General features: G+C 36.2%; 29 protein-coding genes, 2 long non-coding RNA genes and 3 pseudogenes across 46 annotated transcripts; 19 read left to right on the top strand and 15 right to left on the bottom strand.

Moving 5' to 3' along the window:
• The first annotated feature begins 6833 nt into the window (after nucleotides 1-6833).
• LOC120015545 lies at nucleotides 6834-9195 on the top strand. Its single transcript, XM_038868015.1, has 3 exons — nucleotides 6834-7979; nucleotides 8138-8327; nucleotides 8407-9195. The coding sequence occupies exons 1-3, from the start codon at nucleotides 7605-7607 to the stop codon at nucleotides 9003-9005; spliced, it is 1164 nt and encodes a 387-aa protein (XP_038723943.1). The 5' UTR covers nucleotides 6834-7604; the 3' UTR covers nucleotides 9006-9195.
• A 2116-nt stretch (nucleotides 9196-11311) lies between these two features.
• On the bottom strand, nucleotides 11312-14728 carry LOC120014337 (armadillo repeat-containing protein LFR-like). Of its 2 annotated transcripts, none has more exons than XM_038866252.1 (8): nucleotides 14479-14728; nucleotides 14224-14393; nucleotides 13995-14122; nucleotides 13659-13909; nucleotides 12363-12468; nucleotides 12136-12274; nucleotides 11922-12049; nucleotides 11312-11764 (listed from the first exon to the last, which is right to left on the bottom strand). In XM_038866252.1, exons 1-8 carry the CDS (start codon nucleotides 14654-14656, stop codon nucleotides 11509-11511), a joined length of 1356 nt encoding a protein of 451 aa, XP_038722180.1. In that variant the 5' UTR covers nucleotides 14657-14728; the 3' UTR covers nucleotides 11312-11508. The 2 variants fall into 2 exon arrangements, with proteins under 2 accessions (XP_038722180.1, XP_038722182.1); XM_038866254.1 differs by having other exon boundaries at nucleotides 13659-13906.
• Nucleotides 14729-17035: 2307 nt separating this feature from the next.
• LOC120014247 lies at nucleotides 17036-19375 on the bottom strand (annotated as a pseudogene).
• A 1530-nt stretch (nucleotides 19376-20905) lies between these two features.
• On the bottom strand, nucleotides 20906-23356 carry LOC120014618 (3-ketoacyl-CoA synthase 11-like). The gene is made up of 2 exons (XM_038866622.1): nucleotides 22348-23356; nucleotides 20906-21857 (listed from the first exon to the last, which is right to left on the bottom strand). Exons 1-2 carry the CDS (start codon nucleotides 23119-23121, stop codon nucleotides 21042-21044), a joined length of 1590 nt encoding a protein of 529 aa, XP_038722550.1. The 5' UTR covers nucleotides 23122-23356; the 3' UTR covers nucleotides 20906-21041.
• A 3065-nt stretch (nucleotides 23357-26421) lies between these two features.
• On the bottom strand, nucleotides 26422-29369 carry LOC120014040 (pentatricopeptide repeat-containing protein At3g23020). Its single transcript, XM_038865954.1, has one exon. It carries the CDS (start codon nucleotides 29144-29146, stop codon nucleotides 26549-26551), a length of 2598 nt encoding a protein of 865 aa, XP_038721882.1. The 5' UTR covers nucleotides 29147-29369; the 3' UTR covers nucleotides 26422-26548.
• Nucleotides 29370-30174: 805 nt separating this feature from the next.
• On the bottom strand, nucleotides 30175-36902 carry LOC120015547 (acylamino-acid-releasing enzyme). 5 transcript variants are annotated; one of them, XM_038868020.1, is made up of 18 exons: nucleotides 36697-36902; nucleotides 35917-36089; nucleotides 35503-35812; nucleotides 35038-35256; nucleotides 34743-34940; nucleotides 34510-34584; nucleotides 33960-34098; nucleotides 33407-33558; nucleotides 33234-33316; nucleotides 33031-33149; nucleotides 32851-32929; nucleotides 32397-32571; nucleotides 31770-31830; nucleotides 31515-31637; nucleotides 31177-31374; nucleotides 30980-31048; nucleotides 30522-30598; nucleotides 30175-30428 (listed from the first exon to the last, which is right to left on the bottom strand). In XM_038868020.1, exons 1-18 carry the CDS (start codon nucleotides 36882-36884, stop codon nucleotides 30365-30367), a joined length of 2502 nt encoding a protein of 833 aa, XP_038723948.1. In that variant the 5' UTR covers nucleotides 36885-36902; the 3' UTR covers nucleotides 30175-30364. The 5 variants fall into 5 exon arrangements, with proteins under 5 accessions (XP_038723948.1, XP_038723950.1, XP_038723945.1 ...); XM_038868022.1 differs by having other exon boundaries at nucleotides 35914-36074; nucleotides 36697-36901; XM_038868017.1 differs by having other exon boundaries at nucleotides 35914-36089; nucleotides 36697-36900.
• A 3223-nt stretch (nucleotides 36903-40125) lies between these two features.
• Nucleotides 40126-43277, top strand: LOC120015212 (serine/threonine receptor-like kinase NFP). Its single transcript, XM_038867514.1, has 2 exons — nucleotides 40126-41292; nucleotides 42269-43277. The coding sequence occupies exons 1-2, from the start codon at nucleotides 40189-40191 to the stop codon at nucleotides 43001-43003; spliced, it is 1839 nt and encodes a 612-aa protein (XP_038723442.1). The 5' UTR covers nucleotides 40126-40188; the 3' UTR covers nucleotides 43004-43277.
• A 3172-nt stretch (nucleotides 43278-46449) lies between these two features.
• Nucleotides 46450-57589, top strand: LOC120015543 (putative ion channel POLLUX-like 2). Of its 2 annotated transcripts, XM_038868014.1 has the most exons (24): nucleotides 46455-46649; nucleotides 46879-46955; nucleotides 48065-48183; nucleotides 48286-48572; nucleotides 49492-49563; nucleotides 49677-49752; nucleotides 49861-49959; nucleotides 50046-50200; nucleotides 50300-50404; nucleotides 50609-50695; nucleotides 52200-52284; nucleotides 52381-52528; nucleotides 53123-53199; nucleotides 53290-53370; nucleotides 54535-54720; nucleotides 54792-54905; nucleotides 55624-55716; nucleotides 55820-55946; nucleotides 56008-56084; nucleotides 56200-56247; nucleotides 56331-56400; nucleotides 56495-56568; nucleotides 57176-57286; nucleotides 57360-57589. In XM_038868014.1, exons 1-24 carry the CDS (start codon nucleotides 46573-46575, stop codon nucleotides 57459-57461), a joined length of 2547 nt encoding a protein of 848 aa, XP_038723942.1. In that variant the 5' UTR covers nucleotides 46455-46572; the 3' UTR covers nucleotides 57462-57589. The 2 variants fall into 2 exon arrangements, 1 of the variants encoding a protein (XP_038723942.1); XR_005471786.1 differs by lacking the exon at nucleotides 57360-57589 and having other exon boundaries at nucleotides 46450-46649; nucleotides 56331-56387; nucleotides 57176-57243.
• A 1315-nt stretch (nucleotides 57590-58904) lies between these two features.
• LOC120014544 (rRNA-processing protein EFG1-like) lies at nucleotides 58905-64030 on the top strand. 2 transcript variants are annotated; one of them, XM_038866523.1, is made up of 8 exons: nucleotides 58905-59092; nucleotides 60185-60305; nucleotides 60409-60536; nucleotides 60935-61073; nucleotides 62273-62387; nucleotides 62797-62860; nucleotides 63005-63286; nucleotides 63702-64030. In XM_038866523.1, exons 1-8 carry the CDS (start codon nucleotides 58955-58957, stop codon nucleotides 63705-63707), a joined length of 993 nt encoding a protein of 330 aa, XP_038722451.1. In that variant the 5' UTR covers nucleotides 58905-58954; the 3' UTR covers nucleotides 63708-64030. The 2 variants fall into 2 exon arrangements, with proteins under 2 accessions (XP_038722451.1, XP_038722450.1); XM_038866522.1 differs by having other exon boundaries at nucleotides 62999-63286.
• Nucleotides 64031-66751: 2721 nt separating this feature from the next.
• LOC120014468 (auxin-responsive protein IAA4-like) lies at nucleotides 66752-68313 on the bottom strand. The gene is made up of 3 exons (XM_038866428.1): nucleotides 67899-68313; nucleotides 67487-67786; nucleotides 66752-67391 (listed from the first exon to the last, which is right to left on the bottom strand). Exons 1-3 carry the CDS (start codon nucleotides 68099-68101, stop codon nucleotides 67316-67318), a joined length of 579 nt encoding a protein of 192 aa, XP_038722356.1. The 5' UTR covers nucleotides 68102-68313; the 3' UTR covers nucleotides 66752-67315.
• Nucleotides 68314-78188: 9875 nt separating this feature from the next.
• Nucleotides 78189-80200, top strand: LOC120015551 (auxin-responsive protein IAA14-like). Its single transcript, XM_038868026.1, has 5 exons — nucleotides 78189-78601; nucleotides 78707-78927; nucleotides 79113-79248; nucleotides 79750-79811; nucleotides 79925-80200. Exons 1-5 carry the CDS (start codon nucleotides 78333-78335, stop codon nucleotides 79960-79962), a joined length of 726 nt encoding a protein of 241 aa, XP_038723954.1. The 5' UTR covers nucleotides 78189-78332; the 3' UTR covers nucleotides 79963-80200.
• A 2021-nt stretch (nucleotides 80201-82221) lies between these two features.
• Nucleotides 82222-85691, top strand: LOC120014483 (phosphoribosylformylglycinamidine cyclo-ligase, chloroplastic/mitochondrial-like). Its single transcript, XM_038866447.1, has 8 exons — nucleotides 82222-82633; nucleotides 82828-82922; nucleotides 83032-83133; nucleotides 83207-83266; nucleotides 84421-84593; nucleotides 84811-84913; nucleotides 85006-85164; nucleotides 85299-85691. The coding sequence occupies exons 1-8, from the start codon at nucleotides 82318-82320 to the stop codon at nucleotides 85461-85463; spliced, it is 1173 nt and encodes a 390-aa protein (XP_038722375.1). The 5' UTR covers nucleotides 82222-82317; the 3' UTR covers nucleotides 85464-85691.
• A 3697-nt stretch (nucleotides 85692-89388) lies between these two features.
• On the top strand, nucleotides 89389-94501 carry LOC120014970 (protein transport protein Sec23A). Of its 2 annotated transcripts, none has more exons than XM_038867126.1 (3): nucleotides 89389-90313; nucleotides 90695-93537; nucleotides 94203-94501. In XM_038867126.1, the coding sequence occupies exons 1-2, from the start codon at nucleotides 89606-89608 to the stop codon at nucleotides 92354-92356; spliced, it is 2370 nt and encodes a 789-aa protein (XP_038723054.1). In that variant the 5' UTR covers nucleotides 89389-89605; the 3' UTR covers nucleotides 92357-93537; nucleotides 94203-94501. The 2 variants fall into 2 exon arrangements, with proteins under 2 accessions (XP_038723054.1, XP_038723053.1); XM_038867125.1 differs by having other exon boundaries at nucleotides 90695-94097.
• Nucleotides 94502-96209: 1708 nt separating this feature from the next.
• LOC120015158 (magnesium transporter MRS2-I-like) lies at nucleotides 96210-104181 on the top strand. The gene is made up of 11 exons (XM_038867388.1): nucleotides 96210-96581; nucleotides 96678-96707; nucleotides 97372-97510; nucleotides 97669-97790; nucleotides 100512-100586; nucleotides 101699-101926; nucleotides 102015-102059; nucleotides 102687-102731; nucleotides 103363-103392; nucleotides 103528-103647; nucleotides 103736-104181. The coding sequence occupies exons 1-11, from the start codon at nucleotides 96324-96326 to the stop codon at nucleotides 103820-103822; spliced, it is 1179 nt and encodes a 392-aa protein (XP_038723316.1). The 5' UTR covers nucleotides 96210-96323; the 3' UTR covers nucleotides 103823-104181.
• A 6048-nt stretch (nucleotides 104182-110229) lies between these two features.
• On the top strand, nucleotides 110230-111554 carry LOC120015602 (transcription factor bHLH92-like). The gene is made up of 3 exons (XM_038868093.1): nucleotides 110230-110571; nucleotides 110661-110948; nucleotides 111365-111554. The coding sequence occupies exons 1-3, from the start codon at nucleotides 110257-110259 to the stop codon at nucleotides 111452-111454; spliced, it is 693 nt and encodes a 230-aa protein (XP_038724021.1). The 5' UTR covers nucleotides 110230-110256; the 3' UTR covers nucleotides 111455-111554.
• A 1683-nt stretch (nucleotides 111555-113237) lies between these two features.
• LOC120014529 (40S ribosomal protein S15-4) lies at nucleotides 113238-115654 on the bottom strand. Its single transcript, XM_038866502.1, has 4 exons — nucleotides 115497-115654; nucleotides 115263-115411; nucleotides 115122-115179; nucleotides 113238-113726 (listed from the first exon to the last, which is right to left on the bottom strand). The coding sequence occupies exons 1-4, from the start codon at nucleotides 115497-115499 to the stop codon at nucleotides 113478-113480; spliced, it is 459 nt and encodes a 152-aa protein (XP_038722430.1). The 5' UTR covers nucleotides 115500-115654; the 3' UTR covers nucleotides 113238-113477.
• An 819-nt stretch (nucleotides 115655-116473) lies between these two features.
• LOC120015462 (stAR-related lipid transfer protein 7, mitochondrial-like) lies at nucleotides 116474-122233 on the bottom strand. Of its 2 annotated transcripts, XM_038867905.1 has the most exons (6): nucleotides 121690-122232; nucleotides 119492-119648; nucleotides 117824-118000; nucleotides 117625-117708; nucleotides 117173-117254; nucleotides 116474-117068 (listed from the first exon to the last, which is right to left on the bottom strand). In XM_038867905.1, the coding sequence occupies exons 1-6, from the start codon at nucleotides 122022-122024 to the stop codon at nucleotides 116638-116640; spliced, it is 1266 nt and encodes a 421-aa protein (XP_038723833.1). In that variant the 5' UTR covers nucleotides 122025-122232; the 3' UTR covers nucleotides 116474-116637. The 2 variants fall into 2 exon arrangements, with proteins under 2 accessions (XP_038723833.1, XP_038723834.1); XM_038867906.1 differs by lacking the exon at nucleotides 117824-118000 and having other exon boundaries at nucleotides 121690-122233.
• A 5473-nt stretch (nucleotides 122234-127706) lies between these two features.
• On the bottom strand, nucleotides 127707-131175 carry LOC120014454 (protein WVD2-like 3). Its single transcript, XM_038866413.1, has 7 exons — nucleotides 131046-131175; nucleotides 129454-129988; nucleotides 129119-129201; nucleotides 128917-129010; nucleotides 128729-128800; nucleotides 128462-128572; nucleotides 127707-128235 (listed from the first exon to the last, which is right to left on the bottom strand). The coding sequence occupies exons 2-7, from the start codon at nucleotides 129979-129981 to the stop codon at nucleotides 127930-127932; spliced, it is 1194 nt and encodes a 397-aa protein (XP_038722341.1). The 5' UTR covers nucleotides 129982-129988; nucleotides 131046-131175; the 3' UTR covers nucleotides 127707-127929.
• A 3275-nt stretch (nucleotides 131176-134450) lies between these two features.
• Nucleotides 134451-137307, top strand: LOC120015468 (uncharacterized protein At2g34160-like). The gene is made up of 5 exons (XM_038867917.1): nucleotides 134451-134731; nucleotides 135448-135496; nucleotides 136508-136570; nucleotides 136662-136726; nucleotides 136857-137307. The coding sequence occupies exons 1-5, from the start codon at nucleotides 134507-134509 to the stop codon at nucleotides 136926-136928; spliced, it is 474 nt and encodes a 157-aa protein (XP_038723845.1). The 5' UTR covers nucleotides 134451-134506; the 3' UTR covers nucleotides 136929-137307.
• A 146-nt stretch (nucleotides 137308-137453) lies between these two features.
• On the bottom strand, nucleotides 137454-141838 carry LOC120015476 (ureidoglycolate hydrolase). Its single transcript, XM_038867923.1, has 12 exons — nucleotides 141540-141838; nucleotides 141362-141447; nucleotides 140903-140977; nucleotides 140487-140615; nucleotides 139740-139826; nucleotides 139350-139552; nucleotides 139169-139271; nucleotides 138818-138909; nucleotides 138615-138677; nucleotides 138081-138321; nucleotides 137954-137994; nucleotides 137454-137767 (listed from the first exon to the last, which is right to left on the bottom strand). Exons 1-12 carry the CDS (start codon nucleotides 141792-141794, stop codon nucleotides 137670-137672), a joined length of 1473 nt encoding a protein of 490 aa, XP_038723851.1. The 5' UTR covers nucleotides 141795-141838; the 3' UTR covers nucleotides 137454-137669.
• A 512-nt stretch (nucleotides 141839-142350) lies between these two features.
• Nucleotides 142351-146177, top strand: LOC120015474. Its single transcript, XR_005471764.1, has 3 exons — nucleotides 142351-142537; nucleotides 142649-143139; nucleotides 145251-146177. It is a non-coding gene; the product is annotated as an uncharacterized LOC120015474 (long non-coding RNA).
• LOC120015475 lies at nucleotides 142806-146440 on the bottom strand. The gene is made up of 2 exons (XR_005471765.1): nucleotides 146184-146440; nucleotides 142806-144869 (listed from the first exon to the last, which is right to left on the bottom strand). It is a non-coding gene; the product is annotated as an uncharacterized LOC120015475 (long non-coding RNA).
• A 9757-nt stretch (nucleotides 146441-156197) lies between these two features.
• LOC120014246 (protease inhibitor HPI-like) lies at nucleotides 156198-156443 on the top strand. The gene has a single exon (XM_038866163.1). The coding sequence runs from the start codon at nucleotides 156198-156200 to the stop codon at nucleotides 156441-156443; it is 246 nt and encodes an 81-aa protein (XP_038722091.1).
• Nucleotides 156444-163121: 6678 nt separating this feature from the next.
• LOC120014945 (TNF receptor-associated factor homolog 1a-like) lies at nucleotides 163122-177089 on the bottom strand. The gene is made up of 13 exons (XM_038867083.1): nucleotides 176815-177089; nucleotides 175838-176054; nucleotides 174037-174148; nucleotides 172572-172660; nucleotides 172413-172481; nucleotides 172209-172338; nucleotides 170886-171044; nucleotides 169549-169897; nucleotides 168449-168561; nucleotides 166134-166284; nucleotides 165598-166058; nucleotides 165300-165513; nucleotides 163122-164715 (listed from the first exon to the last, which is right to left on the bottom strand). The coding sequence occupies exons 2-13, from the start codon at nucleotides 176010-176012 to the stop codon at nucleotides 163291-163293; spliced, it is 3447 nt and encodes a 1148-aa protein (XP_038723011.1). The 5' UTR covers nucleotides 176013-176054; nucleotides 176815-177089; the 3' UTR covers nucleotides 163122-163290.
• Nucleotides 177090-185061: 7972 nt separating this feature from the next.
• On the top strand, nucleotides 185062-191593 carry LOC120015038. 5 transcript variants are annotated; one of them, XM_038867227.1, is made up of 7 exons: nucleotides 185062-185178; nucleotides 186908-187056; nucleotides 188432-188501; nucleotides 188827-189080; nucleotides 189512-189649; nucleotides 189881-189932; nucleotides 191065-191593. In XM_038867227.1, exons 2-7 carry the CDS (start codon nucleotides 186964-186966, stop codon nucleotides 191562-191564), a joined length of 1107 nt encoding a protein of 368 aa, XP_038723155.1. In that variant the 5' UTR covers nucleotides 185062-185178; nucleotides 186908-186963; the 3' UTR covers nucleotides 191565-191593. The 5 variants fall into 5 exon arrangements, with proteins under 5 accessions (XP_038723155.1, XP_038723154.1, XP_038723156.1 ...); XM_038867226.1 differs by having other exon boundaries at nucleotides 185064-185120; XM_038867228.1 differs by having other exon boundaries at nucleotides 185124-185281; nucleotides 189512-189628.
• Nucleotides 191594-191878: 285 nt separating this feature from the next.
• Nucleotides 191879-195042, top strand: LOC120015037 (FHA domain-containing protein At4g14490). Its single transcript, XM_038867224.1, has 4 exons — nucleotides 191879-193201; nucleotides 193826-194105; nucleotides 194206-194540; nucleotides 194657-195042. The coding sequence occupies exon 1, from the start codon at nucleotides 192034-192036 to the stop codon at nucleotides 193144-193146; it is 1113 nt and encodes a 370-aa protein (XP_038723152.1). The 5' UTR covers nucleotides 191879-192033; the 3' UTR covers nucleotides 193147-193201; nucleotides 193826-194105; nucleotides 194206-194540; nucleotides 194657-195042.
• Nucleotides 195043-195683: 641 nt separating this feature from the next.
• On the top strand, nucleotides 195684-197556 carry LOC120014245 (annotated as a pseudogene).
• Nucleotides 197557-199846: 2290 nt separating this feature from the next.
• On the top strand, nucleotides 199847-212839 carry LOC120015534 (cellulose synthase-like protein G3). The gene is made up of 9 exons (XM_038868002.1): nucleotides 199847-200563; nucleotides 200646-200741; nucleotides 200830-200961; nucleotides 201157-201369; nucleotides 201478-201577; nucleotides 201689-201864; nucleotides 201948-202298; nucleotides 202380-202972; nucleotides 212724-212839. Exons 1-8 carry the CDS (start codon nucleotides 199970-199972, stop codon nucleotides 202938-202940), a joined length of 2223 nt encoding a protein of 740 aa, XP_038723930.1. The 5' UTR covers nucleotides 199847-199969; the 3' UTR covers nucleotides 202941-202972; nucleotides 212724-212839.
• A 3850-nt stretch (nucleotides 212840-216689) lies between these two features.
• LOC120014244 (transcriptional regulator SUPERMAN-like) lies at nucleotides 216690-217539 on the top strand. The gene is made up of 2 exons (XM_038866162.1): nucleotides 216690-216696; nucleotides 216803-217539. The coding sequence occupies exons 1-2, from the start codon at nucleotides 216690-216692 to the stop codon at nucleotides 217537-217539; spliced, it is 744 nt and encodes a 247-aa protein (XP_038722090.1).
• A 4214-nt stretch (nucleotides 217540-221753) lies between these two features.
• Nucleotides 221754-222342, top strand: LOC120014243 (zinc finger protein 10-like). The gene has a single exon (XM_038866160.1). The coding sequence runs from the start codon at nucleotides 221803-221805 to the stop codon at nucleotides 222340-222342; it is 540 nt and encodes a 179-aa protein (XP_038722088.1). The 5' UTR covers nucleotides 221754-221802.
• An 11311-nt stretch (nucleotides 222343-233653) lies between these two features.
• Nucleotides 233654-237454, top strand: LOC120014740 (ethylene receptor 2-like). Its single transcript, XM_038866780.1, has 3 exons — nucleotides 233654-234005; nucleotides 234373-236247; nucleotides 236660-237454. Exons 2-3 carry the CDS (start codon nucleotides 234505-234507, stop codon nucleotides 237200-237202), a joined length of 2286 nt encoding a protein of 761 aa, XP_038722708.1. The 5' UTR covers nucleotides 233654-234005; nucleotides 234373-234504; the 3' UTR covers nucleotides 237203-237454.
• A 9041-nt stretch (nucleotides 237455-246495) lies between these two features.
• Nucleotides 246496-247809, bottom strand: LOC120015580 (AT-hook motif nuclear-localized protein 20-like). The gene has a single exon (XM_038868068.1). The coding sequence runs from the start codon at nucleotides 247501-247503 to the stop codon at nucleotides 246727-246729; it is 777 nt and encodes a 258-aa protein (XP_038723996.1). The 5' UTR covers nucleotides 247504-247809; the 3' UTR covers nucleotides 246496-246726.
• Nucleotides 247810-251549: 3740 nt separating this feature from the next.
• On the bottom strand, nucleotides 251550-253641 carry LOC120014242 (annotated as a pseudogene).
• Nucleotides 253642-255815: 2174 nt separating this feature from the next.
• Nucleotides 255816-259968, bottom strand: LOC120014933 (protein PSK SIMULATOR 1-like). Of its 3 annotated transcripts, none has more exons than XR_005471653.1 (2): nucleotides 257594-259968; nucleotides 255816-256410 (listed from the first exon to the last, which is right to left on the bottom strand). XR_005471653.1 is itself a non-coding variant. In XM_038867068.1 (2 exons), exon 2 carries the CDS (start codon nucleotides 259562-259564, stop codon nucleotides 257753-257755), a length of 1812 nt encoding a protein of 603 aa, XP_038722996.1. In that variant the 5' UTR covers nucleotides 259565-259670; nucleotides 259702-259968; the 3' UTR covers nucleotides 257390-257752. The 3 variants fall into 3 exon arrangements, 2 of the variants coding, with proteins under 2 accessions (XP_038722996.1, XP_038722995.1); XM_038867068.1 differs by lacking the exon at nucleotides 255816-256410 and having other exon boundaries at nucleotides 257390-259670; nucleotides 259702-259968; XM_038867067.1 differs by lacking the exon at nucleotides 255816-256410 and having other exon boundaries at nucleotides 257390-259673; nucleotides 259705-259968.
• Between the last annotated feature and the right edge of the window lie 8088 nt (nucleotides 259969-268056).

Below are 268056 nucleotides of genomic sequence, written 5' to 3'. Positions count from 1 at the left end.
TAGACAAATAATTTTATTATTACTATTGTTGTTGTTATTAGCAGGATAATTTATTGTTGTTTTTTTAAAAAAAATATATAATCAATACAATGAACTCAGTAAAATTGTTTATTCAAGTTAACCATTGCCAACCAAAAAATTAAAACAATGAAGATACAAGAAACTTTAAAAATATATATAAATTATCTTCGTGCTCTTATCTATGTGGTTAAGAATCATGGGCAATAACAAGGCATCATATATTTTTATTAGAAAATAGTACACCCTATTATTTATATCTCATATACATATATATATATATATATACACACACACACATGGTGGGTCCAAATTAACATAGAGTGTATGCAAGGTTGCATTGTGAAAATAAAAGAATAAACAAGGTAATTAGATAGAGAAAGATTTGAGAAGAAAACAAAGTGCTTGGTAGGGGGCAACAAATGGTGTTGTGTTTGGCGAGTAGTGACATTTGCTCTCCTATTTTGGTTTGAAGTGGTTGTATAGTGGATGGCCTTTCTTTAGTATTTAGTATAAGGTACTCCTTTTTGGGTAGAGTGTGCATGTCCTCATTATGTTAACATCTTCAACCCAAAACACACTATTTATTCCCCCCCCCTCCCCCCCCCTCAAGAGTTGTTCACATCCACCCTAAAATAATTGGATGGGTAGGTTGGAATTAATTAAGATTGTTCAATAGAGAATTGGGTGAGATTTGGAAAAAAAAAAAGAAAAAAGTAGTGCTGAGTTGATTATTGCTTATTTTAAAGAACTAAATTCTATTGGTATTTAATGGACACTTTTTTTTTACCGAGAATGATACCATTAAAGATTGTCTTTTGAACATCCGATATGGATCTAAACTCATACCGTCAGGCTTACGAGCACAAAAGTTTCTCACCTGACAATACGATAAGTTTGGCCAAAGCCAAACTCGTGGTCACAACTGTATTGTTCCCAATAGGAATCAAATACCCTCCCGAGTCTATACGGTTTGGCCTCAGAGAGATTCACCACTAAGCTATCACTCAAGTGGTTATATTTAATGGATACTCATTAATCCCATTACAATTATATTTTTTTTGATAACTGATAACGATTCAATACAAGTTTGTCTTTCTGACAACCGACATGAGCCCAAACTCATACCATTAGGCCCCTATACACAGAAATTTCTCATCTGACGACGAGATAAATTGAATTAAAACTCTGCGTATGGCCACAAGGGCTATTACAATTACATAGTCAATAATCAAACTCTATATGGATATATTCTATATAGGAGGGGTTAAAATCGAGGCAGAAGCAGTGATTCTAGGTTTCTTCTTTATTATCATTATAATTTGTGGGGTCATTTATATGGATTGGACTCCTCATCCGCCATGACATGTGTAAGAGATAAATAGAGGGCCACTCATTTATAAACCGTCTTAGTTTTTTATGAAAAATGGCACTAATCAACTTTAGGCTCATACCCCACTCTTTCACTATTTCTTTAGCAAAAAATTCATTTATTATTCAAAAATAAATTTAAAAAGCAACTACTTTTTGTTTTTCCTATTTCTTAATTTATATTTTGGCAACGATTAATATTTGAATTAATCAAATGATGCAACCAAACACAATATAAAATATGATAAATAATATAATCCAGTCCAGTGCAATCTATTGAAAAAAAAGAAACTCAATAATTATAAATCTAAATTAGCCTAATCAAATAAGAGGGGTTGAGTTAGTTAGAGATAAACCCTTCTGCTATTGAGTAAAAAAAAACAAGAAGAGAGCGTTGAAATTATGGTTTATTGACAATTATTAGAGGTGAAAATTATCGATTACAGTCAATTTTTTGACATGAATTTAACCGACTAATAAATCCGGTTATATTAATAATTTTTATACACCCTAGCAATCATGAAGGTAGGGCCGAATGCAATATCTTAAAGTCCTCTCACCCAAAACAGGGGAATTTCTTTTCTTTTAAAGCCTGCAACTTTTCCTCAATTAACAAAAAAAAAAGAAAAAGTTAATCCAATGAAAATTAAAAGCATTAGTAGAGGAGTGTCCAAAAGAACTAACAAGCCCATGTTCCCCAAAAAAAAAAAGAAAAAGTTAAATCATGATGATAAGTTTTCAATTATTTCGACAGACATCATCAAAAGAAGTTCACTCAAGTGTGGCATCAATTGTCTTTGCCACATTAAAGTTACAACACACAAAGCAAATAAAACCAAGAGCTTAATGACAAATTAGGACATATTCTTTTACTAATTGCATCATTTCAAAACATTAACAATTTTTTTTTAAAAAAAAAACACACACATATATATATATATTAATTATAATAGATATAGGGCCCATTTTTAATTGCTTGCACTAGAATATAGGGACAGTACTACAGTAGTGCAGATTACCATGCAAGAATGTAGCAGTGCAGATCACCCTTTTTAGGGCATTTGATGTGTGACTTGTCTTCTTCTTTGGCATTTTAACATAATTATAATTACTGCATCCTAAAACTCACCCACTTGTATGTGAAACCCTTTATCCATTAATTACTAGAATATTATATTTTTCTTGATTAATTTTCTCTTATGAATTCAATGCAATTATAATTAATGACATTAGTGTGAGTTTGGAGCATTAAAAAAAGTTATTTAAACATCCAAACAACTAGTTAGAGTGGTAAAAATGGTGTGTATCATCCTTGATGATCAGGGTTCAAATCCCTCTCTCCGGTTTCAAAAAAAAAACGAAAAGAAAAGGAAATGTTATTTAAAAACTACATATCAAAAACTGTTTTTGAAAGCTATAAATGTTTTTAGTGAAAATTTTAAAAAAGTACTTCTATTTACTCATAAAAGAACCAAAATAGAGATGTAAATAGAAATAGGTAGAAGCATCTTTTTCAAACAACATTGTCATATTTACTTTTAAAAGAACCAAATAATAGGCGGGAAGTATACACACACATATGTATAGCGAAAATGGTAAGAATCTCGATGTTTTTTGTCTCAGGCTTCCAGTCATCTCAAATACCGAGATGGACGCACATAATTCATGTGAAATCATGGGTCCTACATGCCCCACGTGATCTATCTGAAATTGTGTGCTCCATCTCCTCAATTGGAATAGTTGGAACAAAAAAATATTGAAATCCATAAGACTACTGTATATGTATATATAACTTTCTAAGTGAATTCTTGAATATTCTTGAGTGCATAAATAAATATACTGTCTTAAAATACCATTTAAATTAGGAATAATTAATGTGATGAGTCGAACTTGTGTCTTAGTCCGGAAGGTTTCGATCTTGATTTGTTAAAATCATAGGGGGTTTCTTAATTTTATTTTCAAGATTCGAACTTATTTGGGGTGTGTTTTTCTAGCTATTGAAACCATAGAGGCGCATTTATAAATATATAAAATCAATATGGATGTCACAAATAAAATTATGAGTTTGTCGTACACTGATCAAACATGCGTACAAATGAAGGGTCGTGCTCATCGTAAATATTTGATTAACCTTTATTTGTCATTATATTTACTTTTGCTTTTAACATGTGAAGCACCAGATCGTGCCATTTGTCCCTTTTTTAAAAAACTTTTTAACCTAAATGGTCGACTTACTTAAACACTTTTGACTAATCACGGATTCTCAATGATCAGCCCAGGTGTCAAATAATTTAAGCATCAATACAACATCATTAATTACTGGTGTAAACAAAATTTACTACAATGCCTTATGAGATGTTGTCATTTGTAATTATTAGAATTTCACCTCTCCTTTTGTCGTTATTCACATCATACCCCTAAGTGAGATTTTTTTTTTAAAATACCGTCAAAAAATATGCTTCTCATTATAAGCGAACTTTGAGCATACATATGCTTAACTCAATCAATTATAAACCGAGCCACCTCTCGTTGTTCACTAAGTAAGAACGAAAATGACACTAAAAATGAAAAAAATTTTAGGTTATCTATTAATTATACCTTCGAAAGTACAAAATACCACTAAAAATGAAAAATTATAAAACATGATGAGTAATATTTGTCACATGTCCTCTTTGTTAATCATTTAATCATAATTTTTACAAGAGATGGTCTAAATTGAAAATTCAGAGGGGTCTTTTTTATAATTATTATAAAATTAGTTATAATTAAACAATTTTGACGGGGTCAGTTGACCCCCTGCTCTATGAGGCTTCGCCTTTGTGTAGCCTATCAGTTTGGTAGTCCAACAGGTTTATTCCATTGATTTAATTAATGTAATAGCTTTATTACACTCTTTTATCCCATAATTCATTGTCCAAAATTTATTGTTTTGATATAAATTCCAATGTTTTTTAAAAGCATATTCTATAATTTATTGTTTTAGTTTTGAATCCATTGTTTTTGAAATTCCATTAAAAAAATAATGGAATTAAAATACATCAGATAAAACTCATCAATAATGAATTTTGTTAAAAAAAATTCCAAATATATAATCTTTTTTAAAAATCTAATATGTATTTTAAAAATTAAAATATTTTAAGATTTCATTTAAAAGAGTTGTGTTACCACTATATTGGTTACATACAAGTGAGGAAGCTTTGATCTGGTCAAATTATTCTATTTTTATTTCAAAGTTATGCATCAATCGTTGCCACGTCATTGTAACTCTATTACAATAAGTCCACGTAAGCCCCACATGAATTTTTTAAAATTTTAGGTCGACATTTCAGATAAAGATAATATATTTTAGCTAGTCATATTCCTGTACGAATATGACTCCCCATGACTTTTTCATCCTTCCAATTATCACTTGCAGCTTTTTCAATACCATTTTTTTTTAAATTAATTTCTTTCTTGGCATGGACCACTTAGCTTCTTTCTTTCTTTTTTTTTTGCAAAATACAAATATACCCACACAAACAGTGTATTGTGATGTCGACAGAAAGAAAGAAAAAAAACATACATATATTGATTACGTGCAAATCTAGCTCGGTTTGTTAATGTCGAAATTTACTTCTATGCAAGGTGAACAAACGTAAGCTAAGAAGTCCCCGAGATGTGTTCCAAGAGAAAGACGTTTCGATGTTTAGTCAATGAGGAAGTTGGAGATGTCTTTCTATAATAGTTGAACGAGTCTTACTTGTTGAGTGTGATCGGTATTTTGAGGAAGTTCTAACTCGGCTAGAAGCCAACTTTTGTTGGTCTTTTGAATTAGAGAAAGATTATTTATGGGGAGTTCTATTCCTTTAAGCAATCTAAATGCTCCTCATGGTTTTATCTGAGACAGCCATAAATAAAATGGATATATATCAAGATTTAAGATCCAATGGATTTGGGTTCTGTTTCTGTTGAGTTATGTGTAGTGATATGTATTATATAGCTCGGGTCATACCGAGGTAGTACCTAGGTATGTTCTCAGCTACTGAGTGGAAAGTAATTTGATATTATCATATATATATGTATATGTATATTTCAAGAGTCAAAATATGATAAGCTAGAAATGCTACCCTACTGAAGATGCCTTTATTATCGGTCTGACACTATGAAAAGGAAATCAGATTTAAAAAAGAAAAAGCATTAACTTATATAAGTGTTAATTATTATTCTCCAACATTAACTTAATAAGTGTTAATCATACACAGTGATTTTATTTAACAAAGTCAAGGTCAATGTGCATTGCAAGAAGTGTGGACTCTAAATTAATTTCACTAAATCGGTTTCAAGTTTTCAGTGATGTATTTTCTTCATAGTGAATATTAATATATATTTTTTCCGTACCTAGATAGTTGTTGACATATATATAACTATAATTCAAGAAGCAATAAAACTTTGGACAAACCATCAATAATTTGATTGAGACTGGTGAAATAAATATCAACTATAGTGACTTAAGCAGAATAATTTCTTAGCCACGAAAAATAATTTTGATTCATCAATCAAATATTGAAATTGACCCCCTTAAAGTTGTCCTACCGTGTACCACATGGATATGAGACTTTACGATTTATTTAAAATTATAGAGTTTATAATTTAAATATAATAGTTTAGGAGATGTGTCACATTATACCATTTATTTATTTATTTATTTTTAAAATTTGTTTAATTTTTTCGCCACCATTAAATACTAATTGTAAAAGAATTGCAAGTCCCCAAATATGTACCCACATGGAGGTGAGCAAATCATTAAATTATAAACCAAGAATAAAAAACTTTCCTAAAATAATTACTATTGAGTGGGCAAAATAGTCTTTTCAGATGTGCACTTCTCTCATTTCTAATTATGGGATTGCAATTATCAACAAGAAGTGACTCGATTGACATTCGATTCGGTTAAACGTATGTGTATCCAAAATTCGATTATATTGAGAAACATATTTCTCAATGATATCTAAAAAAGATAATTATGGGACTACAATTGGAACATAGAATGATTAATCGGACGGGTAAAAAAGGTTCCTGCATTCAAATTTCGTGTTTAAAAAACTGATTTTCAAGTAACGATCACCGAACCAAATGACGACACGTGTCGTTAAATGTTAGGCCCGTGCTCTCACCTTGACACTTCTTTAAATTTCGAATTTGCCCCACTATCATGCAAATGCACTTCCCATATCCCCGCATCGAAAGCGCCATAATGTTGGGGCAATTCAGTCATTACGAAACAAAGCTACCAATCGTGAACGTTCGGTTTTAGACAAAGACACGTGTCGATAATTTAGAAGATAAAAAAAGGCCGGATCTTACATGACTGGATAAATAAACCATGTAGGATTATACGTGGTAGCTCTGATTCCACGTCAACGACACATCACCCTTCAACTTCCCCTATAAAGTCCCAAACCTTCCGTCGCACACTCCATCGCTCCCCATACAGCGGACACCTCTGAAAGAGCCTTTTGTGACTCTCTCTCCCTCTCTCTCACTAATCCATCGCCGGAGATCAGAATATCGCCGGGGAAATGAATTTTCCGGCGATCACATATTTCACAACTACAAAAAATGCTCGTCTCCCTGATCATCGCAGCCATGTCTTCCACGAAAAATCTTAAGCCAAGAAAACCGATCTTCGGCTAATTTGCAGTCCAAAAGTTATTCGATTATCTAACTTGAGTTTTTTTTTTTCTTTCTTTCTTTTCTTGCCATGCTCGATAGAGCAAGGTATCCGATTCCGCTTGCAAGATAATTTTGGTAGATTTTAGATATTTTTCGTGTTTTTATGGCCGGAATGACTTTTTTTGATCGGAGTTCGGTGTTCCTCTTGATAAATGAGGACTGATCGGAAAAAGCAGTGTTTGGCTGCTGTAGAGAGTTTTGGAAGCGTTTATAGAGCAGGTAGATTGGAAATGTGCATGAATTTGTTTGTGAGGGCCGTTGCATAACTTGCATTGATTTTACTGCTTCGTTTCTGGTTCATGTATTTGAAATCAGTCATTGAATGGTCACTGTGTGAATCTGTGACTTTAGACGGGAATCCAGGTTTTTAAGGTCTGAATAATGGAGCAGAACTGACACTGGTGCTTCAACCGAGTATAATTAGCAAACTTCCAATTCATCTCTGATCTGTTCTTAGGTTTTCGTCACTCTCTTTCATTGTCTTCAGAGTTTTGCCTTTCCCTATGAAGATCCAGCCAATCGATTCCGATTATCAGCAGCAGTTCCGACCCGAACCAGCTAAACCTGTGTTGAAATCTCGGCTCAAGAGGCTTTTTGACCGGCAATTTCGAGTTTCCTCGGCGGACAAGCCCGGTGTTGGTGATCAAACACAGTATGGCAAAGATGGAACAGCTACGCACGAGTTCGAGCCGAGCTCTGTCTGCTTGGCAAAAATGGTACAGAACTACATCGAAGAAAGCAACGAGAAGCAGCTTCGAGGCCGCAATCGCTGCAATTGTTTCAATGGGAACGGCAACGACAGCTCCGATGATGAATTTGATGCATTTGGCGAGTCCATCAACGGCGGATCATCTGGTGATGCCTGCGAGTTACTCAAGGTAAAATTTCCACAATTTTTCTTGCCTACATAAATTCCTTTCTGGCAAGTTCTTTCAAACCTAACATAGCACAAATTATCTGCTGAAGCTTTGTAAAATGAAAAATTTTTTTCCAAACGGAAATCAATTGATGTTCAGTGGGCATATTGTTTGAACAGACTTTAATTCCTTGCCCAAGTGTAGTCGAGAGAAACCTGTTAGCAGATACTGCGATGATCGTGGAGAAGAACAAGAATCAAAAGCGAAAAGACGATTTGAGAAAGATCGTAGTCGACGACCTTTTCTCTCTCGGTTACGATTCCTCGATTTGCAAATCAAAATGGGATAAATCCCCTTCTTTTCCTGCAGGTACCTCTCAATCTCTCTCAAAACAATGTTTCTGTTCTTCAAAAAAAAGAGAATAAATAGTTTTGTTAATTGTGTACAGGTGAATACGAATATATTGATGTGATCGTGGAAGGGGAGAGATTGTTGGTAGACATTGATTTTCGATCGGAGTTTGAAATAGCCCGATCGACTGGTTCTTACGATGGGACGCTGCAATCGGTGCCCTACATCTTCGTCGGGAAAGCGGACCGGTTAGGGCAGATAGTATCGATCGTGTCTGAGGCAGCCAAACAGAGCCTCAAGAAGAAGGGAATGCACTTCCCTCCCTGGAGAAAAGCTGAGTACATACGTGCCAAATGGTTGTCTCCCTACACCAGAGGCTCCCAAAACGACGCCGCAGTTGTGGAAGACCCTGAAGTCGAAATCCATGAATCTCCATTTTTCGAAAACGAGACTGCCATCTCCGAGGACACAAAAACTGAAATCCAGGAGAAGAAGGCGGCGAGTGAGTGCGGAGAACTGGACCTGATATTCGGAGAGGTATCGGAAACCGAAGCGGAAGTGACGAAAACTTCTGAGTCATCTTCGTCGGTGAAAAATTACTGCGAGTGGCAGCCGCCGACTGTGAAACCAAGGAGTTGTGACAGAAGCGCCAGAATAGTCACCGGATTAGCTTCTCTTTTCAAAGAGAAACCCTGAAAAAAATTTTGGATATTTTTTTTTCAATTTTCAGGTATAAAAAATATATTATTATTATCGGATAATATGGTACAAAAATCTTTTTTTTTTTTCCTTTTTTGTGCAAGGGCCCGTTATTATTGTAACTAATGTTATTATTGTAACTAAAGAGGCAGCAAGTCTATTATAAATAAATTCTCCTATGAATACATAATTTGTGCACTTTAAATACGCATTTATATTTTCATCGTTGATTTGAAATATATGAGATTTAAAACAGTGCGTCTCATTTATCATTTTACTCATATTCTTAAAAGAGGGTGCGTTGCATAATTTAGATAGTGTTTCTTGTTATATATATATATATACATGTATATTTTTTTTTTGATATGATTTATGGTTTTGTTAGGTAGTGTTTCTCGGAAGGGCACAAAGGAGGATGAGACTTTGTTTTCTTTTTACACATTTCGCATCTTTTCATGGCAATTTTTAACTTTTTTATTTTCTTTTTTGGAAATAATTATTTTTATATATTTGTGAGGTTGGGTTTGCTGATGACGGTAGAGGTGCTCGTGGTATCTTGATCGCCGTGCAGAGTATGGCAAAAAAAAAAAAGACGAAAGAAAGAAAGAAAAAAGCCTTACCTTACCTTCACTAGAATGGCGTGATATTCTCTTCTTTTATCGTTTTTGTTTTTAAATCCTGGACTCGTGAGTCGTGAATTGTTAATTCATCCCTCCACCGCCCTCCACAGAAATTTGACCGATGACTTCTTACACCTGCCAGGTTATGTACTATCCATAGTACACACACATTTGACCATTTTTGGATAAGATTTGTGCATTCAACGAGATTAAAATGTCTGTGTATATGCAAGTTATGGACTTATGGTTACCTATCAACAAGAGATGATTCGATTGATAATCGATTAAATTAAATTTATGTGTATCCAACGTTCGCCTTCAATATGAGACACATATGGTTCAGTTGATAAGGGTGATTTTTAGTATTTCAAAGTTTCATTTCCTAATAAGGGAAGGCATGCCATGACTTTGTTTTACAGCAGGATATAGTAAAACCTGCTCTCCCATTTTTTTTCTTTTCAGTTTTAGAAATTATATATAATTATTATTAGTGTAATAATTTATCTAATTGAGATTGAAATGGGTGGGGTCGGTTACAAAGCTTTCAGAAAACTAATGAGGATGAGGGGGGAGGGGGGTTGTGGGGTCACTTTCCTTTTCTTCTTTTTTCTGATGATAAGATTGATGGTGGGGTCTGCTACTCTCTTTGTTCTTGTACAAACCCAAACCCAAACCCAAATCCAAATCCAAATAATAATAAAAGCAATTTGCCAGATTTTCACAATAATACTTTTATGAAAGCAACCCTTCACCTACTCACTCTCTCTCTATTTATATATATGGAGATAAGGAGATTGCTTGTGGCATATAACCTTGATTTACTCAGTCAGTTTGCCTTGTCCACACGAAATCAGAGTAAATTCAGTATTTCCTAGTACGTAAAGCAAGAGAAAATGGTTTTCAAGGACTATATACTTTCATCCATTAGCAGAATTCAATGTTTTAATTTTACTACGTAAACTCTACTTACAAATATAAATTACCAAATGCGTGTGGGACGAGAGAGGATTATAAAAATATTAAAAGTATATTGTCCGTCTTAAAGTTTCGGTTTAAGTGTATACATCGATTATTCTCACGAGTTTGTTCTTCATCAAGTGACATTTTGTGATTGGGATCAAGAGGAAGAGTCCTTCCAACTTATTTGTGATTTTTTTTCAATGATTTAACATGTCTAGCTATGATGATTTTCTTTTATTGAAACATTATTTATGTTGGTGTGACACGTACAAGAATCTTAAGTGACATTGTGGTCCAATTTTCTTTGGTGTTTTCTTCTTCACTCTTCTTCCTATCTTTTTCTTCGGTTTCTCACTTCGGTAACTACCTTTTCTTTCTTCTTTGTTCTTTCTTCACTCCCTTTCCTTTTCACTTGTATTCAGTTTCACTTTTGGTTTACATCTTTTACAAAATCTCAAGAGCAAATATATATATATATATATATATATATCTGTGTGCGTGCGCGTGTCTAGGATTTTTGACATGCACACCAATTTTATGCACTAAAAATATAATGATTGTAATAAAAATGAGGCCACACATTTACTATGAGACCCATCATATCTATTATTAAAAAATAAATACGTAAAATTAATGTACATAATTGGTACGCATGTGACCGTCATTAAAATTTAATGCTAAAAAGAGAGGATCTTTTATCTTGGGTTATGATTGAGCAGCCACTGACAAGTGGGCTATCATGAAAAGCCTATCTTCATGGGCCAACAGTACTGATTGTTATATAAATGGGCCAACAGCAACAAGAAAACCCCATGAAATTCAGAGTCAAAGTAATGGGCTTTCTACTAAATTCGAAATGGGCCTTACATTAATAAATTACAGCAAGCTACCCAAACCTACAAATGATTTAAGAAATTAGGTTACATACCCCAAATACCCCGTGCGGAAGCCACTTTATTGTTTGGTCTTGCAGTCAATTCGTACAAAATCCTGGCAAACGTGTCAGAATATCTACTATCAGAGAGAAGTATCTCTGCAAATGCATTCTCATAAGACATGAGCAAGGCCCTGTTCTGTGGCTCGGAAACAAGGCCCTCCAATATCATTGCTGCTTTCCTGCAAATTTCTGGTACTGGGTATGGTGTCTTGATTACTTTCAACAGTCGATCAATTGCCCTGAATTAAGTTAATGGAGATGGAAAACATGATATCAAACCAACAGCAAGTTACCTGGTAACATCCCTTCAGCGTAGTTTTAGTTCTTGTATTGTTGATGATGCACTACAATGAGGGGAAAAAACACAGAACACTGAAGAAAATGCTGGAAAATTACCATCGTTCACTAGCAAGCTTCAACCTGCAGTCCATGTTAACTTCAGAAAAGTTATAGAGTGCACCAACGGCAGCGGCCTGGGCATCACCTGCCGGCAAGCTCATAAGATCAACTAATCGCTTATGAATCTACAGAAATTCAGAATAATCATACACATAACTCACATGTGTTTCTTCTGTCGCAAAAAAACATTTATGGCTAAAGCAATGTTCACCTGAGGAACAAAGGGAAGAAGGAAAGGTTCATTATCAGGATTGATTATTAACCGTCCCAGTAATTCCGCAGCTGCACAATGCCAGGCTCTGACCGCAGATCCCAGCATCCGCATGATGGCTTGAACAGCACGTTTCTCGCTGTTCAGTGAGAACAACAATTAAATTTGATAATGAGTCAAAGTCTAAAGACGTAAAGTTATAGCAGAAGGCAGGGTAGATTTCTCACGTAATTTTGATGTAAGATGGCTTTGAAGAGCTGAAAATTCTAAGGTCAAGCAACGGAGCAAAATTCACAATTGTCTCAAGGGCATTTGTAACAAGTTCCTCGTCGTCTGTTCAAGGTTTGCAACTTTAAGAGGATTACAACCAAAAGCGTGAATGCAGAGAAAGAGACCATGTGATACTTAATCTTAAGACTATTCCAGCCCCCTATTTTAACATTTTGTTACCAAATAATAACTCAAAACTCCAAACCAACACACTATCTTTCAGGATTCTCTGCCAAAAAACAGAATATAAGAAAACATATCAGCCCAAGTTTGATAAAACACCTACATTTTCCATATGATGCATCAGGACTGTCACCCAGAAAAATTACAAGCTAACTCTTTCTAGACAAAAAAGTCACGAACCAGAGAAAACAATGAGATATTCAAAGTAAATTCCCCGCTCATCACTAAAGCAATGGAGAGAGATGGAGGAGGGGCAGAGAAAGAGAAGTGCAAAGAATAAGGATGCACAAGGAAAATAAATGCATCAAAAAAAAAAAAGAAAAAAAAAGAAGAAGGTAGAAGTAAGACTTGAAAATTAAGGACGCAGAAGAAAAAGAAGTCTAACATTCCAGTTCAAAAGTTCAAGTGCCCAAGTAAGATTCAATTCATATTTCAGTATACACATCTTAATATAGAAAAATTCCGGATAAGTAATGCCATATATGTGAGAACATGCCACCATGCCATATTTCTTCATTTCATCAATGCATTTAATAGCTTTAAAATATCTAAAAAATAAAAATTGGAACATAGGATCTTCAGTACCATTACAGCGTATTTATGTTCAAACTCAGATACCACGCCACATGCTCCTTCACAGCACATTGTCTTTCTTTGATAAATAAATTCTGTTTAAAGGACACAAATGGGGTGCAACACAATTACGCGGGAAGCATATGCAAATCTGAATGTAATCATTCATAACATGCTTACAGAAAGATTATCATTGGAACACTATCTTATGGAATAGGTCTCCAATAATGCCCGAGGAATGTTGAATAGTTTTAACTGACCATACCGAACTTTGAGAAAATTAACCTTTGAACAAGAACAGATTAAAGATGGCAACAATTTGTAGGCATTAAACCAATTGAATCTAGAATCAAAGTCAGTCACCAGTTTAAAATTACGACAAGCACAAGTAAATTCAAGGAGAGGAAAGAGCCAGCATTATAGATGACAATAATGTGCATTCAATAATCCAATTATGGAAGGAAGGTTATAATTTCACCAATAACACACCATCTCACCTACGACATAATCTTCTATGCACTGAAAAACCATCTCCAAACAATGTCGATGCTGAGCCATAATGATTTCATTGTCTGGCATGAAGGAGAAGTTGCGTATGATATTCGAAGCAGCCACAGCACAATGTTGCTTCTCTGCCTTCCCCTCTTCATCCAGATTAAATAATCCATCCTCCTCCATCCACCATTCAGAATGGCGAACTTTCCCTGCAATCTTCTGCCCTTCACCTATAGCAGAACCAGATCCCCTGCTGCCACACGAAAACACCACACTGAAATTACATTCCCTCACACTGAGTTCCACACAATCACGTGAAATTCAAACTTAAAGCTTACCTATCGTTGATCCCAAACGCGTAGTACTCATCCCCAAAGCCTGTTATTTTAGAATTCACACCTAATGTTCTAACCCTATGAGCTTTCACCAGCTCCCGAGGTAGCGCTATATTGTGCCAATCATCTATCTGTTCAATTTGTAATGAATACTTAAACCAGCTCAAACAGCAAAAAATGCAATAAAGGGAAACTGACCATTCAAATGATCATAACCTTAAAAGAAACCTACAACTTGAAGAAGAGCGTCCAGTAAGCCAGGAATCTTAGCTAGAGGAGTCGCGTCTTTGCGCACTTCGTCTTTCTCCTTGAAGGAAAGAAGGGTAAGCGTATTCAATGCCCATGTTAACTCACTCTTCAGTCCACTTTGAAGTGCCAAAACTATCCTTTTGTTGTTCTGATCTGAAGTTAACGGAGCAGTCTCAATGAGGATTCGCAATTCAAATTCAATTTAGTATGTGATGATCTAGGAATTTGGGAAAGTTACCGGCAAAGGAAGTGTTGACTTGTAGAGACGGGCCAAGGAGACTGGAGGGAGCGGCGGAATCAACTGCCGAAGCAACGAATACGTTGTTGGTGCTGCCGAGGGGGCGGCCTCTTTTGGCCGGCATAGCAGTGGTCGCACCGGTTGCGCCGCCTGATTTACCAATCTCCCGCTTCTGCATTCTTGTCTCGACTCTCGAGGCGATCCGGCTATGGCGGTCAGTGAATCGGTGTAACTGTGGCCCGAATTTGCAAGACTCTTTACAAATCTTGCGCTGCAACGAGTAATGGGCTGTCTCTGAGGCCATGATATTTGGGCCCTGGTAGGCCTTGTTTAAAATAAATAAAAATCCAGTTAGATCAATTACAAATTAGGCCCAAATATTAGTTGGTCCTTGTAATGTGAATATTTTTTTCCCTTTTTCAAATATCGCTCAAAAATATTTTTTCATTCAAATCGAACCTTAAACACAGATATGTCTAAGTCAATCGATTGTCAACCGAGCCACCTCTCGTTAGTTATAATGTGAATTGAGGAATCAAAATCATCAGAAGGTTTGGTCCAAAAACATCTTATTTGAATCATTTTTTTAGTAATTTTTTCTTGTATATTCTTTTATTCATGGCAGACGTAGACATTACAAGGCCCTTCTAGTAGAGTTGATTGTAGTGTGATAAATTAATTATGATTGAAAGCGACTAATCTCCTCCAACCTAACTAATAATATTTAAACCCAAAACCCTACAACCATTGAATTTATTCAACAAAAGAGTAAACATTGAATTTATTAATCAAGTTTAATCATGAAACTTCCTTTGTCATGGTGGGCTTCTTGTTCCTAGCTCAAATATTATCTAATTATTACACCAAAACGAAACATCCTCAAGAGACCAAACTATGGTGTGTCCTTCACTCTTTTGGCTAGGAAAAAATTGGCAATGCTAGTGTTCCGTTCACATCCATGAGCTTCTATATATTACAAGTTACGAATCAAATGGTTAGCATCATTCGAAATAATGGCATGCTTTTGTTGTCCATAATCAAAAGCGCTGGATCTCAATCGGTACGAAGAGGGACAATCCATTAACCCTTCGCTTTGCTTGAATTGAAAAATGAAGAGTCAAAGAAAGAAAAGTTATGTGAAAGAGAATTATGAGGGGGAGACTACATTTACTCACTCTTGGATAGAAAGTAGAGTTAATGAGAGTTAAGGAAAGTTAGGGATATGTATTACAAAAATACCGTTATTAAAGTTGAAATGAGTGAAAAAAAAGAAGAGTAATGGATGATTTAGGAAATAATAGATAAATTTTTATATCCGACAATCTAAGTAAGATAAAATTGGTCCTCCCTCCTTATAAACCCTCCTCACTTAACTTGTTAAAAAACCAATCCAAGCAATCTTTTGAATGTGTTTGGATTGATGGATTTGAGGGAAGGGATGATAATGAAAAATGAGTTTCCTTTCAATTCTTTTGTTCGGATAGTTTAGAAAAATTAAAGGCAAGGATTTGAAGAGAATTTGGGGGAAGATTTCATCAATTTTTGTCAAAATACTTCCTCCCAAAATGAGCTTATTTGAAGGAAAAGGAGGGATGAATTAAATTATTTATAAGTTAAAAACTTATTTTATAGTTGTAAATAGTCTATCAATTAGATAAAAACCAATTTAGTTTCATTTCTTTTATTTAGTTTCATTTCTTTTATTTTATGATGGTTATCCAAATAAGAGAAATAAAAAATCATTTTATCTTCTTCTTTTTATCTAGAGAATAGTATATTACATTCCATCCTCTTCCTTTTTCTTGTTTCCCTTCCCCTCAATCCAAACACGCTCTTAATGTGAGTGACAAAACCGCCAATGTGAAATAAGTTATTGACAAAATGTAGGGGGTGGGGGTTCCATTCATGTTTCACATTCGACCTTTGGGGACTCGGTAATTAAATATCGAGAAATTATACAATGGTCTTGGTAAGTCATGTTACACATTGATGTGGTGTACCATGACCAATAACATAGTGACATTTCATAGGTTGTTGGTATCAAGTCATGGGTGGTTGAGAATATGAATTATAAACCAACTATTTTCATCCCAACCACCCATAATTTGATCTCACATCCAATGAATTATCGTGATCTTATTGGTTCTAATACATCACATCAGCATATGACATGATGTATCAGAAGAGTTCTCATGACCACTGAATATTTTCTCAGTAAATACCTATTGAAATACATATTTGAAAATTTGGATGGCACGATCCTCTACAATTCCAACCCACATATGGAAGCTATCAACTAAGTCAGACTCAACCATATGACATTTTGCTTAAAGTTGCATCGGTAAATGGTTTTAACATGTGGTATGAGGATTAGAAGGCCTGTGCCATAAAATCATGTTTAAAATCAACACACTAAGGCCCCCATTCAGTTTAAGCGATACTAATCAGCTTATTTACAAGTATCAGAAAATATAAGTGGATACACAATTTCTCAATTATAAGCTAATGCTTATACATGCATATGATATACATATATATATATATATATATACCGTCCTTCATATGCTAATACATGCATATGCTACATATATGCATATATATACTTTCCTCTAGTAAATATTAATGGGTGCAACCTCAGGCACAAAAACAGGTAACTCATCTATCTCATCAACCCAAGCATTCTTCTCCTTCTCAGGATTTATAGTCTTCAAAGCCTTCCACACAGCACTGTTACATTTAAATCCAGACCCGAACCCGATTTGCCAGATCCGGTCACCCTTTCTAATCCTTCCTTTGGCTTCAGAGTAAGCCAATTCGTACCATAAAGAACTACTCGAAGTATTTCCAAACCTTTCCATGTGCCACTCTGTGAGCCTTAAATTCTTCTCAAGCTCATCCAATACTGCTCTTCCCCCTGCATGAATGCAGAAGTGCTCGAATGCTAACTTGAAATCTGGAATATATGGTTTTAATTTCATCTTAAAGACTTTCTTTGCTACCAAATTTGTAAAGAAGAGGAGTTACTCTGACACAGGAAGGACTGAGGGTCCTAATTTTGTGATATTGGTCTTGAGAGCTTCTCCAGCGACCGCGAGAAGGTCTCTTGAGAGCTTAATGCCTACTCTTTGGCCTTCATCCTCCTCTTGGAAGACACAATTACAAGAGTTATCATCGGCACCCTTGTGGGTGCGCACAATTCGGCGCAGTTGATACTTTGAATGGTGACGATCAGATGATCGATTGGATAGAAAGATTGTGGCTGCACCGACACGAAACAGGCAGTTCGTGAGAAGCATCGAACGATTGTTGCCGAAGTAGAAATGGTGAGTAATGGTCTCTGTGCTCACTACTAGGGCATAAGAGTTGGGATACACCTGAAACAGTGGAATAACAGTGCAAATCCGTTTTGCTCATGTGTGTATAAAACATGTGTGTGAATGTAAGCACATATTCGGACATCTATCTGAACTGGTATATCGCAACAATATAATAACAAACAACAGAGTGAAGGATATAAAAAAACCTGCAAAAGATCTTTGGCAAGATCAATTGATATAATTCCGGCGCTGCAGCCCATACCATACCAACAAGATTATAGCTCAAGATGTTCCCTCTAAGCTTGTAATGATTCACAACCATCGCTGAGAGAGACGGATTTGGATTAAACAAACTGCAATTCACCACAAGAATCCCTATATCTCTAACCTTAACACTGGTTTTCACCAATAGCTCGTCAATAGCTCCAAACATCACCATAGTCGTCTCGTTCCTCCCCTCATTCATAGAAATGTCCATGGGGATCCTTAATAACCCTTTCGGCCCATAAGTAGCCTCACCGAACCCTGATCTCTCTAGTATCTTCTTTTCAAAGACAAAGCTTTCATCCGTGAAACAATCACATTTTTTACTTAACTCCATGAAGAGTTGTTTGCTGCACTTTTGATTAGGTTCAGGCTTGTAACAAGCAAAGTTCACTAGGTACACTTTTCTTGTACCTCTCATGAAGTAAAGCACAGCAATTAACATTGTAGAGAATAACCATATAATAATCAGAGTCACAGAATTGAACCCAATTAGGTTCCATAGCTGAATTATGTCTATTGGAGTGAGCATGGAAAGATTAGTTAAGGTAATGCTAAGTAGTGGCACAAGTAAGAGATACATTACAATGGTGACCGAGTAGTGATAACCAAGCTTCACACACTCGAGCCTAAGAGAGAGCTAGATGATATATAAAAGATGAGTCAGGGTGGGAATGACCTGTACTTGGCTTTCACCATCTTTGTCCTCATCAACCAACATTTTTTTTTTTTCTTTTCTTGACAGAACGAAAGGCATAAATGCTCTTGCATTGATGCAAATCACACAGGCAATTTGTCGAACACTTGGTGTGCAAACAACTTCCTTTCACTACGACGTCTCAAACAGCCAATCAAACCTCAAAAAAATACCAAATCCCAGAGTATAGCGCATATGCCTCAACTAAACGGACAAGCTTCAGAGTAGACACTAAAACTGAAATTTTACAACAAGAGTAGCAAAAAAAACAGATAAGGATACTCAATCTCCAATGTACTGAATGGACGATGGAATCGCTTCACCTAAGACAAGGAAATCACTTCCTTGGACAACTAGAGAATCACTCCACAAGTTTGCCACAATTTGGTTTTTTGAAAATCATCTACTCTTTCCTTTTCTCACGACGTGCTGACTTGTGGGCCAAAAAAGTCATATGGGCTGCGTCCCTTTGAGCTTGATCTCTTCTCTAAAAGCCTACGTTGATTTGGGTCGACTACAGAGCATGTGCTGAGTTATGCACCAAACCGATATGGGCTGGCTCCATATGAGACCGGACCCCAGGGCCCAGACCATAATGATTGAGCCACGGACGATCCATGACTGTGACACTGGGCCCAATTAATTGGTGAGCTTTATTTACACGTCAGTTTTTATCAATTACATCTCAGTATATCTACACCCCATAAGAATTGAAAAATAACTAACCACACTCCAAATAACCAAAAACTGACACATTTATTAAATAGACTCCAATAACAAAAACCATAACATACAACGATCTCTTTTATTATTATTATTTTTTGTCAAAAGGCCAAAAATCCACTGCAAAGATCAACACCAACCAAGCAGAAGGGGGCAAAACCAACAAACCCACAATTGACCATAAAAACACAAGTGGCTATGATTATTATAAAAAATCCTAGGTACACACTCACTGTCGTCCCTGATAGAGAAGTTGAAGTCATCGATTTGTTGTTTCCGAGAGAATCCACATGAGCTTCTTGAGAACGATGAGGACAGAGAAAGGGCGTCGGGAGGATTCTAGAGATCAAGAATTGGATACTAGAGATAGGTTGCAAGTCAGGTTTGGAGTGGGGTGTATTAATCCTATACCTAGAAAAACAAATGGTCAAAGGTAAATTAATCAAAGTTGGGGTGTAATTGATAAAAATTAAGATGTAAATAAAGCTCACCCAATTAATTGCTCAAAACTTTATTCTTATGGCCCAAAAGCCCAACTACAAGCCCATTACCTCAGGGCTTGACGGGACAAACATTTATCTTTGATTGAGGAGGGGACTTTGGAGTTCAGCGTTGAGTAAAATGGAGTTGAATCAAAAAGGCTATATCCTTGCAGACCAGGTGTTTGATGGATTGCCTGCGTGAATTGTATCATAGATGCCATCAAAAGGCATTATAGAAATCTCCAATTTTATTTCAATGATGTAATTGGCCGTATTTTTTTTATTATAAGAGAAGGGATGAGAGAGGCTCAAACTCGAGATCTTTATGAGATATCACTCACATGAGTGTCATATGAGTAGGGGCGGATGAACTTGAATTGCTGTGGGGGCCCAGGCCCCAGTGGATTTAAGATTTCAAGTTGGGCTATCCAATTGTCAAGCAGCCCAATCTTTGTTGGCCAAATCTTTTAATCTCAATTTCTTTTAGGTTTTTTTTCTTCCCTTTATCTTTGTTGTGCAATGCGATACAGGGACGGCAGTACTCTTCCGACTTCGTCTTTTGTGTGATTGTGTCACAAGTCACAACATAATTATCTATTCACTTAAAAAAGAGTTTAGTAAAAGATGTATGATTTGTTGTTTATTTTCTTAAATTCTAGCTAGCTTATTTTTAATTGGTTCTTTTGTAGTGATTCAATGCTTCTAATGTTGGTGTGCCGTGATGATGAATAGTGATTTATGATGAGTTTGTGTTTAAATAGTTATGTCTTTTATAATTATAATGCTGTTTAAAATAGTTGTCTTTTACGTAATATTAATTTATTATTAATACCCCAATTTTTAAATGATTATCTTACATTTTTCATTGAAAAAGAGTTGTTTGGAACTATTACTAATGATATTGTAATAGAGCGTTTTCAGAAAATGAAAACAAGTAGAGAACAATTATGATAAATAAAGATTTAATGTTTTATTACGTGAAATTCTTCCTAGTAGTTTTCTTCCTGCTAGATAATAATCCATAGGTTGATGAGATTACAGACACCAATCATTTTTTTTTTAACAAATGACATAAATAAATCAAGTAAACAATGAATGGGGACTTCCATTATTAGAACCATTAATGGCTGCCACTTTAGGCACATGAACAGGGAACTCATGAATCTCATCAACCCATGGATTCTTCTCTTTTGCAGGGTTGATTGTCCTCAAAGCCTTCCACACTGCACTGTTACACTTGAATCCTGAACCAAATGCAATCTGCCATGTTCTATCACCCTTCCTGATCCTCCCTTTAGCTTCAGAATAAGCCAATTCATACCACAATGAGCTACTTGAAGTATTTCCAAACCTATTAAGTGTCATTCTTGATGGCTCCATATGCCACTCTGAGAGCTCAAGATTCTTCTCCAACTCATCCAACACTGCCCTGCCTCCTGCGTGAATGCAGAAATGCTCGAAAGCGAGCTTGAAATCCGGAATGTATGGTTTGATTTTCATCTTAAACACTTTTCTCGCAACCAAAGTTGCAAAGAATAGCAGCTGCTCTGACATTGGAAGGACTAATGGTCCTAGTGTTGTGATGTTGGTCTTAAGTGCTTCACCAGCTACTGCCATTAGATCTTTTGAGAGAGCCACACCAATTTCTTTGCTTGAATCCTCTTGCTGGAACACACAATTATAGCATCTATCATCGGCACCCTTGTGTGTCCGGACAGTGTGAATGAGTTGGTACTTGGACCGCCTGCTGTCAGATGATCTGTTTGAGAGAAGGATTGCTGCACCACCCATTCTAAAGAGGCAGTTTGATACAAGCATAGATCTTTCATTCCCAAAATACCAATTTAGGGTTATGTTCTCCATGCTTACCACTAGAGCATATGAGTTGGGATTCACCTGTTGGAATAAAAGAACACAATGTTTTATTTAACAGTTCAAAACCCATATTTATTTTGTGTAAATATGGTGATACATATAAAAGAAGTCCTTTAATTATGGCAAAAATGTTAAGGATTTCAATGTTTTTTTGTCTCAGCAATCCCAAATGCTGAAATAGATGCTCATGATTTATGTGAAATCGTGGGTTCCTTATGCCCCACGTGATCAGTGATCTATATAAAATCTTATGCATCCATCTTAGTATTTGAGATAGATAGGACAAAAAACACTAGAAATTGTAAGACTACTTTAATTAATTATGGTGACCTAAAAACAGTAGGACATCTTGACAAGTGGGTGTTAAAAAGTCCCACAAGAGTTATTGTGCCAACCATAAATTTCATGACAACACCACTCTATTAAATGTTTTTTTTTAAGGTTGAACTACTTCATGGACTCTATACCACAAAAAAATGGGAAACAAAAATAGAAGAGAATTGTGACAAACCTGTAGGAGTTGTTTGGCAAGATCAATCGAAATAAGTCCAGCACTGCAACCCATACCACCAAGGTTAAAGCTCAAGATGTTCCCTCTAAGCTTGTAATGATTCACAATCATCGCAGACAAAGACGGAGTCGGATTGAACAAACTGCAATTCACAACAAGAATCCCAATATCCTTGGCCTTAACCCCCGTTTTTGACAAGAGTTCATCAATTGCATTGAACATCACAGTCTCTGCTTCTTTTCTCGCCTCTGCCATACACGGGTTCGGCGGAACCCGCAGCACCGCTTCTGGCAAGTAAGTCTTTTGACCCAAACCAGACCTCTCAAGAATTTTCTTCTGGAAGGCCAAATTCTCCTCTGTGAAGGACCCAGCAAGTGTTGATCTCTCCATGAAAATCTCTCTTGTGCATATGCGTTCAGTGGGAGGCTTGTAACATGCGAAATCTACTAAGTAGACTTTTCTTGGTCTGCTGGTCAAGTACAGAGTGGCCAAGAAAACGATAAGACCAGAACACAGAGTTGCAGACACAAAATTGAACTTCAGGTGACTCCACAGCTGCATAAAATTCTCTACAGTGAACGTAGAAAGATGAGCCGAAGAAATCAATAGGAGTGGTAATAGCAGGAGATACATAGCATTGGAGATCAAGTAATGGTAACCCAATTTCACATATTTCAATCTGACTGACGAGAGAAAGTTTGGCAGCTTATTTTCCCTTCCTTCAACTACAACAGAGGATTCTGGTCTTGCGTTCTGCCTATTCTCTTCCACCATTGTTGAAATCAAACAGCAATCACAAAACCCACCTTAGATATCCAAAAAAGTCGGAGTCTTTGATGAGATTTGAGAAAGGAAAGCCAAATTGAAGTACCCCAGAAGGAGGTATAATAAGATTTGGGTAAGAAAAGAAAAACCCAGATGAGAAATTAAGCTTGAGAACCAAAGAGAGAAGAAATTAATAAATAGTGTTTAGAGAGAGAGAGAGAGAGAAATAATTGTGTTTGCTTGCAAGAAAGTGAGGGCGGAGAGTGTATGAATTTAAAGGGAGGGAGAAATGGTGGGAGGATGCAACTACCCCAACGAACATTTAATTGTTAACCTCCGTGTGCATTCAATACGCCAACCCGGAAATTAGCGGGACTTTCTCCTTTCTGAGAGGCTGCTTCCTCCTCTTTATACATTTGACCTACTTTTACCTACTTATTTTCAACTTTGCCATCCCCTTCCAATTGTGAATTATTTGGTCACACGTGTCAAAAGTTGACTGATTATTACACATTTTGGTGAACTACATGACACTCTTAATTAAGTTGAATGCAATTTGAATTGGTATTATTTAGGTTTTACTTTTGGTGGCAGTTTGATTGATATGGGAATGGAATTATCAATCCTGTGGGAATGTTGTCATTTCTCATGTCTGGTTGGAATGGTCAATGTTTTGTTACATATTTTATTTCAGTTTTTTAATTTCAACTCTTGGATTGAACTATTACAGGTTAGTTATATTTTACAACACCGAAATATAGTGTTTGTTACGAATTAGTCATCGAAAGAAATTTTATTTTGGAGTCATCATTCAATATTTCAAAATGAGACAAAACACTCATTCGAACATAGTTCACACAGTTCCTGTCATTAGCCCTCCTGATGTGATATTAAGTCAACAATAAATAATAAATATATACTTATGTGAAAATATATAATATTTTCGCACTTTTAGATAAATTTTTTTTTTATCCCTTCTCTTTCCTTCCTCATTCTCCCTCCGTATCTCTCTTTGTGCCACTGCAACTTAGTAAAATGTCGTTTGAAATTGTTTGCCGTTTTGGATGGTCACGGTTGCAGTGTAATCTACTGGGATCCGCTTTTCCCATATCTCTAGGATCTCAAAATTTCGGGCTTGACGATTGTTTGTTTCTCGAGAATTCTATTCCGTTTGGTTTACAATATAGGTTTTCTTGGGTGTAAACTTATAATATTTTAGTATAAACTTGTAAGGTTGGAGTAGGTAGTGTAAACTTAGTAGTTAGATGATGTGTAAATAAAATTTCTCAAAACACTTTTAGTTACTGTTGTGATATGTATTGATGGGTTTTGCTTTATGGGGTTTTTCTTCTTGAGAGGGCCTGTTTATGGATATAATGCAATATTAGAATAAGCTCTCAAGGACCTAATACCAAAATTTACCATGCAAATGCGGAGGACATGTCCTTAGAGTTGGCAAAGATTAGGGCACATTAGCAACTAATTAATATTATCCAACCATCAATAGCCCAGTTGTGTGGACAACTTCAAGGCCTTAAATATTATGGTCTGTTTTAATGGCAACTGATGACTCAATAATGTGTCAGTCACAAGTCTCTTAAATGGAGTGTTTCTTGTTCATGTACTAATTAACTTCTTGACCTACTCGTTTCAGCCCCTTGCTAGGCCTACTACTAGGATATTTAAGACAAGTGAGGAAGAAGAGGTCAAGAACCCCATACAAGGCAGCTCATCACCAGATGAAGAACCAAACCTAATTAAGGACCCACCAGGTCGTTTAATCAAATGTCATAATAATATAATCGGAAATGATATATATTCATGAGATTTTTCATACATAACCGTGATAATAATGTGACAATTATATTGTTTTAACATAATCTCTTATTATATTGTTTATGATTAACAGTCTCCTATTACATTGTTTCTAACATAGCACGGTCTCTTATTACACCTTTTTCAGTTTTTTGTACGTAATTACATTGTTTGAAGTGTTGTAGATTTTTATACATTGTTTCAAAAATAATGTAATTAAGAAGACATATGTTAAACCTATAATAATGAGTCTTTTTGGAAAGAGTTTTACCTGCTGAATTCGAATATATAAAATTTTTTATAGATATTTTGAAAGAAAACATTTTGAAGTTTTGTTTAAGAAAAGAAAAGGGTCAAAAATTATGATGTCATCTTGATTAGTAAACATGCCACATAAATTATGGATCCTTATGGATGATTTCGTTATGAATATGTAATGATGTCGTAATAAAATATGATTTCATTATGAATACGTAATGTAATGTAGTCGTAATATAATCCAAAATTACCAACAGGAGTCTAGCCCCCATACCTTTAAAGCTTCAACCAGAAACCATATATGCATGCATGGATGATGGATGATGGATGATGGATGATGGATGATGGATGATGGATGGTACCTAGTCTAGTAGTCTCGGACAACCACAATGTACATATTAGTGTGTGAACATGAAGAAAGAGTCACAACAATGACTCTGACTTCTTCTTCTTGTTTTTTTTTTTTCTTTTTGTTTTTTTTTTTGGATGGAACAATGACTCTGACTTGAGGTATATGGGTTGAGTTCTTAATAGGTATTCAATACATTTTTATTCAAGAGCTTTTGACCCAGTTAAGAAGAAGTCATGATCACCTTCACCTCATGAATGTCTATACATATCCAAAGAAGAAATTGCGTGTCAAACTTTGAACAATTGTTGATTCAACCAACTTATACAGTTGTACCCATTCTTGGCTTAAATGCCCTATCTTCCAACCCACCACAATCACATCTTCGCATTCATTTGAGGACCCTTCCAAAATAAATAAATAAATTTGATTTGTATTTTAGTTAGGTTGTTTCAGTTTGGCCCTAAATGTTTGGGCCATTTAGAGAGTTAGAAATGGTAGACAGGAAATGAAAAACCCACACGAAATCCATTCCCTTTTATCTATTTCAACATAGAAAAATCACAAACCAGCAAATAATGTTATCCCCATCCAGTGCAAGGATATGCGACGAAAAATCAGAATCAGCAGGAGTGGCACGTGATATTTTCCCACTGTATATATCAAGCCACCCATAAGCTACATAGAAATTATTTAATACAGCTTCACACACTTCAATTTTCTCCAGTTTTTCTTTTTTTTAGAAAAAAGAAATTATTTAAATTATATTAAAGGAGTGTCAAATTTATATAAAAATAATTGGCATGCCCAAAGGCTAAAAGAATCAGCCAAAACAAATAAAATCATGCAAGGATGACTTACTGATAATAAAAAAAAATCACATGATATGACACCAAATAAAATAACTGATTGCTCAGAGTTTATACATAGCTTGATACATTATACAATATACATTGTGTATCTTTGCAGACACAGAACTTGCTAGAAAATTTGGTACCAAGTTTGGGTTAGAGATCATTGCCAGGCATCATCTTCATCAACCAACCCAACAACAGAAGAGAGAGCAGAAATCCATGCCTGCAAACCATGATGAGGATCCCTTTTGATTGCAACTTCCAACTTGCCTACACCCTGTTTTGAAACTCCACACTTAATCAGAACAAGTCCAAGTGATTTGAATGTACAATCATCAGGTCGAAGAGCAGCATTCAGCAATTCCTTGAAGGTTCCCACAGCCTCTTTGAACCTCCCATCCATTGCATACAACCCAAGCACATTATTATAACTCAACAAATCATTCAAAAGCTTCAGTTCTCTCATCTCTTTTGCAATCTGATTGGCCTTACCAAACCTACGAATTCTTTTGTACATGCACAACATCATTGCATATGTGAACTCATTTGCTTCATTCTTCCTCTTCAAGCTCTCAAAAATCTCCTCGGCTTGTTTGACCATCGAGCGCTCACTGTAGAGATCTAACATACAGTTTGAGGCATAAATATCAGGACCCTCATTTGACAATTGAAGCAATTCGTATGTTTCTTCCGCTTCTTTCAAGTAGCCAACTTTTGTGTAGAGCTTGATCAAGGAATTGTATATGACAGTATTTTCGGTCAAACCGGCTTTGTTCACAGCATCAGCATAAGCCCTAGCTTCTTTAATGCTTCCAACATCAGCAAAAGCATTTATGAGCACACCATAGACAATGATATCTGGCTGTATATCACATTTAATCATCTCCCCATAGAGTGCCTCTGCCACTTTCAATTCACCTAATTTCACAAAACTTGAGATAACAGCACAGAATGGGATGCAATCACTTGCAAGTCCTGCCTCTTGCATCTTACTCAAGTAAGGTTTTGCAAGGTGTGGTAAATCAGCACTAGCTAAGATCTGTATGAGAGAATTATAGCTACATTTATCAGGAACTATGCCATGCTTCTCCATACTGTCAAACAGCTTACATGCTTTATCATAATTCTTTCCAATCCCATAAGCTTTAATCATCACATTGAACACAAGGACACAAAGCTTTTTCCCCTCTCGACAGCAACTGAAAACTCTCTCTGTTTCAGAAATATATCCATGTTCCCCAAATGCATCAATGTTTGCAGAGTAACACTCTGAAGTCATATTTCCCGCAAGATGGAACCTCCTAAACCATAACCATGACTTCTCAATCATTCCTGCTTCTATGTACATTCTAGTCAAAGCGGACTGGGTGAACTCATCAATCTCGAGGCCCTTCTCATCCATCTCCGATATAAGGTCTTCAGCATCACCAACCATGCACCTTATTGAGTATGCATACAAGAGAGTGCGGTAACTCACAAGGTCTGGCTCAAGGGAAGCTTCTTTCATCTCTCTAAAGTAGCTTGCTGCCTTATTTATATTGTCATGCTTAACATGTAGAAAAATGAGAATGTTATATGTTCTTGTGTCCGGTGGACAACGAAGCTCTTCCATCTTCTGCATAAGTGAAGCCACTTCTTCTAGTTGACCATGGTTACCACAAATGTGAATCATTGTGTTGAAAGTCACCGTGTTTGGAACAATCCCTTCTTTAAGCATCCGTGCAAAAGTTTCTGATGCTTCTTTGAGTTGCCCAGACTTTCCATAGGTGTCTATCAAAGTATTATATGTGTATGCGCTTAAACAAGCTTGTCCTTGTGAATCTCTCCTGGATTTACTAACTGCTGTCCCAGCAATCCCTTTATCCCCCAAAGTTTCACCTACTGACCAATTCTTGAAAAACTCCTCAGCTTTCAAAAACTCCCCGGCTTTCTTGTACAATTGAACGACAATGCCCATCGTCACCTCATCAGGCTCCATCCCTTGCTCATTCATCTTTGCAAGCCAACTAAGTGCCTCTTCCTTAAGACCACCTTTGCTATAAACATCGATCAAAGTACCATATGTAGAATTGATGGGCAATATCCTGTTAATATTCATTTCATTCCACAAATACTGAACATGGGTCCACTGTCTCGCTTTGCCAAGGATCCTAAACATAATATTGTAATGAATAATGTTCAACTCATAACAACCCTTCTCCTTGAACCACTCAAAAATTTCCAATGCACGTTCCCAGCTCGACTGCTCTTTCAAGATGATTGTCCTTTCTTTGTTGCTAATAGTCTCCTCCCAAGGCTTAAAAGCCTCATTTAAGTCACTAATCGACTCTAAAGCCTGTAGAATAGCTGGTATACAACCGCCATATGACCCCCATTTCGTCGAACACTTGGCAGGCACTTTTTCCACCACACCGTTACCGTACGCTCTTCCATATTTGGCTCCAATTTCCTTAGTATATGTAGTTCTAACACTATTTCTATTGTGAGTTCTATGTCCCCCATCTGGGTCTGCGACAGAACCATTACTTCTGGATCCTGGTTCTTGAACAACAACACTGATTTTATCACAGTTGGGTCGACTGACGCTGTGAAGCCCTTTAACACCTGCCCTTGTCCTTCCAAGTCCTCTTTGTTCTCTGCGCTTCTTGAAGGGTTCAACATTTTCTGACGAAGAAAGTGAAACACCACCTTTCGGAGAATTCTTTGTGGAGCTCAAAATGAGGAGACAATTGGTGTCTAACTGGAGTTTGACAAACATAATTTTAACAAGGAGGAAGAATAACCACTTGATTGAGACTGAGCAAGAAGGAGATAAGAGTTACTTCTCTGCGCATCTGCTCTAGTGCTTAACAGAGTTGGCCAGTTTATATGGTTTGGTGGAGCGAGAGATGCTTTGACAGTATCGTGAGCGAGCGGAGGTTGACGAGGCGTCTCGCGCTGGCCGCTGGGTGGAATAATTTGTTTTAAAATCTTCCCTTTTGTTGTGTGATTCAATCAAGTCGCCCATTTCTTATCGGGTGGGCATGGATAACCCATTTCACACATTTATTTTATTTATTTATCATTTACTTTTAACAAAAAGCTTTGCATAGGGCAACTTAGCCCACACGCCAAACCCCCCAAATAATCCATTATCCGAAATTCCAACAGTAATAGAACCTAAAATATATAAACCGTAAATTCTAAACTCATTTTCTATCAAAGAAAAAAAAATTTCCAGGAAGAAATTAATTTTTTCAGGAAAATATTATAAATTCTTAGTGTGGCTAGTGAAATTTGAATTTCCCAACCAAAAGAAGTCAATTCAACCGACTGTAGCAATAGTCATGTTCCGTTTGTTTCAAAGAAAATCAAACGTAAGAAAAATTCCTAATTTTCTCATATTTGTTTCAAAAGTTTCCTTTATATATCGTGCCCAAGAACACACCGGGTTCATTTGATCGGGAATGTCCGACTTTTCAATTTATCTAGTAAATTGGGGTTCATGTAGCACATGCTAGATTAATCATATTCTGGGTTGGCACAATGAACTTATTTGAAGCAGATCATTTATTACCGAATAAACCAATGTATGACTAGGGATTAATTTTAGTTCCCCGCCTAGCTAATCTAGGTTGGGGGTAGATCCCGATGGAGAAGTTATAGATACATTTTCATACTTTTGCATCTGGAGTGCTTCACTTTTTCTCCGCAGTATTAGGCTTTGGCGGTATTTATCATTCTCTCTGGAAGAATCTTTTCTATTATGTGGTGAGAAAACTGAAAATAAATGACCTAGTAAAAACATATGCTAATAGGCAATAACCTAGCATATTAACCATTAAAGACTGTCTTTACATGGCGGATTGGGATTTTCATGACTGCATTTCCCTTATCAAAGTTAACAGATTGTTTATGTACTTCAACAATTAGCTTAAATTTGCAGCCTCCACCAATCAATGACGGATAAAAGACATCAATTCTTAGATGTGCCTTCTTATTTGCAGTACTTCTTGAACCACACACCAATATTCAGGAAGCTTTCAAAGTCAGATTGCGGTCTGCAGAAAGGAAACATGTAGGAAGGGAGCTTCAGCTTGACAGGCATTGGATAAATACTAGAATGCTTAAGGGCATGCAAAGGAAAAGCTTACCTCTCAATTCCATGAACGTCGTTCGGGAACACGATCACCTTGACCTCAACCCCCTTTTCCTTCAACGCCCGCGCATACTACAGAGTTTAAACCCAGAAGTGTCATGTTTTGATGTTGCCAGTATGATAACACCTATGACAGTATATCTAAAGTACACTCCACTATTACACACACAAAAAAGAGAGGGTATTCCAATAGCCACTACCCTAAAGAATCGCTCACTAGGCCACTGAATTATGGAGAAATACTGCCCCCTGATGTCCAGTAAATGAGAAAACTATATAGAAGAAAGAAGGAAAAGCAGATTCAAGAAAATCCCAGTGTTCATAATTATAGTCTCATTCTGTGAACAGCCTGATGAGTGATGAAGCACTTCAGCTCTAGCAGTAGTTGTCAAATCATAGGAATAAAATAGACATTTACCAAAATCACACGATATGAAGGTGAAAAATTCTTACTTGCAAACCATTAGAAACAGGAACACGGAGATCTTGAGCACCTAAGAGAAAGAGGGTGGGCGTTTTGACCTGCACAAAGGATCATGTGAGTTTTATAGAATCCAGATCATGAGAGCATCGCTTTTCCATCTCATATGCTTTTCCACCGAATACCCCTCTAACAAATGAGAACGTAGTTGTCCCTCCAACAAGCCTACCTTGGCAATGTGTGATATGGGAGACTTGCTGTGAAATATGGCAAGCTCCTCAGCTGAAGGTGCATCCGTAAATTTATTTTTGCCCTCCCTTCCATAGGTTTCTACATAGCACCAATCAGGGATATCAGATATACCAACCATTGATGCAAGGTTACAAACTGGATTTCTCGCAGCTGCTGCAACAAATTTATCTGGTGCCTGCAAAAAAAAAAAAAAAAAATTCACAGAAGGAATAACTTTAAGATATCCCACACATAAGATGAACATGCAATTTACGAATCCACTGAAGCACATGTGGTTGGGAAATCAGTATTAATTAAAACAGAAAACTACTGCACCTGGCCAATCAAGTGAGTTGTTAGAAAGCCACCATGTGAACCACCAACCACAGCCAACTTAGAAGGTCTAACAAGTCCCGAGTCGATGACATAATCTATAGCAGCGAGCACGTCATTGACATCCTGCAGATAGTATGATAAGGGGAAAGGATCACACCTAAATTTAGTAAACTATTCGAGGAACTAGCATGATGTGAAATGAATTGCTAACTACCTATGCAAAAGCAAAACAAAAGTGGATGAGGGAGTATGTACCTGCGACCCAACTTTCCCTGGAAGAGATTGCAATGCTTCCTCACCAAATCCCAATGATCCTCTATAAATATTTAACATGGTAGAAAAAGAAAGAACGAAAAATCAATACCAGTTATTTCAAATTATATGGGTTAAAAGTAGAAAAGGAGTCGTCAAGTATATGGGGCCAAAATATTATGCTGGTGTTAGCAACATCCTCATATTAAACACAAACATCAATCAGCGACTTGCTCATACTTCTTGATATTTCCAAGAGAATCTATACAGGGAAAACCATGTTCAGACTATCTTGTGCTAGGAGATGTTCAATTGATAATAGCAATTATGTTGACATCATTGAAAAGCTGGTCTTGTCAGTGATTAACATAACAGTTCTTATATTTTAATTTTGAATCAAATCAACAAAAGGTCAAGTCATCCCCAATTAACAATTACAATACTGCGTCCTTTGGATGCACCAGTTACATCTCCACATTAAAATTGATGAAACCACTTCATTCTTGTATGAAAACACCTTCTTCATACTCTCTCTGCCTTCCAGTTTGAGACAGGCGATGGGGTGGGGAGTGAGTGTGTGTGTGTGCGCATGTGTATTTTTGTAATGTGGTGGAGTAGAAAGCATCTCACCTATAATTTACAACTAACAAGCTGTAACCAATTGAAGAGAGAAATGCCAAGGACTTTGAGAAGCTTGACAATGAGACAGAATGAGGGCCTCCATGAAGGACTACAATTAGTGGATCAGAAGAAGCATTCTCCAAATTGGAAGACACTAGTATAGCTTCATAAGGTCTGGTAGCACCTGAAATCAAATAAGAGATGGAGGCCAAGGAAAACATATTATTGGCATAATATGCATCATGGCTGATGTCCAAAAGCCTGCACCACTCTGTCACCAACTAAAGGAAAATAAGCTTCGACAAAATTTCCTCGACTGTTGTAAACAGTGGTAGATTAAAATATAGGCACAACACCATTCCCACAGTACATCAACAACATGATATTAGTCCTTCCCACTCACTCCATAAGCAATAAAAATTTAGATAGCGGCGTGCTAGGAAACCAGTTATGTTTACAATACCTTTTGTCTGGCAATCGGAGATATCCTTGACAGGAATTTTCTTAATACTGAATTGAAGAGAGGACAATAGAGATCTAACCTGTTATAAGAAGATACCTTTTTACTACAAAGACATATGAGTTCAGGGGGAAATTCATTAAATAGTCCAGAACATAAGCTCAAAAGGAAAGTAATACAAACCGACTCAGAGCATCTGAATATGGAGCTTGATACAGCAGACCAACTCCATTGAGCACTCTTTGGTTTCTCAACAAGATAACCATATTTGAGTTCTGGAACATCTATTGGACTGCTAGACACTAGAGAAAAAGGAAACGAGATAACTTTTATTTATTCCTGCTTATATAATACTGATTAAAGTCCAAATCACAATTTGGAGTTACCAGCAATAATGTTATCCCCATCCAGTGCAACGACATGCCATGAAAAATCAGAATCAGCAGGAGTGGCACGTGATATTTCCCCACTGTATATATCAAGCCACTCATAAGCTACTTGCCAATAAAAGATTTAATGTCAGTGTACATGACACAAAGTTATACCAGGTCACACCCACCTCAATATATTCACAGAAAGCAATACTTCTCTGCTGCCCCATATTGAAGATAAAATCATAGTGTGTCCATCAGAAAGCCATGGAGAACTAAGGATACTAGAACAATAAAGCCCTGGGAAGCAACCATCCTCCCCACACTGGGTGACAGGAACCTGCAAACATTTATATCAATTATGACCATGAAGTGGTTATATAGGAGAAAAAAAGAAGAAGAAAGAGACCCTCACTAAATGTTTCTACTCTTTTGCAATTCTCAAAATTATATATGATTGCATCTTTTCTTTTTCATTTTTTAATCCTTCTTTTTGTGGTTGGAAAGAGCACAGAGAAAAAAGTAACAAGTTATATGAATGGGTAAAAGTAGTGCTTCAAGAGCGCGGTTCCCTGTTACCTCTCCCAACCCCCACCACCCACCCCAAAACACCTTACAAACAAGCGAACAAACCAACGTGCACAATTTACATTTTACATTTTACATGTCAAGGTATCAAAAACAATGATGTGAGTGAATGACATATTCAACTAGGATTAAACAGATAAAAGATAGGCTCACCACATCACTTATTTTGGCAGTTGGACTTGGCTTTCTATCACTTGGCCAATCAATTCGGTAAAGCGAATTTGTTGCACAATGTGCCCCTGAGTCGACAGAACTTTGTGCAGACAAAAACAGAAGATGCTCTCCTTCCGGACTTGGAAAGAAACAAAATAAAATCAGCATGTTAGATGACCGTGTTAATATTGTACATAGTAATTATTTTATACAGCTTCACACACTTCAATTTTCTCCAGTTTTTTTTTAAAGGAGCATCAAATTTATATAAAAACAATTGGCATGCCTAAAGGCTACAGAGATTCAGTCAAAACAAATCAATCATGCAAGAATGAATTACTGATCAAAAATAAAGAACTCACATTATATGACACCAAATAAAATATTGAGGCAAATGAAAATTACCTAGTAAGTTGGGTTTAAAACTACATATGATGTGGATGCCAACAGTTAGGTCTTCTAATGAGTATCAGAGTATGACATTCATGTGAAGTGATGGAGAAAATGGACAAAGAGTATTAAAGGGATTTTCTCCAGACTGATAGTGTACCTGAACCGCGGAAAAAAGGCACTACCCATGCTCTGAGTCAGGTTACAGACAGGAAAATCTTCTATTGAACCATCCCTGGTAGATTCCAAGAAATTTAAAAATATGAAAAATTGGTGCATAGTTGCATTCCCAATGAGAAAACATTGACACATTGAAACGGATAGCAAAACAGAGGAGTATTTTACTGAAGCAAGTCACCCAATTGACTTCAAAATTCAAATTCATTTGCTTACAATTTCAAAAGTGGTGCTCTAACTGCATATAGGGCACAAGGCCTATTGTAGCAGTATTTCATTCCAAGCTTTCTAGTGTCTGATGACCACCCAACGAAAATCAAATATTGATAAGAGCCTCCAGTAAATGGAGCCCACACAACTTGGCCAACGCTCAAGGACGTTTTGATTCCTTTAACAGCTTGTACCTCTCCACTGCTAACACGGTCAAGTAAACTTGTCATGCTTACTTCAAAAGAGAAACCTGACTTAGAAAATTGCATCTTAAAAAATATAAAGAGAGGCAGCATGAAACCTGTCAACATTGATGACAAAGAGTGCAGGTTGCCTCTTTCCTGCATAAGTCTCCCCCCAGTCCTCAGCCCAATCCCCTTGACCTTTCCAGCTATTGCAATCCTTTGTGGAGCCACTGTTCTTGTAGCCCAAGCTACTAAATGTAGGCCTGGATGGAGATGTTTCTTCAGCAACATAAGCAATGAGAGTTTCGTCGAAGTTCCACGAAATACCCTCAAACCTATACAAAGAGGTAAGCGTTGAATTTTCTTTCCCTGGTATGCAAGGATGATATAGCATGCATGTAAAATAAAGTAATACAGCATTTCTACAAATGAATTGCTGCTCTTACTAATACTAATGTAGCAGTTTTGAAACTAACGTGAACAATTTCACAAACAAAACACCTGCGAAGCAACTAATAATTTTACAATTAATTCTACATCTATTAGCAAAAATAGATTCACACATTCCTCTAATTAATTACCATCCATCAGTATATACCGAGCCATGAACAGATTGGGGGACGTGAAACTCCTTCGACAACTGAGACTGCCCCCATATTTCAAATTTTGTGGGAGATTCATTTTCTGGATTCCGAATAACAAGAAGCTTTGAACCTGATGGTGATGGAACAATTGCAGACACATCGCTCATCTCAACAGGAAATGGGGGCAATTGGAATTCTACTGATTTGTCAGTGCCTTTCGAAATGTTAGCAGATAGAATAAATTTTTTCCTCTTGTTTGCCAAAAGATTTGATTGGCTTACTAAAAACATTGCCTGGGAACCTACTCCTGCAACAAGCATTTTCCATCCAAAAACTATGAGTGTTGGCTTGAGGAAGAAAATAAAATAAAAAGAACAAAAAGGAGAGCAAAAACATAAATACTCGTACCACCCTCGGATTTAAAAGTCCATGCCTTCTCAATGCTGGAGATGCTGTTGAAGTCTTGAAGTAACTTGGACTGGGACACGTATTCTTCATCAGTAGTTGCATCTAACCCCAGTGGCATTTCTTCTACTAGGCCAGCTTTAGAACCTTCCATGTCTAGAAAGCTGGATAATGTTTTACTAGTCATTCAGAGTAAAAAAATGAATCAACAGACAGAAACCGGACAAGAAAAATATAGAATTGTGACATGTTTCTCAATCAGGCCTGAGAAATTTTATACACAGGATCCTAAGTGCAATACAACAACAAGAAAGAATAGCTTGGCCTCAAATGTAAAAGATTGGATATATGAAGATTTGCAAGTAGGTACGCTTCATACAGTATGGGATACACTGCTGATGCAATACACTGAGAATGAAAACGGAGAAAAAGAATCTACCAAGTGGCCTCAAAATGGTTTTTATCCATCAATTCAGAAATAAGACACTCGCTGATAGCTTAAACAATTCCCAATTGATGCTTAAAAACTATGTGATTCTGATACGCCAGAGCAACTACAATCAATGAACTAAGGCAAATGTAATATATAGCATTATGTCAACAGTGTATACGTATATAATCAATCCGACGACGAACAAGCAATGATTATCGAAGATTGAAATCAAAACTAAGAAACAAAGGAGGATGTCACAGTTATTTCAACTTATACGACCATGTCAACAAGATAGTCAACAGGTGAACTACACAGAAACATAAATCCAAGTACGCCACAGAGAGAAAGCTTACATGGATGGAGAAATCGGTCGGAGAGAGGGAGCTCGAGTGAAAGTGGAAGAACGAAATAAACGATGAAGGCGAGAAGAATGAAGGAATGGAAGGCGATGCAATACCACGGGCGAGTAGTTGAGAGTGGTGGATAAAAAAGGTATCGTTCCCATTTGCACTAGGAGATTCCGCATTGCCGAGCTTCCCATCGGACCAATCCAACGATGAATGTGTAATAGTAAACATCACAGTTTTCTTTCAACACGTGGAACAACATCATTCATCTGTCATTTTAATTTAGTAACAGCCATTCATGTAAAACTTCATCCAAACCGAGTGGACATTGAGGGTTCATAAGAAACTGTTAAGTTTAGGGGTGTCCACAGTTGATTTCGGGTGATTTGGTTGATTGTGTTGGGTTTTTTGATTTTTCGATTGGTCCTCATTAGCATATCTTTTGACGATAACTGACCCATCGGTTCTATCTAAACGATTAATTTGGACTACCCTACCCTAGTTAAGCTGCCAATCGATCGGTTATTAACGGTTTGGTTGGTTTTTTCAGTTTTTTGATCGATTTTTTGGTCAATCCGTGACAATAAGCAGCCAATAAGTTCGCCCGAACGGTTCATTTGGACAACCGTTACTAAATCTGGATGATAGTTCAAAAGAGAAATGAGAGTCTCACTCTCAGCTCTTTCTTCCAATTCAATCCCCAAAATCAGCTCTATGGATTCTAAAACTAGGGTTAGGGTTAGGGTTAGGGTTAGGGTTAGCGTATTGAGACAAGCAATTGTGAATCCCATTCATGTCAAATTATATTACGTATGACTAGCGCTATGGTTTCCTTCCAGCAATTGCTGTCGGGATGTACTTAAACACTCTTGTAATTTCGAATCTTGATTAAACCTTGATTTGTAAGATTTTTTATTCTTGAATCCCACTGGTGATATGGTAAAAAGGCCTCATATATCTAGGACGTTTCTGTCATCTCTTGTCCTTATAGGGAGAGTACTTATTCATTGGAGCAGGGCTGTTTACCATACTATTCTGTATAATTGAGATGTATAAACCTGCAAAATCAGACAACTTTGAACCTCAAGTAAACAATATGGGGAGGGGAGCTCTTGACAAGTTAATAAATGATTTTAAGACAATGATAGTATGGGAGTTCAATGAGAAGTATGGAGACCTCTGGGATATCACATGGAAGATGGATGACATAATGAAAAGATAATTTATCTTATGTGAATAGAACTGTTAATTGTAATTGTACAAACTAGGGGCAACCATGATAGGTTTTTTAACATAAAAATAACCAATCGATTGGTTGGTTATTGGCGGTTTCGTCGGTTTTTCGGTCGATCGTCATTAACATATCTTTGACAATAATAGACCAATCGGTTGGTGTAGTCAGTCGGTTCAGTCCAACAGTTAATTTGGACAGCTCTAGTACAGACAACATAGGTATGGATGATATAGCGTTTCCTTTAATGAACTCAGTTTCTTTTATTTCAGATTTTCTCATTGCCCAACTTTTGTATATTTCCTTTTTCTTTTATGAATACTATTCATTTTAATAATAGCTGTTTTTAGTGTATGCTAGTATTCAAACCTATAACCTGTTCGAAATCATAAGGAGTGGCTACCACTACAGCAAGAGCTTCTTCGTACTTTTTTTTCTACGTTGTATGGTCAATGAAAAAACGAAATCGCCAATTCGACAAGCAAGACGTATTACTTCTACTTTGATTTGGTTTATTAAGCAACTGGAATGGAATAGGGCATTTGCAATTGTGACTGAATCTTGAGGGATTTGGATTGAATTTATGTTCAGTAATCATATGGTTCTGCAAGTTAAAATGAAATTTTATTACACCTTCTGCCCGTAAAACGTCATGTTCTTGCTGCAAGAGCATTCAAGGCCTATCCTCCAAGTCATAAGAGCATTTTTCATTAACAATGAATGAACTTTGAGTGGAACTTTTGAGTGCTAGGTTTTACATGTTTCTGTTTTTTTCCGGTGTTCATAAACAATGCCAAACTCATCCTTATTGCGGCAGTATTAGCTGTTGTTGATGTTTGTATATATTTAAAAACAATTTTATGTGTGTTTTAAACATGACTTGAAGGGTACGACAATGGTTAAGGTTTTGGGAATTGTGTCTTAGACCCAAGTTTCAATCCTACTTTCGAGGATTATAAATAGAAGGATGAGTCTCTTTGAGACATACGATTTGAGAAAGACGACAACGAGTATTGTAATTTTTTGTGTTCTTGTGTGTAGAGGATAGAGATCACTGACAGAGATTCTAGACTGTTTTATCCTTAGACGACGTTGCTTAGAGACAGAGCCATGAAATCGTCTTAAATACCATCGTCTCAAACTTGATTTGATTTTTCTTATTTACAAAATTTTAAATTAATATTTAATCAATTTTTGTGGTAATGCTTCAATCACTGTTTATGACAGAGATCCCTCGTTTGTTTTGATTCCTTAAAATTGACTGATATCTTTAGCTGCAAACAGTTGTGTGGACTTCTTTTTCGCTGATGGATTTGATGGCCTGGCATCCATTTTAAATTTCAGACTTGACTTTGGCTGATAACCTTTCCCATACGCCATGTACCCTGGCTTTAATTTTCACCGCCACCTCCGACCATTTATGTTAAAAGTCATGGCCGCCATGGGGTAGTCAGTCAAGACCTTATCTTTTTTTTCATAGAAGTCAAGACCTTATCGGATGATCTTGCGTCCACACATGAATACAAAAGAATTCTAGGACCTAACAATTCATTTTCCACACTAGACACCACCGAAGGGTAGCGGCCAATTTACGGCCAATTTGTTCCATTTGTGCTTCTGTTAATTCACTTTTTGGTCATTTAAGGAGTTATTAATTTTCAACTTAGTAGCGGAACGTTTTTTTATTTGAGACTGAAAATTATTTCAATATACATTCAAGGATAGAATTCTCATTGTTCGGACAAATATGTTTGAATAGTCAAAAATATGTCCGAGTGTGTATATTAAAACAATTTTCAACTATGAATTCTCAAGTTCGAACGTATGTCCGAGTATGCATATTGAAACAATTTTCAACTACGAATTCTCAAGTCTGAACATTAAAACATTCGATGACTGAATGAGACCGGATAAACGCTTATAGTGACCAAAAATTTGTGCTGCTTAAAGTCTTCTCTCTAGTTTTGTCACTGATCTTTGGTTTCAGCATTAAAAAAGTAATCAATCATGTCGTAAGATTGTGAGAAAATAATGAGAGAGCAATGATATATACGAAGAAACGGCTTCAATAATTATTTAGTCTTTTTTTTTTTTGATAAAAAATTATTTGAATAACATAGGGACCGTTGGCTTCAATCAGGGTGGGACCCGGATCCATTCATGGGACAAAATGAAGAAACATAAGCAGCTTTGACTTGAAACTTTTATGCAGATCCGATATAAGCAATTTCAGGGCCAAGGAGGAGGACAGAATTACACAGGCAAAGATGGGAACCTCTGCCTTCTTGCTCTTCTTCCTCTGCTACCACCTCCATCTCCATACCTCTCAAGCCCAAACAAGCATCATAGGCCCCTCATGTACGCCTAACCAGACCAGCAATCCATGCCAAACCTATGCCTTCTACCGAGCCATGGCTCCTGATTTTCTTGACCTTGCCTCCATAGCTGATCTTTTCTCAGTTAGTCGCCTCATGATAGCACAACCCAGTAACATCTCCTCTCCATCTTCACCTCTCATCCCTGACCAACCCCTCTTTGTCCCTTTGACTTGCTCTTGCAATACCTTCAATACCAGTCTTAGCATCTCCGCATCAAATCAGACTTACAAAATCAAGCTAGACGACACTTTCTACTTTGTGTCCACTCAGAATTTCCAGAACCTGACCACCTACCAGTCTGTTGAGGTTTTCAATCCAACTAAAGTCCCAACCCTGCTCCAAATCGGTGACAATATAATCTTTCCGATCTTCTGCAAATGCCCCAATCAAACCCTTTTGCAAAATCAAGTGAATTATTTAGTGTCCTATGTGTTCCAACCTTCTGATAACTTATCAGCTGTTGCTTCTCTGTTTGGGATACAATCCGATGCCATAACCAATTTGAATGGCAATAACATACAACCTTTTGATACCATTTTCGTTCCGGTGACCCAACTTCCACTGCTAACACAGCCTGCCGTGGCTCCTGCTGTTGCTCCTGATGACGATGACAGGAAAGCGGAGGTTACAGGGTTGGCAATTGGGCTTGGAATTACTGGGCTGTTGTTGGCTTTGGTTGTTGGTATTTGGATTTACAGAGAAGGGTTAATGAAGAAGAGAAAGGCAGTGAGTGATGAAGAGAAACAGAAGATGCAATTCAACATGGGAGGGAAAGGGTTCAAGGGGGCAGAGGTGAACTTGATGGCTGATGTATCAGATTGCTTGGACAAGTACAGGGTGTTCAAAATTGAAGAACTTAGAGAAGCTACTGATGGGTTTAGTGACAATTACTTGATTCAAGGGTCTGTGTACAAGGGATCCATTGGTGGAGAAGTCTATGCAATCAAGAAGATGAAGTGGAATGCCTATGAGGAACTGAAGATCTTACAGAAGGTAAATATATCTTTCACATATGGTAAACCACTTCCCCAGTTTATTTTCCAGTAACTTAACTAATGTTTATGCATACTTTCTCTGATCACATAACTGAATATGTTAGCATCTATATCACAACTTGTATGCATTTTAGGTTTAAACTATGACAATTATCTCTCAGTGTGGGGATAAGTGAATTGGCATTGGCCCAAATTGCCTTAGTTGGTTTTGATAAGTATAAGAGGAGAATCTACTGACTGTATGACTTAAAAAGAAATGATAGAAGAGACATTTCAAAAGATGAGGGTATAGTGGAATAACTTGGTCACTAGTTGCAGATTTTTGTTTTTCTAATCAATAAATAACAAAGGTGGCTAGGTGTATGATCTGTCAATTTAGTGCCCCACAAACAATGTCATAATTTCATTTTGATCTGCTGTCCTCAAAGAGCTATAATATATTCTTCCAGGAACACTAAATTATGTAAAGGAGTTCTGCTTAAATAGTTTAATGCACCATCAAGACGATCAAAAAAATGTCAACATTGTCATTTCCTGGATTTAGTCAGTTGTTTTACGGATAGAAGTTCAGCTTATATCAAATACAGGAAGGATAATACATACTATGGACAATATAATAGAATTCTTTTCTGTTAAACTCCAGTGATGTCCTCTTATGTCCATGGTCTGAATTTGAGCAATTTTCTTGTAACACATTTGGTCTGTATTATTGCCTTGATTCTGTAATGGCGAATCGGCGATGCGATGCCTTGATCCTGTAATGGCGGATCAACTTGCTTTCTTTTTTAACCCTCAACCTTTTTGGGATTCAATTGCAGATGCACCATCTAAAGGTAGTTTGATTAGGTTAATTTGGTAAAAACTGCAGGCGTGAACTATGGATTCATACCGACAACTTTGATTTGAAGCAGATGTTTTGAAGATTTGTTCTATATATCTGTCTTTACTAACAAAACCATGATTTTGCGTTGAAGGTAAACCATGGAAATTTGGTGAAGCTAGAGGGGTTCTGCATAGACCCTGACGATGCAAACTGCTATCTGATTTACGAGTACATTGAAAATGGCTCTCTCCACACATGGTTACACGGGAACAAGATGGAAAAACTGAGCTGGAAAACAAGGTTACGAATTGCCACTGATGTTGCAAATGGTCTGCAATACATCCATGAGCACACAAGGCCTCAAGTCGTACACAAAGACATCAAAAGCAGCAACATTCTCTTAGACTCGAGCATGAGAGCCAAAATTGCCAACTTTGGACTAGCAAAATCTGGATGCAATGCCATAACAATGCACATTGTTGGAACTCAAGGCTACATTGCACCCGAGTATTTAGCAGACGGTGTGGTGTCAACGAAAATGGATGTTTTCTCATTCGGGGTGGTTCTGCTCGAGCTTGTATCGGCCAAGGAAGCTGTGGATGAAGAGGGTAAGGTTTTGTGGGCAAAAATTGATGGAATTTCGAATGGGACTGAGGAGAAGAAAGCGAAGAATTTGAAAGTATGGATGGATGAGGTTCTGTTGAAGGAGTCATGTTCCATGGATAGCGTGATGAATGTGATGACTGTCGCCATTGCTTGCTTGCACAGAGATCCTTCTAAAAGGCCTACTATGGTGGACATTGTTTATGCGTTGTGCAAGAGTGAAGATTTCGTCTTTGAATTATCAGATGATGGATTGTCATCCCCTCTTGTCGTGGCAAGGTAAATAGTATTGTGATGTTATAGGGACCTTTGTAGGCTAAGCTAGGGAAGGAGAGTTTGCGATGGTTAGGGGGAGGGTTGCGAAAGGATTCCATAGTAAATTATTCAATGTTATAAAAATCGTGTCGGACATTGATCCGAGCGAGAGACTGGGTTACTAGTTCGTTGGTTCAACCAACGGATCATCGGTCGAACTGCATCGATCAAACTTGTATTAATATTAAAAATTATGTTAAGAATAATACCATCATAATATTATATGATCATTCATAAAAAAATCCAAGAAATGAGAAAATTAAGTTCACACCACTTATTTGATACAGAACAATACACCTAATACATATATAAATCAAGTTTCAAATCATAATTGGTATTTTGACAGAAGCATGTCGGCTTAGTGATCGGTTCACCGGTTTTATTGTCTGACCTTCCGGAGGTTTTAATAACACTGAAAACATCTAAATTTTTATGGGATCCCGTCCCCTCACCAACCAGCACGAACCTTCCTACCAAGCTTAGCCTAAGCCTTATTTGATTGTATATGGAGTTTGTTGGGGGATTTTTGGATCATTATGACGACGTATTTTTCCGAGATCGTCCCATTACCTTATGTTGACATTAGTATTTTTAACCCAATTAGGACATATTAAATTGAGTATTGTGTTATTAAAAATAAATTTTTTTAAAAAAGAAAAGAAGATTGAGTATTGCCTCAATTCGTTTACTTTCAATTTGAACCATTCTCAATGAATTTATTAATAAGGCCGACTTTGAGTTCATTAATTAATTATATAGTCCAGAAAATGACCAGTACTAAAACATTTGATTTGGAGATTCATTAATCTGTTCAATTAATGATCTCTCTTATTCATGTTGGCAAGGTTGCATACGTACATTGATACAAGTGCTGAGACCCGCCCGAACACAGAAGTGGTGATGTGATGGTGGTAGGCCTGGAGATATGCGGGAGTCTTATTAGTTCTGGTGACCTTTTATTTAGGTCCCCTCTCGTAGGGCATCAGTTTAGTTGGGGTTAAAATATTATATATGTCCTTAGATTATAGCAGTTTTCTCGATTATGTCCTTAAACTATTTTTTTTCTTCATTCTATCCTCAAACTATTGTTTTCCACATGGTTTCTATCCTGAGTCAGCATTCCGGTGTTGACTCCGGCGAAAATGCTGACATGGCATCCATGTGATTATAAAATAAAAATAAAAAACTAGTCGGAGTTCAGATGACACATCAGCATTTTCGTCGGAGTCAACACCGGAAAGTTGACTGAGGAGAGAAACCATGTGGAAAATAATAGTTTAAGGATAGAATGAAGAAAAAAAATAGTTTAAGGACATAATAGAGAAAAATGTGATAGTCTAAGGATATATTTAATATTTTAGCCGTTTAGTTGGGGTAATTCCAGGTCCAGCGGTAGAATCGTGAATCGTGAATCGTGAATAGTGAGAGCGTTTGTTCCCGTGGGTGGATTGAACCCTAATCTCAATTTATCAGGTCTAAGAAAGGGTTTGTCTGCCCCCTTCATCTTAGTATTGACAGTATTAATTGGGGTCCTAAACCTAAACCTTTCATGTTAACATATATAGATGATTTTCGGTTGCTAACCACCAACAATATGTTTTCTTGGAGGTTAACATCACATCATGTAGTAACTCCCCAATTAAACGTGTTTCTATGAGAGTACTATTGGGATGGGTGACCTATTGGGAAGATAAAGTCGTGAGGGCCCGATGTATTCATTGGAACCGGACAACTCAAAGCGGACAATATTGTTTATACATGTGAGTGGGGGTTGACCTATCACAATACTGCTATAATAATATTGTTGGACTTGTAAATACAATTACAAGGCTAAACCAATCCAACATAAATGGAGCTCCCTCTCTCCCCTCTAATTGTCCGCTTTGAGTTTTCTGTTTCAGTGAATACATCGGGCCCGCACGGCTTTCCCTTCTTGAGTTTTCGGTTTCAGTGAATACATCGGGCCCACACGGCTTTCCCTTCCCAGAATGTCACCTATCACAATGTGCTCTAATAATATTGTTGGACTTGTAAATACAATTGCAAGGCTAAGCCCGTTTTATTTGGACATTTTGGATTTTTTCTAATCCAATTAAACATTATGAAACATAAAATTTAGGTGGGGTAAAAATAAAAATTTCATGGGGTCAAAATTTAATTTTGACATATATATATATATATATATATATATATATATATGACCACACAACCGTGTGGGTACGCCTCTTAATGAGACTGAAAGTGGAAGAAGACACTTCAGCTCAATACAGTACGATGATATATATGACGGTCGGCCACGCCAGACTGCACGTATCTTGTTTAGTCTTACTGCTGGTGCAACAAAAACGTAAATTGTCTGGATGTGCATTTTCTCGTGTTGTACTACTTCCTATTTTTTGTCTTCCAGTTACAATTTATCATTCGATTATTTAGTTCTGTCCATTCATTTCCTATTGAAACGGACCTTTCAATGCATGTGTAACTGTGATAGAAGAAGCTTATCGAAGGAAACAATTGACAAGTTGGAAAAAAAAAATCAGACACCAACACTGATTGTCCTTCCTTGCATGACCATTTTGGACGACCACTCTAGCTATTGAATCATTTGAATGGCCTCATAAAAAAAGACAACCATTTGAATGGTTCAAGACTCACGAGGGTATCTAATCGATCTGAGCAAGGACCTCTACATTATTGAACGGGTACTATGTTCGGTACACCAAGAAAATTTGTAAAATTTTTAAAAAATTATAATATTTAGCATAATAGAATCAATAATGTATCTTTTTGTTTGGGGAAAAAATAAATTAATCACGATTGAAATATCGAATGTTTTGGTTTATATCCAACGATGTAGAACGACAATTTTCATGCTCAATCGTGCGAATTTGATTTTTGTTTCAAATAAGAAATATATCGTTGGACAATTGTCTTGCTCAATCGCGTGAATTATATTTTTGTTTCAAATGAAGAATATATCATTGGATTCATTATACTAATACAATACATTTATGTGTTTTTTTTCAAACCGAACATAGGACATGTGCCCATATTGTGCAATATTTAGCATAAAGGAATCAACAATATATATACTTTTGAAAAAAAATCAAAGTAATGACGGATGGAAACATCGAATGTTTTGAGTTTATATCGAACGATATAAAACGATCATTGTCATGCTCAATCTTGCGAATTCAATTTTTGTTTCAAATAAAAAATATATCATTGTATTCATTATACTAATACCACACATTTATGATTTTTTTTCTCAAATGGCTCGTAGGACATGTGCGCATATTGTGGGTGCACGTGCTTAGAAATCCATAAAAAGAATCGCTCCAATATTTCCCTTTTGCCTTTGGCAGTGAACAGTTATCTTGGAAAGATGGAAATCCACAGAAACCCATAAAAATCTGCCCCGGCCCCAAACCCAACCCCAACCCTTTTTTTTTTCTCGCCGTTTTCCACTTTTCCCCCACAAAATCAAAACTATACTGTTAGAAATTGAAGTTTGAACAGTCTCTTCTTTAAGACGAGATGCTACTGATTCAGTTGCAGGGCTCGCAGCCATGTCTTCTACCAGCTCCAGTTTACAGGCTCAATACGACGAAGAGGTATATGGTGTTTCTCCGGATCAGTTTCCGTTGGACTTCTTCATCGCTTCTTATTCTACTTCTTCTTAAACATTTATTCAGATTCAATCAGACAAAGTGAGAGCATTAATTTACTGAATGCGTTTATGGAAGCTATTATATGTTTGTTAAAAGTTGGTTGAGTGATTTGAGTTTAATGCACTCCATAGCTGGAATTGCAAGAACTTCATCTTGAAATTTAACTTTTCAGGAATCTGATGCCATGTGGCTTTTGGTGGAAAAGGTCTTCGGATTTTCGTGCAAGTAAATTCAGGGTACACAATGGAGGTCAGCTTTATTAACTTTAAACCAAGAGATTAAATGTCAAGGAATATGTTCTTTTTGCTGATCCTAGCTTCAATGTATAAACTCTCTTTCAAATTGAATTCCAATTTAATAAAAATTGGAGGTTCTCTTTGTCTTGCTATATTGGGCTGTATTCACTACCAGTTGATTTGATTTACTTCTAGTTTGTTTGCATTCTGGCTTCTGCGTGCACCGTTGCCTTTTTTCCTCCAAGCTGACAATACGTAACTGCAAGTGTTCAACAGATATCTGAACTTAATTCGTACAGTGACGGGCTAGGTATTTAGCCTTCAATGAATTATGGACTTAAGCGGTATGTTTGTTGCTGAGTTAAGTGCGCCAAGGTCACTCTTGCATTACATTTTACTAGGCCCATGGTTGCTGGATATGGTCGGATCTACGATTGATGATGTGTCGTTGGGGGCCACCAGCAACCTGTAAAGAGTAGAGAGAGAACGGCAGTCGCAAGCTCACTTGACATGGGGTGGTGACGGCCAATGAACCATCCACGGTAAAGTTAGCAAGGAGATGTTAAGAGATCAACAGAGAGCAAGAGATAGAGCATTTAGAGTAGATGCTTATCAAAGTGGGTCCCCTCCCCTCAAAGTGAGGGTCCTCCTATTTATAGATGCTTGAGGTCCCGTTGGGTGATGTAAGCTGTGTCAAAGGCAAGGTGAGTATTGTGGCTCGAGGTCGGCTGTTGCAAACCATGTCAGGGACTAGTTGGGTCCCGGCTCCCTTTCAGCTAGAGAATGAAGTGCTGGCTTGAGGTAGTGGACTTGGTGCTTGGCCAAACCTTTGAGCTTGCAGAGTTCAATGAGGCTTATGAGCCTGTTAATCTTTTGGGTTCTATGGTACCTTGGATCCATTTTAACTGGTTCAAGTGTGCCTTGGACGAAGATGTAGGCATTGGGCCATGGCGGCGTAATTGGATCTTGTACTCCCCTTTGACCCGTGAGCTTTTAGGCTGATAATTGCTTGAACCGGGGGCCGTTGGGCTGGATTTGGGCTCAATACCAAATTTTGCCCCACAGTTACTATAGTTAAATTCTTGTCGTATATGATAACTTTTATTTTTGCTGTTCCTGCAGGGAAATGGGAGGCCAATTCTCAAAGGGTGGGTAGTAAGATGGATTATAGTGCATGTATGGATGTTTCAAATGATTTGACTGCCAAATTCTGTAAATTGAACCAATTCAGTAGTTGCCAGGTGAGCATTAACTTGAAGAAGTAACTGCTGATAAAGAAAAAAAAAAAAACAATCTGTTATCGTCAGTTGAGAGTGTATTAATGTTAATTGTTTTATTGGCAGCTTCACCTATATAACCTTGCGATTGGATCCGTGTCATTACCCTTTCTACTCAAATTGATGCGGCTAAGTTTCGTAAATTCATTGGCAAGGATGGTCCAAGATTTGCTTCCTAGTGTAGTCAAGAGTTTTGGGGCTTCAAGCTCATCTTTTGCTTGTATATCTAATTCCTTGAATAAACCCGTGCCTCTAAATTTGGATATTTCCTTGCCTTCAATTCAAGATATTAGATGGAGCCTTGCACGGTTATTATATTTATTTAACATCCAACTCGAAAGAAATGTTGCCACGTAAGTGAAGTATCTTATTTTCTGCTTTCTTGATCTTGAGCTCTTAGTTCATCTATTTATCAAATGCTTTTTGGTTTGCCAGTGAACCAGTGCCATTTCATTATTTTTCATATTAGCTTTTACTTCTTTCAAGTCAAGAATAAACGTTGTCAGAATGACATCATATCATGATTATCATCAATACAATGTAGTTATAGTTTAAAGCATAAAAACATTATATTGTTTTTCCTTCAACAAAGATGTGTAATTAAGTTTAAAAGGTTCCTGTTATTATTTTAATGTGCTTTGAAGATTTTCTAGTGATTCTTGTGGCTTTCACTAGTTTTTATTAACTCTCCTCATTTTGAATTGTGATAAGACTTTCTAGAAAGGAATTAGCATTTTGGCTTTAGTTTCAATTTGTTTGCATATGAATTAGGCTTAGAAAAGTGGAAACAAGGAGCTCTTTTCCTAGTGGAAGCCTATTCCTTAGGACTCGAACCAGGGCAATGTTCGCGTCTCCTTCATCGGAAATGGCTCCCCGTCGACGAGGCTCGCCCATGGCGGTTTTCGAGGAGCATGTGCTGCTAACCACCGCATGTCATGGCTGCCTTCGCTAGGGGCTGTGTTTGGACCAACTGCTAGTGGGAGCGCAAGGAAACTTTATACTCTTCCCTAAACAAATTTTAATGAGGAATGATCTACATATTGATATCGGATATCTATGCCATTGTGTGAATCTGATTGATTTCAATAAGTCAGCCTTAATGATAGGATTACTTATAGCTAAATTATGCCTATAAACCTGGAAAAATATTCACATTTGTTTCCATATGCAGCTTTCACATTTAGCGAGTGCTTCATGACTTTCTTTCTGAAATTGAAAGCCCTATTAAAGTAAGCCTTCATTTACTGATTCATTTGTTTATTTTGTTTCTAGGTTTTTTGTAGTGCTCCTTGTGTCATGCTTCTCTTTTGTTGTCATAGGGGGTTTTCTGTTCTTCAAGTTCAGGTAACTTGCAATTTTTCTTATATTTCAATGGTCTATTGGTAATTGGTTTTTTGTCCCCTCAATTTATTCTTGATGCAGGATAGGCTCATTCTTGTTTGCTAATCTGGATGCAGGGGTGATACTCAGTCTCTGGAGGACTGCCTCTGGGAAGCTTGGGCATGTCTTTGTTCATCATCCACTCATCTAAAAGTGTGACGATTTCTTTAAATTTTCTCACTTTTCTTTTCTTTGCTTGGTTTGTATTCTCTTTCAAAAACAGGATTATAATGCCTACCATATACATATGTTGATCTGCAGCAAAGAACACGAATTGAGCGTGTTATTGGCTTTATTCTTGCTATATGGGGAATACTGTTCTACACTAGACTATTGAGCACAATGACAGAGCAGTTCAGGGTAGGCTTTTGAAAGAAATGCTACTTATTTACATACTAAAGCTCACTTATTTGAAATTGGCATCCATAAGACTCTTGTGTGGACAGAATAATATGCAAAAGCTCAGGGACGGGGCTCAAATGCAAGTTCTGGAGACTGACCATATTATTATCTGTGGAATAAACAGTCATCTGCCTTTCATACTGAAACAGTTGAACAAATATCATGAGTTTTCTGTCCGCTTAGGCACTGCTACAGCTAGGTAATTGGTTTTCATACTGCCATATGTTTGGCATTTCAGCATTGGATATGGAAATATCTTCTGTATGTGATTTCAATTTACACGTGCATGTGTTTATAGGAGGCAGAGAATTCTTCTTATGTCTGACCTTCCAAGGAAGCAGATGGACAAACTAGCTGAAAATATCTCTAAAGATTTAAACCATATTGATGTCCTTACGAAGAGGTAAGTTGTATGTGTTTGAGAGAGAGATGTTGTTCAACAAACCTTTACATTTGTTAATACATCAGAAAAGTTTCCTGTTTTCAAATTGTAGATATAATACGCATACTAAAATCTCTTTCGTTCATTAACACATTCTCATTATTAAACCCAATAAACCCTTAGATTTGCTTCCACTTCATACATTTTGTGCTTTCACTCATGCAGCTGCAGTCTTAGCTTGACAAAATCATTTGAAAGAGCTGCAGCCAATAAGGCACGTTCCATAATTATACTTCCAACAAAGGGGGACCGGTAAGTGCTTGATCAACTTGCAAGAAAAACCTGAATCTTATTTTTTTTTTCCTGTTGATCAGTTTTACCTTTTATTGTCAATAATCTTAAAGTCTTGGGGGTATCTCCAAGCTATTTTGTTGCTGAGTACTATGAGATGGCTTTGAATTCAAAGTTTACCAGAGGAGCAGTAAAATTGCTAGTGACAATCTATGATACCCGGACTCTTCACTTTACTTTGCCGTACTGGTGTCGGGTATGCATGACATGGGTATTGGTATGATACCCGAAGTCTTCACTCTACCTTGCCTCCCTCTATGGAAGCTTTCAATTTGAAGAAACGGACACACAGATATGTACCCATACCCGACACCCGTACCTGAGTCTAGGTATCGTAGGTGACACTCAGTATAAGGCTGTTATCAAAGAAAATGATGTAAACAGTGTAAACGATGGTTTCAACATGTATGATGTAGAGATGCTGGTGCTTTGGTGCCAAAAGATAAGAAAATTCAAGTAGGACATGGAGCCAAAGAAGACATAGGTGGGAGTAATTAAAACCAGACATGGCACCTATAGAATGGATGGGAAGGTAGCTTTATATTGGAACAAATGGTGATTAATTCTTTTGCGAATTTGTGTGAAAATAAAGTTTTGATTATGATTATGATGATGATTGATTGTCTACTAGGAGTGGTGAATGCTCGTCCCAAGATGTAGTGAAACTTTCTCTTCCTGGTGATAGTTGTGAAGTTACTTTTAGAAGCAAAAGACATGTTGAGATTAATTTATCAGAGTAGTGGGTGTCATTTGGTTCATTTTTAAATGAGATGTTAGTTGTTGCCATTCTCACCCTTAATGAAGCAAAAGGTTTTAAAATTAAAGAAAAATGCTCAACACTGATGATAACATGTTTTTATTTCAGAAGTATTTGATGCTTTTACTTTTTTACCATACATTTTTTATGCTAGCTCTTTTACCATATGTTTTTGTTTTTGGCATTGATCAATGATTTAAAAATTTACGTTATCTTCACTATGGCATAATTTAATCAAATACTCATTACTTCAGATTTGGCTGCCCAAGTCTTTTTAAGACTATGGAAGTCTATAAAAGTTTTAAGGTCTGTCCTTATGCAATTTCTCGCTCTCATATGGTTTCCTTTACAATACAGTTTGACCATTGCGGGCTTGTTAATCAAGTCATTCCTTTTGATTTTATGCATCCAGAAATGTTAAGATATGATGTGGCAGATAAGAAAACATAGGATACAATATATGTAACTATTGCGAAGTTGGCTGTTAACAGCCATTTGAGAGATGAATGGTGGTGATGGTTATAGTATTAGTTTATGCCCAGAATAATCTACGAAAATTATGGTAAGGCCAAAGGGATGTTGGCTCTGAGGACTTCTGATTTACAACAATTGTGAATTAGAAATTTTTACTCTGGTGCATTATATTTCTGTTGTTTTTTAACTACTTCTGAAGAGAGGTATGTTTGTTTCAAATCTACAATCGATCAGGTATGAAGTTGATACCGATGCATTTCTATCTGTCCTGGCTCTTCAACCTATTTCAAAGATGGAATTAGTCCCTACCATTGTTGAGGTATGTTAGACTGTTACTCTTGCATGGTTCAAACGGTTCATAATTCTTACTATGCATAAAGTGAATTTGATTTTTTTTTTATCCTTAAAAATGCAGGTTTCAAACTCCAAAACTTGTGAGCTCTTAAAGTCAATTTCAGGACTGAATGTAGCACCTCTGGAAAACGGTGCATCCAAGTTATTTGCTCAATGCTCTCGGCAGAAGGGGCTTATAAAGATATACAGACACCTGCTTAATTATCGAAGTAATATGTGAATTTTCTGTTGAATATTGTTCTTAGGTTGCTTGCTCCTGGGTGATAAATGAAATCTTTCTTCCATGTAAATCCTGCTTGAGACTCAGTTTTTAATAGTGAAAAGGAATCTCCAACAATCTCTTTCACATCCATGCCAAACTAACTAAGGAACTGGTCTTGAGATTCCATTGTCATTTCCAGGATCTGTCTCTCACATTCCCACAGTAGGGCTGAAACAAAAATAGAGTTCCATCTATATCATCTTAATACTGTTTAAGTTTTACTCATCAGGAAGAAAAGGCCGACTTCAGTGTTCCATTTGCAGCCAATTCTGCTTCTATTATGTTGAATTCTGCTTCTATTATTTTGTTTGGTGTAACTGTTTCAAATAACTAGACGTCCAACTCCTCTCAAATTTTACCATGCTTTGAACTTGGATTTCTTTTTTGATATTGGATTTCTTGGTTAATGAAACCAATTCGTAGTAAAGAGATGATAGCCTGCTGGTTAAATCCGTCAGGATCAGTATCAGTGCTGCATTTTTTAATGATTTCTTTTATTATATACGAGAAGACTAATCGTTATTCTGTTTACTCGTTGCAGAAAACGTATTTAACCTTTCAAGTTTTCCTAAGCTAGAAGGAATGAGGTATAAGCAGCTAAGACGTGGGTTTCAAAAGGTGATACAACTGTCCAATGTAATTTCTGCTTGTTGGAATTCATGCAGTCTGGTGATTTTGATATCTTACTCGAAATGGTTACCATGGCAGATAGTTGTTTGTGGCCTTTATCGAAATGGGAAGATTTATTTTCATCCAAATGACAACGAAGTGCTGGAGCAAAATGACAAAGTATGCACATATAAACTTATTCATGTACTTAGTGTTTTCTTTTATTGTTTGAAATAGAGAAAAAGGCCAGCTCCATAAAAATGATAAAATGACGTTCAGTAAGACCATAAGTGTGCTGAATAGAAATGATGAGACACCCTGGAAATGTGTCTAGTTTTCCATTTGGATAATGCATGTTATTCTCTACACAACTTAAAAAAAGCATTGGAGAAATTTCAGTGTTTCCAATCCCATTCCATGCACAATGCACACAAATACATGGAAAATAAAAAAGAAGAGAGCATATGGATAGTCGTGCAATATATTGAAAATGATAAATTTAACTGGTTTCTTTCTCTGCCTATTGTGATATGAGATACCACGAGTAGTACGGTTATAAAACATATTGGAAAAAATCACACTGAACTGGTTTCTTTATGTACCAGCTTTTATTGCTCAATTAGACAACATTTTGGATAGGTTGACCTGTAGTGCTCCTCTATAAGTACTTATTTAGTTATTTTATTATGTGTTTTGCTTTTAATTTTTAAATTGTCTGATCAAATGCTCCCGATGAGTGTTCACTGTAAGAAATTTGTAACTTCTTGTCTTGACCCCAAAGGAAGATGAAGGAGAGAACTTGTTATGAAAAGTATTGTAATAAGAATGTATGCTGTAAATGGTTAGTGGTGCGAGACGTGACTTAGAATGGTCAAGCAGCACTAGTCAACATCTCTCAAATGATGCAGCTGATTCTTGCAGTGAAGCGGTATCTGGTGCCTGTTTAGGTGGATGTTGAGTGCTTGAATAGTGTTCTGGTTTAGAAGTGCAGGTGGGGGAGGGTTCTCGAAGAATTCGATAATTCCTCTTGTTTAGATGAAAAGACGACAGAAATAGAGGAAAGAATATTCTGTCGGAAGATAGAGACCCACAGTGGAAACTAATTTGTTGGTCTACTTTGTAAATCTGGGGAGCAAACGATAAACTGCCTCTTCATTAACTCTCATAAATTCTTTCCTATTCTTCTCATAAACCCACTGTTGAATGAGTCATCTTCTCTTCAGTTCAATGGATTCAACTTTATAAAACACTTGAATTCCAATTTCTACTCTACTTGTTGATTCATAGTCTTTCTTCCCTAATCTTACATATGCTCTTTCTGAGTGAACTGCTGTCATCATATAGGTATTGTTCATTGGACCTGTTCATGGGAAAAGAAACCCACTGATTCCATACTCTAATGCTGCCGAAGGAAGTACTATTTCTAACCTGGAAGTTCCAGAAAACCATGGCGATACGAATCTTGATGCAGATTTGAGAAAAACACGACTTGAAAATATCGTTAGACGCCCCTCCAAAGCGGGGTCAAAGGTACAATCTTTGCAGATATAACAATGTGCTTTTGGTAATTCAAGTCTCCATTATTATCCTGTTCATTACAGGCATCAGACTGGAGTCAAGGACCAACAGAATGCATTCTTCTGCTTGGGTGGCGACCAGACATGGTAGAAATGATTGAAGAGTATGATAATTATCTTGGACCTGGCAGTGTAATTGTATGTTCTTTCTATTGATACCTTCACACAGCCTCTACTCTATGTTATGAATTGATAGAGTTAGAATCATAGAAATTTGTCACCTTATCACAATCGAGGTGTACTAAATTAGACTACGTATGTCTCCACTTTCCACATAGATGTGTGCTGAAGATTTTTTTTTGGTCATGTAGTGGTCAGTAATCCAGTATATGGTTCTTTACTTCTTTTATTCAGTAACAAACTCAGAAACAAAGGCCAAAAAGTAAAAGACTTGAGCAAAAAAAAAAAAAAAGAGCTTAGAGAGAAGTCATACCTTTAAGAGATATTTAGTTTAGTCACCTGCTCATTGGATGTCATCCGAAGAGTACTTGAATTGTCAGCCAAAGCTTGTAGCTCAACCAATGTGCTTCCACGATAATTTGCAAAAGATTTCATCAGCAGTTTGACTGTTAGCAAGTTAGCATGCATGCCTTGTTGAGATGAAAATTGCTTCTTTGCTATTTAGTCTATTTAGAAACATCAACTATTAGCCTGTAGCTTTGCTATTAAATGTTTTGGCGTTAGATGCACGTTACCACCAATCTGATGCTTTCTTGCTGAAATCATTAGGTATCGATATGGGTTTACTGGTGACTAACTGATATCAGATTGAATTTTGAAACTCTAGATTTGATTTTTCATAACTTTCACGCTTTTATGGACACTTTTTTTAACATTGGACTCCACATACATGCAGGAAATATTATCAGATGTACCGTTAGATGAGAGGAACAGGTCAAGATATGTTGCTGGAAAAGGCAAACTTAAAAACATTACGGTTTTCCACAGGGTACTCTCTCACTCTGTCCAGAGCATGCTTTTTTACTCCCCTGGAAATTTTTCTCTGTTTTCCATCTGAGTTTAACTGTGTAAGTTCTTCCCACATCATGCAGATTGGAAACCCCATGAACTATGATGCCTTAAAGGAAACCATTGTGAATATGCAAAATTCCTTCAATAAAGGAGGGAATATTCCCTTATCAATTGCTGTTGTATCTGATCGAGAATGGCTTCTTGGAGGTAGCATTTTGTGATTTTTTAGTTGTTGAAGGTTATTTTGTATTAACAAATCACTTTCCAGATCCATCCAGGGCAGACAAGCAATCTGCTTATTCTCTTCTTCTCGCTGAAAATATCTGCAGCACACTTGGAGTGAAGGTGAGTCTGGTTCTCGTAGAATAGGTGGGCCCATTGCCAAATCTCATTTCTGATTATGAATGTGTTTAGAATTCAGTACTTTCAAAATTAAACTAAAATGAAGAATGCTTTTCAGGTGCAAAATCTAGTTGCAGAGATTGTTGATTCAAAATTGGGCAAACAAGTACTATATACTTCAGCCAACTTATTTGTTACATCAAGATTCATGATTTGTTTTTCTTTATTGAAGTTTTGTACTCCTTGCAGATAACAAGAATCAAACCATCCTTGACTTACATAGCAGCAGAAGAAGTAATGAGCCTGGTAACAGCTCAAGGTTTATTTTTTCTACTCTCACTGCTACCCAGTGTCTTAATTATTGCTGTGCTTGTATATAGAGATTAGAGAGTCATAATTTTTGAATATTACAGTGGTAGAAAACAGCGAATTGAATGAAGTGTGGAAAGACATTCTGAATGCAGAGGGTGATGAAATATATGTAAAGGTAACTTCTTATTTTTATCCCCCTGAATTTTTAATTATCCTAAATGGCTGACTGGTCCTTAAGATACTTCTGTATTTTGCCACTGGAGGACTAATGACGGGGTAGCTTAAAGGTCAATCCGATCTTGATTCTCATTAGCAAAAATCTTATTTGGTCATGCTACTGAACATTGGATGCTGTTACAATTCCTATACAAGTTTTAGGTAATGTATTTGGCAGAAGGGATTTTCCTTCATCAAAAGGGGCTGAGAAGTAAATTTAAAAGATTTGATGACCACAGCGAGAAGACAACCTTGGAATTTATTCCAACAAATAGATTACGTGATGGCAGTTCACCTATTTTCCTGATAAGGCAACCTTGGGGAAAATCCTTGCTATACAATTGAAAAATCACGCACCTTGGGTTGGTTGTTTTCCTTGAACCATCCCATATAATTTTTACATTTTGTGTTGCAATCATCTGAAAGTAATAGAATGACTTTTACAGAGTAGTTCAAACTAGAAAAAGAGTCTCAAATTGGTACTGGCAACAGTTGATCTTGGACAGTATTAGTATAGCTAGAAAGTACCCCATTATCTACATTTTACCTGTTGTTTCTTCTTACAGGACATTAGCCTTTATATGATAGAAGGGGAGAATCCGTCTTTCTCCGAGCTTGCTGAAAGAGCGTATTTACGGCGAGAAGTTGCCATAGGTTATGTGAAAGACAACAAGAAGGTATAAAACTTTAGATTTGGCTCTGAAGAGCTTTGCTGAAAATGTCTAATTGATACTTGCTATATTATTACAGGTTATTAACCCAGTTCCAAAATCCGAACCTCTCTCCCTTCGATTGACAGACTCGTTAATTGTTATATCTGAACTTGAAGGAGAGCAACCCATCGTACTTTAAATTTGTACAGTATCATCTATTTCATCAATTTTGCCCCCATTGTTTTAATTGTTTCTGGGGTTTGATTGATGATATTTTGTAATATTTTAGAAACTGTCTCACAAGTCCATTAGCCAAAATCTATCCAAGTTGACTAGTTTCAGGATTGTCATAGAAATGAGTAGTTTGAAATTGTAGAGTAGGAAAACACAAGTAGCCAAACTGTAAAATTTGGGATAATCATCAACGAGGGCTCCTCAAGTGCGGGATCCCACATTCACGTGTGGGCCTCATCACGTGTGGAGGGTCGCACTTACACCAAATGAATGGTGTCAGATGAATCACTCACTTTAAATAAAGTGTGGGATGTGTCGCCTGAGAATTTTCCATTATCAGGCAGGTAAATTTTCTGGGGCATTTAAGTAGCACATGGTGCTAATAGCTAAATCTGTTGGGTGCTGGCTAGTTTTCAAACCACGTTGGAAGGGAGATGCATGTGGCTTGGAGATATGTACAATGTGAAAGATACGAAATTGCTTCTATTTCATTTATCTTTTTGTCCTACTGTGCATAATCGAACTGTATAATCTGAAAATGAGACAATACTAAAGATCCCCAAAAGTTCCTCAAATCTATATGGCATTAAAATAATCATTGATTAAAAATACACATATAGAGTCAACTTTACGTCCAACACTTCACATTAAATGTGGGTCTTTTGAAGGTTAATTTTTGGGGTATCAAGCATTAGTCAACAATGAAATACATAAATAAATTTAATAGTGATCAGCTAAATAAATTCATTGACAACTATCTAAGTTACTCTACGTAGTTAAATAAAATTGGTGGATGTTAAATTAGAAAAAGAAGTTTAATTAAAATTATTTCAAAGAACTAAAAGTTTAAAACCCAAATGACTTGTTTTTTAAATTAAAATTTGATTTTTTTAATAATTAATTCAAGCCAATCAGGTACAAAAAGGAAAGGTCAACTAAGGTGCGGGCTAAAAAGATAGAAACGTTGCACATACAGGATGGGGGCTCCAACTCCAACGTCAATTTCTCACAAAATTATATTAAATCATGAATTAAATTACGTGATTAATTATTTTAATGTTTATAATATTATAATATAATAAATTTTGAGAAAAAATTTGAAATATTAAATTTTAAACTCTAAATCTTAAATTATAAATCCTAAATACTAAAAATTAAGTTATAAATTAAACTCTAATTAAACCATATCCTAAATTAAACTCTAATTAAATCATGACTTAAAATAATTTTTAAGAGAAAATTGAACCAACAATTAAAGTCTCACCCATCCTAGCGCATTATTTATGGATTCACATCCATCGCCATCGGACTTACGTAGGCGTTCACCAGCGAGTCAGAGGACCCCACAGCGAAGCTTTAATAGAATAGTAAAAGACAAAGAAACAATAAAGACATTTTTGCCGTCGCAATTTATCAAATAATTTGTAGATTGAAATTTTTTAGAAGGCAGAAGAAACCATGGCTCACGGCGGGTACGGAAAGCGGCGGGTGGCGGAGCGCAAGAAACCACTGGGACGGCGAGGAGGAGTCGAGAAGAAATCGAAGTCTGTCTCCTTCAAGAATCAGATTCGTTCCATCCAGCGGTTGCTCCGGAAGGTATTAGAGTCCCTCCCCTCTCCGTGGGTTTATGTTCTATTTGATTCAATTTTGGATGAACTTGTTTCGAGGAGGCAGAGTCTCACGTAGTCTACCTGTTCTAGGTGCCGTTGACGGTTGATTTGTATTTTGTAGTAGTTTTTTTCTGAAAATTAAATACATACATGTTCACTACTGTGAAATTGTTTAAAAGTAGAGGAAGTTTATGACGCTGTAGAAGGAGAATACCTGTGAGGCAACATTGAGGGACTGAGAAACATGAAAACAATCAGTGTATGGAATGAATTAGTAGGACTGATTCTTGCAGTAATAATGATCACAACAACATGACAGCGGAACTGTTGGATTCATAGTTTTTCCTTTTTTTCTCTTGCGCTTGTTCAAACATACATTTGTGGCTGTAGCATTAGTAAAATTTAAAATTTAATCTAAGCTTATAAAGGATAAATGGTTACATTCTCGTTGTAATTGGCAATCTGACTATAGAGAGGCTAATGAATGCTTCTTGTTCGATCTGATCTTTTTTTAAATGGAATAATATGTTATTCAACATGATAGACACTTTGGATTTTAGGTACTCTACAGGAGGAGATTTTTATGTCTGCATAGGGGACATCTTCTCCATATATTCACTTGATCAATAAAATTGATTCCAGGAAAACATTTTTTTGTATAGGCATAGGGAGACATTCTTTGTGTCTACCCGTCATCGATAAAAGTAGTTTCATCTTTAAAAAAATATCATAATTTGTGGAGTTCGTGAGACAAGGAGTGCAAAAACTTTGCAAGGTGATGTTGACGCCATCAACTCTTGATTGCGAGTCATAATTCTTGCTTTTCCATGTCTATGAGGTCTAGCCTCAGAAGAGCGTCCCTTGATTCTCTCTCCCCATCTCTCCCTACATGTCTTTGTGGTGACATCTCATATTACTTCCAACGCTCTAATTCATTATTTATATGTTTAAAGGGCTTACTGAATTCAGGTATCAAATGAAACGTGATTGGCTAAGCTGCTCGATTTAATATTTTAATGTGCTATATATAGTCCATTGTCTCGCCCTATAAATTCTGACTCGTTGTTATCTCTTCAAGGATCTTCCACCTGAAGTTAGAGAGGTGCAAGAAAAAAAGTTAGAAGGAATCAAGAAACAGCATGAGATCCACTCTAATCTGGGAAAAATATTCCGACGAGATCTAAGGATTAAGTTTCATGGTAAAAACATTTCTTACCAACGTGTTTAGCTCTTGGAACTTTCTTATGATGTCAAATGTAAATTTTGTTAGACCTGAGTGTGCTGGCTCATTATGAATTATAGAGAGAAGAAAAATAGAAAGAAGAATAAGACGTTTGGAGAAACTACAACGCACTTCTTCTGGCCAGGCACAAGATGCAGAGCTTGCTGATCAACTCTCTAAATTGAAAGAAGATCTTGAATATGTCAGGGTGAGCTACCGTTCATCAAGCTCTTCATTTTTTTTTTGTATTTTTTTTTTTCAATTTCTCAATGGTTGCCATGTGCCACAAACAACTTTGACATTAACTAGACATTTTCAACTGTACATTAACTAGGCATTTTCAGCTGTTATAAGAGTTATGGGTCCTTGCACCCTGTTCTAGGAAAGTCACAAATATTGATAGTTATTCTGATAGCTGCCATGAAAATAATGCTGTGCTTGGAAAAACAAAAGAAGAGCAATATGCTATTGGAAATGGGATTTACTGTGAGCGCACTAGCTCAGCTTGGCTTTGTCTCATTCTCAGCTTGCTTCTGTGTCTTTGTGATAACATTTCTTTATGATAAATGGGTGTCTCTGAAAGTTAATGTGTCCTTTAAATTGCAGTTTTTCCCGAAGACTGAGAAATATGTATCTTTATTTACTGGAGGTGATGACTTGGACATAGTTGACAGGAGAAACAGAATACGCAAGCAGATAAAAGCTAATTTAATTGGTGCTGCAGCCAGTGGGAAGGATTTGGAAGGTATTCTATTCTTCTCCTTGCTTTATTTCTTTACAGAATTTTGCCTTGTTATACTTTATAAATAAACTTATTTTACTTTATTAGTGGATGCACTTGCTGTCATCTCCTGGTGCAGATATGGAGTGTGCAATGGTGTCAATAAGTCCATCACAAAATCTGGTCCCAAAATCTGTAAATGACGTGAACAGACACTAGTTTTGCCTTTGGACAGCTGACATGGGCCTAAACTAAGTCTCTGTTTTACATTCCTACAGAATAGTTAAGAAAGAAGAGGGATGGCATATTGATGTTGAGGGTTTTGTGCAATTAGAGTGTAAGGATCTAGTTGGTTTCAGTATGTTTGGAAACACACTTTCTTTTATCTGAACTAGGGGAATTTGGTTGATTGTAATCAGTAGAACTTGTACTGTGAATTTCCCTGTGAGGTTTATAAGTTTGTGCTGATTCTGATTATTTTCTCTGAATTACGATTTTTTTAAGAAATTATTTTGATCTTGACTCCCCCTTTGTCATGCTTATCAAAAGTTAATTTGAAAATATCTCTGCTACTCATAGCTTCAGTTCATAATATAATATTTTCCTGTACCCTAATGCCAGAAGTCTCTGTTTTACATTCATAAGGAATACCTAAGAACAAAGAGGGATGGCATATTGATGTTGAGGGTTTTGGCCCTTTTGGGGCAGTTAGAGTGTAGGGATTTAGTTGGTTTCGGTATATTTGGAACCACTCTTTCTTTTATCTGAACTAGGGGAATTTGGTTGATGGTAATCGGTAGAACTTGTACTGTGAATTTCCCTGTGAGATTTATAAGTTTGTGGCTCATTCTGATTAATTTTCTCTGAATAATGATTTTTTATAAAAAAATTTCTTTTGATGTTACAAATACCAAAATCCTATTTGAGTAAAGGCCGCATTTTTTATGAATATTGAAATAACATGAAATAGATGTGTAGAAGTGAAACTTTGAGTAAAAACTTTTCGATCCTTCACATAAAAATTTTGGTGAACAAAAAGAGAGAATTATTTATGGGGTAATTATGAATTGCCTAGCTTAATAGGTAAAGATGCATTGAAAGAAAGCAATTATTGATTTAAACTGTGGATTTAGGTTGATGGACTCTGCATCATTGTCTTGTACTCTAGTCTTCCCACTAACTTATCCTTGATATATCTGCTGTTTTTCTGGAATCCCCGACAGAGACAGGGAGTGAGGATGATGGGCTTCTTGATTTGAGTGAGGATGATTTCTTTGTAACAGGAAGCTCAAGTGATGAAGCAGATGCAGATGATGAGTGGACTGACAAGAGTACAAGGTAAATATTGTTTTAAGGAAGATGAAAGTTTCAGGAACTATATTTCTTATTTGATAGTTGTGGTTCATTACTCATTAGTCTTGATCTGAGGACTGCGTTGTCGTTGTCATTTGCATTTGCATTTCCTTCTTAGTTTGCTCTTATATTCTTAATGGAGTAAGCTGCAGTATCGTCTGAGCATTTATAAGTTCATTTAAAAGTGAGTATGTGATGTGTTTGGTACTTTAATTGATAGAATCGGGAGTTTCCTTCTCTGAATTCATTGCTGCAAGCTCTTTACCTGGCAAATAGTCATGGACCATGCCTCCTCTTTGATCTTATTTATATAATGCCAGAGTAAATTCAAAATTTATGAACCTTTTCTTTTTGTGATAAATGTGTATTTGAAATTGGATTATTTGTTTCATAGGGAACAGGCTTCTAGTACTTCTGGCAAAGCAGCTTCTGGCATGTCAAGTGATGAACGAAATCAGGTGAGATATATGTCTAATTTACATATTATATTGTTCTAAGAGCGAAATTTGCAGCCATCTTTATTAAGAGAACTTTTACAGCTGTTAAGCGTTCTTACCCACAAGTTTTCCTTCACTCACTTTAAATTGTCTTTATAGAGGCAGATTTCTGCTAGATCTCTAATGCCTCCTCCTCGGTCATCTTCCAATTCCTTCGCAAATTCAGCACGTCCTCAATCAAGGTTTGGGCCATCATCGAGCAAAAATTCCTCAATACGTAGGGCACAAGTTTCTAGATCTGGCAATGCTTCAAATAGCAGATCCGGGTCTTCCTTTAGAGCAGGTGGTTCTTCAGGTTCAAGGACAAGTCACAGTAGTAATCTAAGTTCCAACTCTGATGCCCACAAACCACGAAGGAAGAGGAGGCCAAAGAAGAAGAAACAACAGGTTAGAATGTTGTAGTTTTTTAATGTTTATGTTCTTACGTTTGTCTAAATACGGTTTCTTAGAACATACTTGAGCCTTGACCTCATACTGTTTGTTTTAGTTGACCTCACTATCTTTTGGTAACTCAAGTAGTTTTGGCACAAATTGTCACTTCCATAGTCATCCAATTATTTTGCAGCAATGCATTCAATCATTGTTATCTTCCATGGGACCTTTGGTTTTTCGACAAGTTTCGTTATTGTATTATTTAATGTGTTCAGAAAGTGTTCTCCGTCCATAATAGCTATATCTTTCTACAAAAATTATAAAGATCAGGGAAGGTTGTCACATGCAACCTCTGATTGTTATCTTCATATCATTCCTACTTATTTTCAGTTATCTGCTATACATAACCAAACCCCCCATCTGTTTGCAGGGATGAATTGAATGAAGTTTGTGGAGACATCTTGTTGTCATCATCAAACCAATCAGATCAGCATAAGTTATGTATGAGAATTTCTTATGCATCTGTTTAGACCGTTAAAATTTCCCCGTCTTGTTAATTCTGGTTAAATCTCATTAATTCCGGTTAAAACATTCGGGACTTTCTCCGTAGTGTCGGATTTATTTGGTAATTCGTTTTCACTTGAATGTATATTTGATTCTATCTGAGTAGCATCAACACCTGACCCCTTTTTTTCACCTTTGTTTTTCTTTGAGATCTACATACTCTCTATATATATTTTGTGAGACCTACAGACTTTATATTTTGCGTATTGTAGCGTCTTCAAAGTTGATTTTTCTTTCTACTACATGGAAGATATCAACCAGTATCATTAGCAGAAGCCAGTATGATTTGCAGATCGAGTAGTACATGGGTTCCTCAACCACCAGAGAGGATCATAATCAACTTCGACGTCGTTTATGCTCCTCCTTTTGGGCAGTGGGAGTTGTAGCCAGGGCTTATTTCACTCCCAATAGATTCAATAGCCGTGGGAGGAGAGGCTTTGGCCACAAAAGCTGCTATGAAATGTGGTGGACAAGAAGATTTATAGTTCTTGAAAGGGACTCGATAGAAGTTAGTCATGCCATCAACAGTGTCATGTACACTTACATTAAAAAAAAAAAAGAAACACGACCGATAAAAGAAAATATGGCAATAATCAATCCTTTTCCAACGAATTGTTGTGTTGTGTAATCTTTTACAACAACAGGTGGTGTAAGAGTTTCAGATTTTCCACAATTGGATCAAAACGTGGTACCGACAACAACTACAAGTGGCAAGTGCATCAAACTCACAATCACTCCCAGGAATCATGTCAGATCTTGTGTTGGGATATACCCTTTTACTTTTTTAGACTTGAGAGAGGAAAACAATAATAATATAAATTTAATATGTTTGCTTTATGTCGTGGAGCATCAACCAAACTGATCTGATCTGATCAGACTTTGCCAAAAGAAAATATATGTATATCATCTAAGACAAAGACAATGTATATATAAATTCCCAAATATTATTTCATACACTCTGTGGGCGGTAGCACACTTTAATATGGACAAATTCTATCCTATTTTAAATTTAAGTTGCGCTAAATTAACGGCTTTTGTGTATTGAATTGGGCTTTTCTTCACAATTTTTGTTGGAGAAAATATTTAGTGATTTGTCATGTCCTGATGCGTTGTAGTAGAACCAATAGAATTACGATAATTCATAGATATGAGGCCAAATCATGGGTGGTTGGTATGAACTATAAATCAAATTTGAAATTATTTTTAACTACTCATGAATTGATACCAACAACTTATAAAATATTACTATACTATTGGTTATAGTACGTCACATCTGCGCGTGACATGGCTTACCAAAAAAATGATAAGATCTCAGTGATAATCATCCCAAAAATATTTCAACAAAATGAGTGTCACACACTACTCAGATGTTTTTGGAATGATTATCACCAGAATCTCTAACATTATTGGGCTTACGAAGATTAGTGGATATTTTCTCATTTTTGTTGATGCTAAATTCCGTGTTTCGCTCAGAACCATCCATCCATGATTGATTGTTAGGTATGAAATTTCAGTATAATGTCTTGATCCAATGTCTAACTAGGTATCATATATATATAGAGAGAGGATCTCCTTGATTTCTCTTGTTTTCACCATGCGCGACAAGCCTTTTTTACTTTCCTTACCATTTTCCGATGTACTTTACTGCTTTACAAGACAAATGAAAGTGGTAATGAAGATACGTATCCTTTATTTAGCAATAGCAGAAATTTATTCTTGAAGACTTTTATCATCCTAAAGTATGGCTATCTTGGAGAAAACACCAAGCAAACACCGATTTGATGTATCCGAAGAAAACAATTCAGCGATCACACGAACACCAAAGAAAGCTGCAGCACGAACAAACAGAAGTAGGGAAGAAGAATAACACAGAATTTACCTGGTTCAAACTCGATATGAGATCCTACGTCCAGCAATGATAATATTTCCAGAACACTACCATCTTATGAATAGTTTACAAGATGGTTACAAAAGATTGCTCACTCTATTTCTCGGTAGGGGCGAAGCCATGACATATTAGGAGGGGCGTCGTCGGGGTGGACACTAGATTTCATGTTAGGGTGGAGAATTTTTTTTTGAAATTATCTATTAATTATACCTTCGAAAGTATGAAAAATAACAATTAAAATTAAAAGTTTATAAAATATGATAAGTAATAATTGTCACATGTATTCTTGTTTCAACCATTTAAGCATAATTTTTACAAAAGGAGGGTCTAAATTGAAAATTTAGGGGGGTCTTTTTTACAATTACCATGTACTTAACACTAATTAAAAATTTTTAAGGGGAGTCAGCTGCACCCTCACATATACATAGCTTCACCCCTATTTCCCGGCCTCTTTTTCAATCTCTCGCAAAAGTTTGCTGCAACTATGATTTTCTTTCTATTTATTTCAAGCCCTAATCAATTGCAAACTTTCGTCAATGATGTTTTTGCTCGAGCACACACTCTCGAGTCTTGGAAGCCTTGTGATGGATGGTGTTTGGATTTGGACGTGGGAAAACGAACATTATCTTACAACAATAGTCAAGTTTGGGCAAGAGAGTCATTGGTATTTCCAAACATATATTTTATTTGGAAGACCTAATTAGTTTTTCTAATTTGACGAGTCAAATTTGTCTACCAACCAGAAAAATTCACCGCCAAACCAACTTCACCGTTCAAGGAAACCATCTCATTTAGTTGCCAATAATCATCCATCATAAGCTCAATGATTGCAATGAATCATTGTAAATCATTCCTCATTATAAGTCAAAATATATGATGTTAGATTGTGTTGTGCAGACTTGGGGTCCAATAAGATCCGGATATAAGTAAGAGAAAGCATCATAAATCCCTCAACAATCTAGACAGAAGATCTCAGAAACTAGGTACACAATCACAGCTAAAATATCAAAAGAATCTTGCACAAATACTAAGCATGTATACTTTCTCAATTTCTCTTTGTATTAAACATATATAACCAGAACTTTATGTAACATTAACTTATTCTCTCCATTTACACAAGTAAACAGTAACCATTGCGAGGCAGTTTTGGTTTGAATATCATGAGAAAACAAGACATGTCGATGATAGAACATCTGGGACATTTTCACTGCCAAATTGTAGTAAAAGAAAGAGGAACATCTCTTGGAATTTCTTCTATTTTTCTCTGTTGGATGAAATTTCCCAAAGAAGAGAGAAAGCTATGGTTGAGAGGAGACTGGCCCAAACGCCTTTTTCGAGAAGACGAGAACCCAAGCCGAATGATTTTCTCTTCTGGATGTGGCTGGCATGGATTCTAGTGGTAGAGTTACAGTGGTGCAACCTATAGGTCACATGTTCAATTTCTATAAGCATTCTCTCCACATATTATGGAGGTAAGATAGGCATACATCATGTCTGTCCCCGACTCTGCTCACTGCGGAAGCTTTACACTGAAGTTGTTTACTTTTTACCTAGATGTGGCTGACAGTCCATTGTGGCCTTGTGGGGCTTACTCATACTCCACATCCAAGGCCTCTGGCTTCTGATCCTTTCATGATTCTCAATCTCTTGCAAGAAGATGTGAACATTCTACAACAAAAACAAAGTAAAAGACTTGATAAGTACAGGTCAATAGACAAACGATTAATCATTCTATAGTGGGGAGAGAGGATTAAAGAACCTACCCCCAAGGAACATCCCCAACAAGCATCCAGTCACCATCTTTGTCTTCATAAGTTGGAGCATATTCTGATCCCTTGTAGCCTTCCCTCTCCGAGTAGTCACCAATGGTGAGCTTGAACATGTTCTCTAAGGCCTTTAGAAGCTCTGGGTACCCCTCGTAAAGCTTCAAATCAATCTTTCTAAGATATGGAGCTCCATCCACACTAACTTTCACATAAATCCCAGATGCCTCATCCTCCTTCTTTGCTTGGAGGCTGTTCTTCCTATATGACCTGATTGGCGGCCACCCCACTATTTGCGTTCTGCACATAGTAGTCAACAAATTAGTCTTTTGCCTTTTTTTTATCGACATTTAAACACAAATTCCAGGTAAAAGATTCAGCGCAAACAAGAACATCAATATCATCGACTTACTTAGCAGGAGAGGCGATCTCTGAGTCATTACGTCGAACACCAGTTGTGCCTTTTTGCTCACACCCCTCTGGCAACACCCGCTTGTTGGTTTTCGCATTAGAAGGTACTTCTTCCTCGCTCTGTTCGGTCCCCGGCAACCCCAATCGAAGTTCAGTCGCCTTGAGATTCAAATAATTCTCAAACACCACCCCACCACCTTCCATTTCTCCAAGAACAATCTTTGATCACACAAACACGTACACACACACAAAAAAAAAAAAAACCCTTCCTGCTTCCTTCCTTCCTCGAGCTTCAATAAATATTTCACAAATAAATCTCCGAACACTTGAGAGATGTGAAGGAGTTTTATAGATATGAAGAAAATGAGGGGGCGGGGGAATTAAGAGAGTCGTGAAGAGAGAGAAGGTATTTTTGGGGTTACCATTAATTCTGTGAATGCATGAATTATGTACTGAACAAGGTCAGCTTGTCGGTAGCAGGGGCGGCAAGATGCGTTTTGGGAAAGGCATGCCCATGTGAGTTGGGCTCCACACGGTTGTTCGTTCTTCAGACACGGCTGGGCCCATATACGGTATTTGAGGACTACGTAATTTATTTAAAATTGTAAAATTTACGTTTCAAATTCAATTCAATAATTTGAGAAATCTCACGTCACATTATATTTTTGTTTCTCAATTTTAAAACTTATCATAAATTTTTTTCCATCATTAAATACGAATTGTAGATTTTCGAGGAATTGTGAAGCCTCCAACGACCTACAACTTCAACAAAAAAAAAATTCAATGGAACTCCCATCAACAAAATGTATCGAATAACAAAAATGATAAAGATCACAGTAATAACTATCCCAGAATCATCCCAACTGTGTGTGGCATGCATTCATTGAATGTGATTTTCAGTAGACCCCTTGCTATGATGTCACCACACCCAATAAATGCATGCCACACACTTCTGGGATGATTATTACTAGGATCCCTAGTATTGTTGATCGAATAATGCTTGAAACCCCCAATTAATTTGAAGTGTTGAATGTTAAGTGGACCCTACATGTGTGTTTGTAATCAATGACTATTTTAATGGCACATAGATTTGAGAGTAAAATGAATGTCTTATTCTGAGTGGCTAGGCATGGTGTTGGCTGGTCTGTTTGACTGGTGAATTATCCGTCGGATATTGGCTCCTTGATCTTGAGGGACCAACCTCGGATTGTGTAGTTCTTGCTGTTTAATGAAAATTTTCTTCTAAAAAAAATGGTTATGAAGAAAAGAAATGTTATGTGAATTGTTACATAGGGTTCAAAACAACTCAGATTTATTATGTCAATTTCCCTATAAAATTGATTTTTTTTCCAAGGAAACAAAGATAGATTGGATTCAAAATCTTGCATATTTATCATTCTTTAAAAAAAATTGAATAACGAAGTGATAAATTGGACATATGGTGGTAGCTAGGACAGCATGACTTGCATTCTTTTAACCACTAGGCCAACTTAAAATGATGAAGATCTCATTGATAATCATCTCAAAAATATCCCAATAGTGTGTGATAGTCATTTATTGGATGTGATTTTCAATGAACTCTTTGCTATGATATCATCACATCCAATGAATAAATGTCACACACTGCCGGAATCATTATCACTGGATCCCTAGCATTGTTGACAATTTAATTGCTTCATTAATTTAAAAGACATTATCAAGCTCCAACATGAGTACCAAAGTGTTATTTGAATATATATTGCATCCGATGTTATGGGACGTTCCAATATTCCTATCGGAAGTACTACATGTCCATAATTTATGCATCCATAATGTGTCCATAACTAGGTGACAAGGGAAAAAGTGCGGGAACCATTTAGAGTTAGCATGCCACCTAGATTATATACAATTATCGACACATATCATTTTGGTATTCCTATATATACCATTTGTATGTCCACACAAATAGGCAATAGCATAGGATACTCTCCATTTATATAACACAATGTATCACCATCAAATTGTCAATGATGTTCTCATAGACTCATGTAACCGACCCAAATTTTTGAGATAAAAGCTCGGTGTATCACCATCAACATCAAGGTCCTGCATGCATCCGTGTGCATTAAAAAGTTTAATTTTGTTATTACATTATTATTATTATTTATTATTAAAGTGAGAGAGAATATTCAAAGTTGAAGTTTTGAGGAGATGAGGTTGGACTAGTATTTTGTTTTTGCTCTCAATAAATAGAGCAGATGAGTGATAGCAACATCGATTAAACCCACAGAGTTGGCTACATTATTTATGTGGTGCTGTGCATGCATGGCCATGAGAATGAAAGACCAATCAAAAGCTAGCTGTTCACGCATGCCTAAGCTTCACTGGTTCCTCCAAGACACAAGCTGTACAAATCTACAATGCCCAACAAATGAATCAGAATTAAGTCATTTTCTATCGCTTTAATACAATTTGATCCTATCTAGATCGATTCACTCACGTCTTTGTCCAGGTTGGACATTGTGTTTTATATATATATCTATACACACACCCATATATATATGTTATATCCCAGCATACCAATCAGTTGAAAATATATGGCTTGGTTGGCATCGGCAGTTCCACACTTGTGGTGCACAAGAATTCTCAATTTATGTGATTCATTTTGTTTAGATTTTAGTTAGTATCTCTCTCTCTCTCTCTCTCTCTCTCTATATATATATATATATATATAGACACATCAAGCATTTAAATGCATGGTTTTGTTGCCAGTCAATATCTTAATACACAACGAAAATGCCAAAACTGCATTAATTAGTGGCTTTTTGACTGGATTTTGAGAAAGCAATTTGTGTTTGTTATTGTATGATGATTCTAATCAATATCTTAAAAGCTTTGATGGGGATGACGACCCAAATTGGATAGACAGATCCAAATCTGGTGCAAGCTAGGGTTTCCTACATTAAATAGCTTCTCTTTTTTTTCATTCTATGGAAGCTCTGCTTGTTCGATTCTCATTGTGAACCAACACGGAAATTGCGTATTTAACAAAATTGACCTTAATTTTCTTTCACAAAAACTGTATAATTAAATATATTTATATATATACACACACGCGAATACAAACACTGCCACGTACGCTTGATCGAATTGGCCAACAAGGTTTCGATCCCTTGGACTTTGGCCTTTTAAGAAAGTCGGTGTTTATAACTTTTTTTAGGCCACCTAATCTTATACTTTTTGTCTAGCAAAGATACTACTAATCAACGATACCAAAATAACGTTGATCAATCGATGTAATATATCTGTGTGTGTGTGTGTGTATATATATATATTCCGACATTATGCACAAGCGTGGTTCAGTGCTAGGGTTAATGTGTCCAAGAATGACACATACAGCTAATTAAAGTGAAGTCCTAAAGATCAAGAGAGAGGGAGAGGGAGGGGGAGAAAGAATTTCTTGCTTGTAAGAGTGCATATCAAAGTAGACAAAATGACAAACACACCTTTTGCTGAGTACATTGTGGTCCAAAACAGTCCAACGCATTACACATATATACATATATAAAGGAAGCACACCCAACTTTTTCAATGCATTAAAATCCGTGGGCAACTCTTATTCATGATAGGTTGGACTACTCTTTGCACAAATTATTAGGGTCCACCAGGTTTGGCTGCCTTGTGCGCAGCCTCCACCACCAGCTACGATATTATCTTATTCAATCATGCATATATATATATATATATATGGAGCAAACCCTAGTGTGTGTTTGTTTTTGGTTTAAACATGATGAGCCCCTAGTTATTTGTTTTTAGCATGCTGTTGCACCAGCACCACACAAGGTGTATGCATTGATGATGTTAGCTCCGGTGCATGCTAATCAATAAGTGACACCTTGGCCTTTCTTATTTTTCTCCACAAAAGGCTTCTACTAAGAACTCAATTTGGAATAATTTGTAAATATTGTTTAACAGACATCCACACTCCCATACATCCAATAATATTGGCTTCCTTTGGTTGTCTAGTTCCCGTAAATACATCAAATTCACACGACTTTATTCCTCCTTAGCCCAGCTACTACAGGCCGAAACCCAACTCACTGAGTAAATCCATCTACTATGGGTCAAAACCTAACTCACTAGGCCAAAAAAAGACATTGTTAGTTATAAGGGGTGGACTTGGCTTATTAACCCATTGGTTGGGATGTGATACTTTTTAACTAATAACACTCCTTTGCACTTGTGAGTTGTGTAATGTCAATCCAACAAGTGGAATAGAGGTTACATCAAATAAAACCGAATTGCTCCCATACCATAACAGAAATCCGCAACCCCCCATACATGCTAACAATAATATTTTTCGCTTTGGGTTGTTTGATTTTTATAGATACATTGGGCTCGCAAAACTTTGGTCCTTCTTAGTGCAACTACTACAGGCCGAAACCTAACTCAATAAACAAACCCAACTACTATGGGTCAAAATCCAACTCACTAGACTATAAAAAGGTCTTGTTAGTAGTAGGAGATAGGCTTCATTTATTAACTCAAGTCTTAACCGATGTGGTACTTTTTTTAACTCATAACATTGTTCACGATCTATTTCTTTGGAGCCCGGTCATTAATTACTTATTGCGTGTGATCCGACGTGATCGAACAAAATGTAAAACTTAGTTAGAAGGAAAAGAATAATTCATATATAGACGGATTTCACATTTTGATTATGAATAGTTTGTAAATATCTTATGTAAGTCTACATAAACCACATATTATAGATATTCAAACTTCAAAGGCATTTATTTTTAAAAATAAAATTCAAAGGCCAAAAAAGGTCTACGCGTCCGGTAGTGGACTGAGTTTTTGACGTAAAGACTCAAGCGTGTTTGAGGTCTGTGGGTCCCTTGTCTTGCTCACACGGGAGCCGCGGAGCGGCAATATTTGTGAGCAGCAGGAGTGAGGGAAGGCAAGGCCAGCTCTGATTGGCTGAAAATAGTTGGCTCTCTGCCAATCCATGATACGACATCTGCGAGATTTACAGGACCTTACGTGGCTTGACTGCAATGGCGATCTGCGAAACGTGCGGGACGGACCCGGCCCTATGGAAATTGCCCAGCTAGAACATCATAAGAGAGATTTGGGACCCGCTTTAAGTAATAATCACTAAGATGAAGAAAATGTTGATGCATCTTTTTGTTAGCCAGTTTCTTATTAAAGACTTAGAGTGGCCACTCATCACATCAAATTAATGTAACGATTAGTGAAAACTGTTGTGATTAAGTCGCTAAAATTTCAATTGGGGTTGAGTAGTGGATACTTACGGAATCTGAAGATCCGCAATTCATTTAAAATTATGAAGTATATAATTTGAATCAAATGGTTTGGGAGATATGACACATTACATCATATTTTTCTTTTTCAATTTTTAAAATTTGTTTGATTTTTTCTCTATCATTAGATATGAATCGTAGACTCTAAAGAATTGCAGAGCCGCTAAATCAGCCTTACAAGTAAGCTTCTTTGATAATAGGAAGTAAAAGGGTTATTTTTGAATTTCCAGAGTCCTAGTCTAACGTAAAGGTCTGTGACCACCATCTGGTCAATTATTCTGTCAAGGGTATAAACCAGAAGATACTTGAGAATTGAGATATTAAAAGGAGCAGAAAGGGAGTTTATTGCTCCTGCCCTTTACTCTAGATAATTTCTTATAATAGACTTCAACAACAATGGCTGGAGGTACATATTTATTCCGCAGCATATGTCGTATAGCTAATGTTTTCTTTCATCTTTCGGCTTGTATTGGGCCAATGGGCCTAATTCTATGTCACTGGGATGGTGTTTCAAAATGCACGCACTTGGGCTTTCATGTAATGACCCATCAAAGGTTTAATGTGGTCGGTAGGTGTGGGTTTTGTTTGGCATCATTTTAAAAAAAAAAAAAACAATATAAGATAATCACTGTTTGCTACTCTGTGTATCCTTTATGATACTGTGAATCAAATAGTATCCTTTAAAGAGCTTGATGATCCCTCTTGTCAGCCGGCCACTAAAGCAGATTCGATATGCCCTTTGGTTTAGCGGATATCGAATCTTGATGATCCTCGATCCTTTATGGTAAATATTGTGAAATCAAATAGTGTCCTTTATAGTTTAAAGAGCTTGATATTTGTGTATATGTATATGTATATGATCCTCTTGTCAGCCACTAAAGAAGATTCGATATCCCCTTTCGTTTCAGTATATTTCTGTGATCATCTCAGTCTGTAAACCTTCGTGAAACACGACGTCAAATCATATCAAAACTAAAATCTCACATCCATATGACATAACTGAGTCGAGTGATATATAAAGAAATCCCAACTCCTCTCACATTAAAGACTCGTTTTCATGGTCTAAGTAGCAACGACGACAACCCATGAATAATAAATCCGTGCAGCCCCATAATCCAAATTGAACAATATCTTTCAATGTGTTTACACTAGAAAATTCAAAAAATAAAAAAAGGCAAAAGTTTGTGTATATTTCAATATCTTTTGATGTTGATACTGATTTAACTAGAATAAACAAAAACGCGTTAAGCAAATAAATAATGAAGCAAAGTTATATATATATACATATATATATGTATATGTATATGTATATATTAGTAGACATTCCAAGGAAGAGTGCACTGGTCAGCCCCCACCATGGGTACTAATTGTCTCAGTCTCTTCCAACATTTGGAATAATATTATTACAAGGAAGATTCTCATATATTGCATCAAATAAGCAAGTGATCATAATAGTTGATAAAGTATGTTTGCTGCATAGTTAGTTACTATTTATATTTGTGTGTGGGATATGTCTCCATCTCCAACAAAGCTATCAAATTAAAGGACACAATTCGCAGATCTACTCCATTTATCTGCCTGAGCACATAACAAAAGAGTGGGGCACCAACTTAGGAATTACTATACGGTTTGAGAGATTATACTGTATTTTTTACAAAAAAAAAGATCTCTTCAACCTTCATTTTAGTTGGTAGATCTATCGAATTTTGAATCACCCTACACGCTAAAAACAAGTCATTAAAATTAAGGTAAATAGTTCAAGATAGGGACTGCAATTACTTTAGCTATAATTAGCTGTAATTACCCTCCAAATGCCTCTCAAATTATGTATTTTTGGGTGTTATTGAGTATTTTAAGTGATTTTCAATTAAAAAAATAATAGTAATCCCAAATTATAAACCATAAATCACATCCTACACTAAACCCTAAACACTAAATAATAACTCCTAAATCCTAATAACACAAAAAAATAAAAAAAATTATTTGGAGGAATTACAGCTAAAGTAATTATAGCCCCACTTTTTCCCAATAGTTCCTTTACGATCTCAAAAGATATAATAATCTAAACTTGAGTCATACACCAAAAACTGAACTATATAATTTAGTTTCTCCAAAGTAAAAACCTCAAGTGGTGCATGGGAGTCATTATCCTTACTAAATAAGGTCATGTTTGGCATTATTTGGCACAGGTTGAACGCTGGATATATATGCGCTCTAATTAAGGTCCATCTGTTCTGCAAGCAGCCTAATCCACGAATTTACAAAATAGGCCTCAAAAGAATTATGATATCCAGATGCATTTCCTTTTTCTATATATTTTGAATTCTCATAATTTCTGTAAATTTTCGGCTCATCCCCTCTTTGATGTGTATATATTGGTGTTGGTTGAGTCATGTTTCAAAAATCAGAAAATGAGTTTCTTGTACATTTGTATGATTTTGACTCAAGAGAGTCTCAAATAATGTGGGCGGGGGGGTATGTTGTTATAGAGTGAGTTTTATTTGGAGGTTAATTAGAGTAGGAAAAGTAATATGTGGGTAGGACTTAAGGAGTAGTAGATGAGAGGTCATTATTGGATCACGAGAGAGATTTCAGATGAGATGGGTTACTGGGTTAGGTTAGGTTAGGTTAGAAAAGAAACAAGAAACGCGCCCTGAAATGGGGTTGGGATGGACGTTGACGGGGCAAGGGGAACACAACAGCTAGGGTTGGCTACAGATGCATGCTTGGATTTCAGTGAAGATGTGACCTGTCTCTAAGTCACCTCCACCCCTAAAGGTAGGGGTGCACATTGGTCGGATCGGGTTTTCGGAGAGATCTCATCCAACCCGCATAAGTTCGGATGAGTCTTTATTCAATCCTCAACCAACCTAACTCATTTGAGATAGGATTGGGTGTAGTTCGGATTAGCCGAGTAGGGTCGGATTTGGGGTTGGGTGAGGTTTCTTATATCTTGAGTTAATTTTCCAATACCAACGTTTAACGGTTTAAGTATGAGATAAACACAATCATCTTAGAATATTGACATTAATTAATAAGATGCGAATTGGTGGGGTTGGGTCGAGACACTTGCGAATTATTCACAACCCTACCTAAAAGAAAAGGCCTTTAGAATTAGTGACGTTGATAACTCAAGTATATATAGTTACTCTTTGGTTCTTCATATTATCATATACGTATTATTCAACTAAGTAGGTGTAGACATTCTTGTCATCTAATTGATAAGTTTCTAAGTTCTAACGTATAAAAATAGATTGAAATGATACAACCAATATTTTAGTGAGATTTGGCGTGAAAGAGTTTATGAGGTACCCAGAAGATCCTGAGTTCAATTCCCATTTGGGACTAATATTTTTGTACCCACACTCTCGATTTTGACTTAACTAATCATGTCGTCGTGTGAGAAATTTTTGTTAAAAAAAAAGTCTCCACACGATATCGGTGTGAAAGTGTGTGCCATGGATTATAAGATATGCACAGCTGGTTAACATAGGGATTTACCAACTTAATATTGTATAAGATTTGCATCAATTATTGATTCATGTTAGTGCACTCATTTTGGGAAGCTTCATCGAAGAATATATAGCCAACTATATATATATATATATATATATATCAACTTTAGCTAATTAAATTAGTGAACACTTATGGCATCATTCCCTTCCCAACGGCCAACAAACCTCATTAAATCACCGAAAGGAGAGTACAAGAGATAGAAGAAGAAAAAGAAACGATGATTATGCATGCCCACATAGATTTCTCTATATTTTTTTATGGTTATTATTGGGAGAATTAATTAAATTAGGAGGAATTGAATTCGAAAAAGACTTTAGAAATGATTGGAGAAGAATGAAGGGAAGATCGATCATTAATTAATGATAATTAACTCATGATATTGATAGAAGAATGTTGATCCTCTAATTTTATTCTTTAACAAAAGTTATATGACATGACATGTTCATATGATTCATTTTATAGGCCTAGTATTGTTCGGATAATTAAGCCTCACAACATTCAAATATCTAACATTGTAATTGTATGTCTAGTTTTATAAAACTTAATCGATTTCGATTGATTATTACCTTATATTTAAATGTTTTTATTCCTCAACAACTATATATACTACTACAGTAAATCAAATTGATTCATTATTGTGCAAACGAGACGTCTCAAGTTTTAGTCTAATGAATTCGAGAGACGTAAAGTGAGAATTATTATTTATACAAAAGTATACCATTCTATCATGCGCACGACTTTGGTCCAATTTACTCCATCGACAGGTGTAAATTTTCTGTATACGCGGGTCTAACGATTTTAGTTTAGACATTTATCGGACTTTGGTCCTATTTATTCTATCGACAGATGAAAATTTTCTGTATATGCGGGTCTAACGATTTAAGTTTAGACCTTTATCTAATGTCCAAATACCATAGTTTGAGATATGAGTGATATTGAAGATTTTCATTGCATATTGAAAGTGGAAACATATATCAATATATCATGTTACTTCACAAGACCATATGAGCTAAATCTAATTTTATATACCAGCCAAAAAAAGTCATGCATGTGATTATGTTGCACTAGTTGACCCGAGAAGCAGTATCACCCTATACAAATAAAAAAAATGATAAACATCTCAACAGTGATATTTCAATCATTCCAGCTGTTGAGTTAGACGAACATGATTCAAGTAAATTTGTAGGTTCCACATATCCCATATGATGCACTTGGAATCTTTTACGTACAACTCAACGATTGATACCTGAGATATCAAATGTTGGGATCCTATTTGATACAAATATTGAGGGGTAAACCTTTGGCCACACCAAATATAATTATACCCTATCACGTTACCATGTTATCTACTTTCATTTATCTCCTCCAAGACCAACGGCTCAAGTCTGTCCACGTGTCAAGAACCCAAAACATCAAAGGACTTTATATGACATACACACATGCAGCTGTACAGCCAACCCCCAACAGTTATATTATTGAGTCCTCTCTCATTTGCTTAAAGCCCAAAGACAGCATAGAATAGGAGGTTAGTTCTCACTTCTCATCATTATCAACACAACAAAGTAACAAGAGGAGAGATTATTGGGGAGGTATCAATCGAGAGAGATCGCCGGAAAATGGCAGCTACAATCGGCGGCGAGAGAGACTGGAACTTGAAAGAGACAGAGCTGTGTCTTGGGCTTCCTGGTGGTGGTGGTGGTAAGATTATTAGTGACTGTGATCAAATCACAAAGTCTACCGGAAAGAGAGGGTTTTCGGAGACGGTTGACTTGAAGCTTAAGCTTCAAGAATCCAAGGAAGATGTATTGGATCTGAATGAGAAGAACAAGAATGGTAATTCAAAGGACAAATCCCACATCAAGGACCCTTCAAAGCCTCCAGCCAAGTGAGTTCATTCCTCCCTCTGCTCTTTTGATAGTCGCCAATTCAACCCGATAAACTAACTTGTTGAACGAGGACAAATTTATTTATATAATGATAAATTTTGTAGGACACAGGTTGTGGGTTGGCCACCAGTGAGATCTTACCGGAAGAACATTATGGCTCAGAAGAACACTACTAGTGATCAGGAGACTAGTCATGAGAAGGCAGCATTTGTGAAGGTTTCAATGGATGGTGCACCATATCTTCGCAAAGTGGACTTGAAAATGTACAAAAGCTACCAAGAGCTCTCTGATGCCTTGGCCAAGATGTTCAGTTCCTTCACTATGAGTAAGTGTCAAGACTATATCCCACATCGGATTGACATAACAAAACCGAATGATATATTAGTAAAACACTAGCTCCGATATCATATTAAGATTAGTTAACATATAGATCTATATTATTGAAGACATCATCATATGTGTGTTAATGTGGTTTTGGTTGATTTTCTTTAATTTATTGTTGAATTATAGGTAATTATGGGGCACAAGGAATGATAGATTTTATGAATGAGAGGAAGCTGATGGATCTTCTCAACAGCAGTGATTATGTGCCAAGCTATGAAGATAAGGATGGTGACTGGATGCTTGTTGGTGATGTTCCATGGGAGTAAGTACTCCATCCTTAAAAAGCCTATATAAATAAATTATAACCCTGAACAAAATTTTTTTTTCATAATTTCTTGCAACTACTTTCACAAATGGAACCATATCTATTATATTGATTGACTAGGCTGGCACAGCTAATATAATATATATATATACACACACAAAAAGATAATACATGATAAGTTTCATTGATTTTCAACCTAATACTGTGTTTTATGTTGAATAACAAATTCATTCAAGAAAAAACATAAAAGAACATGAATAGTTCTAAACTATTTGATGTAAAGTTACTTTATAATATGTTATCTTTTTTTTTTAAGACCCAATAGTCAAATACGTTATTCAACTGTCAAATTTTTCCATATTTTTTATTTATTATTTTTGAGATTTTTTTAAAATTATTTCACACATAAAAAATGAGGAAAATCACAGGTTGCTCTTCACCCAAAACCATATATACACATAGTACGCAACTATAATATTTTTAATTTGATTAATGCAGGATGTTTGTTGATTCATGCAAGCGCTTGCGCATTATGAAAGGATCAGAAGCAATTGGACTTGGTATATATACATATCAATTATATATATATATATATATATATATATATATATTTGGTATATATTTATTTCTTTTTATATATGACTAATCCACAAAATTATTTTTGCACTTGCAGCCCCAAGAGCCATGGAGAAATGCAAGAGCCGAGACTGAATTGAAACATATATATACATATATATGTATGTATGTATGTATTAATTAGATCAACTTGCTGTGTCCTTGATAAATATTGTGTCCACAAAGCCTGAAAATATTGTGGAAGATCAAGCAAGAGAGTGTTCTTTAATTGAATGTGTTTTGTGTATTTGTTTTGGTATGATGATCGTATATATATATATATAATTCATAGATCTGGGCATTTGTAATGGACAAGAAGCAATAAACCTTAGCTTTATGTCTGGCTTTGTTGAATTAATTACTTGCTTAATATATAATCATTGTTAATTTGTAATTGTCATTGTTGTGCTCGCTGTCACCGCTTGACGTTTTTGATTAATAATTCATTGAATTTATAATACTACAATATCGATATGTTTTTGGATCTTAAGAGATTAATTATATCATGCCCTACTTTTGATGTACTTGTGTACAATTATTTTATCTACTAGTTTTTGGAGACGAAGCTATTAAAATTGTTGACCCTACTGGGGAGGGAACAAGACCATGTGCATGCCAATGGGGCTTTCATTTATGGCCATTTGTGTGTATATATATATATAGTATTGTATTAATGTAGGGTGTTATACTGGATGTAGTAACATTGGGTGAGATAATCTAGTGGTGAATTTCTCTAGGGCAAACCATATTGTGGGGATTTTTTCGGGCTGGAGACCCATCCAACCTACACTCAAGTACTGTGCGCTTTGGATTAGGCAAGGTCGCGACTCGAGCCTTAGCCGCTGGTTCACACCTCTATGACCCATCAACTCCCTTATGAGTTTGACTTCAAGGAGTTATGATTTCTAGTAGTGAGGGAGAAGATGAAATTATATTATCCTAAAATAAATGCCCCACATTCGAAAGGCAAACTTTTGTCTCTCAGTTAAAAAAAAAGAAAAGAAAGTGAATGTGGTTGGAATTCTATAATGTCACGATAAGGTTGTGACTGACAGATAGCATGTTATGGTTTTTTTTTTTTTTTTTTGTTTATTTAATGATATTATGAAATTTTAACTTATAATTAATGGATCACCAAGAATAATATTTGGATTCGTATCCATAGTTTGATCTCTTTGTCCCTTATTAATTAAATTAAGCAATAGTGTTTTTCTTGGATCGTGGGTGGTGGCAGCATCGTATTGTATAATAGAAAGGAATGATAGCCGAAGCCAACATTTCTTGATCCTTTCTTCTTCTTTTCTTGTAGTTTAAGGTTATGGCTTTTCTATCTTTGATAGTTTTTTACTTCTACTAACTTAAATTTGAAGCTAATGTGCAAGAGTTAGGTCATGAATACATATTTTTTTTGTGAAACGGGGAGGGCGAATTTGAACCCTGATCATTGGGTGATACACACCATCTTTATCACTCTAACTAGTGGCTCGGTTGTCATGAATACAGATTTGATAAAGTAAATTGTTACATATTTTAATTAAAAACATGGTATACTTTTTTTAGTAACCGAAAACGACGCCTATAATTTTTCCTTTTAGACATTCGATATATGCCTGAATTCGGACAGAAGTTTCTCATCCGACGATAGGATAAGTTGGGCAAAGCCCAATGTGTTGCTCACAGTAGGAATTGTCAAACTTAGGATCTTTCGAATCCATACGATTTGAACCCAGAGTAATTCATCACTAGGCTACCACTCAAATGGTTCATGGTATATTCATTTAAGTTTATTTATTAGATTATGAGCTCAAATTTCAACTGTATAGCATCAAAAGGAGTTCACTTGGATCCCAAGACATCACGGCCAACAAGAAGAGTTGGCAATTTATAATCACACATTTACCAAAAAAAAAAAAAAAAACTTATAATCACACCCTTCAATTCAGGCTTTATTATTGTACTAGCCCCATTTAAAATTTTAGAAATAGGAAAATAAAATTGGTTGGGTTAGACATATGTGTGTCGAAAGTTTGATTCCAATGAAAAACGTATTTCTTAGCAGTATTTACAAAAATTGCATTAGTATAACAAGAAACTGATTTGAGATTGATATATTATACATGTTTTATTTATTTATTTTTTATTATTATTTTAAAAAATTGGATTCACACTTTTCATCCCAATTCCCAAACAAGAACAAACGAACTGGACAAGTCTGGGCCCTTATGGAATGGCCCGCCTCGAGTTTTTCTTTGAGGCCTGGTCATCAATACAAAGTCCATTCTTCGTTATGGGCCAGTTTGGGTTTGTTTCAAAAAGGCATAGCTCATAATCAGGGATCCGTAACCTTCACGTTCCTAACCGAACCTAAAGGCTAAACCCCTCAAAGCCCTGGTGTTCACTTTCCCACTTTCACGTCTTCACTGTAAGCTCGTTCACTTCGGAGTCTCTGCCATGGCCACCACCACCTTCTCTACAACTTCGGAACTGTCTGGTTGTGCTGCGGTTGCAGGTTCTGTTAGAAAATCTCGACGTACGGGACAAATTTCTGCTACCCTTCATTGCTTCTCTGCGACAGCTACCAATAGCCACATAGTACTTTCGATGTCGAAACCTAGTAACGGTAAATTTACCGTCAAGTCTAGTAGTACGGATACCGGACTTACGTATAAGGATGCGGGCGTAGATATAGACGCTGGGTCGGAGCTTGTGAGGAGAATCGCTAAGATGGCGCCTGGAATTGGAGGCTTTGGGGGTCTTTTTCCTCTTGGTATTACTCATCTTCTATACCTTCTATTGTTTTCTCTGTTTCGTTTTAATTTTCTGAAATTGGGGGCCTGCTTCTAAAAAGAGAATTGTTGTTCAAGTGGAAGAATGTTTTGGAAATTTTGATGTAGGAATCATATTGGGTTTGGTCTGTTTGAGAGAACCCTTTTAGTTTTCTGATCAAATGCTTCTAAATAGGTGATTCGTACCTTGTCGCTGGCACAGATGGTGTGGGTACTAAACTTAAGCTTGCATTTGAAACTGGAATTCATGATACTATTGGTATTGATCTGGTAATACGTTGAATATAGATCATGAAATACACCTTCTTGTTCGTAATTAATTTTCTTGCATTGGTTGGAAGTAATTAACCACTTAAATACTTATGTACCTCTGCTGCAGGTTGCCATGAGCGTCAATGACATTGTAACTTCCGGAGCGAAGCCCTTATTTTTCCTTGATTACTTTGCTACTAGCCATCTTGATGTTGACCTCGCCGAGAAGGTGCATGATATTCAGTTATATTGATCAAAGATTTATGCTTTGATTGAGCACTAATATTCTATTCTCATATTAGGTTATAAAAGGTATTGTTGATGGATGCCAACAATCTGATTGTGTTCTTTTGGGGGGTGAGGTATGCTCATTTATTTATCTTCTTTAACCTGCTTAGTGTCAATGAATGCTTTTGAATACATTATCATATAGTATTTAATTTTGGTTTATGAGGGAAATTTGATTAAAAAACTAATGAATTTATGACTGATAGTGTTGAATTTTACTTGAACAAATACCATGGCAGCTAAGCTAAGAATTGTTCATCTTCTTGTAAGACTATTTAATTGACTTCTCATAGGTATCTACTTTACGCCCTTTTCCCTCTTAATTATTTATGATGCAATCTGTATGTATTGGGGGCTTCTATTCTTCTGTTGTTCTCTACTTTGTTTGCTTCAGGTCTTCCCAGTTCATTAAAATCATTACCATGCCCCCTTTCTTTATATCCCAGATTAATAGCGCTTAACTCAAATTTTACCGGTGCTTAGATCTATTTATTTTCTTTTCAGTCTCTTTTTTCTTCTCTTGATTTTGGTGCTCCCTTCATTTTTGTCATTTTGTTATTTATTTTTCGTTTCCTCCGTCCCTCTTGAAGTTGAGCTCTCCAGTAAGGAAAGTACACTTTGCAACCTCTGCTTCTTTTCTTTTTTTTTTATCTATATAAACTTCTGATAGAAGGCTCTGAGCTTTTTATGTTGACTGCTTTCCACCTTCCTCCCTCTTACTTTCGTAAACTCTGCTCGTTCTTCTAATTCCATCTATTTATACTTCTGAATTTCTGATAGAATGCCCCCCAACAAAATAACTTTTTTATTATATGAATCCATTTTGTCTTGTTTCCATTTGCCATTATATGATTGTGTACACTTGTGAAGAAGTCAAAAATTTGGTGAGCAATTTAGCACCCCAAATCAATATTGAAGTTGACAACTATAGGAAGAAGCTAAAGAAATTACATCGTTTCTGCTGCTATTTTTCCTGAAATGACTGTTCATAAGGAACATTACAGGGTTTTTAGCAGTGTGCCTGAGGCTGTGGAAGTTGTACATTCTAATGTTGAGGACTGGCATGCTACTTAATACATGAATAATGCAAGATTTTTTATATGATAAAATTTATTTGTAAAAATAGCTGACGGCCTTATTTTCCTCCATATACCTTTACTAAAATCAATGTTACCATTGAAATTTTAGCTTCTCGATTCAATTTTCATCCGTCATTTGCACATTTCAGACTGCAGAGATGCCAGACTTTTATGCAAAAGGTGAATATGATCTTAGTGGATTTGCAGTAGGCATTGTTAAGAAGGATGCTGTCATTGATGGGAAAAACATTGTTGCTGGTGATGTCCTCATTGGTCTGCCATCCAGCGGAGTGCACTCCAATGGTTTCTCACTTGTGAGGAGGTTGGTGATTTTTTTATAAGCAAGGAGGTTGATGATTTTTTTTATAAGCCAAGGAGGTTGGTGATTGATGTAACAAATTCTTTGTTTTCCTCTTTGCGTAATTAATGCCCATATTGAGGATGTTGTTACCCACATGAAAACGTGGTTCTGCAATGCCTTTCTTTAAGACTATCCTAGCCTTGTGGCAAAATCCTTACTCATTATGAAAACTTTACAGGGTTTTGGCTCAAAGTGGTCTCTCGTTAAATGATCAACTGCCAGGTGAAAATATAACATTAGGTGAAGCTTTGATGGCTCCAACTGTCATTTATGTGAAAGAGGTTCTCCATTAATCCATCTTTGATGTTATTATCCTTGCATGGTGATGTTGCATTCTGGTTAAAGTCTTATTGTTTCTTCTTTGGGTAAAAAGGTACTTGACTTAATCAGAAAGGGAGGGGTGAAGGGTTTAGCCCACATCACTGGTGGAGGTTTCACGGACAATATCCCTCGAGTTTTTCCTAATGGGCTTGGTGCTGTCATCTACAAGGACTCTTGGGAAATCCCAGCCGTATTCAAATGGATTCAACGGGTAGAGTGCATTTACCTTGTTTCCTAGTATTGGTGCTGAAACCTGTTTAAATGAACTCTCATGAGATATATGGTCTACAATTTTCTATCTCCTTTGAAGTTTTTGTTGATTTTTTTTTGTTGGTTTTAATTTAGGTGGGAAAAATTAATGATACTGAGATGAGGAGAACTTTCAACATGGGCATTGGGATGGTTGCTGTTGTGAGCCAGGAGGCAGCCCATCTGATCCTTGAGGAAACATCTTACAAGGCTCACCGGATTGGTGAGATTGTTAGCGATGAAGGAGTGACGTTTTGCTAAAATCTGGTTTCCCTCTACACCAGAGCTTGTATAAGTAAAATTAAGTTTCATAGATGCAGGAATTGTTTCCTTGCTAGCTAGGAATGGGAATCTGGGGGATTATGCGTATCCCTGCTGTTTTAAAATTTTGGATGAGCAATTATAATTTAAATAATTTCAATGTGAGAAATTGTTTAAGTTATTATTACAGATGTTAATGCATTATAGGCCGAGCTTTGCCTTATTCAATGTCGTTCGTAAAGGTTTTTTTGCGAGACCGAGCTCTAGCCGAGCTTGAGATTTTATGTCCAACTCGGCTCGCTTAGTTCAAAGGCGAGCTCGAGCTTGATTTAATGTTTAATTGCTGTAGCCAAGTTTTTGGTATGTTTATATGGGGGAAACCAATATCCTTCCTCCTCTTCCCAGGGCTTGATATGTCATTTCTCAATCTGTATATGTTTAATATTTTTTGATGTGTTTGTGTTGAATAAAGATTTTACAAGATTTCTCTTCTCCAGCTATAAATCTTCTCCATTCGTCGTGAATCTTCGATTATCGGCGTTTCTAATGTGCTCAGGCAACATATATTTGGTTTTAGAGTGAGACATTTTCAGATATGAGGGAAATCAACCTCTCTTGTTGAAGGCGAAGCCAATATTTTTGTTGTAAATCTAATTTGTAATCTGTGTGTTGGTTTTTCCGTTTAGTCTTTGTTACTCGGCGTAGATTGGTTGAGTCTGGAATCATTTGGCGGTCATTCGGTGATGTTCGGTGTAATACGCTATTGTCCAAGAGTGTTCGGTGATGACCGTCTTTGTGTTTGTGTTTGTGTTTTTCTTTTTTTTTAGTCATCTTGGTTGTACTCCATTTTTATGATGGCCCAAGTGTTTACAAGCTTCAATTACCTAATTTATTGATTAACTTAATATAATTAGGTTTATGACATTTTTAAAATCTGAACATAAAATAAAACCCAAAAAGATTAAAGAAGTGAAAGAGCATACTAATTCAGAATGAGAAACGATAATCTCACCCTCCAAAATTAGTAATTTCATCCCTTACTCTTTGAATTTATTTTTTTAATATTAATTTACATGTGATTTGATATTTGATTCACATACCAAAAATTAGTTTTCTCATCTCTTAATTGGTTTTTCCACCTCCATCAATTAATTAAAACAAATTTATTATTACATCAATATAGATTGTCGGGTACATTTAATGTATGGTGCAAGTTGTTCTTTATACAGAGTTACCCATTCGTTTGTAGAATCATACTTGTATCTAAATCATTGAATCATAATAGGAGGTATCGGGTAACCATCTATCAATGCCAATTGAACGAAATGATTACCATTCACAAATCCTATTATGATAGTAATACGTAATGTTAGTGAGCTATGGATAGACGATGCACGCTCATAACCACCAAATATGTCAATATACTCACCCCAATTAAGTCTTGTTAAACGTTGACCCGTGCATTATTATTGAACCCTAATAACCCAACAATATCCCTAAATGCACAACTTCCATATGCTTTTACATCCATCACGGACAAAATATAAGGCTACATTATTAAAGGAATTGACTAAATATACCTGTTAATATGTATTGATGTGATGTAATAAGTTTACTTTAATTAATTGATGGGGGTGAGAAAACTAATTTTTGGAATGAAAATCAAATGTCAAATTACACGTAAATCAAAAGAATCAAATATTAAAACATATATAAATTAATATTAAAAAAATTTAATTATTAGGAGGTAAAATTACTAATTTAGGAGGTGAGATGGTGAGAATACTATTTCTCATTCCCGTTTGGGGGACCCTTTTTCACCGTTGGAACACAACAATTTGCGTTTTAACCCTCCGTTTCGACATCTCACGTGTTTGGTTACTCGTTCATCCAAAAAACAACACGCGAATTCTCATCCGCAGTCGAAGCACTTGGGAGCAACTTCGACGATTATCGGAGTTCTTCAAAACAGAGGTTCACTTAAAAAAACACAGAACACTCAATTTTGGCGTCAAAAAATAAACTGCTATTTACACATTTGCCTTCGTCGAAAGATCAACAGATAAAGAACGGCTGCAATTTGTTCAAACCCACCAAGAAATTATCCAAGAATATCCCAAAACCCAATCAATCAACTCTAGGCTCACTCTAAAAAAGTCCTCTGGTTTTGATTGTTAAGTGGAGAGAGATATGAAACTTGAACGTCCCGTCGAGTGGTTGGGGAAATCACCGATGGTTTTGGGGTGAGTATGAGGAAGGGTCAAGGAGGTTGAAGGCGGAAGAAAATCGCCGATGGTTTAATTTCTCTGGTTTTGATTTTCTGGTTTTGTTTTAATTTTTTGGTTTTGATTTTTGTTTCTGGTTTATTTTCATTCATCTGGAACAGGAAGCATCGATTTTTGATATTATTAGGATATATTAATGTAAAATATATATTAGTGATATAAACTAAACTAATATTTTATTTTTTAGAAAATAAATCATCATATAACAAACATTAATTGACTAAACTAACTTCACAAAATTATTTATAATTAAAATTAGATAAATTTCATAAGCTACACATCAATTCACCTCACCGCAATTTTATTCATCCGAACGCTAAACTGCATATCAACTCACCTCACCTCACACAGTTTTTTTTGACACACCAAACACTTTTTGTTAACAAAACTCAATTCACAGCACCATAATTTTTTATCACACAACACCTCACCTCACAATAGGCTAAAATATTATATATATCCTTGGACTTTCACATTTTTCTCGATTATATCCTTAAACTATTTTTTTTCTTCATTCTATCCTCAAACTATTATTTTTCATATCATTTATATCCCGAGTCAGCTTTCCGGGGTTGACTCCGGCGAAAACGCTGACGTGGCATCCACGTGTTTTTTTTTAAAAAAAAATTCAATTAACACGTGTATAATTGAGGCTAAAATATTATATATATCCTTGGACTTTCACATTTTTCTCAATTATATCCTTAAACTATTTTTTTTTCTTGATTCTATCCTCAAACTTACTAAGATCTTATAAAACCCATCTTATAAAACCCAAATTTACTAAGATTTCTATTCCAAAATGGTTGGCTGCAAGATTGATATCATCAGTTCGACGAAATGGATCAAAGAAGTTTCAAGAAATCCAAAAGTTGGACATAAGCCATTACAATATTCATCCTAAATGATACCAAAAGTTTAAAAAAAATGGTCCACAACCAATGACTGTTTACATTACATATCAATAGTGGATTGTTGACTTGGATAGGTATTTTCGTCCAGCCTCGTTTGCGCACTTGAAGAGCTCTCCCCATGATAACCAACATAAGTTTGTTGTTCCATTGTTGAGCCTCTTCTCATGTCAGTTCTGTTGAAGTTACACTCGTTAAGGTAGTTAACCATATGTGGATGGATCCTCCCAGCTACTTCCTGCAATTTGGGGAAAAAATGTCATACACCATTACACATTAAAAAATGTCTACCTCTGTGCCAGCAACTCTTCGTTCAATATTGCCGACGTCTGCAACGTTTCTCTTTCCTGCTTACGAAGAGCAAACGATGTCATATAAAGAAAACCCTAAAAATTGGGCGGAAAAGCAATAGACTTTCGCGGGCAATTGCATATACACCTGTCAATTGATTTATTTTTTTTAAATACACGTGGATGCCACGTCAGCGTTTTCGTCGGAGTCAACCCCGGAAAGTTGACTCAGGATATAAACGATGTGAAAAACAATAGTTTGAGGATAGAATGAAGAAAAAAAATAGTTTAAGGACATAATCAAAAAAAAATATGAAAGTCCAAAGATATATATAATATTTTAGCCCCTCACAATACCAAAATACAAAGTACTCTTAAACGGACCCATTAAGAATTCGCCACTCACAGAGTCACACTCACTCGCACATGTTTAGTCTGGCCTCGGCTGGAAACTGGAAAGTTCACAGGGACAATGAAACGTGGCAAAGAACCATTGGTTCGACTTCTCAGCAACCATGGTCCGTGCCATCACAGAAGCACACATCCCATTCAATAGCTTGAAATCAAATCATCGGCCAAAACCCCAAACTCCCCGATCAAGAATGTCTGCTTACTCTAACCCCCACGAAATGTAAAGGCATCTTCGAAATCTAAGAATGGATTTCGTCGAATTGGAAGCGATCGAGGGCCTCCGGTGGACGTGGCACTCATGGCCGACGACCAAAACAGAGACCGCGTCCCTCATAATCCCACTCGCCATCATGTGCACGCCACTGATGCAATCTGAGTCATCGGAGCTCCCGCTACTCTCCTACGAACCCCTCGTATGTGCCAAATGCGCTGCCGTTTTGAATCCTTATGCTCGAGTTGACTACCAGTCCCGTACCTGGTGCTGTCCATTTTGCTTTAATCGGAACCACTTCCCCAGATCCTACGACGGCATAACTGACACTAACCTTCCCGCTGAGCTCTTCCCCACTTACAGCTCAGTGGAGTACGAGATTGTTCGCAATTCCACCTCCAATGTCTATGGTACTACTCCTAGTGGGTTCGGTATGTACTCTTCCTCGTCCGGGTCTCTGTCGTCGATGGGATCGGTGGGTTCTTTGGCGCAGGTCGGCGGTGGCGGTGGGGTGGTCAGGAGGTCAGGTCCAGCTTTTGTGTTCGTGGTGGATGCGTGTATGGCGGAGGAGGAGTTGAGTGCGGTCAAGAATGAGTTGTTGCGGCTCGTGGAGCAGTTGCCGGAGAACACTTTGGTAGGGTTGGTAACGTTTGATTCGATGGTTAAGGTGCATGATCTTGGGTATGGGGAGTGCTCAAGGGTTGTGGTTCTTCATGGCGGTCGTGAGCTTTCAGCTGAGCAGGTAGAAACTGAGCTTAAAGTTCGTATTTTTCAGAGAGACGCAATTTTCATAGTCTTGAGGTTTAGTTCATAGTTAAATTGGTACTTACTCGCCTGCTCTTCTTGTTATAAATCTGCTTTTTGAGTACTGTGTGGACTTTGGACAACGCTAGGAAATCTTCATTAAAATTAATTTTATTTGCATGTTAAATTGAATGGCTTGATTGCATTAATAGTAAGTAGTCCAATTGTAAGATAGTTGGTCCTGCTTCTAAGCGAGTTTGTTTTGTTCATTATTAAAGTTGACATTTTTTCTGGGGAGTGCATCATGATAGATCTTTATTCTTGTTATTTCAATCAAATTCTAATATTTTGTAATTCTGTTTCATTACAAAATCCTCAGACACAGCAGTTTCTTGGCATTAGTCGTATTAAGCAACGGCATGTTGGGAAGATACCAGTTATCCAAAAGCACGGTTTTTTGCTAACTGTATCTGAATGTGAATTCAACTTAACTACTGCAATTGAAGAAATTTCTAATTCAGCAGAAGTCATGCCCGGGCATCGCCCTCAAAGGTGCACAGGAGCGGCCATATCAGCTGCACTTGGACTTTTGGAAGGATGCCTAATTAATAATACAGGCTCCCGAATCATGGTCTTCACTTCTGGGCCTGCAACTTTGGGCCCTGGAACTATTGTAGATTCAGATCTTAGTAAAGCTATCAGAACTCACAGAGACATTGTTAATGGCCATTTGCCTTCCTATAGAAAGTTGTGCTCTTTCTACAAACGTTTTTCGCAGAGATTAGTTGATATTGCTGCTGTTCTTGATTTATTTGCTTGTTCTCTTGATCAAGTTGGAGCAGCAGAACTAAAAGCTCCTGTTGAACGATCAGGTGGATTCATGATGCTAGGGGAGTCGTTCGAGTCTGATCAATTCATAAAATGTTTTCGGCACATTTTCAATCGCGACAAAGAGGGACATTTGAAGATGTATTTTGACGCAACCCTTGAGATAGTGACAACTGAAGATGTAAAAATTTGTGGAGCCCTTGGGCCTTGTGTTTCTCTTCGGAGAAAGAATAGTTTAGTCAGTGACAATGAAATTGGGGAGGGTGGCACTTATATGTGGAAGTTGGGTACTCTGACTAATAAAACATGCATTGCTTTCTTTTTCCAAGTGAGTGACGATCGAAAACCCCAGCCTGGATCAGCATTTTTTATACAGTTTATAACAAAATACCAGCATGGGAACTTGGAAATTCGCAAAAGGGTGACAACTGCTGCAAGACGATGGGTTGGGAGCAAGTCATCAGAAATTTCTACTGGATTTGATCAAGAAGTAGCAGCTGTAGTCATGGCTAGACTTGCCATCAACCGTGCAGAGAGTTGTTATGCCCGAGATGTTATCAGATGGCTTGATGATGCGCTTGTTCGTTTTACATCTAAGTTCGGTGATTACATTCAGGAAGACCCATCTTCCTTCCGTTTGTCCTCTAACTTCTCCCTTTATCCCCAATTCATGTTCTATTTAAGAAGGTCCCAATTTATTGATGTCTTTAACACCACTCCTGATGAGACTGCTTTCTTCAGGCTGATGCTAAACCGTGAGGGTGTTGTGGGTTCTCTTATAATGATCCAACCTACACTTTTTCAATATTCATTTGATGGCCCTCCTATTCCAGTGCTCCTTGATGTTCGCTCTATCTCTCCTGATACTATATTGCTTTTTGATTCTTACTTCCATGTGGTTATTCACTGCGGGTCCAAGATTGCTCAGTGGAGGAAGCTTGGCTATCACAAGGACCCAAACCATGAAAACCTGAAAAAGCTGTTGGAAGCCCCGGAGCTTGATGCAGAGCAATTAGTGGCTGAAAGAATTCCAGCACCCAAGCTGATAAAATGTGATCAGCACAGTAGTCAGGCTAGGTTTCTTCTAGCCAAGATAAATCCATCTGTTACTCAGAATTCAACATATACAGAAGGTTTAGATGTTATATTTACTGATGATTTGAGCTTGGAAGTTTTCATAGATCATTTGCAGACCCTGGCAGTACAGGGCTAACACAGAATAGAGTGGTCATCCTTTTTTTTTGTTGAGTTGAGGAGACTAGCTGGTTGACCAAAAATAGGTATGAGTGTATGACGAATATTGTGTTTCTGTTTTTCTTTGACTAGTTCACTAAAAGCAGAGGAACCTAGTTTGGTTTTAGGCTTTCATTGTATCCATTGAGGTTAGCCAGAATCACTGTGATTCCGTGATTTTAGGTATTGGAGTACATTATATCCTTTTTCATACTCCTTTTCATTGCAATCAACTTGGGGTATGTTGGACCAGCCTTGGATGAACATACTTAGTCTTAAGTGAAAAACGGGGAATATGTATAATTCGACCAGTCTGGTCGTGCCCTGAGGGGAATATGAGACCTTAGCATTTGATTTTTTTTTTTTAAACTTTTGACCTGCTTTGATAGGTTAGGTTTTTATGTTTCTGGTCTGGATCGCAAGTTGTAAAATCTACAAGTTATGTAATTCGGTTTCCTTTCTATGGAGAACAAAAAACCAGTCACCTTGCTGAGCTGATGGGCATAGTTTACTTTGAACTTTACTATGATTCTAGAGGTTCAGGTTTACTGTTCTGACAAGGAATGATAGAGCTATCCTGCCCAAGTCCTTATATCAGAAACATTCAGATATGGTTGTACTGGATTGGTCAAGCACTAGGAGTTAAACCGTGAAAGTCATGGAATCTTATGATAACTGGTGGAAGATAACCGCTTTCAGTATGTACACAAGCTCTCAGTGTGATGGATCTGTTGGAATCAGATAGAAGTTCGGCTGAAGATTGTTTGGGGGCAATCAAGGGATGTGCCACATTTCATGATTTCTAGCTCGTGTTTGGGTTTGGGAAAGTAGTGTGGGCTGTAATGCTAGAATATCCTTTACATCTCCAAAAGCCCTACTGAGAAAGTTGGGAGTTTAGAACAGGGTTTGCCTGGGAGTAAAATGGAAGGAAAAAACCTGTTCCTTGTTGGAATTCCATCAGTTTTGTAGTTTATTGACAATGGCGTTCTTCACAATGCCAAACAAAATTTTCTCTTGAGATTTCGTGACTAGATGGTGCAGATGCTAACAACTTGGGAATACCTGATGGAAACAAATGGAATCTGTTTTAAGTAGTTTCACATTCCATTGATGGGCACAATGGCACAAGTTGAATGGCGTGTATCACTCTGGAGTCACCAGGTATTGCTTCATTTTTTTAATATTTTTTGAATTTGGTGCATTTGAACAGCATTGGCTTATCTGGTTTTAAAGCTGCAGTCACACAACGGCATATCTTCATAGCATCAGACTATGATATAAGTATTTTCTTGTAACTATTTAAAATGATATCACTACCTCTTGGTTAATCTTCTGGTTTCTCCGAATTTTTAGCTAGCAGAGGACTTGAGCATACTCATGTCGATTAACCATGTATAACATAGCAGTTGCAAGTAATCTTACATATTACTTTCTCCGAATTTTTAACTAGCTAAGGACTTGAACATACTTATGTCGATTAACCATGTATAACACAGCAGTAGCAAGTAATCTTACATATTACCTTGCTTCGTTCTTACTGATCTTTAGTTTGCTTTCCGGCTAGTAGTATACGAAATTCAACATTTTTTTTTCTCTTGGAACATGCTGTTAGTTATTTTCCTCATTGTTGACCTTCTGGCTCAGGCACGAATATGACTTAAAGGTTCAGTTTGGGTTGCTGAATAATTTCACTTTGCATTTTTTAGGATGCATTGTGATTTGTGAGTACCCCTTTTCTTTTATATATAGTAGCCACCATAAACACATATAGAGTAACTTTCGCTTTTTCTTTTTCATTTCTATAACTTGTGCCACTCCCATATCAGGTATGATATACAGTGATCCAAATGTGAACTACTACGCAGCAACTAATTCTGAAGAGAGAATATCCGGGCAGCTGAATGGTCACCTTGGTAAACCTCTGCATCACAATTGCATATCTTGCTCCGCGTAATATCGGCTTGATCAATATTCTTTTCTGGCGCTTGTTGGATGTACCCACCACATGGACGCGATGTATAAACTCCAAACGTTTCAGATTTCAAATGTTTGTATATAGATTGTCACATGCGTGGGAACTTTGAGTACTGGAAGAAATCATTTTCAAAGAAAAGTTTGATCCCTAGTTTCTTATGTTTTTTTTTGTCTGTTTATTTCTTTATAAATTTTGCATTTCTTTTACCTTAAAATATTTAGATCGACTCCAACAACTCCATTTATGAACGTAGTGCTTACACATGAAAACGATACATTGTTATATTGTTGGATTGATATCACATTTACTTTGCAATTAAATTGATCGATCATTCATAAAATATATGTATAAAAAAAACTCATTCGGTGCCTTGATATCACCTTTGTCCCGAAAGTGTTAAAGGGGCTGGTGGGGGGGGAGAGAAGAAGAAATTCATAAATAATTCCTTGTCTGGATTCAATACTTTTGTGTGTACATGTTTGGTTATTGTGTGTGCATTGTTCGGTTCTCTCATGTACTTTCATCATCGGGTTTCCTCCGCCTTAAAAGAGTGTGTTTGGAGTTTGGACTTCATAGATTTAGGGAAGGGAAAGTTCTATTAATCTTGGTTCATCGTTAAATTCCAAACACAAAACTAACTCTTAGTCTAATGGTTAAGAGGGAGTATTCCCTCTTTGGAGGTCATGAGTTCGACTATACCTGGCTCGTATAAATGGTAGACACGCGAGACTCAAAATCTCGTGCTAAAGAGCATGGAGGTTCGAGTCCTCTTCAAGGCATAATATTGAGAATGCTAGTTGAATGAGCAATTCAATAAGAGATCTCGGATCGAGTCGGTATATTAATATCGATTCGATCCGAGATCTTGGAATTTGAATAAGTTCGGCAGCGGATCACGAAATCTTGGTGATCTTCTCTATCTAATGAATGGGGAGTCCACTTTGAAATCGTCCGCCCTGCATCCACCCCCGAGTATATGCTTCAACAGGAATCACACAAGGGTAGATTGATACAATGGAAACCTCTACCCGCCCGTAACCCAACAGATAAAGTACATTACATAGTCCGTTTGAGTTCGACTATACCTGGCTCGTATATTAAACGATCATGTGCTTATTTGTAAGCTTGCTAACAAGTTATTGTGTTGAACCCATCAATCTATCCAATGCACATACCTTTATTGAGTAGTTGACTATGTATTAAAAATAAATAAATTATTCGGCCGAGTTGGGTTGGTTGGAACTTGAAAATCAATAAAATCTTTTAATTTAGGGATCTAAGTTCAATTTTTCACATTAAAAACTCAACACTTGTTAAGATATCCAATGCACATACCTTTAGTGAGTAGTTGACTACGTATTAAAAATAAATAAATTATTCGGCCGAGTTGGGTTGGTTGGAATTTAGAAATCAATAAAATCTTTTAATTTAGGGATCTAAGTTCAAATTTTCACATTAAAAATTGACACTTGTTAAGATATTTTAAGAGGGAGGAACGATTTAATAAGTACTTATAATTTACATAAGTTTTTTTTTTACTTGTCATAAAAATAATACTACTAAACACTCTTAATTAATTCTTATAATACGGTCGGTGGTAGTTTATAGTCGGGTATAATTTGGTGTTTCTAATTTCCTAATATAGTTCGGTATTGTTTGGCGCGTAAATTCTTATACTGCTCAAGTGTTGCTAGAATTAATGTTTATTATTTTGGAATAAAATGCAGTTTTCAATCCTTTTCAAAAAAAATAAAAAAAATGAAATTGACTACAAAAGAAACAAAAAAAGAAAAATAATGAATAAATAAAGAAAAAAGGGGAACCCCACAATTGCGCCTTCTCCAGTTTAAGCACGGAAGTTGCTTTTTAAAACGCATGGGATCTGATTCGGGGCCTTATATACATACGCTCCACAAATGCCTTTCTTCTTAAAGAAAACATAGTAAGATGTGAGAAATCCTGAGGGGGGAGGATGGCAAAGGACGGATATGTTGTGCCGGCGGAGCTGTCGACCGGTGGTGGAGGAATGGCGGCGGCGGCGACGGTCAAGAAGAAGACGAGTTGGATGGTTCTCGACAGTACGGGGAACGAGATCACGAAAGAGTGGGACAAGCAATACATCATGCAACACGTCCTCATCCATGCCCGCGATCTCCGCATCCTCGACCCCCTCCTCTCCTACCCCTCCACCATTCTCGGCCGTGATGGCGCCATCGTCTTGAATCTTGAGGTTACTCCTTTCGTATGCTTATCCTAAATTCTTGTTGGTTTTTTTGTTGTTGATTGTGGTACAGTGTATAACCCGCGTTTGAATTATGGGCTGCAGCATATAAAGGCGATCATAACTGCTGAGGAGGTGTGTCTCATTCTACTTGATTGCCTTTTCTTTTCTAGCTTTATGCTACTTATCTGAGCGAGTTTGATTTGACTGAAACGAAACCTAATTAATTTCCACAATATTATTTTATTTGAAGTTGTTGTAATTTGGTTGTTCATTGACGAAATAGATTATAGGTATTGGTTTGTTTTTTCCATCATTGTGGATTTTCCATTCTAAGCAAAGAAATAAGAAGTGACGATTGATGTTTGCAATTCCAGCCAAATGAGGAATTTAGACATGGAAATATTATTGTTGCTGTGTGCAATTCCCCTCCTACTGTCTATGCACATGTAATAATGGTTTGCAGAAATATCAATGAATAAATCAATTTTGTTACCTTTATTTTTAGGATGAGTTGCTCAAGTACTTTCTTGGTATTTCTCTTCAACCATGCGTCTTGTACATAATCTGAATAGCCCACTCTATTACGTATATTCGTCAATAAAGGCAACCAACTCTTTTATTAATTTGCGCTCTTTTAACCTAACGCATAAAAATGGTAAGGAAACTCAAAAGCAAATTTACAACCAATTTGACCCTGCTTAAAATGAAAACAACTTTTTTCCAGTCCTTAATTTCTCCATTTAGAAAAAAACTTGTGGGACTTCCATGTGATTGCTATATATATGTTACTGAAAAGGTGCTGCTTCGGGATCCGCTGGATGAAAACGTTGTCCCTGTTGTTCAAGAACTCCGAAGACGACTGCCTCCCGTTACTGCAAACTCCAAAAAAGAGAACCTTGGTGGGCAGAATGATGTTGAAGTTGGTGAAGAGGATGGTATGTCAGATTGATTCTACAGGTCAAATGCGAGTCAATTCATGTGACCAATATGCATTATTTGTTTAATTTTCAAATATGACCAATTAAGACTAGTTATTCTTTCTTTTTGTTATATTTTTCTACTGTAGTGGAATGATGTAGATATGTATTTGCAGAATCTCCCTTTGAATTTCGAGCCTTGGAGGTAGCATTGGAAGCTATATGTAGTTTTCTAGCTGCACGTACAACGGAATTAGAAACTGCTGCATATCCTGCTTTAGATGAGCTTACCTCCAAGGTAAGTAATTGTGTTTCACTGTGATTGACATATCTCTTTCTTGCTACTGCCTTTCAAGTCAAACCATTTGATTGATTCCTCTACACCTCCTTGAAGATGGTCTGCCTTATGGTTTTGTAGATTATTACATTGAAAGCTCAAATCCTGGCATTGATTTTTGAAGATTATATGTTACATATTGATTCTTTCCTTCAACTTGGGTGGATACCTTGCTGACATTAGTGAAACATTTCTAGTATTTTTAGACTTTCAAATATCAAACTCCAGTGCGACAGTATTTTTGCATCTTTTTGGTTCTATTGTTGTTTTGGTGAAGTAGCTTCATCACAGCCTAGATGTCACAAGTTCAAAAACAACATCCCTTTCCCATGTGGCTTTATGATTGCATATATCTGCCCTTTCTAGACTTGCCATCACTGCCGAAGCCTTGTTTATTTGATTGTTGATGTGTTGTAATTTACTTCATATTGATATTTGCCTTGCATACAGGCAAGTAGAGTATTTAGTCAATGATGTGAATGGACATGCTCTTGGTGAAATCCTTAGGGAATTGTTGTTGCACTAGTTGATTAGCCTGGTAAACTTAGGCTTAGGAAAGGTAGTTTACTTGAAGTTTTTGGGAGTTGTATCCACATACTGTTGTATGGAGGTGGAAATTGTGGTGTGGACAAATGAGATTGGATTATAAATGAACAATCTTTGGCATGAAGTAGCTTTGAGATGGGTGCCTTGTTCTATCAAAATGATCACTGTTATGACCAATTCATGTATCTTTTCCCTAGAAGTTTCGACATGATATGTCTAATGGGTAATCAAGGTAAAATGTTGACTATTGATTATCCAAACTCTTGGAAGATGAAAATTTCAACTAGTCTCCCATAAAAATCGGTTAGAACTTGAGTTCAAGAGCCCTTACTCAATATATTTACTGTTTCTATATCCAGAACGGTGAAGTTCTACTGAGGTAACTGGGTCTGATATAAAGATCCAATACATGCCTTGACATTAGACCCTTGACATTAGACGAGACCCTAACTAGTTCAAAGTGATTTGGTAGACTGTAAGAGTGAATAGATCTGGTGTCTTAGGACGGTGGCAAAGGTGTTTTCTAATATAGTATTTGGTGTTGGCTAAGTCGATTTTTTTTAAACTCTATATTTTGTATATTGAGGTCAGGCTTGTATTGTTTAAAATTAGTGTAGAGGTTTGGAGTTGGAGCTTAAAATAAGTTTTTCAAGGTTTTTTTTTTGTTTAATATAGGTATTGTTTACCATAATCTGAGACGAGATTGGGGATCTTTGTGGTTTTGATTTGAGGAGGCTCGATTGGTGGTTGTGGATGGTTTGGCTTTGAATAACGGGTTTTACGGTTAGGATGTTGATTTGTAAGATCAGATTCTGAACCTAAAGATCTAAGTGCATGAAGAAGTAATATGGTAAAGCCGACGTACTTAAGAATATGAATGATAGAGCAGACGAACCGAGTTTGCAGTCAAAACTTTGCTTTTCTAGTGCAACTTTTTTCTTACTGAATTGTAAGAAATATCTTCACTGAGCCCTACGAGAGATGAAATGTTTAGTTGTTACCCATGATAGATGGTAACAAACTTAAAATCGTACTACAACTATAGCTTGACTGCGATTTTGAGCTGCTATAGTCAGCATTGCAGTGAGTGGCTATAACAACTTGGTACTTATCGACACTAACTTTTTTCCTTGAAACCCATGTGGCCATGTGAAAATCTTCAAAAAAGAAATATTGCTGTAATGGATAACTGTTTCCGTACTAGGGAAGAATGTGAGTCCCTTAGTTGGTCATCATGTGGTTCATTGCAAATGGGCAAGAAACTTTTGGATGTGGCTGATTATATAATAGATATGTCATTGGTGATATGTCCAGATTGGTGTAAACAGATTTCATAGCTTGAAAGTTCATGTCTTGAATGGGGGGGAAGGAGCGGGAGAGCATTGGAAGACTCCAATTATTGGAAAGGAGTTCTTCTGCTTGCCTTTGGTCTTAGCGAGAGAGAGGGAGAGGGAGAACACTGGAAGACAGCATTTATTGGACAGTAGTTCTTCTGTTTGCCCTTTAGTCTTAGAGAGAGAGACCAGAGATTGTGAAGATTACTCACCAGAAGACAGCATTTATCAGTAGTTCTTCTGCTTGCCCTTTAGTCTTAGAGAGAGAGAGAGAGAGTCAGAGAGACCAGAGATTGTGAAGATTACTCACTAGAAGACAGCATTTATTGGACAGTAGTTCTTCTGCTTGCCCTTTAGTCTTAGCATACTCACTCGATGTCAAGATATCCGATGCAATTGGGCTGCACCATCATCAGAGATTGTGAACCTTAGACGAAGAGTTTTTCCTTATTTGTTCTATAATGATGTTGGATATTCATAAACATATTTTGGTTTCTTATATTTATCTGATACTTGTAATCACATTCATATTTCTCGGAGTTGTTTTAATAGGGCTTCTTGCTCTTAGGTTATTTTGGAGTCCTGAACTAGGGAACTAGCTCTTCATGTTCATGGTGTTTATTACATTTGAACTTAAGACAATGTATACATATATTTTCCCTTCTTTTGGTCCAATATTTGATCATCGAATAGTTAATCCTTTGAGTGGTTTTCTGATTGTTTGGCTTCTAGCTTTTTTGGGTCAATTCTTCTTTTCAACTTAAGAAGAATCCTTTTTCTTTGTAAATCGCTTAACATGCAGATAAGTAGTCGTAACTTGGACAGGGTTCGTAAATTGAAGAGTGCCATGACAAGGTTGACTGCACGGGTTCAAAAGGTATGTGTGAGTATGGTCTGCTAAACACTGTGGTTATAAATCCTTACTATTTATGCTGTTTCCATTTTAATATACATGTAAAGGTAATTTTATATACATTGGTACTGGCAGTTGGCTAATGTCTACAGCATTCGCATATCCTGCTTTAGTTTTTTTTTTGGGTACTTTTTGGTATTTCAATGTCCAATTTTTTTGTCTAACACATACTAGTAGTTTACAATTTTTTTCATTTTTAAAGGTTTTAATGTTATTTAGTCCATTTATCTGTTTTTCAATATTTTCTGTCATACAAATGATTGATGCAGCATACTTAACGCCTTATGTTAAAGTTAACTGTTGGTCAACTAGAAGCAAAGGGGTGGTTTAACCCAGGAATTATTCGACCTCAAATACAGAATAAACTTGTCCAAACCAGTCCTTTTCCATTCCTGTCTCCTTTTACCATAGCTTTTATTTGGATCTAGCTTAAGAAGTACAGATTAGATATAGCACTATAAGTATACTGGTCGGGGGCATAAATTTTTTTTCTTTTTTCTAATCTATCCAGAGTTGAAAGTCAATTTTAGGCATTGGATTGGTCTTTCGGCATGAGGTATCAATTTTTATTTGCTCTATTTGGCTAGATCTGTTTCACATAGCAAAGGCTGTGGCTCCCAGATCATCTATAGAAGACTTGTAGATTGGCAATAGTACTATTCAAATCATCTATAGAAGACTTGTACATTGGCAATAGTACTATTCAAGTGTGATTTTTCTCAGTCGACTTTGATGTCTTTTTGGTTTATCACCGAAATGTTCACTAAAGAATATTAATGGACAGAATTATGAAACATCAATGGACTAATGGAGAATGTTTGAAGTTTAGCAGAGCTCGTGATATTACATTTTTGCTGCTGTTAAACATGTATATGGAAATATTGATTATCACGTGCTGTCCAAGATATCTAAGTTATGTATTTTCACTTTTAGTCTGAATACTGCACCAACCCTGATGTTTTACATGTCAAATGCTAGGTTTATAAGTTTTTTTAATATCTCAAAATGCTCATCACAACAAGCTGATTGCTTAGCCAGATTATGCAAGATGTAACCGTGCTCCTCACTTGATGTAGGTGAGGGATGAACTAGAACAGCTTCTGGATGATGATGATGATATGGCTGATCTGTACTTGTCAAGAAAATTGGCTGGGGCATCTTCACCAGTTAGTGGCTCAGGTGGTGCCAATTGGTTTCCTGCATCCCCTACCATTGGCTCAAAGATTTCCAGAGCTAGTAGAGTAAGTATGGCAACAGTTCGTGGAGATGAGAATGATGTGGAGGAGCTTGAAATGTTGCTAGAGGTCATACCAATAATTTGCATTCTATTAGTCATGGTTTTTTTATTTTCTGGAATTTTGAGTCTAAAACAAGTCACGGTATGCATTGCAGGCTTACTTCATGCAAATTGATGGGACCTTAAACAGATTAACCACGGTAAATGCTATATGCCCATCGGTTGAATTCATCATAACATGGGCCAAAAACCTTTAAAAATAATATGGGCCCAAAACATTCCTTTAGACTAAAGTAATAGACATGCTACTTTTAGGCAACGCGTCATTTTGAAGCGAATTTATGGCAAGAAGGCGGAGGAGTGGACTACTGAGATGGGTGATTAATGGTGTTGAATATACAGTATATAGAGTTAATTGTATCCACGTAGCTGTGACTTATTTTTTTCACTGAAGTTTGTCATATCATGGCCTCATCTTCATTTACCGATTCTTTATTTAAGTATGCCTTTTTTTTTCCCTTATTTTAGATGAGGTAGTTGTATCCGTGCTTTGTCTGCTAGAATGTCATCTCCTTCATTGTTTTCCAATAGGGATCATGTAATTTCGGCTGTAAGCCTGTTCCATCTTCATGTGTCTTTAGTACATCCAACTAGTTAATCGCAGAATTTGTTGCTAGAGCTTTGTTCAATGAGATGTTTGTGTGCTACAATAAATTATTGCAATAATCACTGTGAATCATTTGATCTCAATTATGAATGGGAAGTTACTTTGAATTCTTTTTGCCTGCATCTGAACTTCTCTAATTTCCTGCATTTTACATTTGCAGCTGCGAGAATATATAGACGACACAGAAGATTATATTAATATTCAGGTGTGCATCACAATAGTTGTATTCTAAATGATTTTAGACCAAACTGGACCTTTGACCGGCTAGACCAGGAAATGGTCCTTTTGTCTGACTGGTCTTCAGTCTTTAGTCAAACAGAATGAAGACCTGTTGAAACGGGTTCAAACTGGAATGAATTTTCAGTTGAATCACTGAGCCAGGCCCATTTTCAGTATACCAGTCAATACAATCTGGAGTATGTTTCACCAGTGTACATCACATCACTCCATTAGCTATATAAGTGAACATCTCAAGTATAATCTGGTGAACGATGCAGTAGCATACATCATTTTGTTCCTCCATAAGCTAATTAAAAGTATACTTTGTTAGAAGTTGTGCCTTGGTCCTCCCTTCTACTGGACCACTCAACTTCCTTAGGTTTTATTACTTTTCATTTATTCAGAGAAATAAACTCGATTTGATTATTGTAGTATCACCTGTTCAGTCACAGTTGAAATTTGATTGAGCTAGTTGTCCAGAAGCAGCTACTTTTTCCCTGTTTTCTGACTCTGAGGACACTTAATTGAAATGTTGGAAGTTTTTATTGGAAGAACTGTTGGGCTAGAATTTTTTTATTAAAATTTTTTTGAGTAGAATTTGTGCTTCCATTTTGCAGCTTGATAGTCATCGAAATCAGCTGATCCAGGTTCTTTATTCTTCTATTCCATTCATCAATATCCATGACTAGTTTATTTCCCTTTAATTTTTTGACATGTCAAGCAATGGAACATGATTTGTTGATTTTTTCTTGCAATTTTTTTCTGTTCTTCATGTGCTGCAGTTAGAGCTCTTTCTGAGTTCAGGAACTGTTTGCTTATCCATCTATGCTTTGGTGACGTCAATATTTGGCATGAATATTCCGTATACTTGGAATCAGAACTATGGTTACATGTTTAAATGGGTAAGGAGAGTTTCTTCCGATGATTTTCGCTTTTCAGACAGAATTTTTCCGTTCCAGATCAATGAATGATATTTTTTACCATTTCTAGGTGGTCATTACTGCGGGAGTAGGCTGTGCACTTTTATTTGCAGTGATTGTAGCCTATGCTCGCCGCAAGGGTTTAGTTGGATCTTGAAGTAAGCTTTTACCCTGTTCAGAAGGAATTTTTGAGACTGAAATCTACTCTAGGATTGAAAGACATTAGATTCTGTCTCTCCTTCTACCCTAACCAGAGGTAAAATGTGGGTGCAGTCTTGACCTCCAGGCCCAGATAAATTGATACAAATTCTCCATGTTTAGCGAGTTTTTGGGCACAATTACTGAGATGGTGTTACACAAACAGTTTATAGAATGATATTTTCTTTGACCTTGAATTGACATTTACAATACAATAATTGAATCAATTGTAAATTCCATCTTTCTTCACCATGTTACAGATCTAAGAGTTTTCAGAGCTTTTTTTTATCATGAAAAAGTTTGGGATTTCTTTTGTAACTTGTTATGAGCTTAATCTGTTCCCCATAGATGATTTGTTACCATGCATTCTATTTTTTTTTTTTTGCTTTTCGTTCGTAAGTGCCATGGAGTTGACACAGGCTAGAGATACTTTTTTTTACTTTTCGTTCAAAGGACGGCATAAGCAGCTCCTCGCGGACTATCCGGAAAGTCCCATACGGAGACACAAAATCCTCCATAACAAGATCGTCGGTACTCCTCAACACGGCATGCAAAACTACCAAAGGAAGACCAATTGCAGACGAGGCCGCCACATTGGCCCGAGGGTGAGTGAAGAACACAGTAAAAATCGAGAGGGTTTTTTGGGAAAAGTAACACTTTTCAAAACTCAATTTTGAAATCTAACATACTTTTTTAAAAACATAAAATCTAACACTTTTTTGAAAGGAATTGTCCCAAATACCTTTATTTCATATTGTTTCATTCAAAAATCCTTTCCCCTTCCTGCGACATCACCCTTCGTTCTTCTTTCTCTACGTTCTTCGTTCACTTCGACGCTGTTACTCTACAATTTTTGCCTTATTCGATCGCCCCTCTACACTTGATTATTCATGGGTATGTTTTATTTAATTTTGTATTTGTGATTCGAGTATGAGTTTTTCAATCTAGTAGTGCTTAGGGTTTCGAGCATTCATTCGAGTAGTTTATGGTACTTTGTGTGCTATGTTCCAGTATTTCATATTTGTTGTTTCGACTATTTTGTTTTATCTATTCGAGTATTATATATTTGTCGTTCAAGTATTTTTTTGTATCTGTTCGAGTATTTCATATTTGTTATTCAAGTATTTCGTTTTATTGTTCGAGTATTTCAGATTTGTTGTTCGAGTATTTCATTTTATAGTTCGAGGATTTCAGATTTGTTATTCGAGTATTTCAGATTTGTTGTTCGAGTATTTCAGTTTTTCAACTTTGACCTTCTATAACTTTTGATCCACTCGTGTGTTTCCTTACTATAATATGTTTCCGAGGACTGATTTTGAAGACCTAAAAGTTAATTGGGGTTTACCTTAATTGAGATTCGGAAGGAGATCGAAAAGGCGTCGTTTTGAAGTCTAACGGAGTTAATAAGAGATGTGAAGAACATTTTTTTGTTATACATTTTCTTGTTCGAGTAAATGGTGTATATGTTTGAGTATTATAAATATTTGTTCGAGTAAATAGTTTATATGTTCGAGTAATACATTTTTTTCTAAATGGAAATGGTTTATATGTTCGAGTAATACTATATTTGGTTTGAGTAAATAACTCTGAATGTTCGAGTAAATAGTTATCGTCATTGCTAACAACCCACCCTTCCAAATGAAAATGTGTGTTATAGACAAATTTCATGACCACCTCATTCGAAGTTCGATCAATTCCCGTAATCTTGTATATCTTCTCCAAAAAATCCTCATAGGAAATTGACTCATTCACCAATGAATTTGTAAATTCCTCCTGAAAATTCTCAGTCTCCACCGTATATAACAACAATGTCAACAACACCCATTTTTTGTAAAAGAAAAGTGTAAAATTCATTCAGAAACACTTTATAAATCCAAATACTCGAACAGACAATTACAATTACTCGAACAGATCATCAACTACTCATCAAAAACTCATACTCGAATCACAAATACAAAATTAAATAAAACATACCCATGAATAATAACTAGGTGCAGAGGGGCAATCGAATGAGGCAAAAATCATATATTAACAGCGTCGAAGTGAAGAAAGAAGAACGAAGTGAAATAAGAACCAACTGAAAGGTGATGTCGTAGAAAGGAGAAAAGATTTTTGAATGAAACAATGTGGAGTAGGGGTATTTGAGACAATTCCTTTCAAAAAAGTGTTAGATTTCATGTTTTTAAAAAAGTGGGTCAGATTTCAAAAATGGGTTTTGAAAAGTGCTAATTTTCCAAAAAAACCCAAATCGATACTACGACAAGCACAGAGAACACAACGGACTTGTCAACTTTGAAATTAAAGACAATGAAACGATCAGAATCATCGTGAGAGCAGTAAAGTAAGAGCCAACCCAAGAAGACGATCACGAAGGGAAAGGTTGAAAGAGGATGGTAGAAGAGGAGGCTCAAGAAGAGAATTAGGAGGAAGATTAGGGTGTAATTTACACGAAATGGGTGACGTTTTGGGTAATTCGGGTTGTGGCGTGGCGTCGGAGACAGAGGAGGGGAGGTTTAATGAGGTCACTTCCAGGAATTCGTTCCACGGACGACGACTCTCGGAGAAGGATTGGGTGGTCTCCTTGACGAGAGAAAAACCTGGTATGCTCGACATGAAGTCTACATGCCCGCTTATACTGTTATGTGATGGGCTTTTTAAAGTCCAGCACTAAACATAGTGGGCTTAGCTTCTGATCCTTGGTCCTTTAACTCCTTTCAACGGGCCGCCTCATGTGAGCCCATTTAGCTATTTGGAATACGGAAAATGTCATTTTAATACCCACTTGACAAATGTTGGACACATAAATCAAATAAAATTTTTTTTTTCCATATAAGTACTTTTTTTTCCACATAAGTACCTCTTTTAAAAGTTAATAATTACATAATCTCACATTTACCCTTCTTCTCCAATAGACATGAATTTTAAAAAAAATCTATATCTAAGACACCTACTCTCCATCTCCACCATTGTCATGTTTGCCTCCATCTCCACCACTACCACTATCCGCCTCCATCTCCTCCTCCACCACCACCACCACCACCACCACCGATCTGAGATGTAATATGATATCTAAGATCTTAATCTGAGTTCAGATTTAAGATCATACTAATATAAGATCGTATGTTACTGTTTCAATATTATTATAGATCTGAGATTGTATGTTACTGTTTGAAACAGTAACATTACGCAAGCAAAATTTGACTGGGCATTGTGCGCCTCAATGAGTGGAGTCTAACAGCGTGGTGATGTAGCAAACTGTCGTCAAAATCGTCTGGATTTGAGACTTTTTCTTTCATATTGCCGTTTCTATGTTACTATTTCAAACAGTAACATCATCATGTTACTGTTGCAAAAAATAATATTATGCTAATATTGACCTACATTATCATGTTAATGTATTAACGTTGTAATGCAGAACCATGTACTATAGATTGTGTTTTTTTTAAGGTCATTTGCTCTACTAAGAACTATGACAAGGGTTTTGTTTATTATGAAACAATAACATGAACATGTCTGAATGATTCTGCAGAACTTGACAGATTAATTATTTTAGGCACTCATAAACTCAAGGAGATCTTGAACGAAAATCTTATACCCAACATCTACACCTAAATAAAATTAAGGAAGAATAGAAACAATATATCAAGCTTTAAATTACGGAAAAATAGATCTAGAGAGAGAGATCTAGAGAGAGAAAGAGGGGAGGAGAAGAAGAAGAAAGAGAAAGAGAAAGAGAAAGAGGAAAGAGAAAGAGGAGAGAGAAAGAGAAGAAAGAAAGAAAATAAAGAGAAAAAAGAGGTTGGGGGTATAAAGGTAAATGATCTTCTCATGAGTATTTTTATGTCCATTTATTTTTTTGTTAGACCTAAATGTCCAAAAGTACACTAATGGATACCGGCTTGACATTGCCCCTTTGGTATATTTTCATGAACCTCACTAATGAGTAAAGGCTCACGGATCATTATACAAACATATTTAAACGAATTATATTTTACCCTCAAAATTAATGTCAAATGATGTTATTCTCCTACAGTTATGATAGAGATTCTAGCAGTTGGTATCCCAGTTGTTGAATTGTACGTATAATATTTTATGTGCATCATCTGAGACATGTTGAACCCACGAATTCATTGGGATCTTGTTCGTCCAACACAATAGCTGGGATGTTTATCATTTTCGATTATTATCTAGTGGGTTTAGTCGTTTAGAATGATTTGGATACAGTATAGGAATACATTATTTGACAATGCATTGACCACTAGATTGGATGTAGTTTTAGTAACGACCCAAAGAAACACCAAATATTATAAACCCTTATAGTGTGTTTGAATTGAGGGATTTGGGGAAAGGGAAGAAAATGAAAAATGAGTTTCCCTTCAATTCCCTTCTTTGGATAGTTTATAAAAAATTAAAGAGAGAGATTTGAAGAAAATTAGAGAGAATATTTCATTAAATTTTTGTCAAAATTATTCCTCTCAAAATGGAGTCATTTGGAGGGAATTAAGTTATTTATATGTTAAAAATATATTTTACCATTGTAAATAATACTTTAACATAAAAATAAGGATAAGTTAATAAATTAAACTAATTTCTTTTCCTTTTTTTTTTATCTATCGAAACATTAGAGTGGGAAAAGTATTATTCATTCCTTCCTCTTCCCTTCTCTCACTCTCTTCCATTCCCTTTTCTTCCCCCAAATCCCTCAATCCAAACACACTATCTTTGATTTGTGGTGATATATCTTAATCATAAGACTCCTAATGGAAACAAGGTGGAGCTCAAGTTTGAGGGTGTCACCTTGTTAGGCATGAGTAGAATCCAACTGGCATTGCCGATTCACATGAGGTAGACTTGAAAGTCAGCCTTTTTTGACAATTCCCCACAAACGTGAACCATAAACAAAAGGGCAAGGGCATACATTATTTGACAATTAGTTGACCCGGACCTTGATCTACTACCATCTAAACGCACGGGCGACTGACTACTAGAGGACAACATGTATAGAACCAAAACATGAAAACTAGCCAATCACTAGTTTTTGCTAATTAGAAGGTTTGAAGCTTTTTTCGGAACAGCGTCATCGTTAAAACATATATATATATATATATATATATATGGACGCTATTTTTAACAGCGTCATCATTAAAATGTATAATGACGCAAATTTGAACAGTGTTAAAGTATGACCGTTGCACATTGTCTCTCACGATTTCACTTTACACTTGTAATGACCGTTGCAGTCTATCTCCCACTATAAAATGTAACCGTTACACTTTTCTCTATACATATGTTGTTGTAAAATGCGTATGATGAACTTGAATAAATGAGAATCATCTTTCTCTGTCTAATCTCTACATTCTTCCTCTATAACTCTCTATTACATCTCTGCTTTCCATTTTCCACAAGCATCAAATTATTACAAACAACGTCATAAGTAGTGTCATTAGGCAAAAAAAATTTTTTTGAAAAAAGCGATAGAGCTTATTGTATTAAGCTACCTAATAAATTATGTAAAGTAGACTCGTAGGCACTCGTATCACCATAAAAATGGAGTACAACCAAGAGGGTTAAAAAAAACACAAATACTAAAACAGTCATTGCAAGAAACTCTTGGACGACACTGCATTACACTAGACATTGTCGTACAACTTCCCAACGAATCTCACTCCACTGGTCTACGCTAGGTAACAAAGACTTAACAGAAAAATGACATATAGATTGCAACTTGGATTTACAGAAAGATCTTGACTCCCCCTTCAACAAAAGAGGCCGAACTCACTCAGATCTGAAAATTTCATCACTATAAAATCAACTATATGTCATCGGAGCACACCAGAAACGTCGATGAGCGAAGATCCGCGACAGATGGAGGTGATCTATAGGCAATTTTTAAAAAAATGTTAATGACGTTATTCCCAATAACATCATTGTTTAATAATACTAGTAACACTACAAATGCTATTTAATAAATTATTTCTATTTAATTGTATCCACAGTATTATTTTGAAAAGAAAAGAAAAGAACTCGTCTTCTACCCTTTCTATAATTATTATAAAATCATGCCTAATTGCCAATGAACAATCAATGTATAAAAGTATATCCTGCGCGTACTCCAAACGAGTAAATTAAATAACTCAAGTTGAATCATGAAAAAGTCCTGGTACCACGACCAATGAAAATCAGGGATGGGTGGAGAAAATTCTAATCTACCGTTTACTCCTCACAAGTTGTTCTGGTTGACTAAGGAAAAAGTCATGGAAGCTAGACGAAAAGAACCATAATTGACCACATGTTAATTGTGCGGTTTTAGTATTTCATTGTGAAGATTAACAAGATCCTTATATAAATAACCGTCATAACCGAAGTTTTGAACTTCCCTGCTAACTACAAACGATGGATTGGTTCTCTCCAGAACAATATGAGCACTTATGGTCTGAGCTTTTCCCTGTGATTCAAACCGCTTTTGTGCCATACACAACCATACCAACAACAACTGAGCTTGATGTGTTGAGGGGACAGAACATGAACAAGAGAATGATAGATTTCATGAGAAGAACATATAATCCAACCCCACCTGCAAGAATCATCGAGACCCAAGTATCCGACAGAGAACGCGGTCTACGACACAAGATGAGCGAGCGGATAAGGAGAAACAGGGAGAGAGAGAGTTATTCAGCCTTACATTCAATATTACCTCCTGGAACCAAGGTTTGTTCATACAATATATTTCATTGTTTCTGCAGTCAAATTGATGACACAAGTGACTGAAAATTTTCTGTGGGTGATTTTGATATCAGAATTCTAAGAAGGGTATTGTGGATCGGGCAGATAAGAGCATTCGAGAGTTGCAGAGCTATAAGGAGGCACTGGAGAGACAAAACAATGAGCTTGAAGCACAATTGGCAGCAATGGAAGAAAATGGAGGAGGAAGAAAGATAAGACTAAGTGTGCCAAACCCAACATCGGTGGTTGATTCTATGCTTGAGGTTCTAAAATGCTTCAAGTGTTTGGGATTCAAAATTAGGAATATCCAGTCAAAACTCCATGACCAGGAGCTTGTAATAGTAGTGGATATTGAAACAGAGGTAAAAAATTACTATTGCTCCTTAAATTATTGCTTTGGTGTGAAATATCCGAATCGCTTGGGTTGACAAGCTTAGACTTATATATATAATGTGGTTTCTTTCCCCTTGTAAGCTAGTTTGCAAGGAAGAACATGGGCCCATTGATTATGATATGGTATTGGAGCGGGTCTAGGGTCTAGATGGGATGCACTATTTTTCACATGTTGAGTTGTTGAACGTTCACTTCACACGTAAAGGGAGTGTGAAATATCCCACCTCACACGTTTCCTTCCCTCCCACCTTACACGTTTCCTTCCCTTGTAAGCTGGTTTGTAAGAGATAACACGGGGTTCACTGATTTTGACATTTGGATTATATTTATTTCAAGCATGTTTTTATTGATGCTTAATTATGTCCTTTTTTTTATGTGTTGGAAGATTGGAGCTGATGAAGTAAAGACTGCGGTAGAAAGGATACTGGAAGATGGTGGAAGGAAGCTTCTTTTCAATTATTTATCAGAAGAATAAGAGAATATTGGGCTTAAACTTTGAATTCATGCATGTATAGGAGATAAAGAGCGCCCACAATGTAATACATTAATACAACTAAAGTCCAGTTTTTTACCGAGTCTGGGAGTCTTATAACTTATAAAATAAACTTAAATGGTGAGTTACCAAGCAATAGCGACGAGAGCTGCAATACAAAAGAAAAAAAAAATCAAATTGTGAATAAACATGGAACTTAAAACAGAAAGATTGGAGCAGATAATAATAATAATAATAATAATAATAATAATAATAATAATAGATCCGGGGAGGACGTGTGCACCAAAAGATTTTGCAAAATTTTTGAAAAATCATAAACGTTTATTATTTAATATAACGAATTCGACTATGTATTTTTTTGTTCGAAATAATTAAAAAAAAAAATCGTCAAAAGGCAAGGTGCCAAGGTATTTCCATGTGTCAAGGTCTCTCCATTTGGCATTGGCAGGTTCTGGCTGATACATCGTCCTCATCATCTTATTTTGCTTGATTCACATGAAGTTTGATCTCTTTCCTTTGTTGTATTGTTTTGGTGATTTTTCTTAGAAGAGGGGTTCATAAGATCATCAGGTGGTAAGTCCCATAATACGTAAATCTGTATTAAACATGCTGGACCCCGTTGATCCCTCTGTTTCCCATGCAATCTGCCCGTTGATCCCCCTCTGTGCATGTGCTTCCAGTGCACATACTCTGGCTCTATCGGGATTTCACGTCAGCGTCAGTCTGCAGTGAAGTGCTAAGGGCAAATGCAATGGTGAAGTGGTATTGGGCCAACAAAGAAGTTGTCTTTTGCTGATGTGGCTGTATTGTAAAATGTGTTTTGCTTATGTGGCTGTATTGGGATAAGTGTTTTGCTGATGTGGATGTATCGATATTTAATGTTTTGGTGTAGTTTTGTTGTGGATAATATGGAGGAATGAAATGTTGTTGGGTTGGGTGGAAAGAGAAAGTGTGTGGGAAGAAAAAGTGTATAGAAATTTGTGTTTTGCTGTTGTGGCTGTATTAGAATAAGTGTTTGACTTGACTTTTTGTGTAATAGAGGTGGGACCGGGCCAATAAAAATGTTAGCCCAGTAAATTGTTTCTTATTGCATTTGCCCTGAGCGTAAAGAAAGCTGCCAATTGGATCTCATGTACCATGTGATATGACTAATTTTAGTTTTATCAATTGGCATAAAAATTTGACTTGCTACTCCACTGTGAGTAATGAACCTCATATGAGCAACAGTGCAATGATCATTGCCTCGAGTGCACATTGAAATCCATAAAACACAATGACATCATGGCGCTGGTCACAGCAGCGTCACAAGGCAAATTAAATTTCAGAAAAACTGTCAGGGAAAAAAAAAATACAAATGACATCATGGCGCTGGTCACAGCAGCGTCACAAGGCAAATTAAATTTCAGGAAAAAAAAATACAAATGACATCATGGCACTGGTCACAGCAGCGTCACAAGGCAAATTAAATTTCAGAAAAAGGATCCTAAGACAAATTTCAAACAAAAATACAATGACACCACTCCTAATAACGTCATTTGTTACAACTCGTCTTAATGGCTATTTTGCAAATTAATTCTTGCATCTGTTACATTGCTAATTAAATTATTAAATATGATGTGTATTCTACTTTCAAGAAGCTAGCCAAATCTTTTGGCACTTGAATAGCCAAACACACTATTCCCAAGTTACTGTTAAATGTGACCTTACTGGTCCCAATTCAGCCAAAATGTCAAAGCAAACAGAAATCTTCAGATATCAGCAAATGTGAAGATTGAAAAAGGAAATAAAAATACAGAGCCATCATCTTCAGACTGAGTTACTAAATTAAACCACCTCAACATATGAAATTAAACAATTCAAAGCAGCTCATTTACCCTACGAGCTGCAAGTGCCAACAGACTTGAATTCATAAGAAGTCCACAACCTTTAATGGCTATTTTTCATCAAAGTAAATGTTTTCCCAAACATTATGATGAACAAAAATAACATAACTGCCAAAAAGACTTCACTTGAGAGGAATGAACCTCGAAGAGTGGGTAGCACCAATACCAGGTCTACCATGCTTAACAGGCTTGTATGAGATTGAAAACTCAGCCAAGTAATGACTAATCATTTCAGGCTTGATTTCAACCTGGTTAAATGTCTTGCCATTGTACACCCCAATGATGCTTCCAATCATCTCAGGGACGATGATCATGTTGCGCAAGTGGGTTCTGACTGGTTCTGGCTTCTCACCGGGCGGAGCTTCCCTTTTCTGATCCAGAAAATCAAAGAGTGATTAGAAATACTAATAATAATTATCCCCCCAAAAAAAATCACAAAGTTCATGGTGAATACACAATATTGAACAAAAGCAACTAACAATTGACATCTGAATATACATCAAAACGATAAATTGTATTTTCTACAATCTAAAGTGACATATCACATGGAATCATTTGTTCCAGTTTTAAATCACCAATAGAAAACTAAACAAGAAATCTGATATAACAAGAATCCCTTTTTTGTTACAGTTCATATTAAATACCGGATTTAAAATGAAATGCATTTCCATAAAAAATATCAAAGACATAACACAAATAGCAAAGACAGACAAAATGAGCACCACTTTAGAGCTTGCCATTAAATAAGATTCCTTTCACTTCAAAAGAAATACATTCAATAACATCAAGGGAAAGCAAGATTTGAGATAGCTTAGGAAGATTAACAATATAGAATCACTAATGATGAGTAAAATTAAGCCAGGTGTGGCGGAACTTAAGCTAATTTACATGCATTTTTACTTGGTGAAAAGAAAAATGACTTTAGAAGCATCCCAAATTTCTCTATTATTCAGCAAGCACATAAAAAAAAGAAGCTAAATCACACATCTAAAGACCAAAAGCTAGGAAGTAACTAGATAATCGGCAAGCCAGTATTGCCACAAAGTTCACACCATGTGATCTGCAAGTGAATTTATCTGATTTCTCACTTGTCAAGAGAAGAAATACTTCCTACATAGTTTATAGAAATAGAAGTTCCATCCCAGAAAAGAAAAGGAAGCCTATGCTATTACGATTAAATTAGATGGTAAATTCATCATGCAAAAACATAACATAGTCGAAACATATCCAGCAAATGAGGTCGTACAATTAACCCAACAATAACTCAAACAGTCCCTACAGAAGAGAGCAATTGGAATAATTTCATGCCAGAGACATAGAAGAGTCACTGAAGCATTATCTTCACAGGAAAAATAAAATGATACAGATATCCCCATACAACTCCCCTAAAGCATTATCTTCAACCGGTTTCTCAAAAAAAAAAAATATTTTTACTGCTATACTCATCAAGAACCAAAATCATGCATTGATCTTTTTCAATGGTTTCCCAAAAAAAATATGCATTCATTTATACCACTTACTTCAACCAGGCATCAAAACCATGCATTGAATTCTTAAGATTAACAACCACTTTCTTTCGCAAATATTGTTCCAGCTAGAACCCTCAAGTGTAGGCAATTAAGAAAAAAGAATGATATAAGTATCAAAAACACCTTTGCAGTCTATCCACAAAAACAATAGCATAGTCCAAATAAATAACCCAAATTATTCTTTAATAAAGATCTCCTAACATAAAAAAATTCATTCATTATAAGAAGAATAATTACCGCCTTGCGAAGTTTCTTGATCAGGGCCATGGGCTTCCTCTTGAGGCCCCTCTGAAACCTGTGGAATACACCAATTAAACGCATTTCGGATCAAAAAAATAAGGGAGATTAACCAAGCTAAATGTAATCTTCGAAGACTACCTTCTGCGAGCACGAGCAGGGAAGAGCTTCACGAGCTCATCTGTGGACATATCGAGGAGAGCATCCAAATCCACACCTCTGAAGCTGAACTTCTTGAATGTCCTCTTCTTAGGCAGTCCAGCCGCCGCCACCTCTGTCTCAACATCCGCCTACACATACAACACCAATATCAGCAATGACATATCGGAAGATAGACAAATAGAGAACACGAAGATGCATTCGTACGGAACACACCATAATTGGATTAAGATCCGAAATCAGAAAACTCTCAGTCGGAGATTGCTCTCTGTAGCCGCTAGGGTTTTCGCGCAGAGGATAATCAGAAAATTCGCCTGTGATATTTATACAAGAGTCACTGAAGCCCTAATATAACATAAGTGTAAAACATGTTTGCAAATAAGGGCCTAAAGTATCTATAATCATTTTTAGGCAAAAACGTTTCAATTTTGCGAATTGGGCAATCATCATGTGCTGCCATTTTGCAGCAAATGTTGGATGCGAGTAGATAGGGGTCACCATTCAGCCCACGAGTTTAGGCCCTATCAGAGCCCGGTCAGGGCTGAAGTTACACGGGCCTGAATAGCCCGGCCCTATATACACAGGTGGGCTTGGGCTTAATTTCTTGGGTCTGGCCCGGCCAAAAACTCGATTACTTGGGTTAAAAAATTGAGCCCAAACCCATCCATGTATATAGGGCCGGGCTGCCCAAGCCCGTGTAACTTCAGCCCGGCCTTTGGTCCGCCGACCCGAGTTTTGGTCCGGTCTAGACCCGTGGATCAAATGGTGACCCCTAAATCATGTTGTCGTTTTTTATTCTTAAAAAGGAAAAAAAAAACAAAGAAAGAAGAGGTTCTTCAATCAATCAATCGAATGGTTTTTGACCCTTAGATAATAGTGAAGGTGGGTCGTCCTATTGAGTATGGTTCTATTTCTTTCAGATGAGGAAAAAAAAAGTCTTTAAGGTATCAAAAGGCCATGAAAGGAATACGTACATGGCCCCTCATATATCAGGTTAGTTAAAAGAAAATGTGGTCCCCAAATATGTTTCGTGTTCCAATTTGATCTGTTAAAATCAAATTGTGTCATTTTAATCACCCAATGTTTAATTTGTTTCAAATTGATCACCTGGGCAGATTTTGTCAATTTTGATTAATTATCAACATAAAATCCATATGGTTTCATGCACAGGAGATGCATTTAGCCTTGAAACAACAGAGGAAAGATCTATCAATTCTCTCGTCTCAGATAATCAAAGCCCATACGTTTAACTTTAATACTTAAAACATTCATTGATGTAGATAAATAACAGCTGATGTTCATAACAGCATCACTTCCCAAAATTATATGGAGATACAATGACTAGACTAGAAACCTCTCACCTCCTGGCAATTCTTTGCCCTGCTCCCATCATCAACGCCTTTCCAACGACACCTGACTGAAGTCCACACACGAGAGCTACACCACCTATAACTACCCATTTCCAGTCAATGACATGACCTTCTTGTTTCCGTGTTTCCACAGCCCGGCGCTTTTCTTCTTCGCTAGAAACGGGCCCTGAAGAACCCATGCTACCATCAGAGGCAAGTTTAGTGGTCATCTGTGCCATAAATGCACTTTTGGATAATGGAGCATCTGATTTCCTTGCATTCTGATATGCTCGCAACCCTGAATGTAGTTTCTTGACTGTTCCCCACATTCCATGGCGGACTCCTAACTTCGCCACATCTTTGGGGATCCCCATGTCCTCATAATGTATAAGGGTAACCTCACAAGCAGACATCTGTCCATCTCCTTTACGGGATTCCACTGTATTCAATTTTGAAATAGCCAGGATGCACCTCACCAATTGTCAGTAAACATAGCAAAACACTAATGATACAAACAATGAAATGACTAAATACGTTACTTACCAGCCCTAATAACCCAACTTGAGAAATAAAGCTCCACACGCCTTGGCTTGTCACGTTTTTCTAAACCTGAATACGGTACTCCCTGCAATTGCAACTTGCACATTACCAGACCTGATCCGTGTAGGATAAAATACCATATTTAATTTTGTGTCCATGATATTTTCACAAAATACGGCAACCAGACATCATCTTGAATTAATAAAATTCAAAACGAATACTGAATCAATTACAGATGAAAATTCTCCTCAAGTACGAGTCACCAGAATACACAAATTAAGAGTTCATGAAACAGACAGACATACATCAATTATCACATCATGTAACTGAGACTTTATATTAAAGAACAATGCTAACTATAAGCAGCATCTTATCACTGAAATAATCTGACAAAATACAGCATCTAAATTAATCAAAGCAAGCTCTTTGGGCCATGCATAAGAACTGAGATATACCTTTGTCACACAATAATAGGTCTTTCCAGCCTCCCATATTTTTCGACCAAAAATATATTCTCTATCACTGCAGAAAAAAGGGAACTGCAAACAGGGAAAAAAATCAAATTACCAGTTGAAATCTATTTTCAACAAGCAACGGGCACTAAAAGCCTATGATACAAAAAAAAGAAGATGAACTGCAAAGCGTTTCACAAACCTTTTTTATCCATTGAACAACCATTGCTCCTATATCAGGATATATCTCCAATATTTTAATGCTCGTGAGCATAGGATCCCATTTAGTTCTAAATTCATCATCCCAGAAAAAGTCTCTAACCAACTCTGGAGTTGCATCCTCAAAGACAGTTCTAGTGCGGTATACTACTGGGCCTGTCTGATGATCAAAATCACCATCAAATACTAGTCTGTGTTAATATCAGGATAATCATCAGTACTTCCATATGATCAACGAGAAGTCAACAAACAAGATAATGCATCACACAAGATGCGCAAAACAGAAGAGGCATGCCATGTAGGATCTTCATTCTATCCAACCAACTGACAAAAGTAGAGGAGTGTCCTTGACAACCACATATGGGCAACTGCTCTTGTTTTTTTCTTTTTTATCAGGACAAGAAGGAACTGTCTAAGCAGTAAGCACTCATTAATTAGTCCATATCAAAATTAGACTGGTTAGAAGAAAAATCGCATAGACAGTTTCACATATGGCTCATAGCTAGTGGCAAAATCCAGGTCTCTGGCAGCTGCTACTGCTTTTGCCATTTTTCTGAAGTGCAAACAGTCTCAGTTACCAACTAGTTCCTAAACTGCTTATTGACCCCACTCGAAAAATGGCTACAAATATTCATGAAATTTCAGAACAAGTCTAGCAAATAATATTAACCAAAAAATAAGGACGAATATAGGAAAGAACAGTTAATTGTTGAGATACGCAAGGGAAATAAACAGTGGATTTGTTCAAGCCAAGCATTCCCAGAGATCAACAATTTCAGCATCAACAAAGAATAAGGAAGAGCCAAATAATACATGTGTGTATGAAAATATTAATTGTTGAAGGTCATAAAGAAAACAAACATTAGGAGATTTCCAAACTAAAGAGGCCCCATGATAAATAATTTCAACATCTATGAAGAATAATGAAGACCAAAACTCTAGGTTTTTGAATAAGTGGATAGGGAAATAAGGGGGTGGGGGGGTACACTTGACTAGATGCTAATATTTCCCACCTACCAGTCATGAGGCATGAGCACCTTGAGAATTATCTACAGCCAAACCGGACCCCTAGCTACTAGCATCAGCCAATACCAACTTCTTTTTTCTGGGAAAGAAAAATTCCCACTAGAATAACACATGATCACTCTGATACTAAGGTTTTAACCTGAATCCTTTTTCATTTTAAATAAAACTCTGGGGAAAAGTAATAATCCTTCGCAAAAGGCAACAAGAAATTCAGGCCAAGGCAGAAAATTTTCTGAAACAATTTTCCATCATTAATGACAAAAAAGTGCTGAGAGAATAAGTAAAACACTTCGCCATGAAGGGTTTCGACAGCAGTTCCTGAAAGTCAGATCTGATAATACAGAAATTTGTTATTCAATGTATGCAAAACATCAACCTACCTTAGAAGAGAACTATTTCTACTAATCAAACAGATTCTTCAATTTAAGTAACAAAACAGCTGTTTTGATAGCAGAAAAATAAGGACATGGCTAAAGAGGGTCTTGTTTTCTTAAATTTGCAATTTAAATTTGTTCCTCTTTTTTGATAGCATTTCTGTTGTTTCTTTGGCGGCGGTATATGTTTCAACGTCAACTTAAAAGGCAGAAAACAGTTCCATTAAAGAGAAGTTCAGACTTGACTCTACCTCAGGCTCATGAATCCAAGCTTGGTATGACATGTTCGGAGTAGATCTCTCCATCATACTTTGCCATTCTATATTCCCTTCAAGAAAATATAATAGATGCTCCAAATCGTTTTCAGTGGCAATGCCACGCTCTTCCACCACTTGTCTGGTACTAGGGCTGTGACAAAGTTGGTATCGAATCAACAAATGAGTAAGCAATTCCACTAATCCAGGTACAGCAAAATACAATCACAAGTTCAACAACAATATATTACAATCACATGTTCTAGCAACAATAGAAGTATAGAACACTGTAACAACTAACTTAACAGTAAAAGTAAACAATTTTAATGCCACATAGATTTGGGGGTATTTTGGGGTCCCAAAATGGGGGGATTTAGCATTGTTCTTTTGTTAAATACTCTTCAGTCTTATCATAAATCTTAACCCAAATGTAATAATGAAAATATTAGGAACACGTAGTCAGTCATAGCTAGTTTCAGTTCCATATAAATATTTCTCACAATTCTGGTTATTAATTGACATAAGTGAATTCAATTAATATGGATATGGATTCTAATTGAAACCAACCTATAATTTAATATAAAATTAAAAATTGCACGTATATGCAAAATCATAATTTTGAAAATCTTCTAATAAGTTTACTCAAGACTCAAGTGCCTTAAATGGAAATAACTAATCAAATCCCCATATATACCGTGGATAATCACTACATGGATTCCATCTAATGCTCTCTTATTCATGTAGACAACCCCAAATTATTTGGGACAAAAGCTCTGATGATGAAAATGACACATCCTTTATGGTTCTTGGTCCATTCAATGTCTCTTCACCATAAGCCCATCCGGGCTTAACCATGGTAGAATTTTAGGAAGGGAAGAAGGACAGAGATCATAGATAGATGGCTCAAAGGCAGGCTAGCAAGTTGACAGATGAAGAATACAGCCAACAGATCGACCTACTCGTGTTACTAATAGCAATGGACGAGTTCCATATATACTACAACTAATGGAGCGAGTAGGCAAGCATCGTTGACATTTCCAATCAAAGAGGGTCCTAAGGCACTGAAAAGGAAGATAAAATCAATAATTTCAACTTATGATGAGCCATGATCAAGAAAAACCCAGGTTAGCTAGACTAATGTATGTGTACCAAGAGTGAGGGGGCTACATGCAAGTACGCGGGGAGACAGGAATGGGCACCTTATAGCTTAGTGTGGCTAAAGGAAATAGGACCCAGAGAAGCAACCCAATGAATTAATGCTTTGCGGAAAATCCTTCTAGATATACGAATAATTTTGTTCAATTTGGGAGGCGGAATACAGATCTATTTTCTTTTTTTGAATGGTAAAGTATTATTTATAGAGAAGGCAACAAACAGAGTGCCTCCCGATTACAAAGTAGTACAGGACAAAGTACCTAAAATTTCAAGCAAAATGGTTTCATACACGTTGGATTCTCGACAACCCAGCAAACAAAATATTGATAACCACATGATGAAGGGGTCATACGAGTTCAAGTCTTCCACCCCCACTCACTTAAAAAATAACACATTGATTTATCAAAAAAAATTGATGACCATTTCTCGATCGACAGAGATGACTCTTCTCCTCAAAAGAATCACTTGTTGCTTTCATTCCAAATATGCCACCAAGTCATTAAAGAAAGAGTGTCCACATGTCCAGGTCAATCTATTGAATTGCAATTGAATTTCCAAGCACTTAACTCACTCTCAATCATTGCCCAATTGAGTCCTATGAAGAGTAAAGCCAATTCCCAAAAGCTCCTAGCTCACTCACAATGGAGTAAAATAAGATTCAACAGATTCACCCAACATTTTAACGTATGCCCATTAGTCAGTAATTGCATTTCCTCTCACTCTAATGTTATCAACATTCAATGGTGAGTTCTTTTCTTTCCCACATAACTTCCCAAGTAAAGAATGCAAACCTAATCGGAATTTTGGGTTTCCAAATGGCTTCTAAGGAAAATTCCTCTTGGCACTACCCCCATATTTTTGTCTTTTTCGTTTCTTTTTTTTTTTTAATCCCAGCAGATCAATTATTTTTTTCATCAAGCTTGATTGCAGGCTTTGACCAAAAATTTCTTCTCTATTGTACATACGGAAAGCAAAGCTAGAAGAAATGTATAATGCATACAATTTAACAAAAAGTAAGCACATTATATTTAAGCACTGACCTGGCGGCGTCGATTTCTCGGCTCGCCGATTTCTCACCCTTCAATTTCAAATTGGACCAAATCGTGCGGCAAGCGGAGAAAACCGAGAGAGCCGTGAATGCCAGCCAGAGACGGCGGGCCCCAAATCCCGGCGGCACTGTCCATACGAACCTCAATTTGGAGCGCATCCCCAGGAAGACAAAGCCGGTCCATCGCGGGCGCCAGGACCAACCGATCACAAGCCCGATCATCACGGCCAGCCAAATAGGTACGGCGCAGAGCAAAATGTCGACAAATGTTTCGGTGATCGATGGCCTCCTAAGGAACTCCATCAGATCGAATAATCCCCCGTCCATCTCCTCGAGATTTTCCAAGAAAACAGAATATTTCCCAGGAAAGCAAGAGATCTCTGCGAGAATGGTAAAGCTACATGGGCAGATCAATGAGAACGGAAAAAGACTTTCAGAAACATGGGTGTAGTCTTCTTCAGGGAGGGAGTCGCTGACTCGATGGTTGAGTCGGTTATTCGTCGATGATACGTGGCAGAGTACAAACCGTTGATCGGCGTGAATAAATGTTTTCGTTAGATAGTGGAGCACGTTAATACGACAATGGATGATTTTTAAGTGCCAAGCTGTAAGCCTGTAACTGGACAGACTTCAGAGGGGATAGATTTTGGCCATATGGATAGTGGCAGGTACTGGGCCGTTGTTTATAGTTAGAATGGATCTCATCCTCTGGATTGGGCTGGTTACCCAAAGCCCAATGGGCCTAATCTGAAAGACCGGCTCAAATCAAACAAGTGGCTTTCGGGCTTCTATTTTCATATAAACATTACTCCATATGATTCAATTTAAGAGTAACGTTCCGTATAGTATAAAATTATACTTTAATGATGTTATCAGGTGTTTGGATGATTTTAAAAAATTCAGAATAATATAATTTTATAGAAAAATGTGCTCTTATACAAGGCAGACTATATGATATAAAAACACCTCCAACTCGTTTTTATTTTATACAGAGCAATTAGAATAAGAGATAATATGACAAATGATTTAAAAAAACACCCTCTTTAGACAACAAAAAACTCTAGCCACAAAACATCCTAGCCACAAAATATAATAATTTTTTATCTTTAAATTTTCATAGAAAAATTGATAAGAGTAAAATGATTAAAACTGAATGTATGCGTATGCTTCTAAACGAATTGTAGAATTTCCAGATGTGTAGAAACACATGGGTAAGTATCAAATTTCAATAACTTTTTGTTGGCAAAAATTTGGTGAATGTGATGGCCAATAAGACACTCACCTTCACTCTTTTAAAATGGGCCTTTTTTTTCAAGCATTTTATATTGTTCTTTTGAGTGCTCTTTAGTAGTAATTAATTTAAAATGGTCAAGTCACAAAGACTTATTAAAAGGTAAATAAGACCAAAATCCCAACCTAAAAACCAAAGAGGAATTGAAGGTAGCTTTATCGAGCAGAGGAATTACTTTTTAGTCATACACACTCAAGTGTGTGTCCTCTCTTTTGACTCCTCCAGCAGGCAGCAGTGCATAATATTTTGTGAGCATTCATTCACTCTATGATATGTGGATAACAAAAGATGTAATTTCTTGGATTCGGGATTCCGCCTAAGAAATTTCTTAGGGTAAACAAAAATATGATGTGATATTGCTCACCTCCTGAGCTATTGGATTGAAATTGTAGATTTTATAATTCTAAACGAATTGTGGAGCCTTCGGATCCGTAATTTCTCATCATTGTCGACAATGTATACAAAGAAATATGATGTCATTTCCTGTCATGTTGTATACGGATTGTAAAATATGCCTTGCCAAAAATCTGTGGAAAGGCCAAAGCTAGATTTGTCTACTCTCTCTGGCTGTGCTGCCTTGTTATATACCTCATTCTTTTGTACCAAAATGATTTCAAAGAGAGATTCCAATTGCATATCTGTTTGTCTTTGCTCTAAAAAGAACATATATAAATATATAATTATTTTCCAATGACACATGAAATTTCAAGTTTCTTATATATGTATGTATATGTATATATATATACCACAAACACTTGGAATGACATGCAAATTCAAGTAGTTGATGTTAACAATCATAAAAGCAATGATCATCTCTATTCATTGGCTGCCTTTAGTTTGAAGTTAGGACACATGCTTATACAATTATTTGGAAAGCATTAAAAATAACTAGTGTGATTGCCATCAACACCTAAATGATTTTCTTTTTGACAACCGAAAACAATCGACAACATACAAATTTGTCCTTTGAATATTCGATATGAGCCTAAATTTGGACCGTCATACTCGAGCATGCAGAAGTGTTTTTCACCTAATGACACATAACGTTGGGCCAAAACTTAACACGTAACCACAAGGATATTACTCCCCGAACTCAAATGATGTAACAAGTACCAATTGTTTTAGTATATATCTCATATATGCAGATCAAGGCCACAAAATCTAGTGGTGAAATATGTGTATATCCACAATTAATAGTAAGCATGGGATCTAGGGTTTGTGAAAGCACATATTTCTGAGGTTCAAATCTGACCCACAGGTGGGACTAAAGGGGTGTGGGAATGGGCTTGGTTATGATGACAGAGTCCTAAGGTGACAAAAGGATTAAAATCATTCAAAGCTAACTTTGATGAGGAGGGAAGGAGGGAGGGAGGGGGGGCTACTCCTAGAGAATATCTCCCCCTCTCATGCAAACAAAATAAAGTGAAAGTTAAAAACCTTAAATATTCCTTGCAACTCTCTGCAAGCAAAGCTAAAAAAAAAAAAAAACACACTTCAACCTCCAAAACTTTGTTCTTCTTCTTTTCATTCATGCTTTCACACTAAAACCCTCATTCCAATTCTTGGTTTTTTCTATGAATCTGGTATAAACAAAGTGACAAAGACAGCACACACACTCACACACACACATATATATATAGCAGTTCAATCTGCAAACTCAAGTAAACTATTGATTCCTCCAGTAATAATTTCATACAGTGAAGTTAACATCAATTATGTGTTCTCTGTTATGTACAACTTCTGCTTCTGATACATTCATACTTCCATTCCCTCCAACGGAAGATGTCTTAAACACAGATTCTGATGTTATTTTCTGGACTTCTTGTGCAGGAATAATGCGCGTACAGCTTTATTTACCCGGAAAAACCTGCAACACGGTACTTCTAAAACTAGAGGATCAATTGTCTATTAGTATAAATAAATGATGAAATGTACTCAATTTTCATAAATTGAGCTTCAGAGACAATGGTGCCTTAAGCATTGATCACATAGATATGTAATGTATAAGCCTGTATGGCTGTATGTATTATAAGGACTAATTTCTGCTGCATTGTGTGTCTATAAGAGCCTGGAATCTTCATGCAAGTTTTGATGTGTACATGTGATTGATATACAAAGAACTTGTATATAAAATCAAGGCTCACTTGCCTATAGCTGGTTGGAAATGAATCTCAATCGAGGATTCGCCCGAGGCATTCTTATGCCTGCAACCAAACAGAGAGATGTGAAAAACACAAACTTACCTGGCAGAATAGAAATGCAACAGATCCAAATATGAGAGTAGTGCATAAGAAATTCTGTAGAGTTGGGGGGAATGAAGCCTGGTCCGAGATCATCCATTCAGATGGGATTTCTGTTTTCTCTGCTTGAAATGAATGGTCTCGAACCAGACAGCAGTCCCCTCAACTTTTCATAAACATTTGAGAGAGAGAGAGAGAGAGAGAGAGAGAGAGAGTAGAGAGAGGGACTGGTTTGTTTAGATTTGGCCATGCATTGTTTTCTTCATGGGCCCTTTTATATACGTGAAGGGAGGAGAGTGTCTTTTGTCTTGTGGGACAGGTAAGCACAAGCCCAACTTTCTACATCTTCAACACATCATGCCTTTTCTTTTAATTCCATCAACTTACTTCATTTTGTTGGTGATTATTGTAGTATTATTGGATTTGTATGAAAACCAATACCAAATACATGTGGTCAGGTGAGAAATTTCTTTGCGTACGGGCAGGATGACCCGAGCTTAGACCCATATTGAACGTCCAAAAGACAAATTTGTATAATATCATTCTCGGTTACCAAAAAAGACCAAACACTACTTATAAATATCAAAGATATGTAGATGATGAGAAGTCAAGAGTACTGAATGTGATATATATAGACTTGAAGTCATTTAACATTAATGAATTGATAAAAAACAATCAATGAAAGAGTGGTGAAACAGGGGAGATGCCAAAACAAGACATTGACATTGCTTATACTTAACCTGCCTCTCTTTGCTGCTTTTACTTCTGTCCCTAGATGACCTTATCAGACTTGTCAATGACTCAAAAGGAAATGTGACTGATTCAACCAGTGAATAATGATCTAGACAATGTTTGTTTTAAAGGATGTCTCCTTGTTTCCCACTTGAATAAAAGGAGGATGTGAGAGGCAGGATGTAACAGTCCGCTCCTTCGCACTAGTAACATTTTGTCCATTTTCGGCAAGCTCATACTAATCCGCATGATTTTATCTTCTCAGGTCCAGCACCAACCCATACTAATTTGAGCCCAAAAAAACGTTTGTTACTAGTTTGAAAGTTTGACGTACTTCACATCTTCCACGGGGAAAGATGTGGGACAAGATACTTAACTCCATCGTCACTCGATAGCTCACCCAAACTTCCAGCACCACCAAGCTTGACCCTGCAGAGGCTTGTGACCCCCGCCCACTCAAGTCGGGTGTTACACAAAAGCTTCATTAATAATTAGGGCATACTCCCAAAGTGTGATTCCAAGCTTAATTGGAAAGAAGATACAGGCTGGCCTGGTAAAAGCATTTAGCAGAAACCAAAAATAAAAAGGAGGAAATCAACGAGAAGTGGGCAGGCATACAGGGCTGGGAAAAAAGCAAGTAAGAAGATAAAAAAGTTCATTTAACTGATGCTTCCTGTGTAACTGTAACATGGATTTCATACACTCACTGTGCACAAGTTTCCTCATTGATATTGTAAAAAATAACCACTCTATATCAAAAGAATCAATTGTGATTTAGGCTTCTAGAAATAAAGTGACAATTTACAGTAAGACTGAAACTGTTGAGTTGAAGCAAATTCCTTTCAGTAAAACATACATACTTGTAATCTCAAGCGATTACAAGCCGGATTGGCATAACTCAATTGAGTGATATATAGGCAAAGGTCTAACTCCTCTCACATAAATGACACGTTTTCTGCACCTAAATACTTTGGAAATGTGTTTGAGCTAGATTTTCTAACAATCTCAATCAACAAAAGTTTCCAAATTTTAGGCTTGGCAATCTACCAAATGTGAAACTTCAAAACAAATAGACCAATCTAAGCAATGAAACTTCAAACAAATAGACCAATCTAAGCAATGAAACTTCAAGAGCTCAAAGTAGAGAAAATTTTGATGCAAGTCCCTTTTTGACTAGAAACTTTGCGTCCACGATTGGGGACTTGGGGTATGGTCTACTCATAAAGTAATCTTTCCTTGATTGATAGATAAAATCACTTGAAACAGAAAAAAAGAAACAAAAACAAAAACACTTGAAACACAAGGTGCTTTACGCTCCACGCAAATCTTTTTCTTTAGCTTTAAGAGCTTTTCAAATGATGACGCTTACCATAAATTTCCGAAACAAGGATTTTTATCTCACAAAAAGCATTAAGTTTCCATCATCACAAAGAACAACAAGAAGGGCCAATCGGCCTCCTTTATATTTTCATACCGTTCTCTCACACTAAGAAAAATATTGGAATCCTTCATCATATTATGCTCAAATAGAAGCTGTAGGTTAATAAGTCACCTTAAGGTCATATACTTCAAGTGGACAAGAGGAGCACATGTTCTTCATTCAGCACGTCAAGGGTTTTAAAGTATTAAGGACTAAATGCAACCTAATCTATCCAACAAGAACCAAAGAGGAGTTCGGAAAATTTAATCGGTATATCCCGGGACAATAAAATTTAGACAGAAAAGGAAACAAATGTATACAAATTCTTCTCAGATAAATAGCATATTTATAGAAAAGAGGGGTGTTCTGTATACATATAATTTATATAACTTACAGAAAATTTACAGTTGATAAATTACACAAACATTGCAACACGTCCTTGCAACTTAAAAGCGAGAAAATAAATAATTTCAGAACAGTCGCAGAAAAAAAAAAGCACGGAATATAAGGGTCTTTCCTCTCTGTTAAATTAAGAAACTTTGCACAATCTCAAGACTGGACAGTAACGTCTCTGTTACTCAGTTCATGTATCTCAGGCAGGATTGACTTATTTACCTCTTCCACTTTCTTGGGCTCATCCTTGAATTTGGGAATGGCATGACCATTTTGGACACATTGCTTTTCATTTCCGTTTATGGGAACAGCGACAATTGTTTCTACTTTGAAACTTCCCAGACTTTGACGATTCCCATGGTGAGAATTGCCTTTCACCATCTTTCCATGAGAAGAATTCACTGCATCACTGCAGCTCTTTCTCCGTCCCAGTTTTGGTGATTTTGCACGAGTTGGTGGTGGCTGGTATCAGATCAGAAACAATTCCAAATCAAATGCTAAGAATTAATGCATAGGAAACAACGGCTCTATCTTACATGGGTGAAATCTCATCCAAATTTTATGTTTTATTCCATCCACTTACTATCACTGCCGGTACACGTGGGAACCTAACAATTCATAAATACGTGAAGTATATTGAAAGCCTAAACTTCAATGTGAAAAGCAAAAACACAAAGCCATGAAGTACCTTTTTCAGCTCAACCTTAGGCGGTGGTCCTTCAAGGTAGAAACTTGGCATTGGGGTGGCTGTGAACTTTAAGCTCTTTCTCAGCTGCTTGATAGCCTCTTCTGTCTCTTCCTTTATATAATTTCAAAGCAAACAAATTGTAAGAAAAATCTGCCTCAAAACAACCCAACATTGACTTATAGTCATCAAACGTGAATGAAGAGCAATGAGAGTGAGAGTTCAACTACCCTTCCTCATAAGAATAAGATCCTTGAGAAACTATCATACCTTGATCCTCACTTCATTCTGGGTTCTCACAGCCTCCAGTGCTTGGTGTTTCTGCTCTAATTTGGAATAAAACTAGAAGAAAGAAACATTGTATAGGCAAACAGACTTGATTTCAGAATCCAAGTTTGCTATTTTTATATCGAAAGTGAACAAGAACTTCACAAGAAAAACATCGTCTAAAGCACTACCTGCTTCCGTTTCTCAACACGTTCAGTGCATCTAAGTATTGGAGCAGATGCAACAACAGACCTGGACTTCATAGTTCTCATAGATGCTGCGGTTCTACACATAATCAAGTTATAAAGTCAATTCAAGGTAGAAAATATTTCCGACGGGCAGTAGATGAAATAAGAAAAATTAGAAGAAAATTGAGGGAGGTCAAGACAATACGATGATGCAACAGAGCAAGAATCATCCTCATCAGGTATCTTCTTGTTATTTGGTTGCAACGGCTTCCTGGATACCAAAGTTGGCTGCAACCATACATACAGAGGTTTCAAAACAGTTATCATTGTCATGATCAGCCATAGAATTTGATTATTTTATATCAATTGTGATAAATCTAGTACTCTAAAATGCCAAATTTGAAGCCACTGAGTGTTTTATGTTCACCGGTTCACCCTGAAGGTACAAATTAGAAGTGGCAGACTGTGCTACCAAAAGGATCCTCTGAATTAGGTCTCATGATACAAGTATCAAAATTCTAGGACAGTAGCAACAATTACCTGATGCTGCTTTGTTGCTTTTGCATTAGATGACTTAATCACACCAGTGCTGGCATTAGAAGCAGGCACAGAAAGGCGAGAACCATTTGAAGCACGCTTCTCAGTTGCAAGGGCAAATGGCTGTGGAACAGTGTTTTTAGTTCGAACAATTCCAGCAGCAGATTTTGGTGCATGCTTCAATACTGAGCCTGACTTACGATCGTTATTTGTTTTCAGGGATTCTGATTTTACTATCTCTTCGTTTAAGCCAACCTCAATGCTTGAGCTTAATGCATTTTTCTCCTCGTTAGATTTACCATCATGATCTAATGAAGTTTCAGTTGTACATTCCTTCACCTCGTATTTCTTAATTTCAGCGCTCTCTTCTGAACTTGGGAGTTCAGGATCTCCATCAATATGCTCGTATGATTCTAACATACCGTCATGATTAGGTGCAGTTTCATGACTAGAATCCTCAGAAACACCATTTGAATAAACAACACAATCAGGCTCCTTGTCCATGCAGATATCTGTCACTTCTATGCCCATTATTATGCTGCCGCAAGAAACATAAACATCACATTCAAAATCGAGATGGTCTATACATTTAAAAGAAGACAAATCAGCAAATCCTTCCACATCTTCCAACTAAACCAAATATATTCTCTTCATATACCTAAGTCAAACGCATTGAATTACTCTTATTGTTAATTCAGAGACAAAATCACCAGAATCTTGACTATCCTTTCACTTTTTTTAAACTTATTAAATTAGCCAAGTGATGTGAAATTACTAATTTAGCTTAAACAGCTAGATGGCCAACAAAAAGACACACACATAGAGAGAACCTGCAAACAAGCATGTATAAATCCATATGTGTATGTATTTATCAGCACACAGGCACAAAGACAAAGAGGGAACGAACAAAAACCACCCCGCAACATATTCATGCAGATACACAGACTAACCAATTAATGATTCAAAACTAAGGAACAGAGAATTCCAGATATTCCTAATATTTCCTCATGCAATTCTGCCTATTAGGGAATTTAGAATGTCATTTCAAATAACCAACTCCTCGCAATGAAAAATATAATGCAAATAGAACACATCAACATACACACACGAAATCCAAGCTACATAGACTAGCTTGAGCTTACAATCCTTGCAATCCCTCCACCAATCGTATGCACAGAAAACTACAGATAAGGTAATAAGCTTCATCTCTCTAAGCAGTGAACGAGAACAAACTCAAATTTTCACATGTTGTAAATCTTATCACAATTAAGGTTTCATTACCTAGCAAGCATACATTTATCAAAAGTACACAAACACGGGCTGTTCTTATTCCTTCCGAGCAACAAAGCGGAGCTGGCTATGGAAATATCGATTGCAGACGAGCAATGTCAATTCAAGACAGAAATTTCAAATCCGATCACAGATCAAGTAGCAAAAACAACTCTATTTTTGTCCCTAAAAAACGGATTCAAAACCATAAAATTGCAGAGATCTTTCTATGAATGAGAAACACTACATTTACATGCATGAAAGTTGATGAACAGATCTAGAGTGAGAAATGGAATCGAAGATGGAAAATGCGGTGAAGAACTCACCCGTCCAGGTCTGATCTGTCAAGAGTGGACGCTCTCGCTGTTCTCTCAGTAGGTTGTGGTGGTTCCTCTGCCTTGTTGAGCTGTGCGTGTTTGTATGTATGTGCGCGTGGTGCTTTGTTGCTGTTACTGGGTTTTAAATATGCGAATGCCTCGTCGGTCTTTAAACGGCGTCACTTCACGGCGTCATGTGATTTTTGATAATTGTTCTTCGGGTATCTTTTTTTTGAAAAACGAGAATTGTTGAAATATCTGCTGAGATTTTTTTTAGTTATTTTAATTATCATGCTTTGAATGTGGGGTATCGCATAAATGAATAATTATGATGTCACATTCATTAATTCTAGAGGGGAAAATGAGGGCATTCAATAAATGAAATACAAGTACTTTGAAGTCTGAAAAAGAATTGAGAATGGGAGATAGTCTGTTTAATCAGGTTGTCTATCCAGGACCTTGAAGTTCAAGGTTCTATTCTCACCAAGGAAGAAAGTCTCCAGGGTTCTATTCTCACCAGGGAAGAAAGTCTGAAAATATTTATTAAGTGAGAAAATATTTCTTACACCTGATCGTGTGGCCTTTAAAAAAAAAGTCTGAAAAAGAATCTGTATTTTAAGTTTAAAAAACTAAGCAAGAAAATATTTATTACACATGATCGTGTGTGTAGCCTGTGGGCCTTTCAAAAAAAAAATCTGAAAAAGAATATGTATTTTAAGTTTAAAAAATTAAGTGAGAAAATATTTATCACACATGATATACAGTGGTGATTCCTTAACTATTCTTATTAGGGCAATTGTTAACAAAATCCAATTCTAAAAACTAAGAAATTTTCATTGATAAAAACATGTTCATCTATAGTAGAAGACAGGGCCGGCTCGTAACAAAAAAAAAACCCCGCAAAGTGAGATGGTACTCATGTGTCGTGTGTGTGAATGTTGAGGTCTGAGTGAGAGGAGGGGGAGGAGGGAATTGGTCGAAGTTTCTTTGACTGATTTTTTGGCTGATATTAGGTTGGGCTGTTGGATTAATGGGTTAAACGTAAAATAAAATTTAAAAAATTTTGAGGTCTTGGGTTGGCCTGGTGTCTAAAATCCTAATTTGACTGCTTTGGACAAGGATTGGCTATAGTAGAAGATATTGCACCTGATACGATTCTCTTAAAAGTTAAAAGCTCAAACTTGTAAGAGGGTGAAATTCTTTTTTATTTTTTATATTATTGTGTGAATGGGTTATGAAAAATGTCATTATCAAGTAAATCCAAAAATCTATTTGCTGTGTGAAATGTAAGGCAAATTAGGTTTTTATGGTAACATTTATAATTATCTTAGACTTGTATGTTAATATGGCAAAATTAGTTGTGAGGTTTGGACAGTCCAACTCCAACAGTGGGAATATCAAGTTGTCAATAGATCCATAACTTAATCAAAAAGCAATGAGAAAGAGAAAACGTTCCATCTAAATGATTGATTTTAGCCCCCATTCTTGATTATTCTTGCTTAACCACTCCCCTTCCCTCTCCTTTTGATAAAGCCCCAACACCCCATCATTTATTAAATACATATCCTTTGTGTTGTTTATGTACCATAATTACCCAAGCTTAATGTTCTAAATAACGTTGTATGCCCTCTAATTGAGCAACTTAGGTGAAGATGATTTGGGCTGTTCCTCCAACTACAACAATCTCTTTTGCTATAATGATTGGAGTTTGACTTGAACTTAAATTTATGTGGTATATATCTGAATTTAACGAACTCAACTCTTCAACTTAAAAAGTGTTATAATGTGAAGAAATTGAGAGGGATGAGGAGGAGGTGGAGTTTGAATTTAACTTGAATCTGCGAAGATGAGAAGAAGGAGATGAGAAGTAGAAGAACGAGGTAGAATTTGAATTGAACTTAAAGAATGAGATGAGAAGTAGAAGAATGAGGTGGAATTTGAATTGAACTTAAATCTGCGTGGTATATATACGAATTTAATTTAACGACTTCAAGTGTGGAAGTTGAGAGGGATGAGAAGAAAGATGTGGGAGAGATATTACCCAATCCACTTGAGGTATTATCCACGCTCTTGACCTATGGCTCACCTAATTTTGTCATTCAAAAGGCGTCTCAAGTGTTGAGGTATTGGGTCATCTTATAAATCACATCATTTGTTACTCTCCAAACGATGTGAGACATTTTCATATTCCAATTAACAAGAAGCTATACAATTCTAATTTAATACTTGATAGTAATATAATCAAAGATCTACAGATTGCATGTGCTTGATATATCATATGGTATAAGTACTATTGTATATTTTATGAGTATACATTTTGAATTTGAATCTATGGTACTATAATAACTACTAGTCAATATAATTGACTTTAAAAAAGTTAAAGTTAACTTTAAAATATTGGTTTTCTAATAGAGTTTTATTTCACTAGAGGCAGGTGAGTTGAGATTTGAAGTTTTGAACCTTTTACTCCTCATGTAGATAACTTACAATCATTATTCTTCGATTTAGTAACACAGGAGCTAAATTGAGCAGGCCAACCTGAGATTACAATTTTACATCAATAAAGTTGTCATTGTGGTGACGTGTTGAACTTTTATTCATTTTATTTTAGGTGAAATTTTTTTCAATGCACACAAATATGAGGTTTGAATTTATGTTCATGTCAAATTTGTATGGTGTTATCGGTTATAAAAAAGACATATTGAGCATTCCACTGCTAATGTATGGAAAATGAAAGATCAATTGTTGAAAAAGATGGGCAATAGTCAGCCTCTTGGTTATGGTCTACTCCTCCTAATAAACAAATATAACTTTCAAAATCTCCAAATATTGGCTCCAAGAGGGTTAAGCTTTGGAAAATGGTGTTTGGGGTCCATTAATTAATAGAATAAAAACAAAGAAGGATTATGACTTTGTTTTGTAATTGTAAGGTGGAGAAACGTGAGTGGAGTAAAAGGAAGGGTGCGAATGGAGGCATGAAATTACAAAAATTATGAGTTCGGGCCCGCATTTCCCTCCATCACGCCTTTTGTCTTCAATTTGAAGTGAATGATTGATCATCTTGAGGGTCCCACTTTCTCCAGATAGTACGTGCCACCAGACATGATTGATGACATTTTGCTAAGGCAGTCTGGCTGTCTCTATTTTCGTTTAATTGGGCCCTTCCGAAATCAACCGTGGGCTTTCTTTGATTAAAGCCCATTAATGACACCCCAGAAGGGGCCTTCAATTCTGTTAAAAAATCAAAAAACAGTTTCAATGCAGTTACGGCTGGCGCCGCCATAGATAACTAACCGAAGACCCCAGCCAATAAAACTTTGAAACGTGTCAGGCGCTCATTGCGTAATCAGCTGTTGAGTATTGACTATATAAACGGTCCCAGTGCCAGTAGACCCTCATAACCGCATTCACAACGCCTTTCACTGTAACAACAATTCCCGCCTTTTGCAGAGAGAGAGAGAGGATCGTCGATGGAGGTTACCGCTGTGAGTATTGTAGAGGAGATTAAGGCCATGGACGGAGGCAATAACGCCAAAGATGACAACAACCTTGTTGTTCTGGAGCTTTCTGCGGATGGAGATCAAGATGGCAAGATCGTTTCTGGTACTGCTACTGAGTCGTTCAGAAGAAGAAGGAGCCGAATTCAAGTCTCCAACACCAAGAAACCCTTCTTATTCTACCTCAATCTTGCCAAGGTATTGTTGAGCATCATCTCTTCTCTGTAATCATGTGTTTCTCTTATTTTTGTTTCTCTGGGATCATATCTGTATCACGGTTGTTTCTCATCAATCCAAAATTTCCTGCTTTAGAGAATCGTAATCGTTTCTGTATTTCATCGAAATTAGGTTTATCAAGTCTCTATCGGTAATTTCCAAGTTTTCCCTTACTTTCTAGGTCCAATCATGTTCTTTTAGGCTGGTGAGAAAATACTAGAAGAACTTATGTCCTTGGGATTTCTAGAGTAATTTGTGTTTCGATTTATTTTGCAAAGATTTCTCATCATCCATGTAAAACTATAGGTTTTTTTTATTTTTACGATTTTCTGCATTTTCTGTTCGACGATCTTGGCATTTCTCGCTGTATTCTCAAGGTTTTCCCCTGCTTTCTTGGCCCAATCGTGTTAGGTTTGGCTGGGGAGAAAATACTTAAAGAACTTATTTACTTGTGATCTCGTAGGGCAATCAAGGTTTCACTTCATCTTTTACAAAAATCTGTGTACAAATTGTTCCATGCGACAGCAACTGACTGGGTTTTTGTGTTTTCTTTAAGGAAAATGATGAATTTATTTGATGGAATTTGTGTTCTGATTCTCAGATGATTTAAGTGCTTTCAATATTACATATTGCGTTGCAATGAATTGCAATATGTTCTTTGATGAGATTTTCACCAATGAAGTTTTTTGTTGTTTCAGAGGTACATCAAGCAGTACAATGATGTGGAGCTCTCTGCCTTGGGGATGGGTATCTTTCTTTCATATTTCTTGTTTTTGACCACTTCTGCTGCTTAGTTATTAATCTAGGATAATCTTCCATTGAATTTACTTTCTGCTTTGATGCTATATGAATCTCCCAATTATGACTGAATGTTCACATATGCTGATATTCACTTCATGCATCTAAATCTAATGGAATGAAATAAATTGTGGATAATGCATGAAGTCCAGTAGGTATTGCAATCGAAAAACAATTTGATCTTTTTATGATTACATGAATTAAGGAGTTGAGTTTTGCAGAAAGTGAACATGATAAGTATCCCACATCGGTTAGGGTGAGTGGGGAAGTGCAATAGATAAGTGAGGGCTCTCCTCTCACTAGTATCCAAGGTTTTCAGGGGGCTTAGCCCACTGGGGCCTTGGTACAGCCGGCCCATGTGTTGGGTGTCGGTTGGGCCTTGGTTATGCGTGAGAGGGGCTGGCCCGATGATCCTATCAAAGGTATCGGAGCCTTCGTTCCTGCCATGTGGGGGGACGCTGCTGGCCCTCAACTTGGGGCCGCACCTGCGGAGTGGCCAGCCTTGGTGCTTGACCCACGGTGTTCAGATCTTCGATGGGGGCTCAGTAGGCTAGAGGCCGAACCCCTGCCCATTCGGAGTGTGGCTTAGGCCCGACTGACTCTGGAGGGGCCAGCCAAGGTGCTTGACCAACGTGGGCGTTGGTCTTGAAGGGGTGGGCTTTGATAAGTATCCCACATCGGTTAGGGTGAGTGGGGAAGTGCAATAGATAAGTGAGGGCTCTCCTCTCACTAGTATCCAAGGTTTTCAGGGGGCTTAGCCCACTGGGGCCTTGGTACAGCCGGCCCATGTGTTGGGTGTCGGTTGGGCCTTGGTTATGCGTGAGAGGGGCTGGCCCGATGATCCTATCAGAACATAAAAGAATTATTTTGCTATTACAGTCTTATTCTTTCAAAAGAACTTCCCTTGAATTGTTTTTCATTGTCCGAAAATCGACTGACATGTATTGCCATTGTAACCAGCTATTCCTACTGTTGTCACAATATCTGAGATTCTGAAAGAAAATGGACTGGCAACTCAGAAAAGTAAGAAGTGAAATCCTGTATGTCTAACACCTATTAATTCTCCTCAGATTGTCAGTTTAATGACTGCACTGTATTTTGGAAAATGTAACAGAGATCGAGACCTCTACAATTCGCTCAAAGGAGGATGATAAAGGCCGCCTGATTACAAAGGCTAAGGTTGTTTACATGCTTATTATCGGTTTCTTTCCATTTCAGCACCACAGCTTAGCACTGGTTTCTGTCCATTTTTTATCACTGGTTTTGTAATATCACATGCTTACAGAATTTTGTTTCTCATCATTCCCAGATTGAGATTGTGCTTGAAAAGGTTGCCGAGGAATTTGAGGAGCCCGCTGATGCAATAGTAGGCTGCTGCTGAAGTCTCAAGTAGTTGTACCCCTAGTCTGATGTTCATATGATAGTTTTGTAGTCATACTTGCTCTCTGTCAAAGATACAATAAGCAAGCCAGTAGAGTAAAACTGCTAAAAAGGTAACCATGTGACAGTAGATATAGTATAGTAAACATAGGCATCCTTTTCACTCACTTCTGCTGAGTGTTGTTTAGATATCAAACTTACTGCATCCATTCACATGCACTGCTGTATGTCCATCAGTTTGCTCAGTTCTTCTGTGATTGCTGAGCACATACGTTCCTGTGACTACTGTTTAGATATCAAAACTTTTACCGCATAGATTCCCTTTGAATATGTACTGCTTCATTTTACCGAATGAAATAACAGCTATGCATTTAGCCTCATCCCCCCCCCCCTCTCTCTCACGCACACACACAAAGGACGCAAGCAAGATGATTTGGTTCGTTTAGGATGCTCTTCTGTAGTGCGAAGAATATCAGTAACCAGTACGGTCGTTGACCGCGTAAGACATCAAGGTTATGGCCGGTTATTGGAGTGACAGGGTTCCTATTAATATATAGAAGCAAAATAGTTCAAAGTTTGCTCAACAATAAGCCTGGCTTTTCAATAATCTTCGCATCAAATACACAACCCCAAAAAAAGATTTATTGATAATCACAAACATACAAGTAATCCCACTCCCGAAGGCGCAGAGGTTATAAGGAAGCACAATCTTGGTTGAAATCTTAGCGGCTACTAAAGAATCTCAGTCCAGGGACAACTTGGAAAGGGTCAGTGCTAATACATTGACCCCGTTCGCTATATCCTGAATGGAGGAATATTCTTCAGGTTTATGGCTGTATCCTGCAAATCAATGTATAAATATTTAAGAAGAGGTCCATCATAATTATGAAAAATTGCTTCAAAAGCTTCATGTTGTAGATGAGAAGGTATACACTACCATTCCTCATGTATAAATGACTAAAGTTGAAGTAAGATTAGCTGACTGAGCAAATCAGAGATTGAAGAATCATAGAGATTAGTTTAGACCTTTGTAACATGGGATGAATATCATGCTGATTGGAGAAATCCTGCAAGAATGTGAGGATGCACCGTCAGGGTCTTTCTACCGGATATCTCATCAAGATTGACCATGTTTACAAACTTAATGTCTTACCTTGCCATGAACAGTGAATCATGATATGCTCTGCTTATCATTGATTTGTATGTTAGGTTTAGCTCTTTTGATGCCAATTCTGCAGCCTCAATTATTGATTTGTCAGAAAGGGCTGGTGGATCCTGATTTATGACTTTGAATTCAGACAACTTGACTCTTCGGTTTTGTGCAATTGCAACTGCAGACTGATGGACTCTATCCATTACATGATTTCTTCTTTGTTCATTAATGTCTCGTATGTCTGCCAAATGAAGTGAAGAAGGATAAAAAACCAAACGAAAAGAAAGAGAGAACACCTATTCAGATACTCAAATAAAACAAAGTATCGTACAAGCTCTAGGTATCTATCCAATGGCAGAAGGGCCACATGGTCAGAGATTTATGCATACCAAAGCCTCTAAAATGCATTTCAGGAACATATAAATATAATAACCAACTCATCATATAGGAATCCAAGGAGAAATATATTAGATTACTTGGAATATATTCCATGCATCCTTGAAAGCCTCTATGATAAGATTAATAGAGTTGTACCAATTTCAAGGTGTGATTTGCTTGGAATGCTGTTGATTGCTCCAGGATGCAGCTCCAGAATTCCTTGGAAAGAAAGAAATTGTTAATTCTTACCGGAGTTTAATGAGAAAGGAATGAGGGTCAAAAAGAGGTAATGGTTCAAGACTCCATAATTAGATGCAGTATCAAATAGACTGTCGTAGCATGAACACAACGATACTTACCTACTGTACCAACAGTATCTATGGACCCAGACTCTAAAACATGTTTCTCAACAGCTAGTGCCAACTCTGCAGCAGCCAGCCCCGCGTCATTTCTGTTCAAGTGATGCAGTAAAGATTATGGAACTTCTTTGAGTAAAAAGCATGAAAAAAGAGTTGATTATATATATGAATATCAGGAAAGCCATAGTCAACCAATTAAATGAAAAGTAAAAACTACAAAGCACCGAAGTATAGAAAATCTTGAAACATATCACAATGGGATTCCACAATATGAAAGGTGCACAAGTTGATTATGGTGTTGTTTAGTGTCTGGAAGCAAAGAAAGGAGTCTTTAGTAGTGGCAACACTCACCTATTTGGCATCAACATAGCACCTGCATGGCCTCCACTACCTTCAAAGTCTACTTTAATACTTGCAGGGGCTGCAATGGCAGTAACAATACCAATAGAAATGCCTGGATTGAAGTGCATTAGTGAGTAAAGGTAGCTTGTTGCGACGAAAGGAGAAAATTTAGCAGAGAATTGCAGCCTACCTTCTTCCTCCAGAATTGGTCCCTGCTCTATATGCAATTCAATAAATGCCGAGTAGCTTCCTTTCTTCAGAAACACACTGGTTAAGTCAGTTTGATCTTTTGCATATCCAGCAGATCTAGCAGCATCGAAGAATGATATATTTTGACCATCGACTGTAGTCTTCAGAGCTTCTGCAAGTGTCTCAATACCTGCCAACAAGCGGCTGCAAGTCAAAGGTAAACTATGAGGAACCTCATATTATGGAGTCGGATAATCAATATCATTTTATATAATTGCATGAATAAGGTGAAGTTAAATAGTAAGTGATAGTAACAATGTAAATATTGCAAATACGAGACAAATATAAATTCCCCTGGTTGATTGCAGGGCGATATATGTCCACTGCTAACCTTCCCAAGCAGCTGATTCCAAATCGTGTAGGCTCTTCCGAGGTGAAGTAGATAACCTCCAGCGACCTTTTAGGTTTGAACCCAGACCTGTTGAACTCTCAGTCAGTATGACTTGAAATGAAAATATCATTGCTGTTGTTTCATAAGCAAAAGAGTAGAATCCAAACACTGATTTACAGAGTCATGCAAAAGCACAAATGTTTTCCATACAACGAATCTGTTCAATAAATTTTTTTAAAAAAAGACCTCGCAAATTATTGATGATATTCGAGTTCCATTGTGTTTTATGAAACTGGGATTAAAAAGTGCAGCACTAAAAGACTGGAGAGAGGATAGACAAAATCAGAGATAAGTGACATACTATGGTTTTTGGAAGCAGACTTTTGTTCACTATAGAAAATCTTTATTATTTAAAAAAGGACGAGAGATGCGATGAACCCTCTGCAATCCTTGTTTCTTTTAAGTTTCAGATTGCCAAGAGAAATGCAGAGTGTTTTTTCCTTCCTTTTTTCCTTGGATCAAAGTTCAAAGACAATCTCAAATTGTTAAAATTAAACAATACAATGTCAGTAGACAAATTAAATTGTTAAAGGGATTTACAATATAAAGGAAGAATTGTTTCCTGGGTAAATGAGGTTTCTGAAGCAAACTTGCTTGGAAATGTGGACCTATTAATATGTTGAACTTATATCCTCATCCTTGGTACTGCACTTAAAAGACCCACAATCATATATAAAATATCCAAACCTTTTAAGCACATTAATGGCTTCAATTGCACCTAAAACACCAACAACTCCATCATACTTCCCAGAGTATGGAATAGCATCAACATGAGAACCTGTTGCTACTGGAGCAAGCTCTGGTTCATCACCATCCCTGCATATGTTAAAAGTAGGGAAATGAAAATGGTCAAAGAAATCTAAATAAATAAATACATGAAATGTGTCTCATAAAAACAATGGACTGGCATAAGCTCAAACGCGAAAAAATAACAGTCATGATAAATAGTTATAGAAACTTAAAATCTCATCAAATCAATGATATAGACTGCTGATCTGATAAAACAAAACCTTATGTTTTTTTGTTCCTTCTTTTCTTTTCAATTAAATTTAAAAGCAATAATAGAACACCCGCGAATAGAGACTCTAAAGACACAAACTCACCATCGGCCAAATATGTTACCGACTGCATCCTCTCGAACAGATAGGCCAGAGAGTCCCATCAAATTTTTGATGTACCTACAGTAGAATAATGAACCACAAACAGTATGAAATGTAGTCATATAATCAACAAGGCGTCGAGGTTAGAAAGATATGCATCTAAAGTTTAGCTCGACCAATCTCTCGCTATTGGCAGTGGAACCATTAAGCCATATTATTTTGTTGGCACTAAGAAACAGATGTTTTGTTTGAACTTTGATTTATTTATGATTCGCACTACTCTCTTCCTTCTCTAACTACTTCACCTAATCATTCACGAAACCACTAAACTAAGCAAATTTTGGCTGCATATATATTCACACACACTCTTACGTAATTGAAGGGTAATACACATCAAAAAAGATAATATTTTTGTAATCAAAAACACTGTCAGTCAGATCCATATAAGGATTTTGTATATACCGGCGGGCCAATACATCCTTCTCTGAGTACAAAATCCTAGTGACTGATGGAGCAGGAGAATCCGAGAAAGTTGAGAGCTCATCAATCTAAAGAAGCCCATATCACAACAATTAGTATTAGCACATTCGATTAGACGAAAACCACAATACAAACACCCAAAATATTGAGCCCCAGATACCTGATTCTGTATACTTTGGGTGTCCACTGAAAGTGAATAAGGTAGAGTGTTGGTGATAGATGAGTGAGGTGGCTCATGAATCGCATAACCAGAGAAATCCTCCATGGTTTTGGTTGTTGGGTCTTCATTATTGTGAGCTAAGGTTGTAGAGATGGAACAGAGAAGGGAGAGGAGAAGAAGAGGAATAGAGCGAGAGCGAACGAATAGGGGAGACATTATTTTCATGGTCTTGGGCTCGTCTGGGTGGAAATCCATGACTGGGAGTCTGAGCAAAGCCGACTCTTGCTTTACAGGCTTTTTTTTTGTTTTCTAGCCATTGTTTTAGTTTTGTAGAATTAACTTTTTCAGGAATAAAAGTTTTTTTTTTCCAATAATTTCTGCATTCTAAAATTTAATGGAAAACTTGTTTTTTCCAAACAAAAAAAATCTTTTTTCTCTTCATTTCAGCATTGATGAAAAAATAAAATTTTCTCCCATCTCTCAATGGACAAATTCTCATTTCCTCTCAAAAAATAGAGAATCCTCCTCAAAAAAAATTAGGTATCTTCAATTATTGTTGATTAAATATTTATAATATATTTTAAAAAAAACACATAATTTAGACAATATACCTCAATTACAATAATTCATATTTTAAATCTCGTTTTTATATTATTTTATTCTTAACTGATTAAATCTGATCATACTATTTTTAATTTTATTTCACTAAATTAAGTATTATTATATTATACCGGCCACTTAATGAATTTGGCTTTCGGGCCGATATTGAAGGGCTTTTACGGGGGGACCAATGAATGGACGCACAGTTTACAAAGGAGAGTTGTCCAAAGGCTGGAATATCTGAACTCTGAACCCATTCTCCCCAAATGGATACAGCCCAGACACACATGCCTGTTCCTGAAGCTCCTACTGTCAAACGCGGAGGATTACATTTCGTCAAGGGCACTTGGTTCGATTCCTGCTTTGGCCTCTCCATTACTGATGGCCTCCAAGCTTGGGTCTGCAATGATAATTTACTATTACTCCGCATCACATTATATATGTTGCCCTAATTTGTTTGTTGTTATCATTTTTTGTTTTTTTTAATCAATTGTTTGTTGTTTTTACAGCTTCAGAGGATGAGGTGAGTGAGAGGGCGTCGCAGTGGGAGCAGCCAGTAAGTGAATACATCGACTTGGCGGAGCGGTACCTAGGGTTTCAACAGCCTGGTTTGGTCTATGGGTTTGCCGATGCTGGTGATGTCTCTATAAGAGTTAGTTGCTTTTGTTTTTTTTTTCCTTTTCAATTTTCATTTTTTTTTTCTTTATTTTTTGTGTGTTTTGATTACTGTTTGTTTCTGAGAAAATTTTAGAGAGAAATTACAAATCCTGCCACCAAAGAAAAATTAAGCGCCCACCAGGTGAATTGTGTCTATGAACTATGAAGTTGTTACAGGATCTAGAAAGCAGAAACCTGCTAGTAGAGAGCAGATTATCGTGGACCATTGAGAAGGAAGGAACTAAGCTTGAATGGTGATGGAAATGTCAGCCGTCACCTAATAGTAAGAAGACTACAGCTGGGATTTTGCAACGTCCTTATGAATTTAAATATAAAGCTAAGTGTAAGATTTCACATTATTCTGATATGATCTTTTACTCTTTTGATGCTTCAAAGGGGATGGGGATTTGACCTCCAGCCCCTTTGTGTGCCTTTTCTCTAGAGCCGTATAATTTCACCAATGAATTGTTCCAATTGGAGGTCAGTAGGAAGAGCATGACTGTAGACCAACTGCATTCCATTCCTACTGGTAATCTATTACTCGATTACTGGTTATCTTAGGAAATAGGAAGCACCATATGGTGGGTTTTTTACAAAAAAAAAAAATTGCACAAAGATGCATTAGGATAAGATACATAATCAGAAATGGTGAGGGTTAAGAAACATTTACTTCATGTTTGGTAGGATGGAAATGGCTATTCCACTTCTCGTATTCCACTCCTCCGTAGCTATGTCTAGTGGTGTACATTCCATGCCATGCCACCCCTTATGCTCACCTTGGTGGTAATTTTCCTTGTATTGGTTATCAAAGGGTAGGAATTGATGTTAGAAGTTCGTTATACCTTTGGTATCCTTTATATCTCTTATGCAACATCATATTATTATCTAACTAAATAGTGTGATTTCTATTCATTCAAAAATATTATGTAAATTGTTCTCCCCTCTAAATGTTATCATCCAAGTATTCAATTTCAGGCTAATTGAAAATTTCAACTTTAGATAAAATATGGCTCAAGGATATCTTAGTTCGGATAATATGCATAAGATAATCACTGCTAGGCACACTGACACATTTGGGTGATAAAACTGTTAAATTAAAAATTTTGTAAGACCTAATCATTTGAGCGGGTGAAATTGGAAGCTGAGAAATGTTTAGCACAGAGTGGGACATACAACAATGAGAAGATGGAGTTTGAGTCTGCAACATACATTTGATGGAATCATTTTCCAGCATACGCTTTTTTACTCATTTGATGTATGATGGCATTAAAGATGTTCTTTCTTGGAACTTCGTTCCTTTTTTGATGAAGTTGGAACTTCTTGAAGGCGTAATTTGGTGCTTTAGGGAGATACAAGTTCAGAGATTAGGTTTCTATTGGAGTTGAGGTTAGACAATGGCTGGTATTGAAATAAAGTGAAAAGTGGGAGTAAGGTTTGTTTTAGGGACTCTAACAGTAAAATTTCTGACTACAGGGATTTTTGTCAATTAAGGTTGAAACTGAACTTTAATTCCATTGTGAAAGCAGCCAAGAAATGCCCAGAACCATAAAGCCTATAAAATGAGAATAAGAAGTTTTCCTAAGAGCAAAAAGATGAGTGGATAAAAGGAGATAGAGGGAGTCTTTATGTTAGTAGAACATAGCTTTAAAATCTCAAGCAACAGCTTTCTAAGTAAAAGCTTCCCAATCCAAAATAAGGAAAAATGTACCCTACAAGATTACAGAGAGATGTTCCAATATCTCCCACAAAAGGAAGAGAGAAACTTACTGGATGAAGAAATTAATGCTCTACTGCTGCACAAGGACACTACCTTGTAATGAGCGATATGGGGCATTTTCCTTATCCGTTTTGATGATTTTCTGATCCCCCAATCCAAAAGTTTGGTGATCCCCAGCAAATTTGTGCCATTTTTGGTAGAACATGCTTTATAACTTTTCTTGGTCAAGCAAGTTGTCCCGTCACATTAGGTTTTGAAATGCTATAACTGATATTTTCTTGATTGTCGAACTATGCTATAACTGAGATTTTCTTGATTGTCGAACTCTTTTTTACTGATGGTACGACGGTCCACACCTGTTGATAAGGCTTAATTAAGTTAGATTTGGCTCTAAATCTTAACTTTAAGTTGTATGGGAAAGTTATTTGTGTCATCTGTGATTTTGTGCCTTGACACAGTATAATCTATATTGATGTATCTCATTTCACATTGCCCGTCTCAGTATGGGAAAGGAATCAGGAGAACAGTTAATCTCTCTCATGCCATGATGACAACTTTGATTTATCATTATATGTGATGATTTGAGTTTGTAATATCTATTGTCCTCTTATGTAAGTTCTGGGTGTTGAAGTTAACCAAATAGTGGGAATGCCATTTTTCCTTTTTTTTGGCTCAAATGTGAAATATCAGAATCTTGATTTCTTCTTTGTTCATTAATGTCTAGTAGTTTCTTGCAGTCCTGAATTCAAAGAAAGTCAAGCTGAGGGAGCTTCGAGATCAGTGTTCTAAGCAGAAGACAGTTGGGAAATTGCCAGAAGAAGATGAAGAGTTCACAGACAGAACTTGAGATCATGGATGAAGTGAGGACAAGGAGAGCCAAGAATCTCCAAAGAAACGTGATGGCACCTCGAAGGATGTAGGACCAAGTAGGCTGGTGGACGAAAGAGGAGTAGCCGGAGATAGAATGTTAACCTTTTGCATTATCATATAAGTTCTCTTTATTTTTACTTCCCTCTCTATCACCTCCCCATCCCAGCCTACTTGGTGCCAAAGAGCTGGTTTTTGGGAGTTAAAAAACATAAAATTTGTTTGGATAAATATTTTTGAAAGGATTGAGTTTAAATTACGAAGATAGAAATTATATTTGTTAACATATAACTAAAATTTTTATGTTTTATAACAAATAAAAAATAAAAAATTGTGTTTTCCAAAAACAATTAAATACTTTTAACTGATTGTTTTTTCCCAATAACAATTAACCAAAAATAGCTAAATAAATATGTTTTAATATTTTTCCCTTTTTGAAAACAAAAAATAGTTTCTGCATAGGCCCTAAATCTTTTTTTTAAAAATACTATCCACAAATATGTTTGAAATAGAACTTTGACCACACATATCTAACTCACCGATTATCAGTTGTCAGTTCTGCCACCTCTCATTGGTGGCCCTAAATCTAATTGATTCTGGAATTACGATGTGAAAATAAATCCAGCTATTTGGGATTGGATTCAGATCCCCGGCAATTGTATATCCCTGAAATTGTGCCTGCTATCTCAATTACCAGGGATCTAAATCCAAATCCAGGATTTCTTCTCACAAAAGCGCTTTAGAAAAGCAAAAAAACAAAGTGGTGCATCAGAATATTTTATCAAAATAAATCAAAAAACTACCTGCCATAATCTCCTGCTGCAATACGATCAGAGTTAGAATTTGGCATCTGCAAAGGAATCTGATTCACCCACAAAGGGTACGCCAAGTCTAAATTAACAAGACCTAGTTCAGAGATTTGGCCAGAGAAACACGGTTGATATTGAATAGTGAGAGTCTCAACTCAACCGTGATTTCACTGGCCAAATACCTGGAAGAGGGCCGAACAAATCGTACAAGATCCAAAAGGAGGAGGCGGAGAAGTGTGTTTTTTTAGTAGGACTTGGGTGGGTATTTATAGGAATGAAGAACCCTAGAACGTATTCACTATGTGTTCTTGTGAAACCTAGCAATAGCTGACCGAGACTTTCTTCTTGTCACGCTGACGCGATTTGTGGGTTTCCTTTTTTGACTCCAAAGAGGGCTCTCACATTCATGATTTATGTGAATGTCCGCTTATAATTGCCCCAAATGCAATCCTGACCGTCGATCGAATGAGGGTAATTCAGGAAAAATAAATAATCAAAATATATCAGTATCGCCATTGGCATTGAAGGTAGTAGGTGATTGATTTTATTGTTTCTACTTTCATTTCTCATCAAGTAAAAATAAAATAAATAAATAAACGATATACTTCACAGGTATTTATTACTTGTTCAATATACTTCACAGGGTAATGGGCTGCTGGGTTTGATTTTCGGCCCCGCAACAGACGACAGGTAGTGCCGCCCACCTGGCCCATTCCTGTTTTAAAATTGGGCAAATATCAAGTCATTACTCACTCGATCATTCTAATAATTTTGGACATCTAGCTCAAACAAAAAAAATACACGAAGATAAAAGTATCTATTGAATATCCAATGACCTTTTTCTATCTTCTATCATGCTTTCTCTCACAAATCTCTCATCTTTCTTCTTCCTCCAATCTTTTTCGTCTCATTTTTTTCTTCTTCGTCTCTTTCTTAATTTCTTCTTCTTCTTCCTCCTTTCTTCTTCATCTCTATTGGATCTGAAAAATGTCTACACAAGTGATTTCTTCTCCTCTCACTCGAGATCTTTTTTTTCATAATTAAAGCTTAAAAAGCTTTAGATTTATTGTTTCTGTTCTTTTTTGTTTTCATTTAGGTGTATATGTTAGAAACATGATTTTCGTTTAGGATTTTCTAGAGTTTATGATTGTTGGATCTGAAACAATCTATCAAGTTATGTCAAATTATTTAGACATGTTCAGTAACATAATAAACAATACTTGTCATATTTCTTACTGGACCAAATGATCTTAAAAAAACACAATGTCAATACATTAACATTATAATGTAGGTAAATATTAGTTTAATATTAATTTTTGTAAAAAAAATAACATGATGATGTTACTGTTTCAAACAATAGATTACATATCAAACCTCAAATTATGATATCATATATCATATTATATCTCAGATCTAACAAGATGAAGATGAAGAATAATAAAAATAAGAAGAAGAAAACGGAATCAATCTCTCCAAATCAATGATGCCAGATAAATCGAATTGATAGATGATAGGAAGATATTATTCTGTTACAAAAGAATGAAATCAATCACAGAATCAAACCGCAAATCAAATCTGGTTAAAATTTTCATAAAATAGAAATTTCACATAAATCATGACATATTTAAGAAGAAGCGTAGAAAGGGGATTACAAAATTATTAATACAACTCTTTCCTCTTCAATGGCAGGTTCCTCTGGTTCCTGTGTCCACACCCTCCTTTGGCCTTCCACCAATCCTCTCTCCAGGTCTAAGCATCCACTCCGGCCTCATTTCTACCATTATCTAAAGACAAAAATGATATTAGGCATCAAATGAATGTCATAACTTACAATTCAATAAGAAAATAACCATTGCACTATAAAATAATTATGTAATGCTCAGTGCTCACCTGATAAATCCCGACCAAACCATCTTTTTTCTTTCTATGATGTCGACTCCCACCTTGATGCTTATCCTCAGAAGTAGATAAAGAGTACTCATATGGATAGAGTTTTCTGTCACCTTTGATATTCGTTTTGATCCCCGACTATCCCCTGGACAATCATCACTGCTCCTCTTATTCTTTTGTCCTAATCCTCTTCTTCTTCTCATCTCTATAAGAACTGTAATTGCTCTCATTTGGGCTACAATCCTACTCAGATGAGCTTCACCCATTGGATACATAATTGATGTCGTTAGATCGGTAGCGGATATTATGACAACGGTGCATTGTCAGTATGCATTTCTCTCTTAATCATGGAGGAACCCATTTCCTCTAATTTGATATAATGAAATATAGCATTGATCATTTTCTTCCATTTCATAATTTTTTTCAGTAACTTGTGAAAAAATCTTCTTCGATTAATTTTTTACGATGAATGATTTAAAACCCTACTACTGTTTTTTTTTTTCTACGACTACGAACTACGTCTGGTTTATAGGCATTGCAAATGGACTTTGTCTTCTATTTCTCTTCATTGACTTTTGGGCCTGACGAATTGGTTAATGGGCTTGACAAGTTTGTTGATTTTTGGGCCTTTAAGATGACTAATGAAAGACATGAAACTGACTTTTGGGCCTGAAGAATTGGTTAATGGCCTTGAGGCCCTTGACAAGTTTGTTGATTTTTGGGCCTTTAAGATGACTAATGAAAGACATGAAACTAACTTTTGGGCCTGACGAATTGATTAATGGGCTTGACAAGTTTGTTGATTTTTGGGCCTAAAGATGTTTTTTACTTTTTTTGGCAGTTGTACTTTAAAAAGAACGAATAAAAAAGGTCACGTGCTCTGTTTTTTAAAATAACTCCTGTAAAGTTACAACAAGCCAGTTCCAAGTACCAAGTTTTATTAGCTATTCAGACGTTAATTATAATGCAAGGCTGTTCACGTTAGACCATGTGGGCTTGTGTGATTATGAAGATCACCGTCCTAGATCCAATGCGATTCAGAAAACTGCTACCTCACGTGATCCACTTTTCCCAAAATATGGAAAAGTGGTATGCAAAATGGGTTTCCCCCCATTTTGATATGCTCTTGAGAAAAAATATCCACCATGGAAAGTTGAAAGATAACAATGTGATTTAGAAGTTAAGATCCAATTCCGATATTAATGGTAGATGACCCTTTTAAAAAAACTTTGTGGGTCCTTATAAGCTCAAAGCGAAACAATATTGTTATGCTTAAATCAACAATACCCACAGAAAAAGGTACCAATGGATTGATAGAACTAAACAAATCCAACTGAATTAGATAGAGAATCAAGCAATGACAAAATCAAAGTGGTAAAAACCACAAACGATATACGTGATTGGCTCAAAAGCCTACGTCCACGGACAACAAAGATCTAATATTACGCTATATTTGAAGGAAAAGTTGCAAGTTGAGACACTCACCAATAGAAGGAGAATAAGACCACACTAAATGCTATCTTGTTCTCTCAAGTTCTCTCTATATGAAACCAAAAGAGGATAATAAACAGAGACAATAACCCACCCCACACAAGACAATCGGAACCCAAGAGCCGCCCTATCGCTTATCTCTTAGATCCCTTCACTCTCTCTCAAGTGTTTACTCTCATGTGGTCAACTTTTTCTCTCCTTCTCTCTCTAGGTGGCGGCCATACCAACTGGGTTGCAAAAAACCCCACAAATTTCAATTTAAATGGGCTCCCAATTGCATATCTGCAATATCTATTTGGAGGCTCGAGGAACTGTCTAGACATATTAAGATATGTCTAGAATCCCCAAAATGACATGTTGGTTGTCCGGACAACACCCCAATTTGAGCTAAATACCACAAATATCTCTACAAATTTTTTGGGTTGAGTCTTCTTACATTGTACCAGAGCAGGATTCAATTACGATGATGTCGGGTTCACTTACCTCCCATGTCTTAGATGGGTGATAGGCCCTTGGATTGTCCATGCCACAAGTGAAAATAGAAACTGTTTTATAAGTTTACAAAAACTTCTCTCAATAGTAGACGACTCTTTTAAATACAAAATCGTGCGATTCTTGCAATTCCATGACTTACAAGTTGTTTGAGTTGAATTTTCCAAGAAAATCCAATTATTAGTTATTGAAAGATGGTCGAGTTAGTTTTAAAAAAATCATTTTCATCTAAGGAATCTAAGTTAAACTCCGAAAAATATTGAAAAATAATTTTTCTTTTTAGGATTTCAAGCAAAGTTGGCGCATGTAGATGTAATATTTTTTAATCGCAAGTGTGAGGGTTGGATTATAAATGTGGATTACGAAATGCACGAATCACGAGCTTCTTAAATTTTTTTAATTTGTTTAATTAAAATACAATGCAAATTGCAAATCCAACCCATTTCTTTTGAATTAATATAAATTATTACTTGAGCCAGAGAGATTGAGAGTCTATAAATACCAAACCCCTCTTCTCACAAATGCATCACCACCAAATTAAAACTCACATTAAGCAAAGTGAAGGAGATCGAGAAAGCAAGAAGAAGATGTCTGGCTGTGCATGCCCACCTGGTATACAATATAGTTTCCTTTCCTAATTTCCTTCTTCTATAGACTATATCTATAGATCAATTAGGTTTCTAATGTTATATATATGGATATATTTATATATTGCTTGCTGTTATATGTGTATGCAGATTACCCGTGCTCATGGCCAGCTCTGGTTGGACAACTGTCAGTAGTAGCTGTGGCAACAATTCAGCTTCAGAATCCGACGGTTCTAGTTGTGGTTAAAGTGAAAGGAGAGGTTGTCACTGACGTGGTGTGCACTAGGGTTATCGTTTGGATCGATTTATCCACTAACCTTTGTGTGGAGATCCCATGCATTGGTTAGGAGACTTAATTTGGGAATGCATTTATTACATATATATGCATATATATACGTATGTATGAATTCATGCATGCTTCCCAATTATTAAGAGCTATTTCAGTACTGCATGTTTTCAGTTTTTAAAATAAAAGGAGCTAAGCTAGCGCCAGCTCTCGACTCTGTGACTGTACTAGTTCTCTACTTCCCAACTCCCACAACTATCGATATGGGATTCTGCTTAATAAAACTATGAACGTTATGTAATATTATCAAATATTTGTCTCCATCGCTTTCTCTTTTTATTAATTATTTCTTATGAATTCACCCTAATCCTAAACCCAACATGACCTTCAAGTCTTCAACCAATTATCATTGATCGATGTTTCTTTTTAGTTGTAGTTTCCCGATTAGTCTCAATTAATGAAATATTGCAAACTGTTTTATGTATTAGCGATTGGGACGGCAATGTGGAGCACATATTTGGGTACAAGTGGTATTATCCCAAGCTTCATTTTAATTGATGTCCATAACATCCATCGTACACATGCATTCGTGGCTATATTATTTAGGATACAAGTCATGGACACCCCTGTGGTTGAGGTCACTTCGACATGCATCCCCGTCCGATTCAAATTGAAAGAATTACACCCCATGTACTTTGTTTTAACTACATTGTGTGTCTCTCTGTCCATTGACCGTTACTCAACTAACGATGAGCCATAAAACGACACTGTTTTAATTTAATAAAATTGTGCAGAAATAGAATTAAAATACTGTTTACTTTAATCTCCCAAACGGATATATTTGTATAGTAGTTTACTGTCATGAATCATGATTCGTGTGCAAAGATAGAAACCACAAGCTTTTAATTCAAAGTATATATGTTTATCATTTTTTAGGCTTAACCTACCTTTCTTTCCTTTACTGTTTTCAGTTATGACATTGTAGGATTTTTAATCTTAGTGATTATGACATTTGCATGGTTTAACAGAATCTTTATAACACTTTGTTGACTGCAGGGAACTAACCTTGAAGTAGGTTACCTTGATCAAATTTAAACTAATAGATTTTATCTGTCACAGGGGTGATTAGTTAGATGCATGGATTATTTATCACTTAGCTGCTGTCTACTTTATGATGGTTGGATAAAAGCAGATGGTTGGATTGGATATATCGTGAATCATATGTTTGTTTAGAAAAAAAAAAACTCATCTATCTATTTGTTTGTTATCTCTCCTAGTGATAAAAATATTCATCTTAGATAAATGTTTATATAAATATTTTATCACGTGGTAATAGAAAATCGATAATCATCCATCAGGAGATTTAACAAACAGATTGATAAGTTGTTTTTGATCATGATCATATTTGATTGATAAGTTAGACTTAATTATGATCATATTTGTTTCAAACAACTTATCTCTTTGACATAGATTGACTCCGTTTGGTAAAGCAGTTTTGTTGATTTTCAATTATTAAGTTGTGAAAAAAAACTGCGCTTAAAACTATAAAATAAACTATAAATACACGGCGTTGCACTTAGAGAAAATGAGCGAAGTAATTTATGAGATTATTACGACTTTGTGTCCGTGTGTCATTTTCATACTTTTGCATTTGGTGATATATCAAATGTATCATAATTTTAAATACCGGATCATACCACCGGTCGAACTGTGAAAATCGCGTACCGGCTGCTACCCGGTATTTTGGCAATAAAATACCGCACATGTAAAAAAAGTTAAAAACCTTCAAAACCGTGGGCACAGTTTCACCTTAAACCGCGATCAACCCGTAAACCGACGGTAAGATGAAAAACCGCCTGATTTGTGGGAAAGACAATATTTAGGGAGTGGAACCGGCGGCAGCGACCGTCGACTTTGGTGTGCCGATCCTTGGTGGAGGTTCTCATAGGTGGTGGCTGCTTTTGACAGGATTGGAAGGGTAATATCAAGGCTTCTTTGCTGTTCTTGTATCTCACCATGAAAGCCTCTCTGTGAAGCTTCTAGGTGCTTCAGAAGAGCAATTGAAGCCCTAAGTTCTAAAGGATTGTCTCAATTTGCCACGCGTAATTTGTTGACTGAGTTACTGCTGTGATTCATAATGGCCTGGCTGGCTGGCTTGAAGGATTTCTTTATCTTTTGCATTTTTTTTTTGATTTTCTTTATATATTTCTAGCTCTTTGGGCTCATTTTCGTTGGCCCATTTAATAAAGGCTCGTTCATTTTAAAGCCCAGACACACCACTTGATTTTCTAGTCATAGTTCTCAGTTTTGACAAATTTTGGCTGAACAACTTCACCATTATTATTGTGTATTAATATAATACAGAAGTGATAGGGGTTCCAATAAATGAGATCCCAATCATCTCAATAATTAATTATATCCCTTGATTGATATGCATAAGGTTTTATGGATCCCTACACTTACACCAATCAATGGTTAAGATTGATTATTAGGATGACTGAGATCTCATTTACAGGGATCCCTCACATTTTTGTGTATAATATATATATTTAAATATATATTAATGTATTGTGTATACTTCAAGTTAAGTATAGTTCATTTTTTCATATGCAAGTTGCTCACGTTAGACCACGTGCGCTTGTGTGATTATCAAGATCAAGATCACCGTCCTAGATGCAATGCGATTAAGAAAAATGCTACCTCACGTGATCCACTTTTCCCAAAATATGGAAAAGTGGTATGCAAAATGGGTTTTCATTAGTTAGTAATGGAGTTACGAATTTGTAGGTGGGGAGACAAAGGTTGGCGGGGACAACGCTTCTAAATTTTTTTTAGAGTTATGTATTTAAAATTGTGTGCAAATAAACAAATATTTATATATATTAAATTAAGTAAATATCTATAAAATAATGTCTGTATAGTCATTAAATTATACATCACAAGTTAAAACGTAAAATCTTGAGGATAAAAAAAAATCATTTAAGTTGTGAAAGACGATTGTTCATTGAGTATAAATCATTTATCATCATGTATGAGTGTGTATCAATCAATATTCGTTTCTCTTGTATAAGTGCATATTAATCCATAATTAAATTTCTATATTAACTATACATGTTGATATTATATGGTTACTAAAAAAATATAAGTATTTCCAAAAATTCTAGGGTGGGATTTAACCTTAATTTTAGGATTTTGTACCTTAACTATGTATTTAAAAAATTTCCCAAAAAATATATATAGTAAATATCTTTTTTGTGTTGAGCCCAACCTGAATGCACGAATAACGAGCTTCTTAAGTTTTTTTTTTAATTTGATTAATTAAAATACAATGCAAATTAACCCACTTTATGTTTAATTAATATAATATTACTTGAGAGGGGGAGATTGAGAGTCTATAAATACCAAACCCATCTCCTTACAAATGCATCAACACTAAATTAAAAATCACATTAAGCAAAGTGAAGGAGAGAAAACAAGAAGAAGATGACTGGCTGTGTATGCCCACCTGGTATACAATATAGTTTCCTTTCCCAATTTCCTTCTTCTATAGACTATATATATAGATCAATTAGGTTTTTAATGTTATATATATGCATATATTTATATATTGCTTGCTGTTATATGTGTATGCAGTTTACCCGTGCTCATGGCCAGCTCTGGTTGGACAACTGTCAGCAGTAGCTGTGGCAACGATTCAGCTTCAGAATCCAACGGTTCTAGTTGTGGTTAAAGTGAAAGGAGAGGTTGTCACTGACGTGGTGTGCACTAGGGTTATCGTTTGGATCGATTTATCCACTAACCTTTGTGTGGAAATCCCATGCCTTGGTTAGGAGACTTAATTGGGAATGCATTTATTACATATATACGTATGTATGTATACATGATGCATGCTTCCAATTATTAAGAGCTATTTCAGTACTGCATGTTTTCAGTTTTTAAAATAAAAGGAGCTAAGCTAGCACCAGCTCTTGGCTCTGTGACTGTTCCCAGTTCCCATATAACTATGGATATGGGATTCTGTTTAATAAGACTATGATCCGTATGTAATATTATGAAATATTTGTCTCCATCGCTTTCTCTTCTATTAAATTTTCTTATGAATTCACCTGAATCCTAAACCGTACATCAATCTAACATATTACTATATCAAAATCCACACGCAAAAAGGAAAACAAAAGAATTTGTGACAAAATTAACCCCTCTAAATTGGATTTTTTTTTTTGATATCGAAAATGAACTCTTCCGATGAAAAAATTAGCATGAATTTGAGTTCATGTACACTGCAAACCAACAATTTGTTGATGTTCGAATTGTTTTCAGGATTGCTCCAAACGTACCTAGCTAGGTTTACAAGACTCTCATTGTACACAATAATCTGAATGAAATATTAAGTTTCGCACAGAGAGTCTCTCTCTTTTGTGAACTCGATCAACATGTCTTCTGCCAATGAAATATTGCAAACTGTTTTTATGTATTAGCGATTGGGGTGTACCGTCTTAAATGATTCCATAACATCGATCGTACACATGCAAGGTTATATATATAGTACCTTATATACATATTATACATTATAGTATGCATGCATACTTATAGTTAGACATACTATCTAACGTACACGTGTCAGACGACAGTGTATGTGCGATACTGCGATTCCAGCCTTCATCCTTGAAGTGCAGTCCTCAATGAGTTTCTGTTAAATTTATTGCCCGGCCCATCTATTCTTCATTCTCTACAAATAAAATAAGCAAATGTATCTGGTGAAGTCTATTTTATTTAAGAATATTTCTTCATATGGACCATTAAAAGAAAAAAAAAAAAACATTTCTTCATATACAATACAAAGGGAAAGACCAGCAGCATTGAATTTTTCAGCTCAATGCACTGTTGTTGTTGGGTTACCTTTGGCCTTGTTATTGTTTGTCTGTTCTTCCTGGTAGATTATTTGCCTACAACTACAAGCCGTAGCAGCTGTACATAGCATAAGCTTTGAAATGGTAAAAATAATAATAATAATAATAGAGGACGAGATAACCAAAGATATACACCACTTTCTCTTGTTATGGATGGCCGGCTACATTAAATAATACTAACTAAGAATGAGGACTTTAATTTGGGTCTGTCTTCCTCCTCACCTATAAATACCAATCAAAAGAAAAACAAAGGAAATTGAGCTAGGAAAATAAAGCCTAAAGGAGCTGTAAATTAAGATTAACATGGCAAGTTGTACTGGTGAGCATTTCTTATATATATAGGTAGTTATACATGGTTACTTACTTTGAAATTAATGAGATTAATGTTGAACAATTTGTTTCAGGTAAGAGAGCGTGGCCGGAGCTGGTGGGGACGAATGGAGATGTCGCGGCCGCCACAATCATGAGGGAAAATCAGACCGTGCGCGCGGCGACTGTGGATGAGAAATCAGTTGTGACATTGGATTACCAGTGTGACAGGGTCCGAGTCTTTGTTGATAGCAACCACATTGTGGCTGTGGTGCCAAGAATTGGTTAACAAAAATGACAAAACTCCAGTACTGTTTGTTCTATCTTTTGCTTAATTTGCAATTTACCGTGTATTATCAAGGGAAGACTAGCTCTTCTATCTGCCCTCCCATCCCATGTAGGCTAGCCTGAGTGGTGTGTGCTTGAATTTGTGTGCCAATTTATAATGTGAATGTCAAAATTAAATTATATCTTTTGTTGTTATTATTTGTGGGCTTTCTCCTTTCTCGTGCATTATATATATATATATATATATATATGAGAATGACACTGTACAAATTTGTCTTTTGAACATCTAATATGGACCTAAATTTGGATAGTCAGACGTATGTACACAAAAATTTCTCACCTAATGACAGGAGAAGTTGGGCTTAATGCCCAACATGTGGTCGCAAAGGTGTTGTAGATATTTTTATTGAACATTCTAAATTAATTATTATAGTTAAAATATAGTGTTATTTAATTTCATGATATTAAAGAAAATTTAAATTACTAAATTAGATGGATGAGGCATTATTGTAAAATAATTTTTTAATAGTTTAGTATTCGGCAATAAAAAAACCTAAAATGAGTGACATGGCAAAAAATGTAATGCATATTGGAAAAAAATTATAAAAATATTTCAATAATACTAAGAACATAGAATGGATGTATAATACTAAGAACAATTAAATTAGTCACATTTAAGATTCAATTCTTCCATAAATTAAATTGATCATATTTAATTAATTATTTTTTAATTATTAATTATGCACATATATATAACCAACAATTAAACACTCAAAAAATTCACATATCATAGTAATATGACTTGTTTTAAAGGATTCCTATCTTAAAGGAAATATATAAATTTGGTAATTTTTTAGGTAGACAATAAATTAATTTTCTTTATCATTGAGATTTAAAAATGTCCAAAACTGGTAGGGAAATCCGACATTGCACATCCTGAAATTTAATTAGTTCCCTTTAATCAGCCACATTGAAGCAACTATAAATACATGATTCATTATGCTCTTTCAATATATATATTATATATATCTCATTCTTCAACACTGAAAAATAGAGAAGAAAACACTAGTTAGACACAAACAAATATCATCATGAAGTCGACCATCATTGCATCCATTGCTTGTATGTTGCTGCTGGTCAGTCTCTCTGATCTTGCTCAAGGTACGTATACTCAGCTAGATTTATAATACGTACTGTGATGCTTATTTATATATGTACAAGAATTCTCTAGCGCAGACTTAAAATGCAGATCACTAAAAATCTCTATTATTTTAGGTCTCACTTGTTTATAAAAATAACAGAGATTCAGTTTGTATGCACCTGAGAAATTCTCTATATATATATATTTGTGTATGTATATATGTAATTAATATTATACATGTGTGCAGGACAATCACTGAAATATTGTCCTTCAACGGATGTATTCAGAACGTCCCAGAGGTGCTCAGACTTTAGTGGGCATGTGTGTATTCTGGAAGTGAGTGGAAAATACGGGGCAGGTAGCATGCCTAAGAACTGCGTTTGCCAGGAGTCAGTTCCCGTACCAGGGTCTCACACATGCAAATGTCAGATTGTGTGCAACTGATCGAATCTATGATATCTTGCAAGATTTGTTGTTTTTGACAAAACATTGCGGATTTTTCAATAAATTGAGAATTATTAATAAAAATAATCTTATTATTATGTGTCTCTTTAATGATATATAGTATTTTAATTTAGTGTAATTCAATTGTTGAAGCATATATTCAGATGAGTATAAATCTAAAGGCCAGGGAACATGACCAAGAAATAAATAACATGTTGTTTTTTTTAAAAAAGAAATAAAATCAACTAACATAAATGTATGGTACTTGGGAGAGTTGTTAGAAAATTCATCCCAAACACTATAAATCAATATTGTCCGCTTTATGTTTGAGCTTGCACGGTTTTATTTTTATGGATTGTCATCTATGGTACTTAAGTTGAGAAAAGTCTTTGATTGTGTGAGTGGGAGTCGATCTTTAATTAAGATTGATTTTTTTTTTTGGCAATGGGGATTGAATATATCCTCTTATGTGTATTGACCAACCCTAATGAAACATTAATATTGTGATTGCCTTGATTCAATATTCGATTGATTCTACAAATGTTTTTATTTGGGTAAATCAATCTTAATTAAAACATAATTTACATAATTTAATTCTCTAATAATTGTGATGCACCTTCACATATCTAAAGAATTATTGAACTATATATAATATCTGTGCAATCATATTAAAAGTTTAAAACTGTTAAAGTTCAAGGTTTTTTTTTTAAAAAAAAATATTTTAGGAAGTCAATGATTTTCCAACTTTAAATAAACAATTGACAAACAAAACCTAGTAATCTTCTTGGTCTTATCCCCAAAATATGGAGAACGTACGCAAAATGTTTTAGTTCAACGATTCTCTACGACTATTAAGAAAACCATGACCTTAATTTTGATTGCTTCACTACCATGAATTGATTAAAATCTCAATAAATTATTGATACTTAAGTTAGTTTTTGACTTGATCAATCAACGTGAAAAGTTGCCTACCAAATGCACAAAAAGTCACCAAAGTCTAATAATTTGAATCCAAGAAAAAGAAAGAAAAAAGCTCTCAATTTTAATACACCAACTTTTATTTAATTTAAAGGGATAATATAAAATAATCCCTGTATTTTGCCCAAAAAATTCAAACAAATCTACGTGTAATATGTGCGGCTAAACACTCGAGTGATTAGTTGTAGTGGTAAGGATCGTGTGTATCATCTTGGTGACCAGGGTTCGAATCCCCCCTCCCCCGTATCAATATATACACACACACCACATCGGTAAAGACATAGTCTTCCAATGGGTATATGTATGTAAAGTCCACTTGCAAGGCTAGGGAGAAATAAAGTCGTGCAAGTCCGATGTATCCATTGGAACCGAATAACCCAAAGCGGATAATATAATTGGTTGTATGAGGTGTGGATTTACAATATGATATCGGAGCTATTCGGATAATATATACCACATCAGTAAAGACATAGTCTTCCAATGGACGGATATATATATATGTAAAGCCCACTTCTAAACACTAACTAGGCATTTTCCCTAATTTGACGAGTTGGGCTCATCCCACTTGTTAGGACTAGGAGAAACAAAGTCACGTGGGCCTGATGTATTCACGGGAACCGATAAATTCAAAGTGGACAATATAATTAGTTGTATGAAGTATGGATTTACAACACTTAATGTGGTGAAGAATAACCGACATGATTTCTATTTTTAGAAAATGATAATGAGGTGTGATGTTATCTTATATTAGTGGTCAAATATCAAAGACTACAAGTCTACAACCAACTCTAGCGAGAAGAAACCCCTTCCTCATCCGCTTCTTCTTCCTGCGCAAGAAAGAATTACTCCTCATCTGCGATCTTCTTCCCATGAGAACCCCTTATTCAAGGGGTGAGGGTTGAAGTTCTTTCTTGGTAAGTGATAATATCTTTAATTTAGACCTTGTGGTCTGTTTATTGTCTTCAAATTATCAAATTAAAAAAAGAGTAAATTACTCAAAAATAAGAGAAATAAAAGAAATTAGTTAGGGAAGAGATAATAAAAATAATAACTGATAATAAAAATAATAACTAATTAAACACTTATCAGGGGCTCGTTTGACCCATTTTTTGAAATGCATGGCTTAATAAATCTTTTTCTGAAGTACAAGAGGTTTTTTTTTAATCTTAAAATTGCACGTTTTAAAAAATCAACGACAACATTGTTCTTGGTATATTTAGGATACTTGTCACAATTTTATTGGTTTAAGACACGTGTCATCAACGTCAACAATCATAAATTAATCAAAAAAAATCATGTCAAATTATCAACGGCACAGCTTTGTCACATCAACGTCAATTTAACAGTAATTTAATTTAAGGACTTATGAAGATCGATCGATACACAAAATAGAGGGGGATTGTAGCCTGAAATATTGAACAGGGCTTGTTTGATCTTTTTTTTTTCAAAATACATGGACGTTTTCTGATCTTATCCCTTAAATTAATGGATAAGCCCGCTTTTGCCCACTAAAAAAAGTTGGGAGAGGTACAAAGTATATGTCCACAAATACATTAATCATACCATATTTTATTATTACTGGAATACTTTAGAGAACTTATGTTATAATAAACCATGACAAATTACACGATCCATAGATGAGGATTCTCCTCCAAAAACATAACAAGAAAATAAAATTCCCGTATCAAGAATAAAGAAAAAACCCAATTCAATAGCGTCTGCAACAATTTACAGGGATACAAGTAATTCGTTTTCTTTTTAACCAAACGGAAATAATAAAGTGATAATATGCATAATTAGCCTAGAAAATGAATTCATCAATTACCAAGTTTATCAACAAATGAAAATCAAGAATCATAAACTTTAATCATCTTCAATTTACAGTTGTTTAAATTTATTTTCTTGATAATTACATAACCTTACTTGCTTTCACTGCTCCAGTACTCGACGACATGAATAAATCAAATTTTTTTCAAATCCAAGAGGCATTTTTCTTGAATGACATAAGACACAAAATTAAGGAAAACAAACAATAAATCAATGATCTGTAATTAATTTGATCCAATTTCATCACTCTTTCTAAATTCAATCGGAACAAAGCCGGAATATCTGAATTCACATGTATATAAATATAACAACTTTTGGTCATTAAAAGAGTTTACTAGATCCAACTCGATCACTGAATATTCAAACGTTACAACTTGAGAACCCAAAGTTGAAAATTGTTTCAATATGCACACTCGGACATATTTTCGACTATTCGGATAGTCAAATTGCTAGTATGACATAGCGAGAAATATGTCCATGTGTGCATATTAGAACAATTTTCAACTTTGAGTTTTAAAGTTAAAACGTGTGAACATTCGATAACCGAGTTTGAAATTGGCGACAACTCTTACAGTGAGCAGTTGTATTAACCCATATAACGAGCTTTTGTCATTTCAGAGTGGTAGCAACACCAACTGGAACCATGAGCTTGGGATAAGCAGTAGCATGGCCTGCAAAGTTCATCTCCTCGAGAGGGCAGCTCGGTTTTCCTGAGCCCGGAATGTAAGTGCAGCCTGAACCGGTAGAAGGAGGCACGTCTCCCCGTTCAAGAGACGCCATCCCGATTTCTTTCATAAAATCTCTTCTGTCATGTAACACCCTACTGGCTTGGTATTCCTGGACAAATAAAACAAGAAGAAGAAGAAGAAGAAGAAGATATTGGCGCCGCATGTTTCTTGGATCGATGACAATGTTAATGAAGCATCTCATGAAGTAGGGGAGTATTTATAATGAGTGATTTTGTTATTGTCTTAGAATTTGACTGTTGACTGTTCTATATATATATATACACACACATTGTTCATTCATTCAAATAGTTGAATGAGTCACAAGGGGGAAAGAGGGAGGGAGGTGGTGTTGAACTTGAATCCCAAGGCCTTTTTTTTTCCATTCCTGGATCTAATCTTTCTGAAAAATTGTGTATTAATGTACAAGATTAAGGTATTTCAAGAACTTGAGTCGTGTTTTGCATTGGTTTGCCTGAGTATTGGAATGGAATTGTGAGTGGAAAGCACTAAAAGTTTCTTGACTTTGAACGTTTAAAGAGGACTTGACTGGAAAGTGGCTTCATTCGTCAATACTGACATGCGCATAGTTGAAGATATGAACAAGGTGATGAGGTAATCAGATGTATTTTATCCTACAAGCAATGCCTTAAATACACAAACAATTCAGTAATACAGCCAAAAGCACAAAAAGAATATTTACAATTTGTCAAATGGATCGCTTTTGGTTTCAACGCAAAAAAAATATTTACTCAATTTCATAAAAAACGAATAAATATCAATGAAAACATCAAATTTTACCCTCATATTGTCACAATATTTTTATTAAAGCGCCAAACTTGTTTGTCATTGCAACTCACCACACCTCAATCACAGTTTCAAAACTCGCCTCAACTCACCACAAAACGTAAAAACACAATAAACTCCCAAACGAATCCATTGAATCGATCAGAGCCCAGTTACAAAATCAAAGAAATAAAGCCAAAAAAAAAAACCAAAAGAAAAGCATGATAAACAAAATAATCAATTCTAAAATGAGGTTCTTGAAAGCTTAAAATTAATTGGTTATCAAAAAAATGGACTCAAAAACTGTAATGCTTGGTCTAACTCAACATTGTCGTCAAAAATTTCCCAACCGCAAAGTTCAATAGTAAGCTATAAATCTAGAAAAAGAAAAAAGAGAAGGTTCATTGACCAAAGCAAGTCCAGATTGATGAGGAAAAGTATCTGTTCGCATTAGCTTGATATGAACTAAGTTTTATTACATCACCTATTGTGAATTTCCACAAGTGTAGTTGGCAATCTCGTATTAGCTCTAACATGAACATCCACAACATGCCACAAAGTAGAGCAACGACAAATAATGTCGATTACTAATCAGAGGTGATTCGGTTTACAATCGACTGGATTAAGCATATGTGTGCTCACGATTCGATTCCAATGTGAAGCATATTTCTCAACAATATTTCAAAAAAAAAAATGTCGATCCAATATTATTCGTGCCCACTGGGATTATTAACCCAAAACCCAAATTTATATTAAATCCTCATTATAAGAAAGACCGGAGGCAAAGGCAATGCAGGAGAAACACTCTTTACAAAATGTTTTTTATAAAAAAAATTGTAGCCTCATTACAACCTGAGACCCAAAACAATCCCTTCATAGTTCATACATCATTACAATGAACCATCACCCCCTCACAGGTTAGCAGGCAAATTGCCATCATAGTTTCTTCAATGTCCATTTGAAGGCCGAAATACAGTATAGCCATTGACGCCACACGCCAAATTTGAATAATCTGGACTGTAACGTGGGTAACCATCACCATCCACATTCCTCATGCCGCCTAGTGAAGATGGGTCAGAACTGGTCATCTGCCAATGGTTTGGCATCAGCCCATCAATATGACCGTTAGTATGAGGTAACGAACTATTAGAATGAGGGGGAAAATCCCCCGTTGAGTCAAAATGACTGCTAGGTGGCCTATATCCCCACCGGAATCCGCCATCTTGGTAACTCTGTGTTCGCTCAATCCTGCCGGAACTGGTTGACATCCCCAAGTCACCTGATTCACCCACTTCGCAAGGAAAAGTGAATTGTCGATTTAAGATTGGCCCATTGCAACGAGAATGGAACACTGTGTTTGCCCTATCTCCTTTAACCCCATGTTCATCATCAAGCAAATCATTGATGATATCAAGATGTGGAAACTCATCTGTTACCACGCCTTGGGTGTGACGCCCAGAAGTAGAAGCTCGAAACTCGGGCGAGAAATGCTCCCGTGATCCACTGTTTACAGGCTTGTACAAGTCGAGGTTTTGAATGCCATTAAGCAGAGAAGGATCATGATGAAGATTCCTATTGCCATCCCTATGAGAACCTTCAAGCCACTGGGGCCCATTCTGTACGACATCCACAATCCCCATGCCATAAGAGAAGCCAGACTGAACATAGTTTGGGTCTACCCTTTCAGAGCTCGGTGGTACAAACACAGGGGCTGATAACAAGGAGGGTGACTGTGAGTACGCTGAAGATAGAGTTATTCCCGAACTCGGAGGGCTGGGATGGTTGAAAGCAGCAGAACCTGAACCAACAGGGTGACTCATTATGGCATTTCGATAAGTCTGTGGACCATAACTATGAGTAGCTGGTGACGGCTCAGGACCCAATCGGCCAGCTGCACTAATTGAACGGGCTAATGGCGCTGTCTGAACCATGGATACAACAGGAGCAATTGCTCGGGGAGAAGGGATTAGAGGAGCGCTAGAAGGCCTTGACATCGGAGGCACTTGCTGTAGCATGGGTTTTTCTGTTGGTTTTGCAGCTACTGTATTCTGGGCCTCAAGTTTCAACATGCTTGAGTTCTGGGAAGAAGTGGTTAAAGATGTGACTTTTCCACTCTGTGGTGAGCTATATACTGAAACTTTCTTAACTAGAGCAGGATCCACTGGAGCGGTCATCTTTTGCTCTGACTTCAATGGAACATTTTGCGCAGACTTCGATGGAACATTTTGCCCCGACTTCGATGGAAGACCAGATGGCAGATTTCTGGGAGGGCTTTTGGGAGAGGGTGGTGAAGCTGTTGACTTTTCTTTATTAGAGCTTTCCACATTGAGATCTTTGGAGCCAAATTTCTTCTGCCGTGGTGCAACTTCTTCCTATCAAATAGAAAAGGATATGATCAATCAATCGAGACTTCAGTGATCAGCGCCGGTCTAGCGGCACAACAGTGTGGATCACGACTGGAATTAATAGAAAAAGGTAAACCATGATGTGATTTGAATAAGAGGCAGCAAAAAGCAAAATGCTTTGGAGGATTCCAGTAATTTACCGTGAGAGCAACATAAAAGCACAAGACAAACAAGCCTTCAACATTCAGCACTGAATCATACTGCGAAAAGCATTCTGATGATTTTCTTACCAATCTTTTTATGGTTGGTGGGGCAGTAGAACTCTATAGTTGAGGAAACGTGTTCTTTCCTTTGATAAAATTTGAATAATTTATTTGCATTCACAAAATCATAGTGCTAAATACAGTCACCAGAATATGGAAAAGGAAGGAAGGAGAGAGAGAACCCTAAGAAACATTATATCCACCAGGCTGGTTAAGAGAAAAGCTAACAAAAAGATTAAATTAACACATAAAATACGCAAAGCTGTCATGCTTGTTAAGATATTTCTAAGCTACAAACACTCAATAGTGTCTGCATATAATGTAAATCAGATAATAGAGTACACTTACAGAGTAACTGACTTTCTTAAACGCATTCTGCTCAAGGCAGTTAATCTGCCCCTTCATGGAGCGAGGAGCTTCTGATTCAGATTCACCAGCTTTGCTACTTCCAGAGGCATCATGAATATCCATTGCATCTACTACAGGCACAGATGTCTGATTATCCATTCCATTTGCCCAACCTTCTCCATCACATGTGACCTTACCTCGTTGACTCTTTTCTCTATAAATACCAGATACAAATTCAGATACAATATCAAATATTCTAGATCAAATGTACAAAAATAAGTGCAAACTATCAGTTTACCTGCTAGGTGATTTTTTATTTTGATAGTTTGAAAAGGAACTCCCCTTGTAGGACCCAGTCATTACAACTGAAGGGACTGAGTCTGTAGAACATGTTGAGGAGCTATCATCCATCACAGATGGGCTCCTTTTATCAGTTCCATTCGGTACTGATGACAGTGCACTAATTTCACTGCTACCAGCTTCTGTTGAATGATGAACTTCTGACGTGTCAGTATCCCAATTGACAAGACTGGCATCCCTTTCTTCTGAATCAAGTGGAACTACCTCAGCTACACCATCCACTGAATCAGACACATCGGAAACATTTTCCATCACATCCGGCTTTTCAACCACAGGCGGATCATCCTCCACAATGGAGTCTCTTGTTTCACTAGGTTGTTCATCTAGTAGCTTCTCTTGGGTTACAACCCTCTCCCTCCCTCTATCCTTCCCTTTGCGATTGTTCCGCTTTTGTTTAGACTGCAGCATACAAGACATCAGCAATGATTACAATCAAAGTTTATATCGCAACGAACCTATATTGAAAATCTATACCTGTTTCTTCTTTAATTTCTTTTCCTTTTCTAGCACTCCACGTTTGAACTTCTGCTCGCTCTCAGCTAGCCATGCTGCCTCCTCTTCACGGATGAGCTCTTCTTGCCTCTTCAAAGCAACAGCTTCCTGGTAGGCAACTTCAATTTTATTGCTGCATATAAAGAATACAAAAAAATTATCCATAAAGATGAGATTCACATATGAAAGTTTCCGGAGAAAGATGTTCGAAAAAAAAATTTATGTAAGACAATAACAACCCTTATTAGCTGTCTCTCCATTATTAGAGGAATATACAAGACACTGATGACTCCATTTTAATCAGTCAACAGGTCAAAGACAAACTATAACAAAGACAAAAGAGGAAGGCAAAAAAGAAAAATGAAAACTAACAGAACCAGTTCCATATAATTACGCTTTCTAGGGCCCGAAAGCCATTACTACTACCATTCAGTTCTTTTGCCAGGTAGAGTCTTTTGCCAGGTAGAGGAAAAACAAGAAGCAAACGGCTACTTACATGCATGAAATCTCCAAGCCAATCTAGGTAAATTACAGAAAAGCAAAAAAAGGAACCACGATTGAGCAACATATTAGGATAAGGCTTTCCACAGTGTGTTACAAAATATCCAGTGCAAAGAGAACTGAAATTAACTTTTCAGCTATCTCTCTTTCCCTAAAAATTTCAAAATCCACACTGAAGCCTAGAAATCAAGTAAAATCACATCCCTGGAAAACATCCTTCAATAGAGAGGTGTGCAAGAAAAATACTACTACAGATAACCATATCAAGAGGAAATTCAGACTATGCATGAGTAGGCATGATTTTGCTTCTTTTTTGTAAGTACGCTTTTACATTGAGGGAGGGGGATTTTAACTTCTGACCTCAAGCTCAGGGAGGTCTGAGGGTGGCCAATTAGGCTGAAGCACCACCCCTATGAGTAGGCATAACTTTAAATGAAGGCAAAGTTGACAACTCTTGTTTTAATTGTCATCATACATCAAACATGGTGACTCCGCCTGCTACAATAGCCAGTCCCTTGCCAGAATAAAGAAGGGGACTGCAGGTTGGGAGCCATCGTAGAACCTTACTAAATAATATGAAACATTTGTAAAAACTGCGTAACGAATTTTCAAAAGGAATTTCGTTTCTGCAATTTTATTTACAGTTTTCCGACTTCTCATGTTCTACTGCTTGTCACTCCACCTCAAAGTGTTACTCTACTTTCTTCTCTCTCTTTTTTTCACTTTAGTAGGACAATAAAAGTATCTCGTTTTCCAAAATCATATGTCAGCAATGAATTGGCATTTATTCCCCCACATCTAAAATCTACAGAACTAAAGCTTTATCCACAAATAAGAACTATGTTAGCTATGCGAAAACAATAATTATGCTCCCAAGTGCCAAGAAACCGACCTTTTAAAAGTAGGGTGAACACATAAAGAAAAGGAGTAGAACATGGACTTCAAAGCAAATGAAGAAAGCAAGAAGCAAGCATGATTCCAAAAATTAAAAAGACCTCAACTAACATAACAAAATAAATTTTTTTGATGAACTTTTGTTTCTTTCAATAAGGTAAAAAGTGAGAAACAACCCAACATTAATGTGCATAAAGTAGTAGCAACAAAAAACAAATACTTTCACACACACATGAGTGGCCAAACAAAATTGCAAGACAATGGTCCATTAAAATTAATTACTACCAAGTATTGACCACCATCAGAATTAATTTGCATATTGTAGAAAGACAGGAAAACATGCACACGGACAAATCCAACTCAAATTTTCACAATACTATTCTCACTATATTCTTGGATACCAAAAAAATCTAACTATTTTATGAATAAAAATTGATATTTCTTCTCGTTTTGAGTAGGGAAAATTTTATTAAAGGGGCACAAGGAAGGTACAACCCAGATGAGATATTTCGATACTATAGATATTAGGTGCAAAAGCAACTATTTCTTTTCCTCAAGACTTTATGATTTGTGAGAGTACATCTATGTGAGACAAGAAGAAGAATCAAAATTACTTCCTTCTTTTTTTGCAGTGAACCACCTAAAATTGGCCACATTGAACCCACCTTGCATAGTAAAACCCCTTTCTGCATACATACCAGCAGCAGTGTACAGAAACTTCCTCAGTTTGCTTCTTCAAGGTTGCTTTTAGTAACAAAGGAATATAATCAAATCAAAAGAACTCATACTGCTGATCCCATTCCATGACAGAGAGACAAAAGGTAATTGCTAGCAATTTCATCATGGTAGCAATGTTTGAAACCAAAACAGTCATATATTTATATCACACAACCAAAAATTACCTGAATATATGGGTGAGGGCAAATATTTCCACAGTTCTACGACCCAATTCTGTAAGCCTCCTTTCATCACACTCGATAAAGTCCTTGTTGAAGTCCTCCCCAGAACTTCCATCCTATTTAAAAATGGAAGTTTGTCGTATCAAATGATTATCAAGTTAAATCAACCTAGCATATGTTTTCAGCAATGTGTACAAGATGGGAAATACAATAAAAAAAATTAGACCATAAGAAATTCAAAAGTAAGTGACATTGCAAGATAAGCACACAAAGCCTTCCATTCCTGGCAATTTCCATATCATTGAACCACATTAACATGCAAAATCATTCACGCCCATCATCATCCGAGCCTTTATTCCAAAAGTTTGGGGTCGGCCACATGAGTCTATGAGAAAAATTAAAGGGAACCCACTACATGTATTCGTTTCCGCCATTCATTTCTATTTAGGATCATACTTACATCAACACTATTGATTTCATATCTTTTCTTACTACTACAAGCAATGTATTTTTAGGTCATCTTCTTCGCTTCCTAATCTCCCCTATACAAATTCTCACGATTCTCCTCACTGCTGCACCGCTATCATTCACATAAAAAGCCAAATTTGATTTGCCAGAACTTAAAAAGAATGTCACTGCTATGATCATGCAGAGTTCCTATTAGGTCTCAAAATGCCCAGCCTCTCATTCAAAGAGAATAAGACACCTATGTTTATTTTGTTTCTTTATTTTTTGACAATTTTTTTAATTATATTAGTAGTTAGAAAGGACTCGAACCTTGTCCTGATTGAAGTCCTGAGGTGAAGTCTACTAGTAGGCCGAGAGCTCTTTTTTATTACTATTACATTGTCAAGACTCCTATGTTGCAATGGACAACTTTAGTGCTGCAACAAGGCTCGCCCTCTCATCAAAGGAACAATCTTGGAATAATTAAGGATTATTTACAGAAATTAGTAGCTAAGATAAAATTTCTAAAGTTAAAGCATGGACAAACCATGTCAAGAGAACTGAACGTGTGCAGTATACATGGTCCCATAGTGTCATACACTCACACGAGAGTCACCAGAGGGTTTAACATGTAATACATGCATGAAGCACCTCACCTTTGTGCGATTCTGAGGGCCTTTCTCGTCTTTTGGAGGCAATGGTTCCAATGCAGCCCTCTCAAGTAGTAGAAGCACATCATCCACCAACACAAACATATCTTTGTCCACACAAACAATAGGAGCTGGCATTTCTTCGACGTCTAACAACTTCGCCCTCCCCTTCTTTCCGTTAGCCTGATCCTCAAGAGCCTTCAATCCACTATATAAGGAATCCATCACCAAAGTTGAAGTGACTTCCTTTTCAATAAAGAAATGCTTCACAACAACTTTAAGTATTGCAGCTCTTTTCTCCTTAGACATGCGGCGCTGAGTAGTTTGATCCATTGCTGACCAGAAAGCACGGAAGCTAGAAACATTTCAAAAAATCTGTTATCATCAAATCAATTCCGCATTTTCTGGAAGAGTAACTAAAGAAGGCAATCACATAATACATTAATACCAAAATACAACGTGCCTGAAAAGAACATGAAAGTAATGCAGTTCACAAAAATAATACTAGGGCAGGCAGAATGCTTGACACCATAAGAAAGAAAATATTAAGTCAACAGATTAATAGGCCAGGAACTAGGAGACAAGTAAAATCCATAGTCAAAGAACAGGAGACAATATCATAGAACGAGCAGTGAAACACCAATGAAGTATTGAGTGAGGAAAAAGTTCGATTAAAAGAACAAAAATACTTTGTCAACATCAACACAAAAGCTAAATCCACTTTTAAAGGAAGCAGGGGAACTTTAATATACCAGGCCTTAGGACACCACAGCTATTCAGGGGGCCAAAATTTTAATCAAGGTTTTCAGTCATTTATAACTGACTACTAATATCAGAGAAAAACACACAATACCTTGACCATCTAGCATTGTCTGGAAGGGTAACTAAAGAAGGCAACCACATAATACATTAATACCAAATACAACGTGCCTGAAAAGAACATGAAAGTAATGCAGTTCACAAAAATAATACTAGGGCAGGCAGAATGCTTGACACCATAAAAAAGAAAATATTAAGTCAATAGATTAATAGGCCAGGAACCAGTAGACAAGTAAAATCCATGGTCAAAGAACAGGAGACAATATCATAGAACAAGCAGTGAAACACCAATGACCTATCGAGTGAGGAAAAAGTTCAATTAAAAAAATAAAAATACTTAGTCAACATCAACACAAAAGCTAAATCCACTTTTAAAGGAAGCCGGAGAACTTTAAGAGCTTTAAGAGACCATGCCTTAGGACACCACAGCTATGAGAAACGAAATATTCAGGGGGCCAAAATTTTAATCAAGGTTTTCAGTCATTTATAACTGACTACTAATATCAGAGAAAAACACACAATACCTTGACCATCTAGCTTTATCTTCTATCAACCTTGCCAGCTTGCCCCGTTTCTCCTCCACAAAACGCCGACAAATCTGCTCAACATTTGTCAAATATACCCTAACAAGTTCTCTCCGATACTGACAATCAAGGCAGCGAAAAGGCCTATCTGCTTTTTCCCTATAAACAAAAAAGGCTAAAAAAATAAGTGCTCCATATCAAGATATGAGACTACTAAAAATTCGAAAGAAAAGGCACAGTCAACCACCAATTAAGTGCAATGAGAGATCTCATAAGGAGTGTGCTAATCACACATCGGATTCTGAAATAAGATGAACATCAAGATGGGGCCACTGAAAATTTAAGCCAGCAAAATTTAAAACTAAAAATTATTAAGTCTGCATGACCTAACAAATAAAACTATATGAAGAAAATAATCCCATCACGATCATAGATTTCCATGTTTTACAGGAAAATCTCTTTAAGTTAGTAGAATATAGCACATTGGCAAAATCTTATGTGTAACAGTGAAAATTCTAAGAATTAACCCTAAGTAATTCTCACAGCCTTCAGCACCATCTGAGGTGGAAATCTTTATTTGTGTGCTGCAGACATCCCATGTGCAACACGTCAAATGCTTTTTACCATTCAGCAACTCTCAAACTGTTTCCAGTTTATAATGAATAAATCCTGGACACACTAGAGCCCCTCCAGTGTAAAGTTACAAATATATATCACTGTCACATGAAATTTTAATAGAAGGCTACTCTTTGAAGGACCTCAACACCCACATGGAAATATGAACAATGCCATCAAATAAAGTCTCATAAACTAGCCCCAAAGCACAGCAGTCATCCAAGTGTTTCATCGGTAAAAAAAATCCGAAGTTTTTAACCATTCAGCCATCCTCAACCCATTTTTAGCTTATATTGATTTCGGGCACATCTACAATAGCTCCGGCATTTTAAAAAAATATACTATGTCTGGACAAATTTTTTTTATATTTAAATATAAAATGAATGTCTAGGAAAATATTAGCTTAGCAAAAAATCTCCAGAATAAAATTCAGAGAGCAACAATTAAAACTTCACGAGAATAAGATTTGCAATACTTCCAGAGCATCAACATCGGGGATATCAATGGGACAGGATGGACAGGATGCAAGACTACACAGCCGCAGCATGCCAGCATATGCGCTAATACACACTAGTAAAAAGAGAAAGTCGCAGAATAGGCATCATTATATCTAAAAGGATTGGGTAGCATACAAAGTCAATAGCACAAGGATATTGGCACAAAGCATCACATAAAAACATTCAGAAAATAAGAAAAAAAATAAAACACCTGATCACTTGCACTTGCGCCTTTATAATAAGAGAGTCGGCATCAATAAACCCATCTAGCACTTTTGATAGCTCCATGAACTTCTTCCAACCCCAGTCGTGCTCTTTCTTCCAAAATCGATGCAGTGTATCTGCACAATTTTCTGTCAGCATAACATACATTGGAAATGAAACTGGTAGCCAAACCAACAATAAACCAACCAACCAGAATATTTTGACTTCTTAGGATCTTTATTCACCACAGCTATCGTGAATTGCGCAAAATGACTCCAACCTGTTAGATATATAAAGTATGTGACTATCACGATTACGAAAATACAAACAAGATCAACATTGAATTTCAATCTCATTAGTGATAGCACACCTGGGAGAAGTTTTTCATGGTTGGCAACACAGAGAAATAAGGAGAGATGATTGCAAACATCACAGCCTTGGGGATAAATTAAAATATACCTGCCATGAACAGAAGGATTAAATAAAAACCTTGTTTTGAGGAACAAAAGGAAGGAATTCATCGAAGAGGCACCAATGAATACCCCCCTAGAGTACAACAAAAGCGGAGAGTTACCTACAAGAGAAACTGAATTCTATCCAGATGCAAATTTTCTTTAGAACTACCAGAACCTATAATTAAATAGTTTTAAGTCTTTAACCATATCCTGAATTAAAGTCATCGAAGGCCCCTTGTATAAAGAATTTGCCTTCTGTTATATAATCATCCATTCTCTCTCTGGGAAAGCTTCAATGAGAAGCCAATACTTTTTATCTTCTCCCTCGAGCGTCCACTTATCACTTATGGCTATGACATCAGCCAATCTACATTCTCTTCCCCTCTACCAGATGATCTAATGACGCAGCAAAAGCTTCTGGTTAAACAGAAGCTGCCCAGTAAACCTGGGTTTAGGCTAATATTTAGGGTAAGATGGGTAGAAAAGTGTGGAAATGATGAAGTGAGGCTGTGGGAGGTGTCCTCCTCCTTGGACAGACCTGGAGATCAGAGTCTGGTACTAAACTGAGAAGGGATTACCTTCAAAGTTAAAGAAACAAGGAACTTGCACGAGCAAACACTATTATCGCACCCCTTTTAACATTACAAAGATCATCTATATATAGGAGTTCCAAAACACATACCAAAAAAAAAAAAAGTTCCAAAACACTAGAATATTCATTTTTAATTTTTTTTAATTCAGACAAGTCATAATAATTGTCTCCAAAATATCACCTAATGGTTGGTAATGTCTCCAAAATATCTACTGGAGATAATTAGGTCTCATAAAAATCAGCACGTAGATGTCTGTTGATATCTCTAGAAAATTCCTTTTTGTTTTTTTCTTTGTCTGCATCATCTAATCAGTGATGTCTAGACTTTGCAGTAAAATGAAGAAGCAAAGATGTTAGGAAAACATCTTTGTTTCACCTGAAATCCACTGCCAATGAGATTGTAAAGAAAATCATAATTATTTTATTGCAATCCAGACAATAACCAGCAATTCATGCATCGTACCCACATTTTCTCTCTCCCTTCCACTATAGGGGAACAATACACCGGAAATCCTTCTGTGGTGAAAGGGCTATTGCACAATTACAAATCATGTATCGCACGAATTTAATGACTATGCCACCCACCACCACAGCTTCGATGCAGGCCGATGTATGGATCCTTACCACACATCACGGATATGATACCTAAATATAGCAACCTCATTGTGGCACCAAGCTTCGCCCTCTATCAGGAATGACAATTTGTGACCCAAAAAAAAAGAAAGAAAAAGGAGTGAAATAAATTACACAAAACCGCATCACAATCCAACATATACAAAGTCTCATACCATTTGTAGCCGCCAGCCTCAAATACATTACTACGAAGTTCTCTTTTAGTGATCTGTGAAAATTTCTCTATCTTCCATGCATGTCTTCCAAATAACTCGGAAGGTCTTGGCCCTGTAAAGAAGGAAAAATGTCGATAAAAAACCACAAAATTTTTTTGGACCTAACAAATGAAGAAACATACAGAAATAGGAATGCATTTCACCAGGAAGTATTCAATATTAGCACATAAAAAATTGAAAATTTATTTTTCATTCCAACTGTAGTAATGATGATTTGCGACACAGAAGATGAGACACTGTTAGCAAAGAGGGGAAAAAAGTATCCTAATAAATAGTCTTAGTGTCTTATAAATGAGATAAATCATACTTTTTATCAAATATAAACATAAGTTAAGCAGTGATAAATCACACATTTCACCAAATTTAAGCATTATAGAGTCGAGCACAAGTATTCACAAGTCAAAATAATCATTCAGATTCCAATTCCAGCACCCGAGTCAAATTAGTCCAAAAGTAAAGGTCTTTGAAGTAAATTAAACACCCTTGCGCATGAGGAAATTGGTAAACAGAGAGATTGCATCAATGCAACATTTTTTCTGATAAGAGAAAAAATAGTTCAACTTTGCAGGCAAACAATCAAATGAAAACAGTTGATTTTCAAGATCCACCAGCATCTTGAACCCCATGAATGCTCATATGGAAAATGTAGACATATAATTGAAAAATCCTTGAAAAGAAAAGGAGAGCCACCAGTTAGAGAGATTAATATGAGAATCTTGCATTATAAGGGTCCAAAGATGCATTTGCTAGTTAGATTAGATCTAAATAAGTATGACACTTCCGATATATAGTAGATGTCTCAGAAGAAAGATCTCACATTTCCATGCTAGTCAATCCATCCATTTCATAATCTGAATATAGTACTAGTGCAGAAAAAAACATTGTGCCGTCAATAATAGTTTCATTACTAACTAATCAGGAAAAGCAAATAGTAGCCTCACAACGGTGTAAACAAATCCCACAGGCAATAACTTTGCTGGAACCACAGTGCATTTCAATCAACCATCAGATAAATAAAATCTCTAAGCATTCGCCAGAGAAGTTAGAGAACATGAGAGGGAGGGTCCTCGAAATCCCTCTTTTCCTTCCTCTATGATCATTTGTGCCCGGTTAACTTCCAAGAATATAGAAGGTTAGAAGAATGCTTAAACAAGTGGAATTAAGGTAACTCTTCCTATGTGGATTAACCTAACTTCAAAAAAGACCGGGTGGAGGCAGGGAGATGAAAAGGGGGGAACATATGAAAAAATTGTGGTTTTTCCAGTGGTAAGCACAATCACCTGTCTAACCAGTAATATGCAAGTCTAAACATCTTCCGAATGGTCAAGTAATCAAATAGGTATTTGCTTAGATTTGTAATTCATAGTCAAAGATCCTCCATTTTATAACCACTAGGATTTACTAACTCGAAGACATAAGCAAACATTATCCAATCGCAGGACACTCATGCAACCATAAAATGGCATGTACAGAGGCAACTAATTACCATATAAAGCATCAGTGAACTAAAAACAGCAGGGGTATGTCACCATGACCAATCAGACTCCCTTCATTGTATCAACAGAAAGTAACCAAATGGTTCTTCAAAGCCATCGTGAGCTAAATGTATCAAATATAAACACAATATTATATCAACTTATTTAAATTCTACTGACTATCAATCATCAAGATAGCAAATAGCTTCAATCAGCATACAACTCAATAAATTTAATAGAAACATGGCCAGGTCAAAGAAAAGCACCATCATCATCTTCATCAGTGTCCCAATAAGGGGGTGATGTTGATGGGGTTCCACTTTCAACTTGTTCAGAACAGCGCCACTCTGTCAATGCTTCTCCTGATTGGCACTGCTGTGCACTAGAAATTTCATCCACAGTGCTTCCTGTTCCAGACTCCTCACTAGCGGTTCCCGCCATTTCCCACTCAAAACCCTCCAACCAAACTTTCAACTCCCGTTGCTAGATAAAAGACAACCAAATAAAATTACAGTCATAATTAGGTGCCCTTGCTTTGAATGATAAAAAAAATTAGACACAGAGGAATTTATGGATTAACCATCAGTTCTAATAAAATTGGAAGTCCAGAAATCAAATTAGGATTACAAATATACCCAATCCCATAGATGTCTGGAACTCAAAAAATAGACGAACCATGCATTTGGGATTCGGCTACTCAAAATGAACAAAAACAACAATAATTTGAGTATTCAACTTGGCATTCATGTAGAACCACCAGAGACAGAAAACTCAATGCAATTACTGGCTCCTTAATAAGACCTTACAAAGAAAATAATGGGTTCAAAGATTTTGGCTTTCTCTAACAACTGGTTTCCTCAATTTCATCAACAGCCAAACACGCCTCAACACATAAAGTTGTACAAATTGAAAATATCTCCCAGAAACCCGACAGCAATAAACCCTAACATCAAATTTCTGAACAAACATTGACAACCAAGGTCAAGAAGCCAACATTTTTTTTTCTTTTAAATCAAATAACCCAAAATCCTTTACAAGATAACCATCTCCAATTACCGAATTGAAAAAACTACACACAAAACAAGGTCGGAATACAATCAACACCAGTAACGGAAGATCGCCGACAACAATATCAAGACCAAACCCTAAACCTCAAAATAATCAACGCTATAACAAATTCAATTGCACATGGAACTCTCAGGAACGAAAACTACATGAAATAGATCGAATTGTAAATACGAACCCGGACCAGAGGCTCCTCAAATAAGGCTATGGGGGCAGCTGCTCTGAGATTCCAGAGATAGAGAGAGGTTCAGGTAGTAAATTGTATTTGATTATTACCAAAACAAAATTCCTTTTCCTCGTGTTATATCGGATATTGTTTTGACGTGAATTGGGAATTTAGGAACAGTGCTTCCGAGCAGGAGAAACGGAAAAAGGGGGAGGGTGGCTTGTTTTCTAGCTCCTCCTTCCTCCTCTCTGTGAGAAAATAGGGTTAAAGCAAAAAATCAGAAAAACAAATTATATAAATAATTAAATTAAAGATAACAAAATTTTAACATAAACATGGTGGTATTGCCATTGCCTTAACATAATCGTGGACCCAATTACCCAATTACCCAATTAGTAGTTTAGTTCTTTTTTAATAAAGCTGCGTTTATCAGGCTTTGGAGTTTGGACTTAAGGGTCGGGCAAAGGAAGTGGATCTTTTCTTGCTTTATTGACCCGTTTCTTGACCCGGGTATGAATCCAAGCCCATCTCCCCTTTTTCTTTTCTTTTTTTTTTTTTACTTGCATGATCACCAATGCCTAAAAAAAAATCTCAAGCCTATCTGGTCATGATAAATTTTTTTAGAAGAAAATTCTCATTAAAAAAGGAGATTACAAATTCTGGAATCAATCCCTTTCCAAGGAGGGACTCAATTTCCATGTGCTACACAATTCGTCAAATAGTCTTTCTACTATCAAATTTAGTTATTCGAACCAAAGAGTGAGCAATGGAATTATCATAACGAGGGACATGTTATTGGAAAAGTTATATGTTAATGGAGGTAATAGAAGATGAAAAATTAGAACAACTTCAAGACACGTAATCGTTTTCTTTTAGATAAATTTCTCTCCCTTTGATAGGTATCACAAGTGCACCGGGTATACGAGAAAATGCCTTTAGGATACAATGAAGTTTTCTAGTTTGTGGTTGATCTTTGAAGATGCACTATCCAAAGCAACCCAAGAACACTCTTTATGGTAACTCTTGATGATGTATATTTTTCTCATCTCTAGAATGGTTGTGGTAATGCTATTATATAGATATTCAACCATTGCGTAAGCACCTTTTCAATTTGAATAAAAAAAAAAACTGTTTAAGACAAATAACTTCCAAGTAGTTTTGTATTCATTGGTTGTGTCTCTTCAATGCAAAAAACTACTTTAAACTTCCATGTGAAAAACATTAAATTATTTGAAAATATCCAACAATCCTCCCCTATTTTCAAAATATATGTATAAATTATTAAAAAAAAAATTGAAATACAATAGTATACATCATCAATAGAGTAAGTACATAGGTGATAAGTGTCTTTTGGACTTGAACTTTCACTTAGCATAAACAAATCAAAGCTTTATCAAGGTGCTATGGTGTACGAATCTTGAACCAAGGACCCTTGTAGATAAGCCGGAATTGTCATACATACTCAGTTCTGAATTTAAGAGTGTTCTTTTACTTTGCACGCTTGTCGCCTTGTGCTATATCCTAATTTCGAGAGTGCTCTAGAATATGGTCAATTTATTCATAGGAAGCGGCCTCACTTCCACACTCTCATAGGTAAATTCTCTTGGGTGAATCTGCGAATCACCCTTAAAGAATTAATTAAGGATTTTAATCCATCCTCTAACATGCAGATACCGACACTAAATCAAATTTAGGATATGAGGCAAGCCAAATAATAGTGTCATGCTAAACCAATCTTTTAGTTTGTTTGTACCCATTGAACTTAGACTATAATTTCAAGTCTGAAGTTGGGTTTCCACTAAACATGGTTGAATTTCATATAGACCGCAACCCCATTCCTCTAGATGTCTTTAAGATCATCTCTCTTGATAGACTTTTTGTCAAAGGATCAGCTAAATTTGCTTTTGACTGTATATAAGCAATAGTAATTACTCCCTTCTTGAGCAATTGTCTCAAACTTTGATGTCTAAGACTTATATGCCTTGACTTTCCGTTATAACTCTTATTTGAGACTTTATATATTGTTGACTGATTATCACAACTAATCATCACTGCTGGAGTAGGCTTTTTCCAGAGTGGTACATATTCAAGTAAATTTTTAAGCCATTCAGCTTCTTTAGATGCATCAGCTAATGCAATGAATTCTGTCAACATAGTTGAATCAGAAACACAAGTCTGCTTCTTGGAACTCCAAGACACGGCAGCACCTCCCATTGTGAATATCCAGCCAGTTGTGGATTTAGAGTTAGATTCCATATTATTCCAACTTGCATCGCTATATGCTTCTAATACAGCGGGATAGCCTTGATAATGTAATCCATAATCCATAGTTTTCTTCAGATAACAAAGAAATCTAGAAATAGCTTTCCAATGTTCTTCATCTGGGTTACTTGTAAATCTACAAAGCATGCCTACAGCATATGCTATATCGGGTCTTGTGCAATTCATTGCATACATAAGACTCCCTACTACACTAGCATATTCCAATTGAGATTTACAACGTCCATTATTTTTCATTAACTTGATATTTGGATCCATAGGGGTGGAGGCTGGTTGACAGTCATAATGACTGAACCGCTTAAGTAATTTTTCAATGTAATGATACTGTGAAAGTACCAATCCATTATCTTTTCTTAGGATTTTAATTCCTAAGATCACTTCAGCCTCTCCAAGATCTTTCATATCAAAGTTAGATGACAAAAAAGATTTAGTCTCTTCTACACAAGCAAGGTTGGTACCAAAAATAAGCATATCATCTACGTAAAGACATATAATCACAACATTAGTATCACATTTATAATACACACATTTATCAGCATCAATAATGTTAAAACCATAAGATAAAATTACATTGTCAAATTTCTCATGCCATTGCATTGGTGCTTGCTTCAGACCATAAAGAGATTTACCAAGTTTACATACTTTCTTTCCATGGTTTGGAAGAACAAATCCCTGCGGTTGTTCCATATAAATCTCCTCCTCTAAATCACCATTTAAGAAAGCTGTTTTTACGTCCATTTGATGGACAACTAGTTGATGAATAGATGCAAGAGAGATTAGTACTCGAATTGTAGCAATTCGAGCTACTGGAGCATAAGTATCAAAATAGTCTATTCCTTGCCTTTGTTTGAACCCTTTAGCAACTAACCTTGCCTTGAATTTGTTAATTGAACCATCAGGATTCAGTTTCTTCTTAAAAATCCACTTGCACCCAATGGATTTAGATCCAGGCGATAAGTCAGATAATACCCAAGTTTTATTTGACAACAAAGAATTCATTTCATCATTAATTGCTTCCTTCCAAAAGAGGGCATCTCTAGAATTCATTGCTTCAAAATAAGTTTTGGGTTCATCTTCTATATTCACGACAAACAAGGTTTTATCCTTGATTTCATGTCTATTCCCTTCAACAAGATAGACAAAAAAATCTGGACCAAAAGATTTTTCAGCCCGAGGTCTTTTACTTCTCCTTGGCTCAATGTCTGTAGAAGTATTTGGATCATAATCCTCCGTAGGAGAATTCTCCAAATTAGGAACACTGGAATTTTGACTTTTGCCATCTAAGTTGGGAATAGAAGGACTAGACTTAAAAAGATGTTCATAAAATTCTACATTTACAGATTCAAAAATTTCATGAGATTCCAAGTTATAAAATCTATAAGTAGAACTATGTAAAGAATAACCAATAAAAACACACTTGTAAGTCTTATTTCCTAACTTTGGTCTTTTTAGGCCAGGTTTTCTTACATAAGCAATACAACCCCATACCTTAAGACGATTAGACTTGGTTTACGATTAAACCAAATTTCGTAAGGAGTTATATTCTTCTTCTTCAATGGAATTCTATTCAAGATATAACAAGCAGATAATATTGCTTCTCCCCAAAATGAAAGTGACAATCCGGAACTAAGTAACATGGCATTTACCATTTCAGTTAAAGTCTTATTTTTTCTTTCGGCAATTCCATTTTGTTGTGGCGTATAAGGAGCCGTAACTTGATGGATTATGCCATGAGTTTCACAAAATTTTGTAAACTCACTTGGGTAATATTCACCACCCCGGTCGGTTCTAAGGACTTTAATCTTACGGTTAAGTTGAGTTTCAACTTCCGCCTTGAAGATTTGAAAATTTTCAAATACTTCACTTTTAGCTTTTAAAAGATAAACATATGCATATCTTGAATAGTCATCTATGAAGGTTAAGAAGTATTTGTTACCTCCCCTTGATTCACTATTTTTCAAGTCACAAACATCACTATGTACAATGTCAAGTAACTCAGAAGTTCGATCTATAGATTTAAAAGACTTTCTAGTTATCTTGGCTTGTACACATATTTGACATTTAGTATGATTAAAATCATGGCAATTAGAAATTAATCCTAAATTTGACATATTCTTGATGCTACCATAATTAACATGTCCTAGCCTATTATGCCATAAAGAAATAGAATTCACAATATAAGAAGAAGAGGTACTTTCTATTAAATTCAATTTAATCATGCCATTACAAGAATATCCCTTCCCAATGAATACCCCTCTTATTGAGCAAGTCCCCAGATACTAGATTTTTGCTCATATCAGGTACATAAAATACATTGACAAGAGTAACAATTTTTCCTGATGTGAACTTCAATTCAACAGAGCCTTTGCCAACAACTTTTGTGCGAATGCCATTTGCCTTTGTGACCTCCAAAATTCTATCACTAGATTCTTCATAAGTCTTGAAAAGACTACGGTCCTTGCAAATATGGATAGTTGCCCCTGTATCCATCCACCATCCACCATCAATGCCAACTGAATTTGCTTCAGTCACTGTAGCAACTAGTGCTTCATCTTCTACCAAATTTACTTTGGCTTTTGTCTCTTTCTTGTGATGGCGACAATCACGAATATGATGGCCCGGCTTGTTGCAGAAAAAACAATTTCCTTTCTTCTTGTTTTTGGCACTTTGCTTCTTGAATTTCTTATCATTCTTAGGCTTAAGTTTGGCGTTGGACTTATCTTCCTCAACCATATTTGCCTTTGAATGATGATTCTCCACTAACTCATCACTTTTCTCACGGATGCGAGAGTCTTCTTCTATGCGAAGGTGTCGAAGTAGAGATTCTAAAGTATGATTTTTCTCATCATGCTTAAGTTTCTTCTTGTAGCCATTCCAAGAAGAAGGTAATTTAGCAATAATCACCCCTACTTGAAAATCTTCTCCAAGAGTAATTTCAGCATTTTTAAGATCACTAACAATAAGTTGAAGTTCATGTACTTGTGCAAGAACTGACTTATCATTAGTCATTTTAAAATCAACATAATTCCCAATTAAAAACTTACGATTACTTGCCTCTTCAATGCGGTATTTGTTCTCTAATGCAGCCCACAATTCTTTGGCGGTCGATATGGTACGATGTGCGCTATACATTGAGTTGGAGAGAGCATTGAGTATGTGGCATTGACATAGAAATTCATCCTCCTTCCATTTGCGTCGTTTGTTCACCATTTCTTCGGTATCTTTGTCTGATGGTTCAGCAATTTGCTCCGCATCGTCACCAATGATGTAAGCCAATTTGAGAGTGGTGAGGAAAAACAACATCTTCTCTTGCCACCTTGTAAAATTTTGGCCATCAAAACGATCAAAGCGAACAAGATCTTGATTCATAACTCTAATGGATTGAGAAACAGAACCCTCCATTTCAACAGAAAAGAAAATTTGTCTAAAAATTATTGGAAAAGTTATATGTTAATGGAGGTAATAGAAGATGAAAAATTAGAACAACTTCAAGGCGCGTAATCGCTTTCTTTTAGACAAATTTCTCTCCCTTTGATAGGTATCACAAGTGCACCGGGTATACGAGAAAATGCCTTTAGGATACAATGAAGTTTTCTAGTTTGTGGTTGATCTTTGAAGATGCACTATCCAAAGCAACCCAAGAACACTCTTTATGGTAACTCTTGATGATGTATCTTTTTCTCATCTCTAGAATGGTTGTGGTAATGCTATTATATAGATATTCAACCATTGCCTAAGCACCTTTTCAATTTGAATAAAAAAAAAAAAAACTGTTTAAGACAAATAACTTCCAAGTAGTTTTGTATTCATTGGTTGTGTCTCTTCAATGCAAAAAACTACTTTAAACTTCCATGTGAAAAACATTAAATTATTTGAAAATATCCAACACATGTTGAGAAATAAAAATATATAATTGAGTCATTAGAAATTTAGTCTCACTAACAAAATGATCCATCTTGAACTTTAGATGATCATCGGATAATAGAACTTGAACAACATTTGTCGAGTCCACTTCAATAACAAACTCCCGATACCCCTCTATCATCATACGGCGAAGAGAGTAATTTACAGCTACACAAGTGATCCTCTCATACAAACAGATGAGAGGGTGGTCTCCATTATGGTTTCTTAAGATTGCACCAGTGCCCAACTCATTCCCCTTTGCAAATAGAGCTGCATCAACATTCATTTTAAGTACCCCATTGCAGGAACTCGCCAACGACCATTACAACCATCTGATATTGTTGATATAGAATGTGAAGCCTGCCGTGCAACAAAGTTCTCTATAAAATCAGCAGACAAAGACCTCACCTTGTTTGCAAGATCACCCAGATTCAGACCTTGCCCTTCATGAATAATAGCATTTCTAGTCTTTTCCAAATCACCCATATCGCGGTAGCAAAAGTAATCTGGAGAGAGCCGACCAAAGAAACCGAGAGAACATGAAACATGAAAATGAAAAAAAAAAAAATTAACAATGAAAATGAAACCACAATCATTTTAGCCACAGATAAACATGGAGTTCTTTTTTATTATATGAAGAAAGTTTTTAAAAAATAAAAAACTGTTTATGATGATGTGACGCTTGATTGAATACGTGTAGTATGCGTTGTATTTTTATACTAAAAATTTGGTGAAATTGTGAGATTGAAACTAGGGAAAAAAAACTAAGGTTCTGAAAATCGGATCAGAAATCGAATCCGAAAAATGTTCGATCCACTGGTCAAAGGTCAATCGGGGTTCAAATCGAATTTAACACAAAGAATTATTTATATATATATATATTATAGACAAACAAATATATAAAGAAATTTTTATAAAAATACGATATATTCAAATAAAGTGTAACTTTAAATAAAGAAAATATCATAACCTAATGGTTAGAGCATTATCATGAGTTTTTTTTTTTTTTACTAAGGAGGGGGAGACCCAAAAAATAGAAGAAAATAAAAATTAAACCTAGCTAACCTCAGCTAGCTGCCAACACTTGGCACCAAACGAGGCCAAGCCACCCCAATCAAATCTTCCCATAACAATTTATCATGAGTTCAAACCATATCAAAAACAAAATTTAAAAATATTTTCGTAATTTTAACAAATGAATCGACCGGTTCAATTGAAGAACCTGCCAGTTCAATTACAAATATCCTGATTCATAAATTATCGGTTATGACACATCAATCGGTTCATAAATTGTCTATGCATGATCTATATATATATATATGGATTTATGATCTTATAAGAGAATAAAGGAAGTTCCTAATAAGCTCAGCTCTGTCCGACTCAAATTTCTCTGCAACAATCTCTCTTCTTAGTTCTTACCAATGAAAAGGGCAAAAAACAAGTGAAGAGAGAGACGTGGTTACAAAGGTAGAGAAAAAGATACCCATATTTCATTCACTATCCCTAGGCTTAACACAAATAATTGCTCCACAAAAGTAAGTTAGTCACGTGACGTGTAAAAAAATGTAGATAAAAATTGTACATGTGTTTCACATGTAATAAAGTGTTTTGTTAAAATGCTCTATAAAGACCTACACTGAAAACAATATTTGATAAGTAATATTTGAAAATGTAAATATTGTTATTTTAAAGATAATCATGAAACAATATTTGAATATATATTAAAAAAATAATAAAATACAAAATGGGTCTTTAGAAAGTATTTCATGGGCATCCAAATAAATTCCTCTAAGAAAATATCATAACCTAATGATTAGAGCATTTTTAATGAATAAGAGATCATGAGTTGAAATCATATAAAAACAAAATTTAAAAATATTTTCGTACTTTAAACAAATGAACCGAATTGGTTCAATTAAAGAATCGGTCGGTTCAATTAAAAATATTTCGGTTCATAAATTATCGGTTCTGACACATCAATGGATCAAATAAGTGCCAGATCACCGGTTGGACCGGTCCGGTTTTTATAACCTTGAACAAAACGACGAAGAAAGGGAGAGAACAAGAAAAGAAAGAGAGGAAGAACTGAAAGTTTCGAAGTAGAATAAATAAATTTTCAAGCAGCCCTAACTCGCGTAAGCATTTTCTGTCCGCAACTTATTAGTCCTCTTCTTCCCTGTCCCCAACCCCAAGGCAAGCTTCACTTTCTTTCGTCATTTTATTGTCTGAATAATTTCACGCGTCGTAGTGTCGGTTTGATTGCCGTTTCTTGCTTATACCCGGACGCTCGCATACGGTACATTTGAATCTTTACTATTTATGTGAATGGCATTTTGATTTTGGATTCATACGCACGTTTTTTTGGTTGTCGAGTCTTGTTATTGTTCATATAATGATCGTGCATTAACATTTAGGTATTTTTTACTGTCTGTTTGTTCGAATTTCATTTACTACCAAACTTCTTCGAGTTTTCTGGACTACACAGTCTCGAGTGCAGTTCTTGGCGCGGTCCTTATCTGTGTTTATTGTGCCTAGGCTTCAGAGGATCATTGTGTTCTTGTTTGTCTTGCTGCTTTTGAAACCTTAATTTCCATGGCCATGGGGGAATTAACTTAACAGCCTCATTTTGGTATTTAGATGTGGGGTGTATTTTTAGTCTTCATATATTATGAAGATATCGATGACCGCCTGGGTTGTGGTATTTGATTTCGGTTTACCACTCGTTGTAAAAGGCTTTCGTGGAATTTCTGATTTAACTTAGTTCATGATTTGAGTATATAGCCAGGCTTATGAATGGGGACTTATGATAGAAGGAAAGGAATACAAATATTGAAACAGTTGAAAAGGAATCCATCACGGATTTCAAGCTCCCATTTGGATTGTTGCTCGAATGAAACAATGTATTACCTGCTTTGCTCTGCCATTACAAGCAAAAAGAATCTGAAATAGTCTACAAGGAACGCTTTAGTTATCGATTTCAGAAAGTATGGTAGGATCCAAGCTTATATGCACGATAACACATTGGTGTCATCCATGGAGGCATTGATTGCTTTCTCAATGTCGATCACTCCTTCAATAAAATAGGGCAGATTTGTAAGCCCAAACTTGATGATGACATTGAGAAACAACTAACAAGAGAAGGACGAAGTCTCATTGAAGGTTGAAATCAGCAACTTATGAGTTAGATGGCTAAGACCTAAAAAATTTCTGTGCGTGCCAATTTATCTAAGAAAAATCATGTATAAAAGCTGGGTAAGATTCGTAGTCGGTAGGTCCCAGTGATTAAATAATAAATGGTGCGTTTAGTCTATAGTAATTGGCTTAGTTAGGGCACCGTGGGATAGTCCACTTGGATTGGCAAAAACTTTTAATTTTAACTGTAAATATAGCTAGAGAATTTATAGGTTGGATATTTTGCTCTAGAATGTGAAATGGGAAACATTGGTGGACTAAACATGTTTCTCATTGCTTACTCAAAACAAACTTTCTTTTTGCTGTGTTTTCAAATCAAAACCTAATGGATCTTGGGGAGCCTGGGGCATGCATTCACCACATATATCTTTTTAATGTTTCTGGTGTTTTTTCTGCAGCTTTCTACCCACTTGAAAAACTGCAGGCAGTCTCATTGATATTTGGGTGTCTTCTTTGATTTAGTTACCATGGTGTTTGTTGTTGCTAGCTTTATTTGATGTATAGTTGTTGAGATCTGACATTCTGATGTTTTTTCAAAAAAAAATTTCGCTGCTACATTTTGTATATTAGAAATTTTAAGGGCTGCTTCTCCCAACTGTCCATAATCTAACTGATGAGGCTTTGACTTGCGATTAGGAAATACCTTGTTTATTACTTTTACAGTTTGTTGAGTTATGGTTCAAATAATTCCTTCTTTTTTTTTCTTTTTCTTTTTCCCCTTTGCTTAAAGATGCTCTGATGCCTTTAAATGCTATGCTGGAGCAAATCACTTGTTGATGAACAGCAATGGACAAGAAAAATGTTCCTTTTAATGTGGGCCAACTTGTGGAGTCGAGATCTTTCGTACCAGGTTATCGTGGTGCATGGTTCCGTTGCAAGGTATTTACTAGAATTACTTCTTGAAGCGATCACTTGGTCCTATTAATGATTGGAGATTTTAATTTTTAACATTTTGAAGCTTAGGTCAAAACTAGCATCTATTTGGTTTACTTTTTATATGATAATGAAATTATTCCCTGCTGATAAAATAATGGTAACTAAGGCACATAGACCAAAACATGCTGGAACCTCTGGTTTATGTATCTGCCTCATGTTATTTTCTTGGAATCTCACTGCTACAGACCTCATTAATGATCAGAATTTTATTTTATCCCAATTAATTTTACTTCAAACCTTTGTGAGCATGTTATAACCTTATTAATGTCACTCATATATATATATATATATAATCTTTGCCACTGACGAGCATTATAGCACGAACAGATGTGGTGTTGCACTGTGGAATTTGAATCTTTCAGTTGTGTGCAAGAGAGAGTTGTGTCCTATAAATAGCAATGGTAGTGTGTGTAATGACTCAGAAGTAGGATGCAAGAATGATTTATTGTTTCATTGTCTCTACTTGTTCCAAAGGTGAAGTCTTCCCAATTCATACCCCTTCTTCAATTTCCATAATGTCTACCTCTTGTTCATGTTTCAACATCGCAGCAAGTGCGCATATCAATAACTGGGGATCACATGGCTTAGAATCTTCAAGAGCTAGGAAAGAAAAATTCTCAATGTAGATATGACCCTTGATTTTCCTCATATTAAAGTCCAGTAAGACATATTATGGGGAAGGGTGGCCAAAATGTTAGGATCTGACACAGAAGGTATCCTTTTGAATTGATTTTGGTTGGTGACCCGCCTTTGTTGACTGCTAGCTTCCTGATAAGCAAATAGTCATCAGGTGGAGAACGCAAAACTTTTTTTTATTGAGTCTTATGGACAGTGTTTCTTGAACTTCCCCCAATGCCCATATGAGACTTGAACCTGGGCAAATTTCGGGTAATCGGGTCTTAAGGAGTAGACTACCACTAGGACAAGAGCTCCTTGTTATTGTTCTTTTCTTTTTCTTTTTTTTTTTCACATTCATCACTTTTGCTAATGTGTAAGATATTAGCTGGACAAAATTTGGACCAAAATATAAGTAATTATCCCCCATTAGTATGTTAAAGTATGCATGTGCTGTAATGCATGATTTAAATACTTTAGTGGGTTCTTTTTACAAGCGGTAAATGGTCTGTACCCTTTGGTTTCTTTCTATATAACAATTTTCCTTCTCAAGAAAACAGTTCTCTTCACATAACCTTTTAAAAAAAGGTGCTCTCTTCATAAGGTTTTGTTTCTTGCTTTAGATTAAAATATTTCTTTGCTTCTAGTCATTTTTTGTTTCTTAGAAGATAATCCATAAACTAATCTTAATGTATTCTATCAGATAAGGGATATTCATCGGAGAAAAAATGGGCTCGGAATTGACTTGGAATATTTTGACTTTCCAGATGAGAGTATGTTGTCTGACTTGACTCTTTGTTTTTTGTTTGTATTTTACTGTATGTTAATACATATCTTAATTCAAAACTTAATAGCGCTCTGGCATGGATTCAGAGTTTCTACCCAATTCCTAAAATTCCTGTGGCAGCTACTGAATGGAGGCAATAGACATATTTGTCTGAATTCTGACATACTTGCGATTCTTCACCCCCCACCCTACGCAACCCCCAACCTTCATCTGCATCTTAGAAGTCCGATTACCAGAATAGATATTCAATTATGCTCCTGTAGTGGTTAAATTTTGATTTCGCAAGTGTAGTTTCATGTTTTCTGATGCAGAAGTACGATGGACAAAGTTATATCAAAAGCACCCAGCTTCTGGTAGTAAGATGGACTCAAAAAGGCAGTTGATGGCACGTCCTCACTTCCCTCCTGTTTATCAAGAAAGTCTGAAACCTGACATCAGTACAATCTCAGAAGTGGTAGTTATTGTCAATGATGTTTGGAAGGTAGGGGATCTGGTGGATTGGTTTTCTGATGGGTGCTTTTGGTCTGGAAGAATTACTGAAATGTTGGGGTCAGAGAAGTTTCAGGTAAGACGTTTTTGCTCTTCTTCTTACATGCTTGAGTTGTTCGGATTGTTGATTTAAATTTGTTTCTGGTCAATGTCTTGGGTAATTTGATCTGGGTGATAGCATTTTTGCGGTTTTGTCAAAGTTTTATGCTGTTAATTTTACTTGATGTGTTAGTATGGTGCTGTTGCTTTTGGTAGCATTTGTCAGGACATGTTCCTAACAGTCAAGTTGTTAACATTATCTTAACCATTTTTCCTGGAAATTTTCCTTGTTTTGAAATGTTTGTATTGGGAAAGAACTGATCTATGCATTTAATATGTTTCATCGCCTTGTGTATGGTGCAACCAATATTATAAGAACTATGGACTTTTCCAATCTGCGTCTATTCATATGCTTGTTAAGGAGCAATAAACTTTTTTCTCATATTTCTAAAATAATTGTTTTCATAGATTGAATTGCTGCCGCCTCCTTATGGTGAAGGGTTACCTTATGAAGTATCATCCAAGGATTTGCGCCCATCGTTAGAATGGTCTCCAGAGCATGGTTGGACAGTTCCTCTTCCTCTGGTAGCTTCTCCTCATTCCGATGTAATACTTTGAGATGATGACTTCATGATATATTTTTCAGACCTTGAATTGGAATCCTGAGTCACAGTATCTTTAACTATAAATACTAACTTAGGTTAATGCTGCAACCTCTTTCTTGTTGCTTTTGGATGCCCCCCCCCCTCTCTTTTTCATATTTAGATACTATTGATGTGTTTATGCATCTCTTTGCCCTAGTTCCACTGATGTTATTTGCCACCTCACTGGTAACAGGGAAATGAACCTCGTCATTATTGCGCTCGGCTAATCAGGCCAGTTGATACAGGTGAGTGAGCTGCAAAAATTTGTGCCGTTAATATATGCCTGTGAGGTTACATTGTAGTCTTCTTTTATGTCTTGGCGTTGTATTCTTTCCTTTCTTCAACTAGTCGGATTTCCAAAGGCAAAACTCGTGATATGGAAGCGATGTCTCTTTGTTCGTTATCCGTTGCTGTCTAGTAAAGATTTGATCGCTGATACACTATTCTTCTTTTGCACTTTCTCTTGGTCATCAGTCTTCTTTTCTCTTCCACTGTTGCTTATAGTTTTTGAATTTAATTTACTTGCATGAGTTAAGCTGTGGTGGTCATTGCAGTGTTCATTTGGGTCAGGTTTGTTATAAGATGTAGGCACTGAATGACATCATCTTATTGTCATGATGTCATCATCATCATCATCATTGAAGCTTTTATCCAAAACAATGTTTGGGTTCGCTACATAAATTCATATGAGAAATTAATGGGAATCCATGACGTGAATTCTCCTTCACAATTCATTCCGGTGAGAATCTACATTATTGACTGATCTTATGGAGTCCATTTCTTTCCTCATCACTTCTATCCATGTCTTTTATATTCTCCTCCTCCTCTTTTCAATATCTCCTACTTCAATTTTTTAACTCACGTACGTACCACTGCATGGACGCATAAGTAATGACATCTTCCTCTAGCCATATCTCGGTTCTTTTTGTACTACTGGGATAAAAGATTGATTGAGTGATTTTAGTTGGATGGAATTCTTGAGTTGCATGATATTTCATATTTTTAAATTACTACTGATTAGTTGGCCTTCGCCTTTACTCACCTTGTCAAACAGTTTTTTTTTTCCTTTGTTTTACTCTTACAATGATTTAAACGGTACCATGAAAACAAGGCTTTACTATGAGAAAACTATTGGTTAATGGCAAATGTTCTGTGCATAAAGCCGCCTGTTTTCAGGTGATTGAAGTTGCTTTTTAACCAAATATTAAGTATTAGCTGATATGATCTTTGAGCTCTTAATGTTGGAGCCATGCTTGTAATTCCGTTCTCATAAAGACTACGGTTAGGTTTTTAATTTTTTTCTTGTCTGCATTGCAATGGTTCTTGTTCTTTTATATTATCCTACAATTTTGATACGGGGTTTATTTGTTGATATAGAGGATGCTGCAAACTTGATGGTTGATGTTGGGGGTGAAGGGAGGAGGGGTGGTCGGGAAGCAGCTGGAGCGTCCCTTGAGAAAAGTGTTTCTCTATCTTCTCATGCTTCAGAGAGCTCATTACCTGCAAGTAAGTCAAGACTAACCCGAAAGAGGTTTTTGAGTGTTACTGCGACTGGGGAGCAATCCATGCCAGGGACGACTTCAAAATTTGACAAGGCAGATAATGAACTTGAAAGGGCCAGTTGCTCAGATAACATTTCAAGTTCACATGTTCCAGTGGCATGTATTGAAACAGCAGGAACTGGCACTGTGAAAGACAGTTCTGATTGGAAAGTTGGAGGGATTTCCATAGATTCCATGTATTGTGAAACAATAGAGGATGCTCTTTCGGGTTTGGAGGAACTTGTAAACCGGGTTAAATGGACCAAGGGTCTGTTACAGTCTGGAATGTCTTCGTCAAAAAATGTGTCATGGAAATTTGTGGAACATCTTGCCTGAAAAAATATAGCTCACAACGTTGGCATCTTTGTTTGTTGGAGGGTATGGTACATTTTATACTACACAAGCGCAAGCACCTTGCTTCCTCGAACTGATCCTATTTGCCACTCCAGTTGTTATACACTTGGTACTTTTAGTAGTTTAGTGGGATTCCTTTGGAAGAGAACTTGCAAAAGCAATTGTAGTTTGGGCCTTAGAGTGCCGCAGCCCATTTAAAATTAAAGTTCTTGGATTTTGTTTTTCTTTCAGGTTTCTTTTCAAGCGCCTCTTCGTTTTTACCTCTCGTCTTTCTGCTTCCTTTCCTCATAAAATTTTTTAATTATTTTTTCTGAACTTTAGTAATTCCTACGTGGCACCGAGGTTTGCGGAGAAGTATATATATAAATAAATAAATGATAATCATCTGCCGGTCCCCTCAGCTCGGAAAAATTTGAAAATATTAAACCCCGGGTAGTCTTCTGCAAAAACCATGGATCCGCCTCCTCTGAAGCTTTTGATGGTACAAGGCCCTCGCGAGGGGGAGACGCTTGAATTCGGGGCCGGATCTACGGTCCGCGTAGGGCGGGTTGTCCGTGGAAACAACGTGACTATCAAAGACGCCGCCATTTCCTCCAAGCACGTCTTCATCGGATCCGAGTCGGGTCAGTGGGTCATCCGCGACCTAGACACCTCGAACGGTACCTTCCTAAACTCCTCCAAGCTAACCCCACAGACTTCCTACCCTATCAGCCATGGCGACACCATCAAGCTCGGCGAGTACACATCCATCCTCGTCAAAATCGACGATCTAGATTCTGTGAAACCGCCCATGATCACCGGACCGGAGGGAAACATGAGAAGTAGCAATGTTGAAGGATTAATTGAAGATAAATCGCAGAACACTTCTCAGATTGTGGAGAATCGGCGACGGGGGAGGCCCAGGAAAGTTGGGACTTTGAAGAATGAAATCAAGAGCCTGAGTATTCCGGAGACTGTAGGCCCTACGGGGGGGGAGCAAAATTCGAAGCCAGAAATGCAGCAAATGAGTGTGAGGGTTACCCGAGGTCAGAGGAAGAATTTGAGTGTGGATTGTACAGCAATGGAGATTGAGGGTAACAAGATCAGACGGGGAGCAAGAAGGGGGAGGCCCCCACGTCGGGAGCCGGTGGAGATTATCCAAATTGATGATAACGTAGACCATATGGAAAATGTGAAGGAGTTAAACCTTGAAGAAAGAGATTGTGAAGAGGACAAGAGAAAAAAAGATAGTGATCAGGAACCACCACCAGAGAGTGCTAGTGTGGATGCTATAAAGGAGAATGTTAAGGGATTAACCATGCAAGAAGATAATTGTAAAGAGGATATAAATCAAAGCGAACATGGTGTTCCGGAGAGCAGTAATAAGGAGGAAACACTGGATTTGGAGAAAATGACTCTAGGGCAATGGTTTGACTACATGGAGGTTCATTTACAAAAACAGATTATTGAAGAGACTGAGGTGTTGATTGAGGGTATGAGGAAGAAAGCTGAGCAAGTTCACGCATATATGATGCAGCAGAAGAAGACAAAGGCAAAGGAGAAGGAGAAGGAGAAGGAGAAATAGAAGGAAGTGGTTCTTGTCAATGTTAGATAGATGGACCGACAGTTTGATGTATTTGGTAACTGGCACTTTTTTTATTGATTTTCTTATTATTTTTGCCAAGAAAAATTAGAGTGTCTTTGTAGGCGTAGTGATGGTCCTACATTATGCTATATATCTTTGTCATATCTGATATATAGACTCCATGAAATCTTTGTCTTTGAAAGGTTAGTAAGCTGTAATTCCTTGTGCAACTAGACAAAAGATCTGTATTCTTGACTTGCTATTTTGATACTTGGTTGAGAATTTGAGATTTCCCATGGTATTTTTTGCATGTTATTTGAGATTTCCCATGGTATAGATGTTGCGAATTTCCACAGGATTGATTGCTAGGTGCTTGCGCACTCTCAGGTCCTAGTGAATTCAGATGTTTTCTTTAAAGAACTATTAGTTTTTGAACTTGTGGGAGCTAGCACGGTTTTTTTTTTTGGTATCTCATATTCTATTTGATAATAGATGAGAAGAACTCAAAATTTCACCTGTTGTAGTCTACTTAATTTTCTTTCCTGTTTTCTTGGAAGGGTTAGTTTTATGGTTTTGGTGAAGAAACCAGCAAATCACTTTGCATGTGCTTTATTTATTCTTTAATTGGTCTGTTTGGAAATTTGGACTTTGGAGTTATTTATTTCATTTATTATTGTAGAATGAAGACTTCATTTTCGTATTCATGGCGTTCTTGATATTCCTGTCGTGTGATGAGGCAGTTATTGGGGAGTTTGACATTGATCAGATTGGTGTTGAAGCACCATAAATGCATAATGTAGAGTAATGGTCTTGTGCAATGGCAGAGGCAATGCTTGGACATGATAGCATATAGGAGGACTAGATTCTTTTCTTTAACATGTCTCTCCATGTAGAAATATGGTGGACCAAAGTTTTGAGCTCATGCAACTATGAAAATCACACATAATGGGGGTGAAGAGGTACTGCTGCATGAAAATGTCTTTATAACCATTGTGAAATTTTTTATGGAATTGTTGCGTCACTGTCACGTTTTTACCATTAGTGCTTTGGTATTTGCAGATAGGATTTATGTTATGGTTCACTGGTGGAAGACTACTTGATAGGGTTTGTCCTACACTGTAGAGGCTGGGGATCAGTCTACCTTAACTCATCAAGACCCCAATTTTTGGGCACTTCAACTACGAATTTAAATGACCTTTTGATTCAGGGGACTAGATGGAGCTCTTGGTTGGTTGAATTTGTTCTCTTGATTCTGCCCTCTTATATATGGAGATGCCTGTCTTTTCTTCAGAGAATGTAGTGTGCAGAACTTGCTCTCTCCCCTCTTTTTTAAAGCTTGTCTTCATGGTGCTTAGCTACTGTTCCTCGATTGTGCCTATTGAATGGTACTTGAGGTAACGACTTTATGCAACAGTAGTATGCACTTGATTACACAATCCTTTTGGTTTCTAATGCATTTCCTTCGGGATTCACATGTTTCAAGTTCTTTCTTTCTAATATTCTTGTTCAGCTTTGTAGCTATCCTTTCTAAACAAGTATCAGAGATCCTTCTTGAGTGGAAACTCGATCAGGACCTGGAGTAATGAACAGAGGATATTCATGATAAAGTCAATTGCAGCACATCTTTATGGAAGTTTGGATGATGTAATGAAAATAACTGGTGTAATAGAAGCCGGTTTCTTGCCCACGAATAAAGTCTGGACGACGAACAAGTTGAGGGGTACCCAATTGGAATATTTGCTTTCTAAACAACGAATATGTTTTTGGTTCCTTTGGTTAGCTTGGTAACCTTAAGTATGATGGCATGCTTCTGGAGAGTATCAGGGATTCAGGTTGATGGTTTTTAAGGGCGCAAAGGAGATGTTTCTGGAAGTTATTCTCTCACTTCACATCTTGGTCATGTATATTAGCCGTTAACATTGTGATGTAATCATTTGATCTATCATAATCATATGTTCAAATTCAATAAACTATTGATCTTTGGTGCAGGAAAAATATGAAATTTTTAAGCAACGTGTAACAGCAGCTAAAGGAAATCACAAGGTTGGCAGCACAAGCAATCGTGATCACTCTGCCATTGTAGAGGTAATTTTGTAGTTATACATGACAGTATTATTGCAAGTACTAAGAATTAAGATACCTTGTAGAGATAAGTGATTCATTTTATATGCAGGTGATATGTGAAAATTCTGAAGAGGGAGTGCAAGAAGATGAGCTAGTTAAGATGCCTCTCCTCGTTTACTTTGCTCGGGAGAAAAGACCTTCTCATCCACACCATTTCAAAGCTGGTGTCATCAACGTTCTTGTACTGTCTCTTAATAAGTTTATATAGTCTACTAATGACTGATGAGTGGTAGAGTTGCAGGGGTGCAACCTAGAGGTCATAAGTTGAAATCCTGGACAGTATCTCCATATATTATGTGGGGGGTAAGGTATGTCCTCGACCCCGCTCACTATGGAAGCCTTATACTTGGGATTATTTACTGTTTATTGTTTATCTCTTTACTAAACTTTTACGCTATATATATATTAAGTTAATGTGTACATCCAACGTGTTTTTGCAGCTTCAGGTGTCTGGATTGATAAGCAATTCCCCCTATATTCTAGTGCTAGACTGTGACATGTACTGCAATGACCCAGCCTCCGCGAGGCTACCAATGTGCTTCCACTGTGATCCCCAGATCTCACCTTCACTAGCATTTGTTCAGTTTCCTCAGAAATTCCACAATATAAGTAAAAACGACATTTACGACAGTCAGTATAGATATGTATTCACAGTACGAGATTAGTACCCTTTTATTAGCTTTCCTTGTTCATAATATCTGACGTATTAATGTTATATCTGATATTGTGCATATGATTCTCAATGTACTTGCACCTTCATAGACATTATGGTATGGTGCTGATGGGCTGAAGGGGCCAATCATGTCAGGAACGAACTTTTATATTAAGCGGGCATCGTTATATGGAAAATCTTTGCCAAAAGGTAATTGTTAATATATGTGCAATATTTTGTGTTTTTTCTAGTGATGCTAGCTAACTTTAACTCTATACAGATTAAAATTCCTTCTGGTAGTCATGAAAAACATAATCTGATTGTTAATTTTTTGTGGGTTCAGACCTTGCTGAGCTAAGGATTTCTTTTAGGTCATCCAATGAGTTCATCAAATGGATTCATCAAGACTAAAAGCCTAGAATAAGTAACAGTGAGGAACTTCCAAGCCCAGTACTGCAAAAGGAAACCAAAGTTTTGTGCTCATGCACCTATGAAAATCACACAAAATGGGGCGAAGAGGTAACTCTGTGCATGAAATGCTCTGTATAACCAGTATACAAATATTTTCTTGATGAAATATTAATGCTTTGGTATTTTGTAGGTAGGACTTATGTATTGTTCTGTGGTGGAAGATTACTTAACAGGGTTCATCCTACACAATAGAGGCTGGAGATCAGTTTACCTTAACCCATCAAGACCCCAATTTTTGGGCAGTTCAACTACAAATTTAAATGACCTTTTGGTTCAAGGAACAAGATGGTCCGCTGGGTTGATTGACGTTGCTTTCTCTCGATTCTGCCCTTTTATATATGGACTGCTATGCATGCCTTTTCTTCAGAGCATGTTGTATGCAGAAGTTGCTGTCTGGCCTCTTTTTCAGTCCTTGCCTGCATTGTGCTTAGCCACAATTCCTCAATTGTTCCTATTGCATGGTATCCCTATATATCCAGAGGTAATGGCTTGCGCAACATTAATTTATAATGATAAACCTTTTCTTGGTACATAGTTTTTGATCATTTCCTTGGGACTGCAGGTTTCAAGTGCATTCTTTGGCATATTCTTGTTCAATTTTGTATCAGTCCTTTTGAAACATTTGTTGGAGATCATTGTCAGTGCCAGTGGAAACCCGATCAGGACGTGGATTAATGAACAGAGGATATTCATGATCAGGGCAGCTACCCGGTATCAAATGGGGATATTTGATTTCCAGACGTCAAATATGTTTCTGTTTCCATTGGTTACGCTAGTTACTTTGAATACAATGTCATTCTTTGGGGGAGTCATCAGGATGATTGTTTTCGAGGGCACGAACGCCATATTTCTGCAAGTTATTCTCACTCTTTATATCTGGGTAATTAATTACCCTGTGATTGAAGGGATGGTTGTAAGGAAGGACAGAGGTCGTGTCCCATTGTGTGTAACCTTATTATCTGCAACATTTTCGATTATTTTCTTGGTTTTAGGCCCTTTTTTTTTTTTTTTTCTTTTGTACTAAGTCGTCTTTGTTAACAAGGAATGAAGAAGACAATCCGGAGTCCTTTTGTCCTGTGACCAGTCTGTGTGGCTGGTTTTATCATTCATGGATCAGTTGTGATGGAGAATGTTTAGTTAATAATAATAAAAGATTTCATCTAGACTTGATGCCTGATGAGGACAAACATCCATGATAGATGATGTTCTACTTCTTTATGTTTATAATTTCCGATAATTATCAAATTTATGTCCTCGACGTCATGATTATTGGTAGTATTCTGCCATGACAGTTTACGTTGACGTAAGCAGTCCAATTTGTTTGAAATTATCTCATAATTCTCATCCTTTAGGAATATAAGAAACGTAACAGACAATATAGAAATTAAAATTGAGAATAACAACACAATCACAACATAAGAATTTATGTGAAAAACTTCAAAACCAGAGAAAAAATCATGATTGTTGTTAAAAAGACAACCAACGAAACTTTCATTATATGACAAATTTATACAACCATGTTGTCAATGACATCTCTACCCAAGAATACCTAATAGATTATCATAAGCCCCACTCCAAAAACATATTTTCTAACACTCTACATCTTATCCCACTCCCATAATCCTATTACATCAATAGATACACCACAAAGTTTCCCCACCTTACTTTCTTTCTCATTAGGTCTTGCCACCTCTATAACCCATGGTTAAAAAAAAAAAAAAAAAACAATAGGAACCTCTTTTACAACCTAGAAAACACTTCTATTTATAATAAAAAAAACTGAAGTCCCGACATTTGTCCCGATGACTACTTAACCCGTCTAGACGATAAGTCCCTCGATCCAGATATCCAAGAAGACCCCACTTCCACTAAACAAACCTGATCTATCTAGACTACCATAACTCCTGTGCCGAAGGCACCTCCATAAACTACATTGGACCATGCCTCCGCACACAATTCGAATCGATTCCAAATTTGTTCATCAAACTTAACACAACTTTGAGTGCAAAGGTAGACCTACTATGTTGCCATTGGGGGCACATGTCCTCAGTGGTCAGAAAATTTTTACATTAAATATATTAAATTATTTTACTATTTTTTGTGTAGACCCCCACTCCAAAAAACATTGAAGCCCCCATTGACGTGAATTTACCCACAATGCCACAAGCCTACTACTTAGAAGTTGGAGCCCATGAGTTACAGAACACCACAAATCCACTCGTTTGCGGTCTATATTCATTAATTGTGAACTCATTATATAAAGAATACCAAAAAAATAATTTAGAGACGCTACCCTCAGACCCCGCAACACTGTTTATGTGCCCTAGCGATCCCAAATCCTGAGTCCACACTGTTTGGGTGAGTCTCTCTCGCACATAGAGAGGTATTTTACCTCAAGTATGATGGCACAAATCCACTTGGATTCTGTGCTTCCAACAACTAGTTGAGATAATTGAAATACCAACTGTTGGGATCTTTATCATTTTCGTTGTGCCTCTCATTTCTCTCTTTTTTTCACCGTTTATTTTGCCCTTCCTAATGATTATGATATTGTACTGGGTATAAGAGAAGTCAACTTCTTCTCTAAAAATTAAGTTATGGATGGGAAACAAGTGAAAGTTGTATCATTGGGATTTGGGAGCTCCGTAATTCGTTTAAAATTATAGAGTCTATAATTTAAATCCAATAGTTTGGGAGATGTGTCACACCACACCACATTATTGTTTTTCTATTTTTAAAATTTATTTAACTTTTTCTCCACCATTAAATTTAAATTGTAGACTCTAGAAAATTGTGGAACCTCAAACGGACGAAATCCGTACCAATCGTATCAAAAAAGGGATTTTGACCTAGGGCTGCATACAAATCAGGCTCTGATGGAACAGTTTGGGCTAGTTTCACGTGCTCAAATCTATTCATATATCTCTATTCTTTGATTTTTCTTTGTTGTAATAGAATATGATGAATTAGGATCAGCAAAACCGTCACGTAAGCAACTTTATTAGGATCAGTAGAAAAAGAAAAAGACAGTGACTTTTGAAGGAGTCCCTGGCCTGTAGGATTCGTACAAAAGCAAAGACAGGCAATTTAAAGGCATTGCATCTCCTAAACGACGTGATTACTGCATCATTTGGCATTTTTCGGTCTGTGAAAGTAAACATGATACTTCAGACGTGCCGTATTGCAATTTGCCAGTGAAAATTCTATGGATGCAGCTGTTTTACCATCTTGGTCTAAGATTTGATCAGCTATACTGTAAGAGTCTTCGTAACCTGTCCAAATTTGGCTGCGTTCTTCAATAATGAGAGGTTTAGAGAAGGTACAGACAGGATTGAATGGTTGTTGATATTTGTCAATAACAAGTATGAGAACCAGGAAAAAAATAAAGTTTTATCCCTTGAAAAAAGTATGATGTAGGCTAAAATTGTCCATATCCTCTGCTTTGCACATACAGTTTGTGGACTAATCAATTTGTGTTCACTCATTTCTTGCCATCTGATCTTTGTTGGATGAGTACAAAGAGAGTATAAATAAGATACTTCACCCTTGTATGGAATCAACTGGAAGCTGCAAACCATGGAGAATACACTCCCTCTTCATGCTTGCCAGTTCCACAAACTCCTTAGTCTCTTCAATAGGGCACATTTATTCATTCACTCCACTGCTCTAGCTTGCTTGATATACTACAGAGCTTTTTATCTTTTCCAAGACCCAGAAACAAGAACAGCTCCTATCTTACCATGGCTTCTAGTATTTGCTTCAGAGATGTTACTCTCCTTTGATTGGTTACTCAGCCAAGCTTTCCGCTGGCGCTCCGTTTCTCGAACTGTTTTTCCAGAGAGATTGCCTAGCGACGATAAGTTACCGGCAATTGATGTAATTATATGCACAGCTGATCCGGATAAGGAGCCTACTGTGGATGTGATGAACACTGTTTTATCGGCTATGGCACTTGATTACCCTCCAGAGAAGTTGAATGTGTATCTCTCTGATGATTCGGGTTCGGATATTACTTTGCATGGTATGAAGGAAGCATGGAAGTTTGGTAGGTGGTGGGTTCCGTTCTGCAAGAAGTATGGAATCAAGACAGGGTGCCCTGAAGCTTACTTTTATGGTGGAAATGATGAAAATAGTTCTTCTGAGTTTATGGCAGACAAGGAAAAGATACATGTATATTAGCCGTTAACATTATGATGTAATAATTTGATCTATCATATGTTCAAATTCAATATACTATTGATCTTTTGCGCAGGAAAAATACGAGATTTTTAAGCAACGTGTAAAAACAGCTAAAGGAAATCACAAGGTTGCCAGCACAAGCAATCGCGATCACTCTGCCATTGTAGAGGTAATTTTGTAGTTATACATGACAGTATTATTGCAAGTACTAAGAATTAATATACCTTGTAGAGATAAGTGATTCATTTTATATGCAGGTGATATATGAAAATTCTGATGAGGGAGCGCAAGAAGATGAGCGAGTTAAGATGCCTCTCCTCATTTACGTTGCTCGGGAGAAAAGGCCTGCTTATCCACACCGTTTCAAAGCTGGAGCGCTGAACGTTCTTGTACCATCTCTTTATATAATCTATTTATGAGTGGTAGAATTGTAGGGGTGTAACCTAAAGCTCATATGTTCAATTCTTGCCCACTATGGGAGCTTTGTGCACGAGAGTTATTTACCGTTTATCGTTTGTCTCTTTACTTCACTTTTACGCTATATATATTAAGTTAATGTGTACCAACTAATGTGTTTTTTGCAGCTTCGGGTGTCTGGATTGATAAGCAATTCCCCCTATATTCTACTGCTAGACTGTGACATGTACTGCAATGACCCAGCCTCTGCGAGGCTAGCAATGTGCTTCCACTGTGATTCCCAGATCTCACCTTCACTAGCATTTGTTCAGTTTCCTCAGAAATTCCACAATATAAGTAAAAACGACATATACGACAGTCAGTATAGATATGTATTCACAGTATGAGATTAGTACCCTTGTATTAGCTTCCTTGTTCATTATATGTAATGTAATAATGTTGTATCTGATATTGTGCATATGATTCTCAATGTACTTGCACCTTCTCAGACATTATGGTATGGTGCTGATGGGCTGAAGGGGCCGATCATGTCAGGAACGAACTTTTATATTAAGCGGGCATCGTTATATGGAAAATCCATGCCAAAAGGTAATTGTTAATATATGTGTAATATTTTGTGTGCTTTCTAGTGATGCTACCTAATTTTGACCTTATACAGACTAAAAACATAATCTGATTGTTAATTTTTTGTGGTTTCAGACCTTGCTGAGCTGAGGATTTCTTTTGGGTCATCCAATGAGTTCATCAAATCAGTTCATCAAGACTACAAGCCTAGAATAAGTAACAGTGAGGAACTTCCAAGCCCAGTACTGCAAAAGGAAACCAAAGTTTTGTGCTCATGCACCTATGAAAATCACACAAAATGGGGTAAAGAGGTAATTCTGTGCATGAAAATGCTCTGTATATCCAGTATACAAATATTTTCTTGATGAAATATTAATGCTTTGGTATTTTGTAGGTAGGGTTTATGTATGGTTCAGTGGTGGAAGATTACTTGACAGGGTTCATCCTACACAGTAGAGGCTGGAGATCAGTTTACCTTGACCCATCAAGACCCCAATTTTTGGGCAGTTCAACTACAAATTTAAATGACCTTGTGGTTCAAGGAACAAGATGGTCCGCTGGGTTGATTGACGTCGCTCTCTCTCGATTCTGCCCTTTTATATATGGACTGCTACGCATGCCTTTTCTTCAGAGCATGTTGTATGCACAACTTGCTTTCTGGCCTCTTTTTCAATCCTTGCCTGCATTGTGCTTAGCCACAATTCCTCAATTGTGCCTATTGAATGGTATCCCTATATATCCACAGGTAACGGCTTGCGCAACATTGATTTATAATGATAAACCTTTCATTAGTACATAATATTTGATGATTTCTTTGGGACTGCAGGTTTCAAGTGCATTCTTTGGCATATTCTTGTTCAATTTTGTATCAGTCCTTTCGAAACATTTGTTGGAGATCATTGTCAGTGCCAGTGGAAACTCGATCAGGACATGGATTAATGAACAGAGGATATTCATGATCAGGGCAGTTACATGCAATTTGAATGGAAGTTTGGATTCTGTAATGAAGAAAATTGGTGTAAGAGAAGCCAGTTTCATGCTGACCAATAAAGTCGTGGACGATGAACAAGTTACTCGGTATCAAATGGGGATTTTTGATTTCCAAACATCAAATATTTTTCTGGTTCCATTGGTTACGCTAGTTACTTTGAATATACTGTCATTCTTTGGGGGAGTCATCAGAATGATTGTTTTCAAGGGCACGGGCAGGAACGCCATATTTCTGCAAGTTATTCTGTCGCTTTACATCTCGGTAGTTAATTACCCTGTGATTGAAGGGATGGTTGTAAGGAAGGACAGAGGTCGTGTCCCATTGTCCGTAACCTTATTATCTGCCACATTTTCGTCGATTTTCTTGGTGTTAGGTTCTTTTATTATTATGTATTAAGTAGGTGATCTTTGTGGACAAGGAATGTCCGGGTTGATGGATCGTACTTAACACAAGAGGGGGGGTGAATTGTGTCCCCAAATTCCGACAGGAATCTCTTTTTATAATTTAAAAGGAAATCAATGTCAATTAACAATTAGCACACAAATTTGAACTCTAATGATTATCCTAATCAATATTCATTTCAATGCAAGATGTGATACAATATGGTGAATGATCAATTATCAAATAATCAAGGAATTGCAAAAACAGATTTTTTCAAACAACACACTGCACACAGATTTTACAACTCAAATTTCACCTAGCAAATCAAGTCAGAATTCAATGAAATTTGGTATGCAGTATCACAATACCCTAATGAATACTATATAAAAAATTCAGATTAAAATTCAAAGTTTAGCCATGTGAACATTGCACGGACAGACTAGTGGTTCAGAAAATTCTGCAATCAAAACACTTAATCAATCAACAAGCAAGCAATGCAATCAAGAAAGTCCACACAACAATTTATAGTAGTTCGGAGACTCTTCTCCTACATCTACTACCTAGGTTCACCAACCTAGGATTTTTCAACCTCCACTAAGGATGTGGTTTTCTCAAGAGCTCCACAAAACTCACAAGGGTTTTTAGGTCACCCTTAAAACTGAAGATTTCAAGACAATCTTCAAACTTTACAACCAAGGGTTTCAAGCACTCCCTTAAACTCAACCTCAACAAGGTTTTTGCCCAATGAAGGGACTTTTACAAGTGTTCGGTATAAATGGTTCACCCAAGGTTTGCACTAAGCAATGGGGTTGAGGAACACTCAAGAATCACAATATCACCTCACGGGTTGGATAGAAAATGAAGAATAATGAGGATTTTCGAATATGAAAATAAGAAGCCAAATGAGAAGCACTCCCTCCTTGCAAAAGCAAAATAGTGAGGAAGCCTTTAGAGTGGCTTGGGTAGAAGCTTGGATTCAATGGCACAAACTAGCTTGGAAGCTTCGAGAACAAGAATTTCTTCAATGTAATTTTGGCTTCTCCAAGTTGGAAAGAGGAAGAACCCCTCTTTATAATTTACCAAGCTCTTGTGATTTCCACCATTGGATCTTTTTCCATCTTCAAATCTCGACCTTCAATTACATGTGCAAATCTTGGCCATTGAATGAATAGATCATTAAATCTTGACCTTACAATATGTAGCCGTTGCACTTGCATTATTTTCCAAGTCTAGCTTTCCAAGATTTGAGTTGTCATGTGCACTTGCAGCCATCTTTGACAATTTGATCAAACTTGCACCAAATCTTGACCTTGGTATCTCCAACAATTTTGTCATCTTTGACCATTTGATCAAACTTACACCAAATCTTGGCCTTGGTATCTCCAATGATTTCCTACAAAATGTGTAGCAACTTGCAACCATCTTTGACTCTAAAAATCAAGTAAGATCTTCTTTTAAGTCAAAAATTGCAAGCAAGAATATGGTCTTATGCACAACCATTGGATTCACCTTTTAAATGGTCATCTTAACCCGTCAAGTCTTGTTGTAATCTGATCCATTCATAATTCAAAACAATTCAATCTCAGCCATAGATTAGTGTACCATTGGAGCTTGTAGTCTTCAAGAATATCTTCATAATCTAAGTCTTGTCTAGTTGCAAAATATACTTTCTCATCTCTTACAAATTTCAACCATTGCATTTGTCCTTTAGCTTCATCAATTGTCTTCTCACAAAAATCTGATCATTGACCTCAATAAAGGAAGCATGTGCAAGATCTTGTTTGATGAAGATAAGAGATCCTTCACGTGACCAAGCATGTCCCTCCAATCTTGACTTCAAACTCTGAATTTGGCAGCACCAATATATCCATATTATACAGCCCTAAGGCTAGTTCCAATCATCAATCAAAATGCCTTTGTGGAAGGTTGATGAACATAGGTTTTTCTTGGTTTTCTAGAGATCCAAGCTCATACTTGAAAACCGGACTTCAATTCACTTGAGTAAACTGAATTCTGAGTGATATAACATCCTCATGATGATTAACCTACAAAGAAATAGGAGGTAGAACTCCCCAATTGCATGTAAGCTCAAAGAGCTTCATATAGAGCGCATAGGTTAATTACATTAGAAAAACAACCCAAAAAATTCATATTACTGCATGATAAATCATTTTATATATATTAGAATGTCCATATAAAATTTCATAACAATCGGAAATCGTTTGGTCACTCAACCAAGCAAATAAGTCACTAATAGTGAAACCGATGAATTCTAAGTGTAAATTCAATGTCATTTTGCAAACTCAGTGTAAATGACATTTTCTCTTAAACTTTACTAGGTCAAATATGTTCATAGTGATAAAACTAAGATGCACACGAAATTTCATTTAAATCGGAGTTCATTTGGTTCACCACGTTCACAAAGAACACATATGCACAAAATTAGGTAAAACCTAGTTTTGGCGGAATTTAAGCATATGACCAAATATATATGTGATGCACTTAATTTATCATGATTATAGTCCTAGAACATATATTAGACCTTCATGTGCATGTGGTTCAAGTTTCAAGTCATTTGGACCTAAGTAAGATAAATTATGATCATTAGAAGATTAATGCCCTAACTTAGTCCATGTATGTTTGTTTCCAAAACTTAATTTCCAGCACTATCTCAAAAATATATAGATACCAAATTCACATAGAGATATACATAAGCCTTCATTTGTATATGCACAATTAAGATATTAAACAATTAACCAAATAGCCATTTAAGCATGTTTTCTAGTATTTTAGGATATGTTCAAGTCAAGCATGCTCACACACATTTTAGTATACAATCATACACAATCATCAAAAACACAATGTTGACTAGACACTAAGTCTTGGTCCAACAATCTCTTCATATTCCATTCGTATAAATATTCAAAAGTAAGAATCAGTATAAACCAATATCTTCCTCAAGAAATCTTCAAAGATGGATACTCCTAACTCTCCACCTGCAAAAAGGTCTAGAACTGATGAAGGTTCTACTTCTAAAGAAGAAGAAGGTGGAGATGATCCCAGATTCAACCTCTCCCCTATAAGGGAAGACGTATACGAGGATGATCCCCAGAAAACCATCGAATCTCTACAAGAAGCTTTGATGGAAACCAAAAGGAGACTTAAAAAAGCAACCGACAAAGTTCAAGACTACAAAAGGCAACTTATGGTTTCAAAGTATGCCATACAAGGTGTTCGATATATGTCATGGGGCAGACAAGCAAGTACTCATGACCCAGATAAATTGCACGAAGCAATCACTGAGATCACAGTACAACTTGGATCTATTGCAGATGGAATAGACAGTGTTCTTTATACCCTAGAATAAAATTCCTGTCCAACAATCTCCCCCTTTTTGATGATTCCAAAATGTGCAATGTAGTTTTCTAAAGATGTACCATTTTTTTTTAAGAACTACAATCTTTATCCAAACACTATATTCTTTCTCCCCCCTTTTTGTAATTATCAAAAAAATCTTAAGGTTTAATTGAAATTCTCATTTTATACTCAAATTCTTAATTGTTTCAAATCATGCAAATGAAGTGAGCTATATATCGAGTACAAAGTAATTTTCATATTAGCTCCCCCTTACTTCAAGCATAGTAGCATACATACTTCTCACCAAAACATGGCAAATGCACTCCCCCTTAAACTTTGGTCTATAAACCATTTCATATGTCAATTCAAGTACTAGTTTAAGGATGCACCATGCTTGATACAAGATAAGTATGTTTCGTCAATAAAAGCTCAAATACTAAATATCACATGAAAGTATGCCAATTTAGAATATGTCATTTTAATGCATCTTTTCTAATCATTATCTCTTCCCCATAATGTAATCAATCAAGAGGGAATAGGGAGAGGAGTTCACACCAACCAAATACATGCGTTCATGAATAGTAATAAAAGCACACTAGAAGTCATGTATTCCACATATTGCTTCCAAATTATAGAGATGCAACAAGTTCACTTAAGAAACTTAACATACGTTCTATCTTTTTCAATTAATGATAAAACATGAATTTCTAGACTTAGGGCATGCTCCCCCTTCAATTATGCATACCAATGAATATTTGAGAAAATATGCATACCACATATCATCAAAAATCAAACATTCCAAATGCAATTGAGTTAAAGTTAAGCATCTAACAAAAATAATGCAAAGGAGTTTAAAGGTTTAAGAAATGACCGTCGAAACCCTCCTAGCTTTTTGTTTGAGCATCTTGATGATATTCCTTTAATATTTGTTCCTTCCTTAGAGTGTTTGTGCTTGTCCATGTTTTGAATATATTTTCCTTGATTTAAAGTTGCTCCCCCAAGGGTTGCACACTTTCCTCACCAATTGGTGTTGCTTCATCATTTCAGATCTTCATCTTCTTTTGAGCTATTCACCAATGGTGCATCCTCATCCAAGATAAGTACCCCACGGGTACCATTTTAGATTAACTCCTTGGGATGTCCAAGGTCCTTCAAATCTGAAAATTATTTCTCTACAAGCACATTGACCTCAAGTGTGGTTATATCATAAAAATTAACACAAACACTTTCCTTAACCATTCTAGGCTTAGCATCAAAAGCATTGTGTGCACTAGAAAGAGATAAGTAATCAAGAAGAATACAAGTATCACTTTTATCATCAAACTTCTCCAGATTTTCTTTTGTATTCAAGAAAAAGCATCTTTAAATTAAAACTCCTAAAGTGGATAACTTTAGGTTTTCTCTTCATACAAAAATTACAAAAATAATTTGTTCAATGATTTTCTCATATTCAACCTTTGTCATACATATCATGCATTTCATGCTTAATTTGCAATCTTTTTCAATAAAGATTAAAAATAGTATAAATGCATAACTCTCATACAACATCCAAGCATCATATAACCTAATAAAATCGTTTTCAATGACAATCATTAAAAATCATATTTGGGCAGCCCTTCATTTAGGTTCTAGCATTCAATTTTTTTTTTATTATTATTATTATTTTTATATATATATATATATATTTTTTTAAAAAGAAACAAATCAATATAGCCTAGTATCCCAAACTAATGCATAGCACATCTAAATAAAGTGTGATCAAGACGTTTTAGGTATCCAAACTTTAGATCCTTTAGGGTTAGTGGCCACAATTGCATATACATTAATATTAAAAGAATTCTTCACATATGCTTTCACATCAATATCACACAAACCCTTTGACACCCACAACCTCCTTAGGTGAACTCTCCTTAGTCTAGGATGAGTTTCCCTAGAGGTACTAGTCTCACCCATGGGATGAGCTAGCTTGGCCTTGCCTTTTGAAGGCTTGGCTATGGTACTAACACTACTCAAGGTTTCTTTGAGTTTCGTAGGATCAAATCCAAGTCCACTCTTATCAAGGTAGTGTCTTTGAGAGGCAAGCAACTCATCAAGCTTTGATGAACTCATAGAGAATTTAGAAAATTGTATTTCTAACATCCTATACTTTTCTTTCACATCATCAAGCTCAAGTTGCAAAGAAGTGGAGTTGTTCAAAATTATACATTCATGCTCATCCCATGTTCTCAACTCTTGTTCTAACTCATTCACTCTAGCATGCAAGGCATCCAAATCATGAATCTTTGAAGTATTACAATTTGCGATGTTACTACTAGAAGCATGCATAGATAATTCATTTCTAAGATTTTCATTTTCTTTCATCAAAGCATCAAGAGATAAATATATATTATCATGCTTTGCATTTAGATCAACATACTTATCATTCAAGTCATTAATCTCATCCACATGTGATTTCTCAATTTTCACAAGCCTAGATATTTCTTTTGTAGCATGCTTGTATTTAGAAATTAAGTCACCATGAGCATCACATAATTCATCATACACATTACTCAATTCATCATAAGTGGGTAGTGTAGAATCATTTACCATATCATCCGGAATGGATAATAACTCTTCTTCCTTTGCCACCAAGCAAAGGTTGGCCTTGATTTCTTCCTCTTTATCACTAGAGGTCTCCTCCACTTTGGTCACTAGGCACACATCGCCATTTGACCTTTCATACTTTCTTTCCAACATTTCCCAAACTTGCTTTGCATTTGTACATCCGGAAATATGGTCAAGTCCACACCTACTAAGAGAGATATGAAAGAGATTAATAGCATAAACATTTAAGCACATTAATTCAATGTCCTTATTTGTCCATTCATCCCCTCTACTCCTACTAGGACAATGAGGACCATCCTTTACTACCCTTCATACGTCTATGCCTCTAGATTTAATAAATATTCTCATTCTATTCTTCCAAAATGGATAGTCACCATCAAAGATAGGTGGAATATCCATAGAAAGGCTTTCGGCCTCAACATGCAAATTTGTGTAAGTCATAAAAATGCTAATAAGGGTGTTAATCCTATGTTTTAGCAAACCTGCTCCGATACCAATTGATGGATCGTACTTAACACAAGAGGGGGGGGGTGAATTGTGTCCCCAAATTCCGACAGGAATCTCTTTTTATAATTTAAAAGGAAATCAATGTCAATTAACAATTAGCACACAAATTTGAACTCTAATGATTATCCTAATCAATATTCATTTCAATGCAAGATGTGATACAATATGGTGAATGATCAATTATCAAATAATCAAGGAATTGCAAAAACAGATTTTTTTCAAACAACACACTGCACACAGATTTTACAACTCAAATTTCACCTAGCAAATCAAGTCAGAATTCAATGAAATTTGGTATGCAGTATCACAATACCCTAATGAATACTATATAAAAAATTCAGATTAAAATTCAAAGTTTAGCCATGTGAACATTGCACGGACAGACTAGTGGTTCAGAAAATTCTGCAATCAAAACACTTAATCAATCAACAAGCAAGCAATGCAATCAAGAAAGTCCACACAACAATTTATAGTAGTTCGGAGACTCTTCTCCTACATCTACTACCTAGGTTCACCAACCTAGGATTTTTCAACCTCCACTAAGGATGTGGTTTTCTCAAGAGCTCCACAAAACTCACAAGGGTTTTTAGGTCACCCTTAAAACTGAAGATTTCAAGACAATCTTCAAACTTTACAACCAAGGGTTTCAAGCACTCCCTTAAACTCAACCTCAACAAGGTTTTTGCCCAATGAAGGGACTTTTACAAGTGTTCGGTATAAATGGTTCACCCAAGGTTTGCACTAAGCAATGGGGTTGAGGAACACTCAAGAATCACAATATCACCTCACGGGTTGGATAGAAAATGAAGAATAATGAGGATTTTCGAATATGAAAATAAGAAGCCAAATGAGAAGCACTCCCTCCTTGCAAAAGCAAAATAGTGAGGAAGCCTTTAGAGTGGCTTGGGTAGAAGCTTGGATTCAATGGCACAAACTAGCTTGGAAGCTTCGAGAACAAGAATTTCTTCAATGTAATTTTGGCTTCTCCAAGTTGGAAAGAGGAAGAACCCCTCTTTATAATTTACCAAGCTCTTGTGATTTCCACCATTGGATCTTTTTCCATCTTCAAATCTCGACCTTCAATTACATGTGCAAATCTTGGCCATTGAATGAATAGATCATTAAATCTTGACCTTACAATATGTAGCCGTTGCACTTGCATTATTTTCCAAGTCTAGCTTTCCAAGATTTGAGTTGTCATGTGCACTTGCAGCCATCTTTGACAATTTGATCAAACTTGCACCAAATCTTGACCTTGGTATCTCCAACAATTTTGTCATCTTTGACCATTTGATCAAACTTACACCAAATCTTGGCCTTGGTATCTCCAATGATTTCCTACAAAATGTGTAGCAACTTGCAACCATCTTTGACTCTAAAAATCAAGTAAGATCTTCTTTTAAGTCAAAAATTGCAAGCAAGAATATGGTCTTATGCACAACCATTGGATTCACCTTTTAAATGGTCATCTTAACCCGTCAAGTCTTGTTGTAATCTGATCCATTCATAATTCAAAACAATTCAATCTCAGCCATAGATTAGTGTACCATTGGAGCTTGTAGTCTTCAAGAATATCTTCATAATCTAAGTCTTGTCTAGTTGCAAAATATACTTTCTCATCTCTTACAAATTTCAACCATTGCATTTGTCCTTTAGCTTCATCAATTGTCTTCTCACAAAAATCTGATCATTGACCTCAATAAAGGAAGCATGTGCAAGATCTTGTTTGATGAAGATAAGAGATCCTTCACGTGACCAAGCATGTCCCTCCAATCTTGACTTCAAACTCTGAATTTGGCAGCACCAATATATCCATATTATACAGCCCTAAGGCTAGTTCCAATCATCAATCAAAATGCCTTTGTGGAAGGTTGATGAACATAGGTTTTTCTTGGTTTTCTAGAGATCCAAGCTCATACTTGAAAACCGGACTTCAATTCACTTGAGTAAACTGAATTCTGAGTGATATAACATCCTCATGATGATTAACCTACAAAGAAATAGGAGGTAGAACTCCCCAATTGCATGTAAGCTCAAAGAGCTTCATATAGAGCGCATAGGTTAATTACATTAGAAAAACAACCCAAAAAATTCATATTACTGCATGATAAATCATTTTATATATATTAGAATGTCCATATAAAATTTCATAACAATCGGAAATCGTTTGGTCACTCAACCAAGCAAATAAGTCACTAATAGTGAAACCGATGAATTCTAAGTGTAAATTCAATGTCATTTTGCAAACTCAGTGTAAATGACATTTTCTCTTAAACTTTACTAGGTCAAATATGTTCATAGTGATAAAACTAAGATGCACACGAAATTTCATTTAAATCGGAGTTCATTTGGTTCACCACGTTCACAAAGAACACATATGCACAAAATTAGGTAAAACCTAGTTTTGGCGGAATTTAAGCATATGACCAAATATATATGTGATGCACTTAATTTATCATGATTATAGTCCTAGAACATATATTAGACCTTCATGTGCATGTGGTTCAAGTTTCAAGTCATTTGGACCTAAGTAAGATAAATTATGATCATTAGAAGATTAATGCCCTAACTTAGTCCATGTATGTTTGTTTCCAAAACTTAATTTCCAGCACTATCTCAAAAATATATAGATACCAAATTCACATAGAGATATACATAAGCCTTCATTTGTATATGCACAATTAAGATATTAAACAATTAACCAAATAGCCATTTAAGCATGTTTTCTAGTATTTTAGGATATGTTCAAGTCAAGCATGCTCACACACATTTTAGTATACAATCATACACAATCATCAAAAACACAATGTTGACTAGACACTAAGTCTTGGTCCAACAATCTCTTCATATTCCATTCGTATAAATATTCAAAAGTAAGAATCAGTATAAACCAATATCTTCCTCAAGAAATCTTCAAGGATGGATACTCCTAACTCTCCACCTGCAAAAAGGTCTAGAACTGATGAAGGTTCTACTTCTAAAGAAGAAGAAGGTGGAGATGATCCCAGATTCAACCTCTCCCCTATAAGGGAAGACGTATACGAGGATGATCCCCAGAAAACCATCGAATCTCTACAAGAAGCTTTGATGGAAACCAAAAGGAGACTTAAAAAAGCAACCGACAAAGTTCAAGACTACAAAAGGCAACTTATGGTTTCAAAGTATGCCATACAAGGTGTTCGATATATGTCATGGGGCAGACAAGCAAGTACTCATGACCCAGATAAATTGCACGAAGCAATCACTGAGATCACAGTACAACTTGGATCTATTGCAGATGGAATAGACAGTGTTCTTTATACCCTAGAATAAAATTCCTGTCCAACACGGGTCCCTTTCGTCCTGTAACTAGTCTGTACGTGTGACTGGTTTTATCATTCATGGATTACGGTCAGTTGTGTTGGAGAATGATTGGATTGATTGATAATAACTTGCCTTTTCTTCATGCCTGATGAGGACAAACATGATATGATAGATGATGTTCCTGCTATGTTTATAATTTCCGAATAATTGTAGTATTAGCAGTCCAACCTTAAATAATGAGACCGTTCTGTTTTGGCTCATTATGTGTAGTATTTAGCTTAACGAATCTAACGAAATATGTTCCGTTTCAACAAAAATCATATTCATTATGATCGAAACGTGGAATGTTTTGAGTTTAAATCCAATTGTCTAAAATTGTCATGTCCAATTGCGATGAATTCGTTATGCTAAATACTACACATTGACAATTTTCTAAAATGTTACAAAAAATTTTGATGTACCAAAATGGTGGAGCGGTCATAGGTCCTCCCCAATCCCATTATGAGACTCGAGAGTGACGAAAAACTACTACTCAAAACTTTGTTTTCATAGTGCAATAACGGCCACACTTTTTTAGAGGATATTCCATTTCAATCACTCAAGAAGAGACTAGTAGGAGGGAAGATTATTAGAAAATTAATCGAAATATGTAGAGTGCGTCCAAGTTCGTTATGCGTAGTATTTAGCTTAACGAATCTAACGAAATATGTTTCGTTTCAACAAAAATCAAATTCATCGTGATCAAAATGTGGAATGTTTTGAGTTTAAATCCGATGGTCTAAAATTGTCATGCCCAATCACGATAAATTTGTTATGCTAAATACCACACATTTACAATTTTCTAAAATGTTACAAAAAATTTCGACGTACCAAAATGGAGCAGCGGTCATAGGTCCTCCCCAATCCCATTATGAGACTCGAGAGTGACTGGAAAACTACCACTCAAAACTTTGTTTTCAAAGTGCAATAACGATCACACTTTTTGGAGGATATTCCACTCAATCGCTCAAGAAGAGACTAGTAAGAGGGAAGATTTTGGTCCCTCCCAAATCCCAATAATTGACTAGTATTTATAACGACATTGAAACACACTGCCCTACCAAGTACCACTTGCGAAAAAGGACATCACATGTTTTAACTTGCCTGAGATAAAAAGTATAACTCAAATTGGGTGTTGTAGAAGAACTTGCAAAACTCAATAGCCATTTTGTTATATGTGTCATGTGATATAACAATGGGCTTCAACCAATCGAGAAGTGGGCCTACCTCCCTACGGGTAATAGTACTATTATATTCGTAATGTCACATGATGTGTCATGTTGACCTGACATGTGTCATTTTATTTGTCCATAATAGAGATGGAAATGAATTTGTAGTGAAAAAGGTACCATTTTGGGGAGAAACCTTTACTCAAGAGGATAAAAATGAATAAGGAGGTGGGTCAAGCGAGACAAATCTGACTTTTCCAAACCAAGCTGAGGAGGAGAGTCAAGTGGATGGAGATGGAGGAGGTGGTGACTGCCAGAGCTTTCAACATTTAAGTGGATGGAGATGGAGGAGGTGGTGACTGCCAGAGCTTTCAACATTTGGACTTTGGTGGGCCTTGGGCTCATTCAATATCAATCCAGGAATTGCTCATCTAGACTGAGTAATGGGCTTAACCACATAGTTTAAGCCCAATAACCTGGTCCATTAAGTAAGCAACCCATTTGGTCAGTAATTAACTAATTATAACTCCTTTTCTCTGTCAAATCCATCGTTGACAAACATGGAAATCATATACATATATGCGAACATTAATATTTTTTTCCTTCATAAAATGCTGGTGGCAATTGTCAACCTCAATCTTGATTCTTGAACTATGAGTGGAAGAAACGGCACCGTGTAATGTACTGGGGCAAACACTGCAGTTTCGGCTGTAGAACCTTATATAATAACAACTATATATGGCATTGCATGGACTCACTCAATTGGCTACTAGTTTCAATGAATCTGACATAAATTTGGGCAGGATCTTTTGTCTACATGGCTTGTCTGACGAAACTCTCCTTTTTATCATGAAATGCTAAGATAAATCTGGTTGGGTGCACTGAGATTATTCCTGTCTATGTTGTGTGTGTGAAAACTCAATGCTTTCTTTTTTTTTTTTGAGATACAACTAAAGTAGATATAATGCTATACTACAACACACTACTCAGAGTATTACATCCAGGCAAAAAAGTGTGTTGTAGTGGAAACTTATATACTACTTCAGAGGAACTAATCTAACCGATGTGGGAGTACACAGGAGGTAGACAACAGTACTTCAACCACTATCGAACCAACACACACACTCCACTCACATTCTCACGTGAGCTACATTTGTTTTTTTGAATGAAAAGAAAAAAATGGCAGTAGTCATTGCAAGGACGTAGGTAATATAATATTAACATGCTACCTCTCTTTTAATTGAGGAAAAGTAAATACAGCATTACTCTAATTAATCATTCAATCAATAGTCATGATTAGGTTCATGAAAAATGTCTGGTCACTTGGAATAAGAATAATGCTTGAGATCTCAAAATATGACCCCTAAGTATTGGATGTTAAGTGAGTTCTACATGTGTGTTTATAATCAATGGTTATTTCACATGTCACATATATTTTGAGGGTAAAATGATGGTCATATTTTGGGAGTCTATAGCATTACTCAATAAAAATAAATATGTTGTAATGTGAAAGTATTCTTATTATAAATTAATCAATCGGAGCCATGCCACGGTTTATAACTAAAGGGAAATGTTATTCAGTGCCATTAGTGCATTGGATAAATGACATAAATATGCTTTGGAGTCTAAAAAAACCTATTATCTATTGGTATCTGTATTTTAAGGTAAATAAAAAATTAGATGATAGATTGTCTATCCAAGGTTTTGAAAATCGGACTAGTCCTCGAACCGAAAAACCCTTCGGTTCACGGTTTAAATGATAAATCGGGGTCAAAACCAGGTTCTACCGACCGATTATGTTAAATTTACCTGATCAGACAAGTACCCGTCACCGGATGAACCGGTTCGACCGGCCAGCCAGTCCGGTTTTCAAAACCCTGTGTCTATCACATATGTCATGCTTGGTGAATCTTTAACTATTGACCTGCTTAATAAGACCCTAAAACGAATTAAGTTGGATGGATTTAATTCATTTCATCCAAATATATATGTTTGTTTCGAATTATCCGTTTAATTAATGTATGGGCCGTCACTTATATATACCTGGTCGCCTAATTAAGGGGCATTGAAGAGATCAATGTTGAGGTAGCTATTTGTTATATATATAGATATAATTAACTAATTAATTAATAGTTGATTAGTTCAAGCAAAGATATATATGATTCATGCACTTCAATTGATTGGTTCAGACGTTGAACTCATTGAACCTGCCACGAACATTGAACACAGTTACATGATCCCATTTAACACTCACTTGAGTTCAAGTACTAGATTCTTGTGTAATGGGTCCAGTACTGACCAGACCATAGTAATTAACTTTGTATTTCTTTCATGTTAATTAATCATGATTTATTGAACAATTAATTAACCTTGTGGGACATGGCATATATGGACACATTGACACAATTAAGCTCAAGGGAGCTTGACCTATGTTGTCCAATACCAGATTGGCTGTGACCCAAAAAGTCTTATTTCCCTCTCCAAGTTTTGACCCAATAGTGTTATATAGAGAAGATGTCAAGCTCATTGAGAGAATCACTAAAGTTAAGACCCCATCTTGTGGGTCACAACGTTAAGAGAAACATCCAATAGATTGAGCCAGTTATGGAAAAAGAGTATAAACCTGCCAGTTTGAGGATCTACATATAGTAACTAGTGACCAAGCATATGAGACACACCCCCTCTCAGTCCCTCTCTCTTTTTCTTTGGGATTTTGAGCTGCTTTTGATGAGCTTTCTCTCTCTGCAAACTTCATCATTCAACTTTCCTGGAGATCCAAAACCCTATGGAAGGTTAGTTTTTCTTATATATTTGTTTCGGGTTAATTTTTTTTATTTTTTATTTTCTTTGATATGATTTGAATGAGACTGTGGTGTGTCTTTATTGATTTCTTGTTAGGTTTGAGTGAAACAGAAAAGGAGAAAAACAAAATGGAGAATTTTTTTTTGAAAGATCATGGTATTGTTGGTAGTAGTCGTAGTAGTCGTAGATGCATTAATAGAGATTGCAACCACAATTACTACAACAACAGCATGGTTAAAGATTCATGGTATGGAGAAGACAATTATCTTTCTGGGTTTTCATGGCCTCCAAGAGCTTACACTTGTAGCTTTTGCAAGAGGGAATTTAGATCTGCTCAAGCACTTGGTGGACACATGAATGTTCATAGGAGAGACCGAGCCAGGCTAAGACAATCACCTCCAACTCCAAGAGATCATGTTGTTGGTCATGGTCATAGTCATGGTCATTGCTCTAAATTTCTAAACCTCAACCTTAGCCCTAAATTTGCTAACCCTAATTTCACTTCTTCTTCCTCATCATCAACATCATTGGTTTCTACTACTACTTTCTCTTGCACGTTGCCCTCTTTGGTTTCTCCTTCTTCTACATCACTTGGTGAGAAGAAGATTTGGGATAACCATGATCATTTGAGCCCGAGAAGCGCTGATTTGGGGAGGAAGATGAAGAGTATTGCAACAACATATTTTGGAGATGACCAAGAATTTGAGGGTTTTGTAAGTAGAGATGGGTGTAAGCTTTTTAAGAAAGCTGAGATTGTTAGATTGGACTTGGAGATTGGTCTAATCAGTGACTCAAAGGAGGATTTGGACTTGGAGCTTCGACTAGGATACTAATTAATATGAGACTTTCAACCACTACTAGTCCTCAGAACTCATCAACATCAAGATAATTTGGAGATCATTTTTAATATAAGACGTTTAATTCCATCAGTATTTACTAATTCGCGCTTAATACTTAGCACGGTGTATGTTATTTTGATTCATTTGGAATTTCTCCTGCCATGTTTTTCCTTCCTTTCTGGATAAATTACATCATTCTTTTTCTCTAGCTATATATTATGGTTAAATTGGTGTTTGGTTCTTTTTAGGTTAACTGTAACTTAACAGCATAAATTGTATATGGTTTACCTAAGAAAGGAGAAGAAATAATTTTTTTACTGGCTGACCTCCAAACCTCAAATTTGGTTTTCAATTCGTTGGAATTCTATGTGAAATGATTAAGTCGTCTTGCTCTTGTGAAATACCATGCAAGCTGGCCTGGTTAAATGAATTATATAAGATTACTATTTACTAGAGCGTTAATTAATTTGATGGTCACCAACATTATGATCTTGAAACCTTGCTAATATAAAATATCTAGTTAAACTACAAAGATGATGCAAGGATTAGAAAGGTTTCAAGATATTTTGGTCCTTGCCCAACTATATATAAATGTACGTACGTATGTATGTATATAAGCAATCCTCGTATCCCACAACAGCAGCAAATTAGAGTCCATGCAATGAACTAGGGGAAGGATTGCACTGAGTAGCTATATATATATACACACATATATAAAGACTGTGTTGACATGAAAATGAGATATATATTTGTCTGAAACCTACAACACTACAAAGCATACAAGAGAGAGGAGACCGAGGAAAACTGACTTCCATAACAGTATGACAAGTCATTTTCCGCACATTCAGCTTAGCTAGCTATCAATCATGATGACACCATATCATATTTTGGAACCAAGTTCCAACACAAACCCCAGGTGACGACACCGTTTCAGTACAGGGTCTAAGCTAAAAAAAAAACCTTCAGATATGAATCATAACATGCTTTTCACACAAATAATATGCCAAAACAGATTTTCATTTCTCTCTCTATATACATTTGCACAATTATAGCACTTTTTATTCGCAGTACAAATAATAATGAGTAAAAATGAAGGGTTTTCATGTGCAGGGGATACGTAATCTGTCATTTTGCATTTGCATATATAGCATCGTTTGACTGCAAATAGTGAATTGATTTGATGGTTTTTCCCAAAATGTGATGGGTTTGCATGTTCCCGACAATGTGTGGGGTGTCAAATGGTATGATGGCTTTCCTTAAATAGAATGAGAAGTCCAGCTCAGTTCAAAGCATTTCAAACAAACTCAGAGACAGTAAGTAACTCTTTCCCAAGATATACAGTACATACTCAGTCGAGCCAGACTCATCGATCAGATACTAACAAACCCTCCCAACATTAATGTTTAGAGCATCCAATGGATCAGCTGAAGCATGTAAGGGGTCCAAAAGAGGAGGAGTACCCCACACGTGGATCCGTGAACATACAAAAACTAGAGAATAAGAAAGGAGAGACAAATAAGAGGGAGAAGAAGATGGCAATGTATCTACTTTTGTGCAAGTGTGAAGCGCATGTATAGCATGATAGCATCGCATATTAACTCCAAAGTCTCTATCCCACGCCCCTTGCATTTTTACTTTTTAGCTCACTCTTGCCTTTTTGTTCTCCTTATCACCAAAATATATATATATATATATATATACATTTATAAATTATTATATGTAAGTATTCTAGGGCGGCTGGATTTATTTAGACTTTTATACTGGCTTAATAAAGGCCCAACAATCGGCCCAAACTTCGGCCCAAGAATTGTTTTCAATATCCAAGAGTAGATTGTAGGCGGCTGTATATCCAAAACTGGCTCCTGAAGCACCCAAATCCAATGACAAACCAAAACAAACAAAAACATTCTTAAAAAAAACGCAAAATCGATGTGTGCTGAAAATGTCACTTGTGAATACCTACAACTTGCAAAACGACACTCAGTATAAATTTTGACATCACACATGGATTTTTTTTTAATTAATATTATATTGTTGCAAGAACCTTCCATTCATGCTGACGTGGCATGCCAAATCATAGTTGCAGCTGCTGCTTCTTTTTATAATATTTTTCAAACAATCATATAGTGCCTGTTTGGTAGGGTGATTAAGAAAAAATCGGTACCAAACATATCACTCAACAATTTATTTCACAGTTTACGATCTAATTTATCTTTTCAGTTTATAAACTAACTTATAAATTCTACCAAACCGTACCATAGTTTCAATTGTAAAGTTCATTCATGCACATGAACAAGTGCTTCATGTAATTGTCGTAAAATGATTTTGCCGCTTTAATTTGATACCATCTGGAAATGGATTCTTTGTCAAAGATATTGAATAAATATATACTCCATTTCTGTTTGGTTAAATTTTCAATTCAGATTCAATAGGGATTCCAGCAATACATGTCTCAAGTCATCTCAGTGCATGTATGACATTATTTATTGGGTGTGATACATCATGGTCACGATTCATTGAAAATCATATCCAATAAATAAGTGTCATACATACACTAGGACACTTTTGGGACATGTATTGCTGAGATCATAATGATTTTTATTTTCGATTTTCATTTAATCGATTTTGTCATTGCCGCTAAAGCATAATGAACTGGCACTAATCAAGCATATGCATTACGATACTATATACAATACTCACATTGTTCTCATTGGCAAAATAAAATTTCTTCCATTTGTTGTAAATTGATTGCATTATATATAATTACAAGAGTAATTAATCACAACTACAATTCTTGAGGATCGATGTACTTAGCTAGGCCTAGCCTAGCTAGAAATTTGAAGGATATGAACATGTTTTAATTAATTATATTAGTAAACGCGTAGTTTGGCCGTCTTAGGATTCCACAGAAGAAAAAGGAGATATACAAAAAAAGCCACAAAAAAGACATTTGGTATGTTAGGGATTATATATCCATTAAAAACTAATTAGTAGTGATGGGTTACATCAAATTATTCTCTTTTGAACTGCTCCTAGCTCCAATTTTGCTTAATTCCTCCTATGTGATTATGCCTAGACTAGAGTTCTCATTGTTTTATTAATTGGAGATGGCTTAGGTTAAGTGAATGAGATGGCTGGCAGGTGTATAAGAGGACACTAATACTTCTTTGGTGACATAAATAAATGTCTCTGCTTGGTCCCCCAGAAGATCAAGATCTCTATTTCTAGGCATACATGATGAGGCAAGCAATTAGGTCACATGATACTTCCAAATTCATTACATTTCACTCTACATGATCTCTCCCATTCTCACTATAACTTGAAACAAAAAAGGGTTAATTTATTAATAATGACTTGTTTAAACTTTGATGTACTTGACTACTTGGTCAAACAGTCCAACAAGAGCCGATTCCGGAAGAATTTCCCAAGAAGCTTTAATGGGTGTCTTTTAATTAAAAACAACTCAACAAACATACTATTTGAATAACCCATTAAATAAAACTTGGATCAGACTAGACATATCGCTAATCCGCCTGACAGATTAGTTGGGCGGAGGCCCAGCGCAAACCACTTAATTGGAAATAGTTGTGACAGTTTAAAATCGAACTCCTAACTTCGAACGAGATTTTTACGCCTAAGCCTAGAGAGAGAGTCAGTTATACTATTGTTAAGTGGTTAGCTTTAATGGGGTTTTATGGTGTGTGGTAATTGCTTGAAAATGTTGAGATTTGCATATCACATGTAATTAAAGGGTGTAAATTCAATACCCAAATATGTAAGAAAGAGATGTGAAGTTTTGGGGAGGTTTCACACCTTAAAATGGACACTCTATGGAGCTATTTTGCAGCTGCAATTAAGAGACACACATGCATAGGATTAGGAAGCAAGAGAGATACATGTACCATAAATAAAATAAAATAAAAGCTACGAAAAACACCTAGGCATGAGAGCTACATAAGCAAAAATGTATAGTAATTAAAATAAAAGAGATAAAATTAATTAAAAGGAAGTCAATAATAATGGATCAATCACAAAGCCGACTGCAACAATAACTCCAAATAGCAAAAGCCAAACAGTCTTACCTCCTAACACAAAATAACTCGGACAGAATGGCAATGCCTATGTCATCTTGTTGTCTCCATATATTTCACTCTTATACACCTTTTCCTCTCCCTGTCTCTCTCTCTCTCTACACATAAAACCCTATCTCTCTCTGTCTCTCTCTCTTCATATATTCAACTTGGGTGATCAGAGGCCATGGATTCTGAAAAATACAGAAGCAGTTCAGAGCCTTCGAGCGAAGAAAATGAAGAAATCAAAGACGAGAAGGTGTCGAAAAAGCGATCCTATGAGTGCACCTTCTGCAAGAGAGGCTTCACAAATGCTCAAGCCTTAGGTGGTCACATGAACATACATCGCAAAGATCGAGCCAAGGCAAAGCAAACCAACAACAACAACTCTTCCAACTTCGACGAGGATCAATACTTGTATCCTACCAATTCTCGGTCGGTCACAAGAGAATCTTCGTGTCCAAACACATACTATCCGATATTCGAGGCTCAAAGGAATTACAACATGTGTTTCCAGTTGCCACCGGCGACCGTGGTATCCGATGTTTCAAGAAATAATTACCCTTATGGTTGTTTTCATCCGCAAGATCAGCATAATTTGAGTGGTGGTGGTCAAGAGCAGCTTTGGGGAGCGAATTTGAGCTTGCGAGTCGGATCCGGAAATGTAGAGGGTCTTGTCAAGGATGATGAATTGGATTTGGAGCTTCGACTTGGTAATGATCGATAGTATGTATGATCACCATCACTCATATGTATAGACTCTTTTGTGTTTGCAGAATCTTATATGAAATTAAGGTATGATGCTGTTCTTTCATATTATTTTCCTTCAAATTAACCATATGGCGAGACTTGATACTTGTGAAATTCCGTGCATACAACCCAGCAATTGAGATAACTGGTATATTAGTTTTTTGGAATCCCTATATCATTACTGCATTTTAATTGAAAATTTAAAGCAAACCCATGTGTCTTTTATTTTTCCAAACACTTGCTAGCTCATGAGAAATGCATTTGTGTAATTGTGTATATACGAAAATGAAATGGTTTCACAGTTCAATGAAGTGATCATGAACTGAACATGGATGACTTTCCATAACAAGTATAGGTACAAGAAGAGAGAAGACCCTCTTTTTTTCCTCTCTTTCTTCTTTAGAATTTCTTCAGTGCCCTTAGGTTTTTTGTTCGTGACAAAATCATGTTTCCTTTGAAGATGATTTGTGATTTCCAATGACTGGTTTTTGGAAGAAAATCGATATGGAATCTTTTAGTTTCTGAAGAATTCTTCAAGGATATTCATACAACTGTTCCTGTTTTTTCTTATTAACATCAGGCATATATTACGAGCAGACGAACAATATATATTGATTCTACATGTTTGAGAGGTTACAGATTGTTTTCTGCTCTTAACTATTTGTGGAAATGGAATAATGGGCCGAATTGGCGCCATTAGGTGTTGGAAGGCCTCCACCATTACAAGTTGGGCCTGGTCTGATTGCATCCTGACTCTAGGACTTGGGCTGCGTGTCCCAACATTTCAGCCCATTTTTTAAACCAGACTGCGGATTAATTTTACCACGCTCAAAGCCCACTGAGTTAGTTGAAATGATTGCGAAGGCCCACTTAAAGCCCAATTCCATAACTAGAAACTCGTGGACCAAGATAATCTGCGTACGAGCGAGCAGGCTGTATCCCGCTGTAGTAGCTCTACAATTACAAGAATTAATGTATTTTGATCGGGTTTATGAGTACGATATTTTATTTTTGACCCAAACAAAAAACAAAATTGAAAAATTGAACATGAAAAATGTATGAAAATTTTGAACTGTTGAATATAAATCCGAAACATTAGATGTCTCTCGTAAACCCGATCAAAATATTAATGGGCCCAATATGACCCAATATATCAGTACCGGATAAAAGCAGATGCGAATTCCTAGTTGCTGCATGCTAGGATCTCTCCTAGTAGAGGATCTTTACTCAGAACAGATAGAGTTCCAGCCTCGAGCGAATATTCGAATAATAGTCATTGTTGATGAATGGGCACTAACAGCAACATCAGGGGCGGATTTTCACCACATCTCTGGGAGGAGGGCTCCCAGTCCCACCTCTTAGCTCTTGTGTTTCGGCAGCATGGTCTCGGTAGCGTACTTGAGTTTTCGGTGCCCATCACCTTACCACTAAGATATGTTTTTTTTTAATAGAAAGACAAAGTCGTGCAGATCATAATATATCCAGAGGAACGGGATAATCTAAAGGGAAATACCTCTCATGGATTGTGTGTTTGTGTGAGCATGTGACGAGCACATGGACTGGAAACACAAGTGTCTTGTCTTGTGCCATATCATATTATAAAAAAAAAGTGCCACATATTTATTTACATAATTTTTGTGATTGTTACTGTACAGTTTTACCATTAATTACCAGATTGTTACTTTTAATGTTTTACCACTAATTACTAGAATGAAAACAGTGCAATTATTTTTGAAATAACTATAAAACGTTTAAATTAAAATAAGTAATTTATTTCATAAATTTACGGACCGTCCTAATTAATTCATTTCTTCAACGCACACTATTTAAACAAACATCTTTATAAGCCCACAGAATCAGGATTGTGGTAAACCAGGTGGTTTAGAAATTTTAAGAGAAAAAAAAAAAGAATGTCTAGGGTGCATCGTACATGGACTAAACGAACGAGGATGGAATGTAATTTTAGGCTCTTTTTTGACGTTCATGAACCTTCCTTAATTGTTTGTACCGAACAAATTCTCTCCAACATCATTTTCAAAAATTCCAAAAAAGTTATAAACGTGTAGTATTTAATATCATGACGCTATATTTTTTTTTCGAAACAAAAATTAAACTTAACATGAAAAATACATGATTTCTTTAAATCTTTATACATAAACTCAAATATTCTATGTCATTAGATTCGTGAAACTAAATAATATATATTCATAATTTTTTATGCACCGTGCAGTGGTCCTATCCTCAATTAAAAAAAATATGTCATTGAGGCTGCAGCTATAAAAAGGATAGCCTTTTGCAAATAACATAACGCTTCTTCTAAGTAGGTCCAGATTCGTTGTTTGGAAGAAAAAAAAATGAAGGGTGACTTTTCACCGCATGGATTTTTCACCGTTGGATCATATGGATTGTCCTAAATGTTCATTCAATATATTATTAGCAATTTCAAATTAATTTTCAGTACAAGCAGAGATCATGACAGTGTTGACTTCAACAGTGCAGTCAAAATATTATTTATGTTCAAATATGACCAGCTAGCTATTTGGGTTTTTCTCCTTTTTTTTCTTTTCTTCTTTTTTAGGGGGTTTGATTGATGTGGAAGAAGTCAAGATGCAATGGAATTTGAGATATTTTAAATCATGTTAACATCAAAAATAGTAGTTGAATTGCTACCAATGAAGATGCAATGGACGTTATTGATGTACAATTTTTTGAGACAAGCCAAGCTTCTTCAAAAATATTAATTGAAATTAAAAAAAAGAAAAACAATTTTTATATTTAATTAAGAAAAAAAACTTGTATATTTAGTTGAGAAAAAAAAAAGAATTTGCATTTTTTCTAATGAGAAACATATTTTTCAGTGGTATTTCAAAAAAAAAACAACTTGTATATTTAATTGACATACAAAAAAGTGAACGTTATTGATGTACAATTTTTTTAATAGATTTTTCAACTACTATTGACATATGATCTGACAAAACTTAATTATATTCTTTAAATTCTAACTCAATAAATCATTATTTTTAAAATTAAAAAAAATTTAAGATTTTTGAAAAATTTTCATTTTTTGCACAAATATTTTAAAATTCGACTTTTGCTTTTTGCAATATTTCAAAATTCAATTAATATTTACATTCAATTTTAAAATTCTTTTGTGGATAAATAAAATGACATATGTCATGTCAACATGACACGTGGTAGTATGGAGAAAGAGAAATGTACATCCTGCTTCTAGGAAGCATCATACTAGGGAAGCATCATACTAAGGAAGAGGCTAGGAGATGATCTCTCACTCCCTCCCAGGAATAATATCCTCAAGCTAACAAACTTTTAAACATAAAGGTGATCAAGGATTAGGGGAGATCAAGGGTCAACAGAGATTTGATCCTACCTACCATGATTCTCTATATCAAACACTTTTGTCATATCATCCTATCAACTCCTATATAAAAGAGGCTAGGGATATGTCAAGGTAGGCAAGACACAATACTCTTATTTACTCTAAGATGATTAGAACTCCCTAAGTAGTTTGACACTGACTTGAGCTTCGGAGTGTCCTCGAGCCACGAAGGGCCGCCCTCTCTCTTATTCTTGCAAGATTCATGGAGGTTTGCCTCTATAACAACCCCTCAGCAACTAACGTGTGGATCGTACATATTTTTGAATCCACATCTCTAATAATTCATTGTCAAGCTTTTGTATTAATTATTGAATATTTTATGTTCCTAATGTTTTTTCCTCCACAAAAGTTTCTACATAATTGCATGGTGGCTTCAAAATGTAATCATTTGAGTATTGGATTGATCCCAAAGTCAAAAACAGTAGGTTTGCAAGAAATTTTAGTCCATAGTTTTGGGGGAGAGAGAGATTCCTGCAAATATACATAAATCAGTTATGATGAAGGTTCACCAGATAAACACTAATGTAATGAGACCATGTACCCATGATAAGCCTCTGCCTCCAATCAAACTAGCCTAAGCAATCATCATTAAAGGCAACAAGCTCCCTCATTATCCATCTAGGAATAATTTAATTTGTTGAAAATGAATTAGTATTTAAACTTTACTTTTCAAGTTGATATTTAATAAAATTTAAGTAATACATGATGCTGTTACTGGCATAGTTAAAGTTAGGTGTGGGCTTACGGATATCAACGAAGCGGGTTTGGGGCAAGGATCTCTTTATCCGTTCATCCCCGTGCCCATTAGACAAACTCTTATCCGTTCCTATTAAAATACTTGTTGGGTATTTGAATCTTCACACCATCCCTTAATATGAATGAAATTAATATATATATATATATAAGCAGTATATTAAGCCAAGCTCATAAGTAAACTATGAGTATTATAAATAATATATATAAGTAATAACACATATGGGTACAGGACGAAAATCTAAACCGTCATGTACCTGTTATTTTTCTTATAAAAATATCCATACTCATACCCGTACCTGTTCTCGATCCGTTAACTAACGGGATGTACTTGTTTGATTTGAGTCGGATCGTGTGAGTATACATTGAGTACGAGTATTTTTAACATGCGTGCTATAAAGGTGAAACCATGAAAGTATTAGTTATGAAGGTGATTCGAAACCTTCCACATTCCCACATGTTGTGTGTGTTTGGTAGAACGGTTCTATTGATTTTCAACTTTAGCTGTTAAGATGTAAAAAAAAAACTGAGTTTAAAGCTCTGAAATAAACTGTTAGGTGTTTGGTGAAGCTATTAACTGTTGTAATATAATATATATTATATAAATATATAAATGAATAAATATAATTTAATACAGATAATTATAATAATTATAAATGGATAAATAGAAAATATTACAATAATTAATAATTATTATTTATTATTTTAATATTTATTAAGAATTAAATACTAGTACATTTTGTACTTAATTTAAGAATTTAATTTATTTAATATAAATATAATTTAAATATAATGCAAGTGGATCCCACCATTTTAAAATAAAAAATTAACTTTAAACATGTGGGATCCACGTGGATCCCACATTAAAAAATTAAAAAGAAAAAAGAAAGCTCAACCTCTGAGAGGGCGGTATCGCCCATAGGTATTAGGCTATTTGGTGTAGCGGGCCGCGAAAGCGATCCCGTTGACCCAAACATAGCCGTTATTTGCCCATAAAAGTTTTGGGGGAAATTTTATCTACACACCATAAAAACATTATCTTTACATCATTTTTTGAACATCATAAATTTACATCAAAAAATTATAAATCTACACACAAATATAGTGAAAAGATGATTATACCCTTTATTTGTAAAATATTAAAATTTTCTCTCTCTAGACCAGCAGCTCTTCTTCTTCCCTAAGAGTGCCTCAGACTCCCAATGACAACGTTAGATTATCGAAACGACGCCTGAATAAGCCAGATAGGAGATATTTTTTCGGTGGACGACTGGGATGGGTCGGTTTCTACTCCGATCAACTAGGAACTTTTTAAAATTTTTGTTTCTCTCTCCACACCAACTGCAGCTCTTCTTCTTCCCAATCGTCAAAAACCACCTCATCATCTTAACTAAACTTGATTTCTTAACCCATTTGAGATAATCTCATCATCTGCAGCTCTTCTCCTGGTAAAGTATTATATGACAACTAAAGTCATTGTCTAGTTGAATGGTTTCAAGGTTTTATGAATTGATTCGAAAATTTAGGGTCTGTTTGGTATCACTTTTGTTTCTCGTTTTAGTTTTCAAAAAATATAAAATAAAAACAAAATATATTGTTTGTTTAGGGTGTGTTTGGTATCACTTTTGTTTCTTGTTTTTTGTTTTAGTTTTCAAAAAAAAGAAAATAAAAAAAAATTGTTTGTTTGTATTTTCTGTTTTGGTTTTTATGAAATCAAAAACAGGTTTTCAAAATTTTTGAAAACAAGAAAAAAATGTTTTTAAAAGTTTTGGAAACAGCACTAGTTACTTATTATAGATTATACTTTCTTTAAGATTTCAGATTGTAAATTGCATAAAGATATGAAGACAATGATCAAAAATACTTTGGGTTATTGTTTTATTTCTTATCTTTTTTTTTCTCTGCTGATGTTTTCAATGGTGAAACACGGCAAATGCTGCAGTTATAAAAAATATAGTGGTATGGATATATTCCATTATTACGAAAATAAAAGCATAAACACACTTTTTTTTTTGCAGTTTTATGCTTTCAGTTTTTGTTTTAAGTTTTAAGTGTTCAACCAAACAAGTTTCAATTTTATGTTTTATGTTTTTGTTTTTTATTTTTGTTTTCAAAATTTTTGGAAGTGATACCAAACACAACCCACAAAGAAAAATAGGTTCTTGCCTTCTCAGAGGTGTTTCGAGCGTTTAAAGAAATGAGTGATGTATATATATAAACTATAAAAAATAAAAAAAAATGATGTAAAGATAGTATATTAGTGATGTGGAGATAAAATTTCCCAAGCTTCGGAACTAACTTTTCTCACTTTTCTTCTCACTAAGCACTTTGAACCCGAACCAATCAGACCCTAATATATTGTAACACAATGGTTGAAAAGGTAGTTAATTTTTTATCCTTGATCAAGTCAACTTTAAGTTTTGTTGGGAGTAATTTCTAAGAAAGTAATTGATCGAGTTCAGCAGCAGCGGTAGAATTCCTACTCAAGTATGTTTTGTCCATGCATGCCATCATTTCTATGTCATGACAAAGTGAAACAACCAACTGTTTTAAATAGAATCTAATGTCATCAAACCCCATTTATTGTCGTAAAAAAAAACACATGTTACGGTGCGCAATGTATGTAATAATAACTAAATTTGTCCTGCTTTTTTATCTTAGTTTGTGTTAATCCTCTTCCTGTCTAATCGGATGGAACAAAATTAGCATCGTAAGCCACTGAAAATTATGGTGATTAGATCTAGTCATGTCACTCTGGAATCTAAAGTAAGAAAAGTTTAAAGAATATAAAAGATAGAGACGCAACGTAAGCACCCTCACACAATCAACCAATTATATTACCTGTTTTGAATTCTCTTGTCCCGTTGATACATCAGATCATACGACTTTGTTTCTCCCAAGTCTAACAAATGGGTTAAGCACAACTCATTAAACTAGGGAAAATGCTTACTTGTTTGTTAATTAAGGGGTGGATTTGGGTTTATAAACCATAGTAAGTAGAGAAAGAGAATCACAACTAACCTAATTATCCCAAATTATTATTTTCAGTTTCCTTCTAAATCTGACACATTTAATTTGTTCCGCAACTTAATTGTCTTTTAGAGAAAAAAAAAATATCTTGAACATTAGCATCACAAATTCACAATAGGGATAAGGATAGGGGAGCTCCAATTTTTTGTTACAATTGTAGCTACAATTCTTCCCAAAATTATATTAAATCATAAATTAAAATGTGTTTTTTTTAGTATTTTGGTGTCCATAGTGTTGGAATATAGTAGGTTTTGAAAGGAAAAAAAATTCAAAATCCTAAATTGTAAACCCAAAACCCTAAAGCTTAGAACTAAAATCTAAACACAAAACCCTAAATTCTAAACTCTAAATCCTAAACACTATTCCTAACTCCTAAACTCTAATATGTCATTTTCAACCCAAAAAATAAAAACCATGATTTAACATAGTTTTGATGGAGAATTGTATAAAAAAAAAAACCATGATTTAACATAGTTTTGATGGAGAATTGTATAAAAAAAAAACCATGATTTAACATAGTTTTGATGGAGAATTGTAGTTACAATTGGAGGGGAAAAAATGATTAATTCACACACTAAATAAATGGGATCCTTAAAAAGCACATAAATTGAGGATACAGGAACTTTTAGCTTTCTCAATTATTTTGCTACCAAAGAATTAAGTTTTTTTTTTGCGTTTTAAAAAATAACTAATTACGATATTAATTAACCTAAATTAGTAGTGCAATATAATTCTAATTTATCGTTTTAATTAGCAATTTCAAGTTAATTTCTTGCAAACAAAACGACATTAGACTAATATCCTAAAGTTTTTCTGTGTCGTTTTCTTCACTCTTCCTATTTGTTGGGTGGTTGTAAATAGTGACACATTTACATGGCATTCTAACCAACTCCCCCCCCCCCCCCATCACATCTCTCCAACTCTTCAAATAAAGAATACGTACTTAAAACTTACATTAAACAAAAGGAAGGAAAAAAAAAACATTACGCCTGAAATTTGGTTTTGTATATAGAGCCAGCATGTTTAATGCGTTTAGGTACTAGTGCGGTACTGCGGTGTGAAAATAAATATTCTTAACCAAGATTTCTTTTTCTTTTTTTTTCCATAAAAATATTGACAAAACCCATAAGGAAATGTGAATTATATTATGGTAAGCATTGATTAATTTGATGATGGAGATGAAAATGGAAAGCCAGTCAACCATTACTATTGCTAGTAGTATTACATGGTTTTCCATGGGCGGAGCGACTATTAATGGTGGCTTGTTTGAAGTTTGGTGTCTCCTCTGCCTCTTAAAAGACAAATGCTAGTCAGTCAATCCTCCTTTGCAAGATTTTTCCATCTTTGAATGTCTCCGTCCCTCGCCTTCATCTTCCACTATCCTTCACATATTTTTCACGCGCAAGGTCTAAACACGCACGGTGCCATGCATCCACAGCTAAGTAATCTCTTGAATAGCACTTAATAGGCAAGCACATCCGTACCCAATAGCTTAATTGTCATTTAAATTGATACCATCCCATTAATTTTTATATGACTAAATTTAATTTTTCGTCTCTCAACTATTTATATGTTTTATTTTATTCCTTAAAACTGTTTTTTTTCCTCAATTTTGTCTATTGACAATGGAAAAGTACCATGTTCATCCCTCCTCAAAAAAACTATTTTGTTGAAAAAATATCCTATGTGGAATACAAGTTGGATTAGGGTTTTTTTTTTCTCAAAATAAAAACCCTAACAAAAAAAAACTCTCGTCTCTTCCCCTCCATCAAATAAGCTAAAGATATCCACTCTCCCATCTATAACTTCTCCATCAGTGCGATCGGACTCGGATCGTTCGGCAAGATCTACCTTGACGTTACTAGAGCTTATTTCGGATAAGAGCATGCCTCTTCAACGATTATAATTATTTTGGATTGTAAGATCTGTAATATTACTGTTACACTTTATTTTAAACTCAAGTCAATGTTAAAGAAATCCTATGACTTATATAAATGTTTAGGTGTGCTTCTTGCAGCAAGATGTAATCCGACTCTGGTTTGATTTATGCAATTTATACCTTAATGTGATTTTAGGGGAAAATATTTAGTTTTTTACATAGTTGAGGGACGAAAAGTGTCACACTTTTATACTTTAAGGACATAACGTTGACATTTTCATATTTAGTTATTCTGATATATTATTGTAGTACCTCATTTTTGTCTGGGTAGTGATAAACAAGGCTCTACAGGTGTGAGTCCTTCCGAACAAACCTCCACCCCCAAGGTAACAAGTATCCAAGTTCCTCCCTTGCTTCTCCACGGAGTAAAGTTTCTCACCAAGTCCTAAATAGAACTCAGTCATGTAATCGCCAGGCAAAAAAGACAAGTTATCAGATACAGTGAGAGGAAGAGGCGTGAGAGGTCAGTAAGGGGAAAAAAGGGGATCTAGGAAAAAATGAAAAATACAAAAAAAGATGACGAGGAATAAATGGAGAAGAAGAATCAGAGGAAGAAGAAGAAAACAAACAAAGGAATAAGAAGCGAGGGACTTAGAGCGAGATCCAGCGATCTCTCGGGCAGGTATACTCTAAAATTAATAAACATGATGTAGATTAATTGCATAAAAAGGAGAATATTCCGAGGACCACCAAACATTAATATAAAAGTGAAAATCAGACGGTATCTTTAAATCATGCATTCTAGGAGTTGCATCATGAAATGACATCTCAAAAATATTTTGAAAATCTTTGTATGAACTTTCTTCTTAAACTGCATGTTTTACAAGCATACACCATCCATCCATCCATATTTTATAGAAATTAGTATCATGATAGGCGGTATCTAACAAGCATTGCATATGCCCGTGTCCCTTATTCACCCACTTGGGAATAGACAGTGTGTCACGAGTCTAGCATTCTTCCATGGCTCTTCTATCATGCATACATCACATTTCTACATCACGAATCCATGCATTTTTCATCTCATCAAATACCACACTATTCCCCCGATAGCAAGGCTTTGCGCTATAACTTGGAAGCCGACTACACTCTCTCCATGGGGTCGTATAGGCTTCGAGTGGAACATCGATCTGATCGACCCTCAATCCCCTCTCCCTTATACATTTTATTCTGTAAATATATGTATATATTGTCTCTTGCAGTAGAAGTGACACTCGAAACTCTCTAGATCTCAAATGGTAATCGTCTCGTTTGGACGGATGTTGTGGGATGCTTAATACCTTCTGCATACATAATCAAACCCCTGAACCTCTGTGATTCTTTGGTGTATACGCAGATCATGCCTTGATTGTCAGAGGTCCAATTGCGTCTATAAATATTAATTTGTGACGATTTTATACTTGTTTCATGTAGGTCGTAGAACACATACGAACGCGAACCTGCATCGTAATCCTAGTTACGACAACTTGATAATCGAGAAGAATTGGATATCTTCTCCTTCAAAGTTGATGAACCTAACACCTCTAAACCTACCAAAAACATTTAATAAACAATATCAATAAAAAAAAATTTAAAGACCCCCAAAATGGACTCCAAGTTCTCGTCATTTGGCCCATTAACTCACTTTATGCGAACCACGCGTCGGCATTGAGAGTAGGAAAAGAGAAGCTGGGTAGGATATTTAAGATTGACACGTGGCATAAAACTTGATTAGAGAAAAAGAAAGATTGATTAGAGAAAACAAATATTCTACCAAAGATAATAAAAAAGAAAAAATGGAAAAGAGAGAGAAAGTAACGCCTGAAAGAGAGAGAATTGAATAAAATTAAAAGAGGGCAATTAAATTGGAAAAAGTCATCTTTGGGTCTGACGAAGACGTTTTGATTCAAAAGAGCGTCCAAGTTCTCTTCATGTTAAATCCCCCCCTGTGGGTCCCCCTCCTGTCTTTCCCCCTTTTAATTCCAACTCCCCTTACGAAACAACGGCGCGATTACACTTGACTATTCCCCTACAAGCCTACAAACCTCCCCCCTTCCCCCTCTCTCTCTACAACCCCTCTCCCCTTCTCTCTCCCCCCATCCCTCTCTATAATATTTTTTTTATATATATATATATATATATATAGATATAGTCTTTCCTCTATCTTGCCGTCCATTGGAGAAGAGAGTGAGAGAGTCTTCGATCGGAGTCCGTTTGAGGCGACAACCTTGATTGTGGCGGTGGTGGGAGCAGCGTGAAAGCCACCGACTTACGCGACGCGGAGTGGTCGGTTTTCGGTTTCCTGTTGAGAAAACCGCTACTTGCTCTGGCGGTATTGTGCCATTTCGCTTTTGTTGGGATTTGTCGCCCGGTGGGTCCCTTGTTTTAATTTCTTCGATGGAGATATCGGGTAGTAAATATTTTGAGGGCCTGTATCTGGACTCGTTGCTTCTATAAATGCCGGCGAAGGGGAGCCTCTGTGGCTCTGTTTGTGGATCAATTGACATAATCCGGAGCTGGATGTGACTTGAATAATATTCCGGTATGGATTTTTGCTTGATTAGCCTGCATTTCTTCTTCCCTTTGTTCTTTATTTTCCCGAAGAGAACTTAAATCTGTGGGTATTCATCCATGTAGTTAGGGTATTTCCTTTTCTGGAATTTCTTTCCAAAAGGTTTTAGTTTTTGTTTGAGGGGAAATGTCATTTTCTTAGTTACTGTGTTGTTGTTCTCTAATTAATAAAATCGGATATTTTTGGGATTCTTGAAAGGAAAAAACAGAAATTGAAAAAGAGAACTATTTGATTAGAAAAATCTGGATTTGATTAATTTTGGGAATTAGGAGGTACAGTATTAGATCTCTTGTAAAGTTCTTAAACGTTTGTTGGGTTTTTCAATTTTGTTTCACAGGATATAAAATTTAAGGATTGGGGTTTTGAGGTTCCAATGAAGGCAGCCTTGGGTTTTTGAAACCTATCCTTCTAGTTTCGAATTCAAATGAATTGAAGCGGCTAGAAGCAATAAGTTGTCAATCTGTTTGCAATGTTGAGGATATTGGCACCTGGGCTTTTGATTTCATCTCTCCTTATAACTGGATCTGCGGCCAATAGTGGCTTCCCGAGATGTAATTGTGACGATGAAGGGAGCCTATGGAGCATTGAGAGCATTCTGGAATGTCAAAGAGTGAGTGATCTCTTGATTGCTGTGGCCTACTTTTCGATTCCTCTTGAGCTGTTGTACTTTGTGAGCTGCTCGAATGTTCCATTCAAGTGGGTCCTGTTTGAGTTCATTGCCTTCATCGTCCTCTGTGGTTTGACTCATCTGCTAAATGGCTGGACCTACGTCGAACACCCATTTCGGCTCATGCTAGCCCTCACTGTATTCAAGATCTTAACTGCTCTGGTATCGTGTGCCACTGCCATTACACTTATTACCCTTATTCCTTTACTTCTCAAAGTCAAGGTTAGGGAATTCATGTTGAAGAAAAAAGCTTGGGATCTTGGGCGTGAGGTTGGGATGATAATGAAACAGAAAGAAGCTGGTTTACATGTTTCTATGCTTACACAAGAGATCCGGAAGTCCCTTGATAGGCATACGATTTTGTATACGACATTGGTTGAGCTATCTAAGACTTTGGGCTTGCAAAATTGTGCTGTTTGGATGCCTAATGAGACCAATTCTCAGATGAATTTAACTCATGAGCTGAATAGGAGGAATTTCTATAGTTGTTCTTTACCAATTACTGATCCGGATGTTGAGAGGATTACAAATAGCGACGGAGTAAATATCCTTGCACCCGTGTCGGCGCTAGCTGCTGCAAGTTGTGGAGAATCTGGTGAGCCGGGTCCAGTCGCTGCAATTAGGGTTCCAGTGCTTCATGGTTCCAATTTCAAAGGGGGAACTCCAGAGTTAGTCCAGACTTGTTATGGCATATTGGTTTTAGTCCTTCCAAGCCAGCAGCAAAGATCTTGGAGCAACCAGGAAGTAGAGATAATTAGAGTGGTTGCTGATCAGGTGGCTGTGGCTCTCTCTCATGCAGCAGTTCTTGAAGAGTCCCAGCTGATGAGGGAAAAACTGGAGGAGCAGAATCGAGCACTGCAGCAGGAAAAGAAAAATGCTATGATGGCAAGCCAAGCTAGAAACTCATTTCAGAAGGTTATGAGTGATGGCATGAGGAGGCCAATGCACTCAATTTTGGGTTTGCTTTCAATGATGCAAGATGGGAATTTGAGTACCAATCAACGACTTATTGTTGATGCAATGCTGAAGACAAGCGATGTTTTATCTGCCTTGGTAAACGATGTGATGGAGATTTCAACAAAAAATAGTGGTAGGTTTCCATTGGAGATGAGATCTTTCAGCTTGCACGCCATGATTAGAGAAGCAGCTTGCCTTTCCAAGTGCTTGTGTGTTTATAGGGGATTTGGTTTCTCGACTGAGGTTGACAAGACTTTACCTGATCATGTCATGGGTGATGAAAGAAGGGTTTTTCAAGTGATCTTGCATATGGTTGGGAATCTGTTGAACAGCAACAATGGAAGAGGGTCTGTGATACTTCGAGTTCTATCAGTGGGTGGAAGTCAGGAATGGAGTGATCAAAGACGAGCAGGCTGGAAACGGAGCTCATCTGATGGGGATATATATGTTAGATTTGAAATCGGGGTACAGAATAGTGGTTCTCAATCGGAGGCTTCAAGTTCAGCAATGCAGCTTGGTAGCAAAAGGTACGCAAGCGAGGGACATGACGAGGGCCTGAGCTTCAGTATTTGTAAAAAAATTGTGCAGGTAAGAACTGTAGATTGTGTGTTTTTCTGCCTTTTCTTTTCTTCCTCTTCAATGTCAATGATTGTAGAAGCAACGTATCTTTTGAGTGAGCTAATGTGCATTTGGATAATTATCAGCATTCCAATGCTACTCCATGATTATCGTGGAGAAATCATTTTGATGCCCATACATACTTCTCTTCTCTTACATAATGGTAGAATATTCAAACGAGCAACCTTGAGCTTTAAAATTATATGTGGTTTAAGAAGCTTTAGTTTTATTGCCATTTGATTTCCAAATAATGTAATGTTGGTATGTTTCCTACTTGGCTTGCATGTCTGATTGTTCATTTTAACTGTATGTTGCTTGGAGATTATATTTACTCTCGTTTGAATGTTCTCGTTCCTCATTTCTTACTGTCTTATAATGGCAGTTGATGCAAGGTAACATCTGGGTTGTCCCAAACCCTCACGGGGATGCCCAAAGCATGGCACTTGTCCTGCGGTTTCAACTCCGACCATCCATTGCAATAGGTATCTCAGAATCTGGAGAATCTTTGGAGCACCCAAACTCCACCTCCGTTTTTAGAGGCTTGCAGGTCCTTTTAGCTGATGACGATGACATGAATAGAGCTGTAACACGGAGGCTGCTTGAGAAACTTGGTTGCGCTGTGTATGCTGTTTCGTCTGGTTTTGAGTGCCTTAGTGCTGTCAGCCCATCGACTTCGTCGTTTCAGATCATTCTTCTGGATCTTCAGATGCCTGAGTTGGACGGATACGAAATGGCGATGAGAATTAGGAAGTTTCGAAGCCGTAGCTGGCCATTGATTGTGGCCTTGACGGTTAGTGCTGATGAAGACGTGAGAGAGAGATGCTTACAGAGTGGGATTAGCGGAGTCATTCGAAAACCGGTCCAGTTGCAAGGAATTGCCAATGAGCTTCGGAGAGTCTTGATGCTTGCAAACAAAGTTGTGTGATATTAAAGAAGTTGAAGCGGCCTGGATCATTCAAATCCATCCTGGGTCTTTTGATAGAATAAGCATACAGTAGCACTGTTTAGCACCTGAAATGAAATCCCCCATGAACTTGCAGCTTATAGATGTTACATACTCAGCATTCAGAAACAATGGTATACAGTTGGCTTCTTCTTCTTGTTGCTCTTTGTCTTCTCATTACATAGATTTTTTTTGCACAATTATATGACCAAAGGTAATTGAAGTTTTTCGACACAGTCGCTGCTAATAAAAAAAAAGATTGCTGGACATGGAAATAATTGGAGCCATAACGATGCCATGTTGGAACTGGGGGAGGTGGACATGTGCGTAGGTTCTGGTGTACCAAAATTTTAAATGTGTAGTAGTATTTAGTATAACGAATTTGATAATATAATTTTTGTTTGAATTTTGTTTCAAGTCAAAAATATATAATTGGATTTGTTAATACAAAATACTATATATTTATGATTTTTTTCGGGTTTATCTAAATTTTTTTTGTACTACCCTCAATTCCTCCTGGCATCATATTGGGACCCAAAAAAAAATCTTGCAGGCTGTTATTATAGATGTTAACTCTTTTTTTTTTTAAAATGTTTTTAAGAAAAAACTTAAAACAAAAATGCTGAGAACTAGAACATAATAATTGCGGAATCAACGATTATTATTTCATTTTATTTTTCATATTCTAATGTCAAGATTAATTAATTGATGACGCTGGATCTCCAATTTGAATTTCAAAATTATGTAGGCCTATTCTTTCATTAAAGTCACTAATGGACATTTTTCATGTGCCCCTCTCCAGCAATTTTGTCACGTGTAATTAGTGCGGAAATTTTCATGTGTTCCTCTCCATACGCAACCATATCTTGCGGTCTTTGTTTGCCGTGAATTCAGTATATTTATCGTCCGCCTACATATGTTTTGTTAAACATCCATACATTAATTGGTTAAAGAACTAACTCCAATTCCGTCACGTTGAAATTGTGCACAGTTTTATGGTCCAGTTGCTCTCTCTCTCTCCAATAGCTGCACTTACTTACCTTATTGTGAATTGTCATTTCTTGTGGAACAAAAAGGGGAAAGTTTGAACGTGTCATATTTGATATTTCTGTAGACAAATATCCACCCACGTGCCTCGCACGTGTTCTAGTTAGGAACTGACTGGTCGGTCATTGAGAAGGTTGAAGGGAAACCAGAAAAAAAGAAGAAAGATTTTATCAAAGTCTAGTTTGCTTTGAATGGATGATTTTTAAAACCATGCATGAATCGTACTACGTATGTGGACGCTTTGTGTTTATTATTAGTATTATTACACACCACGTGGACTTTTGTCTTTTGTAAGATTTTTTTAATTGCAAAAATAGAAAAAAGAGGATGTGATGTAATGTAATGTAATGTGCCATGAATTGGACTAATAAAGCTATTCTAAAATAATAATAATAATAATAATTATTATTATTATTATTATTATTTTTTACTTGATGAGGATGGATACTCTTGTTGGAATTTTGTTAACTTTTTCTTGAATTCATTCTATTATTCCCTGGAAAATTTGTATTTTAGGTGTCTCTCTCTCTCTCTCACTTTCACACACTATATATTCTCTCTCACGATTATCCCATACGTCTCACCCATATCATTCTCCATGGAGTCCCCACACCTTTTAATTATATATTTTCGAGATAAATGTGTCCCCCAAAATAGTGTTAATGTTATGGTAATTATAATTCGAAGATAGAGTAGGCAGAAGTAAAAGTAAAATGAGATAAGATAGAAGTTTGGCCCAAATCAATTGTGATATTGTTTGTTTTGATATTTTGGATTTAAGACCCGTACGATTTTATCCTTATTAAAAGATCCTTAAGTATTAAAGTGTTGGGTTTGATTTATAAACCAAATCTATATACTATATAAAGTGGAATATCAACAAAATTGAAGAAGCATCCTTATGTTGCCACGTCATCAAATAAGCTTCATAGGAGTTGGACACAAGGATTATTATCAAATTTAAAAAAATGATCAAATATTCAATGCATTAAATATCAATTTAAAAAAAAAGGCAAATGACCTCTTACAATCCTACAATTCGAAATGGTTCTTTCAAATCTATGGGTTAAATATCAATTAAAAAGAAAAAAGGAAAAAGGAAATGACCCTTACAATCCTATCCTGGATTATTTAATGCATTAAATATCAATTAAAAAGAAAAATACCATTACAATCCTGCACAATTTTCCTCTCTACTTTCTCTCATCATTTCTAAAGATAATTTTTCTCACCATCAATCCCCCTTTTCGTCGATGAGAAATTGAGTGACTACTCTAATATGATAATGAAGATTGGAATTCACACATGTCGGAATGTCAACTGCATCAATGCATATACGATGAGCATTGGAATTTAGACACATTGGATTCTATATTTCTCTATAAACAAACATTATAAATCTTTAAATCGTAAGCAACTTCAAAGCTTTAGCTATGGAGTCACAAATAAATGATACTAATTAACAACTTGAGGGAAACCCATTTTGCTAAAAAAGAGCTTTCTTGGGACTAAAACTCCATGTACCATATAAATGCTAAAACCCTTTGTTATTTGTAAAGATATGTTTAAAGCATGTAAATGATCCAAGTATGTAAAATTTTAAGCAGAACCAAATGCACACAATTATATCATTATCCAATTTATAAATAAAGTTAATATGGATGGATTGGATCGAATTTTTGCACAAGGTATCTTCATTTTTTTTCCCTCATTTTTCATTATTACTAGAAACAGAGAAAAAAAAATATGAAGAAAGATTTTGAGGATCAATAAAAAAAACTTGGTAAAATAAACGATGATTGGCCTCACTCTTGTCACACTCAACTTGTCCATACTTTATTGCAGATGAGATACCCAGGGAGGGAGTATGATATATATATATATATATATATATATATATATATATATATATATATATATATATATAGTGGTGTGGTAGCTAGGGGGTCTGTATCTCAAATAAAATAGAGCCCCAACTTTTGTCATTTAACGGCATTAGATTGTATCAACTATAAAATTCTATCAAGTGATATACATTAACTACTTTTAGCAACTTTAAAATCTATGTTTATAATATTCAATGGAGAGACTAGATAGACATGGACACCTGCTGGAGATGGGCTGACATACTCAAACCCCCCACTTTTTATTTTATTTTATATTTCATGCGTCGAGCGGAGAAGCATCCTAATCTCTTTAACATATAATATAATATTCACCACACAGATTATCTTGTTTGGCACAACTTATCAGCTAGTTTCTATAAACTCTAATAAGTTTTAAAAAAATAAATTTTAAATCAAAACTTATTTTAGAATTTGAGTTTCTTTTCTTCTTCTTTTTTATTAATATAATATTATAAATTTTATATTTTATACTTTAAACTAAATTTAAATAGATTTTTCTTATAACTTATTAGTTAGCTTATATTATAAATTTCGTCAAACACATGATAACTTATTTAACAGTTTATAAATTAACTTATTTTTAACAGTTTATAAGTTCACTTATTTTGGCAACAAATAAACTCTGTCAAACAGAACAAATCAATGGAGTAGGAGAGCAAGGACTCCAACTAATATGTCATGCTCCCATAGCTTATACGTTCAACTATAAATTAAATTATTATCTTGGGACGAATAAAATGGTTAAATCAAATGAGAAGCAAATTTCTTAATGATATTTAAAAAAAAAAAAAAAGAGAACTGAGGGACTCAGTCCTACCCAAAGACGGACCCAAGGTTGTGGGTGAGTGGGAACCAATAATTAGACAGAATAATGTTACGCACATCGCACATCGGTTAGATGTGGGTGTGAAGTTCTAAATATAAGGGGATCTAACTCTCTTAACAATTAGCAACAGTTTTCCTAATGGTAGGGCCACGGGCCCGAGCCTGTAAGGGTTGTTGTTGGACCGGATTCCTAGACCCATTATGAGATGGGCTTGGGAGGACAAATCCTTGTGGGTCTTGGCCCAAAGCGAACAAACTGCTAATTGTTAAGGTGGGAAGCGTTGTTCGTATCATTTGGTATCGGAGCAGGTCATGGATGAGCAATGGGTTAATCAATTGGAGGGTCGCTTAGATAGCATCACCACGGAGGTGCAAGATGTTCGTGTTGTGGTTGTCGCATTGAACAACATGTGGGATGTTATGTGAGCGGGTTGAAGGATAATATTAGAATGAATGTTATGACCTCTCGGCCAACCACTCTCTCCTCTGTCGTTGGACTTGCAAGGTTGTACGAGGCGAGACATCAAGCCGTTAAACATCCACCATCCGACGACGACAACAAGAGCATCTCATTGACCAGCCAATCTCCTAACCAGTCAACAATCCCTCCCGTTAGAAGGCTCTCACCAATAGAGCTGAAGGGGAGAAGGGATAAAGGGTTGTGTTTTAATTGTGACGAGAAGTTTGGTCCAGGACGCCAATGTAAGAAATTGTTTCTCATTGAAGATTGTTGGGCTAAAGAATATGATGCAGAAGAGGTAAAAGAAGGCCAACAAGGATCATTTGATATGAACTTACGTTAACCTAATTACCCTTAGGGACAAGGGTCATTTGGGAAGGAGGGAGATGTTAGAAACATGTATGTTATGGGCTTGTGCTCATGATTACATGCTTGATAAGAGGAGAGGTAATGGATGTGTGATGTGCGTAACAAATAATAATAATAATTATTATTATATAAATTTATGTAAACAAAAACAAGCGTGATATATAATACAAGGTCAAGGCGATAATATTTTGATCGAATTCCCAATGAAGTTATTATATAATATTACTAAAACATGAGAATTCGGAAAAAAAAACAATTATAATCATTTTATCAAATTTATGAATATGATTTTTATTTTTGTGTTAACGTTAACAATATAGATACAACTCAAGAAAAAAAACCGGGGGTTAAACAACATGCAATGTCGTTTTTTACTTGGTTCTTCTCACAACTCGACTTATTAAACTTTTACGTACTAATTCCTGATGCCTGTTATTCAAAAGTAGGTAGTTTGAGCTGCGGTAACTCTGATTCAGATACTAGAAACTGTTGAAATTTACTAAAAATCCTGATTCACTAAACGACATTCAAGGCCGCCCGTGATAGACAAAAGAGACCTGCTGGTGAATTGAACTCAATCCATGACCATTCGTAAGCAAAAGTAACGCCTAAATCTGGTAGAAATCCTAAGCCCAAATCAAATCATACGACTCATAAAAGCCCAATTAAAGATAGTAGTAGTGACCTTAATTTACGATCACACATTACCAAATTAGTCCACAAATCTCATTGAAATCCTAAACCTAATAAAGTCGCAGTCATAACTCATTTTCCTTCTTTATCCAAATATGGGCCGTACATATTTGGATGAAGAAGTAATCATCCTAATCTCTCTTGATTAGAAAGAAACAAAACAAAAGCTAAGCTGTCACAGAGCAGAACACCGACATAATCACTGACACGCGATGGCTACCAACTACCAAGTCAAAAGACTCAAAACTCCAGAAGGTCAATTTTTGTTGTCTGCAGGCGGCCGGCATATTACTAGGGGCAGATGCACGTTTTAGTTAAAGCAACTACAATTGCCCGGGATAGGGAGCTGGAATTATTCCAAGAATTTCATCAGATCTACACCATCCAATGCAACAATGTATTGATTTGACAACACTACACCCACACCATTTAATGGTGTAGATCTGGTGGAATTGCTGGAATAATTCCAGCAAATCCTTTTCCCAATTGCCCTGCCTCTTATACTTTTGATATTATCAATTTGTTCAATTTTGCCCATTATTTTTTAAAAAACTATCTTATATACTACAATTCTTTGAATTTTTCCCCGTATAAAATTTATTTTTTTTGCTCTTTTTTTTTTATTATTCCAAATTCTTTAAATTTCTATCTACACGTCCACAAGATCCAAAGGACTAAAGGCCACTTAACTAACTTTGTTCTCTATGTTGATCCACAAAACCCAGATGTCCAAACACACTTAACACTTAACTTTGTTGAATTGTTTTCTACCTCTCTTTTGTTTAAGTTGTCTTATTTTGTTTGCTTAATTTTTATTTGTGGAAGTTTCAAACAACTTTTAAATTTATGGTGTCCGGTGCTGGAAGCTTTTGCAGTTACAATAACTAAAGAATTTTGAGTTTTAGCTCATAGTGGAGAGGTAGATATTTAAAAGGACATGTGGTGTAATTAGTGTTACTTGTTGATGTCCCATCTACTAATACTATCCCTATGATAAATGATGGTCATAAGGAGTTTTTTAGCTTTAAATCATGTTAAAACAGCATTCCTCAACAGAAAAAAAAAAACTTCTTTACATAATTTTTTTAAAAATTCTGAGGCGCTGTATATATATATATTTCAGTTTTAATCTTCAATGATGGTAAATTAAAGCAAGATTAACTGTACTATAATGCAATGCATGTGAATTATAATGTTTTAAAATCAATGAGGGTTTCATTATATTTAAAGCACCTCATTTTCTACATTTATATATATATATATATATATATGGATTAATCATTGCTTTGAATCGTTCTATCTTTTGGAATTTTTAGGAACACTTTGACTTTGTAGGATAGTGATACTTACATACATAATTACATTCCCAATAGTTAAGAATATAAATCATATGAATGCAATAATTGAAACACGCCAAAGATTTACTAATATTTTAAAAATATAATAATTTTCAATTGTAGGAGCATGCAACTCATGGCGCACATAATTATATGGTTTTTGAATGTCAAACATGCATCAAATTCCAATGTTCCAAAAGATATGTATTTAGTACAATTTATATATATTAGATAATTAAAGGACAAAATTCTCTTATTTGAACTTAAAATAACAATCTCAAATGTGGATCACTTTTTAATAGTGTGGATAAGTAAAATAACGAGTGTGATTTACTGCTAAGAGTCCTACATATTCCAAACCAGCGATTAAATCATAGGTACGTATTTTAGTATTTATTTTAAGTCCGAATTAAAAAATTCCTCATTAAAAAGGTGTAAAGAAACGAATTTTTAATAACACATATATAATTATATGAATAATTATTGGTTTTGAATTGCATTGACATTACAATATATTTACCGTCCTTCTCCAATAACAACGTCATTGAAATTTATATAAATACTTATACTTCTAATATCCCAAACTCTAAAATATTTTAGATTAAAACTGATTAATTGATGTAGGACTAGTGACACATAAATACAAAGAAAACCTAGTAAATAACTGAAATATCACATTGTAAGGATTGTGCGAAATTTAACTTGGAGACTCGTTTCGATGTGGTTAAAAAGATTAGTGATGTAACCCCTAGTCCCACCCCACTTTTGAAAAATACACTGTTTAGAGTCTCAAAAAAGCCTTTTAATATTTTAGGGATATTTTTTTATAATTTCGTGTTTTTTTTTGGCTATTTTAGGACTGTTGACACAGCGAGCATGTGTGAAATAAGGCTAGCACTCGACAATGCCTCCAAAATTAATCAACGAGAAGCTGAAAACAGCAAATTTTATTTCAGAGTAAATTTTTTTTTTTTTTGAAAGGCCCACAGGTCACACACACGCTAAGCCATGTCAGAGGGGCATGAAGACCACCACAGCGGATGGAAAACTACCCAAATCTTAAACCCCCTTGGTGAGAATAGAACCCTGGACCTCAAGGTCCTGAGCAGATAACCAGACTAACCAGACTATCTCCCATTCTCTATTTCAGAGTAAAATTTGTCCCTTCACAAAAACAAAATAAGAAGCATTTATTGGGTGGAGACTGCCAACCTTAATAGGCCTTCTAAATGGAAAATTAAAAAAAATATTAGGATTGAGTAAAATACAGGAAAATCCCCTCCTAAAAGTCTACAGGCCTTTCGTTTGGGCTTTTGACAATCAACCTGATCCACGAACTCATCTGCTAGACGTTTCACATCTCAGTTGTAGCCGGCTCTAGTGATAATTATATTTTGATATTGAATAAATATATTGAAAGCCTGATAATCTTCTCTCAACTTCTGTAGATTTCAGTGAAATTTCCTTGAATAAATGTTGGTTTAATCTTGTTCCTTGTTTCCGTAAGCATCATTAATCAAATCTTGAATTTTAAATTTATTCTAAAACTCTAAACCCTAACCTTTTTTCTTAACCGAGGATCCACCTAATCCTTCAGATAGTTGAGTGGACAAAAACCTCGGGCCATCAGAATAGCCAGCACCATGCTGGGGCCAGGTAAGGCTAGGGCAAAGCCTATGCAAATAGAGGCCCGAAAGTGGGATAAGACCACAGAACCATGATTCCACAAGTACTAACGTCTTTAATTCTGGTATTCATTTGTCGAATCAACATATCTAAGTGCACTTATTTCTTGGTGTTCATGGGTCAAATCAACAAGTTTAAATAGGTATTATTTTCATCACGCTGCAATGCATCACCAATCATATAAAAAAAAAAGTGCTAAAGCTCATAAAATTGATCACTACATGAAACATGTCTCATTAGAACCAAATAACTACAATAATGCAAGCCCACTTCTTTTTTTTATAAATCTGATATAGTTTTATTGATGATGACGAATTAAGATGGAACATAGGGGTCAGATTAACCCAAAAAAAAAACCTACGTTAGCCAAAGAAAAACTGAACCTAGAACTAGATCTCCAACAATTTTACCAACAGAGCCTTGCCAAAACAACACCATATCCAAAGAGAGAATTGAACCCATAATAGGTCCCCAATCCTCCAAGCATCTGAGTATCCATTCTTGAAGCCAATGCAAGCTTACTTATATGGAAGGTTCCAACATCACTTTCCTTTGAAAAACATTCCCCTTCTCCTCCCAATCGTATGCCCTTAAAAATCAAGTCAGAAGCCACATTGTACGTAGCATCTGAAATTAATCTGCACATAACATTTACAAGCCACATCCTACGTAGAATGTGTATTTAATCTGCACATTATACATGTTCCTGTGAAGTTAATTTCCTCTCAACCAAATATAAATCTTACTCTCTTTTGCCCTTTTCACATAAATAATTTGTAATTACTTCCAAGCGATGGATATATCGCTTTATGGAATCTTAATTATTTCATAAATAAGAATACTGAATTCAACTAGAAGAATGATAATTAATAATCAAATCAGCAGTTGGGAAGAACATTTTGAAAAAAAGAAACTCATAATTCATAATTTTTTATTGCAAACACATAGCTAGCAAAGCAAAAAAAAAAAAACAATAAATTAATGAATAAAACAAGAAAATAATACAGTTATACACTGAACACCATGAGAAATTCCTGGTTTCTTTCTCTTCTTAATTACTAGACATGTATTGATCTTCTCTACCTTGTTTGGAATCAATCCTACCTTGCAATTCAATATCACTAACTAACAAAGAACCTCAAACTCCGATCTAAGTAAATTCGTGAGCTGCACATAACTGTTTTAGTAAGGCAACCTCGCATGATGAGGTGCCCAACCATACGCATCATGCCCTAACTGTCCACCATTAGGCATCAAATTCGGTGGCAGATTAAACAGTGGCAGTGATGGATCCGGAAATCCACTAGATTGTCCACCGCCACTAGCCACCGTTGGCGGTGGTGGTGAAGTATTACTCCCTCCACTTTTGATCTGAACTCCATTTTCATCATCCTCGAGAGGCAATCTCTCGTAAGTGGCATTTGTGAATGTTGCCGCAATGATCATTACTGGTCCAGCTGCCACTAATGCCCCTACAACACTCCCTCCAACCACTTGACATTGCCCGCCCGCTAAGTAAACGGTTAGTCCTGTGGTGCCAGCCGGGGCGGGTTCGGGTAGGAATGATCCTGTTAGCGAGAGAATTTCGAGCCTACCGCGGAGTGCCACAACAGCACTTGGTGCTGCGGGCTGTCTTAGGGTGACATTAGCCACGGTTCCACTTCCGCTGAGCACGCAAATGCCTCTCTGACGCCTTCTGGCGAATTGCGCAACGCTCTCTGCGACGTCGGCTCCTCTGGCTATTTCGATGACGTGGCCGCGGAACGCGTTTGGGTTGTCACGGGTCAGGAAGATGGGTGGTTTTGCCTTGTTTTTTGATCCGGGAGGACGGCCTCTGGGCCTACTCGAACAAATTTCTACGGCTACCTTTCTAGGCTCGTCGCGATCGTCATTGTCGACGGCGCCAGCTCTTATGCTGTTGTTGTTCAGGTTAGGTGAATTGGCTGCCTGGTGATCCATACCCGGCCGGCCCAACTGACCAGTCCACCAGTGATTTGCCAGGTTTGCAAATCTTGAGACCAACACAAGAAATTGAAAAAACAGAGAAAGACGGATGTTTAATACTACGTAAACTTGACCTCAATGTTCCTGCAGACGATGATGAATGACCGCAACAGCTGTGATATCTTTGTTTTCTTCACTGGATGTAGTTTTGAGATCAGAAAAGTCAAAGCAATAACTTAGTAAGAAACACAGCGCTGCAAAATAGCTAAGCAAGCTTAGGCTCTTGATGTACTCTTAGAGACAGAGAGAGAGAGAGAGAGAGAGAGAGAGAGAGAGAGAGAGAGAGAGAGAATTATTGGTCATGGAATCAAGTATAAAGAAACAGAGAAAAGTTAGAGAGTGCTTCCTCAATTGATAATTTGATGAAAGAGATCACTAACCACAAAGAGAGGAGAGAGGGGGAGTGTGAATATTTTAAGCATAAGATTAGGACCAACTATAGGTAGAACAAGGAAAGCAATGGATCAAATTGCTTTTATTGTGCATGGTTTTTTGGTGCTTCACTGCCAATCTGTGTTGTGTTTTTATTAATTATCTCTTCGAAAGTATGAAAAATAACACTAACAACAAGTTTCGTCTAAGTATATGTATTGTATGTATGTGTAGTTGCGTGAGTGTATACTGAGAGAAAGTTCTCCTTTAGAAAGAGGAGGTGTTGGAAACTAGGGTTTTTGGTGGGGACGAGTGCAGGTGGTCGTTTTCTGATGCCCCTACCTTTCAAAATCAAGAATGGACCGAGTATGGGTTTGTGTGCTTGTTGTACGTACTACGTTGTCCCGCACACCGACACATACTTTTCATGCTCCGTGTGGTCTGTCTTTCTACTTATATAAACCCACACGATCTTGGAGACTTGGACTATTACTCACTCGTTTTCTTTCCCCTCAAATATTACAACTACTGAAAAGAAATTAAACGAATATATTTGTGTTTTGAAAGATTGGGTTATTAAAATCAACAGTGCTAAGTGTTCCAGCGATTGAGATCACAATGATCCCAATTGTTGAGATGTGTATAGATATACAGTATTTAAAATGTATGTGAATCCCATCATATACATTTTAATTTTTATCCACACACTTTAACAACTCGAATTATTAAGATATCAATTGCTGTCACGTTTATCTTTTTCATATTAAAATATGTTTAATTGGGTGAAAGAAGATATATAGTGACGTGTACTCCACGACAAGAACAAGAGTCTCATCATCAAAGAGAGATTGAAAGAAAAAGAAAAGCTGGCATGGATTGCTATGCTGCTTTGAGCTTCCCCCACCGCACAAGTTTTCTTTTTAATTATTGTTATTCCCTTTGATCACTTTTATTAATATAATCATATAATATGAGGTCTACATTTCATTAATGGAGACTTGGTGGATTCTATTTCAAACTAATGTTGACAATTTTTTAGATTGGAAGTAGGAGCACCGGTTCCAGAACCGAAACACCAAAAAAATTTGAAGAAAAAATATAAATGTATAGTATTTATCATGATGAATTGAATTTTATATTTTTTTTATTCACAATAAAAATTAAATTCTTCACAATCGAAAATTTAATGTTTTGAGTTTATATTTGACGATCTAGAATTATCATGTTTTTTCATGTTAAATTTGATTTTTTTTTGCTAATTAACATCACTATCTTCCAAGTGGTGGGTTAGTGGAGTGGGGAAGGAGAATTTATTTAACAACGATCGTTGTTTGATATCGTTAACTCTTAACGTAAATGGGAGGTAGTGAGTTCAAGTCTCATGGGTGTTTCTATTATCATGATTTGCGAAGCGTGTGCAAATTTCACCCTATATTATCTTCTTGCACTAAATCTCGGCCCAGGTCTCAATTGGTTTATGAGAATTGCGGGGTCTTTCAGTGGACAACTAGATGGATTCCACATCACGAGAAAAGGATAATCTATTTGTTTTGATTCCTCTCATTAACGTGGTGATCAGGGGATTATTTTATTATTAGGAGACTCAATAATTATTGAACCAATTGTGGGTTCCATGCTTCCATTGATTTGCACCTTTGATGTTGCTAATTAAATTAATTTTCTATTAAGATTTGTTGTTATAAGCAGTGACCCGTGAATTAAGAGGGTCCTACATGTTTTTTTTTTTTTGAGATCCTTTGAGTGTTTAATAGAATAATGACTAGGATTACCAATTGGATTAGTCCAAATTAATCACTAGTATATTGACAAAGAACAATATATATAATAATAATATGATGTTTGAATTAACTTTATTAAGTATTAAAAATCTTTTTGATATTTTTAGGTTGACAAGACTTAGCTCAATCACATTGTCTTCCATTAGAAAAACCATTATCATAGAAAGACGTTACAATCTTGAGTTGTTATTTGTGAATCGAAACATGTTTTGCACACCATGATTATTAATCTCTTAATGACCAAGAAATGGGTTGGAGTTGTCTACCACTATATCTTAAGCTCCATAAATTGCATGTTTAGGCAACTAATTAGTAGTGTAATATTGTGCACTTGTCCCACGTCGCTTAGATGTGAGAGTTAAGTGCGATTATAAGGCGGGCTAATGTCTTCCTTACTCAGCCAACGAGTTTTAGGCCTGTTGGTTACAGTTGGGTAGGGCCACGAGTCCGGGCCTGAGTTGGACTTGTTGGTTGGATCCAGACCACGGGAGGGAATGTTGTGCACTTGTCCCACATTACTTAGATGTGAGAGTTAAGTGCCGACGCGGGCCTCGGCTTGTAAGAGCGAGTGAATGTTGTGCACTTGTCCCACATTACTTAGATGTGAGACTTAAGTGCGATTTATAAGGCGGACTAATGCCTTCCTTACTCAGCCAATAGATGTGCACTTGTCCCACATTACTTAGACGTGAGACTTAAGTGCGATTTATAAGGCGGACTAATGCCTTCCTTACTCAGCCAATAGATATTTAGGAACTTAGACTTAAGTGCGATTTATAAGGCGGACTAATGCCTGGCTGAGTAACTTAAGTGCGATTTATAAGGCAGACTAATGCCTTCCTTACTCAGCCAATAGATATTTAGGAACTTAGATGTGACGAGGGAATGTTGTAACATGTAACAGCCAATAGATATTAGGCCTGTTAACCTTATCATGTAATTAGGAAATTAATCTCAGCCAACAGATATTAGGCATGTTGGTTACAGCTGGGTAGGGCCATTGGCCCAGGCCTGAGCTGGGCTTGTTGGTTGGATTAGGGGTATTGGCCCATAACCTTATCATGTAATTAGGAAATTAATCTTTTATCAATACATACTCGAGTAATATAATAACATTCATTTATTTATAAAAACACATCACATTCTTTTTGGAGCTTATGTGAATTCTATAAAACAATCAACAAAGCCAAAGTAGTACCATCATGGGGATGGTACCAAGTAAATGCAGTATTCAAATGCCAGGGGAGGATAAAGGATATGTTTGTTCTCAATTGCTTCTCTGTTACTGTACAGAAGTTCAATACAAGCAAACAGGAATCAATAGATGGTGGAAATATTCTTGTAACTGAGCACCTCAATTAAGACACCCATTGAATTTGGCGATGCTTAAACACGAAACAAAGGCCAACCAACCTGGGATCCTAATTACATTGAGCGATTTTACATGAGCATGCAATGTAACCATGAGTTGTTGTGCTGCTTTTGAGAACAAGATTGAATCTCTTTAGTCTCCTCCCGGCAAACTTGCACTAATTGCAGCCTCCAGAATATGTTTTCTGTAATTCAAGGAACCTGCAAACAAAAATGTTAATCAGCATTGACAGCAGACTTTTTCGTTTTAACTGAAAAAAGATAAGACAGCACACATTATCATGGAAGGTTTAATTTCTCATGCGTTAATAACTTTAATAGTAGTACTCCTCAGTTATGCCTCTCAAATGGTTGCAGGGTACAGATAAGAAAGAAAACTATAGAAGCCCAAGAAACTTCATAACATCGATTTAGTTAACATTATATATATATATATATATGTATATATAGGGATTTTCATGGCCAGAAATCAGACAACAAAGACATGCTTTCTTTACTACCATTCAATGGATAATTACAAATTCCAGAAATTCGAAAAACATCTCGACTGGTTGACAAGAATGATGACACGATAGCTGGGTATAAATACACTGGAACACAGTTTACTTGGACTTGTTCCACTGTTATCTACTTCTTGAACGCCAGAATACCCTTATAATGATACTCCTCACTAGGAGAATATTTGAAAACCAGTGCTGCCAATTGAATGTCCTACCCATAGACACACAGAAACTATTAACATAATTGAAGGCAAATTAAACAGCGTAGTCATGTACCTGATGAGATAATATATCATCAGGAAGGACAACACAAAAATTCCCACAAGTTTGCACATTCTACGGTTTGATTTCTTCTCAAATACCTACAAAACAATGAGTCTTATCAGGTTAGCCATTTTATGAAAACTAAGAAAAGACCATCTGAGATGAGCATTTATGGGGAAAAATGACTAGACTGCAATCCAGTTTTAAGTACCATTTTGAACCGATCCATTGTTCCGGACATTATACCCCTTGTTGAATCCATGTTGCTTCCCTGATTTCACACCAAAAATCATTCAGAAATCAGAAGAAAGAAAAAAAAAAGTTCCAGGAATCATCAATTTAGCAAATGCAAGGTGCATACCATTTTGTCAAGTAAACGGTTATGGCTCTCCAACGCCTCGTGTATATCACCTGTTAACTGTTACTGATTGAGATGTGTATCAAGAGTTGCTTAACCAATAGAACACTGATTTATAAACATTGAACTTCAGGCCAATTCATTCTGCTAATGATTTTCTAAATTCACTAGTGATAGGAACATATATATGTATTTACATTTTTGGAGCACCAAATTAATTAACCAACATTAGTACTTCTGAGAATACATGACAGAGTATGTACGCATAGACGCATATAGGTGACAATTCATCAAACATTGCACAGGAAGGCCATGAACTTATTTTACTTGTGCATGAGCTTCAGTAGAATAAGCAAATGTGTAGAATTGGATTCATGTGGACAAAGAAGAAATGCTTCCCCCCAATCCACAGGACCCATGTATGCAATTCAGGAACATAATTTAATTTTCGAATGGGAAACATAATTTAGTAATCCAGGGTCATCTTTTAAGCAATCTGGGAATCCCCTTAAATTCCCTGCACCATCTATGGATAAAAGTAATTATCCAGGCATACAGGTGTGCTTCAACACCTTGAAAGTTGAAACTCCCACACACCCAAATGTACATTGAAGAGTAACTAAAGGATATATTCTAGAAAAATTAAGGACCTCTCTGATATGATCCTTCCAAAATTTGCGAGGCAGTGATCCAAGGGACCCTTGCAAAATGTAACCTTAGACACAGGCCAAATACAAGAACAGTATCCAGCCGAAGCAAAACTTACGTGCGAGGAGAGACTAGATAGGAATTTTCAAGTTTAGTACACAAAATGTGTGGCGTACTAGAAAATGACTCACATATTGAAATTTGAAACTCAGATGCATTTTAATTCGTCACAAGATACCTAAAAATTAATTACCTAATTAGCTAGCTAGCCCTAAACAAGTTAATTATCACATGAATGATGAAACTCACTCCTTTAAGAAAAAGAACTCTGTCTTGCAAACCATCTACAGCCTTGTCATTATCATGTTCACTAATATCATGGGACTACGAGGCAGATGCTCTGAGACCACCTTCCTTGAGAGCTTCATCAAAGAGAGATGCTCTGGAAGCATGATGCTCCCTGCAATAAGAAGTATGGAACATAATAAATAAAACAAATACAATAAAGCTACCTATCAGGCCATCATACCTTGAAAGCAAACTCCTGGAAAATAAAGAAATTGTCATAGTAGAGGTCTAGTAACCACACTATTTTTGGTAGTAATAATTTACAGGAACAGAAGTTGTAGACATTAGCAGCTAGAAGGCACCAAAAATTGGAACAAACGCTGTAACCTCTAACGACCACACTTCATGTCATAGAACAATCATACCTTCGTAAGTTAGTAACTATACTTAGTAAGAGGCCCGTGAAAATCCATATTTCCAGATTCCACGCCATTATTGCAATTACCTCAACAAAGTACCATAGAGATTGCAAGTAGTGATCAAGGGGCTTAAAGGTCATATTCAGCCTCAACTACATGGAAGCCCGCACCCATAGTAAATAAAATCCCAAAATTTTTGTAAGCAATATCATTTAATCTTCATTTGTTTCTGGGGTGGGAAAAAAAGGAAAAAGAAGGCACTGATGGAGCATGGTGGAAGCAATATTCTGAAAATTGAATCCCCCAAAACCTGATTACAAGACACAAATCTCTACATGCAAATTTCATATCACTGCTATGGAAATTATCTGCATTCCAATCTACTTGTCATGTAGATGTCATAACAGCTGAATATAAATATTAATACTGAGCTACATTCAAAGAGCCAAAGAAGGGGGGGAAATGCAACAACTACCATCCAAACCAAATGCATTGCTTCAAATGGTAGACAAATCAAAGCAAACACTAAAGCTTAAAATTGATAAACCTAGAAAAGCCAATATAACGCAACGATAAACAGATCTTCATGACCCAAACGAAGTGATTATCCATGCAAACAATCTAGGAAGTACACGAATATTCTAAACCGAACACATATTGTCAAGACTCAAGATTGAATAAAAAAAAAAAGGAAAATGCGCATGATAATCGTCGAACCTTCTGTAGCTCATCGCTGCGGTCTCCGATCGTTCACCGAGACTTCGGAGGAAATCAAACTTTGCTGCGAATTTTGAATTCCGATTGGGGCTAAAAAAATACAATAAAACTGACTAGGCTAGTGACACAAGACAGTGAGGCTGTATATGATTGGCCGGTGATGTATTAACTCTCACAGAACTGTGAGGAACCGTAAGTTCTTTTTAATAAGTTATGAGCTATCTCTCAAGAGGCCCATAGCCCTAAACAACGTTAGTTGTAAATGGGTTGGGCCACTAAAGCCCGTTCACGAATGAACATACTACTACTACAAGACCGACTGCAACTAACAAGTACATTGTCTCGGGCCGAGGTAGATATCCCATAACATCGCACCCGCACCCGCACCCGTAGGGGTGTGCATCGGTCGGTCGGTTCGGTTATGGACATATTTTTAACCTAACTAAATTTTTTCGGTTAATTTCATCCATTTAACCGAACCATCATTTTTTAGACGGTTAACCATCGGTTCGGTTAACCTAAAATTTCGGTTTGAATTTCAGTCGGTTCGGTTAATTCCAAATATTTTGGGTCAAAGTCAAAGCTCAAAGCTAAAACACAAAAACCTTATATTTTGGGCCAAAGCCCAAACGCCATTGATTTTTTTAGATCCATGGCCCAGAATTATAGTACATAAATATATTTTAATAAATAATAATGACATATTAATAAATAATCTCATCTTTTAATCATTTTATCATTTATCACCTAATCAATAATAAATAATAGCATATCGTACAACATGATCTTCTAATCATTTATTATATATTTATATTTATTATATATTTATATTATGTGGAATGTGTTACTAATTTAGCATATAATATGATTTATAATGTTAGAGTTTAGGATTTATAATTTTAGGGTTCAATTTATAACTATATTATAGTTAATAGGGTTTAGGGTTTACATTCATAAAGTTTTATAGGGTTTAGGGTTCCCATTTAAAAAAAAACAAAAGGTTTAAGGTTTTATAGTGTTAGAGTTTAGGGTTTATATTATTAGGGTATAATTTTATAGGTTTAGTGTTTTATCGGTTAGGGTTTAAGTTTATAACATGACTATAGTTATATAGTTAATAGGGATTAGGGTTTACATTCATAAGGTTTTATAGGGTTTAGGGTTCCCATTTAAAAAAAAACAAAAGGTTTAAGGTTTTATAGTGTTAGAGTTTAGGGTTTATATTATTAGAGTATAATTTTATAGGTTTAGTGTTTTATCGGTTAGGTTTAAGTTTATAACATGACTATAGTTATATAGTTAATAGGGTTTAAGGTTTACATTCATAAGGTTTTATAGGGTTCAGGGTGCGGGTGCGGCACCCGCACCCTGATCAACAACTTTACGTAAATTTTGTTTGAACTAAGAACCATCAAGTCCAACATGTCATTTGGATAGCTGAGAGGCATTTATCTCGAATTGTCAGACAACTCGCACCATGCTGATGACAAGTAAAACTAGATCAAAATTCATGTGGATAGAGGCCAGAAAGTGAGACAAGCACACTAAACCAGGATTACAGAAGAAAATATTTTCAAACTCGCGTCCTCGGGCACCATAGGTCTAAGTCCGGAAAGATAACTAACTACGCTGTCACCAAGTGGTTTACACAACTCAATCTTTATATTGATTCATTTCTACAATCGAAATAATTTGTGAAAGAAAAGGTTAATTTACAGGAGCTTGTAAATGGAGGGGAAGCAAACATTAACATGAGAAGGGGGGAAAAATTCATCAACTGAACCATGTATTTGAAGGACTAGTAAATCGGGTTCGCAAATATTTCACTTGTCCGCTACCACCATCATGCGCAGCCGGGTCTTGAGTCTGACACTAAATAAGCGTCCTAATTTTGGTAGAAATCAGAATCTGGTTTGGGTCCTGAGAGGAATGTCTGAAGTTACTGAATGTATGTCACCAAGCACAAAACTCAAGAGGGTCCTCTTGACCTCGTTCCATCAATTTAATGGCATCCAACCACATCGTGAGGACAAAGGGAGCTCGTTTATTACACCATCAATGCCCTCTTCTACCCTCTGTTTAATTAATGCCGCATGACACATTCCTTGCCTCTTCTCTCTGTTCTTCTGTAATGGTACGATGTTATTAATACCAAGATTGATATTATTGTCTATGAAGCATATAAATCACACAAAGAAACAATAACCCAAACTGCAGAATAGAAACAAAGGGATAGCAAAGATCTAACTGCCTTCAATGAGAGTCCATACTCTACACATTCATGTCATCATGTGCACATACCCCAAATGATTTCTTCCCTATGAAAAGACTAGAGAACTCGAAATGAAGAAACTGCTAATCAAGGAAAAAAAAAACACAGATATCCCGTATCCATCCACCAAACAAATCAGTACTTTTCGTTGCTTGTTATGCAGCAATTGCTTGTAGCTAAATAAATAAATAGACAAACAATAACAGCTTTCAAATATTCGACTAAGAAAGACTATTGTCAAGTTTATGCAAATAACTTCATCACTTAAGACGTTTCCAAGTTGGTTCAACAACTCCCATCTTTCTCAATAACCTCCTGCCTTCATTTCAAGACTACAGCTAATGGAAGCCAGTACAAGATGCATTCTAATAATAACAATAGAATAAGATAAAGAAAGATCGAAATATAAGAGTCATCCTCCCAGGATTTGCAGAAAAGAATTAACCATTCCAAAAGTACACAAAGAAAATATATGAGTACAGCACTATGCTATAGTTTGACAGTATGTCCTGATGTTTGTAAATGGACAGTTTCAAAGGAATATTCATGACAAAGAAATATGAACTTCAAGAGCAGTCAACTTGATAGCCTTCTGGAAACAAATGCACCAGCCAATCGTCATTTCAGAAGTACAAACCTTTCGAATTTTCAGGGAAATCTCAAATCAATTCATTCTTGAGACTCCACACATAATCCTGTTCTGTTGATTTTTTATTACTCCCTCCGGCATGATTTAATGTACATCATGTACGTCAATGTATATGCATGGACATATAAACCATGAACATTCTACTTATAACACCAGTTTGAATAATCCACCGTTGATAGCCATTAGAAACTAAACGAACTTATTTATCACCAATTTCAGCCACTAAACAAACAAAACATCACACCAGGCATGGCAAAGAAGTAGTAACTCAGAAAATAAATGCTTCATAAAACTTCTATGAACTGTACAGAAATGCATGTATACATTCTACAGAGATGCTGCTTCTTCATTAATAAAAGTCACTATCTATGTCAAAAATTCTCCATACCTGACAGTGAAAGAAATTAATCAAATCCAGCATCCAACAGCAAGGCAATTCAGCAAAGCGTATTCTCATTTTGCTGAATCATAAATGTCTTCACACATATATCAACAGTCAGTAACTGTCTATACAGCCTGCTTCAGCCATCCGAATTTGATAATATAACTAATTGAGATAAGAAACCCCGCCTTGAGACTGCCATTCCATACAATCATCAAAATCAATGCTACTTGCACAGTCTAACAGTGCGTTTTGCTGCTGCTCATAGCGACATATATAATTCAATCCAACAAGAAGTTCACAAATAGCTGCCTCGGTCTTCCCCCTATCAGCAAAGTACAACGTCTGAAGCAGAAGAACATTTGTCCGCTTAACAATTTGTTGCTGCTCAAAATTACGCTCACTTTGCCACCTGATCATATTATGTGCTAATGGGGCTAGCCAACTCAATCTCTTATCCAACGTCTCTTTCCAATCAAGAGCAAGCGGAGCATCATATATCGCGAAATTCTTGAAATAGGACTTGAGATTAGTCCTCAGAGTCTTTCTTAAGCTTGTCGGTAACATTTGATACAAATCATCTCTAGCTTCCTCGCCTACTAAGTGAGGGTAGCGTAGTAACTTCTCTATGACAATTATAACATTTGCGTAATGCAAGGCCAGGGCAGAGCCTCCCACAGTAGAAGGGGGAGCATAAACAGTCAACCTACTGTTGGGACCAAAGCATGTGCTACTTAGCACATTATTCTTTGCTTGCTTTTGATCTGCATTGAAAGAAACCCCAAGTTGGGTTGGACCAAAACAATCAGCATGATTAGGATGCTCACTTCTGAAACCACCATTAGTAACACCACTACAACGCGAAATGTGGCTATTTCGGTCCTCACGATCAACATCGTCTTCATCATCAAACCTTGAAACCGAACTACTCAAACTAAGGCAATCCATAATTAGCCTCCCCGGACTAGTCCCACATGGAAAATTATAGTCTTCATGTTGAATAAATGCAGTTTCTCCTCTTTGTAAACCAATGTGAGACTTCAAAATTTTCCCCTTTTTCACCATCGCAGGTCTCTCAATCAGACCCGATTGACAACCACTATTGCTTCTGCTAAGAATTCGTCTCAGCGGCCCTGAAACCACTTGCACCTGCAGGCACTCTCCAATTTCACCCGATACATGTCCATAATCATTCTTCATTGGAGAGGAACCCCCTTCGAGATGGCCAGTTCTCAAAGCAGAATCCCCAAATACCGCACAAATCTTGGCAAAAATAGTACATACCGTCCTCGCCAACAACTCCACAACCTTATCGTAAGTCTGAGACCAAATAGAAATCTCCTTGAGATGCCTCACGTCTTGCTTCTGCCAAATCAATTTCTGCTCAAACGCCTTGCGACTCTCCTCATGCTGATTCTGCTGGAATTTCTTCACTGCCTGCTCCAGCTCGTTCAACACCTCCAACTCGTTGTACAAATTCGCGGTGGCACTCACATACCTCTCCATCTTCCTCACCATACCCTCCATATCCTTCACCAAAAACCCCAATTCCTTCACATCAATGACTCCACTCATTATGTCCCCATAAACATGCTCGAACCCTAGCAAAGCAGGTTCAGTGCACTTCTTCCCCAATCTAGAAACAACACCAGCAACCCTGTTCAGGTCGTCGAGCTTCTCCGCTAAAGCAAGCTCGAGAAGGAAGTTTTCATCCGAAGAAACCAAGTTCTTAACTCCCTGGGAGTTCAAGATCTCGGACTTGAGCTTGGAGATCTCGGAATCGGAAAGTGATTTGAATAGCAGGACCGTCTTAGACATAACGATGGCGACCTCAAATGAGAGAATACCAACAATCTCCTTCTCTCTGGCTTCTGGTTTTCTCCGATTCCTTCTCTTGTAAGGTTCAAGAAGCAGCGCGTGTTTGAGGTTAGAACTCACCTGGTTACCCATTTTCAGCAACCAAGGTTCTGCAACCATTGCTGCTCGCTTTCGCGTCTATTAAGTGCTCGTGGAAATGGCCCAGAGCTCAATTACAGCATAATATTCAAATCTTCCCATCTCAAACGAGAGGGTAACAATACGGAAGCAGTAGCTAATGGTCAACTTACCCTATTAAGAGTACTGACACACGACTAAGAAAGAAAAAGGTACCGCAGAGAGTACCGGTCTCGGTGCGGAAACATCATCAAATCGTCACTGCAGTGGTGGAGAGAGACGGGGCACGAGCAGAAGAGGCGTGGGTGGATCTGTAGAGAGAAGGAGAGGAAGCGTGAGTGGAGGGAAAATGGAGAGACTGGAGAATCTACTGTTTGAGTGAGTACGCGAGAGAGAGGCTACGACTTTTGTAGGAGCTGGGATTAGGATTAGTGGAGCTGGTTTTCTTTTTCCATTTGGAAGACCTGTATTTCAAAAGTAGACAGCGGGTTTCTGCTACCGGTCTACCATTCGTTATTGATCAACATTATTTACATCTATTTTTTATTAAATATACTCCATCTAAATATATTTTTAAAAGATGAATGGGGTATATTTTATAAAAAATGGGATATAAATAATATTCATCTTTGTTATTTACTATTTTACCAAACTGTCCCTGTCTGGTGAACTTATGTAACAAAAAATATACCAAGGAAAATGTTTTCTCCTCCAATTTTTTATCAATAGGTATTTCACGTATCACATGAATTGAGGATTAAAATTATAGACAAAATTTTGGATTGTCATTTATTATTAAAATCATGACATTAGACCCTTCTCTTTGTTATTAGATACATAAAAGCATAACAAAAAATATTTTCTAGTTTTATATTAGATGGAGCAGAGAAGCTGAAAACCATATGATCTCAATACGTTGTCACATATTAGGTTGATATATTTGTTGGGCAAAGTTTATATGTATATGTATACATATTTATATATGTATATATACACACATACATATAGAAATTCTCACAGAAGGTCTAAAGTAATGACCACTATCAGGTGTGGATGAGTGACATGATAAGTGAAGTCTACTATTTTGGATTTCAAATGTTTCAAATCAATGATGAAAACATAAGTCTTTATAATATATACATACATACACGAATTCTCACATAAGGTCTAAAGTAATGACCACTATCAAGTGTGAACGAGTGGGATGATAAGTGGAGTCCACTATTTTGGATCCCAAAAGCAATGCAGCTAGCCAAAAAAAAAAAACAGAAGTTGATTTGAATTTAATCCTCCCATGTACACATTAACATGCAGTGTACAAATGAAATACTCTCTACTTATGAGTGCATCCATCTAGAAGAAAGTGTGATAAAATTCTTTGTGGGGATCTAGCTCAAGTTTTGGGGGTCCAAAATTTCTGCCCTGAAAAGCATTCACATAAATCAATCAATTTGTTTGAAGTTAGTGCTAAAGTCATAGGAAACATGTATAATCAATCTTATAATGGGTCACTAACAATGCCTATTATGTTTGACAGAAGACTTCCATCCAAAAATGATGAAGTCCCCAACAGTTGGTATATATCCTAGTTATTCCAACTATTGAGTTGGACGCATAAGATTGAAGTAAATTGGTGGGCTCCACATATCTCACATGATACACATGAAATCATCTGCGTACAACTCAACAACTGTGATAATTAACTAGGATATCGATCATCACTAACTTCCATCCATTTATTTAAATTTAGAGGAATGTTGGTGTAAGATTAGAGGAATGTTTGTGGGCCACGCAAACCATAGATTTCATTTTCTAGTGCTTACCTGCTCCTCTTATAAGTAATTTTCAACTTCTCCATCTACATACCAGCTCATGACAATAACCTAACACACTAAACCCCTTCATACGTCCAATATGTCTGTACTAACGCCAGCTTTGCATTATTTTATCAAGATACATTTTTGTCCAAGAACAAAAAAAAGAGCTTATATAATTAATATATGATTGGTGTGAATAAATAAATAAAGCAAACGATAGTGGGGTTGTTATATTATTGGGTCACAACTTTATCAAAAGTGGCCCAATTAGAGTATTAGAGGTCCACATGGATGCCAAAAAGTCCATCGGGACCCTTGACATGCTGACAAAAAGAAGAATACAAGACAATAACTAATACAACTCAAAAGGCTTTGAAATTAAAACAATCTACTTTACGACAAATCTGCACTCAAAATTCTCAGATAACAACTAACCATTTCTTATTTTTCGCTCTGTCGAGAGAAGACAATCAGTCAATCACCCGTTTTGAATTCCTTACAAATTTCCTCCCAATACAATTTCTTTCAAATTCATTAATAGTGTGTTTAGATGGAGGGATTTGAGGGGAAGAGGAGGGAAAGAAAAGAGAGTTTACTTCCAATTCCCTTATTTGGATAGATTATAAAAAATTAAGGAAAGGGTTTTGAAGATGATTGAGATAAAGAAATCATTAAAGGGATGGATTTGAGAAGAATTAGGGAGAAGATTTTCTTCCCTTCCCCCCTTTTTCCTTCCCCCAAATCCTCAATCCAAACACACTATAAAAATTCATATACCGTTTCTTGAATACCCACTATGATAAGATATTTGTGTGGTAGATGTTACTTCTATTTCTCCATGCAAAATTATTCGTATTACAAATTTACAATCCTTTTTGTGTCGGCTAAACCTTTCATGAGAGGATGTCAAGCTTGTATTTTTTACAGGACATGTTTTTCTAAAGTATGTTACAAAGTGCCTTAAACTTATGTTAAAACATTGTGGGTTATTGTGTAGATTTGACGATGTTTTTTCGATAACCGAGAAAGAAAGATAACATATCAATTTATCCTTTCAATATGGTTCCAGTACATATTCACATGTACGCTTTTGGGTGCCTGGGACCTGTTGTAATAAACTATAATACCCTTTGTGGGTAGTAAAAAATTTTATTTTTATTTTTAAAAATCATAAATATATAAAATTTTTCATAACGAATCCAATGGTATATTTTTTGTTTGAAACAAAAATCAAATTCATCGTGATCAAAAACATCAAATATTTTGAGTTTATATCCGATGGTATAGAATTGTCGTGTCTTTTTCATGTTGAATTTGATTTTTGTTTCTAACAAAAAATATATCGTTGTGTTCATTGCGTTGAACACTACATATTTATAATTTTTAAAAATAAAATTAAAAATTTTTAATGTTCAAAACAGGTATTACAGTGGAACCTGTTGTAATAAAATTACAACAGATCCCGGGCTTCCTAGGCTTTCACACACTTGATAGAGTGTGCGAAGAATTGGCCAACTTTTTATTGCAAATGGACCACTTCTATCATCACCCTTACCATGCATGGAAATTAACGTCCACCCTCTTTTTTTGAATCGTCATGATTATGTTTTTCCTTTCTTTTTTGGACAAAAAGAAAATAGAAGCTATATGATTCTAAAAATGGTCAAACCTAATCTGTAATGTCTTTGATATGATTATTGCAAGAGATTAGCAACATATAAAGATAACTTAATTTGTTTTGTGCCAATCAAGTGGGGACCCTTAAACCTATCCACCATTGAAAAGAAAAATGTGTAATTTTGATAGTGGTGTAGAAAGGATAAATAAAAGGAGAGGCTTGATGCTTACAATTCACTACTATTGCATGTAAGTTTGTGCTTGGAGTTACCTTTTATAGAGGATGATATATAGCTATCACTATTGGCACGTAAGTTTGTGCTTGGAGTCACCTTTTATAGATGAAGTATAGTTATATAGGTAAGACTCAAGTCTTGTTCACTTTTCGTCTGTGTTAAATATCCCATATCGATTTGGTAAGATCAAATCATCGTGTATTTTATATCATGGTTATATAGTTGGGCTTTGTTTTTCCTTAACTTAGTTACTTTTGTTTCTCCTTAGCCCATCATGCATCGTGTGTATCGATTTGGTAAAGTCAAATCATCGTGTGTTTTATATCATAGTTATGTAGTTGGGCTTTGTTTTTCCTTAACTCAGCTATTTTTGTTTCTCCTTAGCCCATCATGCATCGTGTGTATCGATTTGGTAAAATCAAATCATCGCGTGTTTTATATCATAGTTATATAGTTGGGTTTTGTTTTTTCCTTGGCTCAGCTACTTTTATTTCTCCTTAGTCCAGCTACTATACAGGCCGAAGCCTAACTTATGGGGTTAAAACCCATCTACTATGGGTCTAACCCAACTCACTTAGGTTATGAAAAGGCCTTATTGCATATAGATGATGGGTTTTGCCTATATATACCACTTGATTGGGTAAGTCCTAATCGATGTGGGACTTTTTGAGTCATAATATTTTATAAGGATGTCCCATCTCCATAATACTTGAAACGCCTTTTAATAAATGATAAAACCATTTGAGTCTTTGACTCAGAACGGATAATACCTCGAGTTGGTTGAATTCATGTGTCAAATTATAAGAGTTTGGGATTAGTATTGTAGTCGTAGATGTAATTACCAAGTTGTCAATGACTTCTCTAACAATCAATCAATTTTTTTCCTACTATTTGGTGTTGGTGGGGAGGGTCTCTTTCGTGATGTATCATTTTTTTTCTCTTTAAGACGATTCGCGGCTCTGCGTCTTGTGTGCAAGCAACAAATCGGCTACATCGTCCCCAGGATAAAACAAGCCCAGAATACTCTCTTTGTATCAGTGATCTTTGCACACTCAGAACACTATTCGAACTTTGTTGTGTTTTTTCTGACTTTCTTTCTTAACGATATATTAAAATCAGAGCTTTCACCTTGTTATATATTTTTTAAAAAATAACATTGGAATATATTTTTTACCAGTAAATCAGGGAAACGTTCACCATAAAGGAGAGAATCAAGGAAAACGTGTTTCAGTTATTGATAAAATAAAATTAGGAAAAATAATTATTGTAAAAAGAAACACAAGTTAGGAGATTATATCAAAGACCCCAAGAGCCCCAAGGCCCATCTTTGACCTATATATTAGGTATTGTAAGTAGTAGGACTTGAACTTGGGTTGTCCTTAGGATAGTCCAAAACCTTTATCATTCTTTCTACCCTTCAATCTTTATACATATAACACATAAATTTTTTTTTAAATATACCAATAACATCAACAGATAATACCTCGAGTTGATTGAATTCATGTGTCAAATTATAAGAGTCTGGGATTAGTATTGTAGTCGTAGATGTAATTACCAAGTTGTCAATGACTTCTCTAACAATCAATCAATTTTTTTCCTACTATTTGGTGTTGGTGGGGAGGGTCTCTTTCGTGATGTATCATTTTTTTCTGCTACTTGTTCTGAATTAGGTTTGGAAACCTCACCCTCTAATCGTGAAAGGAACAGCAACCATAACTATTGCTATCGGATTTCAATTTTCATATACAGTTCTGAGCTAATCCTTTCTTGAATACAGGAGAATGGGATGGGGAGGCTCGAACTCGAGACCTCTATGAGATATCACATACATGAGCATCATCTGAGTTACTCGTGATTCTCAGTTATGAGTTAATCTTGAGAACTGAGTAGTCAGACATGGGCCCGCGGAAGATATCAAATTGGCCCGAGTCATGTGGGCTTAGTTAGGTTAGGTGTTACATTTGGGCCCACATGAATTTACACATGGGCCTTCTTTGATTTCTTTTCTTGGGTCCTGAAACACTAAGCCCAAATGAATTTAAACATGGGCCATTTTTTGTCTTCTAAATTGTCACATCTTGTGGTCTTTGCCTTTCATATGATGTTATTTAGTCATCGTCTTCTTCTGAGGAGAATGTTAAAGCTTTAATTCATCTTGTTTGTTCAGAAATTTTGTAGCCAAATAATTAGGCCATCCGGGTCCCAGATTTGGCATAGAAAAGTTCCCCTGGACTCTTTTTTTTTTTTTTTTGTTTTTTTAATTACAAGGGATGGGAATGAGAGGTTCGAACTCGAAACCTTTATAAAATATCACGCACATGAGTGTCATCTGAGCTACTCGTGATTCTCAAGTTTCCCTGGACTTGAGATGTAAATGGTTTAATTTCTATAAACATTTTTTAAAATCAACTGTAAAATGTTTTTTAAAGAGTATTTTTTATAACCTTGAAAGATGCACGTAAATGATATTGAAAATTAGTACACAGTGGCTATAGACGTTAAAGAATAAAATACAATTGATTTTATGCGGTACAAATTTGATTTCATTTAAATAGTGCGTTTCCATTAGAATCACCAAACGGTGCGTTTGGCGGAACTACTAAGGGGGAAGCCTTTAACCAAACCATGGTTGAATGCTTAACTCAAGTACGCAAGTAGTCGTTGGATAGTTAGATGATGAATTAGGTAGGTGGTAAAGAATTATTATTATTATTTTTTTAGGAAAGTTGGTAAAGAATATTTGAGGATTTGGTGGAACTTAAACGTCATTTCATTTGAATGAATAATTTGACTGTCCATGTGGTCCGTATTAATAATCCCTCGAAATATCGGTTTAGAACTCACTTTCATGAATATTTTTCTGATCCGCAATTCAAACTCACAAATATTTCATTTATCTTTTACACATGATGTGATCCCACTAAATCCTCCACCTTAGTTTAAAATTGTACATAACTTACCAATCTCTACGAGATAACGGTGCTCATCAACCACTCATCTCCGACCAACAATCTAGCATTCGACTCACATTGTGATCTATAGACATGAGAATCTACAATTAATGTAATATCATAAGAGGTCATCAACAACCTGCAAAGATCGCAAAGACAATTGATCGTGAAAACTTGACGATAGTGTAGTGCAAGCCTATAAAGCTCCGACGATCAAGTCAATAATATGATTAAGATTTTAGTGAGAGAGAGAATAATACTGTTTAGAGAGAGAGAGAGAGTTAGATACCTCTAAAATCGGATCCCTTAAATGTGGCGTGAGTATTTATAGGCATCTGACTCACATGACTCCCACCATTGGCATGTAGGCAGTGGAGTTGGATGAGCTTCAGGTCTATGTTGATTGGACCATGGGCCTATGAGAGAGCTTCTTGGCCATGGACTTGTTGGGTTTCGTGGAGGTTGTGGGCCTATAGACCGACTATAAAGGTCGTGGGCCTTTGCTAAGTTGGGTGTTGTCCAAACCTTGGGCCTGTTGGGTTTTTGTAAAGGTCATGGGCCTATAGATCGACTAGGGCTGTGCAAATGAAACCAAAAACCGGACCAAAACCGGTAAGCGGACCGGTCGGTCGGGTTTGGATCGGTTAGTTGACCGAGTTTGGTCAAACGGTTTCAAAAACCGAAACCAACCGAGTTAAGTCGGTCCAGATATGGTTTGGAATTTTTGTAACCACCGATTAACTGGACCGGACCGGTATATATAATATATAATATTTAATACTATAATGTCTTTAAATATGGACCATTGAGATATAATATATAATTACTAATATTATGTACCATTAGATTAAGTGATTAACTATGAAATATTAATATAATATATATCATTCCTTAAGATTTTTTTTGAAACATTTTTATCAATCCTTTAAGATTTGCTTACAAAATAGATATTTTACGAAAAACCATAATTGGACCGAAACCGAACCGGTTAGTCGGCTAACCGTAGTAACGGGTTTTGATGGTTTTGGTTTCAGAAAATACAAATCCGTAATTTCCATATTGGTGATGGTTTGGCCTCCACGGTCCGGTTAACGTGGACCTTTACTGTGTTGGTTGTTGCCCAGACCAAGGAAGCAAACCCAAATGAAGTTCTGACCATCTACCAGAGAACAAAGAAGGGATTTTTGAAGGCCGGTACACTAGATTATATTTAATTGTAAAATGGTGCTACCATTAAAACATCCTTTTAAAAAAATACACTGGGACCAGCTTTTATCAAAATAACTTCAAATTTGATTTTCTTTCTCCACCAACTGCGATACAATAGTAATACTTTTAATCAGAAGATTCAATTTAGTTTTCAATTTATATTTTTTCCTCATAAAATGATGATACAAATGTTGGAATGTAAATTTGACTGCATTACATGTCTTTCTGGTTCAATTGTATCATTTTAGTAGATTTTTGATGTTGGTGATATTATGGTGATATTATAGTGATACATCTATGCAGCTGTAAATGTTTTTCCAGAACAAGCAAGAGAGGTACAAACCAAGAAAGGAAAAGTAATTACGAAAAGGAAGTATGCATATTGGTTCAATTGTATCATTTAAATGGATTTTGGTGTTGATGATACTATACTGATACATCTCTGCAGCTGTAAATGTGTTTTCAGAACGAGCAAGAGATGTACAAACCAAGAAAATAAAATCAAGAAAAGGAAAAGTAATTAGGAAGAGGAAGTATATTGGTTCAATTGTATCATTTTAGTGAATTTTTGGTGTTGGTGATACTATAATGATACATCTCTATAACTATAAATGTTTTTCCAGACTGAGTAAGAGAGGTACAAATAAAGAAAAGAAAAGTAATTAGGAAGATATGAATTAGGTAGGTGGTAAAGAATTATTATT

Source organism: Tripterygium wilfordii, chromosome 14 (assembly GCF_013401445.1).
Source record: "Tripterygium wilfordii isolate XIE 37 chromosome 14, ASM1340144v1, whole genome shotgun sequence".
In the NCBI taxonomy this organism is placed as follows: domain Eukaryota; kingdom Viridiplantae; phylum Streptophyta; class Magnoliopsida; order Celastrales; family Celastraceae; genus Tripterygium; species Tripterygium wilfordii.
Note: the sequence above shows the minus strand (reverse complement) of the source record. Positions and strands in the feature narration are given on the sequence as shown.

Excerpts from the sequence above, each read along its gene's own strand:
- LOC120015545 (XM_038868015.1), top strand. The coding sequence starts at position 7,605 with ATGAAGATCCAGCCAATCGATTCCGATTATCAGCAGCAGTTCCGACCC. Across the intron at positions 7,980-8,137 it reads ATGCCTGCGAGTTACTCAAG|ACTTTAATTCCTTGCCCAAG; the intron begins GTAAAATTTCCA and ends TTGTTTGAACAG. Across the intron at positions 8,328-8,406 it reads ATCCCCTTCTTTTCCTGCAG|GTGAATACGAATATATTGAT; the intron begins GTACCTCTCAAT and ends AATTGTGTACAG.
- LOC120014337 (XM_038866252.1), bottom strand. The coding sequence starts at position 14,656 with ATGCAGAAGCGGGAGATTGGTAAATCAGGCGGCGCAACCGGTGCGACC. Across the intron at positions 14,394-14,478 it reads AGTCAACACTTCCTTTGCCG|ATCAGAACAACAAAAGGATA; the intron begins GTAACTTTCCCA and ends CGTTAACTTCAG. Across the intron at positions 12,275-12,362 it reads CCATCTTACATCAAAATTAC|CGAGAAACGTGCTGTTCAAG; the intron begins GTGAGAAATCTA and ends CTCACTGAACAG.
- LOC120014618 (XM_038866622.1), bottom strand. The coding sequence starts at position 23,121 with ATGGTGGAAGAGAATAGGCAGAACGCAAGACCAGAATCCTCTGTTGTA. Across the intron at positions 21,858-22,347 it reads TTGCCAAACAACTCCTACAG|GTGAATCCCAACTCATATGC; the intron begins GTTTGTCACAAT and ends TTATTCCAACAG.
- LOC120014040 (XM_038865954.1), bottom strand. The coding sequence starts at position 29,146 with ATGTTTGTCAAACTCCAGTTAGACACCAATTGTCTCCTCATTTTGAGC.
- LOC120015547 (XM_038868017.1), bottom strand. The coding sequence starts at position 36,884 with ATGGGAAGCTCGGCAATGCGGAATCTCCTAGTGCAAATGGGAACGATA. Across the intron at positions 35,257-35,502 it reads TCGGTATATACTGATGGATG|GTTTGAGGGTATTTCGTGGA; the intron begins GTAATTAATTAG and ends CTCTTTGTATAG. Across the intron at positions 34,585-34,742 it reads AGAGCACCACTTTTGAAATT|GGATGGTTCAATAGAAGATT; the intron begins GTAAGCAAATGA and ends GGAATCTACCAG.
- LOC120015212 (XM_038867514.1), top strand. The coding sequence starts at position 40,189 with ATGGGAACCTCTGCCTTCTTGCTCTTCTTCCTCTGCTACCACCTCCAT. Across the intron at positions 41,293-42,268 it reads AACTGAAGATCTTACAGAAG|GTAAACCATGGAAATTTGGT; the intron begins GTAAATATATCT and ends TTTGCGTTGAAG.
- LOC120015543 (XM_038868014.1), top strand. The coding sequence starts at position 46,573 with ATGCTACTGATTCAGTTGCAGGGCTCGCAGCCATGTCTTCTACCAGCT. Across the intron at positions 49,753-49,860 it reads CATCATCCACTCATCTAAAA|CAAAGAACACGAATTGAGCG; the intron begins GTGTGACGATTT and ends GTTGATCTGCAG. Across the intron at positions 52,529-53,122 it reads ACACCTGCTTAATTATCGAA|AAAACGTATTTAACCTTTCA; the intron begins GTAATATGTGAA and ends TACTCGTTGCAG.
- LOC120014544 (XM_038866522.1), top strand. The coding sequence starts at position 58,955 with ATGGCTCACGGCGGGTACGGAAAGCGGCGGGTGGCGGAGCGCAAGAAA. Across the intron at positions 59,093-60,184 it reads TCCAGCGGTTGCTCCGGAAG|GATCTTCCACCTGAAGTTAG; the intron begins GTATTAGAGTCC and ends TATCTCTTCAAG. Across the intron at positions 62,861-62,998 it reads CAAGTGATGAACGAAATCAG|AGGCAGATTTCTGCTAGATC; the intron begins GTGAGATATATG and ends TTGTCTTTATAG.
- LOC120014468 (XM_038866428.1), bottom strand. The coding sequence starts at position 68,101 with ATGGAAGGTGGTGGGGTGGTGTTTGAGAATTATTTGAATCTCAAGGCG. Across the intron at positions 67,787-67,898 it reads GAGATCGCCTCTCCTGCTAA|AACGCAAATAGTGGGGTGGC; the intron begins GTAAGTCGATGA and ends TACTATGTGCAG. Across the intron at positions 67,392-67,486 it reads GTTGGGGATGTTCCTTGGGG|AATGTTCACATCTTCTTGCA; the intron begins GTAGGTTCTTTA and ends TTTTTGTTGTAG.
- LOC120015551 (XM_038868026.1), top strand. The coding sequence starts at position 78,333 with ATGGCAGCTACAATCGGCGGCGAGAGAGACTGGAACTTGAAAGAGACA. Across the intron at positions 78,602-78,706 it reads CCTTCAAAGCCTCCAGCCAA|GACACAGGTTGTGGGTTGGC; the intron begins GTGAGTTCATTC and ends TAAATTTTGTAG. Across the intron at positions 78,928-79,112 it reads GTTCAGTTCCTTCACTATGA|GTAATTATGGGGCACAAGGA; the intron begins GTAAGTGTCAAG and ends GTTGAATTATAG.
- LOC120014483 (XM_038866447.1), top strand. The coding sequence starts at position 82,318 with ATGGCCACCACCACCTTCTCTACAACTTCGGAACTGTCTGGTTGTGCT. Across the intron at positions 82,923-83,031 it reads ATACTATTGGTATTGATCTG|GTTGCCATGAGCGTCAATGA; the intron begins GTAATACGTTGA and ends CCTCTGCTGCAG. Across the intron at positions 84,594-84,810 it reads GGTTTCTCACTTGTGAGGAG|GGTTTTGGCTCAAAGTGGTC; the intron begins GTTGGTGATTTT and ends AAAACTTTACAG.
- LOC120014970 (XM_038867126.1), top strand. The coding sequence starts at position 89,606 with ATGGATTTCGTCGAATTGGAAGCGATCGAGGGCCTCCGGTGGACGTGG. Across the intron at positions 90,314-90,694 it reads GTGAGCTTTCAGCTGAGCAG|ACACAGCAGTTTCTTGGCAT; the intron begins GTAGAAACTGAG and ends CAAAATCCTCAG.
- LOC120015158 (XM_038867388.1), top strand. The coding sequence starts at position 96,324 with ATGGCAAAGGACGGATATGTTGTGCCGGCGGAGCTGTCGACCGGTGGT. Across the intron at positions 103,393-103,527 it reads ATCGAAATCAGCTGATCCAG|TTAGAGCTCTTTCTGAGTTC; the intron begins GTTCTTTATTCT and ends CATGTGCTGCAG. Across the intron at positions 103,648-103,735 it reads ATGGTTACATGTTTAAATGG|GTGGTCATTACTGCGGGAGT; the intron begins GTAAGGAGAGTT and ends TACCATTTCTAG.
- LOC120015602 (XM_038868093.1), top strand. The coding sequence starts at position 110,257 with ATGGATTGGTTCTCTCCAGAACAATATGAGCACTTATGGTCTGAGCTT. Across the intron at positions 110,572-110,660 it reads TATTACCTCCTGGAACCAAG|AATTCTAAGAAGGGTATTGT; the intron begins GTTTGTTCATAC and ends TTTTGATATCAG. Across the intron at positions 110,949-111,364 it reads TAGTGGATATTGAAACAGAG|ATTGGAGCTGATGAAGTAAA; the intron begins GTAAAAAATTAC and ends ATGTGTTGGAAG.
- LOC120014529 (XM_038866502.1), bottom strand. Across the intron at positions 115,180-115,262 it reads CCTGCTCGTGCTCGCAGAAG|GTTTCAGAGGGGCCTCAAGA; the intron begins GTAGTCTTCGAA and ends TGTATTCCACAG. Across the intron at positions 113,727-115,121 it reads TCAAGAAACTTCGCAAGGCG|AAAAGGGAAGCTCCGCCCGG; the intron begins GTAATTATTCTT and ends TTTCTGGATCAG.
- LOC120015462 (XM_038867905.1), bottom strand. The coding sequence starts at position 122,024 with ATGGACGGGGGATTATTCGATCTGATGGAGTTCCTTAGGAGGCCATCG. Across the intron at positions 117,255-117,624 it reads CCTATTATTGTGTGACAAAG|GGAGTACCGTATTCAGGTTT; the intron begins GTATATCTCAGT and ends TTGCAATTGCAG. Across the intron at positions 117,069-117,172 it reads AAGTTGGGTTATTAGGGCTG|TGGAATCCCGTAAAGGAGAT; the intron begins GTAAGTAACGTA and ends AATTGAATACAG.
- LOC120014454 (XM_038866413.1), bottom strand. The coding sequence starts at position 129,981 with ATGGGCATAGAAGTGACAGATATCTGCATGGACAAGGAGCCTGATTGT. Across the intron at positions 128,573-128,728 it reads AGAATGAAGTGAGGATCAAG|GAAGAGACAGAAGAGGCTAT; the intron begins GTATGATAGTTT and ends AATTATATAAAG. Across the intron at positions 128,236-128,461 it reads CTAAGGTTGAGCTGAAAAAG|CCACCACCAACTCGTGCAAA; the intron begins GTACTTCATGGC and ends ATCTGATACCAG.
- LOC120015468 (XM_038867917.1), top strand. The coding sequence starts at position 134,507 with ATGGAGGTTACCGCTGTGAGTATTGTAGAGGAGATTAAGGCCATGGAC. Across the intron at positions 134,732-135,447 it reads TCTACCTCAATCTTGCCAAG|AGGTACATCAAGCAGTACAA; the intron begins GTATTGTTGAGC and ends TTGTTGTTTCAG. Across the intron at positions 136,727-136,856 it reads GCCTGATTACAAAGGCTAAG|ATTGAGATTGTGCTTGAAAA; the intron begins GTTGTTTACATG and ends CATCATTCCCAG.
- LOC120015476 (XM_038867923.1), bottom strand. The coding sequence starts at position 141,794 with ATGGATTTCCACCCAGACGAGCCCAAGACCATGAAAATAATGTCTCCC. Across the intron at positions 139,827-140,486 it reads GCCATTAATGTGCTTAAAAG|GTCTGGGTTCAAACCTAAAA; the intron begins GTTTGGATATTT and ends AGAGTTCAACAG. Across the intron at positions 138,322-138,614 it reads CAAATCACACCTTGAAATTG|ACATACGAGACATTAATGAA; the intron begins GTACAACTCTAT and ends TTCATTTGGCAG.
- LOC120014246 (XM_038866163.1), top strand. The coding sequence starts at position 156,198 with ATGGTTACTTACTTTGAAATTAATGAGATTAATGTTGAACAATTTGTT.
- LOC120014945 (XM_038867083.1), bottom strand. The coding sequence starts at position 176,012 with ATGGCGGGAACCGCTAGTGAGGAGTCTGGAACAGGAAGCACTGTGGAT. Across the intron at positions 174,149-175,837 it reads CACTGATGAAGATGATGATG|GGCCAAGACCTTCCGAGTTA; the intron begins GTGCTTTTCTTT and ends CCTTCTTTACAG. Across the intron at positions 171,045-172,208 it reads GCGCAAGTGCAAGTGATCAG|GGAAAAAGCAGATAGGCCTT; the intron begins GTGTTTTATTTT and ends TTTTGTTTATAG.
- LOC120015038 (XM_038867227.1), top strand. The coding sequence starts at position 186,964 with ATGGACAAGAAAAATGTTCCTTTTAATGTGGGCCAACTTGTGGAGTCG. Across the intron at positions 187,057-188,431 it reads GTGCATGGTTCCGTTGCAAG|ATAAGGGATATTCATCGGAG; the intron begins GTATTTACTAGA and ends GTATTCTATCAG. Across the intron at positions 189,650-189,880 it reads TAGCTTCTCCTCATTCCGAT|GGAAATGAACCTCGTCATTA; the intron begins GTAATACTTTGA and ends CACTGGTAACAG.
- LOC120015037 (XM_038867224.1), top strand. The coding sequence starts at position 192,034 with ATGGATCCGCCTCCTCTGAAGCTTTTGATGGTACAAGGCCCTCGCGAG.
- LOC120015534 (XM_038868002.1), top strand. The coding sequence starts at position 199,970 with ATGGAGAATACACTCCCTCTTCATGCTTGCCAGTTCCACAAACTCCTT. Across the intron at positions 201,578-201,688 it reads TGGAAAATCCATGCCAAAAG|ACCTTGCTGAGCTGAGGATT; the intron begins GTAATTGTTAAT and ends TTGTGGTTTCAG. Across the intron at positions 201,865-201,947 it reads ACACAAAATGGGGTAAAGAG|GTAGGGTTTATGTATGGTTC; the intron begins GTAATTCTGTGC and ends GGTATTTTGTAG.
- LOC120014243 (XM_038866160.1), top strand. The coding sequence starts at position 221,803 with ATGGATTCTGAAAAATACAGAAGCAGTTCAGAGCCTTCGAGCGAAGAA.
- LOC120014740 (XM_038866780.1), top strand. The coding sequence starts at position 234,505 with ATGTTGAGGATATTGGCACCTGGGCTTTTGATTTCATCTCTCCTTATA. Across the intron at positions 236,248-236,659 it reads TTTGTAAAAAAATTGTGCAG|TTGATGCAAGGTAACATCTG; the intron begins GTAAGAACTGTA and ends TTATAATGGCAG.
- LOC120015580 (XM_038868068.1), bottom strand. The coding sequence starts at position 247,503 with ATGGATCACCAGGCAGCCAATTCACCTAACCTGAACAACAACAGCATA.
- LOC120014933 (XM_038867068.1), bottom strand. The coding sequence starts at position 259,564 with ATGGTTGCAGAACCTTGGTTGCTGAAAATGGGTAACCAGGTGAGTTCT.